Raw genomic sequence first — 288358 nt, 5'->3', positions numbered from 1 at the left:
TGGAGAAGGAAGCAGTTAAGGCTCACTGGGTGCGTCTATGCTACAAAATAACTTCAAAGTTAACTTCAAAGAAAGGGGCTACTTCGACAAGCCGGAAGGGCTTGTCGGCCATGTGACCCCATGCCTTCATCATTTCCTGTTCCCTTACTTTGAAGTAGGGACTAATTGTGTGTAGACATTTAACTTTGAAATAGGGGATAGCTTACTTCGAAGTAAGGGAGAGTGCATTTTGTGTATGGACGCTCTACTTCGACGTTGCTTACTTCAAAGTTATTTTGTAGTGCAGACACAGCCACTTTGTTGATAGCCCTTGACTTTGGAATGCTCTCTTCTTTCAGCACTACTAACTGCTCCCCGACTTTCGTGTGAGGTGGCAGTCATCAGTGTCTGTGGCTTCTTCTTCTGCTTGTGGTGTTTCTTTTGGAGACTGTTACAGAAATGAGGGTGGTGGAAGCCTGATCAATTATTTTCCCTTCATAATCTAATCTACAAAGGGAGATTCCATAGCACAGAGGGGTCCCATGAAAACTTTACACAGCCTTGGAAGAGCTTCTGTACCTCAATACAAATACCACATCAATTCCTACTCATGGCCTGTCCCTGCTTTCTCTCTCACAGAGCACTGTCTTTAGGTTATGTTGCCAGGGTGACAGGTGCCATGGAGATGTCTACCTCACACTTTTCTTCTGGATTTGAGAAGCTGACAGAAAATTTAGTGGATAAAACCTTCTTTAATGCAGGAATTCCCAACCTATGGGTCAGGACCCAAACATGGGTCATGATTAGATTTGTTAAGGGTCGGCAGCAGTTCAGAGCTGCATGTGGCTCTTAAAGGAGCCATTTGCAGCTCCTTAACACTGCCACATCCTGCAGCTATCTCTATCAATAGAGAAGCAATTATGCATTACAAAGACAGCTTCTCCACCTTTGATATTTGTAGCCACCCCAGGCAAACCACTTAATAGACTCTTGCAGTAAGTAATTTCTGTCCCCTCTCCACCCTTCCCCCTTTTTGCCCCCCTCTGTTCTATGTAGCTGATTTGTCAGTTTTCATTTTTTGTTTGTGTGTCTCCCCAGCCTCTGAGTGTGACCCTCCCACCCCCCCAGCCTGTGTGTGATTCCCCCAGCCTGAGTGTGTACCTCAGCCTCTGAGTGTGACCCTCCCAGCCCTCTGACCTCGAAGTGTGGCCTTCCAGCTCCTGACTGTGACTCCCCCAGCCCACCAACCCCTGAGAGTGACTCCCCCAACTGTGTGACCCCTCCAACCGCCCAGCCCTCTGAGTGTGAACAGTCCAGCTGCCCAAACCCTCTAGCTCCCCAGCCCCTGAGTGTGAACTCCCAGCCCCTGAGTGTGACTCCCCCAACCCCCAGCCCTTGAGTGTACCCCCAGCCCCTGAGTGTGGTCCTCCAGACCCCCAACCCCAGTCTGTGAGTGTGACTCCCCCCAGCTCCCCAAGCCCTCAGACTTTGCATATGCCCCCAGCCCCTGAGTTTGGCCCCCTGCTCCCCAACCCCTTCAGCCCTTGCGTGTGACTCTTCCCTAGCCCCTCCAGCCTCTGAGTGTGGGGTTTAAGCTGGGGAAATGGGTGTGTGTGTGGAGCAGTTTGGGTCTTTCTCCCACCACAACTCAGGTCAACTATAATAATAAAATAATAATTAACTATAATAAATGTAGTGTTACTTTATTTTTATTAATGTATTTTCCCCTTTTTCTGTGAAATAACTACTATGAATATATAAACATCAGAGGGCACACTTTTATATTCCTGCATCAGGTGCAAAATTAGCTAGCTATGGGCCCTGTTCCCCCCACTTTTGAATTGCTTTGGGTCATCAGGTCTTCCTGAATTGTCAAAATGGGCCCCCTTCTGGAAAATGATGGCAACTGTTGCCCTAATGGGTACCTCCTGGTGTTACTGAGGTGCACGGCTGGCTCAGTGGTAAGAAATTTGCTCCTGCTCCAGCAGTACTTAGCATGCAGGTAAATAGAGACTTTTGGCTTGCATTGGCAAGAAAAGAATGCAATAAAAGATGAATATACAAGGCCACACACGGTAAATGGTCTCAGAGAGGTAGCTGTGTTACTCTGTAGCTTCCCAACTAACAAGCAGTCCTGTAGCACCTTGGAGACTAACAGATTTATTAGGTCATGAGGTTTTGTGGGTAAAACCCACTTGATTTTACCCATGAAAGCTTAAGTCCTAATAAATTTGTTCGGCTTTAAGGTGCTACAGGACAGATTGTTATTTGTAAACGCTGTGCAGGATGAGTTGGGGTAAAGAATTGGCTTAGTCATTCCAAAACAGGAATCTTGTGAGAGAACATTTTGGGACAGAAGGATCTGTCTAATAGCTGGAAACAGTTTGGTTCATAATTTATATAAATGGCATGGTTAAAACAAGACCAGCCAAATCATTAAAAATGTACAGTAACAATCCCCTTTCAGCAGGGAAATTTGTTTAGTTCCCCAAAAGTTATTTATCATCCCTACTTTCTGGCATTCTGTGACCTGGAAGAAAGAAAGTGTAAGAAGGAGATACAATGTTATGACACTAGAAAATTAGGTCAGTGTAGAGTAAACAGTCTACTTTAACTGTTCCCTCTAACTCTAAATCGTTAGCTCTGTTCCCTCGTAGGGGGGAAGAAACAACCTGTTTCATAGTCCAGCAACAAAGGGAGATGATGGAGTGTTGGCCCCCTAAAATAAGTATTCTAAGTTTCACAGTATGTACAAAACCACCAAAGATTTCATTGGTGTTACTATTAATGCCAAGATTTAAAATTAGTCATTCATTTTTCTAAACCAAGTATGTTGATATCTTATCAACATTTTCCCCATTCACCTCATTATGGGTGCAAAATCATGGCTATGTTTAATTACAGAAACAAAACACAGGTCATACATATTAGATTCATTTATAAGCAGATGATGAGTGTAAAAGAGAAGAAAATCTGATTAACCATCATCATTTTCTGCCACTTTTAGTTTTTGCTTTGCGATACAGTGTCAGTCTGCCACAGGCAAAATCTATGTAACATCATGACTGGCTGGTTCTTACAAACTAGCTCCAGTGCAAACTTCATCTCCCATAGGAAAACAAAAAAGCAGTCAAGTAGCACTTTAAAGCACTTTATAAATGATTTTGTTAGTCTTTAAAGTGCTACTTGACTTCTTTTTTGATTTGATAGTATATAGACTAGTATATAGACTAGCACGGCTCCCTCTCTGTTACTATTCCCATAGGAAATTGTTTTCAGCATTCCTTTCTGGAGTCAACCCTTTAAATTTGCTAGAACCATGGTGTTGGAGCCTTAAAATAGCCTTTGGTCATTGACTACTGCATCCTTCTTTTGCAAAAGGTAAATATGCTTTGATATGTTATATTCTCCTAATTTCCTTTTTCGAGTCCTGAAGTGGGCAATACATTTTGACAGTGCTTGGCATAAATAAATGGACAGGAAGGAAAATGCACTTCTTTCCTCATGAAATATTCAGGGATTGCTGCTGTTTTTGATGAATAACTAACAAATTGATAGTTTAGGGGAAAACACTGATAAACTGAGGAAAGTAGCCAGCAAAATCTGAGTGGAAAGCAACAAAAAGTCACAGAAATCCATTGTGAGATTGAAGAACCTCCAACTTCTAAACGCTCCTTTCCACTCTGATACATGCCGTGGTATTTCATCACATGACAGAGGCGAAATATGCAGGAGAGTTGATAATGCTTTGTTTATAGTCCACTCCAGACATATCCCAGTTGAGAAGAGCAGAAATCAGTATTTGGATGCAGATATAATTAAGGCACAATAATGTTTTGTATTTATACATTACTTTTATTTTAATCTTAAAGTGTTTTCAAACACACAGAACCACTGACACGTGGCATGCTCTGGGATACAGGATGGTAGCCAGGCAGAAAAAGACAGGATCTCTACTTTCAAGAGCTTATGCAAAAATGCATCTTGAGAGATGCAAGCACATGTAGCTCCTACTGGTAGTACCCCTGGTAACTCTACTAAAACAACTGGGTGCTTAACACCTTCCAGGAGTTGAACCCTGCATAATAAGCTATGTGCTCTCCTATTTATCTACTTCAGAAGAACTGAGTTAGGGTCTCTGCTGTTTGTATGTGCAGGTGTAAGAACTCAAGGCATTTCAAACTTGATACTTAAGAATAGTCACTAAACACTTCTTAGAGTATTAGTTACCTCAGAGGGGGCACCTTCCTTTCGGAGGGCTGTTGAGAGGAGAAAGACAGGTATTAAATAAGGCAGAGTAGGACTTCATGTTCAGATGCTCAGTGTTTCATTTGCAGAGTGGATAATGGGGAAGGAAGACAGAGAGCAAGAACAAAGAGAGCTCCTTGTTCTAGGATGTTGAATTCTCTTACTGCATGAGGTCTCCTAATTCCCTCCTCATGCCTGGCTGTGCATCCAGGTAAGGACCATGCAGCATCTTGTCCCTTCCAGAATGGCAGGGCAATGGGAATGAAGGTTCTTAGATTCCATTCTAATCTCTGCCACTAACTAGCTATGGGCACATCACCTGACCTTTCTGCATTCCAGTTGGTCTATCTATAAACATTTCATAGAAGCCTGTGATATTTAATTAATTCATTTCTAAAAGTGCTTTGGGGTCTTCAGCGGAATAATTTTGTGAACTTTCTTATTTTATAAATTAAGGGTGTCTCAGCTTCCTAAGGATTAAATCAAAGAGTTAGAAGGGCCCACAAAGGTCATCTAGTCTAACCCCTCCCAAGGTGCAGAATCTGTTGTGTCTAAACCATCCAAGAGACATAGCTATTCAGCCTCTTTTTGAAAACCTCTGAAGGAGTCTGTGACGTCCTTCTAACATGGAACATTTCTGCTAATAATTGACAGTAAAAGCGAGGTGAAACCACATTCATCTGAGGGAGCAGGAAATTTGTGGCTGCAATTAGATGTAATTTAGAGGTAAATGTCTGGTTATTATGCATGAACTTTGCACCTGACGGTTGCTCTGTTTTGTTACAGAAGTACGGTTTCTGAAGGGCACGCCACACTGGAAATCCTATGCGCGTAGGGTGTAGCATTTGGAATTCTCAGACATGTAGGCCACGTCTACACTACAGCGATCTTTCGAAAAAAGTTCTTCTGGAAGAGCTCTTCTGAAAAAACTTCTTTCGAAAGATTGCATCCACACACAAAAAAGCAAATTGAAAGACCAGTCTGCTCTTTGGATACAGAGCGTCCATGCAGCCCCCACTCTTTGGAAAGAATGGGCCAGGGATTGAAAAATCCGGTGCCGTGAGGACTGTTCTTTCGAAAAAAGAGCCCAAGGAGCATCTACACATGTGGGTTTTTTTTGTTTTTTTTTCGAAAGAAGCTTTCAAAAGTAGGTGCTCTTCCTGAGCCGGGAGTGGATGAGGGCTTCCGGAAGAGGAGTCCCTTTTGATTCTGGTTGATTTTGGATCGAAAGAACTCATTTTGTGTTTAGATACTCACCTGTTCTGTTGAAAAAGAGCCAGATTTTCTGAAAGAACTTGCTAGCGTAGATGCAGCCATACTGTTTATCTGAAGAAGGCAGAAAGAGCTGGTGACTAAGGGCTCATCTGTATGCAAAAATTACCCCTCTTTAACTATTTCGGTAAAAATCCATACTCCATCTGAAACAGTCATACCAGTACAAAATCTGAGAGTAGATTAAAGCCTTACTTGTTTGAATGGGATCCTCTTACACTGCATATTGCAAGCAATTAGATCAGCTCTGTAATTAAAAGTGAATTGGCATAATGTAGTGTCAGATGAAACCCAGCGGAGCACCATTTAAAACTCTTCAGTATTGACTCAGAACTTAATTTTTTTGAGTTACCTTCATCATAAGCCTGAGTATCTGAACTCAGCCTGATCAAAGTAAACCAAAATTATATTTATCTGGGTTCCCCAAGGAAAAATTTTCTCCATGCAATTTATTTTTTGTTATTTAGTTTTCATTATTTCCATTGTGTGTTTCTATTTTCTGTTTAAGTGAACAGAATCAACCACTATGTGACTGAGAATTCTGAACACTTGTATGCAGCAGATCTATACATCTGCATAAATAAGCAAAGATCAAATGTAACTGTATAGCAGATTTGTTTAAAATAACAAGACTGAAATAATGGCTGGTTATACTCAGCTGGTGTTTTTTTACATTCATTTTCAGGACTAGTGCTTAGACGGGCATTCCAGTTTTTTAGCTGTACTGATGGATGATGTGTGGGTAAATAGATTATCTCCATACTTTCTGTCACTGTGTCAAATGAGAATTGTGGGGGGTGCATGCAATCTAATTGCTTCTAATGAGGGAAGTAACGCTTTGTGTAATTTGTGCATCCCACAGGGCTGTTTGTATAGTTGTAAATGCTATTGTATTGCTAGTGCTTGAGTATTAGTAAAAGCTCTCTGTACTTTAGCAATTGCATTAGTTCCCTGCTATATTGTTTCCCTCCACTTTTCTCTTATATGGAACCTGAATCTGCCTCCGTTCAATTAATTACTTAAAGTAGGAGCAGGGCCAGCCCCTTAAAGAATGCATTCATATATGTAAGTGTCTAATGCATACGGGGAAGTATGATAGCAAAAAGGGACTAAGTGGGCAGCTAGAGGATTCCATTTTTATAGGGAAATACCTGCTGGGTATAGGACCAGCACAGCTAACTCACTTGGACCTTTTCCTGAGCCCTCTGGTATAGGGGAGGTGATGGGAGTTTGAGGGAGAACAGCTGCTGTTCATTAAATTTCAATGATTCTCGCCTGTAAACCAGCTCCTGAGACACTGTTGCATTCTGATGCAATTTAGAACAGCCAGCAGGTTGCTCAAACTTGTGCCAGGGACTGAGCTAGGTCTAGGATGCTTCCCAGGTTTGTAGTAAGGAAGCAAGATATAAGAAAATCACCTGTATTTCATTCCCCCCAAATCCCATGCACTGAAGATTGCTTTGTTGCACATGGGTATTCGGCTGTACGTGTGTCTGGATCTGGCTTTTAAAACTTATGGTGTTTTCATCCTGTTCATAGTGCTGCAGAGCTGAGAAGCCAAAAGTGTCTGAAGCTGTTAGTTGGGGAGATGAGGTATTTATTCTCTCATAGGCCCTGAATGGCTTATTGTGGACCAGTGGGGCTATCTGGCTGCACCTGGAGGGAGAGACAAGCTTCTCTGAAAAAGCGGCTCAGCCAGTGTTCCCTCTTCTTTTTTCCACTCATAGTTGAAATAAATTTTGTTATGTGCACCAAGGCATGTGCAGATGTAGACCATCAGTAGAAACACATGCTGCCAGCTGTGAGCAGATGTGGGTGCTCTGCTAATTAGCTGGGCGGCACCTGAATCTCTCCTGGGTGGCTGTCCAAGTGCTCAGCGTACAGAGAATACTGCTCTCAACTCATCATGAGCGGGTGGTGGCTACTATAACTGAGCATTCCTTGAAAAACAGCTTCCAAAGGAGGGCCAGGGAAGGCTACAGAAAGGCACTGAGTATAGAGTTATGTGACTTTCATCCAGTTACTAGCCAGTTATTTATGCTAAAAGCTATTGACTACCTATCTGAGGAACAGAATGCTAAACTATTTTTGGTCACTTTGCTGTGTATCAGCCAAAAGGATTTTGTTTTTACAATAAACAGTGTAATTACAGGTTGAACCTCTGTAGTCTGGCACTTCCTCATCCAGCAACATCCATAATCCAGCATGATTTTAGTTAGCTGGATGACCACTTATCATAGGTGCAGCCAAATTTCTCATGATTCCAAAAAGTTTGTTTACAGCCACCAGTCCTGGCTTTCAGTGTTCTGTGCTGTTATTTAGCTGTAATTTACCCCAAAAGTCTTCTAAGAGCCCAGCAAGCAGCAGAAGTGTTGGTAATGTCGCTAGACAACATTTACTTCCTATGGTCCAGCAAATTCTCTCATTTGGCAACAGTCAGGTCCCGAGGCTGCTGCACTAGAGAGGTTCAACCTATATGTAAAAGCACCAGTCTAGAGATTTGAACTAAATGTGTACATACACATGCACCCTCCTCCAACCAAAAAAAATATATATAAAACAGCAAGGAGAACAAAAATACAACCATAGCTAAATGACAAAGTAGAAGATGCAAAAAACTCTTTCACAATTGGAAGTCAACTCCTACTGAGAAATATAGAAGGATTGTCAAGTCTGGCAAGTGACCCATCACAGCTTATGTACGTAGGCCAAAAAAGGACAGGATGAGCAACTAGCAAAACACAAAAAGTTTAACAGCAAGACAATTTTTAAATGTACAGAAATCGGTAGAATAAAAGAGGAAGAATTGTCTGTAGAATGTGAAAATGGGAGTGGGAAGGGACTCATGTGAGGAACTTACCCCAATATTTTAGATATTTCTTTGCTCTATTTTACATGTTCCTAATTGTCTAAAGATAAAATTGGATGAGGAGCACATTCCATTCCTCCAACAGGAAATAGATGGACAATTTATTTCACGTTTGTATTTGAACAGCTTACCAATGGCTGCCCTGGATTCCCCACCATTGGAAACATTTAAATTAATACTTGATGTTTTTCCAAAAGACATGCTCCAGTTCAAAAATAGCTCTTAGACATAAAGCAGGAATTAGTTAATGGAAATCGTATTGTTACCGGAAGATTGGATTCAGCTGTTCAGATTACTTGTTCAATATCTACTCTTTCCCTGTATTGAAAGTAATAGCCAAACCTATGCACTTTTCAGCAAAAAGCTGCTAAGGGCCAGCTAGCCTTCCCCTAGAAGGACATGGATACAGCCCTCCAATCAAGAACAGACAGCAAGCAGTAAGTTCACCAAAAAACAAATACAATATTCATTTAGAAGTGAGATTTCAACAAAAAGAGAAGAGATAGAGGAAAAATAATCAAGTAAATCAATACATATTACAGAAACAGTCTAAAGACACTAACGGCAAACAGAGACTCAACACAACAGTAACAATTTCACTTCACACTGTCACCTATATCAATTTGACAATACTCTCATTTCCTTAATACTCCATAACAGTGTTTCCCAAACTTAAAATATTTGTGTACCCCTTTCGGGACTTTGGCCTTATCGACATACCCCCCTCTCCAATGCCAATGCAGTGCTTATCTCCTGATTTTTAGTAATTTGTTTTCTGCTGTGTACCCCTTGAAATCCTTTTGCATGCCACCAGTCATATGCAGACTACACTTTGGGAAACACTGCTCTATAACAAATATCCTTAACTAACAAGCATATAGCTTACCTATTACATCTATAAATATAACAATTAAAATATGTAACAATAACATTTAATATTAATCTAGAATCTGTACATTTAGTAGCCAAACAGATACCAAATAGTTGGAGAGATCTTACGCAAACTGAAAAGTATCCAGGTTTATTGACACTTGAAACCTATACACTTCAGGTAGTTAGAAGAGATTTTAATTTACAGAGGCTCCTTATAAGCTTCCCTCTGAACCATCTAGGGGAGTGTTTCTCAATCAGCATTATGGGTACCCTTGGGGGTACACAAAGGTCTTCTGGGGGTACATCAACTCATCTAGATATTTAGCTAGCTTTACAACAGGCTACATAAAAAATCTCCAGTAAAGTCCGTACAATCTGAAAGTTCATTCATAGAGTAACTTATTTCTACTGCTTCATATGCCTTACACTGAAATGCAAGCACAATATATCTATTCCAATTCATTTATTTGACAATAAGATGGTAGAAAGTCAGCGGCCGTTTCTACACAGGCCACTTCCGAAGAAAGTGGCATCCTAATACAGGGAGCGAAAGATGCTAATGAGGCACAGATGCAAATTCCCCGCGCCTCATTAGCATGACATCATGTGATTTGGAGTCCGAAGAGCGTTGTTCTGGACTCCTAAATGCCATGTAGAAGTGCAGCCACCGGGGTGGGGGGGAGCTTCTGGAAGGAAGTCCTTCTTCTGGAGGCCCCTTCTTCCCAAAAATTTTTGGGACTGCACTTCTACATGGCGTTTTGGAGTCCAGAAGAACACTCTTCTGCACTCCAAATCATGTGACGTTATGTTAATGAGGTGCGGGAAATTTGCATCCATGCCTCATTAGCATCTTTGGCTCCTTGTATTAGCATGCCACTTCCAAAGGAAGTGGACTGTGTAGAAACGGCCAGCAAGTATTCAGCAGTAGTCTTCTGTGATATTTTTGCACGTTTTTTGTAAGTAAGTAGTTTTTAAGTGAGATGTAACTTGGTCACAGTAAAACCCAAGTTCAAGCTCAAGACGTACACCAAAAAAGTCACCAAACTGGGATTGAGATTCAACGTGGAGCAGCTGAAAAATTTATACACAAGAGCCGCTTTACAAGTGGAGCTGTCCAACAGATATGCACTTTTGGTCAACCTCATCCTGAAAAATGTTACTGTGGAACAAATTTGGGAAGACAACAAAAGCACCTGGAAAGAAACCTGTAATAAAACATTGAGAAAAAGGACAAATGGATCACAGAAGAAACGCTGAGAAAAATGAAGGAACAAAAGGATGGAAAAGCGCAGTCAACAAGAGCAAAACAAGAGCAGCTAAGGTGGATTCAGAAGCCAACAAAGAAATTAAAAAGGCTGTAAAACTGGACAAGGAGAACTTTGTGGAAAACCTTGCACAACAAGCCAAACAAACTCCAGGATACAGAAACGTGAAAGAGCTCCGTAACATCACACAGAAGCTAGCTGGGCCACAGTGTACAGTGGATCAGTCAGTACAGGATAAAGTAGCAGCATGTGCTAATAACCCAAGTGAGCAGCTCAGTAGATGAAAAGAACATTTTGAAGAGATACTGAACCGCCCTGTTCACATGGATCCTCCCGAGTTACCACCTGCAAATGCACCTCTGCAAATTAACAGCAGCAGACCTACAAAAGAAGAAATCAGAAAAGCCATTGCCCATCTGAAAAGCAGAAAAGCACCTGGTCTAGACAACATCCCTTCAGAAGCAATCAAGGCAGGTAGTGAGACATCCGTCAACATGAAATATAATCTATTGGGAAAATTTGGGACACCAACGAGATCCTGCAACACTAGAAACATGGCTACCTTATCAAGCTTCCAAAGAAAGGCAACCTGAAGGAATGCAAGAACTGGAGGGGCATCATATTACTGTCTATTCCAGGCAAAGTGTTCAACAGGATTCTCTCGGAGAGAATGAAGACAGAAATTGATAGACAGCTCAGGGAAGAACAGGCCAGCTTCCTAAGTGAGAAATCCTGTACTGACCAAATAGCAACTCCCAGAGTGATCATAGCATTTTAAAGACTAACAAAATGATTTATTCAATGATAAGCTTTCATGGGACAGACCCACTTCTTCAGATCCAGTTTCTTGGATCTGAAGAAGTGGGTCTGTCCCACAAATGCTCATCACCAAATAAATCATTTTGTTCATCTTTCAAGTGCTACATTTCTTCTGCTTTGTTTTGTTGGAGTACAGACTAACACTGTTACCTCTCTGTTACTAGTGATCCTGGAACAGTTGCTTGAGTGGAACTCCCCTCTGCACATAACCTTCATAGACTTTGAAAAAGCATTTGACACCATTGATAGAGACACTTTGTGGACAATGCACTGGGACATCCCATCCATAATTACTAACTTGATTCGTTCAACCTGTGAACCCTCAACATGCCAAGTTGTTCACAATAGTGTCTTAACAGAATCCTTCAGCACGCTGTTGGGAGTGTGACAAGGGTGCCTATTGTCACCTTTCCTGTTCTTGATCACAATGGACTGGTTTATGAACAGGATGACAGGTGGCCATCAGCAAGGCATTCAGTGGATGCTTTTCAGACAGTTAGAGGACATTGATTTAGCTGATGATGTTGCCCTCCTTTCACACCAACATGGAAGCATGACACTGTTGACATTTTTGAGAGATAACACTGTTGAGACAAATGAAGAGTTCTGTCAAGACTCTGTCGACAGAACGCTTTATGTGTGTAGACGCTCCCCGAGTTATGTGACAGAAGGCTCCTTCTGTTGATGAAACTCTCTAGTGTAGACACAGCCGATGGCACTTTATTATGGAAAATCCCCTTGAAATGGATGAGGTACTTGTGACAGATTTCATTGCAACTTGACTTAGTATGAATAACATTTTATAATACTGTATAAAACCCTCTCATGTAACAGAAAGGAAACAGCTGTTGGTGTCTCATATTCATCAATTTGGGAACAGGTGAGACAAGAATTTCTGTTCGGGTATTGCCAGTCACTCTTAATTTTTTCCACACAAGTGACGGCTGGTGAATAAGATGAACTCCCAACTTTTTTGACATCCTGAGTTGCTTAGCCATCTGATGCTAATGTTCACCTGCAATCATTTAAAACATGGCTTTTAAAAATCATTATATTGTAATCTTTCTAATCCTTATTGGACACTTCACAAATAGCAAGTGGTGAGGGGAAAAGCACACAAAGTCTTGTGAGTTCCTGGCCCCACTTAATTCAACTTAAGTTGTACAGTTGCCTTCGGGTGGGGCAAGATTTCATCCCTGGTGCTAAAACAGGCTTAGACTCAGGCCTGGTGTTTGGCTCATTTTGGTTCAGATTAGAAGGTCTATACATGCCATATTGGTATTCATCCAGTCATTGATGGAATCATATAAATTTGGAGAACACAGAAGTGAAAATACAGAAGACCTACTAATGTTGGAGATACGAGTTGCACTCATCTCCACAATGGTTACACCTATGGATTTTCACTGTTACTTTCAGAGATATCTGTTCTTCTGCGTTAGTACTGACATATTTATATATTATCAGTATTATAATGCAAGAGTTTATAAATTAAATTAAATTAAATTAAATTAAATGATTAAATTAATTAAATGCACAGACAGACCAAATCTGGAACCTGTTTTCCAATAAAAACCAGGAGTAGTTCCAGTTTTGCAAACTTTACCCTTGACGACAGAGTAGGAGACATTCTGTGCATTTAGATAAACTTTGTAGAAAACTGGGCCTGGATAAAATGTGATAGGGTGGGGCATGGAATTCATTACATGTAATTTCTTCTTTTCTTTATTAATAAACCATTAGAATTTAATTATTAAAGGGTTGGCAGCAGCATGATTATTGGGTATGATCTGAATTATATATTGATGTGGCTAAGTGGCTGTTCTCTTGAGATTAGAAGGACCTTACACGTAATGAAATCAGCTTTCAATATCACTCACTGTAGTGTCTGGGCTCTAGGGGATGACATAAGGACTAAGGAGACAGCATTTTTTGCTTTTTGTTAACCAGAGTGGTGAGATGGAATTTTTTGCTACTGTCTTGGTATAATCTAATGATACAGTATCCACCAGTTTAGGTGACTCTGCTCTATTTTTCAGCAGTTTGCCCTGAATATGGCATTCTCGGCTGTGACCCACTGAGGTGCCCCAACACTCAGACTCACACTCAGAATCTACACGTAGTGTAGGACACCCAAGAGATAGGCCACATGACCCCTGTAGCACCTTTTTTTTTTGTGAAGGTCAGCTGTACCGAGCTCTCACTGTACACTCAAAGAATCTGTTCCCCCAGAACAATCCCACCCCTTCACCATACACACAGGGTTCTATCATAACACAGACACCTCTCACAACCCACCTTACTGCTGACAACCCCCTGGCAAGAAGCCAACACACCGAAATGAGTCAAATCGAACCCCTCAGAGTACATATGCAACTGTTTCCTTTCATTACCCTCTCCCTGGTGATTCCCTTCCTTCTAGCCCCCGCCATCTCACCTTTGGCCTGAGTCCCCCAAACCTCTGCTTTTCCCTGTCCCTCACTGCCATTTTCCCCATCCTCTTCATTGCAGCTCCAAACTGCTCTGCCTCCTTTCCCAGCATGCACTCACATGCATCATTCTTCTTCCACTGGAGAATAGCTTGACCCGCTTTTCTATTATCTGCTGTCTTCAGATTACATTTCCCAAAACGTTGGAGGACACTGTTGTTTGGGTGTGGGCTGTAACTTCTTGTTCAAATGACCCAAATTTGGGTCACTAACCTGCGCCCACACACTCATGGGACACAGCAAATTTCAAAGACTGTGAATTTCACAGTGCTTAGAGGTAACCTTTAAACAAAAATTGGATTTTCCATGTCAACTGTAGCAGAGGTAGTGCTCTGCCATAGGATCTATATTTTTACGATAATGTATGGCTTTATGAAAGCGGAAGTGGTAACATGTTTCATATGGGAAATAAAGGTGCAGTAAGACAGACTAAGGTTCACAACAAGTCCTGGAAGCAAATATGGTGTGACCCAGGACAGCAGCTCTGTTCTGGCTCAGAATCTCAATCTGCAAATGTCAAGTGGTCAGGACGTCAAAGGTTCTCATTTTAGGATGATTTGACATGATTTAGAGTTCAGAGCACTTGTCTGTGGCTTCTTTTGAAAATAAATGATGAATGTTACAATTGCAGATGCATTTGCTGGTCTCTGGAAGTTGTTTTGATTCTCAGAATGGAACCAGAGCGCACATACAATACTTCTGCCTCTACAAATAAACAAGCTATCTGCTCTACCCTGCATTTGTGATGCAAGTGGTATGATGTGGCAGCAGAATTAGTGAGGTTCCACTGCACAAGGAAGCAGGCAAACTTTTGGGGCTGTTGAGAGAGAGATGCATTTATTGATAGGAAAGCAGACTTGATTTTTGGGTTCATGTTTAAGGGTCTTGAGATGGTTTCTCTGAAAGACAAATGGGTCAGATCTCTCTTTTTCTCCAATACTAGATGGACTTGCCGCACCTAGAGTCCAAATGTCATGAAACAAGTCTTGCAAATGGGCTTTTTTACCTAAAGGGTGAACTCATGAAATGGTACATGATAGACTGGCTTGGTAACTGAAGAATGGAATGAGCCTCTTGAGAGTGTCTTGAGTTACAAGTATTACAGATGATGGAAGGAAAAGCTTTGCTTTCACTTTTGCTTCCAAATGGTGAAGCCTGCAAGGAAAAGGGAGGAGCCTGAGGCCCAAATGTTCAAAAATAGACTCTGGAACTCAAAAATCAAGACTGGCTAAAAATGAGATTTTTTTAAAAAAGATACATTTTGCGTCACTTTTTCAAGTTTTTCTCAGCAATCATGAAGGCTAGAGATGTTTTTTTAATGAAAGATGAGATTCTAAAGCACAGTCCTGATTCCAGAACCTGGAGCTTTAAGAAAAGCCTCTGAATGCTGCAAAACTCACGATAATATTGTGAGTTGGCAACTCTGTCTATTCTGACAATGCGTGTTGCTTTGCACTTCGGGAGGCTGTGTCCTTGGTGTAATAAATCCCTTGAAATTAGGAAGGAAAAGTATTTCCATCTCTGTTTTATCCAAATTTTTTTATGCACGGCAGCTAAGACTTCAAATGTTAGCTGAAAAGAAAATGTGGTTGTCCAGTCCCCAGGCTGTGGTCACATTTGTCAAAGTAAATTAAAATGGAACACTCTTGCTGTGCTTGCCTAGAAACATTTTTTGCTCTGTGTTTTGGACTAGTCTGCTGAGCTTTCTCATATTTATTTTCTGTTCTTAGTTTGTCAGGCTTTCACTTGATCTTCTATATTTAGTTTTTATCCTTATTTACTTTTCTTATCACTTTGCTATATTTCATTTACAGGGATCATGCTGTCATTCTTTATTCATTTTTATTCCCCTTTTTGGGGCAGATTGTATGAGAGACTTTACACAGAATAAAATTGTATTATAGTAAAACGTCTCTGCTGGGTGAGATAACCAACCTCAGAGTGGTAACTGTGAGAATCTTTTATAGTTGTCCATTGACCCCATGGGTGAATCCAAAATAGCAACTCCGCTTAGTCAATAAACATGGTACAAGCCAAAAACAGCAAAGCAAGCAACACAGTATTGGGCTGAAGGGAAGATGTTTGAGGGAAAAAGGAAATAATAGAGTGATCTCAGTGCTCAATCAATGTCACTTCCCACCTTCTTCTCAATGTCTGACCCCCCCTCCATGTTTGAATTGGGAGCTGTCTTCCTCATATTTTAAATTAAAGAAATCCAGGCCCAAACCAATGTTATCTGCCACTTAGTGGAGTAGAGATGACACAGATATAAGGAAGGATAGATTGACATGAAGTGGATATGAGGCATGGAGTCTATGGAGTCCATGCATCTTACAAAGTGGTCTTTACCTATCAAAGCTTATGCCCAAAAAAATCTGTTAGCCTTTAAGGTGCCATAGGATTCCTCATTGTTTCTGTTTAGGGAGGAGTACTGCAGAAGGGTTTCTAGGGGTCATGGTGGATCACAAACTAAATATGAGTCAGAAGTTTGATACTGTTGCAAAAGGAACAAACATTCTTGCATATATCAACAAGAGTGTTGTAAACACGAAATGAAAAATAATTCTTGTGCTCTTTTATGCACTGATAAGGCCTCCTCTGGAGTATTGTGTCCAGTAATGTATGCCATGTTTCAGGAAAGATGTGGACAAACTGGAGAAGGTCGAGAGAACAACAAAAATTATGAAAGTTCTAGAAAACCTGACCTATGAGGGAAGATTGAAAGAATTGGGGTTGTTTATTTTGGAAAAGAGAAGACTGAGAAGGGGAATGATAACAGATTTCAAATACCTAAAAGATTGTTACAAGGAGGAGGGAGAAAAACTATTCTTTCTCCTATGATATTTGTACTTGCTTCATTGGCAAAAGGACTGTGCTTTGTAATTAAACTCTTTAATTGTTATGCACCATTTTCTTCATGTGCCCCACTGCATAAAGGTTTCCCACCTTTATTATTACAATAATCTCATAATTAAAAATCACTGAGCAAATATCTGTAGCTCTTTTCTCCATATGGGGAGCAGTTTGATATTTATTATTCTCTAGTCTTCTTTTAAGGACTATGAGTCTGTAAACCCTTCTTATACCTCAGGAGTAAATCATGGTATTCTCCTATCATTGTTCAGCTCATCTCTCCTTTTTAATGTTGTCATGTGAAGCCTGATGCAGAAGTTCACATCAAGAGCTTGTATTTGGACTCCCTATTAAATAGACCTTGACTTTCCCTGGTAGTTGATTTCTGGATATGACTCCTATAGAGAAGAAACTGACAGTTCAGCTTCCTCAGCAATGACCCCCACCGATCCTAGCCCTTGCTTCCTTGGCAGTGGGTTTGCACATAGTCTTAGATACTAATGTTGTGTCCACCAGACCTCTCAAATCACTGACTTCTATCTCAGGAATGTAGTAGGCAGGGTGGTCCCAAAGTATCTTCTCCAACCCAGCTTCTCTAACACTTTCTCTGCCCTGTAAGGCCTGAGCCCTTTACTTTTCCTTTTCACCTCTGGGCTCTGTTCCACGTACAAGTCCAACCTGCTCAGATATTCATCATATCAGATTGGCTCTGACAATGCATAGTGCATGCTAAATGTGACTTAGCCTGGCTCCTGAAGACAGTCCTAGCTAAGCTTCTACAATGTGTCAGATGTGATATCCCTCTATAGAATATTCACAGAACCTGTAGAATGTAATGATGAATTATGTCCATGTGCTAGATTTCTATAGATGGCTTGACAATTCTAAAGATGAACAGTTACTTTTTATGAATTTCTATGGCTACGTCTACACGTGCCCCAAACTTCGAAATGGCCATGCAAATGGCCATTTCGAAGTTTACTAATGAAGCGCTGAAATGCATATTCAGTGCTTCATTAGCATGCGGGCGGCAGCGACGCTTCGAAATTGACATACGTTGCCGCTGCGCGGCGCGTCCAGACGGGGCTCCTTTTCGAAAGGGAATAAGGGGACTTCGAAGTAGGTGGCATGCTTTCGAAAAGGAGCCCCGTCTGGACGCGCCGTGCGGCGGCAAGGAGCGTCAATTTTGAAGCGCGGCTGCCGCCCGCATGCTAATGAAGCGCTGAATATGCATTTCAGCGCTTCATTAGTAAACTTCGAAATGGCCATTTGCATGGCCATTTCGAAGTTTGGGGCACATGTAGACACAGCCTGTAGGATTTTTCTGCAAGGGTGTTATGGCTTCTCTTCTATTTCAGATCTCCCTATTTGGAGCTCTTTGTGCCCCACAAGTGCGTTCAGTGCATCCATCTCCATGGATGTGCCCAATTGCGAATTAGCACCACAGCTGGCAAGTTATTAATCCATTCTTTGCAAGGTTGACCATACTCATATTCATTTTAAAATGCATTGTTTGAGGCAAATGCCATGAAAATTATCTATTATGCACCATTTAGGAAATAATTATCCATACCCATGCAGACTATTTATGCCCTGAATGATCAAGGTTTCTAGTAGGGGGTGAGGAGGACAGACTTTTTGGATGAAAAACCATGAGCCTGCTAAGCATGTATATTGGAAACACAAAGCACACAAATTTCCTCCCTGGATAACTACAAATTTCTTGAACATCAGGAAGTCTTGTGGCATCTTATAAACTAACAGATATTTTGGAGCACAAGCTTTTGTGGGCAAAAACCCACTTCATCAGATGCATGAGCGAGGGGGTGGTTTCAGAGGGGTATTTAAAGAGTGGGGTCCCAGAAAATGGGAGGGCCTGAGCTGACAAGGTCTATTCAGCAAGGTGGAAATGGCCCATTATCAATAGTAGATATCAAAAGAGGAAAAAACAAGTCATATCAGACAGGGGGATATGAGCCATTGTCAGAGTTTAATTTCTTGTCTTCCTTCATACTGTCATCTTTCCTCTCAGAGCCTTGTCCCTCCTCTCCTCAATATGGTAACAGTCTTTACCTTGAAGATCTTACAATCTAAACAGCAAGACAAGCTAAGGGGAGGGTGAGGGAGAGAGAGAGCACATATATGATCAAATTTAGCAAGAGATCGGCAGCTGTAAATTCTATGATGGTTTTGCTTCCCTTCTCAATTACTTCTCAGATTCCACAAACTCACTGGCAAGAAAGTCTTTACCTGAAACACATTATGTTAAAAGTTTCCTTTGAGGCTGCAGTTTGCTGAGAGAATTGCTCAGCATTATTCGTGTTCCCTGGAACCAGATGGAAGTCTTCTACACTGATACAGGGATTTCTGATTTTGACAAAGTACAATTTACTAATAACAAGTGGCAGAGTTCAGGATGAAATATTCCAAGTAAATCAGTTCAGATTGCATTGAATGGGCAGCAATGACACTCTTTAATGTGGATTTAAATTACAATGAGAAGCTGATTGCTGCATAAAGGGAAATGGTCACAAAAGATGTTTCTCTTGTTTTCTACCAGCGGCACAGAACAGGAAATCACATGTACCATGCAGCAGAGTGCTGGTCTCCAGGATTAAATGGGAATAAAACACAAGACCCAGAAAGACCGGAATCCTAGAAGAGTGAAATGATTGCTAATACAGATTTTCTTTTGTTTTAGCTTTTTTTGTTTATTTTTGAACACGTTCTATAATAGAATGTAATATGAATTCAGGTGTAATTGGCACAAAAGCAGTACGAAGTCATATGATCTCTACATTTTTCATAAATTGTTACGTGCTCCCAACAGTCCCTAAACATGATATAAATAGTTCCTCTGAGCAGTGATAAACTGTCACGAAGAAAATTACTTCAATATTAGCATTGTGTGACATTTTGGCAGTTGAAAAATCATCTTTGCATTCCAGAAAAGTGAGATTATCAAATGTGTCCAAGGGAATGTGTCCTGTCTGTAGGTTTTCTATGTCAGTGCATCGAGGGTGTTGCAGTAGACGGCATTACTTTTGTCTATAAAACTGATTTTTATTTCCAATAACTGTTTCCTCCGTGGATAATATGTTTTTCATAGGCATTAAGCTGTAGCATGCCTGTTAGTAAATGGCAGGCAGTCCTGTTGCTCCTCAAAGGCTAACAAATTTACTAGGTCATAAGCTATTGTGGGGAAGACCCACATATAGAAATAGCAACTTAATTCTGATTTTGTTACTTAAATTTGTCAGTCACCAGGCACCTGAACAGCCACTCAGCTGTAACTCACGCCTCTTTGGTGTGGTGCTCTGTCCCCCTCTAGCAGGATCTAGTCCAGTTAGAGCTTGAGGAGTGTGCTACTGCCTTGGCAAATTGCCACACAACTTTTAATTCATGCAGTAGAAGTTCATAGAGAGCCTAGTACCAATCCCCATCTACTAACAGACAGAGTCAGTCAGTGTTACACAGCTATCTGAGGTATCTCTGATAATCTAACTGCTATAATACTAAGTTTCCCACAAAAAAGGCTACATACTGGGAGAGCTTTCTCTTTGTAAAAGTTTCCCAGTGTGCTATTTCTCTATAATCATAAGAATCAAACACTGTCAATTCCTGAGCAAATATGACCATGGCCATTGGAAGATTCATCTAACACAGGAGCATGGAAAGCATTTCAAAAACTCTGATACATTTTTCCTTTATTATCTGTGACAACTCAGTTTCATTTGTATAGATCTGATCAGCTCATTGCTTTAAACAGGAAGTTAGAACATAAGAACATAAGAACAGCCATACTGGGTCAGACCAAAGGTCCATCTAGCTCAGTATCCTGTCTGCCGATAGTAGACAATGCCAGGTGCCCCAGAGGAGGTGAACCAAAGACAATGATCAAGTGATTTGTCTCCTGCCATCCATCTCCCGCCTTTGACAAAAGGCTAGGCACATACCTTACCTCATGCTAACAGCCATCTATGGACCAAACCTCCAAATATTTATCGAGCTCTTTTTTAAACTCTGTTAGAGTCCTGGCCTTCACAGCATCCTCTGGTAAGGAGTTCCACACGTTGAGTGTGTGCTGTGTGAAGAAAAAATTTCTTTTATTAGTTTTGAACCTGCTACCCATTAATTTCCTTTGGTGTCCTCCAGTTCTTATATTATGGGAACAAGTAAATAACTTTTCTGTATTCACTTTCTCCACACTATTCATGATTTTATATACCTCTATCATAGTTCCCCTCAGTCTCCTCTTTTCTAGACTGAAAAGTCCCAGTCTGTCTAGCCTCTCCTCATATGGGACCTGTTCCAAACCCTTAATCATTTTAGTTGCCCTTTTCTGAACCTTTTCTAACACCAATATATCTTTTTTGAGGTGAGGTGACCACATCTGCACGCAGTACTCAAGATGTGGGCATACTATAGTTTTATATAGGGGAAGTAAGATATTCTTCATCTTATTTTCTATCCCTTTTTTAATTATTCCTAACATCCTATTTGCTTTACTGACTGCCGCTGCACACTGCGTGGATGTCTTCAGAGAACTATCCACTATAACTCCAAGATCCCTTTCCTGATCTGTTGTTGCTAAATTTGCCCCCATCATATTGTATGTATAATTGGGGTTATTTTAACCAGTGTGCATTACCTTACACTTACCGACATTAAATTTCATTTGCCATTCTGCTGCCCAGTCACTCAGTTTGCTGAGATCTTTTTGAAGTTCTTCACAGTTTGCTTTGGTTTTGACTCTGCTGAACAGTTTGGTGTCATCTGCAAACTTTGCCACCTCACTTCTTACCCCTTTCTCTAGATCATTGACAAAAAAGTTGAACATGATTGGTTCCAGGACTTGGTTCCCCTCGGGGAACACCAATAGTTACCCCCTTCCATTGTGAAAATTTACCATTTATTCCTACCCTTTGTTTCCTGTCTTTTAACCAGTTCCCAATCCATGAAAGGATCTTTCTTCTTATCCCATGACAACCTAATTTACATAAGAGCCTTTGGTGAGGGACCGTGTTGAAGGCTTTCTGGAAATCTAAGTATACTATGTCTACTGGATCCCCCCATCCGCATGCTTGTTAACCACTTCGAAGAGCTCTAATAGATTAGTAAGACATGACTTCCCTTTACAGAAACCATGTTGACTTTTGCTCAACAAATCATGTTCTTCTACATGTCTGACAATTTTATTCTTTACTATTGTTTCTACTAATTTGCCCGGTACTGACGTTAGACTTACCGGTCTGTAATTGCTAGTATCTCCTTTAGAGCCCTTTTTAAATATTGGTGTTATATTAAGTTAGACAGCTCCTGTATACAGTAGACAGCTCCTGTTTCATTGGTACATTGAATAATACATCTAGCTAGAAATATAGAATCACAGTCTATCTTAAATGGGAGGTATTGATTAAACAAAACTACTATAACCACAAACATAACTAGGATTCCACACAATTTGAGTTCCAGCTTTAATTCTCTTAATTACCAGGACCACCTCCTGTCTGGAAAGCCAGATAATACAGTGTGGTATGCAGTGTTGCAGCCATGTAAGTCCCATGAAAAAGAGTTTGCATAGCTCGAAAGCTTCTCTCTCTCCCCAACAGAAGTTGGTCGAATAAAATATGTTCTTATACAGTACATTGGCTTCTAGTAAAGAATAACTTACTGGAAGTAAACACATTAAACTGTGTATTTTTGGAGGAGGTTGCAAAATTTTAGAAAATAGAATTATATGGCCCCTTTTGTTTCGAGAGATGGTGGTTAGCAGTGGCGCTGAGGATCTGTGGGCAGTGTTTGAGTCTACAGCTTCTTTTGTGGCTTATCCATCCAATATTTGATTTGCATGGTTGATTGTGAGGTTAAATAATGAGTCGCTGAAGATATGTAGTTTAGTTAGTAGGATTGGTTATATGTTCTGTCCAAAAGGGTGTTTGCTGTCTTATCTGGAAAATTTTATACTTTCTCTCTTGTTGGGGGGGGGGAGGGAGGGCTCCAGCTAGCAATTTTCATGTACACATGTATGTTAATTACTCTTATATTGTAATCTCATCCAGGCAGCGACAGTCTGTCTGGTGAGAAGTATCAGAGAGGTAGCCATGTTAGTCTGTATCTTCGAGAACAACAAGAAGTCCTGTGGCACCTTATAGACTAACAGATATTTTGGGGCAAAAGTTTTCAGGGGCAAAGACCTGCTTCATCAGATGCATGTGTTTAAACCATGTGTTTAAATCGTGATGGGAACTTTCTGAGTCACTATAGGGGCTTGTCTGCATACTTGGCTCAATCTAATTCTTGACCTTCACCCCCACCCCTCCACTCTCTGATTTGCTCACCTTGATTATCTTTTCCTGATTTGTCCTCCTTGCTTACTGTTTTTGGTTCTCTGTGCCTTAAATATTGAGTCTGTTCTGGTCTGGCTATGGTCTGAAGAAGTGGGTCTGTCCCACGAAAGCTCACCTAATAAACCATTTTGCTAGTCTTTAAAGTGCTACTTGACTGCTTTTTGTTTTGATGGTGTTTTTGTAAGTGCCTTGTAAGGGAGTAAGAGGAAGACTGGGCAAGGCAGGGATTAAACAGAGCCTGTTTTCCCTATTAGCCCCACCCCGGTTCACCTGCAGCCCATGTCAGGCTTGGAGGCAGGGGAGAAGCCAACTCAGTTCGAGGCTGACCAGCCAAGAAGCAGGAGCAGGCTCTGGTGTATGCAGAGCCTGAGCCAGAGCTGCCACCAGGTCAGCTGCCAGAGGAAGAAGCCTCCAAACCCTTCCTCAGGCAGAGAGTGGGGAGAACCCCAGAGAAACACCCCCTCCCCCACTGCAGAGGGCAAACTAGATTCTCAGGGCCACACCCCAAACTAAGACTACAGCCTTCAGGGGTGGGCTGCATCCTTGCTGCAATTTAAACTCATTGCTTTTCTCCTGTCCTCATGAGTTAAGAACATTTTTTTCTCCCTCCTCTTTGTAACAACTTTTATATACTGGGAAATTGTTATCATGTCCTGCCTTGGTCTTCTATTCTCCTGACTAAACAACCTCATTTTTTTCAATCTTCTCTCATAGGTAATGTTTTTTAGACATTTAATCATTTTTGTTGCTCTTCTCTGACTTCCTCCAATTTGTCCATATCGTGCCTGAAATATGGCAACCAGACTGGACACAATACTGGTATGTAATTAGCCAAATTCCCCACTGACATAAATGCTGTGAAATTATATCAGCTTTTTGTGGGTTTGCTCTTAGTTGTAGTGAAAAACTTTGCACAAAATAATGTATTTTTAACAGAAAACATCACAAAGGAAATTCTTTAAAAAAATAAAATGGACCATCTAACCCTTTAGAAAATACTTTAAAAATCCTGTTAGAGATCAACAGTCTTCTGTTAAAAAATGATTGGATCCAGGTGCACTTCAGGTGCCACTGTTTTGTGTTTTTTCTAGTGAAATTATAATACTGATGTCATAGGTACATTACAGTGCAGAGGTCATGTGAATGTGACTTACAAAGATGTATTTTTAGCTGAATCAATATGTATTTACGAGAAGAGCGTCCCTTCACAAAAGGGCTTGTAAATGATGTGAAACTTATTTTTTCCCACAGGCTGATACACATATGTTGCAAACATCAAGGACAAGAAAGGTCTCTAATTCCAGCAGCTATAGACAGTTGGATAAATTAAAACACAGAATTCTTGAAATCCATTGACAGTTGGCTTTGCCGATAGTTGTGTCAGTTGTTTTGCTCTGATATCTACTGAGACCTGTGTAAGTTGAAGAATGATATTTGAATACATTATATTGTCCACTCTCCTGTATAGTGGCCTGAAGCAACTTGTATCCCATCCAAATCTGTTCCTCCCAGGAGAGAAAGTGAACTGCAGCTTAGCATACATTGCTTTTGGTTTATATCCTTTCCTTTTTCTTTTGGAATGTAGTTCACATTAGTAGTAGTAGGCATCCTTCAGTCTGCATAGACTATGGATCGTGCCCTTTATAGTTTCAACCGAGGACTTCATTTACAGCATCTACTGTGACTATGAAGACCCACACGAGAGTGACAGTCCTTGCTGCATCTCTTGCAGATGTAGTGGGTGTCTGGCAAGTCCTTAGTGTGCTTTCTGTGCGCTCGCTTCTCCTCTGCTAGCTGTCTGATCCTCATCTCGCCCTTCTGAAGGCCCTTGTATAACCCCTGCCTCCATCTGCTGCGGTTGTCTGCTAGTTCTTCCCAGTTGTCCAGCTCGATGTCTACCTCTCTGAGGTCTCTCTTGCACACATCTTTGTAGCACAACTGGGGGTGTCCAGGAGGTCTTCTGCCAGAGGCTAGCTCACCATACAGGATGTCTTTTGGAATCCTTCCATCATTCATCCTGTGGACGTGGCCAAGCCAGCAGAGCCGACACTGCCTGAGGAGGGTGTGCATGGTTGGGATTCCAGCTTGCTCGAGGATGGCAGTGTTGGTCACTCTGTCCTTCCACGATATTCCAAGGATGCGCCTGAGGCAGCGCACGTGGAAGACGTTCAGCCTCTTTTCCTGGCGGGCATACAGGGTCCAAGTCTCGCTGCCATAAAGGAGGGTGCTGAGGATGCAGGCTCTGTAGACTTGCATTTTGGTGTGAGTGTACAGCTTGTTGTTATTCCACACTCTCTTGCTGAGTCTGGACAGAGTGGTGGCCGCTTTTCCGATCCTCCTATTTAGCTCAGTGTCCAACGACAGGGTGTCAGTGATGGTGGACCCAAGGTAAACGAACTCGTGGACGACCTCTAACGTATAGTTGTCAATGCTGATTGATGGGGATTCAGCAACATCCTGACAGAGTACGTTTGTCTTCTTTAGGCTGAAGGTAAGCCCAAAGTCCTTGCACGCTTTGGAGAACTGATCCAGTTCACATTAATGTTATGTAAAAGACACATCGGATTGCCTCAGTGATTCTCTAGGAATTTCAAGGGCCATTGTGAGGCTTCACAGATAACTACTTTTGTGAGTGGTTATTCCAGACACACGAATAAAGGAGACACAAGTCCACAGAAATATTCACAGTTCTAGGGCTTGTATCTCTCATCACATAAGTCACTCCCTGGGTGTGCCTGAAGGGGAACACACAACAGGATTTCTTCTAGATTGTCTTTTTAAACCAACATCTTTCTTCTTCCTTGGGTGCATCCGTACTGGAGTTTATGAGATGCTGTGTCCTGGTAGAGTAGGTCAAGGCTGCTTGGTGGGAGAAAAAGGAAAGATAATTAGATGTCTTCAAGTTCCCTCACACCAGAGCTGGTCCAGTGAGGCCCAGCCAGTGGGCAGTGGATGCAGAAATGAACTGGAGAGAAGGGCCCTGAAGGCATGCTTGCTTTGCCCTAAGGTGAGGCCTGTCTCATTGCTGTTATCTTTTACTGAGTTTCCTGGTTTTAACGTTAGGCTAAGACCCAAATCTGCATTTCTTCATCTAAGTCACAATATAAGCCTCTTTTTAACAAAGCTAAGAACCATTTGGTACTGCCTGTGGTGACTCTGTAGTCTGCCACTCAGACTCTGAGTTGCCTCAGATCAAAGCTTTATTGGTAAAGCTAATAGGAATTTACTCAATGATACTTTACGCCAACCTGTGATCTCTGATGTGCCACTTGTACATCCTCTATAGTTAAACACGACAGCAGTCAGAAAGTCATTGCACACTTTGCACAGGTCTGGGATTCAGATGCAAATACAGAGGCTGCCTGCAGTACTAGCAAACTAGATACACCCAATGTCAGTGGGGGTAATATTAAAGCTAAAATGTTGTTACTGTTTGTTATATTATGGTGTCCCTCACTCTCCAGATCATCACCTTGTCGTGGCGAGTGGTCTTGTGTTTTCCAGTGAACCCGAGAGTGAAGCCACGACACCAGCAGGGTCACCCATGGCAGCAAGGTCAAGGGAGATGGTCCAGACAAAGAATGATCCTAAAAGTCCTCAATGGCAGAACAGGCGGAGGATAGAAAAGGTAATGCTACAATGGCTGTGAAGGCGGATAAAAGTTGCAGCAGACTGGAGACCCCCAGTTGTCATGAAGCCCGTGCCATTGGACCTGAGCCTTCCATCTCTCAAGAACCATGTGGTGACTGCAGTGCAACATCCCCCCACATTAAAAGAAGTCATGCACAGGCATCTTCCTCTGCATGCTACTCTCCTAAACTCAAGCCCTACGGTGACTGGCAAATGGTGACAGGATCAGGATTGAGAAACCTGGAAGTTTTTGGTCATGGACCAGAGTGTAGGCAGTGGATGTTGCCAGTATGTATCAGTTGCTCTGCTCACCCCACATGGGTAGAGGGCTAGAAAAGGTGTCCTAAATGTAGTCTATCTCAATGCCCCGACTGGATAACTGTGTCCAGTTGGTTCACTTCTATGTGGTCAAAAGTGAACAATAAACTTTGGAACATGGAATATTCAGATTCTAATGGTCAACCCAGACAGTGAGCAACCCAAAAGATGCATGTGAATTATCGCCCATGAGCTGTGACAATTTAACATTGATATAGCTGCCTTGGCAGAAACGCATACACCAGAAGGAGGACAGCTAAGAGAAGAAGGTAGAGGGCACACATTTTTCTGGAAAGGAACCCCACAGGAAGAAAAATGATTTCATGGAGTAAGATTTGCCATCAAAAATGAACTGCCAAAGATCCTACCTGAAGTTCTTGTTGGCATCAATGAGCATCTCATGACTTACTGCTTGAAGCTTGCCAAAAACCAACAGGCAACTGTCATCAGTGCTTATGCACCAACTCTAGACACTGAAGATGACATGAAGGAGAAGTTCTACATCCAACTGGACACAGTCCTGAAAGACATCCCCAGGTTGGAAGAAACGCAGACCTTGGTAAACTACCATTGGGAAAGAAGGAGTTTGAAATAGCAACTCCAAGGCTATGGCCACACTCCCTCTCCCTTTCGGAAGGGACATATTAATGAGGGATTTCAGAAGATGCTAATGTAGTGCTGACATGAATATGCAGTGCCTCATTATTATAATGGCAGCCACGAGTGATTTGAAAGTGCCGCTTTTGAAACGCACGCTGCCCTTGTAGATGGGGACTTTTTGAAAGGACTCCCTGATTTCGAAAACCCCTTCTTCCTATGTGATGTTAGACAGACGGGGCTTTTGAAATCAGGGGGTCCTTTCGAAAGGCCCCCCGGCTTCACAGGCAGTGTGTGTTTTGAAAGTGGCACTTTTGAATCTCATGTGGCCAACATTATGATAATGAGGTGCTGCATATTCATATCAGCATCTCATTAGCATCTTCCAAAATCCCTGAGTAACACTCCCCTTCCAAAAGAGAGGGGTAGTGTGGCCACAGCCCAATGGAGTGCTCCTCCTTGTGAAATGTGTGGAACATTAGCTTGTCATTACAAACACCCTCTTCTACCAGAAAAACAAATATAAGACCTCATGGCAACATCATGGATCAAAGCACTGGCACCTCATAGACTATGTCATCGTCCACGCTCGGGACCGATGTGATGTCCTTCTGACATGGGCAATGACTACTGCTGATGACTGCTGGATCAATCACCGGCCTTATTTGATCCACAGTGGCGATTAGGATTGTCACCAAACAGAGAAGTCAAAAGAAACAAGATCAACATACAAGGCTTGAAGGACCCCATCAGATGAAGTGAGTTCCAGACAGCTCTCTCAAGCAAGCTGCCAACAATACACCCTGAAGATGTGGAAGAACAATGGGGTAGACTGAAAAATGCCATCATTGGCACTTGTGGAGAAACCATTGGCTACCAGTCAAGAAAGCATCAGAACTGGTTCGATGAGAACGATGTGGAAATTGAATGCCTGACTGAGGCAAAAAGGAAAGACTTTAGTACCTGACAAAGCGACATCAACTACACAACAAATAAAGAAGCGCATGCCAAGGCCAAGGCATAAGTCCAATGTAAAACGAGGACTCTGAAAAAACAGTGTTGGACTGAGAAGGCACAAGAACTCCAGCATCTTGCAGACATAGATGATGCAAGAGGTTTCTTCAATGTTACTGAAGCTGTTTATGGACCAAGGAACTATAGAATCAATCCCCTGAGATCAAAGGATGGTACTCAACTCTTGAAAGACCATGAAGCCCTTGCTTCTCACTGGAGGGAGCACTATAGTGAGCTCTTGAACTGCCCTTCCACCATGGTCTTAGAATTCTTTGACCAAATCCTTCAGCAACTGCCTAGGGATGATCTTGCAATACACCCTACCCTGAGTTAAGTCCAAGCTACCATCAAACCAATTAAGTGTAACGAGGCAACCGGACTAGATGGAATCCCTGCCAGAGTCTTCAAAGAAGGTGGGACAGAGCTTCACAAACAACTACAACTCTTGATTCTCAGCATCTGCTCCCTATCCCAGATGTTGCAAGATTTCAGACACACTGATCATGAGTCTCTTCAAGAAGGGCAACAAGTCAGAGTGTGGAAACTATTGTGGCATCTCCCTCTAGGCCATGGGTGTCCAACCTTTTGCCTTGCCTGGGCCTCATTGAGTGAAGAGGAATTGTCTTGGGCCACATATAAAATATATAATATAGTTAATGTATACAAATCACATAATAATGTTAAAAGTTTACAATCTTGTGGGGCCGCATTACTAGCTGTCCAGGGCTGCATGCAGCCCGCGGGCTGCGGGTTGGACACGCCTGCTCTAGGCAATGACAGGGAAAATCTTAAGGCAAATCCTTGCAAACTGACTACTGGCACTCTCAGAAGAAATTTTGCCAGAATCCCAGTCTGGCTTCCAACCATTCCAAGAAAGAGTGGACATGATCTTCATTGCCCAGCAACTGCAAGAAAAATGTCATGAACAAAACTAAGTGTTATACACAAATTTCATCGAATTTGAGCAAAGCATTCAACTCAGTCAATCGTAGCGCCCTGTGGACCATACTCTAAGAGACTGGCTGCCCCAAAAATTCATTAGCATCTTGAGGCTGCTTCATGACATCATGACCGCAACAGTATTGAGCAACAACAGATCCCAAAGTGATTCATTTGAAGTTAAAACAGGAGTCAAACAAGGCTGTGTCATTGTCCCATCACTGTTCTGCATCTTGAGTGCCATAACTCTTCACCTCATTCATGGCAAGCTTTCAGATGGCGTAAAGATTGTCCATAGAATGAATGGGAAGCTTTTCAGTCTCAGGAGACTGAAGGCTAAAAGCAAGACTTCCATGACCTCAATCATGGAGCTCCAGTACATGGATGCCAACATGGTTACTGTTGTTTTTCCTGCAGCACTTCAGACCATCTTAAGTGTCTTCACTGAAGCATATGAGAATCTTGGCCTCACACTGAACATCAAAAAGACCAAGATGCTCCACCAGCCCTTGCCGATGGGACAATCTTCTATTGAAGTCAGTGGAAAGCTGCTGGAAAATGTGGAATATTTCTCATACCTTGGAAGTCATCTTTCTGCTAAAGTTGACATTGATGTGGAAATCCAGCATCATCTGAGCTGGGCAAGCTCTGCTTCTGCCAGCCTGAGACAAAGGGACTTTGAGAAGCAGGACCTCTATCATAAGACAAAGTTCCTTGTATATTGTGCAGTGGTTGTTCCAATGCTACTGTATGCATGTGAAATCTGGACAACATGTAAGCATCATATGAAGGCACTTGAACAATATCATCAATGGTGCCTCAGGAGAAGTGTAAATATCTCTTGGGAGGATAGGTACGCTAACACCAGCATCCTGGAAAAGGTAAACATGACCAGTATTGAAGCCATTATCATTCGTCAACTACTTCGTTGGATAGGTTACATGGTTCAAATGTCTGATCAGCGCCTCCCAAAACAGATTCTGTTTTCCAAGTTGAAGAAAGGACAGAGGATCATTGGAGGCCAGCAGAAGTAATATAGGGACCTTCTGAAGGCACACAAGAAAAAGTGCAGCATTGTCAGTGCTTTTTTGGTGCCGGTACTTTGGCGGCAATCATAGGATTGGCTGCTGGGGTCGGGGTCAGAGTGGGGGCGGGGAGCTGACTGAGTACTGGCACCTCCTTTTTTACCAAAAAAGCACAGAGCATCGGTGTTGACACTTGGGAGAACCTTGCCCAAGACTGTCCCCATTGGAGAATGGTAGTCCATGAGGGGGTTGTGCAGTCTGAGAGGGCCTGTTTTACTGCAGATGAAGAGAGGAGGACGGAAAGAAAAGAGTGTCAAAAACTGCCCTGCACTCCCCCAACATGTGAATGCCTGCCCCTTCTGTGATAAGACCTGTGGCTCTTGAATCGGGCTGATCAGCCATCCACAGATGCACAAATAGAAGGGTGACATGAAGATGTCCTACTCATTATTGACTGACCATCAAGAGAGATTATGGTGTCCAAAAGTGTGCTAGGTATTTCTCAGGACAAAGAAAGATAAAATTCCAGCCCCTCAGATCTTACAGTCCCAGTTTATATCAGAGGTGAGCAATAATTTTTGATAGGGACCACTCCAACACTTTGGTAAGTGGTCAAGGGCTATGCTTTTCTATGGAGGAGGTACAGAGTCCAGGATGGAGGTTGGGTGTACTAGGAAGCTGGAGGTAGAGCACTTGGGTGCAGGAGATGGTGTTGGGTCTGACAGCGAGTTTGGGTGAAGCAGGAAGTTGTGACCTCAGACAGAGTATTGGGGTACAAGGTCTGGGTGAAGGAGCGGATTCTGGCATGGGGGAGGATGTAGGAGAAGGTGCAGAGTCTGAGAAAGAGCTGTGAACTGGAATTGGGGAGGAGGATGCGAAGGGCTTGGGTTAGGACCTGGGGCAAGGGATTGGGGTGCAAGGTCCAGGAGGGGGTATACATGTGGGAGAGGCTTCTGGCCTGAGGGAGGGGTGGAGGATGGGGTGCAGGGTCTCGGAGGAAGTTGGGATGAGGTCCCAGACACAGGCACTAATCTGCAGGCACTTACTTAAGCAGTTCCCAGCCAGCAGCACTCTCAGGCAGGCTTCCCTGCCTGCCAGTAGTTCCATTGGAACTGGGAGGCCATCTATGTGCGAGAAGTTGGCATACAAGTGTGCAGACTGGGTGGAAGAATCAGACAAAAAAAAACCACTGAAAGCTAGTACGGTTACTCTGCCAGGGGTCTGATTTAACAGGAGGCTGAATATATAGGGAGGGGTGTAAGGCAAGGACCAGGAGTTTAAACTTGAGACAAATGTCCAGGAAAAAGTTTTGCAGGGACAAAAGTTTAAGCCTGAAATGGAGAAGAATGCATGTCAAAAAATAGAATGAATTCCCGGCATTACACCCTGGTAACAACACTGTGGCTATATCTACACTAGCATTCCTCTTTCAAAAGAGGCATGCAAATGAAGGAAATCAAAAATGCAATTGAGGCACAGATTTACATATCTGGAACCTCATTTGCATATTCTTTCAAAAGAGCTTCTTTCAAAAGAAGAAAAGCAGTGTAGGCGTGGTTGTTTTAAAGTAATCCCCATCTTTGAAAGAAACCCTTCTTCCTAAAAAAAAAAAAAAGGGAAGAAGGGTTTTCTTTCGAAGATGGGGATTACTTTAAAACAACCACGCCTACACTGCTTTTCTTCTTTCGAAAGAAGAATGTGAAAATGAGGCGCTAGATATGTAAATCTGTGCCTTATTTGCATTTTCAATTTCCTTCATTTGCATGCCTCTTTCAAAAGAGGAATGCTAGTGTAGACATAGCCTGTATGTTCCATTGAGGCCCTCAGGTTCTATATTACTGATCAGACTCACGTATAACAACATGATGATACTGATTCAGTAATCCAGTTACAGACTAAATCAGGACAGACTAAATCTGCTGTCAGTTAGAATAATCTCATGTGACTCAACACATCCTGGTCTTCACCAATAGACACATTAATGACCTCTGTGTCAGTTCTTTCAGCTTCACACAGTAGCAAGTCTGTGACTTACATCTTGCAACTTCAGCCTTGGAAGTAGTGTTTACTCCCAGAATATAGGAACTGCCATGCCAGAAAAATCTTGTGGCTTGTCTCCAGGACTGGCCAATGACAAATGCTTCAGAGGAAGGTATAATGCTCACTTAATACAGCTCATTATGAAAAGTTCTACCTGTGACTAGGAGGTAGCTGCTCAGGTGCACCTGTGAAGAGCATGGCATAAGAGCCAAAGTGAAGGCTGCTGTGGGAAGCTTTCCTCAAAACAACCAGTGATCCTCCAAGGAGGTGAGCATCTGAGGTGCTGAGCCACTCCCACAAGGAACTCCTGCTACAGACAACTGGAGATGATGATAATGCTCATCATCATATTGCAGATCTGGGCCCTTAAGTCACTTCCCTAACAAAATTTCCAAATACCACACCCCTTTCCGTGACAGACATCTCCTGTAACAGACAACAGTGGGCAACCGGTTATTACAAATGTGTGCAGATACCTGGCAGGACTATCTACAGCTCTAACAATGTAATTTGAAAAGAGTCCAGAATACCAGAGGATGCGAAGTTAAGTTGATTCAATCGTGTAAATACAGCATTTGATTGCTTATGTTCTCACATAGTACACAAACGTCACGGATATGCTGTAAAAAAAGACGTTAGAAAATTCAGAGATGGCTCAAACACAGCAGACCCATCTCTTCAGGATATTTTACCAAAGGGCCCTGGAAGCCAACGAACAATCAGCAAAGCTGAGACTCATTGTCTTTAATAAAACACATCACACTAAAATAGACAAGCGCTTTCTCCACAGAAAGTGAAATGTAAAAAACTGTACTTATGACGGTTGTTATACAGCACTGCCCTCCTATTTTTCTCTCCCCTAACTTAGAAATCAGTTGAAAACATTTTTTCCTAAATTACCTTTTTGGAAACCCCATAAGACCCAAGATGTATTACTTGTCTCCTCCATGGCAGACCCTCCAAATGTGTTTGCAGTTTAATTATGGTAGTTTTATTATAATACTAGCAGATATGCCTGATGGTGCTCAGGTCCTTAACTGAAGATTTTTTTCTGATCCCAGCCCCCTACCCTCCACCTGTCCCCAGAGAGAGGGTGGGTCCAGCTACAGATCCCAGCTCCCCATGCCTGTACTGAGAGGGTTGGGGGGGAGCAGTTTGGGCTGTGGCTCCCAGTCCCCATCTGTCCTGGGGAGGAGGCAGTTTGGGCTACGGCTCTAGGTCCCCGTCAACCGTCTTCAGGTTGGTGAGGAGGGGGACAGGTCAGGCTACGTCTCCTGCTCCACTACTTGTCTTTGGGGCAGGGGGCTTGTTCGGGCCAAAGCTCCTGGCCTCCCCACCCCTTTCTCTGGGTTTGGGGACTTGTTTGGGCTGCAGCTCCCAGTCCCCTGCCTATCTTAGTTCCCCACCCTCGCCTAAGCTTTGAGGGTGGTAAGCATGGGGACCCTGGGGCTAGAACCATGCTGTGGTACTCAGCCTGTGATATTCATATGATCTGCCTATATTTTAGAGTAGAGGCTTAGACAGTCAAGGGTTTTCCTGTGTGTAACTTGAAAAGACTTTGGATGTCTATCTATAAATTTCACTTCAGGCAGATAGCTCTCTGCAGTGGCTACTTAATACACTGCACAGAGATACAGAAATGTAAAGAATCTATTTTCTCTTGCTATTACTGTACCCTGACTGTTCTCCTTTCTTTCTGCATGGCATGTCTTGGTTTTTGTCAGACTTTTTTAGCCTGGTTCTGGCTTTGCTAAGCCAAACACAGGGATGAATCTTGCAATTCAGATTCCCTTTTATTCAGATTACCAGAGGATACCCCATTCTCAATTGGTCAGTCCTTAGCTTTTACATACCAATATATGTTGAGGAAGATGCTGGAGATGATTCGGGACTTTGAGTGCTGGTATCTTGGAAATGTTTGTTTCCACAGGTTTTTTTTTTTTTTTTGTAATATTTTAAATGACAGTTTCTTGCCTTCCCAGAATAACTAGGGAAATAAACTGAACCCGGTCTGGAGAGTTGTCTGTTTCAGGATTAATGCTTTCTTCAGAGTCATTCCTGGCTTTTGTACTTCTAGTGAGTGAAAAAGCTCAGAAGATGTAAGGAGACTGTATTAGTTCTTTTAAGCTTAAGGTCAAATTCTGACATGCTTACTCAGAGGCAAAGTCCAGTACTGTTGCCAGCTAATGAAGGAGTCCTTTAGGTCAAATGTTCCATCCATAGTTCCTACTTCATTCCACTCAGCTTCTGCTAAGTGGTGCTATGCACATTATTACTAAATCTTACTTCTCCCAGGCCCCCTACTGTGGACTTCCACAGGTTACTCAGTAGCTGGGAACTTTCATGACACTGGAGATGGGAGTGGGCTTTGATTCTTTATTCAAAAACTTAAATGCTGTTTCTATATCATATCAGTTCTGTCACCCACTGTGAAGAAAAACATCCAAATTCAGTTCCCAGATGCCTGATTATTAAAAGAATATTGGCTGGCATTACCAATAAACTAAATGGCTTATTGTCAGAAGGGAAGAGATAGCACAGGAAATCAGATCAACACCTAGAGCCTGGAAGTTGGGGGTGACACGGGTTATGCCTATTTTTGAGCTGAAGGTGTGATTTCCCAGTTGCGTAGATATAGCTCCTGTGATGCTCCCCAGGGGACCTGGGTTGTGAGGCACTTCATCGCGACCTTCCCTTAGCATGAGAAAGTCTTGTTTGTGTCTGTTTGTGAATCAGCTCCCTGAAACCACCATCCCTTGGCAACACAAGCACTGCTTTCCAGGCCTCTGCAGGCCTCACTCTGTTCAAATAGTGACAGGCAGGGGTGCCCACAGAATTGCTGGCCCCCTGGGCAAGGTGGAGGTTTGGGTGAAAGGGATATTTTGGGGGACTAGTGCTATGCAGCCTGTACCACTGGGCTCTATCGGCAATGTAAAGGGCCCAGGATGGTGGCTGCTGCTCCTGCCATGGTGGTGACAGCCAGGAGCCCTAGGTCCTTTTAAATCACCAGGCCCCAGAGCAGCTGCCCTCTGTGGCCCCGCCCCCCAGTGACAGACACACACCACTCCATGAGTCCTCAGAGCATTCCTTGACAAGCGCTTTCAGAATTACTAGGCCTGTGGTGCCTAAAATAACAGTTTACCCACCAGCTGGTAAGATTCAACTAAGGACACCACTTGACTTAACATCACAACATTAAAATAGAATAAAAAAAAGCTAGTGTCAGATACCTCTTGGTCCTGCCAAGAGGGCAGGGGACGGGACTCGATGACCTCCTGAGGTCCCTTCCAGTTCTAGGAGATGTGATGCGTACGAGGGATTTGGGTAACAGTGAGTAAAATCTTCGTAACAAAGGGTTGCGTATAAAACATACTTATAATGTGCTTTCCAGAAACTAGAGGTCCTGTGGCACCTTATAGACTAACTTCTGTTAGTCTATATGGTACCACAGGACTTCTTGTTGTTCTCGAAGACTCAGACGAACACGGCTACCTCTCTGATACTTGTTTCCAGAAACTAATTGACCCAACAAAGTTATCCTCCTGTCTAAACAAGCGTCTCACCCAACGTTCACTCCAGCATTTTCAACCCAAGACTGGCTAACACCCCTCTTTCAAGAAGCTAACACCTCACCCATTTACTTCCTCGGTGAAAGGTGACTGGGTGTTTTCCTTGTTCTCCATAATTTATAAAGCAAATCTTCGTGCCTCTCCAGATAGGAGTCTTCTTCCCCCCTGCAGTTTCTTTCTGCCTGTTACTTTTCTCCCTTTGAAGCATTTACAGTCCTTTTTTAACATTCAGTGCAGATTAGCGATAAGAGGCTCACTGTAAACTATACGACCAGAGCCTCTCTTAGTAAAACATATTGGGGTAACACCCTGGGCCTCACACTCTGGGGACCCCATGCCGTGAGGCTGGAGCACCCACTGGCAGTGCCCCTACCTGAACCTTCCCCACTCTCTCCTCCCTCAGTGCCTCCTGCCTGCTGGTGGGTCCTGCAGATCAACACCTCTCTCCTCCTTCCCAGCACCTACTGTCTAGGGTCAGGAGGTGCTGGGCAGAGGGAAGAAAGGAGCGAGGGTGTAGTGTGCTTGTGGGGTGGGGGGTGGGGGTGGAACTGCATGGGGAAGGGGTTGGAAGAAGCCGGGTGAAGGTGAGGCCTAGGTGGAGCTGAGTCGAGGTAGACATACATATAGGCCTTTTGTTGTAATAAAATCCTTTCTATTAAGTTGTTCTTTATTCTTATTGCTAAGATTAAGCAATACGTCGGTTTAAAAAGTCTAGCTGCTCACTGTATTCATCACAGGTCTTGATCTCGCAAAGGGAAGAACTGAATCCACTTGGAACTGCAGAGTAAGCAGTTGATACACAGGGTTCTGTAAACCAGGGCCCAAATCTAAAAGTGTGAGAATTGTGTGAGTTTACCCCTCATGAGATGAAGGTATTAGACCTGCAACTACACTGGAAGCCTATGTTTACACTGTACCCTTAACTTGAAATAAGATATGCAAATTGTGCTATGCAAATTGCATATCCTACTTTTGAAATAGGCTATTTCAGCATTTGGTGCTGTCTATACAGCGGCAAATGTCAAAATACTGTTCTATTTCGAGGCATCCCTTACTCCTCCCGCAACGAGGTATAGAGGGATGCCACAGTAGCATGCCCAATCTTTCAAAAAATATTTTGAAATACTGGGTATATGTCATAGACATGGAGTACCTTAGTATCCTGAAATAGGTCTGCAGTGTAAATCTAGCCAAAGAGATCAGGGAGGGGTCAGAGGTGCAGCTGTTCCTATAACTGTGACTGATTACCATTATGGGAATCGAAAGAGGTGAAAGCCTCACACAGAATCAAACTGAGGAAATTCTGAATTTTACTCCCTTTGGCTATGTTTACACTGCAAAGCTATTTCAGGATACCAAGGTGTCCCAAAATAGCTGGTCCACGTCTATCACATGTGCCCAATATTTCAAAATATTTTTCAAAATACCAGGTGTGTGTTATTCCGCATCCCACTACACTTGGTTGAAGAAGGAGTAAGGGATGTCTTGAAACAGGCTATTTCGAAATTATCTCGAACTAGGATATACAATTGGCATAGCACAAATTGTGTATCTTATTTCGAGTTAAGGGTGCACTGTAAATGTAGCCTAACAAACACAACTACCAAAAAAGGGGAAGGAAGAGGTGACAATTTTTTATCGGTGTTCCTTATTAAATGGATCTACCCTATTTATGCTTTTCAAAACATGAACTTCTGTTTATTTTTGCAGGCATCTAAAAGGTAGAGGATTAAAGGAACAGGCCAAAACTATGATAATGTGTGGAACTACCTGCTTCCTTTTCCATCCTTAGAGAAGAGCGGCGTTCCTGGAATCTCCAAGACTAGAGAAAGGTATTAACATTTACAGAAGATATTAATTTAACAAGAATGGAATGTTGAATTTGCTGGGCCATGTGTGATGTGGCACTTCCTGTTTTAACTCTGTTGTTGCTTTCATTACTCAGTGGCTATTTTCTCCATGATGTATCTATATGATTTCCATTAGTATGAATTAAAATTACATTTTCACATCAGATGGAGTCTAAATCGCAGAGATTTGGAATGACAACTTTAATGTTCCCTGCAAAGTAGTCTGGGGGAGGCTGAGCTGAGTCCCAGTAACTACTCTCTTCCCGTCCCCTTCTCCTGCGATCCAAGTACTTAATCTCTTAGTACAAATTGTTATTTTTAGAACAACAGTATTTAGAGGGGGAAATGCATTACATTTTACATTGCATGTGATTTAACCAACACTAGGACTTAGACAATTATTAAAATACGAAGTAATATACAATTCCATCTTGGGCAGCCTTTAAATTTTTTCTTTGAATGAGGGAGAATAATTCTGGAAACACTTTCTGTTCATCCGAGTGCAGAGGACAAGGAAACATCAGTAAACAGATTTGGTCACATTTTGAAATAATTAGCCATCCTATTAAAATGTCTGTACTTAATTAAGTACTGAAATCATTTCTATTTTCATGTTGCTTTTCATGGAGGCGTACTTAAAACTACGGTACAGATGGGAGTACTTTCAACATTCTGTAGAATGTGTGCAATTTGATTATCAATCCATTTATATTTAGTTATAAGTAGAGACATGTTATGTTTGCCTTATGTTTATCGTTTATGATCTAATTTCAAATAGTATTAATGACTTACGTAAACATAGATGACAATATCCACTTCCTCAAAGAGGTAGCACCACTACCTGTATTACACAGAGCAGTGTTTCTTAAATGTTCACATATTATGGCCCACTTAACATTAGAATCTCTGCTAGGTCAACCTTTTCCAACCTAATGAGTCAATTTTCCCTATGGCAAATATAGTATTTGGTTTAATGGAAAAATATTAGGACCTCATTATGAAGATAAGGTCAACATAACTTCTAATGCAATGTATGCTTCTCTTCAGTTCCATTCATTTGGTCTTTGTTTTCTTTATACTCACTCTGGGAAATTGCATTTATTAGGACCAAGTCTCTCCTAGCCTAATAAACAACTAACCCACTGCTCCCGTCCCTCCAACTCTCTTTGCAGTTTTGTAGGGTCTTCTGTATATGTCACTCTTTCAACTTTGATCATCACAGTTGAATTGACATTTACCCTCCCAAAACTAAAACACTGAATGGCCAATAAACCCCAACAAAACAGCCAACCAAAAACTGTTGGAGAAAGGTATGGACCAGTGCTGCAGAGTTTAGGAGTTTTAGATGTTTTTTGGTCAATCAGAAATAATCCAGAAATTATTGAAAACTGAAACATATTCTGCCACTTGGACAGAAACAGCACTGGTCTATCACTGGCCCATGGATTACATACCAGTTTCAGAAGCATCATGTTTTAGAACATGGTTTCCCAAACTGAGGGGAGCGTCCCACTGGAGGTATGTGAAGAAAGACCCAGCCTCCCCCCAACATTCCTCCCAACAAAAGGAAGAGCTGGCCTTTGCTTCCAGATCAGCCCCTGCCGTTTTACATGGGTGACCTGGCGCAGCTGTTGTAAAAAACAGGCAGCCGGCAAAGACCCACATAGAGCTAGCCGCCTCCTGCAAAGGTGACTGAGAGTAGGTTTGGTGGGGGTGGGTAGGAGGAGGAGGATGGGGTTAGATGGGGCCTGGGGGTGCCTGGCTTGGGGGATGGGGATGGGGTAAGAGCAGGGGCTGGTGGTACTTGGCTTTGTGGGAGGGAAAGGGCTCAGGCAGGCAGCTCACAGCGCTTGTGGGGCTCAGGCAGCCAGCTGCCTTGCAGGACTCCTGGGGGTTGGGCAGCTGGCCCTGGCATAATAGGGCTCAGGAGGCTTGGGGCTTGGGCAAATGGCCCCAGCAGCACAGATGGCTGGTCCCAGCAGCATGGGGCTTAGGCTGGCAGGTGGATGGCTTGCCCCAGCAGCATGGGGCTCGGGTGGCTCAGGACGGTAGGCAGGCGGCTGGCCCTGGCAGCATGGGGCTTGGGAGGGTGGCTGGCCCACAGCTGGGGCAGGTGGCTGGTCCTGGCAGCATGGGGCTTGGGTGACTGGCGGGCGGGCAGGCTGCAGACCCCAGCAGCTGGTGAGCAGCTGGCTGACCACGGTGGCATGGGGCTGAGGCAGGTGTCTTTGGCACTGCAGATCTCAGGCGGGCGGGTGGCTGGCACAGGCAGCTCTGGCAGCTGGCATAGGGCTCAGGCACAAGGCCGGCTGGGGCTGCACCAGGCACCTGCAAGGGTCCAGGAAAAATATTTGTGCTAATTTTTAATTTGAAATAACATTTTTATATAAAGTTTTTTGTTTATTTTAAATTATGAATTGAATTTTTGTTAAAAGGGGGGTTGGATGATAGTAAAGAAGAGGCGGAGAACGTGAGGGTTTCTCAAAAAATCAAAAGGGGAGAGTGATGCCAAAAAGTTTGTGAAACACTGATTTAGAGGTTAGAATATTGGAATGGGAAGAAAGGGAAGACTCTTCCTGGTTTGACCTGTTTTGGACAAATTTTGGACAAATCATTCCACCTCTGTGCCTCTTTTCCCATATATGTTTAAAAACAAAACAAATACTCCCCCACCCCAGATAATGATGTCTTCCCTTGGTGAAGCTGCCTGAGATCTACACATGAGACATGTTATACAAAAGAGAACAACAAGAAGTCCTGTGGCACCTTATAGATTAACAGATATTTTGGAGCATTTTGGAGTTGTACAAAAGGCTATTATTAATAATTTGTTTCAGACAGTTTGAGACATTAATGACAAATGAGGAATCTTGAATTCAGATCTTGCTGAGTAAGTCTAGGAGGAGATTATTTTCAATTTACCATTATTTTGTTTAGGCTCTCCTTAAAGTCTCTACATGCATTCTGTGAATAGGGAGGGATGTTACCTTAATATTACATATGTAACCTGAATACTAATAGACCACCCTAGGATTACACTCATACATTTTATTAAATATCACTATTGGATTAAAGGAAAAATTGGAACTACCTTTCAAGCATGTGCGTGCACGCACGCACACACACACACACACACACACAGGTGAACTCATGCAGGTGGAGAGTTGCACATGGACAGTGGAAGAAGCCAAGACATAGTGGATCCAGTGTGTCTGCCTGCAGTCATGAATCCAGGGCAGTGAGCTGATTGTATGACCTCCTTGTCAGCTTGTTCCCTTGTCAGCTTTGTACACAGGAGCACTCAGTGCTATCCATTCTGGGGAGATGAGGAGGAGCCTGGGGCCAGGGTCCTGGACCATCTCCTGCGTCCTGCATCTCCCCTGCTTCCTCCCACCCAGCTAATACTAACTCCTGAACAAGGGGATGGCAATAAGCAAAACTCCTACAGCTTTTCACTTATCTTTTATAAATTTCAGTCCAACAGCAACTGTCCTGTCCCTCTGTCCTAGGACTGTGTATGACCATAAGTCATCAGCTAATAGCAGATGGGACTTCCATCTTCTCTTGATGGGGACTCTTTCTGTTTCTTGGGTGGTTTCTTTTGCAGGGCTCAGCTCCTATTATTCTTTGACCATCAAGGTACTGCAGGCAGCTGGTTCCATTGCACCGCCCCGCCCCCCACATTCACACTTTCTTTATTCATACAAAGGAAAGCTCACTTCAGAAAGGAAAAAAATTATTTCACAAATGCTGTGTCTACACTTGCATTCCTCTTTTGAAAGAGGCATCAAAATGAGGGAAATTGAAAATGCAAATGAGGAGCAGATTTACATATCTGGCCCCTCATTTGCATATTCTTCTTAAGAAATAGCTTCTTTTGAAAGAAGAAAACCAGTGTAGACACTGCTCTTTCGAAATTAAACCCCATCTTCGAAAGAATCCTTCTTCCCATAAAAAAAGAGAGTTTGTCTGTCTGTGAGTCTGTTTGTCTCTCTGTCTTGTTTGTTCAAGAACTTCTGAGTTCAAGAGGGGTTCAGCTATAGTTATTTTGGTCTGATGGCTGCATGGTGGAAATCATGGGAAACTAATTCCCCCTCCCGCCTCTTTTCTCCCTTTCAGGGGAGTGGGATAGCTCAGTGGTTTGAGTATTGGCTTGTTAAGCCCATGGTTGTGAGCCCAATCCTTAAGGGGGAGAATAGATCAAAAAAGGGATGGTGCTTGGCCTTGCCAAGAGAGAAGGGGACTGGACTTGATGACTCCTGAGTCCTTTCCAACTCCGTGAGATGTGATGCATATCTCCTCCTAAATGGTAAAACCACCAAATTCAGTATCTAGCTTCCTCTTATCGTAACTTAAAGCAAGATAAAGCTTTGGCTGTGCCAGGAAAACAGCTTAGGCCTGAAATCTGATTGTGCCTCAGAAAACCACACAGAGAATAGAAAATCACTAGGGGAAATGACACAGCCACAGCCCTGAGCCTCCTACCCTGGTGGTGCCCTTTATGGAGTGGGAGGGGATAGGGGGTCAGCTGAAGCTTCCCTCCTCCAATTCATTTGGGAACGTTGCTGGCTGTTCCCTTTCATCAGGGAGCCAGGGAAGATGCAGTCTGCCATATTCCTCACTCTGGCTGGGGAGTGCAGGGAGCAGACGAACAAGGGCCTGCCAGAATCCCTGCCAGCCCTGCAGCTGTGCAGACTGGGAGCCAGAGCCCCTGTTGGCTCTGCAGCAGTGTGGGGGCCAGCAGGCTGCCATGGGGCTGGGAGCTGGAGCCCCTGCTGACCCCACAGCAGCTCAGGGGCCAGAGCTCTTGCTTGCCCTGCAGCAGCAGGGGCTGGGAGCTGGAGCACCGACTGGGCCTTTGGCGGCCCCAGCTGTAGGAACCTAGTGGAGGAGGTGAGGAGGGAGGCAAAGAGCCATACTGGCTCCTTTCCTTTTAACCAAAAAAGCTCTGCTCCCGCCTTCTCTGACTGAGCACATTTTCTACAGGTCTAGCGGCGGTAAAATGCCATGAGTGCTCTTTTGAAATGTTTTCATTGCTCCCTTAAAAACATGCTAATAACATTTACATTAATGGACACGAGACGAGATTGGATTGACCTGGAAGCATAAGATATTTCGGATTTACAACTTCTTGGCTGTGTCTGCACTAGCACTGTACTTTCAAAAGAGGCATGCAAGTGAAGAAATCAAACATGCAAATGAGGTGCAGATTTACATATCTGGCACCTCATTTGCATAGTCTTCTTTTGAAAGAAGAAAAGCCACAGAGACACGGCTCTTTCTAGAGTAAACCCCATCTTTGAAAGAACCCTTCTTCCCATTTTTTGAGGGGCGAAGAAGGGTTCTTTCAAAGGTGGGGTTGACTTTTGAAAGAGCCACGTCGACACTGCTTTTCTTCTCTCGAAAGAAGCTCTTGTGAAAGAATTCGCAAATGAGGTGCACCTCATTTACATTTCTGATTTCCTCATTTGCATGCCTCTTTTGAAAGTTCAATGCTAGCGTAGACACAACCTGTATGAGCATACCTGGATCTTATGCAGCTTACTGTTGGATGTCTTTCAAAACAGATTTTAAGAAGTTCAGCTTTTCACTAGCTTGCACTGAAATTATAATTCTGGATAGTTTTTTGGTAAGAGATGATGTCTACAGTCATGCTCGTGGTCAGAATTTCCTGTTCCAGAATTGTGCAATGTCTTCTGCATTGGTTATACTCTTAGCTGTTACATTCTTTGCAAGGGCAGTTGCATTTCCAAGGTGATGGTACTCATGTATGTAGGTTTCAATGTACACCAGATTCCGTTGGAATGGAAAACTAGGCTGAAATCTACTATGAAGAGTATTCATCAAAAGTAGATTAGATTCCTAAAAGCTACGTCTACACGTGAAGCCTACTTCGAAGTAGCTTATGTCGATGTAGCAACATCGAAATAGGCTATTTCGATGAATAACGTCTACACGTCCTCCAGGGCTGGCAACGTCGATGTTCAACTTCGACGTTGGGCAGCACCACATCGAAATAGGCGCTGCGAGGGAACGTCTACACGCCAAAGTAGCACACATCGAAATAGGGGTGCCAGGCACAGCTGCAGACAGGATCACAGGGCGGACTAGCACTTCCGGGGCAACAGCTAGCCGCTCCCTTAAAGGGCCCCTCCCAGACACACTCAGCCTGCACAGCACGCGGTCTGAGGAGCCATAGGCATGCAGACCTTGGGCGACGCAGTCATGATGGACCCCCAGCAGGAGCAGCAGCAGCAGCAGCAGCAGCAGCAGCAGCCAGAGGTCCACCCAGCCCTCCCGGCAGGAGCAGGGCTCGACCTGATCCATGCCATGCGGGAGGCAGCTGAGCACCTCCTTGCCACACCGGAGGAGGAGCAGCCCCCAGGGGAGCAGGGCTCAACCCCCAACCCTGCAGCACCCCGACCCCTCCCCGCCTCACACGCCGCCGCCTGTGGAGCTACCCCACCAGCACTGACTGGTGGGAGCGGCTGGTGCTTGAGGAGTGGGATGACGACCGCTGGCTCAGGAACTTCAGGATGAGCCGGCAGACATTTATGGAGCTGTGCCAGTGGCTCACCCCCGCACTCAGGCACCAGGACACTGCCATGCGGCGTGCCCTCCCAGTAGAGAAACGGGTCGGCATCGCTGTCTGGAAGCCGGCCACTCCAGACAGCTACCGATCCGTGGGACAGCAGTTTGGCGTCGGCAAGGCCACCGTCGGGGCTGTCCTTATGGAGGTAAGAGGACCCACGGGGGGGGGAGGGCAGGTGAGCCCTGGCAGGGCAGGGCAGGGGAGGGGAGGGGAGGGGAGGGCAGGGCAGGGCAGGGCAGGGGAGGGGAGGGGAGGGCAGGGCAGGGCAGGGCAGGGCAGGGCCACGCACACCCTGCTCACCCCTCATTGGTGCTCTCCCATGTGCTTTCCCTGCAGGTCGTGCGTGCCATCAACGCCATGCTCCTCCACAGGCTCGTGAGGCTGGGGGACCCAGATGCCACCATCGTGGGCTTTGCCACGCTGGGCTTCCCCAATTGCTTCGGGGCTCTGGATGGGACTCACATCCCCATCCGCGCCCCGCAACACAGTGGAGGACGCTACATCAACCGCAAGGGCTACCACTCAGTGGTCCTCCAGGCCTTGGTGGACAGCCGGGGCTGTTTCCAGGACGTTTATGTGGGCTGGGCTGGCCTGGCAGCACCCATGATGCCCGGGTTTTCCGGAACTCGGGCCTGTGCTGCCGGCTGGAGGTGGGGACCTACATCCCCCAGCGGGAGATCCCTGTGGGGGACACCGCCATGCCCCTCTGCGTCATCGCAGATGCGGCATACCCGCTCCGGCCCTGGCTCATGCACCCATACATGGGCCATCTCTCTGCCAGCCACGAGCGCTTCTACCAGCACCTGAACCACACACGCCAGGTGGTGGAGCGCTCATTTGGCCACCTCAAAGGGTGCTGGAGATGTCTCCTGACCCGCCTGGATGCAGGCCCCAACAACATCCCCCAGATTGTGGGTGCCTGCTGCGCCCTGCACAATTTGGTGGAGAGAAAGGGGGAGGCCTTTTTTCAGGGCTGGGCTGTGGAAGCCAGCAGAGGCGACGTGCAGCCACCCGCTGCCCCCAGTCGTCAGGTGGACCCCGAAGGGACCCGGGTCCGGGAGGCCCTGCGGGCCCACTTCGAGGAAGCCACGGGGTGAACTCTGCCAGGCCCCCACTGCCCCCCACCTTCCTCCATTACACTCCCTGCCCCATGCCCACACCACGGAGCTCCCAACAGCACACCCACCCCCACTTCTCCTGGACAAATAAAAGCATGCACTTGTTGGTAAAATGAAACTGGTTTTCTTTTTTTAACTGGTCTTTGAACTAATAACGACAAAACTATGTACAAGACCTACTAACTAAACCATAACATAAGAGTGAATAATAAAAAAGTTTCCATATATATTTACATGTAACAAAAAAGAGAAAACCAGGGATTGCAAGGACGGGGAGAACTATTTACATGGGGGGGGACTGGGCAAACGGGGGGCACAAATACATAAGTCCAACTATATACAAGGGGGGGGGCATGTCCTGGGCCCCACACCCCTATAGTCTGGCACTGGGGGTGGGCGGCCGGGAGCCCCGCCTCGGCCGCAGCCCTGTCCGGGGCTGGCTGGGGGCCGGGCGGACCGGAAGATACATCCAGCGAGTCTCAGCTGGCCCCAGGTGTCCCTCGGCGGTGCGGCCCTCGGTGGTGGGTGGCGGGGTGACGGCAGACGGCGTGGCGACGAGCAGAGCAGTGGGTGGAGCGGGCAGGGCGGGCACTGCGGTGGCCGGCGTGGCACGGGGGGCCAGGTAGTCCACGAGACGGTTGAATGTCTCCATGTAGGCCCCCCATGCCTCTTGGCGCCAGGCCAGCGCCCGCTCCTGCAGGTGGAGGCGGCGTTGCTCCACCCGCAGACGCTGCTCCGCGACCTCCAGCTGCTGGTGATGGATGGCCAGCAGCTGGGGGTCCGTAGCCACCGTGTGGTGTTGCGGGGTCCGCCTTCTTGCCTGCCGTGGGGCCGGTCGGTCCTCCGCCGAGGGGCTTGCCTGGAGCGATGGCCCCGGAGGGGTTTCCGGGACCACTGAAGCCTCGCCGGTGCTCTCCGGTCCTTCCGATGGTGCAGCTGCGGAACACAGGAGGGGGGGAAGAAGAGTGGAGACAGCCGTTAGTGTGGGCCCCGAGCCGTGGCCCTTGTCCCCCAACCCCTGTGCTGCAGGTTCCCCATCCCCGTCCCCGGGAGATGCTGCTGTGATGGATGGGGTTCAGGGGTTCCCCTGCACTGCACCCCGTCCCCTGGTGGGAGTGACTCTCACTTCACTCAGCAGGGTCTGACAGGAGATGTTTCTTAGGCCACAGATGCCCAGTTTCTCCCAGGAGTGACAGAACAGCAGTCAGAGACAGTCCTTCCAACCCGTTCTGGGGAGAAGACCCCAAGAGGTGCCCCTCTGGGGTGTAGCTTTCCCCCTCCTCAGGCTGGCTGCCTTCCAGCTCTCCCTTCCCCTAGCCTCTACCTGCAGCCCCCGCCCCGATTCAAAGCCAGCTCGGCTCCTCCCTCCTCTTTGTTCAGGGCAGAGGTGTCACCTGCCAGCTGTAGCCCCAGGATCATCCTTTGCCCCTGGGAGCTATTCAGCTTGTTGCTCATATCTAGCCTGAGTCTCCCTTTTGCACTCCCCCCACTCCATCACATGCTGCTGCTGCTGCTGCTGCTGCTGCTGCTGCGGGGTGTCCCACCCCCTCCTCCCGGGGGACCCTCGAGGTTCCGCTCCCCCCTGCCCTGGGGATGGGGCATGGCACTGTCGTGCCGGCGGGGGGGCAGGGGCTGATGCACTCCTGTGAGGGACATGGCCCTGCTGTCCTTGGGGCCATGGCCATGTGGGGGGCCCTGGGCACATATCTATTACCCCCGCCCCTCAACCCCGGGGGTGTACACCAGAGGGTGGTACATACCTGTCAGTCCACTCCCACGGTCCGGAGATCCCCGGGGGGCAGACGCCCAGCTGCTGCTCCGGGAGGGCAGGAGGAGGATCTGCAGCCCGGACTCTGCAGAGGAGGAGCCCCCCTCCTCCTCCTCCTCCTCCTGCTGCGATGGCCCAGGGGTGGGCTCCAGGGGGGGCCCCCGGGGTGCGGGGCTTACCTCTGGGGCGGACTCCGGCTGCAGGGCCTGCTGGGGCTCGTCGGCCGAGGTATCAAGGGTGGCCGGAGGGGAGGAGGTATGCCGGGGGCCCAGGATGTCCCTGAGCTCCCTGTAAAAGGGGCAAGTGACGGGGGCGGCCCCAGATCGGCCGGCCGCATCCCGGGCCCGGGCGTAACCCTGCCGCAGCTCCTTAACCTTAGTCCTGATGTGGTCAGGAGTGCGGGCAGGGTGACCCCGGGCGGCCAGGCCCTCGGCCAGCCGAGCGAACGCATCCGCGTTCCGCCTCTTGCTCCCCATTACCTGGAGCACCTCCTCCTCGCTCCAGAGCCCCAGCAGTTCCCGCAGCTCGGCCTCTGTCCAGGAGGGGCCCCGCTGCCGCTTCCCAGCCTGGCTGCCCGCCTGGCTGGCCTGGCTGCTCTGGCTCCCCTTGGGGGGGGTCCTCTGGGGGCACTGGGGGGGCTGCCGGTCAGCCATGGCAGGTGCTGGCCCTGTTCTGGGTGGCTGAGGGACGTGCAGGCTGGCCGCGTGTCTGGGCTGCCGCCTGCACGTTCCCTCAGCTTCCTGCACAGGAAGGGAGGGGGAGGGGACCTTTAAGGGGCCGCTCCACGCGGCCACCATTGAGCTGAGGGACTGGAGAGAGCGTCTCTCAACCCCTCAGCTGATGGCTGCCATGGAGGACCCCGCTATTTCGATGTTGCGGGATGCGCAACGACTACACGGTCCCTACTTCGACGTTGAACGTCGAAGGAGGGCGCTACTCCCATCCCCTCATGGGGTTAGCGGCTTCGACGTCTCGCCGCCTAATGTCAATGTTAACTTCGAAATAGTGCCTGACACGTGTAGCCGTGACGGGCGCTATTTCGAAGTTAGTGCCGCTACTTCGAAGTAGCGTGCACGTGTAGACACGGCTAAATACTGACAAAGTAAAGCATAGCTAAACTTGAGTAAGATTCAGGGGTAACACTTATTTCCAGAGATGAAAAAAGAGCACCATAGATGGGTATAGCCTCATGATACTGGTATATTTCCAAATATTTTATCAATGATCTTCTAGAAAATGAGTAAACACAGGCTTATGTTTTGGGAAAACACATGATCTTGGGTTGGAAGACACTTTGGACACATTACCAAGCTCACTGAATTCTTTCAATTGACTTGGTGTTTTTTAGTACCTTCAATAAGTTAATACTGTAGCTCTTGCTACACTTAGCTGTGTTATGTTACTTCTGAGCTATTCCTAAAAAGTACTTATCTCTGTTACAACCACACACCTCTCTGTTCTCTGTGCTCTTGACTTTGTGACACAGTAATACAACCCCAACAAAGCTATTATAGCAGGCACTAGAAGCCTTGATTTTCAATAGTGGCAGCTATCATACTGTTTTTTACAATTGTTTTGCTTTTTGCCACACAGAGTTGCTTTGAACTTGTCACTTGATTTCTTTAGCATGTTGGCATTCTAAAATTAACATAATGATGCTTTTTATATAAAGTAGTCGTTATTACTGTTCACTTTCCTTTTGGCTTTATACTTACACTCATCCTTTGTTAAACAAGTACTTTACTTACGAGTACTCACTAAAACGAGGGACACATGTACCTACCTTTGTTCACTAGACAAGTGACCTTCCCCCTGCTAATATGAGCCTTACCCCGCACCCCACAGAACCAACCCACTGTAGCCTGAACCCCCAGTGGGCCCCAAAGACCCAACCCACTGCAGCCTGACCCCCGCCGCTGGCCCCACAGACCCAACTTGCCACAGCCTGAAGCCCCCATGGGCCCCATAGACCCAAGCCACTGCAGTCTGTCCCCCCCTTGGCCCTGCAGACCCAACCTACTGCAGCTTGAATGCTCTGCTGACCCCACAGACACAACCCGCCACAGCCTTAACTCCCCCGCCTGCCCAACCTGCTGCAGCCTGAAACCCTGCCAGCTTCACAGACTCAACCTGCCACAGCCTTAACCGCTCCACCCACTCCATGGACCCAATCTGCAGCAGCCTTAACCCCCCCGCCCCACAGACCCAACCCACCACAGCCCTGTGGACCCAACTCACCGCAGATTTAACCCCTCCGCCCGCTCCACAGATCCAACCCACCACCAGGTTTTAACCCTCCCTCCCACTCATGGGGCCAAGCAGCCCGCAACCTTTAACCTTCGCCACCTCTTCCAAACCCAAAGTTCACTTACCTTTCAAAAGCAGTGCCACATGCTGCCATTCCTTCGCCGAATTATGAGCACTTGGAATGAATCAGAGACTTTTACGTGTATTTCAAGGGGACTTTCGGGTCCTTCTTATGAGTTTTTGCCTACGAGCAGAATGTTGGGAACCAATTGTGCTCATAGAGTGAGGGAGGAGTGTATTTACCATTGTTCCATAGTGAAATGTTTTCTTCCTGTAGTCTGCTAGAAAATGTTGACCCATCACCTTAATAACACTAATTAATTTGAGAGTACAACTCCAATTTAAATAAGCCTGAGTTAAATCGGCTAGAAATTGGTTTTAGTAAAGTTTTTTTCCAAACCAGTAATAGATTTGCTCTTTGCTAGTACGTGCTAAGCAAAGGAGATACTTACTGGTTGTCCACAACACCACACCTTATTTACTGATTTTTTTTTCCACTGGCATTGTTCTATGGAATTTGTGGAAATATTGGTCAATTTGAGTTCCAGAGCTCCTAAAATGAACCCAAACTTACAGTTTTACTTCAGCCCCGATCAGTGTGCAATGCCTTTTAGGCCATGGAAATCCTTTTCTGATCCAAAGACATTTGATACAAAGAGATAAGAGCAAAGATAATGTCTGACCAATTACCCTGCATAGTGCATAAACATTAGTTTCTTTATATTTTTTTAATCTCATGTCAGAGTATCTTTTTAAGGTATCGAATGGAGCTGAAAGCACGAGACATGTAATATAGATAATTCCAAATAATGGAAGCATGTTGGAAAATGTCTCTTGAGACTAATTTCAACCAAAAACCAGAAATATGTTTTCACAAAAAATCTGTGAAAATTGTTTTCTGTTCTCTGACCACTTTATCTTATGACTGTTATCCCCATATATCTATGCTGCAAAGGTGGTCAATGCAAGTTCTGTTGGCGTACAGGTACTGCAATTTATATACTGGTCAGGTGCATTCACACTTAGGTATTTGCATTGGTGCTGTGAATAATAATCACCAGGAGTGATGCAGTGCATCAACAGTGGCTATCCCAGTGTGGCCTGCAGTGCCCTCTGATAATGCTTCATTGGGTATAATCAGTGTTTTTTGTAGGATGCCAGAGATTTGCCTCTGGATTTCTGGGAACTGCCCCTTTCCCCATCCCATATTTTTAATGTCCCATATTATTTCTGCTTTTTAAAACTCTTCTACAGTCCCATGTGATTCTCTTGATTCTTCACCAGCTCTGAAGAAAACATGGCCCCTGCAGAGCGCAGCTCTTGTGAAAGTTGCTAGTACAGGACATATGGTACTCCGTATCTAAAGGGTCCAATGAGTACTGCTACTACTGGGATTTTGATGAGGAAGCTGCAGAGATGTTTGAGCATAATGGGATACTTATGGGCATAATCAAAAATGCCAGATTGCTGCTGGCATTTACTGAACGGCTTCACTCAGAGCGTTGCTGCTTCTGAGTCCTAGAACTGAGCATTGATTGGTGGAATCGCATCATACGGCACACTTGGGATCACCAGAAATGCCTGCAGAATATTTGGATGTGAAAGGCTACATTCCCAGATCTGTGTGCTGAGTTAACCTTAGACTTCCAGTGCCAGGACACTAACATGAGCTGCATTGACAACTGAGAAACAAGTAGCAATCATACTCTGGAAGCTCGCAACACTGCATTGACGTAGTCTAGTGGGGAATCAGTTTTGTAGTTGCACAAAATCCTGTGGTGAGATATGAATGGGGGAGAAGACAGGAGCAGCGCTCTCTGGGAGCCTTTACTCACAAATCTGCACAGTGGTGGCAGAAAATCTACAGGAAACAGACCAGCGATCCGTCGGTCAATCCCATACTTTGCAATCCCAAGTAAAAGTGAACATCTATCTCCACGTATCTTAAAAGATACTACAATGTAGTTTGTGGTCAGGTATACACCAGACAGTAGTTTGCACAGGCTGCTGTATGAATTGCTATTGTTTTTGTTGTCTGGTGTGGAGCGCGCTATTCTGGAACCTGCTATATTATGTGAGTATGAGGCAGGAATAGGGAGTTCTTCAAGGACTGGAAAGATGCTGAGTCAAGCATATGGGTCAATAATAATCTGTGCCATCTGAGTTTGTCACCTCAACAAGCCCATTATGTCCTGGTTCATTTTCCAATGTACCTCTTCGATCTTTACCCTCTTTTGTAACAACCACTCTTTCCATTCTCACATCCTCTCCATGGTGTTGTTTAATCGGACCCTCAAATCCCTGGGTTAGAGGTCCAAGGCTGTGGAGGACTGCAGTGTTTTGCAGAACACTTCCTCCCTAGTTCTCTGTTTAATCCTTCTTAGCTGGATCAGGCCTGCAGAAGATACTTCTCGAGGCTGCCATTCCAGAGGCTTTTGATTAAAACAGACAGCTACGCCATTATATTTACAGTCCCACAGCAAGGGAAAGATATGTCTCAGAAATCCTTTATTTTATCCCCATGGATATGTTTAAAAATACCAGCTGTCACTTTAGCTTTGGTGTGCCTCACTAGAGCACCACTCTGCAACGCCAACCATAGTGAACGGGAAAGAAGTGGGGATGCTATCACACAGAAACTACTGCTGCTGTCCCTCTCCATATAGGTGCATGGAATATGCACTAAATGTTGGTGCAGTTTGAACCTCTCTAACCCGGCACCCTTAGGTTCTGACCAGTGCCAGGTGAGAGAATTTGCTGGACCATGGGAGGTCAATACTTTCCCTGCTTACTGGGCTCTTAGAAGACTTTCAGGGGTAAACTAAAGCTACATAACAGCACAGAACACTGAGAGCCAGGACTGGTTGCTGGAAACAAACTTTGTGGGATCATGGGAAACTTGGCCACAACCACAAAAAGTGATCATCCACAGCTAACTAAAATCATGCCAGATTATGGATGTTGCTGGATGAGAGAGTTCCAGATAATAAAGGTTCAACCTGTTCTGTTTGCATTGACTGTAGTGATTGTAGCTGATATTTGACCCTTGATGGACAAAAGGACAGTGAATGTGCTATTTCTGGTGACGTGAAGATACCTGGGTTTGGATGCTGTAAGCCTGTTTTCTGTAGTGGTGCCAACTGAACTTCTCACAGAGTGTCATAGGAAAATCACCTATTGCAGTGCTGGAAATGAGCCTGTCCTCCCTAGAAATCTCCAGGAGAGGGTTTCAGAAATCTCAAGAGAACAAAAGGGACATCCCTGTTCAGATACTGTAATACCCCTGGCCTCCAGCCTAGCCCAACTGCCAAAGAAATGAAAAACAGCTGTTAACTGCACCTCTATTTGTTCTACCTCTTCCCAAGCACAGGGTGCTGATCTGTTGTGGATTGTGTAATTAGATTGCCATACTACTATTCTGGAATTTATTCTCATGCTTTTATTTTCTGACTTTCGGTAAAATAATCAATAGTCAATATTCTTGTTCTCTAAACAAGATAGGATAGGAAAAGTGACATTCTTAAATGGGAAGAAAGGGCAGGAGGAGGAAGATGAATGTTCCAGTGAAATGGAATGGGGAAAAAACCCAGTTATGAGGAACAGTGTGTACATGCTTGCCTGGGCTCCCTTCCCCTTCATCACCAGGCTCGTCTGCATTCAGTGTCAGGACTGACATTGTCAAATTTGTCAAATTAGTATATGTGAAAGCAGAATCAGGGTAAAAGATATTCATATACACTAGCAAAACATTCCTCAGAACAATATGGTATTTGTAAAACATGACCAAAACCTGGGGAAAAATTATAAAGCTAGCTAGCTAGGTTAATGATTTCTTGTCTCTAACATTTTATAAATGCAAACAACTGTAACTCATCAAATAACTTCAGAAGGACCATGTTCTCTTCTCACATAGTTTAGTTGTTGAATACAAATTTTCTGTGCCTCAGTAAGAACTACACAGTATTTCTTCTTGATTTCAGTTTGGGTAAGTAATAGTTGACAGAGTCAGGCTATTTTCTGGGTATTATTTGTTCATAAGATACACTCAAATCCTCTTTCCGTCAGTAGCACTACAAACAAACTGCCTGCAGGCAGGCATCTATTACAGAAATCCTACCTAAGTCATTGCTACTCTGTACTGAGAAGAATTTGTCCTCTTGCCTCAGCTTCTCCTATGGACCCTCGGCTAACTGGACACGGTATCCTTCCAGAGGCTGCACAGAACTCAGTCTTGCTCACAGCCTAGCACACAGCCTTCTCTTATTCATCAGCCCTGGAAGTTGGAACCTAGGAAATTCTGTTGGCTACATAATCTCCATCTGTCATATGGGCTGGTCAGGTGGCTTGAGCCTTAGCTCCTTTTTTATGTTCACCTGTTCTTCATTAGTATAGTGCATCAGCTGAGTACTTTAACATTCTCTTTTCCCGTAGTGAAATCCTGAATACCTTCTATCAGTGACCTCAGAGTGCGGTAACTTTCCAGGGAATTCCAGGACTCAAATATCTTTGTAAGTTGTAAAACAGTTTTATTTTCTTTCTGGCTGAATAGGTGATTAAAATGTCCATAAGCAACATTTCCGTCAAACACGCATTCAGACAGACCAATGTAGTGGTTTAATAACCTGTAAACCAGAACCAAAATAGTTCAGACACACCCTGCCTCTCTGAGATTAACTCACGAACAGCCCTCCTCACATTTCTTGGAGTTGGTCATTCCCAGTTTATAGATGACTCCTTCCCAAATTTCTGCAATTGCTGAGCAGCAACTGAATCATGCCTATAAATAGCCATTGCCTCTCCCAAAGGAATGTTTGTTTATGAGAACTAGGGAGCAGTAAGTAGCCTGTTAAGTCAGTGTTTTATGGGGGGTTGGTACTGACTGCTTTACATTCAAATGTTAGTGTATGTGTCATATGTGGACTATACAGAAGAGTCACTAGGAACCCAAAGTTCAGAGAAGCAAATGTTTCTATCTTGCCTTGTTGAATGCATAACTGGGTTATTAGTGAGATGCTGGTCCAGCCAGTCTGGCTGATCTCCATAACTGTGAAGACTGGGATATAGATGAGGGCTAATGCACTGAGGCTCAATCTGTATATGGCTTATACAGATCAGTATATGAGAGAGGTTTATCCAGGTGTAGCAAGGAATAACATCTGCTTCTTTGAGAGGATGAACCTGGCTTTTGTCATTCAACCTACTGTTCCCACAGAATCATAGAAACAAGGCACTGGAAGATAATCCTGTTCAGTTCCCTGCACTCAAACAGAACTAGATAGTATCTAGATCAGCAGTTCCCAACCTTTTCAAGATGGCAACCCATTCTGACAATTCTGTAAGACTTTGTGATCCAAGACAATTCAAAATAGGGGGTTAGGGGAGTGGAGGAGGTTCTCCCCTAAGAATTTTTTTTTTTTTTATAAAACTTGATTCCCTGCCGCCACCCCCAGTCTTAAATCCCTTGCAGCCTCAAACTGCTCCCCCCAACCCTAGGCTTAAACCCCTCACAGCCTCAAACCACCCCCCGAACCCCCAGGTTTAAACCTCTTGCAGCTCCAAGATGCCCCCCACCCCCAGGTTTAAACCCCTTGCAGCCCCAAAATGCCCCCCACCTACCTCACACGAGCACCGCTGCTGCCCCTTGCTACTCATTCGCTGGGCCGCCACAGCCACCTCCTGTGAGTGGCTCCACCCCAGCCATCCTACTACCTTCTCCCACCTGCAGCATGGCAGTTCCCCGCCCTGCCGCACTGCAAAGGGACTCAGTTTAATTGGTTTAGCAGCTGGATCCCTCCGGCTGGCTGTTAAAACAATTAAATTCAGTTCCATTTCAGTGCAGCAGGGCAGGGATGGGGAGCCGAAGGAGAGAGCAGTGGGAGCTGCAGATGGCACCTTAAAGAGCCACATGTGGCTCGGAGCTGCCCAGCTGGCGACCTTTAGAAAATCTAATGTTTGGGTCCCACCCCATAGGTTAGAAATCCTTGATCTAGACCATCTCTGACAAGTTTGTCTAATCTGTTATGGAAAAATAAATCTAGTGACACACCCAACTGTTACTAGTATTAGGTAGAAGCGTTGGACAGAATGGCCTTCTTTCATTCAGGTAACTGGAGCCAAGGCTTTTCATATGTTGAGCTTGCTACTGGCTTCCTTGCCTGTGTCAAATCCACATTAGATTGTAAGTGGAGGGTATGTTTTAAAGTAACCCAGTAACTGAAGCTGGTGCAGAATTTAGCAGCCAGATTGTAGTCACCATATTTTGAACACAGTAGAACTGGTTGAAAAAAGGAGGAAATTTTTTGGGAAAGTTTGTCCCGTTAACTTGGAAAAAATTCACCCTGGACTGCTTGTGGACATATTCCACCAACACTCTGTTACCAGCCACCATCTGGTTTGGCTTTAAGGTATCTGTTTGCAACCATAAAGCCATAAGGTCTCTCACCCTGTTGCCATACTGGTGGGCCAGAAGGCCCTTGAGTTGGACTCCTTTTATATAAGAGGAAGCTGGCTCCTGTTGTTCATAGGGGGCCCTGTACTTTGCCATTCAAATACTCAGGTCCCAAGGAGCCTAAGTTTGATTAAAATCTGTTCCAATGTGGGAGAAGGAAAGAATCTTAGGGAGGTGCATGATAGCAGGGTGGAATACAGATATGAGTTTAAATGAGTCTATATTTTTCTCTGCCCATTGCTTAGAGAAGTAAATGATAATTTTATTTTTAATTTATGTCCAAGACACCTGGCACCAAAGACAAGGGCTCGTTTACCTATTTACATTTATAAATCGGAATGAAAAAAAATCACATGGAGTTGAATTTGGTTGCTTTTCTGTTGATTGGCATAACTTAGTTGGTGAGTTGTCCCACTGACATACGTGGATTCTCTGGGAAGTGACATACAATTCAGTGTGAATCAGTGCAGCAGAACCTGGCCCACCGTTATTGCTATGTGGTTTTGGCAACTAACACAGTAGAATATTCTTCACCTCCTTCTTCCTTTGATTGCTCTTGGATGGTCCACATCATTATAACCATGTAGACATCACAACTATCATGGGGATCCACTCACCAAGGGGTCACCTCCTTGTGGCTCAAATGGGGATTAGATTTTCATTGGTCTGATGTGCCCTCCTTCTGTTGCTCTCCCTATGGGCTCTCTCTCTCTGGATTCAGGTGGTTCTCTGTCATGACTCAGCCCCCTGGTTAGTCACTATACTCCTCTCCTTGCAGAATATTGAAGTCTTTCCAGACCAGCCAGTGTCTGCTCAATCTCCGGCCTTCCTGATTTTTCCCTAGGCTGCTTCCTATGCCACCTCCCACAAGCTCTCTGGTCCATCCTTCCAGGTAAACCCTTCCCCCAGGGTCAGGATCCCAGGGCTTCTCCCTGTCTTTGAACTTCCTCCCTTTTCTTTCCTAAACCCAGAGATTAGCTCCTGGTTTCCACATTGCAGCCCAGTTCTGCTACAAACTTCCTGGCCTTTTACCTTAGCTAGCTTCTCTCCCAGCAGGACTTTATGAGCCACTAGTCATTTTCAGTCAAGCCAGACTCTTTATCATGTGCAGTATATAAAGATGATGTCCCATATCTTTCCCACCTAAACCCTTTCCAGGCTGCTGTGGGAGGAAGTTCCCATTGCTACCATGAGGGTCAAATGTCTGTCTCAGATGGATAAAACTAATCTTATGTTTACACTGCAATTAAACACTTGCAGCTGGCCCATGCCTGCTGACTTGGGTTCAGGGGGCTGTTCCACCCTAGTGTATATGTTCAGGCTTGGGCTTGAGTCTTGGCTCTGGGCTTTGGAGCTCTTTACCTTTTCAGGGTCCCACAGATCCCAAGTCCAAATATCTACCCTGTAATTAAATTGATCCAGACACAAGGAGCCTCAGCCAGCTGACATATCCTTACACAGTGTCTGTGTCTAGATACTTGTGGCTTTAAGTCAATTGTCCCACTCCCAGAACCAAAGGAGAAAGGATCTTACAGTTACAGTTTCAGTAAGCCAGCAAATAAGATAATGCACATTTATGGAGAACTTTGTCTCATCCAACTGAGCAAATCACAACCTATTTATAATATGGGTACAGTAATTACCTAACTTTCAAGTGTTCTGTTAAGCTTAAAGTCTGTAAATTGCTTTGACCTGCTCAAATTAAAGGTCCTAATTAAACGTATTTCATATGTGTGCTCTACTTCCTTTTAAATTCTCCCTACATTTCCTATTTACTCCTAGTTTTCCATTTGGAAAAAGGTCCCAACTTTGTATGATGATCCCAGGCTTTTGAACTTTGTTTTGATGTAAAAGTAATCTATTAATTTACAGAGTTTTTAAATACGTTTGAAAATATCTGATCACCACAAAAATCAATTTATTTTCCCCCAATAAGAACAAAAAAGCATATTCCTCAACTTTTCTTATAGTTGTAAAATAATTCTCTGTAGTTACGCAGAGTCCTGCCCATCTAGTGTGCGATCTCTGGTCATTGGAGATATTTGCTAATAATAGTCACAGATGGATCATATGTCATTGTAGGCACCTCATCATGCCAGCCCCTCCATAAATTTACCAAGCCTGGTCTTAAAGTAAGGTAGGAGTTGTGCCTCCACTACTTCAGGATTGTTCTAAAACTTTACTGCTCTAGAAGCCTTCATCTAATTTTAAGTCCAAACTTATTGATGGCTTATTTATATCCCTTTGTTCTGGTCCCAACCATTGGTCCTTAATTTAAACAACATCTCTCCTTCCTTGATATTTATCCTTCTGGTCTGTTCAGAGAGAAGAATCATATCACCCCGCAGCCTTTGTTTTGTTAGCTTAAACAAGCAAAACTCTTTAAGTTTTGTTTCATATGATAGGTTCTCCATACCTCTGATCATCATGAAAGCCATCATACAGCACTTTAAAGATTAACAAAATAGTTTTTTTTTGTTTTGCTAGCATACAGACTAACACGGCTACCTCTCTGTTACTATTCTGATCATAGTGCCAGTATTTAGCTTTTGAACTTATTCTGATCAGAGTAGCCCTTCTCTGAGCCTGCTCCTGATGGAACCTATCTTTCTTAAATAGCCCTGACACTTATCTGCTCCATGAATAACAAGCAGTCTTGTAGCACTTTAGAGACTAACAAATTTATTAAATCACGAGTTTTTGTGGGTAAAACCCACTTCTTCAGATAATTAACGTAGACAAATAGAACCCAGGGTTTGTTTATCTGCTATGAAGTATTGCACAGAAAAAGCTTGCTTTTTTTTCTGTTTGTTTTTTTAAGCATCTACAGTTTGCTTTTTGTAAATTAAGAAGGAATGTCTAAGGCTTGGTCTGCACTAGGGATCAAATTCGATCCCAGATACACAATTTTAGCTACATTATTTGCATAGCTGGAATTGATGTATCAGGATCAACTTTCTTCCCTGGTGTATATTGGGTCTCTTTGGGGTCATGTCGACATCCCTTACTCTATGTGTCTCAGCCCAGAGAGATCAATTTTGCCATGTCTTTACACACATGGCAAAACTGATCCCCAGAAGATCAGTTACAGCGCACCAATACCCCCAGTACGTATAGACATACCCCCAGCCATTTATTTTTCATTTAGGTGAGCAAACAGTGAAATGATTTAATAAACCCATTAGTGTTCATCTAATGGTGAAAATGTACATTTTCTTCTATAAGAAAAGTTTGGGTTTTTTTTCCACTGGTGTCTAATGTGCATTGCTGAGTTGAAACAAATGAGAAGGAAAATCATGATTGTGTTGAAACAGCCTGTAAGAGTCTGGAAGAAAAGAATATTTCTGCCCTGCTGCTATTCAAGAGATGCTTATCTACATGCCAGGATGTCTGATCACAATTATCAAAAAAGGTCACTAAATGCATATGCCAAGGAGTTTACATAAAATATTTTGCAGTTGAGTTTTAGGCAGTGTTTATCTGAAGATCTCAAAATACTTTTCTGATTGTTGGGTAAACAATATCTTATTTTACTGATGGGGAGGCTAGGCCATACAGACATGAAGTCTTGTCTAAGGACACACAGTAGGTCAGTGACTTAATTGAGATGGAATAGAATCAAAATGCCCTGCATTCTATTTCCGGGACTCAACTAGTATATTTTGCTGCTTTTCTCGTGTGCTAGGTCAGGCACATATTCAGGTGCAATTGAATACAAGCCTCTGGTGCACTGTTGAGTTGTGATGAGAAAAACTTAGTTGAGAGTCAATAACTGCTAATTTGAGCAAACTAACTCAGAATTACATGGGCTCAGCAGAACTTTACTCTTGCTTTCACGACTATCTGCCTGCTAGAATTCAAAGTCCTGGTGTAACCCATGCAGCTGGTAAAGATTTACAGATGAAAGCAAGGGGGATTTTTAACAGTGAACAGCATTTAGCAACCTCAAGATGGCGGGTGCTGCTGCTGCTGCTCACTGTAATAGTGCAATCAAATGTATATAGGAGACTTTGTTGTGGGAAGAAAAATGTAATATGCGCATAAGGAAAACGATCTCTATTAAAGCTCTATTTGTCCCTGAAACAGTTTCCTTAAGGTAGTTGTGGAAATAGAAGCACCAGTGTCTGAGCTATATGAAGCCAGCATTATAGATATGTAGGGCTGGAAAGAACTTTGAGAGAACATCTAGTACAGTCCCCTATCCCCCAGTCGAGGCAGGACCAAGTCTACCTAGACAATCCCTGAAAGGTGTTATAAATTTCCAAGGACAAGGAAGCCACACACTCTGAAGGTAACCTATTCTAGTGCTTAACTGTCTTTACAGTTAAAAAGCTTTTCCTAATATCCAACCTCAATCCCCCCGCTGCTAAGTCCATTACTATTTGTGCTGCTTTTGGTAAATGTGGGGCACCGCTGTCAACAATTAAACATCATCATCTTTATGACAATCGTGCACATATTTGGGGACTGTTATCAGGACCCCCACTTAGCTTTCTCTTCTGTAGCCTAAAGATGCCTAATTCACTCCAGTTTGTTCACATCTTTCTTAACACAAAGTGCCCCAAACTGGACACAGTACTGCAGCTGTGGCGTCTCCAGTGCCAAATAGAATGGAGCATTTATTTCTTGGATCTTATATATGACATGTAGGTTGACACACCCAGGATGACATTACCCTTGTTTGTAACAGCATCACACTATTGACTTATTCAGTCTGTGATTCACTATAAACTCCAGATCCTTTTCCACAGTACTACCACAAAGCCAGTTATTCCACATTTTCTAGGTGTACATTTGATTTTTTCTTAAGTGTAGTACTTTGTCCTTGTCTTTATTAATTATTCTTGTCTTTATTAAATATCTTTTTGATTTCAAACCAATTTTCCAGTTTATCAAGGTCTTTATGAATTCTAATCCTATCCTGGAAAGTGCTTGGAACCCTTCTCATCCTGGGTCATCTGAAAGGTTTATATGCATACTCTACTGTCCAATAGCCACGTCATTAATGGAGCAGTAGTGGACCAAGGACAGACTTCTGTGGGGCCCCCCTTGATGTGTTTCTCCTAGTCTGACAGGAAATCATTGGCATCTGCTCCTTGAGAATGGCTTTTCAGCCAGTTTTGCACCAGTTTATAGTAATTTAATCTGGATAATATTTCCCTAGATTACTTATGCAGTCATTATGTGGGACCTTGTCAAAATGGTTACAAAAGTCAATGTTCTTGATTCTCCTTTCAGCTGTAAGCTGAATCTATCTTAAATATTTTATAAGCAACAGATAAAACATTCCTTTTGAAAATAAGGACTTAAATGTGATTCACAGGCTATAAAGGCAGTTTTAAAATAAAAAATGAGCAATTAACGAAATGCCATTTATCAGTTTAATCTGATGGTTCTATACTACTACTCATGTTTTATATGACAGATCAATTACCATCTTGCCACAGTCATTGCTCATCAAATGACAGACAATTATTTTTTAGTTATATGCTAAGTTAGTAGTGGAAATAGTATAGGCTTCTGCTACCTTAGACAAAGAAGGGCCAGATGCCAATGGTGTTCTGTTGATTTACACCAATTCAGCATCTACTTCGCTGTTGTCCAGACATCTAAGAAGTTGATCCTATGGCTGGTTATGGCTCTAGAGAGCTGGAGTGACCTTCCACTGAGCCAGAGAAGAAGGGAAGACACTCTGAACCCAGGTGGGCAGAGCCAAGCTGTGCTTGCCCCTACCACCGAAAGTCAGGAAGCAGAACAGGAAGTGGAACTGGGAGATCCTGGAGCTCAGCCGGGCTGCAGACCAAAGGAGACAGATATCTCCTGCCCACTCCTGATCTGGAGGATGGCACTGAACTACAGCTGAGATGAGGATTGGCTAGAGCTGCTGGTGCCACCTACTGGCGAAGGCACTGAGGAGATTTTTTGGGACTACCACTGGCCTGATACCCTGACAAACCAGAGGATCTCCCATGGTTCTGGTAAATCTTGAGGGGAGGCTAGGAAGTGGCCTAATTCTTCTGTGACCTTCAGCAGTTACTTAATCTGTCACCATTTCATATCTGTAAATACCAACAGTAATATTTCCATTCTCCCACACTCCAGCTGCTATGTCTGTTTACTGCATGTTTGTACAGCACCTAATACAATTAGGCTCAGATTTTGGCCAAGGCTTTTAGACACCGATACAAATAGGTAACCAAGCTGTGCAAAAGACAAAATGAGTCTCTGCCCTGTGGAGGCTAAAGTTGACCCATGTGCTCCACGTGAGAGGTGAAGAGTAAGAAAGGGTCGAAGGGAGAAACTCTCTAGTTGACTTTCTCCCATTAAGAGAGACAAGTTAGTCGAGCGTAGATATGTTGATTTTAGCTGCACAATTGGTGTAGCTAAAATTGCATATCTATGGTCAACTTCCATGTCTAGTATAGACATAGCCTAACAAACAGACACAAAGAAGAAACTTAGAGGCAGGAGTAGCCTTAATAAAAGAAACTAGTACTGCAGTTCACACCTTCTGAGCATTGCAAATGCAGGGAGGTGTTAGTAGGGACCAGAATGAGGACAGAGAAGTGGCTTGGCAGGTTGGGATTGAGTTTATTATCATGATGTGTGGCATGGAAGAAGAGCCCAGAGATGGGAGTGTGACAAAGAGTGAAACAAGGTGCAGAACTCCTCTGTTGATTAATCTTGTTAAGTTGTAATTTAAATGTGTTAAATTTGCAAATGAATTCCAATTCAGCTGTCTCCCTCTGTAATCTTATGGCAAAATTCTTTTGTGGAAGAAAGGTTACTTTAAAATCCATTATTGAATGTCCAGGGAGGTTAAAATATTCCCCTACAGGTATGTGTATTCCAATTCCTAATGTCAGATTTATGTCCATTCATTCTTTGGAGCAGAAACTGTCCGGTTTGCCCAATGTACATGGCAGATGGGCATTGGTGACACATGGTAACCACGTCAATGGACTCAAACTATGATTTATTTATTTATTACAACTGAGACTAAGGATCAAGTGTCTTAATAGGGTCCTTCCAAGTTCATGACCATGAAAAACATGTCAAGGGCCATGACATCTCATCTTTCCCATGAAATCTGGTCTTTGGTGTACTTTTAGCCACACTATATAGATGTAATGGGACAGACCAGTGTTTCTCAGATTGGGATCAACTAAATTTGGGACCCCACCGTATTAGGCAAACATTAGCAGCTAATCTCTTAGACAAACCAGATTGAGTCATTTGAAATTCCTACATTCAAATGTTCCCTATAATTTTAACACTAACCAAAGCTGTCACAACCTGAAAAGAAATATTCCACCTCTTGTCAGACTCAGATTTGGCATTCAGAGAACAGTCATCATCAAATAGAAGATCATGAACAGTCATTTCTTGTGTCTTCATCTTCACCTGTAGTCTTCTCAAATTAAAGAGTTTACTACCAGTCTGGTATCTGTTGCAAATCCTGATGTCATAATCACAAAAGGCATGTGTAAGCATGGCAGAAAACCTCCTACTGAAGAAGTTTCCCATCCCTCAACAGTGTTCAAAATGTGGAGATTATCAGCATCTTTCTCCTCCCCTCCTCCGTTACAGCAGTTTCTATTTTTGCCCTTTTGGTCGGTGCACAATAAGTTTTGCCCTGTTAAGTGCCACCTGTAGAAAATATTAAACAGTTCCCAAGTGCACTTGTGCTTCTGATTGAGTACACAGCTGCATATAAGACTTGCATAACTCACAGGAATCTTTCTTGTGAACTTCCTTCTCGGAGTCTTAACTAACAGCAGATAATGGTCCTATGAACAAGACTTTTTGCTCTTAATTAGTGTACAATCATGTTTCTTCAGCATAACTGTTAATTTTAGCACTCAGCGGAACCAAGTATTAACAACCCTGCTGCAACAGCTGTGAAATTTATTTTGCATTGAGAATAAAATTCATGAACCATGGTTGAAACAAGCCATTTGCTTCTTATATTTTTGCCTCTCCAGGCAAATAGTTGGCAAAGTTATTGTTTAGACAGCCAAAGATAAAGACTGAATGATCATAAATAATAAGAGTAAGCAAATAAACAAGGTTAAATAGCTAATCTAAAACCACTTTTGCTAAAAGGTAAACAATTAAAAGCACAGTCATATATGAAAGAATCTGCTCTCTGATTTATGAACTTTCAAAAATATCACAGACTTACTCCATGCAGCACAAATAGTGATTGTGTGCAGGGATGGGACATGACTCTCTTGGTAAGTCAGTACCATTACATTCAAACCGTAAACTACTCTGGACAACAATCATGCTCTCATTTGTATCTTAACAGAGAGGAAGCCCTGCTAGTCTATACACTATCAAAACAAAAAGCAGTCAAGTAGCACTTTGAAGACTAGCAAAATAGTTTATTAGGTGAGCTTTCGTGGGACAGACCCACTTCTTCAGACCATAGCCAGACCAGAACAGACTCAATATTTTAAGGCACAGAGAACCAAAAACAGTAAGCAAGGAGGACAAATCAGAAAAAGATAATCAAGGTGAGCAAATCCACTCTCTGATCTGCTCACCTTGATTATCTTTTTCTGATTTGTCCTCCTTGCTTACTGTTTTTGGTTCTCTGTGCCCTAAATATTGAGTCTGTTCTGGTCTGGCTATGGTCTGAAGAAGTGGGTCTGTCCCACGAAAGCTCACCTAATAAACTATTTTGCTAGTCTTTAAAGTGCTGCTTGACTGCTTTTTGTTTTCATTTGTATCTTGTTGTTGAGAGGTGCCTTACCCATCCCCTGCCGAGGGCAGTGTCAGGCCCTCTGCAGCCCCGCACCCACTGTTTGGCCCCTTTCCTCTCAGGGTCATGCAGACCATCGGTCAGAGTCAGTGACCTTGCCCCCAGCCTGCTGGGTAGTGTGGCCCAATGGCCAGAGTGAGTCAACTCAGCCCCAGTCTGCAGGGTAGTGCAGCCCAATGGCCAGACTCAGTCAGTACAATTCCCTGTGTGGTCTTGGGGTAGTATGGATTAGTGGCCAACAACCAAGCAACAGGCATAAATCCCCATATGGCTTCGGTGAGGTGAGGGTGGGGGAACATGGGCCCTCCCTCTCCACCAGGTCCCAGCCCAGGGCCCTGTCAGCACTGTAACAGTCCACTACTAGCTGAGCAGGAATTCCCACCGCAACATGCTGAGCTCCCAGAATTACAATTCCCCATGATGGGCTGCTTCCTAACAATCTTTTGGGGTACTCCTCTCCCACTCTTCACTCACAGGGTTTCTCCTGCAGTCTCTCATGCCATGGGTTGGCCCATCAGCACTTCCTCCCCTGGAACTCCCAAAGCACCCACCTCCTTCCTTTTGTGGCAGCCAGCCTCTACTGAGCAGCTCCACAGGCCTTCATAGCCAGCCTCCAGGTGTGAGCATGCCAAGCAACGTGTGTGGGTGGAGTGTCATGAGACAGGTTAACCCCTGCAGGTCCAGTGTGGGGTTGATACACCCCAACACACTAGTTTAGCACTGAAGCTAGCACTGTATCTTGCCAAATACAGAAGATATGGGTCTTCAAGCTGCTACAAGGGACAAACTTCCTTTTGCAGCCACATTTGAATAATTCTACACTCATATTGTCTGAGCCAAACAATCTCTACATTTGTTTCAGTTGATATTTATGAAAATGAGGAACCTAATACCAATAGTTTGAGCCAGCATAGTACAGAAAGGTGCCGTGCATGCTGCTTCATTCAGATCTGTAAATCATCTTCCCTGGTCCTAGGCCTGTGGATATTAGTTTGTCAGTTGCTAGGTTTTATAATGAGTGCAGATGGTTGCTAGATGAAGCTAAAGTTGGTTACATATTCCCAGTTCCTTATTCCTGGTTCCAGCTCCTTATTCAAAATGTTTAAAAATGCATCAGTATAAGATTAACTTTATGGAAATGTCATCAAATTAATATAATGGAATATGATACAAGTTTAATAAGTAACTGCATAAGTAATAATTTAAATCCAATAAGAGCTAAGATTTTACTGGCTGCACATGAAAAAGTGTATTTCAGGTCATCACAAGTGACATATGCCTGTGACCACTAGACTGTTCTGAAGGAGCCCGGAGACACCATGTGCTAGTCCAGGGCTTTGCTTATTGTGAGATATACTGCCATATATCATACTTCCATCCCATGCCACTTTATAAATGGTGATAAAGAATTGGAATTTGATTGGCGATATGTGACAAAACGTGTCTCAGGCCACGCTAAGTGCCCCACCCCCATGACCTCCAGACTGTTCTGAAGAAGCTTGGTCCAACCACTCGCTGACTTGAAGGTTCATTACTGAGCAATATTCTCTATATGTCACTCTGCTATTCCACATCAATATTATACACAGGGCTTGAATAACAGTAATCCACATGCTCAATATAGGGTGACATCTTTAAGAGATAGGATAGTAGGAATGAGTTGGGTCTTCTTCATTGTTCACAGGCACATGCACAATTAGCTCTCCACACACAGAAGTTTCTGGAATTGAATATGGCATGCTCAGTTGGTTCTTGGTTGCTGAATTAAGACTTTGTGAGGCAAGTAGTCAGGGCAGCTGCATTACAAAAGGCTGTGGAGGCTGAGAGAAGCTGAACTTGGGGGCAGATAGCAGGCTTTTTTTTTCCTAACACTGAAGTATTTTGCAGCAGGTTTCTAAAAAATCTATATACTTGACAGGTCAGTTAATTGGTTAGATTATTAGCTCACTATGATATCAGAACAGGAAGAGTCTGCATGGATTCCAGCTGAAAATTTCTACCAGCAAGTGCAAGGAAGATGCTTGCTTGTGATCACCAAACTGTATAGATTTAGTGAACAAAATTCTGAAAAAGTCTCTGTTGAACTCAGTCAAAGTTTTTGGAAGCTCCAAGTTTCTTCTCCCTGTTTTTCTGTGGGGACCAACCTGGTTAGATTGATTTTTTTTTTTCTTTCTTGATGTTTATGTACAACCATGAAGTTAATGTATGATGGCTATAAAATAGGTAAGTTGTGTAGTAAAAATGAAGTTATCATTAGTATATGTTTATCATAAGATTTTATAAAGTTGGTATTTAAGAATTAAGCTAATTCCTTTTGTTTTTTCGGACTTCAATGTGCGGATGCTGACCCAGTGCAATCTTTGCTGAAATCCCCAATGTCTGAGTCTCCTGGTGGATTGGTTTTTAAGCCCTGGAGAAGACCAATGAACTAAATTCTAGCCTGACCACAAGTTAAATAAGAACCTGGGTTTTGACTTATTTAAGTGTCAAAATAAGTTTCTAATGACCTCAAATGTCATGTCCCCATGAACATCTAATTGGTTTTAAGGGACTAGGCCATGCTGCTCACAAACTAGAAGTTATGTTTTTCAAGTAATATGCTGCCAGGTCATAGTCACTTCCCTGCTGTAATTGTCATGTCCCAGAGCAAGGAGCTGGCATTTGACATACTATATATGGCAAATTGTCTTGTGTGACCACAACTGGCATGTTTCCGTGGCATTGTTCTCGAGACGGGATGTATCATTTACTGACTCCTGAAGCTTCATGTCTGTGCAATATGTTTCTTTGCATCACCTCTCTCCCCCATTCAATATGGAACATTGGACTTAAACAAAGAGTGGAAGTTTGATTGGGTATTCAAGACAAAGTGTGTTTTAGTCCACCCAAACAGACACATCCCTGTAACTGTCAGGCTGTTCTGAAGAAGTCGGAATCATAGGACTGGAAGGGATCCCAGGAGGTCAAAAAGTGCAGTCTGCTGCACTCATAAGCTGTGTCTACACGTGCATGATACTTCGAAGTAGCGGCACTAACTTCGAAATAGCGCCCGTCGTGGCTACACGCGTCGGGTGCTATTTCGAAGTTAACTTCGACGTTAGGCGGCGAGACGTCGAAGTCGCTAACCTCATGAGGGGATCGGAATAGAGCCCTATTTCGACGTTCAACGTCGAAGTAGGGACCGTGTAGACGATCCGCGTCCCGCAATGTCGAAATTGTGGGGTCTTCCATGGCGGCCATCAGCTGGGGGGTTGAGAGACGCTGTCTCTCCAGCCCGTGCGGGGCTCTATGGTCACCGTGTGCAGCAGCCCTTAGCCCAGGGCTTCTGGCTGCTGCTGCTGCAGCGGGGGATTCATGCTGCATGCACAGGGTCTGCAACTCGTTGTCGGCTCTGTGGATCTTGTGGTGTTTAGTGCAAGTGTGTCTGGGAGGGGCCCTTTAAGGGAGCAGCTGGCTGTTGAGTCTGCTGTGTGACCCTGTCTGCAGCTGTGCCTGGCACCCTTATTTCGATGTGTGCTACTGTGGCGTGTAGACGTTCCCTCGCTGCGCCTATTTCAATGTGGTGCTGCGCAACGTCGATGTTGAACATCGATGTTGCCAGCCCTGGAGGACGTGTAGACGTTATTAATCGAAATAGCCTATTTCGATGTCGCCACATCGAAATAGGCTACTTCGATGTAGGCTTCACGTGTAGACGTAGCCATACAGGACCAAGCACCATTTAGACCGTTCCTGACAGATGTTTGCTCTTTACAGTCTCCAGTGATGCAGATTCCACAGCCTCCATTGTGACCCTTTGAAACATTCTGGCAACCCAGTTTTGGGTTGTAGCCTGCAAGTTTCAAAACCTTGATATAAATAGTTTCATGTGCAACACAAGGAATTTGCTTCTTGGTTTATGGAACAGCTGTGCTATTTATTTTAATGCAAAATACAAGCTTTATAAATTAAGCATCTGCTAAATTTTGCACAGTGACAAATACTTTTAAATTTAATTAAACTGAATCAGTTTAATAGAACTGAAATTAGGTTGCCTAACTACAGATACGATAGCTAAAATATCTACAAGATATTCTGTTAAAAATTACTGACTATGAAACAATCCTCACACAATTACTAGCCATAAACAGTCCACAGGAATATTCTGGATAAACTTCCAATCCAGAAAAGGACTTAATCACATGCTTAACTTTACGCATGAGAGCATTCCTTATGTCTGCAATGAAACTACCTATATTTGTGTACTGTCATGGTCCAGTACCTAAGTGATACGGACCAAATCCCAATATGTACTCTTGAGAATCTCAAATTCTGTGACTCTTACTTAGCCTGACACAATATTTGCATTGATTCCTGGCCATTCAAGCTGCTTCAAGTTTCATTAACCTCAATGTTTCTATCAAAACAAAAAAGCAGTCAAGTAGCACTTTAAAGACTAACAAAATAATTTCTTAGGTGAGCTTTTGTGGGACAGATCCACTTCTTCAGACCATAGCCATACCAGAACAGACACAATATTTAAGGCATGGAGAAACAAAAAACAGTAATCAAGGTGGACAAATCAGAAAAAAAATTATCAAGGTGAGCAAATCAGACAGCAGAGGGGAACAAGGGGCGGGGGAAAGGGGCAGTCAAGAATTAGATTAAGCCACGTATGCAAACAAGCCCCTATAGTGACCCAGAAAATTCCCATCCTGGTTGAAACCACGTGCTAATGTGTCGAATTTGAATATAAAAGAGAGTTCAGAAGCCTCTCTTTTGAGAGTGTTGTGAAAATTCCTCTTCAGTAACATGCAAACTCTTAAGTCATTAATGTTGAACTAGGGTCTGCATTTGGCCTGGCCCTGCTCATGAGGCAGGCATTGCCACACACTCGGCCTGGGCCTCCTTACCACTTCCTGTTTTGACAGAAGAGCTAGAGATCTTGGCACCAAAAAAAGGAGAGCTGTGCACCTGCAAGCAGTCTCTAGGGTCTTGAAGCAAAACCACAGCACGTCACCCAAATCGCTTCCCCTCATTGGCACGCTTCCATCACCCCATCCCTGGTGGGAGGGGGAGGGCACCTCAGGGGTACATAAGACCCAGCCCAACCGGCACTTAGAGAGGTAGAGCGCACACATTTCCCTGCGCTGGTTGACGGACTGATCACCTGATTAACCACCTCTCCTGGTCCACCAGGCGTAACAAAGGCCTTCGCATTTGTATCCACTGCATATAATATGTTACTTCTCACATTCATAGCAACTGTAAGTATTCAACTGTAAGTATAAGCAAACATAGATTACTCTGTAAAAGGTATAGTTTATTAAATAAGCTAAAACAGTTCAATAAAGTTACCTTGTTTAATCATTAAGAAATACTAAGAATTTTATTACCTCAAAAATTAATTTATAAGGGTTTAATGAATAACACAAACCCCAGTCCCTGGGTCATTTTAACAAATTATTGGGACCTGGAAACCCCTCAGGGAGTAGTGGTTTTTCTAGTGGGTGTGATTTTATTCATTCTATTAATCATTTGTTGCAAACCTCGATTATAAGATACAGGCCCCTCCCATACCGGCTTCCTCCTGAGGACCGTCCGAACCCTAGGGGGAGCTACAATTAACAGACTGGTCCACTCCATTAAAATGCTGGCTAACAGGTTTGTGGGATCAGGAGAGTTTTTATGTCTGTTTTGTGCCCATTAACTCTTTGTCTAACAGAGTTTGAAGTCTGCTCAATATACAAAGCATCTGGGCATTGTTGGCACAAGATGGCATATATAATGTTAGTTGAGGAACATGAGAATGTGCCCGTGATTCTGTGAATAACCTGGTTAGGTCCAGTGATGGTGTTTCCAGAAAGATATGTGGTCAAAGCTGGCAGCAGGCTTTGTTGCATGGAAAAGTCCCAGGACTGGTGTTCCTGTGGTACAGACTGGGGTTGTTGGTGAGAATCCTCATGAGGTTGGGAGGTTGTCTGTGGAAGAGAACAGGCCTGTCACCTAGGGCCTTCTGGAGTGTGACATCCTGATTAAGGATAGATTGTTGGTCTTTAATAATTCGTTGCAGTGGTTTGAGTTGGGGGCTGTAGGTGATGACCAGTGGTGTTCTGTTCTTAGCTTTTTTGGGCCTATTGTGGAGCAGCTGGTCTCTGGGTATTCATCTAGCCCTGTTGATTTGCTTTTTTATTTCTCCTGGTGGGTAATTCAGGCTTATGAATATTTGGTAAAGATTTTGTAGTTTTTGGTCTTGTCAGTAGGATCAGAGCAAATGTGATTGTACCTAAGGGCTTGACTGTAAACAATCGATCTAATTATGTGTGCAGGATGAAAGCTAGAAGCATGTAGGTAAGTATAGCAATCAGTGGGTTTCCTTGATCAAGTTGCCTTGATCAACTTATGCCTTGATTACTCCACGCAAGAGATACATTTCCTGGACACTACGGTACATATCAAGGATGGCCTGATTGGTACCACACTGTACTGGAAACCCACTGATCTCTATACTTACCTACATGCTTCTAGATTCCATCCTGCACACATAACTAGATCCATTGTTTACAGTCAAGCCCTTAGGTGCAATCGCATTTGCTCTGAACCTACTGACAAGACCAAAAACTACAAAATCTTTACCAAATATTCATAAACCTCAATTACGCACCAGGAGAAATAAAAAAGCAAATCAACAGGGCCAGACGAATACCCAGAGACCAGCTACTCCAAGACAGGCCCAGAAAAGCCAAGAACAGAACACCACTGGTCATCACCTACAGACCCCAACTCAAACCACTGCAATGAATTACTAACGACCTACAATTTGTCCTTAATCAGGATGTCACACGCCAGAAGGCCCTAGGTGACAGGCCTGTTCTCTCCAATAGACAACCTCTCAACGTTATGAGGATTCTCACCAATAGCCACAGCTTGTATTACAGGAACACCAGTCCTGCGACTTTTCCTTGCAACAAAGCCTGCTGCCAGCTTTGTCCACATATCTTTTCTGGAGATATTATCACCAGACCTAACCAGGTTATTCACAGGTTATTCTCATGTTCCTCAACTAACATCATATATGCCATCATGTGCCAACAATGCCCAGATGCTTTGTATATTGAGCAGACTTCAAACTCTGTTAAACAAAGAGTTAATGGGCACAAAACAGACATAAAAACACTCCTGATCCACAAACCTGTCAGTCAGCACTTTAATGGAGTGGGCCATTCTGTTAATGACTTAAAAGTTTGCGTGTTATTGAAGAGGAATTTTCACAACACTCTCAAAAGAGAGGCTTCTGAACTCTCTTTTATATTCAAATTCAACACATTAACATGTGGTTTGAACTGGGATGGGAATTTTCTGGGTCACCATAGGGCTCGTTTGCATACCTGGCTTAATCTAATTCTTGACTTCCCCCTGCCTTCTGCCCCTCTACTGTCTGATTTGCTCACCTTGATAATTTTTTTTCTGATTTGTCCACCTTGATTACAGTTTTCTGTTTCTCTGTGCCTTAAATATTGAGTCTGTTCTGGTATGGCTATGGTCTGAAGAAGTGGGTCTGTCCCACGAAAGCTCACCTAATAAATTATTTTGTTAGCCTTTAAAGTACTACTTGACTGCTTTTTTGTTTTGATAGTATATAGACTAGCACAGCTTTCTCTCTGTTACTTCTCATTCTTTCTGTATTTCAAATTTAAACAATCAGCTTTCATATGCACACTGAAAAAGTTCATACATATTGGCCAAGACAACAGCAGAGGAGATAAGATTAGGTACTGTAGCTTGATCATTCTGTTAAAGCTATCTGAATATAAAAAGCTTCATTTTCTCCAAAGCTGTTTGGACTAACCATGCACACTTTATAAAATGAATTCATCCTTTTTGGCATTACTGGATTGTATGTAATAGTAAATACCCAATGACAATTCCTCAGTAACTGCCAAAAATGCATCTGATGAAGTGGGTCTTTGCTCATGAAAGCTTACGCCCCAATAAATCTGTTAGTCTATAAAGTGCCACAGGACTCCCCATTGTTTTTGCAGATACAGACTACCACAGCTACCCCTCCGATGCTTGCCAAAATTGGAATGACCGTAATTTTTATTAAGTAATTCAGTCTTCTGAATCTGTATGGAATGAAAGTTACCTCCACATCACTGCACTGGCTTTTGTTTCCCCATGGCACCATAAAATGCTTGGCACAGAAAATTTACTTTCTCAACTGATATGCTTGGATATTCTGTGGGAGAATGTATACTATGTAGCTATATACTGTATGTGTGACATAAACTAACTTTCTATCCAAATGTCTCAGTTTTTGTAGACCCCCTGAACAGTGAAATGTGTGTGGCTGGTGGAGTAATGGAAAAACATGAAAATTAATCATAGTTTACAAATGATATATTCAATGTTCTCCTACTCTTCTTGAGGGAAGCTTCCAAACAGCAGGAAACGCAAAGCAGAGCTTAAAATAGCTGCTTCCCAAAGCTATTCCCAAATATACCACACACATTCATTTTCTCAGAGGCATCAGCAATATTTCATGATATGCTGGTTCTGGTTCTTCAACTGCCCCCTAAGGGGACAAGTTGACCAAAACATCAACTGATGTAAATCGGTATAGCTACATTGATCTGTAGGGTAATTTGCTAATTTTATACCAGCTGAAGAGCTGGAATATTAAATGTATCTCTAAATTGTACAGAAATGTAGGCCATACAAAAAGTTGGAAATGATGGCACAGCCCTGTTCTCTCCAATACATTTGCATGTATTCTAACCAGCTCCCTCGTTTTGCAGTGAAATTGCTCTAGGTTTCTATTTTTAGAAAAATCAGGCATATAAATGTTACATTTTTCAGCCTAGAACGGGGGTCAGCAACTTTTCTGAGGCAGAGTGCAGAAATTTGACCTTTGACTTCTATGTACGGTTCAAGTGCCGGTGGTACTTTTTAAAGTCACTAACAGTACTACTTAAAACAGCTTCATTAATAAATAAAGTAGCAGATCAACATACCGGATAATATGCCCTTCAAAAAAAAATCAGGATACTCTCCGGGAACCTAAAATAAGGTTAAAAACAGTACAGATGGTTGATCATGCTGAAGGAGAAGGCACAGGACACAGAGGCATCACCAGAACCTGAAGCAAGGCCAGAGCAATCATTCTGGGAGCTGCTGAGCAACCTGAATCCAATTGTGCAGCCTCCTGCAAGCTCACCCACAAGCTCTACAAGTGCATCAGGAAAGCCCCAAAACAGAAGTGGATCTGGCAGGGTGTGAAAAAAGTTCAGAAATTCATCAACAAGAGCGAGAAAGGGATCAGCATCCTGGCTGGAGACACATTGACAGTTGAAATTTATTGCCACATCCCCATCATGTGTGAAGACAGGAGCCTCTCCCTATGCTTATATCCTCTCCAGATCAGATCTGGGAGCAGCTAGAGGCTCAGAGTGCCCGACCTGTGTGATAATGATCAAGCCACATGAGGAGTACCAGGAGGTACTAGGAGAAGTGTTTGGAGGACGTGCTCACCCTTCCTGCCTGTCTGTGAAGGATGTGTGGAGGATCTGCAGTGGAGCTTCCAGCTATCTGGGCCTGCACTACCCCAGCAAAGTCCACTCCCTTGAAAACATGAAATGAGCTGGTCCTTCAACTACTTGCTGTGCCGCCGTGAGGGAAGCAGGCTGCATGGATCCTGGGCTTTTTACCTTTCATCAAACAAAACTGGTCTGCAATACTGTAGTGGCTGTTGAGGATGGGGGAAGACTAATTGCCCCCCTTGAAGGGAGTGGGAGAGCAAGCTACCTGGCCCAGGCAGCGCTCCCCTGAGAGAAGACCCCCAAGGCACGAGCTGCAGAACTGACCTGTTCTGTAGTGTATGGAATGCATTTGTGCAGTTAAAAAAATTACCTCCACTCAGATGCCTTTTTTTCTTTTGTTCCTTATTCTGACTTCCTTATGTCTAATAAAGCCCCATTTTCTGTTTTGTTACTTGGGGTTTGTGATAGCTGTTTTATTATTTGTGCTCTGACACTCCTCTTTAAGAATGCTGAGATTGGGTGAAATATCTTCCCCTGGGACAAGCCTTCTGTGTTCTCTGAACCAGAAGGGCTCTCTTTGGGTGAAGGCATGTTGCACTGGTATAGGTGAAACCAGGACCCACATCCTGAAGAGGTAGGGGAGAAGGCAGCCGCCATGCCTCAGAGCTGGTTTACATAAAATATCTATTATTCATGTCTGTATCATGTACTAGGTACACCAATTACCAGCCATCCTTCACAAAGCAAAATATGTTATTCTTAGGGCAAAAGCATTGTAGAGAAAACATACCAAGAAAATGTTACTCCGTATTTATGAAGCAGCAGAACTCACTCAACAACGTAGAAGTCTTTCAACCCTTTCAGAAAGTGTTGGAATACTTCTGGATTCCAAGATCCTGTCCTCATTCAATCATAAGGAAGAACCCAAGTCTCCCAAAGTCAGCTATTATATAATAAAGTCCTTTTCTTTGTCTCCTCCTGCCTGCAAAACCCCGTCTACAATAGTATACACAAACCAGCCTGGGGGCTGGTATTCCCCTGTAGTGGTTTACAGTCTCAGGAGGTATTAGTAATGACTCTCAATTGTTTTAGTTCCTGGAGGAGTTGTGGTAACCCTCCCCCATGGAGTTTCATACAATCCCTTGCCCACAAAGATATGTAAAACATTTATGTACTTAATACAATAAGATCTCCTAAGGTACTGCATGTGGTTGCAATATCTGTCACAAATATCATCCACTATCTTTTTAAAGAGTTGCAACTTGCTATCTGTCAAGTCTGAGCTAGTAGTATTTGGCATTAGCTGGCTTTAAATTCCACCTATTGATTAAAACTTGACAGAATGAAAAATGGACATGAACTATTTTAAGGGCAGCACTAGCCCCTGAACAGTAAAGACCCGTGGAAGCCAGTCTGATAGGACCATTATGATTCTTGAGAACAGCCTAGTTTCCCAAATATTGCAATACAGAAGGCTTATTTTGTGTATGCTTGCAAATTGCTGAAATGCAGGCCCAGGCCTCTAGAGCTAGAATTGTACTGTGCTTTCACCATGACAACTCTTGCTGACCTCATTCAGACAGCAGTATCGCCTCCTGTTGGCTGCCCAGTACTAAGTTTTTACAGTATACAGTATTAGAAAGTGATGAAGTACATTTGAGTAACTGTCTCTAGAGGGATTAGCTAGGTTAGTTCATGTCACTCTCTGTTAATCTGTTGTGAAAGGAATAGCAGATGACATGGGTACAGTCCTGGTGGATTTAAAAAGAGAGCTGTTTATGTTACAAAGCAGGGGGCTCAAACTGCTCAGTTCAGCTCTGGGGCCAAAATTCTTTAAAGCCCAGGGTGTTTGGTTCCAGAGTTTTCATCTGGGAATGTCTGTGTCCCTTATGGCCGCATCACTGTGGTCTCTCACTATCACTTGCACTTATGGATTTATTCTCTAATTATTATTCTGCCTAGTGCAGATGGTGCATGGAGGCCCAGAGAGCCTGTGACTTGTTGAGAGTGGTACAAGAGGACTTTGGCAGGCAGGAAAAGCAATTGAACTTAGATCTCTGGAGGCCCAGGCATGTGTCTCAACCATCTGCCCTCCTCCTTTCTCTAGTAATAGCTGAGAGCTGGAGAGAATGGTTTAAAGACTTAACAGAAGTTGGAAAATACTAGCTGAAAGATGAGTCTCCTTTAAAAATCAAATGAAATCTGAATCTTACAATAGCTGTTGGCTTACTTTGATTTAAGCCCTTGCACTCCAAGTGGAGCATAGGTTATCTACAAATCTCTTCCACTTCACTCTGTCTTGGGAAAAGCTTGCATCTGACTCCGGAAGTATCCCAGTTGTTGACCTTCAATCTCAGTAGATCTTCCCCACATTGTCCAAGGTCTTCCTCTTTTGCATTTTCCTTGTGGGTTCCACATGAGAGCTTAACAGACGATGCTGGATGAACAGTAGCTATTAGTATCCTTTTAATTTGATAGCAAGAAATTGTTAGGAACTTTGTTTTCTCTGCGGAGTTTAGGTAAGCTCACAGTTGCTTTGTGTGTTTGGAATGTTTGTGAAGGGTATTGACAAGCTTTCTCTTTCAGCATTGTTTGTCACAGGTCTCCCACCTATAAAATGACAAGAGTGATGTTCCTGTTGTAAAATGTGCAACGTGTGCTAGAAAATTTCCTTTATTTTAAGCTGTAATGTATTTGGTTATAGGAGAAACAGGGCGAGAAAACTGATCTTGGCACCCCTTAAAATTGACCTAATTGTATTTGCAGGGAAGACAGTCACATTTTAAAATCAAGCTAAGCGCCTTAAAATCAACTTTATGCTTTAGTGTAGACAAAGCCTGAGCTACAATTTTGCAAAGATAAAGGCTGAGATGCTTCACTGGCATGCCGCCAGCTGCAGGACTTTGAAAGCGCCACATTTTGCTTGCATGTGGTTCATCTACACAGGGGTCCTTTTCGAAAGGCTGATAGGAATAAGGGGATTTTGATGTTTGCAGGGTCCTTTTGAAAAGGACCCCCATGTAGATGAGCTGCGCACGAGCGAAATGCAGCACTTTCGAAGTGCCACAGCCAGCGGCATGCTAATGAGGTGATGAATATTCATTTCAGCACCTTATTAGCATTCTCTGATTTGGCCATTAGCATGGCCATTTTCAAGTTTTTCCCAGTGTAGACGTAGCCTGCATGTCAGAGCAGGGGATGGTCATTTATTTTTGCCATCTCCCACAAAAATGTTAGATCCAGCTTTGCATAAGAGTCCCACAGGCATGAGGCTCTGGTATGTGGAAGGGAGTAAGATCAGTGGGAGAAGTGCTCTAAAACATTGTCATCTTCCCTCCACAAGACTTGAAAGTATAGTTTAATGCCGAATCTGAGCCCTCTCTGTTCGCCGGCACTAAGGAGCTGTTATTGAGATCAAGAGAGGTGTTATCAAGAGTGTAGGAGAGCCAGCGATGAGGCAGAGAACCTCTGTGAGAAGAAGCATTTCCTTGGCAGGTCTCCCAGTAATGCTGATTTTGAAACCCAAACCTACTTAAAAAGATTGTACAAGACATACAGTGTACACTTCTCTTACTCCCACCTAAGAACAAACCCTAGAAGTGAAGCAAGTGCAGATTCATGGAGCTTCTTATCCCGAATGTGAGAGAAACCCATGGGTGGGAAGAGAGATGGCCTGTTGAGAGTAATTTTAAACTGAATCCTTAAATGAAGAGCCAGTGGAAATATGTTGCACAACTCCTTGTTTATCCATGTGAGCAGCAACATTCTGCACATAATGGAATACGGAGAACTCAGGTTTGGGTAAGTCCTAGAGAGACATTTGCAATAATCCAGGGAAGAAGAGACAAACGTGGTTGAGGCTTTCAGCAGAGATATAGCTGAGTCATTAAGCACAGCTTAAGTTGTATTTCTCACCCCAGTGGGTCTCTATATTTGTTCAATGGGATGTAATCCGTAAATGTTGCCAGGGAGGCTGACAGCCTTGCCAGATCGCTTGGCAAGGGGGAAGGAGATGGCTCCACACTCCCAGAAGGGGCGGGGCTTCATGAAGAAGGGGCAGGGCTGAGACAGCCAACCCTTGGTGCTGCTCACCCTCCCAGCCCTCAGCACTGCCTGGAGCACGTGGTGCAGTGCTGCGCCAGTGATTTAAGGGCCTGACCCTTTGGAATTGCCAGGCCCCAGGGAAGTTGCCCTCTCCCTTCCCTCCGTAGTCGGCAGGTCCTGAATGCTGCATTTCCAAATGGGATGAGATTGGCCACTGAAAGGTCAGGTCTCACTTACATGCACGTTGCAGCAGATTTTGCAAGAACACAATAAACTGATGTATACAAAATAAAATGAGTGCTTGAAAGATTCACTGTCGTACACACTGTTCTGTTCCCTGCACACACAACCCCCCAATGATCAGAGCATGAAAGGATGATATTCCTGATTTCACATTTAACGTTTTTTAAAGAGTCCAGTGCCTCGGTGTCCAATAAGAATTCAAAGATCACCACACTTGTGGTTGTCACCCTCCCGTATTCACCACGTGCCCTGCCCTCCCACACTCTGACTGAATGCCCTCCCCCAGAAGCAGGCTCCCCCAGAGCCAGGCACTTCCAGCCCCCCACAAATAAATGCCATACTTCAGAGCCAGGCATCCCCAGCCCCCTAGTCTAAATCAATGCCTTTGAGTCACTGGAGCCACCGCTGCTGGAACCACCACTATTGAAGCCACTGGAACTGCCAGAGCCACTGGGGCCGCCAGCGCCACCAGAGCTACCAGGGCCACCAGAGGTGCCGGGGCTGGGGCCGTCAGCACCACTGGAGTCTCTGGGGCCACTGAAGCAGCCGGAGTGGTCAGAGCCACTGCCACTGGGGCCACCAGAGTAGTTGGGTGGCTGGGCTTCTGGGGTGGCTAGAGTCACTGATGCTGCTGTGGACTCTGGGACCACCAGAGCGGCTGCCACGGGGGCTACCACCACACGTTTCTCCCACCAAGCAGTGGGGCACGTGCGCAGAGCAGCAGATGGCAGTCCCCAAGTGTGGCTGTAGAAAGAGCCATATTTAAATACTCCAGGAGCCACAGGCATCTCTGCAGTGTCCTGTTTGTGACGTGGGGCAAGTGGCGAATGTCTACACAGCCAGCTTCAATCCTGCTTCAAGTGAGGCTGAATGAGAATGGCTTTGAAGCAGTACAAGATTTTTTTCTACATTGGGCCTGATTTTATTCTCCTATCTATGTAAATAAGGGATAACTCTGTTGAAGTCAGTGAAATTACACTGCTACATGACCAAGTAGCCATCCAGTACTGAAGGTCACCTGTGCAAATTTTGTACTAGGCCCACAATTTGCTTTTGACCTAAGCAGGGACTTGTTCATTTGTCTGACATGGTGTCATGCCAGAGAAGAATTGTAAAGTCTGGGGAGAATAAAGCCTTCTTTTCCAAACTGCTGAAAAGATATTTGATAGAGATTCAACACACATAGGCTGTGTGGTATAGGGCAAACAAAATCCCTCAAGTAGATTCTCTCAGCGAGGCTGAAAATATTTCAATCCCTTTCCATACTCCACATTATGAATTTGTTGGCAAAGCAGAGCTCTCATCTATTGTTTTCCACAACTTGGGCCATTTCTTATTTTACTTAACGGCCATCTCTAAAAACTGATCCTTCTGTTCCATATATCTCATGTCTTGTCCCTAGTGTAATATCCTACAGGCTATTCTTTCAGTTTATTTTTAATCTACAAAATGTGATATTTGTAGTTCTGGGCTTTGAGGATCTGATTTACGCTCTCAATTCAAGATGCCAGAAGTCTTTCACGTTTCCCTCTTGACTTTCATGCATGCAATGCTATTAAAACTTCAGCACAATGTAAAGTGTGTGCTGATCCTACACTCAGGTCCCAGAGCAAGAATGGAGGCCTAAATAGATACTTAAGTAAATTTTTAACATTCAGATGTGGGTGAGGGGAGGGAATGGCAGGAGGGAAAACCTCATTGTCAGAACTGCTGCCTTTCAGTTGAGGAACTAACATACTGGCACAATTTTTTAAAAACATGTTGTTTCCAAGAGTGACTATTTAACCTAATGGTAACAATAACAACTCCCCAGATATGTGTGTGCCTTTTATATATTTACCTAATTTTTAAACTAAAAAGCACACCATGCTGGTGGTTTCACTGACACATTTTTAATAAAAATGATGCATGTTTGATGTTTGAGTTCATTTGCAAAGAAACCCAACAATCTTGCACGAAATAAATTTCTGGTCTCTGTACAGTTACATGGAAGATGGAGGTTTTAATACAAAAAATTATGAAAATTTTCCAATTTTTCAGCCAGGTGTGCATATAATGTTTGATAAATTCTGCTTTAGGCTTTGGTTCAGGAAAACACTCAGATTCAAGGAGGGGCACGTGCTTACGTGTTTGCTTGGATTGGGAGCTATATGCAAAGTATCCATAAGGCCAGAAAGCTACAGAAATATGAATAGAACTTGGACTCTCTGACTTCAAGTTTTGTACTTAATTCAGGAGTCATATGTCTTTCCTTCAAACTTCACAAGACTTCCTATAGAAGAATCATAGACTCCTAGGTCTGATTGTGACCTTCAGAGATCCTCTAATCCAATCCCCTGCAGTCAAAGCAGGACACTACTTTATTTTAAATAATGTTCAGTTTCACAAAAATCTGAAAATTCAGAGGAGGCACTTACAAAATATTCTAAATTAATTCTTGTACAAAATATTTTGCCAGTAAAGACAAGTTAGCCTGGATTGCTTTTACACATAAGAATGCATAGCTGGAAATGCTATTAATGGTCATGAAATTATCCAGTGCTTTAAAGATTCAATCATGATATTTCTCTAAATGACTTAATGTGGTAGTGAATTCCACGCTTGATTATAATCTGCAAAAGGCAATATTTCTATTCTCAGTTTTTACTGGTGTTTTGCGTCATTTACATTCTGCTTCCTGGAAAAGATTTATTATAGTTCTTTAAATCAGCTCACTCTTTTAATCCCTTTTCTACCCCACTGAAACTTGAGACCATTGTTCCTTGTTCTGCTATCCTCCACTACTGAGACCCAGCCTTTCTCCATCCTCTTTAGAGCCTCCCTTCAGGTAGTTGAAGGCTGCTATCAAATCACCCCTCACTCTTCTCTTCTGCAAGTTAAATAAGCCCAGATCCCGCAGCCTCTCCTCATAGATCATGTGCTCCAGCCCCCTAGTCATTTTTTTTGCCTTCCACTAGACCTGCTCCAATGCATCCACATCCTTTCTATACTGGGTGGCCCAGAACTGGATGCAATACTCCAGGTGTGGCCTCACCAGCGCCGAAGAGAGGGGAATAATAACTTCTCTAGATCTGCTGGAAATGCTTTTCCTAATGCACCCCAATATGCCTTTAGCCTTCTTGGCTACAAGGGCACACTGTTGACTAATACCTAGCCTCTCATCCACTGTAATCCCCAGGTCCTTTTTTTCTGTGCTGCTACTTAACCAGTTGGTCCTCATCCTGTAACAATGCTTGGGATTCTTCCATCCCAAGTGCAGGACTCTGCACATGTCCTTGTTGAACTTCATCAGATTACTATGGCCCAATCCTCCAATTTAGCTACGTCACTCTGGACCCTACCCCTACCCTCCAAGTAGTGTCATCAAAATATGCTGAGGGTGCAATCTACCCCCTCATCCAGGTCATTAAGAAAGATGTTGAACAATACTGGATCTAGAACTAATTCCTGGGGCACTCCAATTGAAACTGATCGCCATCCAGACATTGAGCCCTAATTGCTTCCTGCTGGGCTTGACCATATAGCCAGCTTTCTATCCACGTTACAGTCCATTTATCCAATCCATACTTCCTTAACTTATGGGCAAGAATATTATTGGAAACTGTATCAAAAGTTTCACTAAAGTCAAGTTATATCACATCCATTGACTTCCCCACCTCCATAGAGCTAGTTACCTCATTAAGAAGCTAATCAGATTGGTCAGACATGACTTGCCCTTGGTGAATCCATGTTGACTACTCTTGATCGCTTTCCCTGCTTCCAAATTCTTCAAAATAGACTCCTTGAGGATCCCCTCCATGATTTTTCTGGGAACTGAGGTAAGGCTGACCAGTCTATAGTTCCCTGGATTGTCTTTCTTTCCTTTGTTAAATATGGGCACTACATTTGCCTTTTTCCAGTCTGAAGCTCAGTCACAAGTAAACTGGGCTTAATGCAGAAATTACTGGATGAAATTGTATGACTTGGGCTTATGCAGGAGGTCAGACTAGATTATTATAGCAGTCCTTTCTGCCCTTAAGTTAAACGCATGCAGACAATATCCACGTGACCTGTGAAGAATCCCAACTGATCAACACAGCTTGAATTTCCATTACTGAAATTTCAGGATTAATGGTGAAGGAGTATTTGTTGTATTCATTCATCCACCCATTAAATGCACAAAAGCAACAAACATAAAAGGAACTTCTTTTTTTCTCTTTTCTTAGTATTCAGTGAGCCATTCCTATGGACTGTTAAATGCAACAATAAACATTCTTTTAACATGAAAATTTTTACTCCAAATCACTGTTTGACTGTATCCATTATTTCATCTTTGGTTGTTTTATTTGATGGTAACTGATAGCATTCCACAACAGTTAATCTGAGAATAATTTACATTTTTAATATTTCACAAACCTTTTCTTATTGAAATGTTTGAGGAAGCATTGTTTTGGACATGGGAGAAAAAAGAAAAAAAAAACCTTCTCAAAGATCTGGGCCTGTAGTCAGAAATATTCCTGTTCAATACTAATATTGTTTGGACTATGATTTCTTATGGTTCCCTATCCAGCTAGCTGAGTGTAATAGTGCCAAAACTACCAGTGGTTTGAGCATTGGCCTGATAAACCTGAAGTTGTGAGTTCAGTCAATGAGGGGACCATTTAGGGATCTGGGGTAAATAACTTAAAAACATAAAAAGAGATGGTGTTTAGCTCTGCCGAAAGGGCAGGGGACTGGACTTAATGCCCTCCTGAGGTCCCTTCCAGTTCTATGAGATGTGTATCTCCTTATATTATTCTAGATCTTTTTATATAAAGCTGATGGTCCAAAATTTACTCTCATTTAAGCCCTAAAACTGGAGTACTTCTACTGACTTTTCTTCAAGAGAGAACAGCAACAGAAGCACATGAAGTTCCTAGCATTTCTCAGCCATAACATTCATGTAATTGAAAACAGCCTTTACTAACATTTTTCTTGGGGGGTGGGACATGGAGGGGGGCTTCCAAAGCATCTCCTTGACTTAGGAGTACGAGCCCCTCAACACTTAGGTGCATTTGAAAATCTCACCCTTCATGCCTGCATAAAGCATCACTTGTTATTTTTGCTATAGACTGTTGGTAAATTGTTAGTACCTCTGCTGAATATGGAATTAATGTTAATATTTTAACTACAGCGATTGTGGACTGCTGCTAACTGCAGCTTGTTGAAATAGAGCTTTAGAAATGCAAAGTGGTGTTTGGAAGAATTCCAGTTGAGGGCTTTCATCAATTTTTATCTTGCTTTGCATTTCTATTATTTCCATGCTGCAGAAGATGTTGATTAAGGGTCCAAATATGTGACCCTTATTCTTGTTCAATAGTAGTTTATTTCATGGTAATCCCGAAAAACAAAGGTGGCAGAATCAAGTCCTAAATGGCCACATAAATTAAAAGAGAAACAATTCCCTTTTATAATGCTAAGATGTCTATAACACCTTCCATCCATGGAAAGCAAAACACTTGAGAAAGCCTAATGAATTTAACCAAACAACACATTGGTAGGTAAGTGTCTTGTATCACCATTCCACAGACGAAGAATGGGAAGCAAGGAAACTGTGACCTGCTCATAGGAAGTATAAAGCTGAAAAGGGTATAGAATCAAAGGGCCCAACTCTCAACTATTCTGTTCCTGTACTTTGAGCTACTTTTGTTCTCTCTGCATTCTGGGTGGGAATAAAAGGTAGCAGTATCAGGGCTGCTCTGATTTACCTGTGCTTCTCCTAACTCCCTATTTACCTTAGCAAGAATAACCATAGTATACAGCATTCTAGCCAGGCCTATAATCCACCTTCCATTCTGGTGGGCAGGGAATGGTGTGGAGCAGAACCCTTACACCAGCTCTACAGGATAGGAGTAGCAGTAGCAGTAGCAGTAGCAGATGCACATGGCTATAATGTAGCCATACAGCTGTGTGGAATGGATTTCCATCTTAAGGGTCCCTTTCAAGTCTTCTTCCTTCAATAAGCATCATTTGGGGAAATTGTATCTTCCAACCTCATTTGTGGTCAGCCTCATGCTTTGCTTCCTTCTTTTAAAATGTATATTCTTCTGCATTTGGACATGACCCCATCATTGCAGTTGCATCTTTCTCTGTCAAAAGACTGCTAGAATCATCTAAGTGTCTCTTTCATGACAAAACCACACCAAATGGATGCTAAGATTATACTACAGTACTGCAGTTTTTGACATTGAAAACTGTTTCGTTTCTTCTCAGCTACTTTTAATGGCCATGTTTCTGCTCCATAGAACAAGAGTTGCCATCACTAATGCATTGAACACTCATATATTCCACACAGCCAATCCACCATCTAGAGGCCTTTGAACATGATGAAATGTAAACATCTAAACATACTGTGTTTTGGTTCTCCCCCTAGGCACACTGAGTCCCCATCCTGGCACAGGAGTAGCCACAGCGTAGATGGATGCAGCTGCAAAGTCTCCTAATGTGATGTTTACCCCTGTTGTGACTCTCGTTTTTCAATAACATTCTACAAAACTTATATAGATGGGTTGTAAATTGACCGGTACAGAAACTACACTGGTTCTCTCTAATTTTTGGATTGAGACAGTATTTCAATTGGCTTGGATGTATGATCGTAAATACTTTCCAGTGTTATTTCCCTATAATTTGGGGAATCTTCATGGAGATATCTTAGGAGGCTCCGTCCACCCCCATTAATATTGTCGGATTGTCTATTTGCATCACTTCCAAATGTATTTGAAAATCAATCTGTCTGGATACTTTTTTGGAATAAAGTAATTACAGTTCCAGCAAGAGGAACTCAGTACAATGGCATTTGCCTTCTTGTGTAATGATGATGATGATAATGAGAAATGCCTTCTTTTTTCAATGTGAAGAAAAATAAACACTCCAGTTCCTTGCCTTTCCTCTTACAAATTCGTCACCATATACAGAATTTATTCCATTGCCAAAGGGATAAGGTATCCCTTGCACTGCCTCCCACCTGCCTGCAAACACACAAATGCTGCCACAAATCTAGCTATCTGAGACAGGAGTGGGAAAGGTCAGCTAAACAATTTCTTCTCTGCTCTAGGAACCAGTATTAGACCAGTAGAAGGTAGAATCTTCCAACATCATCCAGGCAAGCCATACAGTATTTTGAAAGAGACTTAATTTGTTACAGCTGAGATCATTTAGTCCTTGTAGATGGCTGACCACTTACATCAATAAACTATAGAAGCAATACATATAAAAAGAGTAAAAAAAAATTTTGGGATTGGGTTTGTATACCTAAAATTACTGCTGATGAGAAGTATCCCTAGAGCACACTTGGACTTTTTCCTATGATATTTATGCAGAATTGGCAGACTCCAACCCTGGCATTATAAAGGCATTTCTCACAGCAATGGACCAAATTTCAAACGTTGGTGATTCTAACAAAGTACAGTACGTCATGCTTCAGGAAAAACTATTAATTTTTAGTACATTCCTTAAAATTAGCAAATCTTTCAATTCATAAGAAATCAGATGAAAAGACACTGTAAGATCTCCCACAAAAATACGTAACTTATTGAATCAAAAATTCACGCTTGGTGGCCCTGTTGTCCTGCTCAGAATCCAGCACAAAAATAGCACCCCCACTTCACCCTTTCCCTTAAGCACTCCCCACTCTGGTCCACCCTAACTCCACCTTCTTTCCACCCAGTTCCAGCCCTTCCTCAAGTGAACCTCACCCTCACTCCTCACCTTCCCCCCCAGCGCCTTATGCATACTGCAGAACAGTTGATCTGCAATGAGCAGGAGGTGCTGGGAAGGAGGGAGAGGTGCTGATCAACAGGACCACCAGCAGGAAGGACGCACTGGTGGGGAAGTTGGCTGCCGGCATGTGCTAAGCACCCACCATTTTTTCTCATTGGTGTTCCAGCACTGGAGCAGCCACAGATTCAGACTCAGAACCTATGGTAAGTGATGAGCAGACAGACTCAGAACCTATGGTAAGTGATGAGACAGTGCAGTGCTTGTTGACATTGACTAAGGGAGGTATCCCGTCTTCTGTGCTTGTTAGCCTTACATTGTACTCCCATGGTGAAGAGACAAGAGGTGTGCAGGTGGTGTGGAGAGCGGAGATCTAGAGTCAATCAAACTATCACCAGCAGTCACATTCCATTCTCTTGCAATAAAGCCACAGGAAAGAAAGAAGTTCTCATTAGTAGTGAGAGTCATAGAATTTAAGGCTAGAAGGGACCAAAAGATTCTGTCATGGAGAAGCATGCATGAGTCATGGTGATACAAGCCCCAGGGAGTCATAGCTACATGCCTTTCTCGGTTAATGGCTCACCACCTCTTTTTGGCAGCACAGCTCATTCAAGAGGTTCATTTGTCTCCGCTGCCTGGACAACTCCACCCCCTCTGAGAGGTGGCAGGAAAGGAACAGGAATAAATACTGTTCGTATTTGCTCCCATGAGACCAGCCATAGACTTGGAAAGGAACATGGCACAAAAATCAGCTCTACTCTGGCTCCAAACCCCTCCTAATCTTGACAGCCTCTGCTCTACAGTGGCTCTGAAGGAGCTCCTGCAAGAGTGAAAAATGGTGAAAGAGAGGCATGCTGTAAAGTTTCTGCTTCTTTTTATGTACTCTGCATCCCATTCCCTGTGGCTTTTCTTCTCTTCCACTGCTACAGAGGCATAAATCAGCTTCTTTTTCTACTTGAACGGTCATGCACCAGTCTTCAATTTTATTTCATTGGCTTTGTCCAAGTAAATATTGACCCCAGTTACATGGGGTTCTTCGGAAACAATAGATTTATCCAAAAGAAATGGCTCCCCTTTAGTCAATAGCTTTCTCAAATGCTGCCTGGCTGCTGGTTTGCTAGATGGCTGCACAGCTGCTGTCTGTGAGATTAAAAGTAGTTAACAGAGAAAATATTACACAGACTTGCCTTGATGTATATTCCAGGCACTCATTATGCTTGACATGCCCTGCATTGATACACAGATTTTCATCTAGAGTGGTTTGCTGGTAAAAAGTTGACATTTACCATATTGGTAGTTGAGGTACTGTAAGAGTCTCAACAAATAAAATACCAAATAACTGCAGATGAGACGGAAGGCTCCTCTAACATGTTTTGCAAAAAAGTGTATGGTATGGGTCTGGGAAAACACAGAAGGCTATAATTAAATACACATTCAGACCAGAGCTACACTACATGCCTATATCAGTATAACTACATTGCTCAGGAACAACCCTTGAGTGATACATTTATACCAATCTGCCTTCCTGTGTAGACAGCGCTATGTTGACAGAGCTTCTCCTGCTGACATAGTTACCACCTCTCAGGAAGGTGGATTAACTATGCCCAATTGGACACTCTTCAATGAGTCTGTAGAACTCCTTGCTGAAGGATGTTGTGAAGGCCAAGACTATTCCAGGGTTCAAAAAAGAGCTAGATAAATGCATGGAGATCTGAAACATAAACCTATATATCACAGATCTGATGTGAAGCCTGCAACCTAGACCACACTGTCAGCAAAGCAAAGCGAGGCTGTGAGCAAGAGGCAGACCCTGCTCACAGCACTTGGCATGAACAGGGGTGATACTATAGGAACACACACACTTAATTGGCACTAGACATGGGCTGGAAAGTGCATTCCAGAGGGATTGTAGCAGACCAGCTCGTGAAGAAATACCTTGGTACCAAGACACTCTCCATAAATAACAGGCATAGAGACCCAGGTTTAGGACAGGGTCTAACATGACAGCATGATGGAGAATGCTGCTTTGATGAAACAGCTGTGTATAAGGTAGATTTAGGTATGTCCGGAGTGCTGTGTAATTTGTTTGACTTGTGTATAAAAGTGAACCCCAAAGAGTTGTCTTTGTCCAGCCTAGAGGGAAACAAGCTACCCTGTTGCTGACTGAGCTGAGTCCATTGTTACAGGGTATATAGGCATAGCGGTTTGGTAGAGTTTGCTGACAATTATTACTATACTTCATTTAACAATATACCTGGCTCAGGTGCCATCAATCCTAATCTGATGCTGTGGTCTTTGGAGGCTCCTTTGGAGTCTACCATATCAGCCATATGCGCAAGGCTGATGTGATATACAGAGGGGGCATATGCATGTGACTGAATTATTATCATCACCAATGGAGTAGGAGACCTGTCAGGACACCACCCCAGTAACTTCTGACTACTATAGGAGGATAGGTCCATCAGAGGCTATTAGCCAGGATGGGCAGGCATGGTGTCCCTAGCCTCTGTTTTCCAAAAGTTGGGAATAAATGATGGGATGACCACTTGATAATTACATGTTCTGTTCATTTCCTCTTGTGAATGTGGCATTGGCTACTTTCAGAAGACAGGCTACTGGCTCGATGGACCTTTGCTCTGATCCAGTATGGCTGTTCTTATGAGAAGCAATCCTGTTAGTGTATTAGTGTCTCTGCTAAAGCACTACTGCAGAGTAGCACTGTATGTGAAGACAAGCCCTTAGTCAGAGATTGTCAAAAGCGCATCTGATGAACCAGGTCTTTGCCCACAAAAGCTTATACTCCAAAAATATCTATAAGGTGCCACGGGACTTCTTGTTGTTTTTGAAGATACAGACTAACTCGGCTACCTCTCTGATACCAAAATGGCTAGTCATTTTGAGGTTCTTCAGTTTTGGGATGCTGTAATGGGGTGTCTGTCCCACCCTGGCTAGCAAAGGGTTAATGGAGCCCTGGGGAGGAGGTACAAAAATCATACAGTAGAAAGGGGTTGTGAGGAGTAGCCAGTCAAGGCTGGGGTGGCCCATATCAGAAGGGTGGTAAAGAAGAGCCACTGAAATCTCTCCTTGGAGCTTCAGGAGGACTGGTTGCCTTGCAGGCTGAAGGCAGCAAGCACCCTGGAGAGAGCAGTGTGAAGGCAGAGATCTGGAGAGGTAAAGGCAGCTGCTGGCGGGCTTTAGGGATCTGCGGGCTGAGGTCCCAAGGCAAGGGTAATGAGTATGCTAAAGCCATAGGGAAGAAGCCCCAGCAAATCTGCTGAGGAGTTGGAGGGGATGCAGCAAGTGGCAGCCAGCTACAGGGTCCATGGTCAGGAACCCAAAGCAGGACTCCCAGGTCTCCTGCCCCCCACTCATTATGAAGGAATGGCCAAAACCTGGATTGCCATTGCCACTGAGGGAAGCGGCTGGACAATGGACTGCAGCTCCCCCCGAAGGAGTGGAGCACCGAGTGTGGCTGTGTCCTACAAAGGATGTTGTGGTCCTTGGAGTGACATGGGTCCAGGTTCAGAAGCCCTGGCAGCTAGACGTGATGAGAAAAAGGCTCACTGACTAGCATCTAATAAGATGGGTGAACTGGAGTACCTCATATCAAAGGAGGAAGTTGACATAATAGGCATCTCAGAAACATGGTGGAATGAGGACAATCAGTGGGACACTATCATACCGGGATATAAATTATATCGGAAAGACAGAACAGGTCGTGCGGGTGGCGGAGTGGTACTATATGTGAAGGATAATATAGAATCAAATGAAGTAAAAATCCTAAAGGAATCAAAATGTTCCATAGAATCATTATGGATAACAATTCATTCCTCTAATATGAATATGGCATTAGGAATATATTACCGACCACCTAACCAGGACAGTGATAGTGATGCTGAAATGATGAGGGAGATTAGAGAGGCTATCAAAATAAAAAACACAGTAATAATAGGAGATTTCAATTATCCCCATATTGATTGGGTGCATGTCACCTCAGGACGGGATTCAGAGATTAAATTTCTTGATGCCTTAAATGACTGCTTCTTGGAGCAGCTAGTACAGGAACCCACAAGGGGAGAGTCGATTCTCGATCTAGTCTTGACTGGAACGCAGGATCTGGTCCAAGAGGTAACTGTTACTGGACCGCTTGGAAATAGTGACCACAATATAATAACTTTTAATATTCCTGTGTTGGGAAGAACACTGCAGCGGTCAAACACTCTGGCATTTAATTTCAAAAAGGGGAATTACACTAAAATGAGGAAGCTAGTTAAACAGAAACTAAAAGGTAGAGTAATTAAACTAAAATCCCTGGAAGCTGCATGGAAACTGTTTAAAGACACCATACTAGAGGCCCAACTTAAATGTATACCCCAAATAAAAAAACACAGTAAGAGACCTAACAAAGAACCACCATGGCTAAACAGCCATGTTAAAAAGGCAGTGAGAGAGAAAAGGGCAGCTTTTAAAAAGTGGAAGTCAAATCCTAGTGAGGAAAATAGAAAGGAACATAAACACTCCCAAATTAACTGTCATAATGTAGTAAGAAAAGCCAAAAAAGAGTTTGAGGAACAGCTAGCCAAAAATTCAAAAAACAATAGTAAAATGTTTTTTAAATACATTAGAAGCAGGAAGCCTGCTAAAAAAGCAGTGGGGCCCTTGGATGATAAAGATATAAAAGGAGCGATCAAGGAAGACAGTGCCATTGCGGAGCGATTAAATGATTTCTTTGCTTCAGTCTTCACGGCTGAAGATGTTACAGAGGTTCCTAAATCTGAGCCAGCCTTTTTAGGCGACAAATCTGAGGAACTCACTCAGATTGAAGTGACATTAGAGGAGGTTTTGGAATTAATTGATAAGCTGAATAGTAACAAGTCCCCAGGACCAGATGGCATTCACCCAAGGGTTCTGAAAGAACTCAAATGTGAAATTGCGGAGTTATTAACAGTGGTTTGTAACCTATCCTTTAAATCCACTTTGGTACCAAATGACTGGAAGACGGCCAATATAACACCAATATTTAAAAAAGGCTCTAGAGGAGATCCTGGCAATTATAGACCGATAAGTTTAACATCAGTACCAGGCAAATTAGTAGAAACACTAGTAAAGAGTAAAATTGCAAGGCACATAGAAGAGCACGAATTGTTGGGCAAAAGTCAGCATGGTTTCTGCAGAGGGAAGTCGTGTCTGTCTAATCTATTAGAATTCTTTGAAGGGGTTAATAAACATGCGGACAAGGGGCACCCAGTGGACATAATATACCTAGATTTCCAGAAAGCCTTTGACACGGTCCCACACCAAAGGCTTTTATGTAAATTAGGTGGTCATGGGATAGGAGGAAAGGTCCTTTCATGGATCGGGAATTGGTTAAAAGACAGAAAACAAAGGGTGGGAATAAATGGTAAATTTTCACAATGGAGGGGGGTAACTAGTGGTGTTCCCCAGGGCTCAGTCCTGGGACCGATCCTGTTCAACTTGTTCATCAATGATCTGGAAAATGAGGTAAGCAATGAGGTGGCAAAGTTTGCAGATGACACCAAGTTGTTCAGGACAGTCAAAACCAAAAGGGATTGTGAAGAACTACAAAAAGATCTCAGCAAACTGAGTGATTGGGCAGCAAAATGGCAAATGAAATTTAATGTGGGTAAGTGTAAGGTAATGCATGTTGGAAAAAATAACCCAAATTACACGTACTACATGATGGGGTCAAATTTAGCTACGACAGATCAGGAAAGGGATCTTGGAGTTATAGTGGATAGTTCTCTGAAGACATCCACGCAGTGTGCAGCGGCAGTTAGTAAGGCAAATAGGATGTTAGGAATTATTAAAAAAGGGATCGATAATAAGACAAAAGATATCATACTTCCCCTATATAAAACTATGGTACGCCCACATCTCGAGTACTGCGTGCAGATGTGGTCTCCTCACCTCAAAAAAGATATATTGGCATTAGAAAAGGTTCAGAAAAGGGCGACTAAGATGATTAGGGGCTTGGAAAGGGTCCCATATGGGGAGAGGCTAGAGAGACTGGGACTTTTCAGTTTGGAAAAGAGGCGATTGAGGGGCGATATGATAGAGGTATATAAAATCATGAATGGTGTGGAGAAAGTGAATATAGAAAAATTATTTACCTTTTCCCATAATACAAGAACTAGGGGACACCAAATGAAATTGATGGGTAGTGGGTTCAAAACTAATAAAAGGAAATTTTTCTTCACACAGCGCACAGTCAACCTGTGGAACTCCTTGCCCGAGGCGGCTGTGAAGGCCAGGACTCTATTAGGGTTTAAAAAAGAGCTTGATAAATTTTTGCAGGTCAGGTCCATAAATGGCTATTAGCCAGGGATAAAGTATGGTGCCCTAGCCTTCATAACAAGGGCAGGAGATGGATGGCAGGAGATAAATCACTTGTCTTCTGTTCTCCTTCTCTGGGGCGCCTGGCATTGGCCACCGTCGGCAGATGGGATGCTGGGCTTGATGGACCTTTGGTCTGACCCAGTATGGCCATTCTTATGTTCTTATGTTAGAGGTAATCCCTGGGACAGCCAGCAGGAGGCACCACCATGGTGAGTTGATCCCCATCACAGGTCCCCTTGGGAAACATTTTAGAGCCTGATAGAAATTGAGTATTTTTCATTTTCTGAAAATCAGACCCATTGCAGGTGTTTCAACTGAGTACCCATATCACAAATCACTTGTAAAAGTCTTAACTTTAGCTTTAAAAACCAAAAAGCTCCACAATGTTGTCTGTGCAAATAGTAATTGATGGAGCCATCTTAGTTTGTTAGGAAAACATTCTGAAATCATCTAACCCAGGCATTTTAATGGCCAGAGTGCATATGAAATATAAAAAGCAGTCAAGTAGCACTTTAAAGACTAGCAAAATGGTTTATTAGGTGAGCTTTGATGGGACAGGTCCACTTCTTCAGACATATGAAATATAGTTATTCAGAGTTAAGGACAGGCAAAGCAATTGATGTAAAATACAAATGGATGCAACTCTCCTTTGAATTTTTAAGTTTCAAAAAGTTGTTTTGCTTTGGCCAAGTCAGATTGTTCTTGTTTTTCTGTCTGTCTTGAAAAAAAAAATAGTTCTGGAAATTGTCTGTGGTAATGTACCAAGCCAGGTCTTTCCGTGGAATATACAACATTCTTCTCTCTCATAGCAGGTGATATGCAGTGACTATAAAGCAATGCATGCAACAATTCTAAATACTTTACATCCATTAAATTGAAAGACAGTTATATTGGCTCTGTTGTTGACCATCTGAGCTGAAATACAATAATCTGGCAACATTCAGATATATCATACTGTGTTTTCTAAAATGATTGATGATGGTGTGTACAACATCGTAATACCAACTGCAAGTATATTGCCTAATCTGCGTTATTTAGTTAGGCCAGAGACATTATGTCTGATTGTAAAATTCTCCTTATTGGACACCACCATAATATTCTTCACAATAACAAGTCAACGATGAGGAAAAATCCATGAGTCTTAACATGGAGATGTTGTACTGACTTTGCTTTACAATGCTGAATGCAACCCCTCACCCCAGCAAAAAAACAAAATAAAAAAAAAAACAGCTGGCGAGGCATCTGTGACTCCATAATTCTCAGATTTTGGAAACATTGCAGCATGGTTATGAGGTGATATTGCATATGACCTGTAAAAGACACTCACTTTATGCCGATCAACGACCAAGGGTGAAGGTGAATAGCCCTAGCTACCCAAGGTAAAAATAACTTCAAAGATATATATGTAAAGAAAAAAAACAAGACAGTTTGTAGTGACTCTCAGACATATAAAAACTACAATACTATGATAAATGTCTGCTCTCTTAATTTGTTTCACAAGAAAAGTATTAACTTAGGAACCAACATTCCTCTCATGCATTTACTTGCAGACACGGCAAAGTAGATTGTAAGCGACAGGCATCAGTGGACAAATCTTGAGCCCAGGCACTAAATAGTCAAACCAGATGCGGGTAGATGCAGAAAGTCTCACTGTCTTCACTCTCAGGGCCATGAGTGCTCAAATGTTGCAGAAGTAGAGCTGTGTCAACATTGCCATAGGTGAGGGGAAGCTGGGCCACACACTGCCCTCTGTTCTTTGAGAAAGAAACAAACAAAAATATATGGCAAGTTCTGAAGTCACCTTGCAGAAGTACAAGCTAGAACAATGGGACTCTTGTCTATGTAAACAAAATAGCAGTCAAGAAGCACTTTAAAGACTAACAAAATAATTTATTAGGCGACGAGCTTTCATGGGACAGACCCACTTCTTCAGATCCAACAGCCCTACCAGCCTGTTCTGGTTAAGAAGCCTGTTCTGGTTAATCTAGTTAATCAACAGCCCTACCAGCTCGTCACCTAATAAATTATTTTGTTAGTCTTTAAAATGCTACTTGACTGCTTTTTTCTTTTGATAGAATACAGACTAACACAGCTCCCTCTCTGACACTTGTCTACGTAAGTTATGGGTAGACATACAGGGCAGCTGGGGTATTCTCGATAATTGTTCTGCAATGAGTTGCTAATTGAGTCCTTCTAACTGACTGCTGGAGGTACAGTGCTTTTGTACTGGTGGGAGCTGGCCCCTGAGAAGAGTTTAGGGCTGAGCAGTTCTAAGAGAGAAGCCATAGGGAACTAAATCTGGTAAAAAAGACTAGGACTGAGCTGGACTTTGTGCAGGAGGCTTGGAGGGAAAACAGTAAGGGGCTTCTACTTGTTGGCAGATTTAATTCACGTTTGTGACTTGCCGACATGGAGTCTTAGAAAGCGTTTGAAGCTGTACTGTTTAGAGTTTTAGTGTTCTGTTCTTAGGGATGGTGTTATTTCAGTCCTGTAACAAGCAATATGAAAGGTGTATGAGTTTCTGGAAGGGTCACCATAGAGAATGTGAGTTAGACTGAATATCTGAGTCTGAAATGGCAATAACAGAGAGCTGAGGCATTATTGGAGAATCTCAGTTTGGTCTCTCAATACAACAATAGAACCTCCAGCAAGAACCTCACACTTATTGGGGATCTTTTTCCCACATCACACTGATGCTTCCTGAAGTGTACTAGAAAAGAAAACTTGGCCGGTGGGTATTTTCTTGAGTTTTTGCGGACGACAGAGTGGCAATAAAGAAGAAGTAGCAGATGGAACAGCCTGCTAGACCACCTGTATGTCTAGTGGCTTTTATTTCATTTTACTAAGTGTTCATCTTTCCCCCAAATATGAAAGCATGCTACCAGCAGTGCTCCCTAAACCCCTGAGCTGGGTCTACACGTGAGCACCTTTTCAAAAGGGCGAAAACTGACGTTTGGCGGTCGAAAGACCAGCTATCGAAAGGAAGCACCCGCTGCCATTAGCGGATCGGCATTTCGATCCGCTCTTTCAAAGTGCAGCCCCAGTCTTTCGAAAGAGAGCATCCACATGGCTCCAAGTCCTCTTTGGAAAGAAGGGAGGCAGGAAATGCCGTGGACAGGGTCCCATGGCCAACAAGCCCTTCCGGGGCCGCAGCCAGCTGCTCCCTTTAAAGGCCCCCTCTCTCTACCCTCCACTCCACATGAGCCGAGTGCTGCCCAGACTTTCCCAGCCCGGTAGAACCCACTCGTGCCCACGATGGAAGCACAGCGACAGCTCCTGCAGGAGGATACCCTCATTATGGACACCCCGCTGGCAGTGCTGTGCACCATTGCCGCAGCTGCACCCAATCGCATCGGATGGCTGGGCAGTCCCCCTGGAGTTGTGGGGCTCCCCCACCTGGGGCACCGCTGGGTGCCCCTCCGGGTGCCCCGATGCCTCTAGACCCACGCCAGCAGCACCAACTGGTGGGAGCACCTGGTGCTGGGGGAGTGGGACGAGGAAAGGTGGCTGCAGAACTTCCCTATATTGAGGCAGACCTTCAACGAGATCTGCCGCTGGCTCGCACCTGCACTCTGGCCCTGGACACCTGCATGTGGCCAGCCCTCACCCTGGAGAAACGGATCGTGATCACCATTTAGAAGCTGGCGACTCCAGACTCCTACCACTCCGTAGGACAACAGTTCGGGGTGGGCAAGGCCACTGTTGGGGCTATACTCATGGAGGTAAGGTGGGACTGGGTCACACGTCCCCCATGAGTGGGTGGGGAAGATGCAGTGAGGGGTACCCACTGTTGCAAGGGTCCAGCTGGGAAGCGGGCAGGGGGCTGGATGGGACGGGGGCTGGATGGGAGGGGGGGCAGAATGGGCCTGAGGCAGGGAGGAGATGGCCACCACACCTGCACTAGAGCATGTGTCCCCCACCCACAGGTCGTCACAGCCATCAGTGCAATGCTGCTCCATCGGGTCATCTGCCTGGGGGATCTGGACAACACCGTCGCTGGCTTCCAGGACCTGTGCTTTCTGAACTGCATCAGTGCTTTGGATGGTACGCACATCCCCAGCTGCGCCCCGCCACACAGCGCCGGCCAGTACGTCAACAGGAAGGACTACCATTTGGTGGTGATCCAGGCCTTGGTGGATGTGAGGGGCTGGTTCACTGACATATATGTGGGCTGGGCTGGACGCACCCACAATGCCCAGGTCTTCCAGAACTCTGGTCTCTGCCGGCGCATGGGGGCCAGCAACTTCGTCCCCCAGTGGGAGATCCCAGTGGTGGAGGATGTCACCATGCTGCTCTGCATGGTGGGAGATGCTGCATACCCCCTGCAGCCGTGGCTCATGAGGCCATACACGGGACACCTCGACCCCACCCAGGGGGCATTCAGCCAGTGCCTCAACCATGCCCGCAACATCATGGAGCAGGCCTTTGGGCACCTAAAGGGGCGGTTCAGGTGCCTCCACACACGGCTGGAGGTCAGAGTCCTGAACTTGCCCCAGGTGGTGGGCACCTGTTGCGTCCTCCACAATGTTGTAGAGTGAAAGGGGGATGCCTATGTCCCTGGGGGGACCCCTCCGGCCAGTACCAGCATTGAGCAGCCAGGCATCGCCCCCATCCGCCAGGCCCACCAGGATGGCCACCGCATCAGGGAGGCCCTCAGGCAGGCTTTTACCGATGGCCACCTCTGACCCACATCCCACACACATCTGCCACCCCCCGTCCCCACTACCCCCACCCCCACCAGCACCGCACCCACACATCCACCACCCACCATCCCCCTGAGGAGCACAGCACGGAGTGGTGAACGCTAAAATAAACATTTATCGAGACCACTGTCAGTAACTAAGTACAGGAGGGAACCTAACCTGGAAGGGGGTGGGGTGCTCATGCTGGGGCAGGGGTGGTGGGCAGGCTCGGTGGGGGCAGAGGGGGCAGGCTCAGCAGGGGGAGCTGCCGGGGGGGCCAGAAGGAGGGCAACGTTGGCCACATGGTCCTGGAGGGTGTGGCCAATGCCCTCCAGAGCAGTCAGAAGCCTCTCCCAGGCTGCCCTCCACCACTCCATCTCTGCCTTGCTGAGCCTCAGGTGCTGTTCGGCCACCTCGGCCTGGCGCTGGCTGGCTGGGTCCTTCTCAGCCTGGCGGGGGGCCCTCTGGCCACAGCCCCAATGGCGCACTGTGTGGGGTGGCGTCCAGGAGCCTCCGAGGGCTGCTCGACGGGGGGAACTCTCGGGGACGAGGGACGGCGCAGGGCTCTCCCAGCCCACAGATGGTAAGGCTGTATGGAGAGGGGGACAGCATGTGAGTAATGTGCCCCGGGTTTCCTGGGTGAGTGCAGCTTTAAGGAAGCTGGGGACAGGGACCATAGATCCCTGCTGCTGCCGGCTGGAGCAGTCCCGCGCTCCAGCTGACCGGTGCCATGGCAGAGCCCTGTTTCGAAAAAGTGGACTGTGGAGCATCTACACATGTACTCTTTCGACTTAGTGTTGCGAAAGGGGCTGATCTTCCTGATATGGGATCAGGGTTCGGATTTTGATGTCTTCGCCCCATTCTTTCGATTTCTTTTCAAAAGACGGTTTTACACGTGTGGACGCTCCTTCTGCTCTTTCGAAAGAGGGCTGCTTATTTCTATGTTTTCTGCACATGTAGACCTAGCTCATGTGTTTGTGTGGCCACTTAAGAGATAGTCCAATGTCACCCAGCTGATTAACAGAGCACCCACAGCTAAGCTTTTTGTTTCTAGTGGTGCACATTTATATGTATCTCAGTGCACATAAAAATTTAGATTAGAGGGAACATTGGTTACCAGGTTCCCAAAGCGTAACCAAGGAGGAAGAAACCATGATAAACATAAACAGAGCTGATCATTTCTTTGGACCTGAAATCAAGTTAGGTCCCCGGAGGGGTGGGGTGGGGGTGGGGAGGAGAAACAATGGTTTTATTTTGAAAGGCTCCATTCTGTAACTGCAGCTATTGCTATTAAGTTAAATTTAATCCAGTCCTTTCACAGTTGTTACCACCTGGCAGAAAGCATAGTAACACAGGAGCTGGACAGTACATGGCATTTCTGTCCTTTGAATATTTTCAAAATATTAGGGAAAAATTGGTAAGGAAGAAAAACCAAACACACACATATGGAGTGGGTGAAATCTGACTGGCAGCAGCAGTGCTATGAAGGATTTGGGAATTGAGATTTGCGGTAGATCATATCTTTAACATGAGTCAGCAATGTGATGCTATTGCAAAACACAAAAAGTGAGCGAAATTTTAAGGTGCATTAGCAGACATAGCATACAAATCACACGAGCTGATAGTACTACTGCTCTCAGGGCTGGTTTGGCTTCAGACAGAGTACTATGTCCAATTTTGGTCACCAAACTATAGAAAGGATGTAGGGAAAACAGAAAGGATCCAGGGGCATGTGACAAAGATGATCAAAGGGATGGAATGGAAGCTATATGAGCAAAGTCAGGAGGAAGTGGGTATAGTTTAGTTTGGAAGGGGAGAGATTAAGGGGGCACTTCATGACTGCTTCAAACCAACTCTTTTCCAAATTATATTTCTTATAATACCAAATCAATTGTACCAAATCATTTTTGGGTTTATGACTGGAGGATGAACTCAAAACAAAGCTGAGTGGATTTAAAAGTATCCATTCTTCCACAGAAGAATTTTACCACAAGATTACAGAGGGATATATCTGAAAGGAATTAATTTACAAATTTAACACATTTATCCTGGGTTTGAACAGAGATCTTAACTATCTTATGCATTACAATGGAAATTTTCCTATCTTTGATATTTGCAGGACTGGGAAACGTCCTACCTAATTAGCTTCATTAACTAGTCCTACTAGTGACAGGTAACACTTCCCCTCTTTTTCCAGCCTCCTCCCGCATCTGTATAAACCCTGGATTCTTTTTTCTTTTTACTCCATTCATCTGAAGCAGTGGGCTTTACCCACAAAATCTCATGACCTAATAAATTTGTTACTCTCTCAGGTGCAAAAGGACTGCTTGTTATTTGTGAACCATTCTGCGCAGAGTGGTCTACCGTTGACACGGTCTTCTCTCTAAGGCAGCTGCAGGAGAAGTGCAGGGAGCAGAGAAAGCCACTCTACATAGCCTTCATCGACTTGACCAAGGCTTTTGACTTGGTCAGCAGGGATGGTCTGTTCAAACTGCTCCACAAGATAGGCTGTCCTCCACAGTTACTGAAGATGATCCAGTCGTTCCACGAAAACATGAGAGGAACCATCCAATATGACAGCGCATTATCGGATGCTTTCAGAATCAGGAGCAGCGTCAAACGAGGATGCGTGCTTGCTCCGACATTGTTTGGGATCTTCTTCGCACTCCTCCTGAAGCACGCCTTTGGATCTTCAACAGAGGGCATCTTGCTGCACACAAGATCTGATGGGAAACTGTTTAACCTTGCAAGGCTGAAAGCTAAGTCTAAGGTGCGAGAAGTCCTCATCAGAGACATGCTGTTCGCAGACGATGCTGCTGTAGTGTCTCACACAGAAGACCAGCTTCAAAAACTTCTGGATAGGTTCTCCAAAGCGTGCAAGGACTTTGGGCTTACCATCAGCCTAAAGAAGACGAACGTACTCGGTCAGGATGTTGCTGAATCCCCATCAATCAGCATTGACAACTATACGTTAGAGGTTGTCCACGAGTTCGTTTATCTCGGGTCCACCATCACTGACACCCTGTCGTTGGACACTGAGCTAAATAGGAGGATCGGAAAAGCGGCCACCACTCTGTCCAGACTCAGCAAGAGAGTGTGGAATAACAACAAGCTGTACACTCACACCAAAATGCAAGTCTACAGAGCCTGCATCCTCAGCACCCTCCTTTATGGCAGCGAGACTTGGACCCTGTATGCCCGCCAAGAAAAGAGGCTGAACGTCTTCCACTTGCGCTGCCTCAGGCGCATCCTTGGAATATCGTGGAAGGACAGAGTGACCAACACTGCCGTCCTCGAGCAAGCTGAAATCCCAACCATGCACACCCTCCTCAGGCAGCATCGACTCCGCTGGCTTGGCCACATCCACAGGATGAACGATGGAAGGATTCCAAAAGATATCCTGTATGGTGAGTTAGCCTCTGGCAAAAGACCTCCTGGACGCCCCCAGTTGCGTTACAAAAATGTCTGCAAGAGAGACCTGAGAGAGATAGACATCGAGCTGGACAACTGGGAAGATCTAGCAGACGACCGCAGCAGATGGAGGCAGGGGTTATACAAGGGCCTTCAGAAGGGCGAGTTGAAGATCAGACAGCTAGCAGAGGAGAAGAGAGCACACAGAAAGCACAATAAGGACTTGCCAAACACCCACTACATCTGCAAGAGATGCAGCAAGGACTGTCACTCTCATGTGGGTCTTTATAGTCACAATAGACGCTGTAAATGAAGTCCTCCATTGAAACTTTAAAGGGCGCGATCCATAGTCTATGCAGACTGAAGGATGCCTACTACTACAGACTAATATGGCTTACCCCCTGAGACTAGAAAACAATGGCAATCCTTAATGAATGTCAAAAGAATCAAATTACAGAGAATATATATGCACTGTGCATTCTGAGAGGAAATACCAAGATTAAGACCAAAAAGAATAATAGTACAAGAATGTGTGCATGTGTGTGACAGAGAGAGAGACAGACAGCTGTCACTTTCAGCACAGAACTCATTAGGCTGGAGGATATTTCATTCCAACAGCAGTGTCCAACAACTTCCGCTCCAGACTGAGAGGTAGTGCAGCACAGACTCTTGTCTCTCTGGCCCACCTCAGTGGAGACCAAGTACATGAGTAGGGGGTTGGAGGCACCCCAGCATCAGCCTATGACACTGCACAGCAGAGAGGAGTCTTCTGGAAGCAGCTTAGCCAAGGGTAGCTCCAAGAGAGGAGAAAGGGCAGGATGGGTGCCGGAACTGGGAGAGGGTGGTAAGAGGATCACGATCCCTTCACTTCTTACCATCCATAAGAAGTGACAGTGGGGCAGAGAGGTGTGAACAGTGCAGGGTCTCAGAGCACAAGTGGTACAGAAGTGGGACCTTGGAGAGAAGGAGTGGCATGGCCACGTTTCAAGAGCTTCCGTCACTCCTTTTAAGGAGATTCTCTTGTTTCTGGGCAGGAGTAGTGGTGGCTGCAGATAGCTGCAGGGCAGCAAGGGGTGGAGGGGAGGGACAGGAGGCACCACCTCAGCAAGGCATACCCTGGGCCATCATCCAACCTGTCCTCCCACAAGGCTGGTTCTGCCCTTGGTAGAGCACAGAGGGGGAAGAGAGCTGAAGCTGTTGTGGCCTGTAACAATCCCAACTGGACAAGTAAAGGCAAAGAAGATGAGGCTCATAAAACCATGAATCCCAGTGGAAGTGGATCTTTTCCTTAAAATAGGATAACTGTTCAATCTCCTGTATGAAAAAATAGATTTTTGCATTTGGCTGATGCTAGTTTAGGAGCCAGCATTTATTTTGTGAGGCTTATTTCTTTCTCTGTTTAAAATGGCTGGTAAGACAAGACATAGTGGTATTTTCCCATTGAGAGCTCCTACTCTTATTACTGAAACTAAATCATCACACACAAAAAACAAAATACCAACGTTATCTCGTGTCTCCTTAACTACTGGCTTGAGACTGGACAGACTTCCTGTAAAACAAGCTTACAGTGCGGTCCATGTTCTGACAACTTAGATGTATGATAAAGTCAGTTTATTGACTTTTTCTCCTAAGACCACAGGTTGCTGATGAAACTACATGAAGTAAAGATACAGTTCTTTGGCACTTTTAAGTCAAAGAAACAGGGTTCTGAATAGCCTGCTGGAAATCAGTTAGTTATGAAAACTGTCATAGAGACAGAAAATAGATGATGAACTGAAATAAAAGTTAATGATACACTTCAGAGAGGATGATATGCTCAAAAGTTTTGTAAACCCCAATCATGAAAGAGAAGTAAATGCAGAGGTACCTCAGGAGGTTAGAAACTTGAGTGGCAGGCCTGCATGAGGAGAATGAAGTGATTCAAAATGGCAGTTTGCTATGGGCATCCCATCTGAGGGGGCTTCCATACTGAATGTTGTTGCAACCAGGCATGCAGGGTCAAAGCACCACTCACAGAAATTTGGCACAGCTTCCCTTCTGTCACAATGGAGGGGCAGCTGAGCCAACCTGAGGAGCTACCATTGTGCAGAGAGTGCTGTCAGGCTTGCTCTCCAACTTCTCCCCTCCTCTAGCTTCCCTTCAGTGGTCAACTTTTCATAAAACCATAGAAGATTAGAACAAAAAAGCAGTCCAGTAGCACTTTAAAGACTAACAAAATAATTTATTAGGTGAGCTGTCGTGGGACAGACCCACTTCTTCAGATCATAGCCACACCAGAACAGATTCAATATTTAAGGCACAGAGAACCAAAAATAGTACTCACAGTTGACAAATCAGAAAAATATTATCCAGGTGAGCAAATCAGAGAGTAGAGGGGCAGAAGGGGGGGTGAGTCAAGAATTAGATAAAGCCAGGTATGCATAAAAGCCCCTATATGACCTAGAAAATTCCCATCCAGGTCAAACCACGTGTTAATGTATCAAATTTGAGTATAAAAGAGAGTTCAGCAGCCTCTCTTTCCAAACTGTACAATGCTTCCGTAACCGTGCTCAGACCGACATTATATGCAAACCATACCAAATGAGACACAATCTCAACTATGCTGAATGCTATGCTGTCCAGAGTCTCAAAAATAACCCAGAAATTATAATCAAACCAGCTGACAAAGCGGGTGCTGTTGTCATCATGAATAAGTCAGACTATGAACAGGAGGCAGCCAGACAACTCTCCAACACCAAATTTTACAGACCGCTCTCCACTGATCCCACTAAGTAATTCCAAAAGAAATGACAAGTACTACTTAAGGAACTCTGTGCTGCTGCCCGGGACCTTGTTCGCTCAGACACACCATCCGAGCCCCAACCTGGATTATTCCATTTACTTCCCAAAATCCACGGACCTGGAAACCCTGGATGCCCTATCATTTTGGGTATTGGCACTCTTACCACCGGACTATCCAGTTATGTGGACTCCCTTCTCAAACCCTATGCCACCAACACTTCCAGCTATCTCCAAGATACCACTGACTTCCTGAGAAAATTACAAAACATTGGAAAAGTTCCTGACAATACCATCCTTGCCACCATGGATGTTGAGGCTCTGTACACTAATATTTCACACAAAGATGGATTACAAGCAATCAGGAATACCATCCCTGATGTCACCACAGCCAATCTGGTGTCTGACCTCTGTAACTTTGTTCTCACCCACAATTATTTCTGATTTGGGGACAATTTATACCTCCAGATTAGTGGAACTACTATGGGCACCGACATCACCCCACAATATGCTAATATATTTATGGCTCACCTGGAACAACGATTCCTCAGCTCTTGTCCCCTATTACGCCTCCTCTACTTACAATACATTGATGACATCTTTATGACTTGGACCCATGGTATAGAGACTCTAGAAGAATCCCACAGAGACTTTAACAATCTGCACCCCACCATCAGCTTATGCCTCAACTGCTCCACAAGAGAGATACATTTCCTGGACACTACAGTACAAATTCAGGATGGCCTGATAGGTACCACACTCTACCGGAAACCCACTGATAGCTGTATTTACCTACACATTTCTAGCTTCTATCCTGCACACACAACTAGATCCATTGTTTACAGTCAAGCCCTTAGGTACAGTTGCATTTGCTCTGATCCTACTGACAGAGACTGAAAACTACAAGATTTTTACCAAATATTCATAAACCTGAATTACCCACCAGGAGAAATGAAAAAAAAAACAAAACAAATCAACAGGGCCAGACAAATACCCAGAGACCAGCTACTCCAAGATAAGCCCAAAAAAGCCAAGAACAGAACACCACTGGTCATTACCCACAGCCCCCAAATCAAACCACTGCAACACATTATTAAAGACGTACAACCTATCCTTAATCAGGATGCCACACTCCAGAAGGCCCTAGGTGACAGGCCTGTTCTCTCCTACAGACAACCTCCCAACCTTATGAGGATTCTCACCAACAACCACAATCTATACCGCAGGAACACCAGTCCTGGAACTTTTCCTTGCAACAAGGCCCACTGCAAACTTTGTCCACATTATCTTTTCTGGAGATACCATCACTGGACCTAACCAGGTTATTCACAGAATCACGGGCACATTCTCATGTTCCTCAGCTAATATCATATATGCTATCATGTGCCAACAATGCCTAGATGCTTTGTATATTGGACAGACTTCAAACTCTCTTAGACAAAGAATTACTGGGAACAAAACAGACATAAAACCACTCCTGATTCACAAACCTGTCAGTCAGCACTTTAATGGAGTGGGCCACTCTGTTAGTGACCTGCAAGTTTGTGTCTTACTGAAGAGGAATTTTCACAACAGTTTGGAAAGAGAGGCTGCTGAACTCTCTTTTATATTCAAATTCAACACATTAACAGGTGGTTTGAACCGGGATGGGAATTTTCTAGGTCATTATAGGGGCTCTTATTCATACTTGGCTTTGTCTAATTCTTGACTCCCCGCCTTCTGGCCCTCCACTCTCTGATTTGCTCACCTTGATAATATTTTTCTGATTTGTCAACCTTGATTACTAGTTTTGGTTCTCTGTGGCTTAAATATTGAGTCTGTTCTGGTATGGCTATGACTCTGCTTCTGTGCCTCTGGATCCATAAAATGGTTAATCTCAAACTGAGCTATTCCATCTCCAGCTGGTAGCTTGCAAACATGATCTATCTGCTGCTATAAGTCTCAGCTGTCAGTGTGAGCATTGCACAATTTCAAGTTATGTTTCAGTATGTTCTTGAAGCGTTTCTTCTGGCTGCTTCATGTGCAGTTGCCTACCTTCAGTTTGCCATCTTGCCGCTAGCATTCTGGTGTCATCTATCCTCAGTATATGACCAGCCCAGTGTAACTGTGATGTAATAAGCATGGCTTCAATTGCTGTGAAGTGACTATGTTCCAGGACGTCATTCTTGTTAACTGTACCCGACCATTTGATGCAGAGTATGGCTTGAAGAAATCATAAATGGAACTTAAATAGAAGCTTAATGTGATGCCTGTAGCAGGTCCACATCTTCCTCCCAGCCAACTAATTGGAGAGCACAGGGGCTTTATAGACTTTTTAGTTGGTTTGAAGCTTAATACCATGTTGCTGTCAGTCTGCCTGATAGTCTGCCAAATGATTAACTGGCTTTGTAGATGACTTGTCAGCTCATGGTGTACAGTAACACCATCCGACAATATGCTTCCAAGACAGCAGAAAAAAATTCCTGATGGACACATGGTAGACTATAGAACGGATTCCCATCCAGTGTTCCCTGTAAGCTGAAAACTTGGGGACGCTGCTCAGAAGAGAATCAGGTGCTGCCTAGATACATGGATGTAGGTTATAATTTATGACACCTTCAGAATATTCTATCCAACTGTTATTATGATACCCAAACAATTTAGGAAAAAGTAAGCAGGAGTATCGCTGTTCTGCAAATGGAGATACGTAAGTACAGTGAGGTTGTATGACTTGTCTTAGGGCACACGCTGAATCAACACCCAAACAGAGATTCTAACCAAGAGATTGCTGGCTCCCATGTCTATGCTCAACATACAATGGTCCCCTCTCTCTGCAGAATGCAATTTCAAAAGGATTAGTTGGTAAATCTTTACACATATTTACCAGTTTTCTCCTTATTACATTTCTGATTTCTGTGCAAAAAGCATCAAAGAGGCACTTACTTACTTACAATGACAAATCCCTCCTCCCCACAACAATTCTGAGAAAATAAGTTTATGTCTATCTGCATCTTTATAATTTTGAAATAAGGTTCAGATTATAAATCGTTTAGCTCACTATAAGGAGGTGCAGGAGTGGGCTGGGAGTCAGGATGCAGGGTCTGGGCAGGCAGAAGGGTGCAGTGGGGGTCTGGAGCTGAGGGTGTGGGTCTGGGTGGGTGATAGGGTGCAGGAACAGGCTGAGGTTGGGGGTCCAGGGTCTGGGTGTGAGGGCAGGTGCACGAATGGGATGGGGGGATGCTTACATGTGCACTCCCCAGGGACATATGTGGCTCTGCTCCCCAAACTGCTCCCAGGCACCACCCCCTGCCACTCCTATTGGCCACTGTCTTAGCCAATGGGAGCAGCAGAGGAAAAGCCTCCAGGAGAGTGGTTTCCTGCACTGCTGTTCTCCCAGCCAGGAGAAAAGGAAGCAGCAGCTTGCACACTGCTTCCTCCTCCTGCCAGGCAGAGCCCACATGCCGTGCTTTGATTCAGCCCATGAGGCTTGGGATTCCTCTCACCTCCACAGCAGGGATGCCGTGCTTGTGCTCCAGGGATGGGGTGGGCTGTGGGGATGGAGTACCAGCATGGGCTCCCGTTTGGGGATGTGCAGAGCCCTGAGTCTCATGGGCCAGTTCCTGACAAGCCACGTGCTAAATTCACACTGCAGGCCATAGGTTCCCCATCTCTAACACTGAGTAGAATAACAATGCTAGTGGTGAACCTTTGTGAGGCTGTTTTACTCTATTTGCTGTTCTTCTTTGGGTTCAAAGATGATCATGACAACACAGGGTGACTTGGTCTCTGTGAACATGTGATTAGACGATCACCACAACTGAAGCTTTAATCTGTCTGTGGCACACTGCACAAGAGATGCCACTCAGGTTGCTCGATTCATAGTGGATGTGCTGCTGTTGCTGTGAGGCTTATGCTGCTGGCACTTCTGCTCTGCCTCAGCAGTTCTCTTCTGTTCATGGATTGTAGTTACAGTACTGATGGTGCTTTGCCAGGAAGGATGATAATGAATGAGATCTTCCCAAAACTCTGGGTCAATCTTGAAACACACCATGGATAATTTGAAGGAGCCTTTTCTTCAGCCTTTCCCGAGGGCACTTTCCTTCCTTTAGCTCACTGTAAAAGATCTTCTTTAGGAGTCACTTGTTTGACATTTTGGTGACATGGTGGGGTCCCTCTTCTCAACACAGCATGGGTGCTTGGAGTGTCTGCCTGTATGAGAACCTCACTATCCAGAACCCTGGCTGTTTTCAGGCCTCACCAGTCTCCTCAAGCAGCCCACGTGAAAGTCATTTGGCTTCATAACCTGACATCTGCACACCATCCAGGCTTCACAAGCATACAGCAGAGCTGACAGGATGATGGCTTTGTAGCTGATTGATGCCTCTCTGCTCCCATACATTTGTAGCCTGCCAAAGGCTATACTTACTTTGGCAATTCTGGCATTGATTTAGTCCTTAAGGTGCATTGCTAAGGTAAATGAACTTGCCCACTTCTCAGAAGGTTTAGCCATACCTTGTGATAGTAGGTGCTGTGTATGGCTTTCCTAATGATGCTGGTACTTTGCTTCTCTTGTCTGGATGTTGCTTGAGGGACTAACGTTGTCACATGCTGATGAGAAATAATCCAGACCGCACTGCATGTCAGACTCACATTTTTCATTCAGTGAACAATCATCAGCAAACAGGGGACCCTGCACAATAACTTCCTGTACTTTTGGCTTAGTCTGTAGTCTCCTCAAACTGAAGAGCTTGCTGCCCTCTACAAAACGTGCAATAGAACTACCGTTCATCAACTTCAACTGCTTCAAAGAGGCCTGTAAAAATTTTAGAGGCAGTAACATATCTGGCAAAAAAATCCAGTGACTGAAATTGTTCTGAGACAGCTGTTGAAAATTAGCCTAAAGGACTGAGCACTTTAGCAGCTTGCACAAAAACAAACAAAAACCCAACAAGAAGTACTCAGTTGAAACACATTTTATGAAATGTCATCAGCAGAGAGCTGAACTGAGAAACAAAAGCTGTGACAATAAAGACAGTGGTGTGAGTTTTGCATAGGGTATGTGAGACATCTTCAACATCTCTTGCTAATTCAGTAACCATTTAAAAGGAAGACCTTTGGGCCATGAATTGCCTCTTTTCTATGACTGTGCAGTGCCCAACATGGTGGGTTCCCAATCTTGATCAAAGCTTTTGAGTCCTACCATAACATAAATACTTCTTGTTACTACTGTTTGATTCTGCCCAACAATACTTTGCATACAGTAACATGCTACACATCACTTTATAGATGACTTTGAAGATTAGCTGCTGCACTGAAATACCAAAAATTAATGTGTATGCTATGCAGGTGGCACTGCTGTATGTAGCAGGGAAGAATGATGGACAACATAAAATGTGGTTCTGGCAAGTGACTGTAAAATGGCTCTTTCTTACTCAGAGGTTGTTAGTGTTCTGAGTCATATCTGCTTTACTCAGTCTTTAAATACATTTTTACTCATTTGTCCCTCTGGTTATTATGGCATATCTCACTGTCAAGAGTCCAGGTTTTCAGCAGAGCCCATCTCTGGGCAAACAACTGAATACAACTGGCTAGTAGGAGGCTGCCTGATTGACAACACAGCCTGACTGGCTAGAGCATTGGTAAACCAGATTTTAAGCCCAGGTGCAGTGGCTGTACAGTTGCTCAAGGCATTCATCCACAGCTCTGGTAGTGCCTGTGTCTGCCTTAGACTCAGTCTTGCCTCATTCCAGGTAACTCAATTCTGACTCCAGACTCCAATTCCTAACCTCTGACTTTGGCTCTGGCATCTGGTCCCTAGCCTCTGGCTCCTATTCTGACCCTGGGCTCCAGTTTCTGCTTACTGAACCTGGATTTGACCACTATTCTGACAGCCCACATCCTGGCCACTGCCACTCACACAAGTGTGAAACATTGAGTTATACTCCAGTCTGGCTTCAACTGCTTTATTAACCTGATAAGTGTGGCTAGAGTTTTGGTCCATTGAATGAGGTCCATTTGTTCATCTCTCTGATAAAACGGTGTGACAAGGGCCTCAGGTCTCTGATCATACCCAGTGTTTGAGCTCTCTGTGTGGTTAATCACTGTCAGTGAAGAGATGGAGATAAATAATGAGGCTTTAGCTCATATCAGTTGCTATGTGAATACTAGAGAACATGAACAGGAGGGACACATAGAAGTTTGAGAAGAAGTGTGTTTCTTTCTGCTTTAGACTCTTCACCAGGTAGTGGGTATGGATGATGAGGGAACAACTGTTTTTTTTCAGAAAGAAGGGTTCTTTCAAAGATGGGGATTACCTTCGAAAGAGCCACGTCTACACTGCTCTTCTTCTTTCAAAAGAAGCTCTTTCCAAAGAATATGCAAATGAGGTACCAGATATGTAAATATGCACTTCATTTGCATTTTTGATTTCCGTCCTTTGCATGCCTCTTTCGAAAGGGAATGCAAGTGTAGACACAGCTGAATAGTACCAAACAAAATAAAATCCACAGCACCTCAAAATGCCACACATTTGAGGCTTCATATATTTAACAATCTCTGGATTTATTTGATGGTTCTGTTTTTGAGCTATATGTTTGTGTGTGTAATTATTTTAAGGATTATTTCTTGTGTTCTATGCAATGTGTTCTCACAACAAACATACAAGGAGTGGTTGTACTTATGCTTTCTGTTCCTAACTATTTACTTAAGGAAAATTCTGATATCTGTATGAACAAGACTCACATTTTACAAATGTATCCCTTGAAATAAAGGTTTATTTTATATCCAGAACATGGATGTCTACAATTAACTTGTTTAGCTGCTAGCCATTGTACCATTCTGTATTTGTTTTATAGGGAGTCAATAGTTAGAAGGAGAGACTAGAGAACAAAAAAGAGTACTGATCCATGAAGATTTATTCTTTAAGAATCTGATCCAGTGCACTTTGAAATAAATGCGAGTATGTTCTTAGAATCAAGTGGGGTTTTGGTTCAGGCTCAATAAAACCTTAAAATGCCAGCACCAAGCACACCTAAAACATCGGGTTCAGTTCTGGAAATAACACTACATAATGCTATAGACGAAATGGAGGGAGTTCAGAGAAATACTGCAAAAAGGAGCAAGGCTTCAAGAAATGAACTTAGGATGAAAGACTTTGAAAAGGCTAACATAGCACTATAATAGGGACAGTCTGCAAAATGTTGAGAGGTCCAAATTCAAAGCAATGGAAGGAATTATTTAGCATCAAACACTGCTATGTCTACATGGACATTTAGCTTACAGAAAGTTAGTATGTGAGATAATACTCAGCCTACTGCTACCCAGAAGTATAATACCCTCTGTGTGGAACTTAGGTACTTAATCACACTATCCAAGGGGAGCCTGCTGACACACACCATCAGTTCCTTAGCGCATCTTGAGCTACCTGCTTTGAAATGGACTTGATCAAAGTGCTATAAAGCCTTGTTAATGTGTGTCATTAGAGTCCACATGGATGCTTATAACATCTCATGCCAATTCTGTGTAAATTTACACCCTACCTTACCACAAGCTAATTCTGTTTGTCGCTGTCATATCGATGTGTGTGATGTGATAACCGTACATTGCTGTTTCATTCATGTGCATGTGCTATTCTTTATGTCACCAGAATCATCACAGTTCTCTGTTTGTGACACCACTGCATTTAAACAGCTTGAGATTTCATACACGTAGCCATGGAAAAGTAACCAGACTTCTTCAGAACTTATCTTGCCAAATGTTTTGAGGTTTGGCCATTGCTTAAACCACTTAATTATAAAGACTGAACCTGGGGATTTACCTGTCTAAGGATAAAATGTGTAGTTTTCTGATTAACCTCATACTTTAATGTTACGGTGACATAACTGCATTTCCCTTGTCTGTTCTGAGTAAAAGCCTCACATCATGGCACATTAACATTAAATATACTGAGTGGCTCTTTTATTCATCTAACATTTTCACAGGGCGGGTAAGCACCTTAAACAGACATGGTTTTGAGTCCCAATAAGCTCGTAGTGAGGAAGATGAGTAATAATAAAGGAGATCATATGATTAACTCAGGCCAGGGGATATAAGGGAGGAAGAGAGAGATGCCTGTAGGATCTTGAGTGGGAAGCTGTGCCGGCCTGAGAAAACAACTGCAGGAAATAGACTCATGGACTTTACAGCTGGATAGGCCATCATGATCATTTAGTTTTACTTCCTGAACATTGCAGGCCACAGAACCTCAGTCATCACCACCTGTAATAGGCCCATTACCTCGGCTGAGTGCTGAATGCTTCAAATCTTGATTTAAAGACTTCAAGTTAGAGAATTCACCATTGTTTTTATCTCCTAGGGGTGAAGCCTGTGTTGAGTTCTAGTTTGAAAGACTCTGAGAAGGTTTTAATAAATTGGGCTCACAAAGGGGAATGCTTTTAATTCTTGGGTTATGCATGGTCTTCACAAGGATCATGAGCCAAAGAAGAATCTGAAGCAGGTGCAGCATTTGGGAGATGGCTGACGTCACTGCAAACATATATATAGTAATAGACCTAAATCTGCATCACTAATTCCATTGACTTTTGGAATAAATAAGAGTAACAGTTGCCTTATAGCTTCTGAGGTCTTTTGTGCCTATGCAAACGGTGTGTAAAGTGCTATTATTCTACTCAGGCAGCATTTTAAACCTACTCTGATTCCCCCATCCCTTGCACAAGTGTAATTGACAGGTTCAGGGCAGTGGATAATCAGGTTCCAAATCTTGTGCTCCAGTGATTCAAGGCTCCAGAACTGCTCTTGTTCTAGTGTAAAATTAACCATCACATGGCTCTCAGATTGTTGTCTCCACTCAATAGAAACCTACTGAAATTTACAAGAGGCAAAAGGGGAAGAATTTCATTGCAAGTTCAAACAGGTAGGATTCTTGATTGCATTACAATGGTTTTACATTGGTGTAACTGCCTTGTTGTTAGTGGAGATGCACCACCATAATATCTGGGCAATCAAGTGAAAAAGTCAGAATTACAATGTCCATGTTCATGTAGATCAGACTGCATTTATCTGGTTTGTTCTTCAGTGAATAAAACAGAATAGGAAAATGAGATAGATGTAGTATGTCCTACAATTAATTTGTTCTATCCCCAATAATTTCACCACCTATCAAAGATTATAGTATGTGAATCTTAGAGCACCTTTAGAGAAACAGCAGATGGCAATAATATTTGTCTCACTTAGCTCAACTCACTATTATTACTGTCTATTTAGTGATCTGTTTGTTTCATATAACCAAAATGAATGCAAATCAGAAGCATAATGCTTCTTTGTGGAATTAAATTAATGCTGTTCGCACTTCAAAAATCATGGAAGGGGAGGTGTTGAATGCAAACAAATCCTCTTCAGAAAGACTTTGGGACCCTATTGGTTGAAATACGAATTCAGCAGTTGCAAATCAGAATGGTTGCATTTTAGACTTATCTCGTACAAATCCGGCTGACTATCAGAGATTTAAGTAAGTGGAGTGAAAACTCTGTTTATTTTAATTTATTTTATTTTAATTTTAATGTTTATTTTGATTCCAAAGTAGAATTTATTCTGTGCCAGGGTGCTCTCCACAAAGGAAGAATTTGAAAAATGTTTGTAAAATGACAGAATATTAGTGTAAAAATAACTCTCAAAACTATAAACTACAGAATAGGAGAAGTTGCTTCCTGAAGGCTGAATATACATGATGAGGCTATGTCTACATTAGAACACTCCTTTGAAAGGACACCATTCAAATGAGAGTAGCTGAAAGATGTCCTTTTGAAGGGGAGCATCCACATATGGGCCAGTGCTGGCACCGTCAATCTGTGCCATCGAAAGGGCCATCCACCCTTTCGAAAGAGAGCGTCTACTCGTACCCATGCTCCATTTCCAAAGAACGGGCCATGAAATGCCACAGCCGGGGCATCATGGCAGACAAGCCATTCCCAGGCCACAGCCAGCCTCCCCTTTAAAGGGCTCCTACTCAACAGCACGAGGCCTGCAGAGCTGCTACCAGCCCCGCAGACACAGTGCCTGCAGGACAGAGCATGAACCAGCAGCAGCTGGAGACCCTGCTTGATGCCGCCAACGTGAGTGGTCACCCTGCTGGCCACAGCAGTGGTGGCTGCCTTGCAGCTTCTGCTGGGGGAGGTGCAGCCAGGGATGCCCCAGACCCTGGGATCCTTTAGCACCACCCCCCGCGTGCTCCGCCGACTCTTGAGCTCCCCCACCAGCTCAGACTGGTGGGAACACCGAGTCACGGGGGAGCTCCTGAAGTCTCTGGCTGGTGACCATGCTGCTCCAGAAGCTGCTGGGGGTCTCGCTGAGGCTTGCAGGGGCACCATGTGCGATGGCTGCTGCCTGCTCGCTCTCAGCTTTCCGCTACGGGGTTTCTGGGTGCATGCAGCTTTAAGGGCTGCTGCGTGCACAGACCATAGAGCCCTGCAGGCGCTGGACAGCAGGTCTCCACCTAACATTTGATCACCACCATGGTGGACCCCGCTCTTTCGAAATGTGGGTCGTGGGATGTCTACACACACCTTCTTTCAAAACAAGCTTTCAAAAGGGGTGGCTTTTCCTATTTCATGTTTGAAGAGCAAGTTTGGATGCTGGGGCGTGTTCCTTTGATTCCATTTTCGAAAGAGTGCATGGCGTGTGTAGACGTGCCATGCACTCTTTCGAAAGAGGGCCCGGGCTTTTGGAAACAATGCCTAGCGTAGACGCAGCTCTAGAGTGCACTGTTCAACATAGCAAAAATAAAACTCTGCTTGTGACTCAGAAACATATGTGTTGATGGGGAAAATAGCAGCACATTAGAAAATGGCATGGAATTTAAATGCATGCAAAAAGAATAGTGTTTACTTGTCCATATTTGGTCAATGTAGAAACCATGTCAAGATAGGCTTCTGGTAAACAGAGTCAGATTCAGATCTGATTCTAGAATAAATCTATTGAAATCATCTTAGTTACTCTGGATTTACACTGGTGCAATTGAGGTCAGGATCTGATATAAGAATTCAAGTGTTTCCTTGAGACAAACACAGTCCTCAGTGAGTCATAGAATCATAGAATCACAGAACACTAGGACTGGAAAGGACCTCGAGAGGCCATTGAGTCCAGCCCCCTGACCCAATGGCAGGACCAAGTATGATCTAAACCATCCCTGATAGACATCTATCTAACCTGTTCTTAAATATCTCCAGAGATGGAGATTCCACAACCTCCCTTGGGAATTTATTCCACTGTTTGACCGCCCTGACTGTTAGGAACTTTTTCCTAATGTCCAACCTAAACCTCCCTTGCTCCAGTTTAAGCCCGTTTTCTCTTGTTCTATCCTCAGAGGCCAAGAAGAAGAAGTTCTCTCCTTCCTCCTTATGACTCCCTTTTAGATACCTGAAAACCGCTATCATGTCTCTCCTCAATCTTCTCTTTTCCAAACTAAACAAGCCCAATTCTTTCAACCTTTTTTCATAGGTGACATTCTCTAGATCTTTAATCATTCTTGTCGCTCTTTTCTGGACCCTCTCTAGTTTCTCCACATCTTTTTTGAACTGCGGTGCCCAGAACTGGACACAATACTCCAGCTGAGGCCTAACCAGCGCAGAGTAGAGCGGAAGAATGACTTCTCGTGTCTTGTTCACAACACACCTGTTAATGCATCCCAGAATCATGTTTGCTTTCTTTGCAACAGTATCACGCTGTTGACTCATATTTAGCTTGTGGTCCACTATAATCCCTAGATCCCTTTCTGCTGTAGTTGTTCCTAGACAGTCTCTCCCCATTCTGTATGTGTGAAACTGATTGTTCCTTCCCAAGTGGAGCACTTTGCATTTGTCCTTATTAAACTTCATCATGTTTACATCAGCCCATTTCTCCAATTTATCCAGATCATTTTGAATTATGACCCTATCCTCCAAAGCAGCTGCAACCCCTCCCAACTTGGTATCATCTGCAAACTTAATAAGTGTACTTTCTATGCCAATATCTAAATCATTGATGAAGACATTGAACAGAACCGGTCCTAACACAGACCCCTGTGGAACTCCACTTGTTATACTTTTCCAGCAGGATTGAGAACCATTAAGAACTACTCTCTGGGTACGGTTATCCAGCCAGTTATGCGCCCACCTTATAGTAGCCTCATCTAAATTGTATTTGCCTAGTTTTTTGATAAGAATATCATGAGAGACTGTGTCAAACGCATTACTAAAGTCTAGGTAGACCACATCTACCGCTTCTCCCCTATCCACAAGGCTCGTTATCCCATCAAAGAAAGCTACCAGATTAGTTTGACAAGATTTATTCTTTACAAACCCATGCTGACTGTTTCCTGTTACCTTACCACCTTCCAAGTGCTTGCAGATGATTACTTTAATTACCTTCTCCATTATCTTTCCTGGCACTGAAGTTAAGCTGACTGGCCTGTAGTTTCCTGGGTTATTCTTATTCCCCTTTTTATAGATGGGCACTATATTTGCCCTTTTCCAGTCTTCTGGAATCTCTCCTGTCTCCCATGATTTTCCAAAGATGATAGCTAAAGACTCAGATGCCTCCTCTATCACCTCCTTGAGTATTCTAGGGTGCATTTCATCAGGCCCTGGTGACTTGCAGACATCTAATTTTCCTAAGTGATTTTTAACTTGTTCTTTTTTTATTTCAGCTTCTAACCCTACCCCTTTCCCACTAGCATTCACTATGTTGGGCATTCCTTCATCAGACTTCTCAGTGAAGACCGAAACAAAGAAGTCATTAAGCATCTCTGCCATTTCCAAGTTCCCTGTTACTGTTCCTCCCTCCTCACTGAACAATGGCCCTACCCTGTCCCTGGTCTTCCTCTTGTTTCTAATATATTTATAAAAATCTTTCTTGTTTCCCTTTATGCCTGTAGCTAGTTTGAGCTCATTTTGTGCCTTAGCCTTTGTAATCTTTCTCCTGCATTCTTGTGCTGTTTGCCTATATTCATCCTTTGTAATTTTTCCTTGTTTCCATTTTTTACACAATTCCTTTTTTATTTTGAGATCATGCAAGATCTCCTGGTTAAGCCAAGGCGGTCTTTTTCCATATTTTCTATCTTTCCTACACAGTGGGATAGCTTTGTTTTTGTTTTTGTTTTGAGTCACAGAGCCCAGTTGTCTTACGCAGGGTTTAATGAGAATGATTGGGAGCTGTGTGTGGTCCTTTAACTCACTGTACTGTAGCAAATTTAGGGATAGACAACAGACATTGAAAGAGTGGTCCTTTTGCAATGGGAGTAAAAGTGGGCACCAATCTGAACTCCAGGTAACTCTGATTAGATAGTTGCAATTCACCTGGCAATTAGCACCAGAAAATTGTAGATCTTTATAAACTGGAATCATCACTAGTTTGACCAGGATCCTTCATCCTCCTCCCTGTCCTTGGCCTCCCTCCCCACCCTAGCTGCATTCATTTTATTCCCATCTACAGCATATCACCTCTTTAGTCTACAACTCTTCGCTAAAGACCAAATGAAACCCTAATATTAAATCAGTAGTGACAATTTACTTTAGGAAACAACTATTTTTCTCTCCATCCATCACCATTTCCTTTCTGCAAAAATATTACGATTTATACGTGTTGCCTGGAAGAGATTTTATTTCTGAAGTCTTAGTATTCTCTTCTTATAGTACTAATAAATATTATGTGATATTCAGTTATATATCCACTCCCCAGACCTTATGTGCTAGTGCCACTGTTTCATTAAATGGAATGTATTTACTCCTTTGCGCTTTTTCACAGGATTAATACATTTGCTATGCAAGAATTATCTGAAATTGTCCTGGGGCTTTAGCAGCTCCACTCTCAACTTACAATTGATAAATTATCTGCCTGTCACTGAATTTTATTTAATTAGCTCAGCATGTTTTAGATAAAGTGATTAAAGAAGGCTTTAACTATTAACATTAGACATGACTACACCTCTGAGTCTTGCTGGAGCTGGTGTTGCTAGGGATAGGGTCTGAAAGAGTCGTGGGATCTGATGGGAAAGGGCAACTGTGGATGGAACCCACTGCCTCAGAATGATTAAGTTAGTGCCATCCACGGAGAGGAAGAAAGGTTGTCTGAAGTTCCTAGTGCTCACTAGCTCCTATGGGAGCTTTGGTACCCGTGAGCCCATAGGGTGGAATATGCCTGGGAAATGTATCTCCTGGACAAGCTGGTTTCAACCCTGTAGTGAGTCAGTATGGCCTCCTGCAGACCCGGAGGCAGGGGAGGCTATGCAGAGGCCCTGGTGGGCGGGGCCGGAGCCAGGAGACCAGAGGCCTGCCCCTCAGAGGGCGGGGCCAAGGGCTAGAAGAGCCAAAGGCGGGACTCAGGACCCATTCGTGCCTGGGCCTCCGGGCAGGGAGGACGTGCCTGCACGAGCTCCTCGGCGCCAAAGGGAGAGGGCTTGCTGCTGCCCAGCCAGGCCGGAGGAGCAAGCCCCCAGCGGCTCCAAGCAATCCCGGGTCCATATGCCCCAAGGGGACTACCTGGACTTCCCAGACCTACCAGGACCTTCACGCCGGTGGAGACCCCCCGCCTTGGAAGAGGCCCCAGGAGCGGGCTGCCCCAGAGTCCCGGCGGATCCTTACAGCACTCAGGCCCAGGATTGCCTCGGGTCTCCTGTATTACCGCCGCCCGACTACCCTAATGACATTGTTATGGACGACTGGCCAGAGCCCCCGAAGGTGGATGACCTGGAGGAGACCGACCTAGGGGGACCCCTTGACCAGATGGACTGGGACCTTCCGCCAGCAGAGGTTGAGGTAGGAAGTGGCCCGGGGAACGACGCTCACGAACCCATGGCAGTGTGTTGCGGTCTGGATCCCCACTGCCGTGGTTGTGTGTGAGCGACCCCCAGGGCCCCGGGGCAGGTCGCAGTGGAGTGGGAGGGCCTGAGACCCCCTACCCCCCTCCTTGACAGGGCCAGCCTGTGATGGGCCTGCGCTTAAACCCTTGTGCTGCTGCCCCGCCCCAAACTGAGGGCTGGGCTTGTGTTTAACCCTTGTGTTGCTGCCCCGCCCCAAACTGAGGGCTGGGCCGGTGCTTAACCCTTGTGTTGCTACCCTGCCCTGGACTAAGGGCTGGGCCCAGAACTGTGTTATTACTTGGGACTGCTGCCCTGCCCTGGACTGAGGGCCGGGCCTAGAATTGTACTATTACCTGTGAACTGCTGCCCTGCCCCGGACTGAGGGCTGGGCCCAGAACTATACAACCTCTTGTGAACTACGGCCCCGCCCTAGATTGAGGGCTGGGGCCTGTATGGTGTTGTAGCGGTGAGCCGCTGACGGCCCGAACTGAGTACGGGCTGGTGCTCTAACCCCCTTTTTGCTGCCACCCGCCCTAGGCCAAGGGGCTGGGCGCCTCTGGACTTGTTACAAACACCCAGTAGGCCTCAGAAGAGTTGAGATTGCAACAGCTTTCACCATTGTGTGACATACTGTTGATTGAATGGTAGTCTGACTTCCACTGATTTGAGACACTGCAATGCAAGGGGTAAATTTGACTCACAAGGTTTTAGTATTTGCACTCCATTTTACTGAAATTATATAGGAGAGTTGACTTAAAAGTTATTCTGTAGTCTGGAATTGCTCCAATCTTTCATGGCTTTTCAAACATAATAGTGAATAGCTCAAATAACTCTTCAGTCTGCTCCCTGAGTATTCTAGGATGCATTTTATCAGGCCTTCATGTCTTGAAGACATCCATCTTGCTTAAATAATTTTTAACTTGTTCTTTTCTTATTTTAATTTCTGAACCTACCTTTTCACTGGCATTCACTATGCTAGGTGTTCAAGGAGCATTAACCTTCTTAGTGAAAACGAAAACAAAGAAGTCATTAAGCATATGTGCCATTACCACATTTTCCTTTTATTATTTTTCCTTCTTAATTGCGTGGTGGGCTTACCATGCCTTCGGTCTTCTTCTTCCTTCTAATGTATTTCTAGAATGTTTTATTGTTATCCTTCACATCTCTAGCAAATTTGATCTTGTTTTGTGCCTAGGCCTTTCTAATTTTCCCTTACATACTTTTTGTTATTTGTTTCTATTAATTATTTGTAACTCTATCTAATTTTCATTTTTGTAGGACTCCTTTTTGATTTTTAGATCATTTGAGATCTCCTGGTTAAGCCAGGGTGGTCTCTTGCTTTATTTCCCATATTTCCTACACAGTGGAATAGTTTGCTTTTGCACCCTTAATAATGTTCCTTTGATAAACAACAAGAAGTCCTGTGGTACCTTATAAACTAACAGATATTTTGGTGCATCTGACGAAGTGGGTCTTTGCCCACAAAAGCTTATGCTCCAAATATCTGTTGGTCTATAAGGTGCCACAAGACTTTTGTTGTTTTTGAAGATACAGACTAACCCAGCTACTTCTCTGTTCCTTTGATAAATTGCCAACTGTCTTCAATTGTTTCTCCTCTTAGACTCATGCTCCATGGGACCTTACCTACCAAATCTCTGAGTTTGCTAATGTTTGCCTTCTTGAAATCCACTGTCTTTATTTTGCTGTTCGCCCTCTTATCATTCCTCAGAATCACGAACTCTACCATTTCATGATCACTTTCACCCAAGCTGCCTTCCATTTTCACATTCTCAACTTGTTCCTCCCTATTTCTGTGGTGGCTACACAAAATAATTTTTGTGGATAACCTCAGAATTGTACCCTCACTGTCAGTCCCTCTGGCCTTGAAATGCAAACTTTTATCTTTTGCTTTTCTCTAAGTAGGTTACTCACTGCAGGACCCACAATCACTCTGAAACCTCTGTCAGATGACCAAATTTTGTCTTCAGCTACTAAGGTGCAACCCCAGTGAAAATCACTGTGAGAGTGGCAGCTGTTGAAGTGGAGCTCCATAGATGTGGGCTGGTCTTTACATCTATGCAGCTCTGGCTATTGCCAGAGTCCTTTCATAGTCAACCACAAGGCTTGATGTGAGACCTCCAATTCTTCTTCGAGTGTCCCCGTGGGTGCTCCACATAGGTGACGGGCTCGCCCAGTGCCGCAGATCGGAAATCTTCCAGCAGTTTCTCCTGGATCGTGCATGCGCCAGCGCACACCACTCCCCTGCGCGCTCCCAGCCACGTGCGCAATCCGGTCCCCGCCAGTTCTTTCTCAACCGCCATTGGCTGCAGATGGAATCCGCTCAGGCTAAGGCCAGAGTCAGATTAGATAGTGTTTCTACGTGTAAATTGTTGTTTTTTTTGGTTAAAAAAAAAAAGACAAAGAGAATATCAAAAAAAAAAAAAGAAAAATATATAATAAAAAGAGAGAGAGGAGCGGAGAAGAAGAGTGGACGTGAAGGCCAGTAGGCTGCCCGCTGCCGTGCAGGCCAGTGACCACGATTCGGGTAAAAAGGCATGGATTAAGTGCTAAGTACCCTATTAACAGTAAAGGACTCACTGCAACGACCTCTTCAGGTTTTAAAAAGCGTGAGTCCTGCCGTGAAGCTATGCTGGCCTCTGATGGGCATAGTGAATGCATCCGCTGCCTGGGGGAATCACATGTTACCCAGAAGTGTTCTCACTGTGCTAAGCTCACAGCCAGGGCCAGGAAAGACAGAGAAATGCGTCTTAAAATGCTCTTGTTTGACAAGGCCCTCCAGCCGGACTTGCCAGAGAAGCCTCACCCAGAAGGGCCCTCTGGGTTGCATAAGAGGAAGGCAGCTTCTCTGGCCCCCTCGTTGAAGAAACAGAGGAAACTCTCCCCAGCTCAATCCTTGCCGGCAGTTTCAGCAAGCGGGACGAGCGAAGCACACAGCCCCCAGCCGCATACTCAGGCAAGCGGCAGTGCGGCAGCGCGGCAGCACACGTGGCAGAGGCTGAGCCTCCGGTTACACAACAGCCGGCACACGCGGTGCCTAGAGCGTCAGCGAGGCAAGCGCCGGAACTGGTGGCACCGCCACAGGCAGCACCGGCCCCTGTGGCACCAACGGTGCAGGGCCGCCAGTCACGGAGCCTGCAGGCACCGGAGGAAGTTACCGGCGCGGCACCGCAGCTGAGCGTGCCGAGCGCGGCGCTGACAGCGGCGCCGAGATCCCCGGCACGGGAGGGGACGGTGCCAGCCCCACAGGGGAGGGGCAAGGCAAAATCAAAAGCCCAGCACCGCAGCCCATCTCCGGACAGGGCTGCGCTGCTACTAGCAACAAGCCCTCCCCCTGTGCTACACACACCGCCCAGAAGGCCTGGGTCTCCACTGGCCTATCCTGAACCTCCTTCTCCGTTCCTCCAACCAATGTCACCATGGCTTGGGCCACCTTCACCTTTTCTGGGATTGGATCCCCTGGAGTACTATCACAAACCAGTTTCACCTCTATCTGTGTCATTGCGGAGGTCTCGCTCTCCCAGACGTCGGGGGTACACACCCCGCGAGTGGTCTAGGTCTCCATCCCCGGACCGTTGCCCATGCTGCCATGGTCGTCCTTATCATGCTGGACACAGACACCCCCGGCCATTCAATACCCCCGTGGACACTCCCGATCAGGGACGGAAACACAGTTATCTCAAGGGGAGTTAATTTTAGAACCCAGAGATTTTCCTTCACAACCCTCCAGCGAGCAAGTGTATCATCGACCGCAGGAACCTGAGGGTTCGAGGGAGGTTTACCCTAGTGGTTCTTCCTCATCCTCCCCAGATGAGGCCATGGCCCCCGGGGATGTCTCTCCCCCGGATGACCTCAAACAGTTTCAGGAGCTGTTTAAAAGGGTGGCTTTCGCACAAGGCATTCAAACAGCAGAGGTGCAGGAGAAACATCACAAACTCCTGAAAAATTTGAGACCCCTGGCTTCATCCAAAATTGCTATTCTGCTGGACGAAGCCATTATGGAGTCAGCCACCACCATATGGCAGACTCCGGCCTCCGTTCCGCCTACGAACAAGAGAGCGGATAAGAAGTACTTCATCCCGGCAAAGGGCACGGAGTTCCTCTTCAGTCACCCACAACCAAATTCATTGGTGGTCGAATCGTCCCAGCAGAGGTCAAAGGCTTCTCAGTACAAATCAGGGGGATCGGACAAAGATGCTAAGAAGCTAGAGCTGTTTGGCAGGGAAGTATATTCCTCTTCTACCCTGCTATTGAGAATGGCAAATTATGCGGCACACCTAGCCAACCATAATTTTGATAATTACTCCAGGCTTACTCCTCTCATGGATTCACTTCCGGAAGATAAGAAGCCGGTGTTAAAAGCAATTGTGCAAGAGGGCTACGCAGCACCGCGGATGGGAGTCCAGATTGCCCTGGATGTGGCGCATACGGAGGCACGTTCAACGGCTACAGCAGTGGTCATGCGTAGAGAATCATGGCTCCAGACATCGGGTATCCCGAGGGACCTACAGGCGAAGATCATGGACCTTCCCTTTGACACGCAAAAGCTGTTTGCAGACTCAACCGACTCGGTCCTCCACTCTAGTACGGACTCGAGAGCTACACTTAGAATCCTGGGTATTTATACTCCTCCATACAGGAAGAAAAAATATTATCCGCAGCAAAGACGCTACCTGTACCAACCACAGCGTGCTCAGTATCAAGGGGGCTACGACCAAGGGCGCCATCAACAGCAGCAACAGTACAGAACTCCCAGGCGATGTTCTCAACAAAGCCGTATGCCCTCGGGACAGGCCCAAAGGCAACAAGTTTGATGGGTATGTCGGGGGCTGCACTATCACTACCATCGCTCACTGCCACTCTCATCTCATGTTCCATCACCGCCTCAGACCGTTCCACCCCCAATGGCAAAAGATCACCACAGACAAATGGGTGCTGGAGATCATAGCCACGGGTTACGCGATCCCTTTCCAGTCGCTCCCACCGACGAAGCCTCCCTCCAGGCCTCACCTCCGGGACGCTGCCCACGAGGCGAGGCTCAAGCAGGAGGTGGACCACCTTATGTTCATAGGGGCGGTGGAAAGAGTGCAGGAACAATTCCAGGGGAAAGGATTTTATTCACGCTACTTCCTAACAGAGAAGAAAACAGGAGGCTGGAGGCCCATCCTAGATCTTCGGAGCCTCAACTGCTACTTGCGCAAGCAATGTTTTCGGATGATCACAGTCGCCTCCATACTCACGGCACTGGATGATGGAGATTGGTTTGCAGCCCTCGACTTACAAGATGCTTACTTTCATATAACAATCCACCCGGCGCATAGGCGCTTCCTCCGCTTCATGGTCGGCAAGGAACACTTCCAGCACAGGGTTCGTCCGTTCGACCTCTCCTCAGCCCCCAGAGTCTTTACCAAAACCCTGGCAGTGGTGTCAGCCTACCTGCACAGACAGGGGGTGTTTATTTTCCCATACCTGGACGACTGCCTGCTGAAAGGGGCCTCAAAGGCAGAGGTCCTACGCATGATACGTGTCACAGCGGACATGTTTTCTTCGCTGGGCCTAGTCATCAACCTCACGAAGTCAAAGACCGAACCCACACAAGACATAGAGTTCATAGGGGCACGCATAAACTCTATCTCAGCAAAGGTGTACCTACCCGACGCCCGCTTCCACACCATCAGTTCACTGGTGCAAGTCATCACATACAGCCCCACAGTGCCGGTCTTAACGTGCTTACAGCTGCTGGGCCACATGGCGGCATCGACGTTTGTGGTACAGAATGCCAGATTGCACATGCGAAGCCTGCAGCATTGGCTGGCGAGCGTTTACAAACCGGCATCCCACACTGTCCACAGGGTGGTGTCGCCCACGACAGAGGTGCGCAGATCCCTGGCGTGGTGGGAAGACCCCAAGAATCTGCTAGTAGGGGTGCCCTTTCACCAACCACAAATTTCTATTTTTCTTACTACCGACGCCTCCCACATAGGATGGGGAGCTCACATTGGCGACAAGGTGACGCAAGGGCTATGGTCCCCTGCGGAACAGATGCTGCACATAAACATACTGGAGCTCAGAGCAGTGTTCAACACCTGCAAACACTTTCGAGACTACCTACATGGCAAAGTAGTCGGGATCAATACCGACAATACCTCCACTATGTTTTACATCAATCGACAAGGAAGAGCGCGATCCCGTGCCCTATGTGCGGAAGCAGTCCAACTGTGGAACTGGTGCATCGCCAACAACATAACGTTGAAAGCCTCGTACTTGCCGGGCGCTCACAACGTGAAAGCAGATCAGCTGAGCAGGCGCTTCGCACTCACGCACGAATGGCAGATCCGCTCCGATCTGCTACGGCCCATTTTTCATACATGGGGGTTTCCCCAGATCGATCTGTTTGCCACCCAGCACAACAAGAAGTGTCCCCAGTACTTCTCCAGGGCAGGAGTGGGGCAGGGGTCCCTGGGGGATGCATTCATGATTTCATGGAGGGGCCCCCTACTTTACACGTTCCCCCCCACAGCGCTTATCCACAAGGTCTTGCAGAAAGCCAGAAGGGAGAGAGCTCGCATGATACTCATAGTCCCAACGTGGGATCGGCAGCAATGGCTTCCCTTGCTTCTGCGCATGTCGGACCGCCCGCCGCTCCCTCTACCGGTGGCGCCGGACCTACTCACGCAGGCTCAGGGGTCCATAGTGCACCTGCACCCTCAGGGTCTGCGCCTACAAGCATGGCTAATCCACAGCTCAGCTCCTTAGAGTGCACATGTACGGAGGGAGTACAACAAGTCCTGGAATGCAGCCGAAGGACCTCCACCAGGAAGACTTACAAGCAGAAATGGACTCGATTCACAGCCTGGTGTTCCACCAAGCAGTTAGCTCCCCTTGACGTTCCTATACCGATAATACTAGAATACTTATTGGACCTCAAGAGGGGCGGGCTTTCTTTATCCTCACTAAAAGTCCACCTCGCTACTATATCAGCCTTTCGGCATACAGAGGAAGGGCCCATGGTATTTGCCCATCCTATCGTTACCAGGTTCTTGAAGGGGCTGGTAAACCTGTACCCGCCTCAGAAACCGCTTCCACCATTGTGGAACTTGGACTTGGTGCTCAGCACGCTAACGGGTCCACCTTTTGAACCATTAGCCACAGTTCCCCTACGTCTCCTTACGATAAAAACTACATTCCTCCTTGCAATTACATCAGCTCGCAGGGTGAGTGAGCTCGCAGCAGTGATGGCAACGCCGCCCTGCACAGTATTCTCAAAGGAGGCGGTAACCTTAAGGCTGCACCCAGCTTTTGTTCCAAAAGTTTCTTCAGAGTTCCATCTTAACGAACCAATAGTTTTACCCTCGTTTTACCCGAAGCGTCACAGCTCCAGCAAGGAGGCATGCCTGCATCTCCTGGATGTGAGGAGGGCGTTGGCCTTCTACATAGACAGAACTAAGTCCTTCCGGAAAACGGACAGGCTCCTAGTGTCTCTCGCTCCCAGGTCAAAAGGGGAAGGCCTCTCTTCACAGAGAATTTCAAAGCACATTGTGTCCTGTATAAAAATGTGCTATGAGCTTCGAAAGACCCCTTTGCTGGCCCTGCCCAGGGCTCACTCCACCAGGGCAGTGTCAGTGTCAACAGCCTTCTTCAAGGGCATCGCGTTGAAAGACATCTGTAGAGCAGCAATCTGGTCATCCTACGACACCTTTGCCAAGCATTATGCCCTACATCGGGTATTCCAAGAGGATACCCGTCTGTTGACAGCAGTCCTCTCGGGGGCAAGCTGCACATAAACCGATTACCCACCACCTTTCTTGGGTTACTGCTGGGTAGTCACCTATTGTGGAGCACCCACGGGGACACTCAAAGAAGAAAGAGAAGTTACTCACCTGTAGTAATGACGGTTCTTTGAGATGTGTTCCCATGGGTGCTCCACCACCCGCCCATCCTCCCCGCTTCGGATCTCTGTCTAGTGTTTTTCAGGAGCATTCGAGGCGGTTGGGCAAGGAACTGGCGGGGACCGGATTGTGCACGTGGCCAGGGGCGCGCAGGAGAGCGGCGCGTGCCAGTGCATGCGCAATCCAGGAGAAACTGCTGGAAGATTTCTGATCTGCGGCGCCGGGCAAGCAAGCCCGACACCTATTGTGGAGCACCCATGGGGACACATCTCGAAGAACCACCGTTACTACGGTGAGTAACTTCTCTTTCTGGGTCACTTCACCTTCCCCCCAACCTTCGCTAAATCTAAACTACAGCGATCTGTCAACAGAAATTACTATTGGAAGATATCTGCCGACAAAACTTCTGTCGACGGATTGCAGCCACACAAAAAAGGGGATTGCTCTGTCGATCCGCTCTATTGACAGAGAGTAGCTAGACTGCCCGGCTGCTCTCTTGACAGAACAGCCAACCAGAAGCACAGCAGACAGGGCTGCCCAGTGACGCGGAAGCTGTCTGTCGACAGAGTGCCCCCTGGAGTGTCCATATAGCATTTTTGTTGACAGAATCTGTCGAGAAAGGCGTTCTGCCTCATGGGGGAGAGGCATAACGCTGTCGACAAAATGCTGAGTTCTATCAACAGTATGTCAACAGAATGCATTTTTAGTGTGGATGCTCCACGAGTTTTGTTGACAAAACTCTAGATGTAGCTCTTGTTTTGTTTCCTTGATTTTTGCTCACTGCCCTTTATTTGGAGGAATGGCTGCTGCTTTCAAGGTCTCCTGGGTTCAGATCTTTATTATTTTATTTTATTTTATTTTTTCTAACATTTTGCTTGGTATGTTTTAGGATTATTTAGTTTATTTAGAGTCAGATAGCCTCGTATGAACTTACTTGTTATAGAGAATGAAAAGCTATATCCCAGGGATCCTCAGGCTGTGATAGAAAAAAGCAATTGTCTTGTGTATTTCAGTGCTACTGTTTAACAACTGAGATGCTCCATGAAGCACTAGTAATATTAAACATTTATGACAGATTGTAGCTCAGAGAAGAGAGGAGAAATGTGGAGATGACCATAATGTTTTGCATTGCTATAGTCTCTTCCACTGAAGGATAAAAATCCCCTTTGCAAACTTTAAAGACTCATTTGAAGTAAGTAGGCAGTGTTACTTCTACTTCACAGGCAAAAGATGTTAAGTTCCACATACAATTAATTAACACATTTACTGAATCTAAATGAATTATATCTATCTAGACACATTACAAATTATCTAAGATATCTTGGTACTTTGCTTGCAACAATAGCTCTGACATTTTTTCAACACACATTTATAAACTTCAGTATTGCTATGGACTTACAGAGCTTTGAAATACTCAGTAAATTTGCAGAGGCAAAGCTAATGGATTTCTTAAGGTCTTTTCAGCTCATCCACCATTTCTCAGACTAGGGCCCTCAGAGCCCTGATGGTTCACAGGGGATCTCCTGGGGGACCACTGGTCCCACTGGTCAACACTCCCTTGCTCCCTTCCTCCATCACTCTTCCTGCTCCCAGGGCTAAGGCTGGCTCCCTACTTTCCCTGCTTCTGTGGGTTCCCTGAAGTGGTGCCTAGGCACATGGGCAGCTAGGGAGGCTCTGAGTACTGCGCCTGTCCAAGTGCTGACCCTACCACTCCCGTTGCCTGGGAATCATAACCAATATGAGCTGTAGAGGTAGAAGCTTCATCCACAAAGGCAGCACACAGGGCCTCCCTGGCCAGCCCTGTTCCCACCAGGCACTGAAAGAGGCTCTTTTTGTACTGATGAATTAGTAGAAAGTCCATGTTAAGCAGCAAGCTCCTTTGACCCATATTTGTTACAACAATGTTGTATGAATCCATGGTCAGTTAGGATTTATAATTCCCACTACTTTTACCCCACAGTTATTTGGAGCTCTGAGGCAACAAAGCAAGGAAGAATAATAGCTCAGATTTTCCCATTACCTTATCTAAAAGAGGTTTTCTGTCAGTCTTACCAGTATATGTCCCGTGACACACAGTTGAGCCATTTTGATTCCATTTCATAGGGCAGTTGAACAAAATGCTTTGTTTTAAAATAAAACTGTTCATTCTGGATCCCCTTGTTCTCAGCAAGCTGTACAGCTGTTGTTCATCATTACTAAAATGCAATTGCTTGAAATGGAGAGTGATTGCCAACAGAGACACTGCACAACAGAAGGAAAGGAAGGAAAATCTTGGATCCATATGGGCAGGAACAACCTACTCTTATGAAAAGCGCTATCCCTGCCATCTTTCAAAGGCCCTGCATTTAGTAAACTACACGGTAATGAAATGATCTGCCTTGGGAGACTGAAGGGCAAGTCAGCTTTGATGGCATCGTAAATCTGTGGGTCTACTGCCATATACAGCATGTGCTCCTAACCTGGTAGTAAATGATGCTTGTGCAGCCCCACTCAAATGAGACTGAGAGCTCACTAATCCAAATATGCATTCAAAGGATCCAGACAATAAAACTACTCCCAGATCTCACATCACTACATAGTTTTGACAAAAAATACCAATAACTGAGCTTGGATTTATAGTTTCTTTTCATCAACAGATTGAATTGAAGGGTTAGAGATCACAGAATCATAAAATACTAGAACTGGAAATGACCTTGAGAGGTCATCAAGTCCAATCCCCTGTACTCACAGCATGAGTAAGTACCATTAATATCATCCCTGTTAGATAGTTATCCAACCTGTTCCTAAATAACGCCAATGATGGAGATTCCACAGTCTCCTTGAGGCAATCTGGTCCAGTGGTAACCACCATGACAGTTAGGAAGTTGTTCCGTTATCCAGCCTAAACCTTCCTTGCTGTAATTTAAGTCCATTACTTTTTGTCCTGCCATCAGATGTCTAGAAGCACGTTTTTTCTCCCTCCTCTGTGTAACACCCTTTCAGATATGCCATGTCCTCTAATTATTTCCCTTAGTGAACCAGTACCAAGCCGATGCAGGCTGAACATCTGCCCTCTAGCCATCATCCAATATCCAGTCTCTGACAGATGCTAGGAAAGCTGAAAAAGACTTAGCACACATAACGATGGATGGCACCGCAGCCTATATGGTTTCTGAAATTTTAAGAGGGCATTTTGTAAGCAGAACGTTATGATGCAAACTAGAATTTGTCCAGGTTCCTGGACACAGGTGGTCAAATTCATTCATCACAAATAAGTTATCCAACATACTCACCCTCTGTCCTATTTACAAATGTATTCCATTTTCAGCAAATTATTTCATCACCTGCAAGAATAAACAAATTTCATCCTGTCACTTTGCTTCAGCTACCCACTATTCATTATGGACAACCAGTCACCTTCTACCTTCCCACGAGTCTCCTGTCACCTTAGCTGCTACCATCCTCCAGCCCACAGACATAAATACATGCAGGTTAATATCATCTAAGGATGAAGACTGAAAGGCATTCTTTCAGGCCTGTGGGCAAATTTTCAGAGTCTGTAAGGCAAGAGAAAGAAGTTGTCTTATGCAGATTAGGAATTTGGCATCTATGGAGATGTGAATTAAAATGAAAATTATTCCGATTGGCTCAGTTGATGTGCATAACATGTTTATTATAGAGGCACTTAGAAAGACAGTATGAAACTAAAAAAAGTGTGTGTTATAAAAATATACACATTTCTTCACCAGTATTGTTAATGAAACTCTGCTTTTTCTCTCATTTTAACTCTTTAATTTACCTGTTACTATTTATGCTCCTTGCTTACTTTTGGCATTGATTTGAGTTTGGCAAGAGAAGTGACACCTATTGTGTCTGGGTTATAATAGCTAAAAAGTTTTCAGATCAGAAGTATCCTGTTCTTCACTTGTGTGACAGAATGAGATTACAAACTGAAGTGCCTTGAACTACTTCTGCTAGACACAGAAAAGTTAATGCACTAGTTTGAGTGACAAAAGAAACCAGGTAGGAAAGATGTTAGTAAGTTGATAATAGGATCCAAGGTTACTCAGAAGACTTTATTACTTTGCTTCTCTATGTATGCAAAATATTGGAGGAGGGATACAGTAATAATCTGTAGACCTGATTTTGATCTCACTTATGCTATGGCATTATTTCACAGACTTCAATAGAATTATTCCAAATTTCCACTTGTGTTAATAAAAGGAGCCCAGTGTCCTTTTATGTCTACTCTCATTGTGGAAGAATAATAGGGTCACATCCTTGGAAACTAGATAGATTTAGCTGGAAAATGTCTTTCTAGTTGGATTTAAAAAACACTCCTACTCACTTATAGTATAGAGGATATCTCTCATTATCAGTACTGGGAAAGGGGGTTGGTAAATAGAAGTGTTGTTCATCTCCAAGCAGCAAGCTCCACACTCTGCAGTTGGGAACACAGCATTTATTCAAAAACTGCTGAATAATTTATTATTGCAGTGTATTTAATTACAATGTTTCAGTTGTATTGACTTTGAGAATGTAGACACAGTACAGGCAGGCATTGGTGTGTATTTCAAAAGATGCACAACTAATCATAGGCAATTACACTGTCGACAATAAGACATGACAAAGGACTGGGAATTGTAGAGAAAGCGAGGTGATGAAGAAAAGTCATTTCTTATACAAGCAGCTCTATAACTACACCAAAGCAATACCGGAGGGCTTAAATGGATTTGTTCACTACCATGCCAGCACTGCCTTTCTGCTTCAGAGATTGAACAGCCAGTTTGCCAAAAGTCATGGTATTCAGTGGCTTACATTCCCCCAACGGCATCAGATATAATCAACTGGATCAGAAACATGACTTAAGCTGTGTCTACACGTGCACGCTACTTCAAAGTAGCGGCACTAACTTCGAAATAGCGCCTGTCACGGCTACACGCGTCGGGCGCTATTTCGAAGTTAACTTCGACGTTAGGCGGCGAGACGTCGAAGTTGCTAACCTCATGAGGGGATCGGAATAGCGCCCTACTTCAACATTCAACGTCGAAGTAGGGACCGTGTAGACGATCCGCGTCCCGCAACGTCGAAATTGCTGGGTCCTCCATGGCGGCCATCAGCTGGGGGGTTGAGAGATGCTCTCTCTCCAGCCCCTGCGGGGCTCTATGGTCACCGTGGGTAGCAGCCCTTAGCCCAGGGCTTCTGGCTGCTTCTGCAGCAGCTGGGGATCCATGCTGCAGGCACAGGGTCTGCAACCAGTTGTCAGCTCTGTGTATCTTGTGTTGTTTAGTGCAACTGTGTCTGGGAGGGGCCCTTTAAGGGAGCGGCTTGCTGTTGAGTCCGCCCTGTGACCCTGTCTGCAGCTGTGCCTGGCACCCTTATTTCGATGTGTGCTACTTTGGCGTGTAGACGTACCCTCGCAGCGCCTATTTCGATGTGGTGCCGCGCAATGTCGAAGTTGAACATCGACGTTGCCAGCCCTGGAGGACGTGTAGACGTTATTCATCGAACTAGCCTATTTCGATGTTGCTACATCGAAATAAGCTGTTTCGATGTTGGTTTCACGTGTAGACGTAGTCTTAGGCTGCTAACTTTTCATAGAATGTAACCATTTGTATTCCTCTTGAAACATAAATAATCCCAATCAGTGTGACCAGTTAACATGAGAATTTCAAATTTTGCATATATGGTTATTTTTCCTTACCTTTGTAAAAAATTAGTAGTAGAAAAGGAATGTGTTAAATTAAACACAAGACCTAGAGTTTAGGAGCTATCAGTGCTGATTATGTGATGTCAAACAGAACTATGTTATTACAGCTTTCTTTGTTTAAATTATTCAGTGGTACTGACTTACAGTACTAGTCTATGATGCAACAGTTTTTATACTACCCTTATCACCATAGTGTAAGAGTGACATTCGTAGTGAGCTAAATAAGGTAACTATCACCATCATGTGTAGCTCATGCTTTCGCATGTTCTCCTCGGAAGCTGGGGCAGGAACACAAATTTTCAATTTCTTCACATGCGCGCATGCGCGTGTGTGTGTGTGTGTGTGTGTGTGAAATCTCAGCTCTGGTATTCCATTAATTAGAAGATGATTATAAACAATGACTGGTTGTTTATAAAGCTATAGAGTTGTTTTATTATGATTTAATGTGATTTTAATCTATAATTGAATTGTTTATAAGGTATAAACAAACATTTCTGTTTTGCCCCAAATACATCTCTGGTCTATCAATAGAATATATAGATGCACATTCAGAATGTGCAATCCGGAATGTACAAATAAATCCCAAAGAAGTCAAATAGTATAATCTCCAGGGCTATGTTTACACTAGAGCACTCTGTCAACAGAAGTCATTGTCGGGAGAGTTTTCCTGACAAAACTTCTGTTGACAGAGAGTGGCCACGCACAAAAGCCAGTTGGGAGAGTGTGGCCACACACAAAAGCCAATTGGACTGCATGGCTGCTCTCTGGACAAAACAGACACCCAGAAGCACAGGAGACAGGGCTGCCCATTATTCCAGATTCCCTGTTTGTCAAGAGAAGCCCCCCTCACCCACCTGCCCCGAGCATCCACATAGCTTTTTTGTTTACAGAATCTGTCAATAGTAGCATTATGCCTCAAAGCTTTGAGGCAGAACACTGCCGGCACAAGTGCTGTGTTTTGTCCAGATACTATCGACCAAAATGCATTTTGTGTGTTCACTCTCCACGAGTTTTGTTGACAAAACCAGGGTTATGCCTAGGAACATCAGTGCATTAATACTATCTAAAAATCTTTTTTGTTGTTAAAAAGTATAAAAACTAGTGTATATTAGATATAGTTAAGGCTCAGAATATATTGTTCTCATAACGCTATCTTTTCATGATTTAAAGATGTATTTTGACTGGAAACACTGCATTGTAGCTCTAAAACCTTTCACTGGAACACACAGAAGAATTCAATTTTAATTTGATTTTCATTTTAAATGTCAAAGGAGACATTACATAATTACCAATAATGGATAGTTCATTGAGAAATAATGTTATTTACAATTGTAAAAAGAAATAGTCTGTGCCAAGGCCAAGGTGATATAAATTTCATTTTATCACCTGAGAGATTTGTAAGGTGTTTAACAAGCTGTAAATGTCAAATTCTGTGGCAGGTGTTTTTGGCTTATTACTCTCTGTCAAGGCAGCAGACTTCCTAGTCCCTCATCCCAGCCACTTGTTAGATTCTCTATGCCTTTACCTTTCTAGCTTAATTTTCTAACTCCAAACAAGGGCTACAGTTACACGACAGTGCTCTTTCAACAGAAGTCACTGTTGGAAGAGATTTCCAGACAAAACTTCTGTCGACAGAGTGCGGCCACACACAAAAGCCAATCGGAAGAGTGCTCCACTCTGTCATCAGAGTGGCATGACTGCCTGGCTTATCTCTCGACAAAACAGGCACCCAGCAGCAGAGCAAACAGGGCTGCCCATTGTTCTGGATGCCCTGTCTGTCGAGAGAAGGCCCCCCAGAGCGTCCATGCAGCCTATTTGTCAACAGAATCTGTTGACAACAGTGTTATGCCTCATGGCTGAGAGGCAGAATGCTGGTGGTGAACATGCTGAGTTTTGGTGACAAACTGTTGACAAAACATGTTTTTGTGTGGATGTTTGACTGGTTTTATCAACAAAACTGGAGTTTTGTCAGCAAAACTCACCAGTGTCACCATAGCCATGTAGTAGGGAACAAACAAAAGCCTTCAGGCATCAGTAGCCTGGGTTTCAACCCCACACCTTTGTGAAAGAGTTTCTTCCCTCCCACCAACTCGCAGGACCAGCAGCAGCAACAGGTGCCATGGGCCCTGGGTCAAGGTGGGAGAAGGGCCCAGCTTTGTGCCTTGGCAGGGGAGGGGCCAGGAGTGGAAGGGACATGGCCTAAAGCATTTGGCCATGAGCACCAGCCAGACTGTGGTACTGGACAGCCCTGCTTCCCTCACAGACATGTGCAGTGGTGCAGTAACACTGCCATGGTAATTCAAAGCAGCTTGGAGCTCCAGCCATTGCTAGTGCTGCAAGTAGCAACAGGTGGTGGCTGGAGCTCGGGACCCTTTGAAACATTGGGCCTGGGTCCAAGTGCCCTCTACCCACCTCTTCCCTCCAGTCAGTGGTCCTGCTCAGGACTACCCCTATACAACAGCATGAATTTTTAACCCTTCAAAAGACATCTTCACAAAAGCTGTCCTTTTTACATAATTATTGTCAGTTATAGATAGGGTTGGCAGAATTTAATTTTCATATTTTGATAATTTCTACAGATCTCAATATTATTCTTAAACTTGTTTTCAATTTTTATCTATATATTTCCACATTTGTGAGATATTATGGGTAAGGGTGCAGAAACTAATTTAATTACCGCCATTGAAAGTCAATGTTAAAGATTTATTGCCATTAAAAACAAACTGTGAACAGCACATGTGAAAATATATGAAAAAAGTGTTTTATTAGTTTGTGTCTGTACAGTAGGGGGACATGGACATTTACCAACATTCACTGACAAAAATCTAACCTTTCCAAGCCTCATTGTCCTATTTTACTGATGGCACAGGCAGAATCCATACTGTGTTCAAGTCCATTTCGTTACTGGATAGATAGGGGCTTATGAACAGACAGTTTTGTTGGATCGGTCATGTTATGAGGATGAATACCAAAGATGGTCTTCTAGGGCCAGCTTGTTCATGGAAGGTGCCCTATCCATGATCAGTATAAGCACTATAAAGACACCTTAAAGACCAATGTGAAGTCATGTTGCATATCTCCAAATGAGCTGGAAACTCTAGCTCAGGACAGATTGTCCTGGCGGCAAACTATTGTACAGTCTGTTTATTGCTTTGACAGCATATCCAGGCACTACAGGCAAGTGTAGGATCCAAAAGAATGTACAAGGCTTGAGGTTGGCAGCTTTTTATGTGACATCTGTAATTTGCTCTGCCAACCAAGCACTGGTTTAGTCACTCACCAACAGTGTTATAGTAGGGGAGATCTGTTGATTGATGACTCAGTCCAAGAAGGGGCATAAATACGACAGAGCAAATGTTGCCGTAGCCACAGCTTACAATCACCATTGCAATACCTCTTTTAATCCCAACTGGCCCTGGAGGAGAAGGCTTTGTTAATGGAATCTTATATCAGCCACTCCATTATCTTGCCCAGGGTTGATATGAGACAGGCCAATAATTACCCATGTCCTCCATTCACCCTTTTTAAACATTGGCGTGTTAGGTTTCTTCCAGCGTTCTTGGAACACTCGGAAGTTCCACTCGTATTGAAATCAACATCATTGGTTCAGTGAACTCCTCAAACAGCTCTTCTAAACCTGTTGGCTGCAGGATTTCCAGGACTGCTTGTTTAAAAATGTCTGATCTTAGTAGCTTTTGCTTAACTTCCTTATTAGTTACTGCTGAAATGAAAAAAAAATCACCATGTGATTACATCACCTGGCTTTTTCCTAAATACAGAAATGAAATATTTATTGAACACTTCCACCCGTCTGTAATGTCATAAAAAAGAAGCAGTCCGGAAGAATCTTAAAGACTAACAACTTTATTTATTAGGTAATGAGCTTTCATGGGTAAGACCCATAATGCAGCAAAATGGATGCCTGTTCACTATAAATTGGACAATCAACTGATTTTGCAGATTTTACCAATCAATAGCTGACCTAAAACTAACTTGAACTGGTGACCTACAAGTGGAGAGGTTCATATGCCATCATGACTTTACTGAGCCATCTAGTACTATCCTGAGGCTGTTTGCGATTACATGTCAGTCACAGTGCTGGTGTGCACTTCCCTTTTGGAACAGGAGATTATAGATATTCTCACCATAGGTAAGCGCTACAATCTGCATAGAAAGATACTGTTTTCTTTCAGAGCTGAACAAAGGGTCAGTAGCAGATAGTATGTGAGCTCAGAAGTGAACACATGAGGATGGAGATCTGTGAAAATGACTTGAGAATTTCTGGAAGCCATGGTGGGTTCTGAGTAAAAGAGAAGAGAATTCTAGAAAGCAATACAGGAGACTTGGCACAATAGAGAAGGCTTCAAAAACTAAAGATGCAGTTAATGGGGGAATAAGGTACAGAAGTCTAGAGTTTCAGGGCCACGCTGAGAAACTGGGAACTGTCAGAGGGAATGCAAAGATGTCAAAGAGTCAATGACCACCCGAAAAACATTTCTAGGAGAAATTAAACAATAGTTGGAGACACAAGACTGAATGGAGTAGCAGGAGACACAGAGAAAATGGTTCAGCAGGGTCTAGTGTAACAGAAAGTAGTAAAAGAAATTTATGCTGAAAGTAAGACAGCTTTAGACTGGTCCTGGGTGAATGTGTGGGAAGCAGCAGAAGTTGAGGACTCAGACTTTAAGCTCACAAGAGGCCATCATGATCATTGTGTAGGCCACAGAACCTCACCCATCCAGCTGTATGCTTCATTCCCAATTGGGGAAGAACTTGTCTGTCTTTCTGGGCACTGAAAAAGTTAGGTTTAAAACAAAAGGAGAGGAGTGAGAAACAGCAGCCTACTGTGAAACTGATAAAGTATTCAAATGAAAGAGTTCTCCAAAAATCCCCAAATTGCCTGGAGAGAGATGCCAGAAGTTGAAAGATGGAGTACCCTATCACTGGGGGCAAGGTGGGGTGGGGAGGGTATTACAGCAGAACCAAGAAAAGAACAGACAAATAATTTTAGAGTCAAGTCTGGGGAAATTAAGGGAATGAAGAGATAGGTTCAGAGTGACCAGGATAGATCAGAAAGAATCAAAGCAGCTTAAAAATCAAAGAAATAAATATCACGGACCTATTGTGTTACTAGCCAATGGTTTTATTACAATAATAAAATGTGAGATTTGAATCAACATGTTTCTCATATACAGAAGATTTGTATAGCTCTGGAGTCTTTCTTTTGCAATGCAACTGCTACTAAGAATGTTGAGCATGAGAGCTGTAAAAACCCAAAAGGCTAATAAAACTTGTAAAGCTGCTGAAAACAATTAAAAACGACCAAAAGGCAGCGAAGTGGTAGGACACAGACACACTACCTTCACACTTCCACTGTCAATCTTCAGGAATTCAATTCAGCGTGCCTGTTAGGAATGTGTTAAATCAAACTCACAGGGCAACTGCATGGCGACAGTACTCTGGGCCCTCGTTAGGAGTAATGGAAGTCCCACAATGGAGATGACATGGAAACTCCAATTAAGATACATCAACGTCAGCTACATAATTAACATAGCTGGAATTGCGTACCTTAATGAGATTTGCCCCTTGAGTGAAGACATACTTACTTACTTTTCCAGAGGAAGTAAGATTTTAATGATAATAATAATAATAATAATAAAAATAAAATCATTAAGCTGTGTCTACATGTGCAAAAAACTTGGAAATAAATGGCCCTTTTTCGAAAGAGCGGGAGGAGCATCCACACGTGTAAACCCTTCTTTTGAAAGAAAATTGAAAGAAGGGGGCGGAGACTTTGAAATCTGAACCCCGATCCCATATCAGGAAGATCTCTCCCTTTCGAAATAATAAATCGAAAGAGTACACGTGTAGACGCTCCACAGTCTGCTCTTTCGAAGTACAAGTCTGCCATGGCGCCGGTCAGCTGGAGTGTGGGGCCGCTCCGGCCAGCAGCAGCGGAGCTCTATGGTCCCTGCGTTCGGCTGCCTTAAAGCCGCATGCACACAGGAAACCTGTGGCAGGAAGCTGAGAGCGTGCTAGGAGCGGCCTGCACATGCGCTCCAGCCTGACGCTCCATCGTCCACATGGCCAGCAGCCAGCCCCCAAGCAAGGCCCATGGCCACCCCCCGATCCCCCACAAGGCTCCCAGGGCTCCTGGGGGAGAAAAAAAAGGGCCCCCTCCTGGACAGAGTGGGAGCTGTGGGATCTCCTCGGCCTCTGGCAGGGTAAGGAGGTCCTGCGCCACATGGGTGTGAAGCAGCGCAATGCCACAGCCTTCGGCCACCTGGAAATGGGCCTCCACACCAGGGGCCACCCAGAGCGTACCACGGAGCAGGTACACTCCAAAGTAAAAGAGCTGCACCAGGGATATGCCTGGGCCAGGGACCAGGCTGGATGCTCTGGGGCAGGACCAGTGACATGCCCCTTCTACAGGGAGCTACGGAGCATCCTGGGGCCCCAGGAAAGTTCATCCCCCATGGCTTTCCTGGACACCTCCGGGGAGGAGCTGCAGCCAGAGGAGGAGGAGGAGCAGCCTGGATTGGGGACCCAGGAGGGCGAGGGGACCACAGACTGGTCCAGTGAGAAGGTGAAGCTGACCATAGTGATCCCCTCCTGCTCCTCCAGCCGGGCCACCGAGGGCTGGATGTCTCCAGATGTCACTGAGGGACCCTCTGGTACATCCAGGGAGGGGCGCACACCTACTCCACAGGATTAGGGCGACGCAACCGCTAGGCACCTGCACACAGAACCAGTGGTCCTGGGGCACACACAGGCCAGCCCCCACATGGGATGCAGCACTCCGGGGTGCCACACCAGCGACGCCCAGCACCCGCCCCCAGTGGACAGTGCTGTAAGCCGCACAGGGGTGGCAGCCAGTCAGCGCTGAATGGTGCCCGGGGCCCGTGCACCACAGGCTGGGAAGGGCCACCTGCGGGAGAGACCCTTGGAATCACACTCAGGCTGGGAGGTCCAGTCCTGGGGGGGGGCTGGTCGGTGCTCCCTGGAGGGATCAGTGTCCTTGGGGGTGGCAGGGACTCCATGGGGTGGGCTCGGGCGGGTAGGCCACAGCTGGGTCCCCTCCATCTAGGGCACACTACTGACATGCTCTCCTCTCCACACAGCCACACCATCCGTGGGCCAGGAGAGCCCCGTGCCATCCCTCCTCCTGGAGAGCCTGCCCGCAGCCATCGGAGGTGTCCAGACTCCACCCCAGGCAGCGCGCCATCGGGGCCATGGCCAGAGGGCCCCCCGCCGGGCTGAGGAAGACCCAGCCACCCAGTGCCATACTGAGATGGCTGAGGAGCACCTCCAGCTCGCCTGGGCTGACATGGAGTGGTGGAGGGCGGCCTGGGATAGACTGCTGGACACCCTTGAGGGCATTGGCCATGCCGTGCGGGAGCACACAGCCACTGTGGCCCGCTTCCTGGCCCCCCCGGTATCTCCCCCTGCTGGCCCTGCCCCCTCCGCCCCCACCGAGCCTGCCCCCTCTGCCCCCACCAAGCCTGCCCCCTCCACCTCCACCAGGCCCACCCACTGGCAATATTTGCCGGTGCTACTGGCACCCTCCCACCCCCACCAGGGACCCCGCACCTCGGGGGGGCAGGGGCTCCAGGGGCCGACAGGGTTCACGGCCCACCGCCCCTGCCCCGGAATGAGCGCCTCACCCCGCTCTGAGTTAGGTTCCCCTGGACCCCTCCAAGTTAGATTCCCCCCACCCCCCTCTGAGTTAGGTTCCCACCGCCCCCCTCCAACTTAGGTTTCCACCTCCAAGTTAGGTTCCCCCTGTACATACTTATGAACACCCAGTTATATAAACGTTTCTTTATTATTCACCACTCTTTGCTGTGCTCCTCGGTGGCAGGTGGGTGGTGGATGTGCAGGTGCAGTGCTGGTGGGGGTGGCAGGGATGGTGGGTGGTGGATGTGCGTGGGATGTGGGCGTGTGTGGGGGTCAGAGGTGGCCATCGGCAAAGGCCTGGCTGAGGGCCTCCCGAATGCGGTGGCCATCCAGTGGGCCTGGTGGATGGGGGCGGCGCCTGGCTTCTCATAGACAGCACCAGCCAGAGGCCCCCACAACAGGGACATAGGCATCCCTCTTTCCGCAACAGGCGCCCACCACCAGCCGTGTGAGGAGGCACCTCCACTGCCCCTTGAGGCGCCCGAAGGCCTGCTCCACCACGTTGCGGGTGCTCATTGAACGCCTCCTGGGTGGGGTCGAGGTGTCCCATGTACGGACTCATGAGCCACAGCTGCAGGGGGTACGCCGCATCTGCCGCCATGCAGAGTGACATGGTGATGTCCTCCACCACTGGGATCTCCCGCTGGGGGATGAAGGTGCCAGCCCCCATGCAGTGGCAGAGGCCAGAGTTCCAGAAGACCCGGGCATTGTGGGTGCAACCAGCCCAGCCCACGCAGAGATTTGTGAACTGGCCCCTCACGTCCACCAGGGCCTGCAGCACCACTGAATGGTAACCCTTCCTGTTCACGTACTGGCCGGCGCTGTGTGGTGGGGCATGGATGGGGATGTGTGTGCCATCCAAAGCACCGATGCAGTTCGGGAAGCCCAGGTCCTGGAAGCCAGCGATGGTGTTGTCCACATCCCCCAGGTGGATAACCCTACGGAGCAGCATCGTGTTGATGGCCCTGACGACCTGCAGAGGGGGAAGGGGGACACGTGCTGTCCCACAGAGCGATAGCAATCTGAGGTGGGCAGCTTCCAGATGGCAATTGTGATCCGTTTCTCCAGGGTGAGGGCTGGCCGCATGCAGGTGTCGTGGTGCGGGAGTGCGGGGGCGAGCCAGTGGCAGATCTCCTCGAAGGTCTGCCTCGACATGCAGAAGTTCCGCAGCCACCTTTCCTCGCCCCGCTCCCCTAGCACCACACGCTCCCACCAGTTGGTGCTGGTGGGGTGGGTCCAGAGGCGTTGGGGTACCTGGAGGGGTGCCCGGCAGTGCCCCGGTAGGGGGAGCCCCACGGCCCCAGAGGGACCACACAGCCACCCGATGAGCTCGGGTGCAGCTGCGGCGATGGTGCACAGCACTGCCAGCAGGGCATCCATGCTGAGGGCGTCCTCCTGCAGGAGCTGTTGCTGGGCCTCCATGGTGTGCACGAGTGGGCTGTGTCGGATTGGGACAGGCTGGACAGCATTTGGCTCGTGCAGAGGGGAGGGCAGAGGGAGGGGTCCTTTACAGGAGGTGGTTGGCTGCAGCCCTGGAAGGGCTTGTCGGCCATGGGACCCTGTCCCCGGCATTTCCTGCCTCCCTTCTTTTGAAAGAGGGCTTGGAGCCATGTGGACGCTCTCTTTCAAAAGACCTCAACGGCACTTCGAAAGAGCATCTCAGAACGCTGATCTGAAAAATGGCGGCGGGGGCTCTCTTTCAATGGCCGCTTTTTCGAAAGCCGAACTTCAATTTTCGCCCTTTCGAAAGGGTGCTTATGTGTAGACGCAGCTTTAGAGTGGTGGTATGGAAGAATGATACCTAATCCTAGTAAGCCACAGGCTGACTTTCTTTTTAAAAAATAATCGCTACAAGAGAGTTGGAATTAGGACAGCTCATGCTATGATTAGCCCTTCCCTGAGTGTATGGCAAAGCTCCATCTTTCTAATGAGCTTGTGAGGTGGTCCAGTGGTGTCTATAGTCTGCACAGAATTATACTGTTCTCATACATTTTCACAGTGTGGATTGCCTTTTAATAGGTTCGCATGTAATATTTCTCTCCTGTCCATTATTACCTCTTCCCATGTGCAAAAGCATATGCTCCCTGTGGTAATGATAGCACTTGATTACATGGAAAACTAAGAATGATCATGTTTTAGCAGTCCTAAATCAGTAAAGCTGCTGGAAATGAGTGAAGCAGCTGAAGAGGTTTTCTAAACACCAGCTTTCTATCTGCTGAAGTAGTATTTTTTTATTAAGACTCCAGTGAACATCTCTCAGTCTGTTCTTCTGACTACAAAGTTGAGACTTATTTATCATTTGTAATAATATTTTTTCATCCCTAACTAACAGAAGGTGAGGTATTTATTTCTAGCAATGTCCATTTTAGCCTAAAAGACTGAATCAGACTTTTAATTGCTTGAAGCTATATTTGCCAATGAAAATGTAGACATAGCTGGTTGTGCAATTGTATAAATCCTTTCTGTTCATTGAATAATGCCTTGAGTTGGTATAGGGGATTACACAACAGATGATCTACTTGACTCTCTATAAAGCCTGCAGATGCCATGGAAGTTTTGATTTATAGAACCTCCGTTCTTCTCCTTCCCTCCTGACTCTGGACATTTTCTAAGAATAACAAGAATTGGGAACATGTCTCCTTTTGCTTAGAAGAAATAACAAAATCAGATGTGCAACCCAGGAAAAAGTTACAAACCCCACAAGAAACTTCTATGGGACAATGGATCTCTGGGACACTCTTCTCTTTTGCCAACAGAAGACAGCAGAGATTTCTATTATCTAAGTCTTCAAGCCACAGGTTTTAGACTAGTAACGTGGGAAAATATGCAGACACGTGCCCATGCCCAGGTCCGGGTTAATGCAGGGGCTTTGGCAGCTGCAGTACATGGCCCCAGGCTAAGTGGAACTCTGCAAAAATAAATCTCTGGGCTACTGAAAGTCTAGTGGCACCACAGGGCTCAGGCAGGCTGCCTGCATGTCATGGTCCCACACCGCTCCTGGAAGTAGTCAGCTGCTGCATGCCCCTGGGGAGAGGACGACAGTGTGTCGCCATGCGCTGGCTATGCCCCCAAGCATCGCCCCATGTAGCTCCCATTGACTGAGAACTGACCAATGGGAGCAGCAGGGACAGTCCTGCTGTGGGGCTTTGCACAGAGCCCCCTCATCACAGCTCCCCTCTCCAGAGCTGCAGAGACATGCCAACAACCAGCCACTCCCGGGAGCAGTGTGGAGACACACAACCTGATCCCGGCTGCACTGACAACAGGGAGCCACCTGTAGTTAGCATATCCTGACTGCAACCTGCACATTACACGCCTCCTGCACCCCAACCCTCTGTCCCAGGTCAGAATCTCCTCCTGCATCAAACTCCCTCCTAAAACCTGCACTCTTTACCTTCTCCTGCACCCCAACACTTTGCTCCAGCCTAGAGCCCCCACTTGCATCCAAAATCCCTCCCACCAAAAAATAAATGTAACAGCTATTCTAAGGTAAGAAATAGGTTATTTTGAATTAACTATATTCTACATGTATTAAGATGGAAATGTAACCAGAGAATGGCTTTATTTCAATTAAAAGGCAATTTTAGTATAGTGCTAATAGCCTCAAAACCATCATTGTGATCATTTTATTTTACATTAGAAAAAAAGATGTGTCTACAGGAGTCCCACAAAATCTAATAGCTGCTGGCCCACAGGAGACTTAATCTGGACTTGTCCATGCCTATATCTAGGTGTAGTTATATGGGTTTTATATTGGTATGTATACTTACTGTATTTGTGTATGCATAGTAGGTAGTCTGTTGTGTCCAACAATGACGTCTTGAGCTTGCACAGGCTCATCGGTTGTGGACTCACATGTGGCTGAGGAGTCCAAGCTTTGAACGGCATGGGCTTTCACAGTGGGGGCAAGGGAATTGTCCTGGCTCTGTTCATGTGTATATGCATACATAATACATAATGATGGCAGCAAAAATGGCCAAGTTTAGTGTTACAGAAGTTCCCTTAAAATTTAAAAAATGCCAGCTTGGGCATTGATTCCTGTATTTGTGTATGCACAAGTAATATATATGTAAACTATTTTATGTGTATGCACAAAACTATTTTATAAAATAGTTTACATATATATTACTTGTGCATACACAAATACAGTAATCAGTGCTTAAGCTGGCATTTTTTAAATCTTTAAGGGAACTTCTATAACACTAAACTTTGCTGCCATCAACACATGGCAGAATGGTTATGTGCTGTTAAAAAAGTAGCAAATGCAGGGTTAGGGAGGGAAGGTAGAGGGAAAGAGAAATAAAAAGAAAAAGCTCTGAAAATCATCCAAGAGGCTCATTAGCTCCAGAGGCTGTAGTAGTAGTGGTAGCAGAGCCACAAGGCTATTTCCCTATTCTCCTCTCTTTGCAACTGGGCCTTCATACAAGTGGGTGGATTTAGAGGCACAGCATAAAACCAGCCATATGGGATCAGACCAATGGTGCATCTAGCCCAATAGCCTGTCTTCTGACAATGGCCAATAGCAGGTGCTTCAGAGGGAATGAACAGAACAGGCAATCACTGAGTGATTCATCCTTTGTTGTTCACTCCCAGCTTCTGGCAAACAGAGGCTAGAAAAAGCCAGAGCATGGGACTGCAAACCCTGACCACCTTGACTAATAGTCATGATGGAGCAATCCTCGGTGAAACTATCCAGGTCTTTTTAAAAGCTTTTCTAGTTTTGGTCTTCACAACATTCCCTGGCAATGAATTCCACATGTACAATGTGTAGTGTGTGAGAAGTAGTTCCTTGTTTGTTTTAAACCTGCTGCCCATTAATCTAATTGGATGATCCCTGCTTCTTGTGTTATTTGAATGGGTAAATAACACTTTATTCACTTTCTCCACACCAGTCACAATAGTACAGACCTCCCTCATATCCATATCTCTCCTTTCCAAGCTGAACAGCCCCAATCTTTTTAATTTCTCTTTGTATGGAAACTGTTCTGTACCCTTAATCATTTTTATTTTCCTTCTTTGTACCTTTGCCAATTCTAATTTCTTTTTGGGGTGGAGTGACAGTTGCACGCAGTATTCAAAGATTGCATCTACACTATGAGATAATATTGAATTTAAACGAGTTAGCTCGATTTTACCATGTAACTGTCTTCACTGTAAAGACCATTAGCTTGATTTTGGGTGCACGAATCTCGAGATTACAAAATTGCAGTTACCTGATGGGTGTAGCATCAAGGTCGAATTCAGAAGTTCAATTAAAGCCAAGTGTGGAAGCACCACATCTTAAAAGTGAATTTATTAGCCTCCAGAAGCGTCCCATATGTAACCCATAATGCCCCACCCAGTGCTCCACTCTAGCCACTGCTCTCCACTAACAGGAAGAGCATGAATTTCCAAGTGGGAACAGCGAGCCATTAGCTGTGGGCTCATGTTAGTATGACAGCCTGAGAAATAGCTTCTTTCTTTCTATGCTATTAGCACTGTATGTGCATCTACCCATTCAAATAGCCCCAGCAGGGAGTTTGCGGCTGTCTGTACACTTGCTATTTTTTGTGTGCTGGCTGGTGCCAGCCTGACCCACCGTACCACGTGTCAACATGGCAGGATTAGAAAATCAGTATAAATAAATTCAATTTTATCTCGCAGTGTAGACCTAGCCAAAGTATCGATGTACCATGGATTTATATAGTGACATGATGACAAGTTTTCTCAGGATCAGTTGCTTCTTTCACCAGCAATCTGCAGCTGGGGGAAGAGGGAGTTTGAGTGGTCTCAGGGCCTTTGCCTAGGCAACCACAGCAGCAATTCTTGTAGTACCTGATCCAAAGCCACTTTAAATTCACTAATACTTTAAATTCACTAAAGTATTACTACTGACGTCAATGAACTTTGGATCAGGTTCTTTATCTACTTGCCTCTCTCACAGGTCAGCACAGCAGCTAGGAGAAGGCCAGTACCAGTGGCTCAGATGTCCAAAGAGATATATAAGTACTTAGTAAGTAGATAGCAGGGGCAGCTGCTTCCTTTCTCCATTTTGCAAATAATTGCACAAGACTTCTTCACCCACTTAATAAAGAGGTCTGTTTTTCAGAATATCACTACGAGAGCTAAAGCTAAATATCTAGGACACTGAAAAGTTACACAACATACTACCGTTATGGAATGAGACATTACGCTAATAACAACCTCTTCAAGACATGAAATGCTGTTAATAGCTCCGATGTGACTTGGGGAGAGACATGAGGCGGGATTTTAGAATAGTCATTTTTATATTACAGACCCACAAATTTTAAAGTCTGGTTATGAATTTCTCTTCTAAAAGATACCCCCATCCTGTGTCTACACTAGCCCCCTTCTTTGAAGTGGGCATGTTGATCAGCCTGAGCAGAGAATACTAATGAAGTGCTGTGATGACTATGCAGCACCTCATTAGACTAATTCTCCCTGTGGCAACTTTGGAGTTGCAAACTTCGAAGCGCTGGCGTGCCACGCAGCCATGGGCACTTCAAAGTACCTGTGGGCACTTCGAAGTACCCGTGCAACTTCGAAGTGCCCTTACTCCCAAGTAAGAGCCTCACTAGAATACTGACACTACAGCCAGAAGGGGCAGTGTAACATCGGAGGTCTTTCCGGACACTGCTGAGAGAGACAAAACCAGGGCAAATTGCTTACAGGGCTACTTTCAGCCTAAAACTGAGGGTCCTCCACTACAAGACACACTAAACCAGTTACAAAGCGCACTCCTGTTGCCACATTGGCCAGCAAGAAGTCACTCAAACAATTCCCTTGCACATTCTGTCTTCCCTTGTGCCACAACCACCACCCTCCTCACGAAGATGACAGGTTATGAAAACCAGTCCCACCAAATCCAGACAAGTTCTTCCAGTCTTTTAAGATAGCAGCCTACTTCACCTCTCCTGCAAGACTGCATCAAGAACTTTTGGTGAATTATAAGTTTTCAACAGACACCTCACTTGGCCAGCTTTGCCTAAGATTTGATGCAAACATAGAACAGTGGTTGTAATAATGCTTTGTACGTTCACCTTAAAATCCAATAACATCACAGGCAGTGTAATTAGTATAGCACAGGGGTGTGCACAAGGGAGGTAATATGGCATACAGGTCCACCCCAGTACTGAGTGAGGGCACAAAACAACTTTGCCTAGGGTTACAGTATCTGATCTTCCAAAAAAAGAGGACACCTCTGAGAGAGAGTCTATCAGTATTGACCAATTCCCGTTGTATGAATGTATTATAGTATATGTAGTACATAAAAAAAATGTGAGTTGGTAGATACTGATACAGATACACTCCTTCTCAGGCTGAGGTGGAAAAAGTATCCAAAAAGTTACTTGAGTAAAAGTGCACTTCTGGGGACTGGAGTAAAATCTCAATGTGACGTGTGTGTACATATTTTTTCTCAAGTAGTTTTCCACAGGGACACTGGTGGTTTGTACTTAAGTACATCCCCCGCAAGAAGCTGCACTTTTACTCAAGTAACTATTTGGGTACTTTCCCCATCTCTTCTCTCAGGGGTGTCCTCTTTTTTATATGGTAACCCTAACTCTGTCCCTGGGCTGTGGCAAGGTCATAGAGCTCCTCCAGTCTCAGGCATAGCAAGCTCCTCCCACCCTGAGCCCAGGAAATTACATTTGACCCTTTTGGAGAAATGTGTACTAAACACACATGAATTAATGTGCTTTACATCTGAGTAAATGTATCCACAAGTACTTGGCTGTGGCCAGGGGGCCCTGAGGCAAGGTGGGAGCGGGGCACGCCTCTGGCCTTCAACCCTCAGTGAAGCCTGGACTGTGGCACTGCCCCCCTCCTCACTCCCTCACAGCTGTGTGCAGCAGCATTGCCAGGGGAATTCAATGGTAACATTTGCCCCCCTGTTGGTGGGCCTGGCTGTGGCATGATCACAGAGCTCCTCAGCCCAGGGTGGAGCAGCAGAACCAACAGCTGACATGGGTCAAGTTGGGAGAGAGGCCTGGCTAGCGGCAGAAGGGGCAAGGTCTAGGTCAGTTAGCCCTTAGTGCAGCTCAGGTCATGGCACTGGGCCTCCCTCCTGTCCTCAGAGCAAAGCGGAGTAGTACAGCAATACTGCCACAGCACTTCAAAGGGGCGTGGATCTCCAGGCACCCCCGCTGCTCCTTTGGCAGCAATGGTGGCCAAAGACCTGGGCCCTTTTGAAAGGCCCAGGCCCTAGGGTAACTGCTCCCTTCACTTCCTTTTCCCCTTGACCCTCCTGCAGGCCTAGGGTGGGGAGAGATAATGAGTACCTCTGGCCCTGGGACCATGGTAAGGACAAAGCACAGAGCAAAAGGTACCTTGTCCCAGTAATTCTATACTACTGCCCATGGTCCGGGTTCTTAGGAGCAGAGGGGAAACGTCTCTGGCCAATGGGCCTCCAAGGCTGGAGGAGCTCAGTGGCTACCCTCCCATCACACTCAGCAGCCAACTACCCATGGACAGCTTTATTCAGACTGCTCCATGGCTCAGATTTCCACAGAGCTGGTGCGGTCCTGCTGTTGATTTCCATGACTATGCTGTATGTGCATGTATAGCTGTGGCTTAATGGGTGGTTAACCTGCACCTCCAAAAGTGGCCAATGTAAATTGCAAAGCACTGTCCCTAGCCCCAGGTGCACAAAGTGTGTGTGGGGGGGTGAGCCCCTTCAGAGGGAGGGCATGAAATTTCACAAGGGGGCACAGCATGATTGGCTGCTGAGTCTCAGGCTCATCCACCTCATGAAAAATGTTGAAAGAGGTTAGCTTCTATGTCTGTGCATTCACATTTATATACCGATTAGTGAAAAATGTACGTTCTATATACTTATCTTCTTACACGTGCCAAAAGGTTTATTTTTCATATGACCCCAACTGATCTGCCCGTCGGCTTGGCCTCCATTAGCCAGGTGGGGAGGTACCTGAGCCAGGGGGACCTGCTAACTGCAGGGAAGAAAAGTGGGGCCCCAGGTACAAAGTTTGCCCCCGCCAGCCCTAGCCGAATGTCGGCTTTGGGTGGAGATCTCCCCGGGGAGACATTAGAGGCGGGGGACGCCTCCCCTCCCAGCCTGGGCTGGAGCAGCAGCTTACCGTGGGGTGAGTTTCCCGCGCGGCTGCGGCACGTGCCTGCGCCGGGCGAGCGGCCCCCTGCTGTACCAAGCTGGCCTCACGCTGCTCGCTCCCCAGGCCCGGCAGTGACGCCCGGGGGAGGATGCTGCCGACTGACACAGTAACTCCGCTCGCTCGCTCGCTCGCTCCGCAGCCAGTTTGGCGGGGAGCTGTCGGCAGCCGCGGCTGCTGGAGCCGGGCCGGGGCGTGGAGGGAGCCGGGGCTCCAACATCCTCCCGCCGCTGCCTGGAGAGGCCGGCCGCTTCTTCCGCGAGCTCCATGGCGCTGCGGCGGCGGCGCTGAAGCCAAGCGCGGGACTGAAGTTCGGCGCTGCCTGCTCGGCCGCTCGGCGCGGAGCTGAGAGAGCGGCGGGAGCATCATGAGCCGCGGCCAGCCCTCCGCGCCGCAGCCGGACGACCCCCCGGCCGGGCGGGGCCGCCGCACCGACAGCCTGGACTACTTGCTGCGGTCGTCCGAGGAGAGCGCCCTGCCGCCCTACGCCTACTACCCGCTGTGAGCACCGTCCGGCGCCGCCTGCAGGCGCGAGCGGGGGCTGGGAGCCAGGCTGGGGCAGCAGCAGCAGCGCCCCAGGGAGGGCAGGGGGAGCCCCGGCTTCCCCACCCAGCGCAACCAGGGGCAGGGGCGGGGTAGGGGTGGAGGGGCGACCGAGCTCCTGCAGGCTGGACCCGGGAGCCGCTCTCCGGCCCCTGGAGCGGCGGCGGTAGCGCCGCGAAGTGCGCCTGGGATGCGCGGGGCGGGCGGAGCGACGGGCTCCGGCCGCTCAAAGGCACGGCCGGGCCGGGTTCCCCTCCTCCCTGGGGCCGGTCGCAAAGCCAGTGCTCGGGAGTCGGTGTGGAGCTGTGCTGGCGTGGCTGGGAGCAGCGGGAACTCGGGCACTGGGCGGCGAGGGGTTGGCAATAAGTGGCCTTTTCACAAAACCGAACACCCTTGTAAGAACAGATCAGTCTCTTGCTCCCCGAGCGAGCCCTCTCCGTCCGTCCCGCTGGCAGCCGCGGGTGCACTAGGATGCGCCCTCCTGTCAACAGGGGCCGCCTGGTCCTCCGAGGCCGGGCACGGGGCTGTTCAAATGCTGCCAGGGAGCGGAGACGGTAAGGAAGTCTCACACTGAGGCTGGCCCTCTCCCAGGAAATCCTCGCAATCTCTACTGCAGTTTGGGAAGGAAAGTTATACACGCTTTTTCAAGGCGTGAGAACTGTGGCCCCCCAGCTAGGGTTTGCTTCAGGGTCTCCTCCTCTAAAAGCAAAAGCACAGATGTGCCATTCGTGTTTCAGTGCCCCTCTGCTCATGGAAATTTTTAAAATTTCATTTGTCTCATGTCATAGCTCTAGAAAAGATGTCTGGCAGGTGTGGTTTGTGTTTTCTTGGTTTTTTGTTTGTTTTTATTTATTTATTTTTGGGGTTTTTTTGCTACTAGCCTGCAGATAGGTATGCATTTTATTGCCACAAAACATCCTTTGGTAAGTGAAATGGAGATTCGTTTGGGACTTGAAGCATTTGGTCATCTTTCCTGCAGCAGAATTGTCTATAGCAATTATTTTCTGAAAAAGAGAAAAAAGTAATTTAATATGAGGTAATCGGACAGACACCAAGGAGGTGAAAGATAGTATATGTCCTGCTGTAATGGCACTGAAATAAAGTCCTAGCTTGTCTGAATAGAGTAAATTCAACTGCATATGGCATATGTTATGGACTGCACTGGTCTGTTTAAAATATACACCCTGCAATGGGTTTTCTATAGTCATAGCAATAACTTCTATTGTCAGTGGTCCCAACTGGGTGCACATTATGTTCTCATTCATAAAGCCACAATCGTCTCTATTGTATCTACAGTTCAAATTATAAAAGCATGGAATTTGGTTTTCAGAGTGCCACTGAATTTTACCATTTTTAAGTTAGCAAGGTGTCCAAAGATTATGTTTTTTATGGTAATTTCAGGATTTTTTTAAATGAGGGAAGTACATTTATTGACTACAATACCTCTAGTTATATAGTATCACTTTGACTGGTATAGCTGTCACTTGTTAGTGTTTCTGAGGGAAGAGTCAATGCAAAGAGTGTGAAAATGATTATATTACTTGACATGTCAAGAATCATACAATTTCAGGTGATTACAAGACACTTTCATATCAATACTGACATACACCTTCATGTATCCTGCTACTTAACTGCTTCCTTTGATTATCCACATCCTCATATGGTATATTTTTGAGACAAGATTTGTCAAACAGATTGGTGTAGAAATGAAATAATAGTAAGACAGCAATGGGATTAGACATTTACACTGATATTGAGTACATTCAGAGCTGAATATTTAGAATACTTTTTTTCCCCTGCCCTCTGTGAATCACCTGCTAGCCAACATTTTATGACGCTATTCTGGTAAATAATATGATGAAAGCCTCATCTTATGTCTAAGAAATGTGCGCATCTAGGAGAAAGTATAACAGTTTATGATGGTGAATTAGATAGTTTTAAGAAAATAGTATCAACTACTGAGTTAAAGTCAGATGTTTTAATCTAAAGGTACTACTCTCTCATATGCTATGTTTCTCAGCATAACAATAAAAACATTTTTGTTAAACAGTAATGGGGAGAATCTTACTGTCACATGCACATACAAAAAGGACTTAGAACTCTAGAGCTTTTAATGCAGAGTAATACAGCACAATATTTTAAGGGTAAGTAAAAGGTGATGTATTACAGAGTTTCTGTTACTCACTTTTTTATTTCACCAGTGGGAAGATGCCTGCCACTTCTTTTCTTCTGCCTCTCCCCCACACCAGAGGCTCTAAGTAAACAAGTAAGTAAATAAATAAACCCGAGATACAATTAAGCACTTGTAATACAGTTCAGAGAGGTGGTCAGAGTAAGTTGCATTACCAAAAAAATTGTGTCCTAGGCTTGGTCGACACTGCAGACTTAGGTCAACAGAAGTCATCTTACACTGACTTAATTATGTCAGAGTACTCACTACACACTGGCTCCTGCCTAAAAAGCAGTCCAGTTGCACTTTAAAGACTAACAAGATAATTTATTAGGTGATGAGCTTTCGTGGGACAGACCCACTTCTTATAGATCATAGCCATGCCAGAACAATGATCTGAAGAAGTGGGTCTGTCCCACGAAAGCTCATCACCTAGTAAATTATTTTGCTAGTCTTTAAAGTGCTACAGGACTGCTTTTTTGTTTTGATAGTATATAGACTGGCATGGCTATCTCTCTGTTACTATGGCTCCTGCCTATGTAACGGCTCTACTACACTGACATCATAACTCCATGTCCACAAGAGGCACAGGGATTATGCTAGTGTAGAGAGGGTAACACCCTTTCTGTAGGCTCTGTATTGTTTACATCAGCTGTTGGTGGTCATTCTGTCAATTTCATGGCTCCATGCTGGAGCAGTGAAATTGACAAGAAAGCTGGATGGTTGTTGGAGCTAGTAGGGAGCTCTGTCTGGAGCCTGGCTGTCCCCCTGGCTACTCATGCCTGCCTGGACTGCTCCTGCCATGTCCCCACAGCTTCCATGGCTCCTATCCAAGCTGCTGTTCTGAACCAGGCTGCTTGCCAGGAACATGACTGCATGTCCCCTGCACAGTTCTTCCCTTCTGGGAGCTTGACTGACCCTCCTCCCCCATCTTCCCTTGCCCCAGGCTCTTAACCCATATCTCCCTGCTGCAACCAGGCTCCCAACAGCAGGGCTCATGGGGGAGTGGGGAGCCAAGAGACTGTAGGGGGATGGGTAGAGGCAGGCAGCTGTGCTCCTGGTGGGTAGCTGCCTGTGGAGCTGGGATCTTAGGCTCGAATCCACCACCACCCTTCTTAGAATGGTGGAAGTGCTCCTGGCGGAGATGCATGCCACTGACAGAAGGATGGGAATGTGGACATGAACCTCCCCAGTAATTACTGCAGTGGTTGTAAGTTAACCTAATAAAGACTGATGTATTCATCTAGTGTTGATGTGCCACTAATGCTATCTGTACTGCTTATGTTAGTTTATTAGCACCTTCAAAAGAGCACAGAAGCTACTAAAGTAAACAGTTAGTTGCATGCTTAAATGAGCTGGATTACAAGGTAAGGCACCAGTCCTCCATAACACATGAGCACATGCTGATCCATACATTGTGAACAGACTTTCTGAAATCAGTAGGACTACTCACAGTGCATAAAGTAAATCCTTTGTGTAAGTTTTGGTAGGATTAAGATTTTGGTGTTCATCTGTTCAATACTGGCAGTTTTTTTGCATTTAACAAGATAAGTAAAGCCAAATGACAAAGATATATCCTTATTTAATATGTAGCATACAGGGAGTGCGAGATGTTGTTGATAAGTTTGTAAAAACATTTCTTAAGAGTTTACTATTTTTCTTGAATCAGATGAATTCCAATTATGCCTTTAATTATACTGTGTACCTAAATTATGTGGCATTTCATGTTTATCTCAAGAGATGGTGTGACAAGTATTTTTTCATCTTTTAGTATTGATATACATAAAATATAAACCAGAAAGTACTATGCCAGCATCTGGAGAGTTAGTTGCAGCATGGGATTATATCAATATCTTATAGATACAGTCCCACAAGTTGAGTGCTTCCCAAGTGGTATTCCCCACTGACTTCTGTGAGAGTGGAAGGCATTTAAGCACCTCATAGGATTGGCCCCTAGGAAAATAAGTTTCCTGAATCGTCTATCCTTCATAGAATAAGGGCTGTGGTTGTTGTGGAGCAGAGTCAGGGTATCAAATTTTGTAAGATTCACTTTTGAATTGCTACCATGCAAGGTTGTGAAGTTGCCATTATGGTCGTTGGTGATAAAAAGAAGAAAGGCAATAACTTATTACATTTTCATTACTTATTACATATTACATTACTTATTACTCTTTAAGGCCTGAATAAAAGGTATAAATCTAAATTGCCTTCATCTCAATTGCATTACACAAGGAGGTATGGCCTGAGCTGTGGAATGAAAGAGGAAATGTTTTAAATGAAGACATGGCACTCTTTTTATGGGTATTTCCGACTACAATGACGATAATATGATTGAAGTAAAATTGGTATTTTAGTAATGTCATTATCGATCTTGATGGTATAATTCATTTATTTCAGAGGTATAAATGTTCATTGAGGACCTGTTCCTCAATAATATGGAGCATCTGCAACTTTTACGAAATTCAATAAACAAACTTCTGTAAGAGGAGCTGGCTGGACAACAAGAATTCCAGTTGTGAAAATGTCAAGGTTTTGAAATTTGTGTTTAGTCTTTGTCAGAACATACTTTTTCCTCTTGGAGCTGAGTACCTAAGGCCTCAGCAGGGATGTGGCAGTTCTACTTTGGTCCTCAGTAAATCCTTAGTCATTAAGCACTGGATCAGATTATTTGGGGAAATTATGGAATCTCTGTCAATGAAGGCTTTTAAGAACAGGTTAGATCGGGGTGGGCAATAACTGTTGTATAAGGGCTGTGCCATCAATTTTTATACTGATTATACATAATGAGCTATACCTATCTGGTAGGACTGGAAAGGAGCTTGAAAGGTCGTCGAGTCCACTCCCCAACACTCACCACAGGATCTGTCACCATCCTGGACAGATTTCTTTTTTTTAAACTATTTGACCCAGATCTATTTGTCCCACTGAGGATGAAGGTGCTCAAACTGCTGCACTACCCCGTCCCCCTTGTGGGTTGGTTCTGGGACTCCTGGAAGGGGCAGGGCCTTAAGCAGAAGGGCTGGGGCTGAGAGCTACAGAGAGAGAGTGTGAGTATGAAAGAGAAACACTTTTTGTGTGAGAGATGGACTTTGTGACACTGAGTGTGTGCCATAGTGTATAGGTGACAGTGACTGTGTGTGGCACAGACTGGGTATGTGTGACAGTGGCACAGAGTATGTGTGCTGGCTGCTGCTGAGTAAGTTTCTGAGAAAAGCCACCCTCTGTCTCTTTAAGGGAAATGTGTCCTGCTCTGTTGTCTCCATGTTTCCCTGTTCTGCACTCATGAGTGAGTCATTTACCATGTATGCAGCAGACAGGAGCAGCTCTGCTGTGTGGCTCACTATCCCTGATCCCTGCTCTGCAGTGATGGGGTTCTGGGGTAGGGGAACACCCTGACTTCAGCACTACCTCTCCGTTCCACCCCTCCCCCTCTGCATACAGTGACCATCCGTCCCATTTTGGGCAGGAGAGCCCTGTATTTCAGGTGCCATCTCGGCCTCCAGATTTATTTTGCTAAAGGGACTAATTGTCCCATATTCCGCTTTTTTAAAAGGTGGTAGCCACTGGTTCTGGCTCCCCACAGCTGGGGGAGCTGGGAGCTGGACGTGCATAGCTACTGCCTGGCTTCCTCCAGCTGAGAGAGCCAGACCCACGTGGCTGCTGTCCGGCTTTCCCTGTCTGGGGGACCTGGGAGCCAGACCCACATGGCTCCTGTCTCGTTTCCCCCAGTTGGTTGGAGCCAGATCAATGTGGCTCCTGCCTGGCTTCCCCCGGCTGTTGGGAACCAGATCAGTGTGGCTCCTGCCCAGCTTTCCCCTGCTGGTGGAAACCAGGAACTTTTGCTAATGGGGCGGTAGCCCTGTTCCCAGTGCCCTAAGTCATGGGGCAGCCGAGAAGTGCAGCTGCCCCCACACAACCCTTCCAACACGATGGGAGCCCCCACAGGGCATCCACCAGCTGACTCCCAGGTTGGGTGGCCATCTGTTCCGTTTTGGCTGGGATGCCCCCATGTCCCCGTTTGGCCAGGGGAGGTGTGGTCACCCTACGTCAGCACAACTAGCAGGAAAATCCTAGGAGCAGCTTGGCTGCAGACAGAACAAAGTGGGGGAGCGGGGCACCTGAAAACATGCTGCTGGCTGTACATATGCACATTCTGCTGAACTTGGGCATGATGGAGAGAAATGCTTGGTAGGCTGGATCCAGCCCCAGGGTGAATTTGCCCACTCCTGAGTTATACAGACCCCTATCAGGTATGGTCTAATTATTACAAAATCCTACCTTGAGTTCAGGAGACTAGAAGGGACTCGAGAAATCATCATCAGTTCAGTCTTGCACTTTTGTGACTGTCTGTCTATGGCTGTCAGTAAGAGAAGCTGTGCCTTTGTAAGAACAGAGAAAACTCCTTTCTCATCATAACTGTAGGCTAACACAGTTCATGACATAACAGTTGTAACGTGATTAGCACTTTGAAAGTGTTAAGAAAGTGTGCTAACCTTAAGGAAATGTTGTCCTCTAGTGATCATTCTGGCTATGTCTACACTAGTGAGTTTTGTTGACAAAACTGGTGTTTTGTCAACAAAAATCACAGAGCATCTACACAGAATGCATTTTGTCAACAGAAAATGACAACAAAAAAGCCGTGTAGGTGCTCCGGGGGCTCTTTTGTCGACAGAGTGGATCAAAAGATCAGTCCACTTTTGTGTGTAGAGGCCATCTGTCGACAGAAGTTTTGTCAGAACATCTATTCCGACAGTAACTTCTGTAAACAGATGCTTCTAGTGTAGACATAGCCTCTGTGTATGTCAATCCCATGTGTTTATAATTTAAGGCTGCAGTCCTGGAAGTATCACATCAAAACACTTTGAACCAATGGATCTACATGTGGTTGTACATTTAAGTATACATGTAAATGTTTCCAGGATTCAGGGACCTTAGTATCCAGTGCCTTTTAACAGTGTCTGATTCTTTCCTTAAAAAAAGGAGACATTAGTGCTGAACAAAGTTTATTCATTCTCATTGTTAACTTTCCCTTATTCCATAAGAGGGTTAGCTAAACAGTTCAATTACTGATCCAAACTTGGTTATGCATTACAAAGGAGTTGTATTTTGTGGGAACAAACTCCTTATGTTAATCAGATTTGGTTTTGATAAGATTGCTTGATAAGCTGTATTCCTGGATAATTTTTTTAAAGTACAAAGCAAGTTCCTTTTTAGGGTATACTTAACATCAAAGTGTTTAGTAGTGATACCCTGATAATGACTTATTTTTATAAAAAGTAGTGTAAATCTAATAAATTCTTTGAATTCTGACCTATTGGGCTAGGTTCACTGCCAACATATTATGGATGCAGTGGCATTGCTTTCAGGGGGTTGTGCCTGCTTAAATTTGAGCTGAATTAGGCCTATTGTGCTTGATTAGGAAAGTAAATGTGAATTGTAAAATAACTGAAAATACTAATGTGGCACAGATTGCTTCAGCATCACAACTAGTGCAATGGCTAGAAAAAACATCACATGGAAGACCTACTAGTGGATTTCAGGCTAAACTTGAGCTTCAGTACTGTTAGCTATCAAAAGTAATATAGGTGATGCTTTGTGTCTGCCACACAGTATTCTATAATTCTGAAAGTCTTACATACAGCATCTATCTTGAAAATGGCATTCACCTTATCAGAGGCAGCTACTGCCTTTCTTGGGACTCAGATCAAATAGTTTACGGACGCTTGTCATATGCATAAGTCAGTGTGGGAAGGTATTTCAACAGAGGGGAAATAACACTACAGAATAAAAAAAGTAAATGAAAACAGATTGATACTTGGAACTGTAGAGGTGATCAGTCACTGACTAATGAAAGTGAGAGCCCTTGTAAAAAAAGATAAACAGAGTGAAAAAATATGGCAAGATTATATACAATTATTGTCATTGTAACTACTGGAGAGGAAGGGGTAAAGAACTTCGGTAACTAAAAGGATAATGTGCAGTTTACTGCTCCCCGGGGCAGAAATTGAATGAGGGATTTCTCTAAGTACCTAAAAGAGTTAGGCACCCAACTCCATCTGATCTAGGTGTTTTTGAATTTCTCACCCTGAATTTCTAGAACCACTAGGTAATAATTGCAACAGGGAAATAGCAAAGTTCCTAACCAGCAAGTCACCATAAGAGCAACCTTGCTCTACAGGAGGAAGGAGAAATAGTTGTTGACTTCATCACTCTATCCTCTAGTACCAGCACTCGAACCACACTGTGTAACTGAGACAAAATGAAATACAGGTTGAACCTTTCTAATCTGGGAACTCTCTTTTCTGGCAAACTCTGTGATCCAGCATGATTTTAGTTAGCTGGATGACCACTTACCATGGGTGTGGCCAAGTTTCCCCTGGTCCCATAACATTTGTCTACAGCCACCACTCATGGCTCTCAGTGTTCTCTGCTGTTATTTATCTGTAATTTACCCCTCAATGTCTTCTAAGAGCCCAGTAAGCAGTGGAAGTGTTGGTAACATACTAGAAAATATTGACTTCCTGTCATCCAGAAGATCTCTCGTCTGGCACCAATCAAGTCCTGAGGGTGCCGGACAAGAGAAGTTCAATTTGTAGTGAAAGACTGTAGAAGATTATCCCTGTGTTCCCCCTCAGAATACCTTCAATTCCACTAGCAGGTGCCTGCCCCATGTCTCAGACGGCATTAGTGCTGGAGTCAAAAAGGAAAAGTGTGCTGCAGGCATCAAAATCTTTTCTTTCTTTTTAACTAGCCACAGGACTTGGAATGTTCTCTCTAATTTTCCCGTACATGTATGGAATGAATGTTATGTGCACCAATATGGAGGCAATATGTAGTGGGGTCAGGGCTGAAAGATTCAGAGTGTGGGAGTGGGCCCAGGGCTATGGCAGAAGCTTGGGATACAGAGGGTTGGGGTGCTCCAGACTGTAGGTATGAGCTCTGGGGTGGGGTAAGGGATGAGGACCTAGGGTGCAGGGTTGCCCTTGGGCTGCCACCAAGAGCGGTCTCCCCTCTGTTTTTTTTCCTCCATCCCTGAGTGGAATGCATTTTCTTATGTCCAACACATCTCCTTCATATTGGTGCATATAACAAAATTCAGGTGGTGGGAGTGGGGCCAAGGGATTTCAAGTGTGTGAGGGGACTCAGGGTTGGGGCAGAGAGTTGGGGTACAAGGGCTCTGTTTAGGGGTGCAGACTGGGTAGGAGGGATTTGGGGTAGAGAAGGGGGCTCCAGGTTTGGGGAGGGGCTCAGGACTGGAGGTGTGTGCTTTCAGGTGGGGGTGGGGCTGTAGAGGTGAAATTTTGGGGTGAGAGGGAATGTTTAGGACTGAAGGGCTCAAGGTGGAGCAGCAGCCTGGGACTTGGGCTTAGCTAGGCATCTCCATGCTGGGGTCAGCGGAGAGGGGCTGTGAAACCAGCCAAAATGAAGATGTCTGTCCAATCTGTTCTTCTTGCTGTTTCAAGTGTCGGAAGGGTAGCAATGTTAGTCCATATCTACAGAAACAATGAAGTCTGCAGGACCTTAAAGAGTACCAGATTTATATGGGCTTAAACTTTCATGGGCAAAATCCCATTTTGACAGATGCCCGTGAAAGTTTATGCCAGATAAATCTGGTACTCTTTAAGGTGCCACAGGACTCGCTGTTCTTTGTGCACACAGTGTGGTTCTTGACCTTCCCCCCCACTCTCTGATTTGCTCACCTTGATAATTTTTTTCTGATTTGTCCTCCTTGATTACTGTTTTTGGTTCTCTGTGCCTTAAATATTGAGTCTGTTCTGATATGACTATGGTCTGAAGAAGTGGGTCTGTCCCACTAATAAATTATTTTGCTTGTCTTTAAAGTGGTACTTGACTGCTTTTTGTTTTGATAGTGTGGTTCTTGTTTGCACTAGCAGAGTTGTTAACCAGGGGCAGTTTTTCACCACATACTCCCCCCAACCTGTTTTGTGTGGAAAGCGGTTAAAAATTGTAAACTTGAGAATTCCTGAACCACTGTGGAAATCTCGAGGTGAATGTGAGTCAGTATATAGGTTCTATGTCACTCATCATGGCTTTTGTGCCTCAACATAGGGGGCGCACATGATGGGAAAAGTTTGAGTAATTATATTCTGCCTACCTAAATTACCACTGTGATTTTGCTAGGCTAAAACATGGTTAATTTCCTGCCCCAAAGCGCTGTGTAACATTGGACAGCTATCACAGAGCTGTCTTCAGTTCACTGGTTCACATACGGCCATGTCTACACATACCCTTCCCTTTTGGAAGGGGCATATTAATGAGGCACTTCTGAACAGGTTTATGAGGTGCTGACGTTCATATTCAGCACTTTATTAGCATAAAGGCATCCTGTCACAATTTGAAACAAGCGGTCCTTTGCTACCTTATACTAACAGTTATTTTGGAGCACAAAGTTTCACGAGCAAAGACCCGCTTCATCAGATGCATCTTTGCCCATGAATGTTTATGCTTCAAAAAATCTGTTTGTCTGTAAGATGGCACAGGACTTCTCATTCTTTTGAGTCTACTCCACAGTAGTTGCAAAATGCTTTGAGGTAGTAGGATGTATTCAAATGAACGTTATAATTAAATGTGGACAAAAATATTAGTGAGAGTAACATTCAATTTTCTCTGTTATGGATTAGCATTTTGATCTCAGGCTAGTATAATAATTTTATTATTTGTTAAGTGCTGTCCATTTAAGTACTAATTCAAAAATAATTTTCAGAAATTATGCAATTGTGCAAATAGTTCTGAGAAAAGTGTGTTAGTGGCTTGTAGAAGTCCCAGTTTATTTTCTGTATCCATTTCAAATGTGTTGCAGATCAGGATTCAGGTGCATTGTCAAACTTCTTGTGACATTGATATCTCTCCCTGCTTATGTGGTTTCAGTTTATAGAGACTGTGAGTCACTTACTTTCATAAAGTTTTGCTAAATTAGACAGAAAACCTGCTACAAAGGGATGGATCTGCTGGGATGGGAGGTTCTGCTGAATTGTGGAGTACTTTCTTTTTCATGTGATTGGGTGGTTATGAACTAAACTGTCAGAGAAAGTAAGAATTTCAAATAACATGGTAGTAACCATGTATTGCTTAGAGACGTTGGGTTGTGCATTTGGTTCTATGTTTGGGCAAACATTTCTGCAATAGTCTAGTCTTCCCAACAATCCTGTCCTATATACAGCAATAATTAAAAGCTAAGGAAATCAGCCTGCCTCGTGCCAGCAGGGAAGGAAGAAGGAGTGAGATTGTTGGAAGGTGCTCAGATACTAGTGATGACTGCCACTAAGCATAGTTCAATGCATAGGAGGGTGGGCTTGGTGGATGGATTAAAGTTGGCAGCCTAGTTAATAAACTGGAGGCCCACCACCTCAGGTGTGGGAAGGGTCAGAGAACTCAGAACTCAAGAGATCACCGGGGATAAAAAAATAACCAGGAATGGTGGTGGAAGAGAAGGGTGGGGAGGGGCAGGTCACAGAGTCAAAATGAGGAATCCAGATGGGGATACCAAGGAGAGAACAACGTCCATTGCTGCAAGAAAGAGTGACCTGGAAACCAAAGTGCAATTTTCACAGAACAGGCAGAGATAAGGCAATGGAAGTGGAAACTTACACACACTGTCCTGATAATAAGTTTCAGCAAAGATCTTGTGTCTACAACCAGTGGTACCCTGATCCAGGGATGGAGCCGCAACTGGACCTGCATGAGCTGCGGTTCACCACTTAGCATCCAGGCCCACCCGCACCCAGCACCTCTCCACCTGCTCCCTCAGTTGGGCCAGGGGACTGGCCTGGAGAGGCTTGCCCAGCTCCACTCCCTTTGCACTCCTCACAGGGAGCGGAGTTGGGGGCTTACAAGCCTTCATGACTCAACCCCCACTCCACAGCTAGAACTCCAGAAGAACGGACCCAGGCAAGCTCCAATGCTCTGATCCTGTTCCGCTGCTGCAGCTCTGGGTGGGTGACCTAGGGCAGGCCCTGGCACCCTGACCTCACTTGTCTACTGGAGCACCCAGGAGGTGAAGCATGGCAAGTCCTGATTCCCTGCCCCAGCAGGAGTGCCTGGCAGGCAGAGCTTGGCAATCCCTAAACCACCAGTGGGGTTGGGGGAAGGCAATTTGGGTATGGGGTGCACATTTTTATGGGGGCTCCCTTTTTATAAAGGCCTCTCGCTGGAGCATTTATCACCTCCCTTCCAAGGTCAGCGAGGCAGCGGGAGAGGCAGCTCCATTGGACCTTGCCCATCCACGTGAAGTCACAGCCCTCTCGCCTGTTCTCTTCTGACTATCCCACTGCTGTGAAGTTCTGAGCTGAAATCCTAGCAATACTGAAGTCAACCGGAGTCTTGTCAGACAGCCTAGATGGAGGAGCTCACACATATTCGCTCAGTCCCTGGTCAGTCTCCTGACAGCAGAACACATTAATGCGTTAGACCAGTTGAGTCTTTATTTAAAAAAAAAGGAAGAGAGCTAAAGTCTGCTTTAGCCATGGTAACTTGGTAATTCACTGATGCCGGATTTTTGTGTGCTTTCACGCTAAGCCAAGACAAAGTTCCTTTTATACTGTGCAGTGGTTATTCCAATGCTACTGTAGGCATGTGAAACCTGGATAACATACACGTGTCATTTGAACGCACTTGAACAATATCATCAATGCTGCCTCAGGAGAGTCCTAAATATCTCTTGGGAGGATAGGCACATGACCACTAGCGTCCTGGAAGAGTCCAACATGACCAACATTGAAGCATTTATTGTTCACTAACAACTTCATTGGACTGGTCACATGTTTCGGATGTCTGATCAGCACCTCCCAAAACAGATTCTGGTTTTGGAGTTGAAGGAAGGATGGAGGAGCTTTGGGGGTCAGAGGAAGTGATAGAAGGATGTGCTGAAGGCACACATAAAAAAGTGCAGCATTGGTGTTGACACATGGTAGAACCTTTCACAGGACCATCCCCAGGGGAGAACGGTAATCCATGAGGGGATGGCACAATTTGAGAGGTCCCGCCACAGTACAGATGAGAAGAGGCGGAGAAGAAAAAAGAGAGGCAAAATCTGCCCCACACCGCTCTAACAGCTACCAACACCTGTCCCTTTTGTGATAAGACCTGCAGCTCCAGAATTGGGCTGGCTAGCTATCAACAGACTCACAAGTAGGAGGGTGGCATGAAGCTGTCCTACTTGTTATTGAGTGACCACTGAGAGAGAGAGAGAGCTTTCCCTCTCATATCAGAACTGGGCACTGCACACACTGAGCTTAGGGAAGCAACAGTTATTTCCTTCTGTGTTCCTTCTTATCCACTGCTGTATTGATTTTGATCTGCTTCACCAGAAGCAGACAGGGTCAAATGACAAGAGGGCCTTTGCCTCGCCTGACCAGTTTTCTGCATAGGCTTCAGGCTGGTGCATTATCACCCACACTGAAGAGATCAGTTGACCAGAAAAGGTATTAGCACTATCTTTCTCTACTAATTTTCTAGCTGGCTCTAGTTCCTACTTCTCCGATTTTTCTATTCATCTCTGTCAGGGATTTTAAACTCAGATTAATTTGGTGCAACAGCTCTCTGGCAGTCTGCTGGTATTTCAGAATGATAACTAGCTGACTAGGGCCCCTTGAAATGGAGGGCTTCCTCTTTTGCTGATGAATGCACTGTGGGTTTTTGTTAGTGTGAGGGCTTGCCTGTGCTATACATATCTAGATATGCTACAGACAAATCCTTACTTCTTTTATAAAAGTCACCCCATCAATTTACTTTTAGATATAATTAGACAGCCTAAATCAAAGTACTAAACTTTGTTAGACCTGTTCTGTGTATACAGGTCTTAGGCCTCCTAAGTAATAGTACTGTAATCTAATATTTAACATTTTCCCCAATGATATTAAAGTTTATCATGTACACACACATGCTTGCACCTCCCCACGTTGTGGCGACTACTGTAATATAAATAATACACAACAGCAACAAACTTAAGTATATCAGATAAGCCTGAAAAAAATCAGTGGGACCATTGGATGTCTGAGTTACTAAAGGAGCACCTAGTGAAGGCAAGGCCATGTCAGAGAAACAAAATGAATTCTTTGCATCAGTCTTCACTGTGAGGGAGATTGTCACACTTGCACCATTCCTTTCAGGTGACAAATCTGACGAACTGTTTCAGATTGAGGTGTCATTAGAGGAGCTTTTGGAACAGGTTGATAAATTCAATGTTAAGTCACCAGGATCAGCTGGTATTCTTCTAAAAATTCTGAAGGAACCCAGATATGAAACTGTTTAACTCCTAAGCCGCGTCTACACGAGCCGGCTACTTTGAAGTAGCCGCGCCAACTTCGAAATAGCGCCCGCCACATCTACACGTGGCGAGTGCTATTTCGAAGTTGAAATCGACGTAAGGCAGCGAGACGTTGAAGTCGCTATCCCCATCAGGAGATGGGAATAGCGCCCTACTTCGACGTTGAACATCGAAGTAGGGCATGTGTAGGTGATCCGTGCCCCACAACATCAAAATAGCGGGGTCCGCCATGGCGGCCATCAGCTGAGGGGTTGAGAGACACTCTCTCCAGCCCCTGAGCTCTATGGTCACCACGTGCAGCAGCCCCTTAAAGCTCCCCGCCCCCTGCGTTCCTGTGCAGGAAGCTGAGAGTGCGTGCAGGCGTCAGCACAGCCATGCGGCCAGCCTGCACGCCTGTAGCAGCCCCAACCCACCACCCCCGCAGCGACAGCTGCTCGCCAGCCCCCCAAGCACCCCCAGGGCACCCCCCCAAGCGGAGCCAGGGCTCCCATTCAGCCAGCCAGCCAGGGAAGAGGCAGCGGGGCCCCTCCTGGATGGAGGCCGAGATCCGGGACCTTCTGAGGTGAGGAGGAGGTGCTCCAGGTAATGGGGAGCAAGAGGCGGAACGCGGATGTGTTCGCTCGGCTTGCCAAGGGCCTGGCTGCCCGGGGTCACCCTGCCCGCACTCCTGACCATGTCAGGAGTAAGGTTAAGGAGGTGCGGCAGGGTTACGCCCGGGCCCGGGATGCGGCCAGCTGATCTGGGGCCACCCCCGCCACTTGCCCCTTTTACAGGGAGCTCAGGTGCATCCTGGGCCCCCAGTACACCTCCTCCCCCCCGGCCACTCTTGACACCTCGGCCGACGAGCCCCAGCAGGCCCCGGAGACGGAGTCCGCCCCGGAGGCAAGCCCTGCACCCCAGGGGCCCCCCCAGGAGCCTACCCCTGGGATACCGGAGGTGGAGGAGGGGGGCTCTTCAAGCGACGGGGGGCTCTGGATCGCCATGCCATCCCAGAGCTCCAGCAGGGCGTCCGCCCAGTGGGTGTCCCCCGACTGTGGGAGCAGACCGTCAGGTATGTACCCCCCCGGTGCACACCCCCGGGGTTAAGGGTGGGGGACAAGAGACATGACCAGGGCCCTCCACATGCTCAGATGACCATGGCCCCAAGGACAGCAGTGGCATGTCCCTCAGAAGAGTGCATCAGCCTCTGCCCCACAGCAGGACAGCGCCGTGCCCCATCCCTGGGGATGGGGGGAGCGGAACCTAGGGTCCCCTGTAGGTGGGGGACACCCATCATCAGCATCAGCATCTCCCGGGGACAGGGATGGGGAACCAGCAGCAGAGGGGTAGGGGGACAAGGGCCACGGACCAGGGCCCACACTAACGGCTGTCTCCACTCTTCTTCCCCCCTGTGTTCCACAGCTGCACCATCGGAGGGCCTGGAGAGCGCCGATGAGGTGTCAGTGGTCCCGGAGAGCCCACCGGGGCCATCCCAGCAGGCTAGCCCCTCGGCGGAGCACTGACCAGCCCCAGGATGAGGCCAACAGTGGAGCCACCAACAGAAGACGGCCACAGACCCCCAGCTGCTCAAGACCCTCCGGTGTCGGCTGGAGGTGTCGGAGCGGCGCCCGCAGGTGGAGGAGCGGTGGCTGGAGCTACAAGAGTGAGCGCTGGCCTGGCGCCAGGAGGCATGGGGGGCCTTCATGCGCACATTCGAGAGCATGGTGGAACACCTGGCCCCCCATGCCGCTCCGCCCGCTGCTCCACCCGCTGTTCCACCGCCGTCCGCCACCCTGGGGCCTGCTGCCGAGGGGGACCTGGGGCCTGCAGACAACCGCCGGCCATATCTGCCGGTTCGCCCAGCCCCCACCCAGCCTCAGCCAGGGCTCCGGCCGAGGTGAGGGTCGCGCCCTCCAACCCCGGGCGCCGGACAGTAGGGGTGCGGGGCCGAGGACGTGGCCCCCCCTCCCCCTTTGTACATATCCCCCATTATTTGTATATAGTTTGTGTTGGACCCCTGTTCTGTTATGGTACCTGCCCCCCATGTAAATTGTTCCCCCCTTTTTATATGTATATTGTATTAATAAGACATTTCACTGTTTGGTTTCAAAAAACAGATCCATTTATTTGCAAGAAAAGTGCGGGGGGGTGTGCTCTTGCGTGCTCTGTGGTGTGGGTGTGGGGGCAGGAAGTGTTGTGGAGGATGGGGGGGTGCAGTGGGTGGCCTGCCAGCGTTCACCCTGCAGCCTCGTCAAAATGGGCCCGCAGGGCCTCCCGGACCCGCATCCCCTCGGGGTCCACCTGGTGACTGGGGGCAGCGGGTGGTTGCACGTCGGCCCTGCCAGCCTCCACAGCCCAGCCCTGGAAGAAGGCCTCTCCCTTGGTCTCCACCAGGTTGTGGAGTGCGCTGCACACGCCCACAACCTGGGGGATGTTGGGGAGGCCTGCATCCAGGCGGATGAGGAGACACCTCCAGCGCCCTTTGAGGTGGCCGAAAGTGCGCTCAACCACCTGGCGCGCATGGTTCAAGTGCGTGTTGAACCACTCCTGGCTGCCTGTGACGTGGCCCATGTAGGGGTGCATAAGCCAGGGCCAGAGGGGGTACACCGTGTCCCCCACAGGAATCTCCCGCTGGGGGATGTAGGTCCCCACCTCCAGCCAGTGGCACAGGCCCAAATTTCTGAATACCCAGGCGTCGTGGGTGCTGCCAGGCCAGCCAACATAAATGTCCAGGAAGCGGCCCTGGCTGTCCACCAAGGCCTGGAGGACCACCGAATGGTAGCCCTTCCTGTTGAGGAAGCATCCTCCGCTGTGCTCCGGGTCACGGATGGGGATATGGGTCCCATCCAGAGCTCCAAAGCAATTTGGGAAGCCCAGGCTGCCAAACCCCACGATGGCAGCATCCGGGTCCCCAAGCCGCATGAGCCTGTGGAGGAGCAGGGCGTTGATTGCACAGACGACCTGCAGGGGAAGGACATGAGAGAGCACCTGTGAGGAGTGTGCAGGCTGTGTCTAGCCCTCCACCCCAGGGCTCCCCCCTCCCAGGTCTCCCCCAGGTCTCCGCCCTCCCAGGGCTCCCTCCTCCCCGGATCCTCTTACCTCCATAAGGACAGCCCCGACGGTGGCCTTGCCCACGCCAAACTGCTGCCCCACAGATCTGTAGCTGTCTGGAGTGGTCAGCTTCCAGACAGCGATGCCGACCCGTTTCTTGACCGTGAGGACACGTCGCATGGAGGTGTCCTGGTGCCGTAAGGCAGGGGTGAGCCACCAGCAGAGCTCCGGGAATGTCTGCCGGCTCATGCAGAAATTCTGGAGCCAGCGGTCATTGTCCCACTCGCCGAGCACCAGCCGCTCCCACCAGTTGGTGCTTGTGGGGTAGCTCCACAGCCGGCGGCGTGTGCGGCGGGGGGTGGTCGGAGGGCAGCAAGGTCTGGGGCTGCTTCCTCATCCCCTGGGGGCAGCTCCTCTTCCGCGAATAAAAGGTGGTCAGCTGCCTCCTGCATAGCATTGAGCAGGGCAAGCACTGCTCCTGCAGGGGTGGCTGTGTGGACCTCTGGCTGCTGCTGCTGCTGCTGCTGCGGGTCCATACTGCTTCGACACGGTGTGCATGCCTGTGGCTCTGCAGACCGTGTGCTGTGCAGGCTGAGTGTGTCTGGGAGGGGCCCTTTAAGGGAGCGGCTTGCTGTTGCTCCAGAAGTGCTAGTCCGCCTTGTGACCCTGTCTGCAGCTGTTTCTGGCACCCTTATTTCGATGTGGGCCGCTTTGGCGTGTAGATGCTCCCCTGCAGAGCCTACTTCGATGTAGTGCTGCCCAACATCGACGGCACCAGCCCTGGAGGACGTGTAGACGCTATTTCGATGTAGCATCCCCGTGTAGACGTAGCTCAAATGGTGTATGTAACCTATTGCTTAAAACAGCCGCTATAGCAGATGACTAGTAAATAGATAATGTGATGCAAATTTTTTAAAAAGACTCTGGAGGCAATGTTGGCAATTAAAGGCCAGGAAACCTACTTCCGTGTAAGGTAAATTGGTAAAAACTATAAAGAAGAGAACGAACAGACAGATTAAATTCAGTATTGATAAATACAAAGTAACACACATTGGAAAACATAATCCCACCTATATGTGCAAAATGATAGGGTCTAAATTAGCAGTTACCACTCAAGAAAGAGATTTTGGAATCATATAGTTCTCTGAAAGCATCTGCTGAATGGGAAGTGGCAGTCAAAAAGGCAAGCTATGTTAAGAACCATTAGGAAAGGGAAATAAGGCAAAAATATCATCATATAATTGTCTAAACCCAAGCTTCATTCCTACTTTGAGTCTGGCATGCAGCGCATGTTGCCCTGTCTGAAAAAAGGATATATTAGAATTTGATAAACAAAGTGATTAGAGGTATGGAATAGTTTGCATATGATGAGAGATTAGAAAGACTGGGACTGTTCCTCTTAGAAAAGAGATGACTCAGGGGGATATGATCAGGTATTCCTAAACTTCTGACTGTCAGGAGCAGGGACAGACAATAGACAAATTGCCATGCTTTGTTCATTCTTTCCGAAGCATCTGGCATTGGCCTCTGTTGGAAGACAAGCTGCTGTGTTAGCTGGACCATTGCTCTGACCCAGTGTGGGTGAATTTAGAAAATATTTTAATTGAGTTGAGTTTTTTATTTTTGTTTATATTTGTATAGAGGTGAATGGAAACTAGGGACTCACAGAATTTGGCAAATGCTGTCTCATTGAAAGCTCTGACACAAAGCTGGTGATAATCACTTCTGATCAGCGGAGTAAGTTCAGCCAACAAATGGTCTAGAAGACTTCGGGTAGGACTTTCAATATTGTCTTAGCCCCACTCTATTACTACTAAAGAACTTAGGAATTGATGGAAATATAAAGAGAGAGAGGCCAACAAGTGGTTTTGAAAATCTGACCCTTACAATTTAACAAGCTTTGAGTGGTCATTGGTTGTGAAATCACATGACAAATTCATAATGCTCAGTTTTTGAACTTTTAAATACAATAAATGGTTTCCCTTCTAGTTTTGACAAAATATTTGTTGTTCCAAACAGGTTTCACCTGGTTAGTTTTGTTTCCCTATCCAAACACTAAACCAGGAAACTGATTTGATATTGCCATGTCCCAAACATTGATTCTTCCTGCTGGGAAAACAGGAGTTGTGAGTGCTCAGCCCTTGTCTCTGCAATTTGCATGGCTTCAGGCTTTGTAATTAAATTTTTGTACAGCTCCAGATGTGCCAAGGCTAGAATTTCTGGAAGAAATTACGTAAAGCAAATGTCATTTCATTAGTCACCACCATAATCCTAATCCCAGTGCTACTGAGATATTGAATCCCTGAAAAGAAGACACTCATCTGATGATTGTATATATCTACACTGTAATAAAGGGATTAAGTAGCCCCTCATACATATTAAGAACCACTTCTCATTAGGACATCAAAGGACAGTCCAACTCCAGAGAGACTGTGGTTATCTGAGAAGGATGAAAGAGCACACATACAACAGCATAATGTTTCTCAGCAAACAGGTAGAGTATAGTTTCAGTAATGATTCACAGGGAGGAGTATCAACTACTGATTAACCAGCATCAATTCTGGAGCACTTAAGATTTCCTTGATGGCCTTCCTAGAAATCTTGGATGACATCTTGTCTCCATTAATGTCTTTAGTTATGGTTTCGGGTACCAACAAAAATTATTAAGAACAGAATCTTCAGAATGGTACCTCTTTCCCTTTTCTTGTTTTTCAGAGTGCACCTCCTCAACATGTTATGTCTTATGCCTGTACCTCTCCTGAGTGGTGTTCTGAAATTCTCGCGGTCATAGACCCGGCCCTGGGGTACGGTAACTTGTGGATCAATTATTGTTACTCTGCAAGGCTGAGTGAGTCCAGGTTCTTCTCGATCTTCCTTTGGGAATCTGCGACCAGAGATTTACAGTGCTCAGACAGCCTTCTTAAACCAAAATAGTGTTCATTATAGCAGTAAGGGATCACACATGTTTTTGTCAAACACCATTTAAGTTCATACAAGCATAGTACAATACTGTGTGTACCCTATAGCTGGAACCTTGGAGAAGGAGCCATCTGTGATTGTCTTATTCTCCCTGTTGTCAGCAATCTCCTAACTCCCTATTGAAGACCTATTACATTGAACATAATGTAAAGTACTGAAATGAACATCTCTGGATGGGAGTGGTAAATTAAAGTAACAGAGTTTTAAACAGAGTGCAGTAACAATAAGAAGTTAAAGCACGGTAATATTTGTACAGGTTGCGTAGACCAGAATTTGGAGTGAAGATAATATATTATCATTTAGTTGTACTGGCATCAGATTTCATTTGTATTGTTGTTTGACGGTTGGTGCATCCTCTTTCATCCAGGCTTGGGACTGATTATGAACATTGATAAAACAAAAACACTGGTATTTGGAGATAAGGAAATAGGAAGGAAGATCAATATTGAAGGTATTGAACTAGAAAATGTAGAGAAGTTCACATATCTGGGGAGCAACATAACATATGATCTAGACCATAAGAAGGAAATAGCGACTAGAATAGTGAAAGCAAGAGTGAGTTGGAAGGCGATGGATAAGATCTGGAAAAGCAAAGCAATTAGCTTAAAAAGAAAGCTGAGCATCTTGAAAACATGTGTATTCAGCAGCATGTTGTATGTATGTGAGACAAGGGTGATAATGAAAGGTTCGAAAAAAAGAATATTGGCATTCGAAAGGAGTTGTTATAGAAAGATTCTGATAATAGGATGGATGCAGAAGGTCACCAATGAGGAATTATACAGAAAGATACAGCCAAAAGAGAGCCTGCTGCAGAAGGTTATAAAATGGAAGCTACAACTATTTGGGCATATTTGCAGAATGAACGATGAACAAAAAATCAAGACCCTGGTGTTTGGCATAATGAACGGTTCGAACAGGAGAGGCAGACCCCGCAGAGAATGGATAGATGATATAGTAGATTGGTGTGGAGCTAGTCTCCAGAAACTAAGCCACTCTGCGCTGGACGGGGAAGGATGGAAGGAAATAGTGAGAGAGGCATCAGACATCAACGAGTGCTGAGCCCACGGTTATTGATGATGATGATGATGATAATAGATTATTCTTAACAAGAGTATTTAAGTTTGATTTTTTTGAAATAAAGGTTGGATCTTTCTTATTGCCTGCCTACTGTCATTTACTTAAGTTCATAAACATATTTAATATGTATGTAACAGTTTACTGTATAGACATTATTTAATTCTTACCACAGCTCTGAAAGGAAGTCTGGTCCAGGTCAGACCTGTCTCGTCCGGCACCCTTGGGACCTAACTGGTGCCAGATGAGAGAATTTGCTGGATCATGGGAAGTAAATATTGTCTAACACATTACCAATACTTCCACTGCTTACTTGGCTCTTAGAAGACATTGAGGGGTTAATTACAGCTAAATAACAGCTCTGAACACTGACAGCCAAGACTGGTGGCTGTAAACAAACTTTGTGGGACCATGGGAAACTTGGCCACAGCCATGATTAAGTAGTTCTCCAGCTAACTAAAATCATGCTGGATTATGGATATTGCTGGATGAGAGAGTTCCAGATTAGACATATTCAACCTCTAAATACAATTATTCCCATTACATGATGAGGAAACAAAGAGAAGTTAAGTGATTTGTCTCAGGCCATGCATCAGACTTTTCCACCCCAGTGTTTATTCCCCTGTAAGACACAAATTGCCCTCATCATGATGCTTTCATTTGACATTAGTGTTGTCTTATACATTCCACCACTGAATGTCTGACAAGATGCTAAAACTACTATCTCTTATGTATATATTATTTCTGTGGTGCTTTTCTTCCTAAATAATCCAAAATTGTGTCTTATGCTCTGAAACTAACTCTCCCTTTCCCAAAGACAGGTTGTAGGGTGCGAGAAGATTTTGTAATGGTCTCATGAGAGCAGTCTGACGCCTCTGTGAACCCTCAACAACTAACCATGACAACACCTGCAAAACAAAGCACACTTGCCAACACTTCAAGGCTACGCTGGCAGTAGGCCACAAGAGATAGTGATAAGGAATGCATAGGCAATTTTAGGCAATCTTATGTTAATGAGTTAAACTTTATCAGCTAGTGTTAGGAGGCCTGTTACAGAGCCTCTCCCTGAGCGAAGCTCTGACGCATCAGGTTTTCCCCCACTGGTGACGGGGTGTCACATGCTTTCAATAAACCAAATACAGCACTCGCTTTCTGAGTGCAGCCTTGTTTCTTGGGAATCTGAGCCTGGTTGGTTACACAGGTGGAAGATGTGATGGGTTTGTTCACAGAGATCCCCTCGAGACTGTCACTTCATGTGCTGAAATACCACTGAGCCTGCCTAACTGCCCTCTAGGGCACCCTACCATCCTGTTCTGCTGAGCCAGAGCGTCTAATCTCCTACAGCACTGGAACAAAGTTGGGCTCACAGCCAACAGCAGAATAATATAGCCACTGAAGTTAGCTCATCTTTGGGAAGGCTCAGTCAAAGGGTCTTGCCACAGCATCCAGGTGCACAGCTCCATTGGGACCAGAACCCCAGATAAATCTGTCTTACTTTGTATAAAGTTTTATACAGAACAAGCTCATAAAATGTTCACTTTAATTATTGAAGGAGACCTATGCACAATTGTTTTCTCCTCCAGGTAAATAATTGTTTACATTGGGTTTATTAATAAACAAGAAATTTTATTAGGTATAAAAAAGTAGAATTTAAGTTGAGGCAAGTAATAGCAGACAGATCAAAGTAAGTTACTAGTAAAATTAAAGGAAATGTGCCAGCTAAGCCCAATACTCCAAGAAACTTCTTACGTGGGATTTCTTATCCTAACAAAAGTTCTAATAATCCTTTTTCACAGCCTGGAACACCACCCAGCCTGGGCTCAATCCTTCCCTGTCTTCACTGTTAGTGGTTTCCATCAGATCTTTTGGGTGGTTAGCAGGGGTGTCCTGGTGTCTGGCAGCAGCCCCTATTGTTTGGTTTTCCACGTTTATATCTCTTTCGTCAAAGGCAGGAATCCTTTGTGTTCAGTCTAAAGTTTTCCACACTTAAGAGTGGAAAAGTATGGCATACAAAATGGGTTCCAGCATCAGGTGACTTGGTCACATGTCTTGGCAAGACCAACCCATATCCAGGGTCACAGGAAAAATAAGATTATTCACTGATCATTGCCCCAAGTATGAGGCTATTAGTAGTAGTAGCATCCTTCAGTCTACATAGACTATGGATCGTGCCCTTCATAGTTCCATTTGGGATCATCATTTGCAGAGTCGACTGTGACTGTGAAGGCCCACGTGAGAGTGACAGTCCTTGCTGCATCTGTTGCATGTGTAATGGGTGTCTGGCAGGTCCTTACTGTGCTTTCTGTGGGCTTGCTTCTCCTCTGCTAGCTGTCTGATCCTCATCTCACCTTCTGAAGGCCCTTGTGTAGTTCCTGCCTCCATCTGCTGCAATCGTCTGCCAGCTCCTCCCAGCTGTCCGGCTCGATGTCTACCTCCCTGAGGTCCCTCTTGCAAACATCTTTGTAGCGCAACTGGGGGCGTCTGGGAGGTCTTTTGCCAGAGGCTAGCTTGCCATACAGGATGTCTTTTGGGATCCTTCCATCATTCATCCTGTGGACGTGGTCAAGCCAGCGGAGCCGCCGCTGCCTGAGGAGGGTGTGCATGGTTGGAATTCCAGCTTGCTCAAGGACGGCGGTGTTGCACACTCTGTCCTTCCATGATATTCCAAGGATGCACCTGAGGCAGTGCAAGTGGAAGACATTCAGCCTCTTTTCCTGGCGGGTATACAGGGTCCAAGACTCGCTGCTGTAAAGGAGGGTGCTGAGGATGTAGGCTCTGTAGACTTGCATTTTGGTGTGGGTGTACAACTTGATGTTATTCCACACTCTCTCGCTGAGTCCGGACAGAGTTGTGGCTGCTTTTCTGATCCTCCTATTTAGCTCAGACACCAATGACAGTGTGTCAGTGATGGTGGACCCGAGGTAAACGAACTCGTGGACGACTTCTAACATATAGTTGTCAGTGCTGATTGATGGAGGTTCAGCAACGTCCTGAGCAAGTACATTTGTCTTCTTTAGACTGATGGAAAGCCCAAAGACCTTGCATGCTTTGGAGAACTGATCCAGCAGTTTCTGAAGCTGGTCTTCTGCATGTGACATTACAGCAGCGTCATCTGTGAACAGCATATCTCTGATGAGGACTTCCCGCACCTTAGATTTAGCTTTCAGCCTTGCAAGATGAAAGAGTTTCCCATCAGATCTTGTGTACAAAAAGATGCCCTCTGTTGAAGATCTAAAGGCGTGCTTCAGGAGGAGTGCAAAGAAGATCCCGAACAATGTCGGAGCAAGGACACATCCTCGTTTGATGCTGCTCCTGATGCTGAAAACATCTGATAATGTGCTGTCATATTGGATGGTTCCTCTCATGTCTTCATGGAAAGACTGGATCATCTTGAGTAACCATGGTGGACAGCCTATCTTGTGGAGCAGTTTGAACAGTCCATCCCTGCTGACCAAGTCGAAGGCCTTGGTCAGGTCGATGAAGGCAATATAGAGTGGCTTCCTCTGCTCCCTGCATTTCTCCTGCAGCTGCCTCAGAGAGAAGACCATGTCAACGGTAGATCTCTCTGCGCGGAATCCGCACTGTGATTTGGGATACACCCTCTCAACAATCTTCTGGAGTCTGCTGAGGATGACGCGAGCGAACAGTTTACCAGTGATGCTTAGGAAGGAGATTCAACGGTAATTGTTGCAGTCGCTTCTGTCTCCTTTGTTCTTATACAAGGTTACGATGTTAGTGTCGCGCATATCCTGTGGAACCTCTCCCTCTCTCCGGCACAGGCACAGTAGCTCATGTAGGGGTTCCAGGAGAGTGTCTGTGGCACACTTGATTACCTCTGGTGGTATGCCATGCCTTTCCTACTGCAATGCTGTCGATGGCTTTCTTCATTTCATCCACAGTTGATTCCTGGTCCAGTTTGTCCATTACTGGTAGGAGCTTGACAGCATCGAGGGCTGTATCAACCACAGTGTTCATGCATGAGTACAGCTCGGAGAAGTGCTCGACCCAGCGCTTCATCTGTTTGGCTTTGTCAGCGATGACTTCACCAGATTTGGATTTCAGAGGTGCCATCTTGTTCTGGGTGGGTCCTAACGCCTTCTTGATGCCCTCGTATATTCCCCTGAGATTACCAAAGTCAGCACTGGTCTAGATGCTGCTGCGTAGCTCAAGCCAGTAGTTGTTGGCACAGCGCCTAGCCATCTGCTGTACTGTTCTTCTGGCTGCTCTGAGTGGTTGCAGGGTACTGTGGCTCGGCGAGCGTTTGTACTCCATAAGTGCAGCGCGCTTCTTTTCGATGGCTGGAATCATCTCATTGGACAGGCTACTAAGTCTTGAGTACTACTAATGGCACTCACTTAGTATGTCTAGATTAGTAAAACAGGTTTATATTTAGTATTTCTTACTTTAAATACAGGAATGGTACCTGCACACAAAGAGAATATTCAGAAGATTATATAACTTTCAAATATGTTACATGAACTATTTTGTATAAAGCATATTTTATGTAATATTCATATTCATAAACATATTTCCATAAAGAATATGGAGTGCAACATTACAAAAGCAGAGCTCTTACCCTGTGTCTACACTAGAGGGTTTTGTCAAAAACAAGCGTGGAGAGTCCAGATTCCCCAGGCATTCTGTTGACAGTAAATTGACAGAACACAGCACTTTTGTCACCAGTCTTATACTGCTCCCCACGAGGTATAATACCTCTGTTGACAGATCTACCAACAGAGAACCAGTGTGGATGTTCTGGGGGGCCCTCTGTCAACAGATCGGGCTTCTGGGACACTGGGCAGCCTGGTGTGCTCTGTTTATGTTTGGCCATTTTGTCAAGAATGCAGTCAGGCAGTCTGGCTTCTCTCTGTTGATAGAGCTGATTAGTCTTGCCATCTGCTTGACAATTTGGCCATGATCTGTCAACAGAAGCTTTGTCCGAAGACATCTAACATCTGTCAACAAATTGCTGTAATCTAGACATAGCCTAAGAGTGCATGTGGCTTTGAAGTGTATGGGAATTCTCCTCATTCTTTGAAGTGGGGATGGTGCTAATATGCATTTAGAAGGAGCATGGCTACGTAACTGCTGTAATCTCTTTAAGGACAGATTTACAAAGGTATTTAGAGGTCTAAAAGTGCAGAGGGTTTTCAAAAGTGCTTCAGATGCAGGTTAGGTGCTTAACGGTAGTGTTGGAACAACCATCCTGGTATACAAGGAGCTTTGTCTTGGGATAGATATGTTGGTTCTCCAAGACCCTTTGTCTCAGGCAGGTGAAAGCAGAGCTTGCACAGCTCAGACGATGCTGGATTTCTGTATCAATATTGACATTAGGAGAAAAATGATTTCCAAAGAATGGGAAGTTCTCCACATTTTCCATCAGTTCTCCACTGAATTCAGTAGAAGGTACATGCGATTATCCCGTTGATGAAGGTTGGTGGAACACCTTGGTCTTTTAGCTGTTCAGTGTGAGGCCAAGATTCTCATATGCTTCAGCGAAGGTGCTTAAGATGGTATGAAGTGCTGTGGAAGAAAGAGCAGTAACCATGTTGTCATCTGCATACTGGAACTCCATGAGGTTGTTGAGGTCTTGCTTTTAGCCTTCAGTCTCCTGAGATTGAAAAGCTTCCTGTTCATTCTGTAGACTATCGTCACACCCTCTGAAAGCTTGCTATCAATAAGATGAAGGGTCATGACGCTAAAGATGCAGAACAGTGATGGGGCAATGACACAGCCCTCTTTGACTCCTGTTTTGACCTCAGAGGGCAGGGTCACTTTGGGTTCTATTGTTGCTCAATATGTGGCTGTAATGTTGTCATGAAGCAGCCTCAAGATGCTAATGAATTATTTGGGACAGCTGATCTTTAAGAGGATGGTCCACATGGTGCTACGATTGACTGAGTCAAATGCTTTTGTCACTCTGATGAAACTCATATATAAGGCTTGGTTTTGTTCACAACATTTTTCTTGCAGTTGCCAGGTGGTGGAGATCATGTCCACTGTTCCTCAGAATGGTCAGAAGCCATACTGGGATTCTGGGAGAATTTCTTCTGAGTGGCAGGAATTGGTTTGCAAGGGTTTGAGCTAAGATTTTCCCTGCCATTGCCAGGAGGGAGATGCCACAATAGTTTCTACAGTCCAATTTGCTACTGTATTTGTGAAAACTGGACAGTGTACAAGTGTCATTTGAAGGCACTTAAACAATATCAACAACACTGCCTCAGGAGAATCCTAAATATCTCTTGGGAGGATAGGTGCACAAACACTAGTGTCCTGGAGCAGTCAAACATAACCAGACATTATCATTCATCAACAACCTTGTTGGATTGGTCATGTGGTTTCAATGGCTGATCAGCGCCTCCCAAAACAGATTTTGGTTTTTGAAGTTGAAGGGAGGATGGAGGAGCTTTGGGGGCCAGAGGAAGTGATATAAGGATGTGCTGAAGACACACATGAAAAAGTGCAGCATTGGTATTGACACTTGGGACAACCTTTGACAGGCCTGTCCCCAGTGGAGAGGAGTAACCCATGAGGGGATGGCACAATTTGAGAGGTCCCACTGCAGTGCAGACACAGGGAGGCAGAGAAGAAGAAAAGACAAAGCAAAATCTTCCCTGCTCCCCTTCATTAGCTACCAACATCTGTCCCTTCTGTGATAAGACCTGTAGCTCCAGATTCAGGCTGATCAGGCACCAACAGACTCACAAATAGGAGGATGACATGAAGACGTCCTACTTGCTTTCGAGTGACTGCCAAGAAGATGGCTAATTCCCAGTAAAATCAGTAGAAGTCAGATATTTTTGAAAATCCCCCAAAGCACCTAACTTTACCTTCAATGTCTAAATATCTTGGACAATCTGACACTAAAGTCACTTTTGAGAGCAGACTCATAAGTCACTCGGGCATTTTTGAATATGCTGCCTTGGACATTAAGGGTGTGTCTACATGGGCGCAAATCTTCGAAATAGCCATGCTAATGGCCATTTCAAAGATTACTAATGAGGTGCTGAATTGAATATTCACCACCTCATTAGCATTAGGATGCTTCCGGCCACGCGCTTCGAAAGCCCCACTTTTGAAAGTGCGCGGCTCAGCGCGGCTACACAGGGCTCCTTTTCAAAAGCACCCCGCACCTTTCGAAATCTCCTTATCCCGATCACTGATCGGCATAAGGCGATTTCGAAGGGGGTGGGTCCTTTTGAAAAGGACCCTTGTGTAGCCGTGCCGAGCCGCACGCTTTCGAAAGCAGGGCTTTTGAAGCACCGCAGCCTGAAGTGTCCTAATGCTAATGAGGCGCTAAATATTCAATTCAGCGCCTCATTAGTAATCTTTGAAATATGGCTATTTCGAAGATTTGTGCCCGTGTAGACACAGCATAACTGAAAACATTTTTTAAAATACGGAATTAATCTTAAAATAGTCTTGTTACTGTCTGATTCAAAGAGGGCACAATTAATTCTTCAGGAGGCCCATGGCTATTAGATTTTGTGGACCCCCTAGGCACCAGGGTGGGGCTAAAAATGAGAGAGTTCAATGTCTTGTAGGAGGCTGCAGGTTGAGCCAGTAGAGTGGGTACTGAAGGTGGATGAGGGTTCTAACAAGGGAGGTACAGTCTCTTGGTGGGGCAGGGGATGAGATGTTTGAGGTGCAGGTCGGGGGCTTCATGTTAGGACAAAGGAGCTGGAGAGTAGGAATGGGCTCATAACAGGTTGGGGTGGGCATGCAGTCTGGTATTCCTGGCCAATGGGAGCTATGGGGGCAGAGTTTACAAGAGAAAGGAGCACAGGGACAGAGCTTCCTGGCATTTGTGGTGACATGGCTCCAGCTGGAGGTGGGGGAGGAATGTCAGTGCATGGAGCAGCTCTGCACCTCCCCAAAAGGAACAGGCGAGGAACCCAGAGACTTTAGTGGCTTCAGCTCAGGATTTCCCTTAGCCTGAGGCCCTGAGCTTCAGCCCCGAAAGCCCTTTTCTTATTCTGACCCTGAGTCCTCGTGTATTTTGATGGGTTTTTTTTCCTTTTCAGATCTGATAGTATTGTGTGGAGCAGATAGTGCAGAAAGTTACTGTTTTTGCAGCTTGTTCACTTTTGATAGATTGATCAATGTCACCCTTCTGAATCACGCAATGCACATTTGCCTCTTGGAAGGCATAGTGACAGAAATATAAATGTCTGGCTAGATAGTGAAGATACCAAGAAAAGATTTTAAGCATAATATATATATCAGTAGGTACAGAACTCATTGTCTTAATCTTGGGAGTGGAGAGATTCATCATGCTAAATATCAATGCTTGAATTATTTTATGGCTCATGTAACTCAGATGATAATTGTGTAGCAAAAGCCCAGTAGATAGCTTACATTGTTCTAGTTGATGGATGGCAGATTATTCTTTACTTCTTCAAAACACAAAGAAATGGCATTAGTTGAAAAATTGTGCCCTGTATTATGTCACAGATTAAGAAATCTGTGAAAGAGAGCACACTATAAAATTGATAAATATAGTGTGCAAGTACATCCACAATCAATCAAACTGCTGCAGTTATGTCAACCATGTTCCTAGTGCAGTGTTTCTTCACCTTTGCAGCAGCCTGCACCCCTTTGGTTCTCAAAATATGTTCTCACACCCCTTATCAAAAATCAAAACTGGAGATGGGGGGCTATGCACTTTTAAATGCATATTAAATATATGTAAAACAGTCTTCTTATTACTCACCACAAATAATAGGACAGTAGGCATACAAAAATACACAAGTACTACTTAGAGATGTTGTAGAATTTTGCTGCGGAAGTAAATTGTAACCGATGCACTAACAGTTAGCAGCTAACTGAATTCAAACAAAGCTGCTGTGCTGCCACATCATCATCTGCACATGCGTCAAGAAACACTCTGCAACGTGGTGGTACACTGTATTATGTAACAAGATAATTTCACTACAATTAGCTTAAAAGCTTGAAAATACTTTTCTTGTTTGTATGTTACAGTAATCGTTAAAAATGTATTATGTTAATAAATACATAGGTTTGATGAAACAAAGTACTTGTACTTACGTGCCTGTGCTTAGTGTGTGTTTTCAAAGGTGTACCTTCTAAAATATCTGGCATGTCTCACACCCCCAGAAAGGACATCATGCACCCCAGGGGTGTATGCACCCCAGGTTAAGAACCACTGTCCTAGTGCATAGAGGTGTATTTTTTTATTTTATTTATCTATTTTATACTTGAAGTGAGATCTGTGCAGTGTCAGATGAAAAAATACACCTGAGGTTTGGGACTGATCATCCACCACCACCATCTCTGGGGAGCATTTTGTTGCAGTGGCTGTGAATTAGCCCTGATTGACACAAACTTGGCAAAAAACTGTAGCTGCATTTCTTTCCATGAAATTTTACAAGCAGTGAATTCATAAAATAAATCAAGGTAATAGAAACACAACACAGTAGGTGGCTGATATGTTTCCCCAGAAGTACCAGCTCTGGTTTCTAGTTTGTTCTCTCCCATTTGAGAGTAACACCTTTGTTCAAGGTGTTCCTTCTAAATGAGCAAAGATGCTTACAGGGTACAGGGACTCCTTGAGCACTGAACTTTGTTTAGAAATTAATTCAAGAAACCCCAAGCAGTAGTTTGGCTCATAGGACCTCTTCTTGGAAAGATTACTGGAAGGAGTAGCAGAGTTTCATTAGATCCTCCAGAGCTACGTCTACATGGGTATGCTACATCGAAATAGTTTATTTCGATGTAGCGAAATTGAAATAAGCTATTTTGATGAATAGCTTCTACACGTCCTCCAGGGCTGGTGCCGTCGACGTTCAACGTCGACATTGGGCAGCACTACATCGAAGTAGGCGCTGCAGGGGAGCGTCTACACACCAAAGCGGCCCAGATTGAAATAAGGGTGCCAGGAACAGCTGCAGACAGGGTCACAGGGCAGACCAGCACTTCCAGAGCAACAGCAAGCTGCTCCCTTAAAGGGCCCCTCCCAGACACACTTGCACTAAACAGCACAAGATCCACAGAGCCAACAACTGGTTGCAGACCCTGTGCATGCAGCATGGATCCCCAGCTGCAGCAGCAGCAGCCAGAAGCCCTGGGCTAAGGGCTGCTGCACACGGTGACCATAGAGCCCCACAGGGGCTGGAGAGAGCGTCTCTCAACCCCTCAGCTGATGGCCGCCATGGCGGACCCCGCTATTTCGATGTTGTGGGACGCGTATCGTCTACACATGCCCTACTTCGACGTTCAACATCAAAGTAGGGCGCTATTCCCATCTCCTGTTGGGGATAGCGACTTCGACGTCTTGCTGCCTTACATCGATTTCAACTTCGAAATAGCGCTCGCCATGTGTAGACATGGCAGGCGCTATTTCGAAGTTGGCACAGCTACTTCGAAGTAGCTGGCTCGTGTAGACACGGCTCAGATGTGGCAAGAGACTTGAGTACTTGTCACAATGCCAAATGTTTTATCAAAAGTAATTAAATATTTTCTTGCTTTTTGAAGAACAGAATAAATAATCTTCTGTCTTTTCTCAGTTGAAATTAAGGGACAGGGAAAGAATTGTAAAGAACTGCAACATCTGCAAATGTATATTCTTAAAAGTAATTCAATATCAGCAGAAATAAAATATGCCACAGTTAACCCACACACCTAACCCACACACTGTCCTATGTTGTAGCACTTAGGCTGCTTACAGAGAGAGAGAATGAGTCTCTTCTATAGCAGCAATTTTCAACCAGTGAGTCACAGCACACTGATGTGCCCTGAGAACTGTCCAAGTGTACCATAAAATTTCATCAGTTTCCCCCCAGCGTCTCTTTGCAGATCCACCATGGGGCGTGTGTATGATCACCCTGCACCAGTGGGAACTCAAGCAGCAAGACTGCCTGAGTCCAAGCTAGCAATGGGTTTGTCAATTGCCCTGCCACACACACACACTGGCTCTTTGCAGAGCTACTGGGTGGGAAAATGCTAACCCTGCAGGGTCCTGTTCACACTGGGAGGCAGCTGGAATGATGCTTCCCTGCCTGAACCTGCTGGCAGGAAGCCAGCCCCCAACACCCTGCTGTGGTAAGAGGGAGGGCAGGAGGCTTTTGGAGCTGGGATGTGGTTTAAATGTCACATCCTGGCTCCATCGGGGTGGCAGGGAGGGTAACCTGCTTGCAGTAGTTACTTGTTTACTCAACATCCATAGCATGCCATTGAGCATACTTCAAAAATGTGTCTGTGTTCACTGTCCAAGACTGTGTATTCTGTGGTGGATTTGAAACATCAATGCATTTGATCCTTGTTTAGCTTGTATGCACTACCATGCTGCAAACCTCTCTAGTAAGACTGTAACCCTAGTAAATGTGACATTAATGAACAATTGATTCAGCAGAGAAAAGTGGGTGTGCCATGCAATTGTTTGTCTCATAGATGGGTGCCCTGTTACTGAAAAGGTTGGGAGCCTCTGCTCTCTAGCCTTAGCTGAGAGTCAGCTAACTTTTAGCTCAAACTGTAGAGGTTCATGCACTAAGCTCCAGAGGTCCCTTTGCATCTGCCTGTGGGTGGTTATTCCTCACTGATTTTTCCATAAAGCTACACATGTGATAAATGAATGAGATGACCAAAAATGAATTTGTTTGGAAATACCTGGTTAGACATTATTATAAAACATGCCACTAGGTGAATTCTGAGTCCTGCAACCTGATTAATGCAGCAGGACCCTTGGCTTTTATGGTCCCCTGTATTGGATTCACTGGGGCTCTCCAAGGTGTGGCAAAGTGCCCCTTTGTTTTAGTTTGGGTCCCTCGCCTCTGCTCCTGGGCTCTAGGATCTGGGCTGCAGCTGGCCCTGCTGTTCTTGTTGGTGGCTAGTCTCCTTCCTCCCTCTCTCACTGCCAGGGCTGTTAGCTTGGCTGTGGGAGGGGAGCCCTGCCACTTCTTCTCCTCATTTCTCTTACAGGCACTCTTCCGACTCCTGATCTGCTTTTGGCTTCTCCTTATCTTCTTCACAATGTCTCTCAACTCCTCGGCACTGCTCTTGTTTTCCTCCCAGCTCAGTTTGCCTGGGCTGCTTTTAAGCCTGAAGGCAGTCAGATCAGTTGGCTCTCATTAATTGATTGCCCGCTGCCACACCCTGTTGCCTCCACATGGGAGCTTAATTAGCTCTTTCTGCTCTTCCTCTGGCCCAGGCTGAGTCCTTAGGTGCCTTGCACCTTGGGTATGCTGGCCTGACCCTGTTAAAGTGGGCACAGGGATCCATCCATATGAGTCAGAATGTGGAATTAGGGCTGTGGTTAACAGCCTGGGGAGGTAGTGAGATTTTAAGGGCAAATATATATCACCTTTGCTTTTAGCTAACTTAGTCTGTGTCTAAAATCAAATTAGTCTAAAATCAAATTTAGAAAACTGATTTATTAACACTGGGTTTTATCCATTAGATTTTGAGCATCCTCACCTTCCCACCTGCTCCCCACAAAATTGCCTTATTGCTGCCACACACAAGTAGCTTAAATCGAGTTCTGCACTAGTGTATTGTGGGAATCTATCCCACAGTTCCCTGAGCCCTATAGCATTCTGGATATTTTCACTGGTGCAGCAGGAGAAAAAATGCCCTGCAAGTAGATGTGGTTACTTGATGACAGTTCAGCGCACATTTCATTTCCTTCTTTCCCCTGCCGCATTAAACAAATGTCCCTTTTTCCAGACCAGAGTCTGGCTTGCCTTTATAAGAGATGTGCTTTTTATAATTGAAAGCAGGGGAGAGGTTGAAAACAGGATGCAAAAGCACTGGATCTTTGCAGACTTGGATCTGGATTTAGACCTCCTGGCAAAGAAGACCCTTAGAAGAAGAAGATGTTTAAGTGGGCATGGGTGCTACACTGAAACTGCAGTGAATCACTGAAACAGTGACAGCTCGGGGTGGCTAAAAGACCCCCTCCTATAGCCAGCCCCGAAAATCGTGACTGCCCAAGGAGATCCACCACCTGCCCCTATTAGCAGTGTGCCTAGGCTTGTGTCTAGGTTTGGACCTGAATCTGGATTTAGGCCTCCTAGAGAAGAAGACACTCAGAAGAAGAATACATTTAAGTAGACATAGGTGCTACACTGAAACGGCAATGAGTCATTGAAACAGTTACAGCTCGGAGTGGCTAGAAGGCATCAGACCACAGCCAGCTCCAAAAATCATGTCCACTGGGGAGACTTCCTCTGGGTGGCTAAAAGACCCCTGGCTACAGCCAGCACTCAAACATCTATGACCACCGAGGGAGACTTCCCTGGGCAGCTGAAAGATCCCCGGCTACAGCCAGCACCTAAAAATTGTGACCACTGAGAGAGACTTCCCCCAGGCAGCTGAAAGACCCCTGGCTACAGCTGGACCCTTGGTCTTTGGCTAAACCCCATCCAAAAATTTCCTGTCAGAGGACAGCCACGCTAGTAACAAAGTATTTTCTTCCGTTGCCCAAAAATTGTGACTGACAAGGGAGACTTTCCCTGGCCAGCTACAGGACCCTTACCAAGTGCAAGGTGCCTGGCACCTGGCGCAGTGCGTCCTTTTATTGGTTTGGGGCCAAACCACATGATGCAGCTGAGCGCAGGAAAGTTACAGAGATGGCTGTGAATATCTTTCTTTGAGTGAATTGTCACTTCTGAACACCTCTCAACAGTTATTTATTATTTCTTCTAATGATATTAGAAACATTTTGTTTGTGAGAGTACTGCACACATTATTGAACAGTGTGGACTGTGCCAGCTTCATTTGTGGGAATTAGTTCCATATAAACTTGTTTTAGAATAACTCATGTCAAGTATTCACATTCTTAGGAAATAGAAACAGTATAATTTGAAAGAATGTTTTAAAGACGTCAGAGATGCAGAAAATGAGGAGAGAGACAGAAGTGTTAATGGTAATTTTTCTGTCTCACATCACCATCTTGATATAAAACGTGATGGAGATGCTGTGAAAATGAGCAGACAAATCTTAATACATTAGTCAGTTTACTTTTTATCATGCAGTTATACTGCCCTTGAATTTTTTCACATCAGAAAGATGGGAGAGGGCAAAAGGAACCATCTGTCCCACTCCATGTATGCTTGTAGGAAGCAACCATGATCCTGAAGCTTGACCCAGGAAGGAACTGATACTGTTGCCAAACAAAAGGACATTGCTGGATTAAATGGCCTCACAGCCAGACGCCACCTCTTCTGCACAGGCTGATGATCCAAGATAGCCTCCTCAATCCAAAACGAAAGTGTTTGGTCATCATCTCTATTACAGCTGCATCACTTGTTGATAAGATGCTGACATTGGTAAAATATACAAAAATAAATAAGACCACCCAATACGCCCTCTTCTTAAAGAGCTTTTTAGATTTGTTTTCTATCATTGTGGGATATTATCCCCTTGGACCTTGTGAAAGCATAGCCATTTCTTAATATGTTGTATAGCTATTGTCCTGTTTTCCCAAATCCTAGGGAAAATCCAATGTTTCAACTTTTGTTTTCAGTCTAAAGGAGATGAAAAGTTTAAATTTTCTGTAGAATGGAAATTCTGAAAACTTTTAATTCAGAAATGTGAAAAACAAAATATTTCACCCTTCACAAATTCGAAGTGTTTTTTTTCAGTTTATTGAAATGACATACAATGCTTTGTTCTGAGTCATTTAGACATTACATTTATTTCTTTGTAGCAGCACACTGTTACGTGGGAGTTGTAGTTCAGAAGCTTCATTCGCCCCTATTGGCTAGATTCTCCAGCTGGACTACATGCCCCATAATGCACTGTAGTCATGGGATTCCTGTGATGCACTGCAAACCTCAGTCAGGCTATGGCCACACAGTAAAGTCATTTTGAGATAACAGTAATTATTTTGAAATAACTTTGTGGGCATCCCTACCACCCATTGGCTGCCCTACACTTGCATTCCTCTTCTGAAAGAGGAATATAAATGAGGGAAATTGAGAATGCAAAGTAGGCACTGATTTATGTATCTTGCACTTCATTTGCATAATCTCTTTTTGGAAGAGATTCTTTCAAAGAAAAAAAGCGGTGTAGACAGGGCTCTTTCAAAATAAACCCCATCTTCCGAAGAACCCTTCTTTCTGAAGCAAAATAGGAAAAAGAGTTCTTTTGGAAATGGGGTTTACTTTCAAAACAGCTGCATCTACACTGCTTTTATTCTTTCAAAAGAAGCTCTTTTGAAAGTAGAATATGCAAATGAAGTGGCAGATATGTAAATCTGTACCTCATTTGCATTTTTGATTTCCTCATTTACATGCCTCTTTTGAAAGCACAGTGCTAGTGTAGACACAGCCATGCTGTTTTGAAATAAAATTCAAAGTACCAGGAGCATTATTTCAAATACTGGTTTTGAAATGGGCACCGTTAAGACATGGAATATCGCTATTTCAAAATAACCCATAATGGCATCCAGTGGCACTATGGCGGTGTCTACACTGCCCCTCTCTTTCAGAAGGGTCATGTAAATGCAGCAGATCAAAAATGCTAATGACTCACTGATACGCATATTCAGCACCTCATTCGCATAATGGCAGCCACTCCCGAAAGGGAGGGGCAGCATAGAAGCAGCCTATGTGTCCAGACATGGTGTTTTGAAATAGCTGGGTGCTATTTTGAAACGCATTTTTGTGTGTGGCTGTGTTATTTAGGAATAATGCTGCTGTGTAGCTGTAGCCACAGAGTAAAGTCCACACATTACCTAACAGGTGGTGCATTCTTACAAGGCACCTGTTATATTGGAGGGAATGGGGAGCAGATCTGCAATTCTCAGAAGGCAATGCACCAGGACAGGAGAACACAGCTGAATATGTAACTAAACATTATGGATAAATAAAAAAACAGAAATTCTCATTTGGGTTAAACCAATCCTGAATAAAATATTTCATTTAGCTTTTAATGACAGAAGAACATGCTTTTGAAAAATGGTAAAATTCTGATTTTGCAGAAACTGCCTTTTCCATCAGAAAATCATTCCAGTGGAACATTCCCAGTCATTACTAGTCAAAACCATATAGAAGAATATTTTTTCTTATTATGTCTCTTGGGTTGGTTTGTGACGCTTGCAGAAGAATGTGGCCACGTGCAAAGACAGACCGATTGAGAGAAGCTGTATTAAAGTGTTGTGGATGGATTTATTTCAGATTAGGGCTACGGTCACACACCACAGCTGTGTCGACAATGAGCCCTAGTGCCTACCACTTGATGCAAATAAGCAGTCCCAAAAATTCAAAATGGCTGCTCATTTGCCTATTTGCTCACAGGCAGAGTCTGCTGCCGGCACAAAAAAAACAGTGCAAATATGGTTCTGCCAGTGAAACCTTCCTTTTTTTGTCAGCCTCTTATGCCTAGAAAAAATCAGGGATAAGGGACTGGCAATAAAGAGGGATTTTCGCCAGCAAAGCCATATTTACACTGCTTTTTTTCCTACTGGCAGCAGCCTCTACCAGTGAGCTAATATGCAAATTAGCTGCCATTTTGCATTTTTGAGAGTGCTTATTTGCATCAAATGGTAGGCTCTAGGGCACATTGTAGACACAGCTCTGGAGTGTAGCCGTAGCCCTAGTCTGAAATAAATCCATCTACAACACTTTAATCCAGCTTTTCTCAGTCTGTCTCTCTTTGCACGTGGCCACATTCTTCCCATTTGCATACTGCTGTGGCATTTCAGGTCAGTGTAACCATAGCCCAGAAGTATGTGAAATCTCTGTGCTTGGAGGTTTTTAAGAACAGGTTGAACAAACACTGGTCTGAGATGGTCTTGATTTACTTTGTTCTGCCTTAGCACAGAGGCTAGAATAGATGACTTCTCAAGATACCCTTTAGCCCAAAACAAATCAACTGCTTCACACCCCATCCCACAAACTTGGTGCATAAATTAGCAAATTGCTCTGTTCTGGTTCTCCGATGATACTTACCTGGATGACTACTATTTGGATCTGTTCTCTATTTAAGTCATGCAGCAGAAGAAGAGAGATTGTGGCTGTCATTATGCGAATGAGATGTATTACTAATTAATGAAATGCTGCTGGGTGCTGTTCATGCACATAGTAAGATGGTGCCAAAGTAATATAGAAATCTTGTGACCATGCCAGGTTCAGTATTTTAACCACAAAGTTGTATTTCCTCTCAGAGTTTAGAGGGCTAATTTCTACAGTCAACAATGCAATAAGGATCATTCTCCACCCAGTAAATTAACTGTTTTCTTGTTCTTTGTCATTCCCCGTGGCACACCACAATTAATTTTTTACAACTAGTGCATTGTCTAGATGATCACATAGTATCTCAGATCCTGAGGATGAGGGGAAGAGGTATCTGCCCCCCAGGTTCAAGCTTTGTTTCAAGTTCCTGCTCTTTGTGGGAAGACAACTAAAATGCTTTATGAAGGGTGTACAGGTGGAACATCTCTAGTCTGGCTCTATTCATTTTGTCTTCAGCTTTGATACTTACTAATCTTCATTGACTATATATTATCCTGATGTCAAAAAATGCTTTTGCCTCTGAGAATAGTAAAAATAACTGCAAATGATCATTACTGATTGCATGGACAGAAGAGACCAGTTGGGTCCCCACTTGTGGGCCTCTGGACTTTCAAAAATACTTCCTAAATTATTGCCATTAGCTTTTCTTTAACCAGCTCTTGAATAATTGTGCCAATGATGACAGAGACATTTCTCCTTATAATCTGTTCCTTCACTGCCCAGTTGCATGAACTTCTGCATGATGTTTTGACTAAAGTTTTCTTTCCCTGGTTGCTTGCAAGTGCTGCATCCTTTTCTACCCTCTTTAAAGGATGTGAATTATTGCTGCCATTTATTTATTCTTTTACCTTGAATGTATTTATGGGCTCTGATCATGTCTTCTCTGAGTCTTCTCTTTTCTGGATTGTTATCAAGATACTTCTCCTGGTCTCTGTGCATATGTTATCCCCTCATCCATACATCATTTTTGTAGCCCTCTTTTGTATTTTTTCTAGGCTTCCAATAGACATCTTAAATATATGGACGTGAGCATCATGCAGTATTTCATCTGCTGTTCCATCAGAATAATGCACAGATGCACTAGTATCTTTACAGTTTTACTTCTGAACCCCCATATATGCCTTTGAAAAGCATTGTCTTTGCCAGGATCTATATCACACAATGATCCCATATTTAATTTGTCATATATCATTCATAATATTTTTCTGAGATACTCTCCTTCGAGGTTGCTGTCTCTCACTTTGTGCCTAGTGATAAGAATTTATGAACCAAATATTCAGCTCTTGCCTCCACTTTTGCACTCAAATATATAATGCACAGTTGTGGTGGCCAGATACTGTGATGGGGGCAAGCCCGTGGATTGGATGGGGGGCTAAGGAGATAGTTGCCCTGGGGCCTGGTGATTCAAAAGAGCCCAGAGCTCCTGTCTGCCACTGCCACAACCACAGTTGCAGTAGCAGCCAGAGCCTGGGGCCCTTTAAATCGCCACTGGAGCACCACATGGCACGCTCGGGGTGGCTCTCAGGGTCAGCATGGTGTGATTTGGGAGGTGTAGGAGGCTTGTTGCCTCAGCCCTGTTCTTCTGGAAGTGGAGAGTCGTCCTCCCCATGCCCACCTTGCCCACGGGTCCAGCAAGTCTGCAAACTGCCCTCCCACCCCCACCCCCACTCTCTCTTGGAGGGTGCTTTAGGAATACCTAGTCAGGAGAATGGAAAACTGCTTAAATAGTTGTGTGGGTGCTCATACTAATGTGTACACATATTTGACTCAGAACTGTAAGAAAATAGTTGGACCGTACCTTAATAATAGGGGTTCACAGCACCTGATGTTTTAAAGACAGAAATTGCTGTGAAATATAATGGAGTAGAATAAGAATTCTTTCAGTATGCTGGTGGCTTTCTTTTGTTTAACTGGGAAGCTCCAGAAATACCCACTTTTATAAGGACTGGTTCTGACTCACACCTGAGCTAGTTATGCCTGGGTGTGTGTGAAGTGGTTCTGAGTGACAGATCAAATGCTCTTCAGAACCAAGTATCAGAGGGGTAGCCGTGTTAGTCTGGATCTGTAGCAGCAACGAAGGGTCCTATGGCACCTTATAGACTAACAGAAAAGTTTAGAGCATGAGCTTTCGTGAGTTAACTCACTGAAGAAGTGAGTTAACTCACGAAAGCTCATGCTCTAAACTTTTCTGTTAGTCTATAAGGTGCCACAGGACCCTTCGTTGCTTCAGAACCAAGGATCAAGGATTAGTAATGGTAAATGAGAAGCGCTTTAGACAATCTGGCTACTTAATTTAGGATCTTAAATGGAAGCTGTTGAGGCTGAAAATGTATCCTGAACTGTGTCTGTGGAGGAATTTAGACACAAGGTAAAGTCCTGGTCCTGTGGGTGTCACTGATAGTTTTGCTATTAACTTATCTAAAACCAGGGTTTCACTCACAGTTTCCTGTAGCAGTTGGTAAGAAAGTTTCCTTGCATCCTGAAATTTGTGTTTTAGCTTTCATGAGGAATAAACTGCAGTTTGCTCTTGCTATCTAACATCTCTGTTCTTGAGTCTACTTGCTGCAAAGAAGTGAGAGGACTGTGCAATAACATGTTCTTGTCTCACACTATTTCTTTTCCAACAATAAACTTGTTGTGTGTTTCTATAGTTGAATACGTTATTGCATTTCTTACCTCTTACAGTCATGGTGGGTAAAGTACTGTGATCTGTTTCCCCTACCACACTTTTTTCTGCATTCTTTATGGACTATAATTTCTTCAGGACAGAGATTGTCTCATTGGCCGTTTCTATACAGGCCACTTTCTTTGGAAGTGGCATGCTAATACACAGAGCGAAAGATGCTAATGAGGCACGGATACAAATTGCCTGTGCCTCATTAGCATAACCTCATGTGATTTGGAGTCCGGAAGACCGTTCTTCCAGACTCCAAAACACCGTGTAGAAGCGTGGCCCTGGGGGGGCTTCCAGAAGGAAGTCCTTCCAGAGGCCCCTTCTTCCTGAAAATTTTTGGGAAGAAGGGGCCTCCAGAAGAAGGACTTCCTTCTGGCAGCACCCCCCTGGGGCCGCACTTCTACACGGCGTTTTGGAGTCCAGAAGAACGGTCTTCCGGACTCCAAATCACGTGACGTTATGCTAAGGAGGCGCGGGGAATTTGCATCCACACCTCATTAGCATCTTTCACTCCCTGTATTAGCATGCCACTTCTGTGGAGAAACAACCCTTGTGTGTTGCATACAGTATTGCATGCCTTGTTAGTGCATCCAAAACCTAGAGTGCCTCATTTCAAAATGCATGTAGTGTATCAGGTGCAGAGTACCCCATCACATCCACACATCCCAGAAGGCCACAAGTTATCAGACTCAATGAAGCTGCTATTCCAAAACTGGATTTGAGGCCAGTTCAGACTGTGAGGCGTTTTTTGAGCTGAATAAATTCAAGGTTAGTTTTCTGAGGCATGAGGACACTGGAAGGATATGAGGACACTATCACTTACCAGAATCTTAGAATATGTTTTTCCTATTTTCCTCCTTGTACCATGCCATGGCTTCCACTTCTTTATTCTTATGCAGTTTAATTGCCAACAAGGTGGTATTTAGAAAACATATTGTACAGTACTGCAGAAAAATATAGATTGAGCATTTCATCTGGAAGTATTTTAAACTGCTTTCCTGTTTGTTTTCAATTATTTGGGAGCAGAAAAGTATGTTCCTGAAAAAGCTGCATTGTGAAATGCCAGCTGCAAAGATGAGCAATATTTCAATTAGATAGAAGCACAACACAGAAATGATTAAAATTGCCATTTTAATTAAATTTGACATTGTTAGAGTTAATTCAAAAATATATCAGCTCAAAAGGAATGGGAACAAATATCCCAAGTCATTTTATTCAAGGTTATTGGAAGTCTTATATTCCAAAAAACAATTTTTGTTTTGCCACTTCAGTTTAGGTTTAATTTTTCCCCCTGGTAAGATGGATATGTAGTGTGGTTTTGCAGGTACTGTAATGTGTACGTACGTTCATAAATAAAATTGTGAAATGTACTGGAGGGCCTTGGACGGATATTGCTAATATAGGTTGAACTGCTGTAAGTGGAACTTCCCTTGTGCAGCAATGTCTGTGGTCTTGCATCCCATTGAATGCTCTCAGGCTGGAGCACTAATGGGGAAAAGCTGGGGACTCCGTACTCAGCAACTTCTCCTCTGCCCTCACAGAATTTTTGTAGCACTGCAAATAGCACATTTGCAGTGTTCAAGCTCAGGGAGGGAGGGAGAAGAGCTGGGAAGGGGAAAGGCACTTTTTGGAATAGATGGGGTGACTCTAGAGCCCTGTGGCCAGCATCCAGGAACATGGCCCTGTGGGTGGTGGTGAAGCTCCATTGTTACCCTGACTCTTCCCCTGAGTGGCCTCCCAATCCCCACTTGGTCAGTGCTTGCCCTTCTGCAGAAGGGAGATCAACATTGACCTTCCCTGGTCCAGCAAATTCACTGGTTTGGGACTGGTTGGATCCTGGGGGTTCCAGACCAGGGAGATACAACCTGTAATGGAAACTGACAGATTCATCTTTTTAAGAGAGAATTAATTTTTAGCAAAACATAGGTATTGCGAATACACTATTGCTGCTTTTTGCTCAAGAAATACATTTAGTTATTCTAATGTTAAATCAGTTGGTTTTATTTCCTTAATCTGAGTATACTATCAAAGAGACAGGATTGCAAATACAGCTTGTGTGTGACTTCCTGAAGGTTTTAGACTGAAACTGTAGAATTGAGCTCTAACAGTTTATTCCAACTGCTATTGAGTGTGAGAGAGAACCTAATGGTGAATTTAAATTAAAACCTAAAGGCCAAATATTTTCTGACATACATGTTCAGAGCAGAGCACGGCAAAACCAATATGACTGTCTTTGGGGCCTGATCAAATGCCCACTAAAATGACTGGAAAGACTCCGGTGACTTTAATGGAAGTTTGATCAGGCTCATTCAGTACAAATCAGTGAATTGCAACTCTATGGCTATGTCTACAATTGACCTAAACTTCAAAGGGGACATGGTAATCAGGCTGATGGGAGATTACTACTGAAGTGCTGCAATTAATATGCTGCACTTCATTAATCCAGTTCTACCCCACGGCAACTTCGAAGTGTCACAATTCGAAGTGCTGGCATGCTTTGTAGCCTCAGGCACTTCGAAGTGCCTGCACTACTTCAGATTTCCTTTACTCCTCAAAATATTCATTGCAGCACTTCATTAGTAATCTTCCATCATCCTGATTACCATGCCCTCTTTGGAGAAGGGACAATTGTACACTTAGCCTATATGTTTTGGAAATGCAAATACTAGATTGTAGAAGTTGAAATTCATTTATGTGCTGAATACAAGACCACCTTGGTTAGATCTTGTACTGCCATGCTGAACTGGGGTCAATTTCACCCACAGTAAAGAGTTTCTGAGAGTTCATATGATGCATCTGATCTGATGTCTGTTTCTTTGTCCTTTGAACAATGTTCCTTAAAAGAATCCTTGCATGTTGGAACCTTGCACACAAATTACCAGTTGACTCTTGTGGTGTTAGGATTTTATTTCCCTTGATAAATCCCCAAGTTAAATTGAAAAGGATTCTAAAAGGAGATGAAAAGACAGGACATGGCCATTGCCAGAGACTGCAAATGATGATAGAAACCAGGCATGCCTGTCTAAAGATTAATTGACCCTGGAGGATATAAAAGTTTGCCACAGCTGCTGAAGAGTAAGGATGTCATGTCAGAACACCTGCTTCAGACTTCTTGGAATACCAGATTAAACCAACTAAATGACAGTGCTTATAAAAATTCTTTAATATGGCACACAGAGTGTCCATAGCGAATGAGAAGCTAGCTGCAGAAACCAAAGCGTTCAGTGGCCTGCATCACAGTCACAGATAAGTTTCACATAGCCAATGAAGCCCATGAAAGAGAATGAAGAGAATACACAGGCTAATCTCAAAATCTTGTGGAAGAAATGTGGAATGGCAACTTGAAGATAATAAAAGAAATACATGTATCAGAGAGGTAGCCGTGTTAGTCTGTAGCTTCAAGAACAACAAGAAGTCTTGTGGCACCTTATAGACTAACATATTTTGAAGCATAAGCTTTTGTGGGCAAAGACCCACTTTATCAGATGATGAGTGGGGGGTGTTTCAGAGGGGTATTTAAAGAGTGGGGTCCTAGTAAGAGATACAGGTACCTAATAAGCAGAACAGCACAAAAATAGTTTTACATATACAAATTAAAGGGATAAAGGGAGCTATCATCCAGTTAGAGGATTGTAACTGAGGGGAATTCCCAACCCATATAGAAGGATGTATGCAGTGTAGCTGTGCCAGTCCCAGGTCAAGTTGGGTGAGGCAATATCTTTTATTGAACCAGCTTTACCTAGTGAAATAGATAAGCTTTCAAGCCACACAAAGCTTTTCCTTGGGTCTGGGAAAGGAATTCCCAGCCCTGCAAATGCAAGATGGAACCAATTGTTCAGGGTGAGAAGCACATATTCTAAGGGATCATTCAAGAGAGAGTGGTCCTAAAGAATGTCAAGGTAAGAGTAGAAAATAGAAGCAATAGAGAATGGATAAGATCTATCTTGAAAGTTGAAAAGAGTTATGGATAAAAAAGCAAAGGGAGAAGATATTATTCCCATAGGGCTGTATTCACAAGAGGATTTAGATAACTGCCATTTTATGTGCCTAAATCCGGCAGTCGGGTTCCACTGGGAATCATGAACCCCCACTCAGTGGCTGCCAAACACTTTAGGCACCTAAGTTTTTGTGGTAAAAGTTCCCTGGGCACCTATGTTCTTTGGGCAAGTATACTGCAGCCCATGAGCAGCAAGTGAACCCTGGGCTTGTGGAGGCTTGCTCTTGGCTCAGGACTCCCCGCTTCCCATCAAAACCCAGAGGTCCCCACCTGCGTGGCTGCCAAACCTGCCCCAGACCATCATGCCAGTTGGGTGGCATGGCATTCTGCCCCTAGGCCTAGAGTGCTAAGTGGTGGGTGGGTGCAAGGGTAATGTGTTTTTCTCCCTCAGCCCTAGGAGAGAGGCAGTTGGTGTGATACCCCCCTACCCAGCTGGCTGAGCAGGTGGTGCAGCCTTTCCCCTTGTTTGCCTGGGGTGTTAGGTGGTTGATGCTCATGGCCCCCAGCCTCAGGAGGTTGACACAAGCCCTCCAGTGTACCAGGCTGGAGGACCATTCGCCCCAGACCATGCCTGGGGCCTCAGCTATGGGGAGGAGTGGGGAAGCTTCCTGCAGCACAGTGCTGGGAAACAGGAAGGGGTCTTGGAGTGGAGCATGGATTGGGTCACTCAAAGCTGTTTGGGTAGGCTCAGCCTTCTCTTGTCTTTGCTATTCAAAGTCCATGCTGTAGCCCCAGTCTGGTGCCCAGGTGCCTATGTCTCAGAGCACTGATGAATCCAGCTTTCACCTAACTTGCTTGCATGGCCTGATTCAGTAAACTTGCTCAGAGCCTGTGTACTGCATTGGGTTTAGATGTGATCTGGCACAGAACATCAAAGGTGGGTGGGAGAGATTCCTTTCCCCATAACTTCTAGTCCAGAGGTCAGGGTACTCACCTGGAATGTGGAAGGTTCCAGTCTCTGTCTGATGAGAACAAGGTATTTGAACAAGGATCTGCCACCTCTGTGGTGAGTGCCTTAACCACTGGACTATGGGATATTCTCATATGGAATTCTTTCAATCTCTTCTGTTGAACCTACTCCACTGTGGATTAATTAAAGAGTCTTTGTGGGGGCAAGAAGGGGTATATTGAGACTTTGCAGTTCTGCCTGTCTATCTAGCCTTGTGCATGGAACTGGAAGCAACCCATCATCCTGAGGTGACATGTCTCATCTCATAGAGCTAGAAGGGACCTTGGAAGGTCATTGAGTCCAGTGCCCTGCCCTCTTGGCAGGACCAAGCACTATCCCTGACAGATTGTTTTCTTTAAAATAATCTATCTGCCTCAGACCCCTAAATGGGCTTTTCAAGGATTGAAGTCACAACCCTAGATTTAGCAGGCTAATGCTCAAACCACTGAGCTCTCCCTCCAATTCAGTCTATATGTTGGTATTGCATTGTGTAAAACAGAACCTTAATTATGACTGGGGCTGTTTAGGTACTACATCAATACAAATAATAACAGGTGAAGCAAAACTCTTCCCTGGGGGATAGGTAAGCAAAAGGCCTTATTGCTCTGCCAATGTCATTTTTAGGCATCTATTACACTGGTACCAATATATTCTACGCAAAGCCCACTGAAATCAACAAGAAACTTTCTACTCACCTCTCTTCACTTTGGACAGAAAAGAACTTCAGTTACCATAACCATGCTCAAATGAGACTCACCTCTTTTCCATCCTGCTGCATTCTAAGGTTGTCCATCACAAATATAATGAAATTCAGAAGTTTTATAATAATACAGTGAAGGAAAAGGAGTGTGCAAAGTGACTTTTGATGAACATAGAAGTTTTATTCATTCTTTTGCCAAGCAGCAGAAGAAAGTATTAACTGTGGCTTTGAAACAGAGAAAGATGAAGTGAGGTTAGTGAGAACAGTGCAAGCGTTAAATGAGGAAAGGGAGCGGTATGAATTGATTATGGACATCAGTAAAACGAAGACAATGGTATTTAGAGATAAGGAAATAGGAAGGAAGATCAGAATAGATGGGATCAAACTAGAGAACATAGAGAAGTTCATGTATCTGGAGAGCAGCATGACATATGATGTAGATTGTGAGAAGGAAATAACGGCCAGAATAGCAAAAACAAGCGCAAGTTTGAAGGCGATGGATAAGATCTGCAAAAGCAAAGCAATTAGCTTAGAAACGAATCTGAGCATCTTGAAAATCTGTGTATTCAGCAGCATGTTGTTAGGATGTGAGATGTGTGATGAAGAAAGAGAAGGATATTGGCATTGGAGAGGCATTGTTATTGAAAGATCCTGAGAATAGGATGGATGCAGAAGGTCACCAATGATTAATTATATAGCAAGGTACAGCTGAAAGAGACCCTACTGCAGAAGGTTATACAATGGACGTTACAGCTATTTGGGCGTATCATCAGAATGAACAACGAGCAAAAAGTCAAGACCCTTGTATTTGGCATAATGGATGGTTTGAATAGGAGAGCCAGACCACACAGCAAATGGGTAGACGATATAGTAGATTGGTGCAGAGCTAGTCTACAGAAACTAAGCCACACTGAATGGACAAGGAAGGATGGAAGGAAATAGCAAGGGAGACATTGGACACCAACGGGTGCTGAGCCCATGGCTGTTGATGACGGTGATGACTGTGCTTGTGATTGTGGTGAAGGGAGCTGCTGCAGGGTTGTGCCCACCTGTCAGTGAGGAGCACAGCATAGCTCCCAGCACATGGGTGTGCAAGGAGATGGGCTGGTGGTGAGCTGGGGTTTGGGAGCGGGGCTGCAGCTGGGGGGGCAGTGGGAGGAGATGCGGGGGCAGGGAAGTGTTGCAGGAAGAGGGGAAACGGGGAGGGGCTGGGCAGAGGATATGGGGGATTGGCAAGATTATAAAGGGGAGATGAGGTGGGGAGGCTGTGAGAGGGGGTCCGCATTCTTTCAGGTTAGTGCAGCATGGGGGCTGTGGGAGGGAGACATGGGATGTGGGGGCAGTTCCTTTCTAAGAGCTGCTGCCTCAGACCTGTGGTATCTTTCTTCCTTTGCTTGGTAACCTCCCTCCCTCACAGGGTGCAGAGAGGTGGGCAGGAGAGCTACGACATGAACCTCACCCTGACTCTTTGGTCACATGATGGGGAGACAATGTTCTAGAATATTCCCATTTGTCATGCAACACCACCAGTTTCCCATGAGACCAGCATTTGCACTGACTACGAACAAAAGTCAGGGACAGAGTCAAGAGAAATGTTAATATGTTCACTTGCACTAGTTTTTACTCGTGGCTAATTATGGCTGAGTCTACACTTGCCCCCAACTTCAAAGGGGGCATGTTAGTCAAAGTGATGGGAGATTACTAATTTTGAGGAGTAAGGGCACTTCGACATAGTGCGAGCACTTCGAAGTTCCTGTTGCCACATGCGTGCTGACACTTCAAAGTTTGACACTTCGAGGTTACCACAGGGGAGAATTAGCCTAATGAAGTGCTGCATATTCACCACAACACTTCATTAGTAATCTCCCATCACCCTGATTAACATGCCCCCTTCAAAGTTGGGGGAGAGTGTACACTAGCCCTAGACGTGGCTATCAGTACTGTAGGTAACCCTGGAAACCTCAAGATAGACACGGATCAGCACCCTTTCCATAGGACACCAAGGTGTAATGTACTTATTCTTAGGTCTAAGAATGCACTGCTTACCCTAAATGTGTATACAGAAGTGATAGAGATGTAATGAGTGCTTGTAGGAAAGATTGATGTAGTGTTTGTATAGGGGACAAAATAAAATTTGATTGAAAAACCAACAGGCTATACGTAGGCTTACATATTAGAAGCAGCCAATTCTACCTGTGCAAATAAGTAGTTCTGTTGTAGCCACCACAAAAGGGCAGGTCCTGCTAGTTATTATTACAGTTCTGCCACGCAACATTTTCAGTAGAGATGCATTATGTGCTGGAACACTGAAACATTACACCAGTGAGCGGGAAGCATTATGATTGATGCTGGAAAAAGAATCTAACATACTGAGCCTAGTTCCTCTGCGTTACACCAGTGCAACCCCATTAGCTTTCTAGGAAGGAAAGAGTTAAATTCACTATATAAAGAGGATTGGTTTATTGCTTACATTGGATAAAAGCAAAAGCTCTTAAATGAAAAGGCAGTATTTTGAGCCTGATTTTCAAGGCGCCTAGAATCCATAGATCTATTGGATGTTAATAAGAGATGTAGATGCTCAATACCTCTGAAAACCAGGCCTTTTGGATGTCATATTTGTAAGTAATTAACATTACTGGGGTTCCCAATAACTAATCACAGAGTAAGATATGTGTTTATCAAGCAAAAGGTAAAATTGTATGAGTTTTCTTGGTGATCAATGTTTATACATTTCTTTCTGTTTGCTATTTCCTTTATTTGTTCTTTATTTGGTCCTTACGTTGCAGTCACTCTTACAGTGTATTTTATTTTGTTTTATATGTTTTCTTTTATTTGCTCATTTAATTTTCCTTTAAAAGGGCAGTCAAACTCTGTTTCTGGAGCCAGACGTTAACCAGCACCTTTCATTTAAAAATGTGTTTGTTTGGGTTTTCTCCCACGAAGCCTCCCACAGCGTTTCTCTTTCTTTTCCTTCACCCCAATTATCTTTTATGTGTGTTTTATTTTTTAAAATCACAGTCTGCATTGCTAATTCAGCCAAAAAAGAGATCTAAGTTCATCTGTAACATCATAACTTAAGGCTTGCTAATTCCAAGAAGCTTGTAGGTTAAAGCGGAACATATATCTATAGCTGTAAATATAAAATAGATAGATGTATTCTGGATGTGTAAAATAGAGACCTTTTACACTTTTACATGTTATCCAACATGAAGCTAAAGCAAGTGCAAAGTGAGCCCACTTACTTTCATAGTGGGGTGAGACACCTTAAATATAACATAATTGTTCTTTAAATATAATCATGCAAGGGGATTTCAAAAAAATTCAGTTCTTACCATGGGGAGCTCATAATCTAGACATAAATAAATGGCAAAGAAAAATGGGTACAACATATATGAAAAGTGATCAAACAGATGATAGTTACTTCTCAGATTTCCAGTATAAGCCATCTACTGTGGGTTTGTTTTGGTTTTTTGGTTTTTCTCCTGTAGTCATAACAGCAGATAGTAAGTATACAGGAGGGATTTGACTGTGGAGAGGGTAGAGCCATAGCCTATGCTGTCTTCTGATTCACTTTGAGGTGCAGTTTAGTAAAGCTCTGAGTGGTTTGAGACCTGGCTTTCCCCCCTTTTTCCACTGCTACAGTAGCTTGGCTTGTCATTTATTTTTCTGGTGGAGCCTCATAGGCCAGGGGTGAGTCCCTCCCTCCCTCAGTGGTGGTCATGGGATCATGGAGGGGCAGCTGGGCCAACTTTGAATGGCTTTGAAATTCCCTCTTGCTTGGTCACACAACACTCAAATTTGGTTTGGCTGCCTTTCTATCATGTGCGCTCAGTGCTATTCAAATTTATGGTGGCTGGGCAGATAACCGGAGCACCCTCTGTGGCAAAATTTGGCTTGTGTCATAGGCTCAAACATGCTTGCCAGAACATTGGTAGGGTTAAGTCCACATGGGCCCATATAATTGTGTATCTATATACACTGATACTGTTGAGCTCATTTGGGGCACTTCTGTTGTCCTTTATATGAAATTCTTGGCTATGTGCAGCCTGGTCTCCTCAGCTGCGTCTACACGTGCACGCTACTTCGAAGTAGCGGCACCAACTTCGACGTTAGGCGGCGAGACGTCGAAGTCGCTAACCTCATGAGGAGATAGGAATAGCGCCCTACTTCGACGTTCAACGTCGAAGTAGGGACCGTGTAGACGATCCGCATCCCGCAACGTCGAAATTGCTGGGTCCTCCATGGCGGCCATCAGCTGGGGGGTTGAGAGATGCTCTCTCTCCAGCCCCTGCGGGGCTCTATGGTCACCGTGGGCAGCAGCCCTTAGCCCAGGGCTTCTGGCTGCTTCTGCGGCAGCTGGGGATCTATGCTGCAGGCACAGGGTCTGCAACCAGTTGTCAGCTCTGTGTATCTTGTGTTGTTTAGTGCAACTGTGTCTGGGAGGGGCCCTTTAAGGGAGCGGCTGGCTGTTGTGTCCGCCCTGTGACCTTGTCTGCAGCTGTGCCTGGCATCCCTATTTCGATGTGTGCTACTTTGACGTGTAGACGTTCCCTCGCTGCGCCTATTTTGATGTTGGGCTAAGCAACGTCGAAGTTGAACATCGACGTTGCCGGCCCTGGAGGACGTGTAGATGTTATTCATCGAAATAGACTATTTCGATGTCGCAACATCGAAATAAGCTATTTCGATGTTGGCTGCACGTGTAGACGTAGCCCTCAGGTCCTTCCCAATTACTCCCTATAGTTTCTCAGATCCCAGGACTAGTGGCCTTCAGGCCAACCTGGTGCATCGTAATGTTAAGGTATTCCCTGATTACTGCCTGTATGCTGGTTGATGAAGAAGGCTAGTGTTTAAAGTCTGTTTATATGTTTTGCTTGGAGAGAACAGAACAAATACAGGTCCAGACTGGGTTGCTGGAGAATTGTGCTAATGCCAGATGAGCTAATCAGTTTTATGGGTTGCCAAGCAGGCCCGTCTGATCTCTTTTAATCTATGTTTTTTGTCACTGTGGTACTTAGCACTGCATAAAACACCAGAACAAAAATGTAATTTTCTTTCTGTTCCTTTCATGTGATATTGACATTGTTCTGAATTTACGCTTGTTCAGTTTATTCTCATCTGTCGCCTGGAATGTTGCCAGGTACAAGTTATAGTGTGAATTTAAACCAGCATAGTTAAGCCAATGCAAAAAGCTGTGTAGAGACTTATTTTGGTACAAGGGTGAACATAAGAACAGCCATACTGGGTCAGACCAAAGGTCCATCTAACCTAGTATCCTGTCTTCTCACAGAGGCCAATGCCTTATGCCCTAGAGGGAGTGAACAGAAGAGATAATCACCAAAGCAATCCTCCTCCTGACATCCATTTCCAACCTCTGACAGACAGAGGCTAGAGACACCATTCCTATGTATCTTGGCTAATATGCATCAATGAACCTAACCTCCATGAATTTCTCTGTTAAAGTCTTTGGTCTTCACAATCTCTTCTGGCAAGAAGTTCCACAGGCCTACTACGCGCTATGTGAAGAAAAACTTCCTTTTGTTAGTAACAGAGGAGCCGTGCTAGTCTATATACTATCAAAACAAAAAAGCAGTAAAGTAGCACTTTAAAGACTAACAAAATAATTTATTAGGTGAGCTTTCGTGGAATAGACCCAGTTCTTCAGACCATAGCCATACGACAACAGACTCAATATTTAAGGCACAGAGAACCAAAAAGAGTAATCAAGATTGACAAATCAAAAAAAAATTATCAAGGTGAGCAAATCAGAGAGTGGAGGGGCGGCGGGAGGGGAGTCAAGAATTAGATTAAGCCAAGTATGCAAAAGAGCCCCTATAATTACCCAGAAAATTAGCATCACGGTTCAAACCATGTGTTAATGTGTCGAATTTGAATATAAAAGAGAGTGCAGCAGCCTCTCTTTCCAAAGTAGTGTGAAAATTCCTCTTCAGTAAGACGCAGACTCTTAAGTCATTAACAGAATGGCCCACTCCATGAAAATGCTGGCTGTCCGGTTTGTGGATCAGGAGTGTTTTTATGTCTGTTTTGTGCCCATTAACTCTTTGTCTGACAGAGTTTGAAATCTGTCCAATGTATAAAGCATCTGGGCATTGTTGGCACATGATGGCATATAAGATGTTAGTTGAGGAACATGAGAATGTGCCCGTGATTCTGTGACTAACCTGCTTAGGTCCAGTGATGGTATCCCCAGAATAGATATGTGGACAAAGCTGGCAGCGGGCTTTGTTGCAAGGAAAAGTCCCAGGACTGGTGTTCCTGCGGTATAGACTGTGGCTGTTGGTGAGAATCCTCATAAGTTTGGGAAGTTGTTTTAAACTTGCGACCCATTACTTTCATTTGGTAACCCCTAGTTCTTGGTTTATTTCTGTTTGTCTTTTAAGAACAGGTAAAAGTCGAACAAAATACACTTTGTTACAGAAATAAGAGTACCCACAAAGTATTTTGCACTGATTTAACTATATTGGTGTAAATTCGTGCTTTAACTTTTACCTGTTCAACTTTCTTGTGCACACAAGGCCTATGGTTTCTTATTCATGAGATATTCTTTACTTTGTACTCCATTGTCACGTCCATGTTGTTCCATGTATTTCTGCAACTTGTGTAAATATGTGGAACTTTTACAGACAAGAGGGCTACATGTTTGGAAAAGTTTTGTGTGGAATTGCACTGCCGCCATGACTGCGAACATAAACTGTATAACTGTGTGAGCAAATCGACATAATTAATAAGAAATATTTGATGCTTTTCTAAAAGATATGTTTTAGCTCATCTAGTAGTTACGTCAGAGTTACTTGATGCAGTAATCCACTGGTGAAATCCTATGGCCTGTGTTATGCAGATCAGACTAGATTGGTGATGATGTTCTCTTCTGACCCTAAATTATGACGCTAGCAACAGTTTGAATTTTCAATTACCCAGTTTTCATATGCAGTCACAGGAATTGCACAAACAAATTTAGGGATGTAACTGCACATTCATTTTGTGCATACACCTTTTTAAAAGAGCGGGTCTGAAAAGTTTTGTACCCCTTCTGTGTGTACATTGGGATAATTCAGAAAAAATTTTTTCACTGCATTTCAAGTTTTGAAATTAGTTGTTTGATCTTGGCTACGTGGTTGAAGTTACATAACCTGGTAGACTAATTCGCTCTACAGAATTGCTGAACCCTTGAGAAAGCCATGGGGAGGCTCACTCCGTGCTCCCAGAAGGAGCAGGCTCTGAGGCAGAAGAGGTGCGGCTGGAGGCCTGCCTATCCCCACCAGCCCTTCAGCAGCACCTGGAGCATACCACCCAACACTCTGGCAGCAATTTAAAGGGCTCAGGGTTCTGTCTGCTGATGCTGACAGCAGGGAGCCACATGCCCTTTTGAATCACTGGGCCCTGGGGCAGCTGCCTCCTTTGCTTCCTCCCCCACCCCCCTAGTCAATGGGCCTCTTCATTGGAATCAAATTATTTCCAGGAGGCAGTTTGATTTCAGTGAAGTTCCATTGGAACCCAGACAGGGTTCTGTCAGAAGCTTCTGGTTTCCAGCCAGCTCATCCACCCAGCTCTTTAGCAGCCCAGCTGGTACACGGCCAGCAAGTCAGGTGCTGTAAGCTCTGGGGGTCCTGGCTCCTAGGTTTATGGTGCGTCAACAGCCTAAGTGCACACAACTTCAAGGCTTCCCTACTTTTGGGCAGCCCACCAGGGTCATTGCCCCAGAGCTAGAGCTCTATTCCCTTTCATGGAGAACTTTGAAAATGTAGGGCTTTGTTCTGATTTGGAACTAAATCAAATTTTGAAATAACAAAAGACTCCATGAAACATTACAGCCTTTTTTGTGCAGCTCTTATTGTTATATTGTTTTTCCAGATAAGGAACTTTTCACCAAAACAACACAAAACCAAAAATGCCATTTGACATATTCTGGAAGATAAAGACTACTGAATATTTTAAATGTGCACATTCCCGATTCCTGGAGACCGATTTTTGTATAATAAGCTAATAAAGTTATGTGTTGCATATGTCCTCCCCCACTTTTCACAGCTCTGGGTCTGGGAAGTATCTGACAGGTGAGCGGGGTGCTCCATTTGGGGAACAAACAAATAAATCTGTTCTGCCCTGCAGTAGGAACACAGCTGCAGGCAGACTGCTGCTGCAGGGGCAGAGAACAGATTGCTGTTCTGCCGTGGAAGAACTTGGAGCAAACACAAATATGAGCAAGTATTATCTCTGCCTTCCCACAACACTGCACTCACACTGTTGATGATGGGGCCCCAGGATGGACATGACCTGTCAATGAAGCAATCAAATGTGAACAACCTCTGGCGAACATCCCTACTGTTCTGGTATCTTAAGCTTTGTGTACATTGGCAAAACTTTTGTCATTCTCAGGTGCTTAGACTCTACCCACCTCTCCTCCCCGCCTCACTCCAATGACAAAAGCTTTGCCACATCAAGTACCACAGTTTTTCCTCCATATACCGGGACTTTCTGGTCTGGCAACATCTGTGGTCCCTCAGAACCATGGATATTCCCGAGCCAGAGGCCCCAGTGCCCAGGACTCAGGTAGGAGGAGGGCAGACAGCTCGGGGCTGCCCCAGCTCCCAGGTGTGCCGTGGCTGCTGCAGCAGGACTGGGAGACAAGGCTACAGCCGCAGAAGGGCTGGGGCCGCCATGGCTGCTGGAGCTGGGACCACTATGGCAGAGATGGGAGCCAGGGCTGTGGCAGGTTTGGGGGGCCAGGGCATGCCAGCAAGCAGCCCAGCTGGGGCCAGCAACAGGGTGGCTGTCTGGGGATAGAACTGGAGCCAACATGAGGTTGTGGGGTGTGGATGGGCAGCAGGGGACCACCTCTGGTCTGGCAAATTCCCTTGTTCAGGACTGGTGTGGCCCTGAGCGTGCTGTAACAGGGAGGTCCGAACTGTAGTGTAAACAGTACTTTGTCAGCAAGAGGTCCTTACTGTTGGACAAAGCAAATACGACTCATAAATGGTGGTAGTTTTTTGTCTGCAAAAGTACTGACAATGTTTACGCTGCCTGACTTTTAGAAATATGGCTGTCAGCCATGGTGCTAAAAGCTAAGATCTGTGTTGTATACCTTTACTGATCATGTATTGTCTGGATGTAGGGGTGCCTAAATTCAGAAATTAAGCTCTGAAAAGAGGAGACTGAAATATTCAGTCCAATAGTTTATCTGTTACCCCCAAATCCAGAAAATTCCTATAATAGATAGTATAGGAGAATCTCTGAAAAAAGAGTGGTTTAATTATTGATAGTCAACTTAAATTTGAGGGCAAGAATTCTTAGTTAATAAGAATTCTTAGTTAATACCATGAAGTTGTTTTAAGATATTGTATAACTGTCATGTCAGATAAGAAAAGTATACCGGATATGTTACACTGTTATATGTTACACTTCGATTTTCTGAAAACATTTGACACGCTTCCACATCAGAGAACAGCTGTTGTAAAGTGTCACTGAGGAAAAGAAGGAAGAAGATACTAGACAGAAAACTGGCTAAATCCCAGGAAACCAAGTATGTCCATAGATGAAACGTTTTGTAATGAAAAGGGGCGAAGTTTGGTGTAACCCATTTGTCTGTTATTGCTTACCTTCTGTCAGCTTCAGAGGAAGAGTAACTACTACCTCTTGGGTTTATCTGCAGTGCAGCATAAGCTAAGGGATAGTGGGATGCAAGTCAGCTGACCCACGTTAGGGAACTCTGTGCTTGAGCATTTACAGTGGTTTTTTTAACCCTGTATTAAGACTTTTCTAACCCATGCTTGAACCTGGGTCTCTTAAGTCCACAGTGCAAGTCCCCACCACCAGATGTGGCCACTGTACCACTAGGACATGGATGCATTGTGGGAAAGTTTGAACAGCCCTCTTGCACACCCTGCCCAGCAGTCATTTTGGTCTGTGTACTCCTCCATCTACCAGATCCAGCAACATGGATGCAGTACTTTTTGAGGAACTTCCCTTGCTTTAGAGAATTTCATCAAAGTTTGCTTTGCTTTGCTTTCACCCCTGCATCAGGGAACTGGCAGAGAATCTGTGAGGTGCTGGTGGACATTTTGGCAGTATTTTTGTCCCACCAAAGGTACCTGATAGATATCCCAATGGAGCTTCAGGAGGCAGTGGAGGAGAAGTTATCCTAGCATCATGGAGTGACACTTGCAGAAGCAGCTCCATGTAACAGGTAGAGTGCCCCCTAACATAAATCACAGCTTCTGTCAAAGAACCACAAGTGCCAGAGATTCACCAAAATTTGGCTGTGCTCCTGTGCTTATGGAGCAGTTCACTTTGGAAAAAGTTTGGTTGGTTCACTCTCCATTGCAAACTGAAGTGTCTGTCTGATAGCGTGCTTGCTAATCAGTGATCAGAAGAGAATGATTAACTCTGACCTGAGCTGCTGCCATTCACCAAGACAGGGTAGTGGGTAGAGTGGCTTCTATTTTCAATAGAATGGACTGGAGATTGTTGGAATAGAGAGGATTAAGGAGGTTGTCATTACAGAATTATGGGATACTTCTGACAGAGTCTCCGGACACAGGTCGATCACGGTTACATCTACAATGCAAAGTAGTAGGATTCAAACCCTGGGTCCTGACTTGTGCTCAGACCCTGATGCCTTGTGGGGCTGAGCTCTGGGCTGGCATAACTGTAGTGTAGACACAAACAGAATTAGGTTTGAGCCCAAGCTCAACCATAGAGTTATATTGCTGTGTACCATATTGACATAACTTCAGAAGCGCAGAGGTTGGAATGGTTAGCAAGCTATTTGTTGAACATCCAGGTAGGAGAGGCTCCTGAGGGAGAGAGGTGCTGAGGCTTTGGGGTGTTGGTGCTTGTGCTCCAGCTTAGGGGTGGGGCTGAGGTCCCAAACTGCTATCACTCACACTCCTGAAAAAAACACATTTGCCCTTCCATCTCCCTGGGCTGAGCTTTCAATATTGAGAAATGCAGCATGGATTTTAACTCATGATTCTATCTTGATAATGTACCTTTAATAAACCAATAGTTTCCAAAGATAGCATCAAGTCCTAGTTGTTTGTACGTAATAGAAGTTTATTTTTTTAATCAGGAAGCAATTTCAGTACAAGAACCCGGATTTTATTTTAAGTGCTTATTTTTCTAACCAGTGGTAGGACATACTAGCAGAAATAATGTAATAGTTCAGTGATTGAAGGAAGATTTTTTGAGCTATTTTAAAGCTCTTGATCATTTTTTTCAAAGTCTGGGAAGATAATAAGGGCCATCTTGTTTGTGTTTGCAGACTTATTAGTAATTTAATAATACCACATTTGTGTCCAAATATTTGCAATATACAACCAGGACTGTATGTGCCATGCTCATAACATGTCTTGTATAGTATAATTGGACAAGACTTCAGATTATTTGCAATTAAATACATGCCTTTAAAACAGTGGTGCTCAAACTTTTTTTGCAGACTATTGGAAAATTGTTGAGGGTCTTGGCAGACCACTGAATGATTTTTCCAAATGTTTGTACTGTCAGCTAATTATTGTAAAACACTTTGGATAAAAGTGCTATATGAAAAAAAAACTCCTTAATAATTGTTTTTTTTGTTTTACAACAAAGCACACAACTCATACTTTAGTATCAGTAGGCGTCTCTCCCCCACCATAGCAGATAGAGAGCCGAGAATGGGAGGAAGTGGTGAGGGATATCTCAGTGGTAGAGCATTGGCTTTGTAAACCCAGTGTTGTGAGCTCAGTCCTTTCAAGGTTCTGGGGCAGGTTAGATTAAAGAAAAATACTGAGGGATGGTGATAGATCCTGCTGTGAGTGCAGGGGACTGGACTCGATGACCTCTCAAGGTCCCTTCCAGTTCTATGAGATATGTCTCTCTCTCCCTGGCAGCCACAGTCCTGGATCTGGGGCAAGTTGCCTCTCTCTCTGGCCACCTACCCCTATACATCCTATATTCTTCATCCCACTGCCCCTTCCTATTCTTTCCAATGGCACCCACTCACCTTATATGATCATCTTTTCCAGGGTCCAGGCACCTAATTAGCTGAGCAATGCCTATGGGTTACCAATTAGGTGGGCAGGCCTTCATTCTATTGTGTGTGGCTGCCCAGGTGCTCACTGTAGAGGGAGCTATCTGTGGACCACCTGAATGGACCATGGACCACAGTTTGAGCTCCTCATCTTGAAAATTAACCGAACATGATTTTAGTACAAACCTCATCATTCATACATAAAAATTACTTAAAAAAGCGACATTAAGAAAATCCTTGAGGATTTCAGTGTTGAATGTGACATGAGCTAGTTTGAAACTGCTATGTCAATCCGTGTCTAATGAGTAGATGGATCGCAATTTATTACCTCAGATTAAACTGTCAGAGTTGTGCATCAGACCTTACGTTCTCTGCTCTTTGCCTATAGTAGTCTGGAGATTAGACAGGCACTGAAGCTGGGCAATTGCCTTTCTGTTAAAAATGAGTTTTAAATGTTAATATCTTGTGCATGGAAGCAGCAATGTGGACCCAATTTGCATGTTTTTACCATATAATAAAAGACAGTTCTGCAGAAATATGAAGAAATAATGGAATGTAGCTCTTTTGATAGCTAAAAGACAACTGTGCTGGGTAAGGGTCTTCTGCCATATGTAGCATACATTCATACCAACACTTGAAAAAAACAGCCCAGATTTTCACCAAGAGCCTAAACTTTGTCTCCTATGTCTGCATCTAAGCACCTAAATGGGTAGCCTGATTTTTGAATGCATTAAGCAGCCAGTGGCTCCTACTCTGGTCACTGTCATTTAAGCATATAGTAAGTGCTTTGCTGAATTAGGGCTTAAGTTGAAAAAATATAACAATCTTAATAAATCCCTAAATCAAGACATCAAGTCCAGTCCCCTGCCCTAAGCAGGAGCAAACCATCAGATCAGCCCAGCCAGTGCTTTGTGGAGGCGAGACTCAAACACCTCCAGGGATGGAGACTCCACTACTTCCCTGGGCAGACCATTCCAATGCTTCACCACCCTCCTAGTGAAAAAGTTTCTCCTAATGTTCAACCTGGACCTTCCCAACCGCAACTTGAGACCATTGTTCCATGTTCTGCCATCCGTGACCACTGTGAACAGTCTCTCTCCAGCCTCTTTGCAACCTCCCTTCTGTAAGTTGAAGGCTGTTATCAAATCCCCCCTCAGTCTTCTCTTCTGCAGACTAAACAGTCCCAATTCCCTCAAGCTTTCTTCATAGGTCATATGCTCCAGCCCCCTAATTATTTTGGTCGCCCTCTGCTGGACCCTCTCCAGTGTGTCCACATGCTTCCTACAATTGGGTGCCCAGAATTGGACACAGTACTCCAGATGCGACCTCAACAAAGCCGAATAAAGAGGAATAATCCCTTCTCTGGATCTACTGGCAACGCTCCTCTTGATGGAGCCTAATATGCCATTAGCCCTCTTGGCTACAATGGCACACTGTTGACTCATGTCCAGCTGTAGGTACACAACTCTCAGCCATGACAAACCCTTTCCAGATAAGCCCAGTATGCATTACCCCTTTTGAATTGGGTAGATTTCCAGTTATCAGGCCTCTGGATATTTCAGTACCTGCTATGGCTTCTTGGACTCCCATCTTTTATTCAAGGTCTTCCTCCAAGAAATGTCTCTGCACCCCAGGGCTATACATGCCTCCTGCTCCTCTGCCCTTCCTAGACATTTCACAGCTTGGACTGACCCTGACACTCAGCAATATCTCACGGCTGGTTTGGCTTCCTTCAGCCCTTCCCCTTGATGCAAATTGTCCAGAGCTCCTGCTGAGGAATAAAAGAGACAATCCCTTATTTCTTTTGCAACACCCATGGCTTTCCCCTCCTCCTATAAGATTTCAGCACCCTATTCCTTCTTGCTGCTACCAATTTCTGGAATGGACTCCATCCACCTCAAAAACACTTTTCCCGAAATAAATTGTGCCCAGTTGTGTGACACAGTAGCAACAATTAAGTCAGCTTGTTTTTTGCCTGTCTGCACATGTACCCTGGCCCAATGTGCAAGAATCTTATGAACACCAACCAATTCTAGTCCAGCCAAGTTCCCAAGGAGTATATGTAGCTCACTAATCAAAAACAAGCAGTCCTGTAGCACCTTAAAGACTAACAATTTTATTTATTAGGTAATGAGCTTTTGTAGGTAAGACCTATTTCATCAACTTTGCAGCAGAAATAAGAATCCAGGGGAGGGAGGGAAGTAGGAGGAGAAGGAAGAAAAAGGCTGGGGGGTCACCTGTCATTGATAGCACCTGTGGAAGAAGTAAATTAAGTGTGATAGGTGCCATTTCTGTGAATATCAAAAGGTGGGGAAATTGTCTTTGTAATGTGTAAAATAATTGAGATCTGTTAAGCCCTAGGTTAAATGCCCAGGGAGATTAAATTGTTCCCCTACATTTATATGTGTATTCTAATTCCTGATGTCCGATTTATATCCATTCATTCTTTGGTGCAGAGACTCTACAGTTTGTCCAGTGTAAATGGCAGAGGGGCATTGTTGGCACATGATGGCATATATCACATGGTTAGGTCCAGTGATGATGTCTCTAGTATAGATATGTGAACAGAGCTGACAACAGGATTTGTTGCAGGGATAGGTTTCTGGGTTAGTGTTTCTGTGGTATGGTGTGTGGCTGCTAGTGAGTATATTCTTGAGGTTGGGTGGCTGTCTGAAGGAAAGAACAGGCTTGTCACCCAGGCCCTGTGAGAGTGAGGGATCATCTTCCAGTAGAGGTTGTAGATTGTCAATAATGAGCTGGAGAGGTTTAAGCTTAGGGATATAGGTGATAACAAGCAGTGTTCTGTTATTTTCCTGCTTGGACCTATCATGAAGTAGCTGGCTTTTGGGTATTCATCTGGCCCTATCAATCTGTTTCTTTATTTCTCCTGGAAGGTAATTAACTTTTACAAATACTTGATAAAGATTGTGTAGTTCTTCTGTTTGTCAGTGGAACTGGAGCAGATACAGTTGTTTCTTAAGGGTCGGCTGTAAACTATGGATCACGTGATGTGTCCTGGATGGAAGCTGGAGACATATAGGTAAGAATAGTGGCCAGTGGGTTTCTGGTATAGAGTGGTGTTAATATGACCATTGTTGATATTTATGGTAGTGTCCAGGAAGGGGATTCTTGGGTGGAATGATCAAGGCTGAGATTGTTGGTGGGGTGCAAATTGTTGAAATCCCTGTGGAATTCTTCAGGGGTCACTTTACCATGGGTCCCTATGATGAAGATATCATCAGTGTAGCATAAGCAGAAAAGAGGTGCTAAGGTATGGGAGCAAAGAAAATATTGTACTAAGTCAGCCATAAAAATGTTGGCATATTGTGGGATGCTACCAACACGCCTAGCTATCTCTGACACCACTGACTTCGTGAGGAAACTGCAGAACATTGGTAATCAACCTGAAAACAGCATCTTTGCTACTATGGATGTAGACACGCTTTACACCAGTATTCCACAGGAAGATTAATTACAACCTACGAAGAACACTAGCCCCAAGGATGCCAGGGCAGATCTGCTGGCCGAGTTATGTGACTTTGTTCTCACCCACAGCTATTTCCAATCTGGGGACTGTTTATACCTCCGAGTCAGTGGCACTGCTACGGGCACCCGCATACCCCCACAATATGCCAACATTTTTAATTATTGCCATAAAGAATCATTTAAACACTTCTTGCAAATACATTGGGACACAATGTAAGGTCAGCCCTCACAGTGGCCCCCAGGGCAGTGCTACAAGGAATAGTGAGCAGAATTAGCAAGGCCAGAGATGGCATATGTCATACTTGATGTCAGATTTCTCTATTTTGGTAAAAAGTCACTGTGGCTAATTCCCTGAATATGTGAGTGGAAAAACACATTTTTGTACCACACAGACACTATCATATGAGACATTTAGGGGAATTACATGTTTTGGATATCATCATTTTCCATCAAGTCTTACGGACTTATTTGAATGATTTCTATTAATAGCTACAGCTTGTTTGGGTCTGAGAATCACAGGAGCACTGTTGGAACCACTTAAGGTTTAGTATCAACTTCTTTACATAATGGCTGGGTCTACATGGCACTCTGCCCAGCACCACTGCCAGGAGAGCTATGCAAAGTGAGCTTCTCAGGATTGCCAATGGCTTCCCATTTGCATACTCCCAAAGCTCATTACCATAGCTCCATGAAAGTTCAGTGCCGGCAGAAGGGTGTGCCGGCACTGCAGAGGCGATGTGGACATGCCTCTGCAGGCTAAACCCCGCTCTGTTGTCAATCTCTTATGCCTCAAACATTTGAGACCTTATTTATCCAGGTGACATCCAAGCCAGCATCTTTTATCAGTCAGTCGTACTGGCATCAGATTTCATTCATATGATTGTTTCATGCTCAGCACATCAACACTCACCTGACCAACCCTCCTCATTTATCCAGGCTTGGAACTGGAATGGAAACCTAACGGCTTCATGGTGGAGTTACAAATCATATCAGATGAGGTTATAGAAAGGAAAAGGAGTGGCAGGTGTTGGATTCAACTCTGAGGTAGTTATTAGCTGAGAGACTTTGTTAAAAAGCTCTTGAGGCTGAAACATGTAAAGGGGGGTGCGCAGTATCATTTCACACTCCAAGTATTGTTTGGTGCCAGATGTGCATTGCCTCTATATTGGGAATAACAAATTCCCTAAAGAAAGAGGAAGGCGAGGCCCAAATGGGTTGCTTTTAGCACAGCACTTTACTAAACTGGATTCTTCCATCCTGACACCAGCTGAAAAGAATGTTGACTCAGACAAAAAAATAGCCTTTTAGTAGAAACATTAATACCCAACAGGTTCCTTGGAGGTGAAGCCACCAGGGAAATAGCTAGAGAAGTGCATTTTAACACTCATCTGGTTGCTAATGGTCCTAAAGCAACCGTTATTACTCAGGACTATTTTATGGTTGTGACACAGTCCATACCCGGAGGATTTTATTTCCATAACAAGTTTAGCTGCATAAGTAGGCTACTGGGTATTAAACTGAACAAGAAGAAATAGTAATATTGTATTGGTAAATAAGTATGCTGCCATTCATTCAGCTTTCACCAGAAGCATAATGAGTTCACTTGAGTGGGTATTGTATATTAATCACTCTTTTTAAAGTAAAACCATTGTATGCATGGATGGTGCAACATAACTTTTCTAGCTTCATATCTGGGTAGTATTTGTATGTTATATTCATTCACATAATGCTTGACTTGAGGCTTTGGCTACGTCTATCCTGGTAGCATTGCATAGTGTATAGACGTTGCACAGCAGCTATCATGGGTATAAAAAGTCTAGATGTGAGAGATGTCTTAGTTAAGCAGAGCAGAGGACCCTGCACACCTGAGCACCCAGAACGCTCTCTACACTCAAGCAGCATCACCCTCATTTGTACTGCTGTTTTTAGCAGTGTGTCTCACTGCTAGAGCTTGTCCCCGCTGCCAGAGCCTTGCACTGCAATGGGTAGTGTGGCAAGGTGGGACCAGGACAGGAAAAGACAGGAGGAAAAATGGGGCAAAGATGGAGCTGACAATCAAAGTGTCAGGAGCTGAGGAGCAGGCCGCCCTAAATCAATTAGGGCCAGCTGATCCTACTCGGGGCTACCTTTATAAGCCCTTCTCCACATAGGGCAGGGGAGGGTGGTTAAGGAGAGTTTGGAAGGCAAGTGAGGAGAAGAAGGGAGACTTGGAGGAATACCAGAGACCACAAAAGAGGAGAGGGGCCTCAGCAACCTGGAGGTTTGGACTGCCCCAGTCCAGGGGGGCCTGAAGCTCAGTCAGAGACTGTGGGGAACTGGTCAGCCGGAGGAGCCAAACAAAGGAGGGCACTTGCTGCCATGGCTACCACTAGTGGAAGGCAGTACCAGGGGAATCGTCTGTGGAAGTGGGCCAGGGAGAAGAGCTGCAGGTGCAAGGGTGAAGGGAGTCAGCCCTCGCTGGTAGTGGCCATCCAGGGTCCCTGGGCCAGAACCCAGAATGAGTGGGTGGGGACCGGGTTCCCCCCAGGCTGCCCCCTGCCCCATCAAGGGTAATTGGGTTTGTATGGTGGGGCCAGCGTACTGAACAGAGGACCTGCGGTCCAGGACTGAGGCTGACCCTTCCACAGTAGCTATACACCACAGTGATAAGCATGGAGGCAGCCTGCCTTTCACTGCATTATTTGGCTACACATGTAGTGCCTGTGCTCTACATGCCACTGCAGCTGTAGAGATAGCCTTTGAATCTGTTCAAGGTGCTCTTGCTGCTTCACACACTTTTCTCAAACTTTTTCTTTTCTTTCCTTGAGCTCTGTCTTGCAGTGTCCTCCCATGGCGTGCAGCCTCCCTGGTCTCAGAGCTATGGGGAGCCAGCAGGTGGCATTTCTGCAGCCACCCACAAGTCCCCCACTTTCCCAATCAAGCCACCAGTCTCAGTGGTGGCAGGACAATTGGTGTGGCACATCCCCCAGCCTGCCTGATCCAACTTCTGCAACCTCAAGAGCAGGATGAGAGAAGGGAACATGGGGGCTTCTGATTGATCAGCATTGTGTTCCCCTGCCTACAATACCCACTGTCCATGCTGTGGATCTGTCATTCCAACATACACACACCTGCACATCTCCTAGAACTGGAAGAGGCCTTGGGAGGTTATCTAGTCCAGTCTCCTGCCTTCTTGGCAGGACCAAGCACCATCCCTGACACCTATTTGCCCCAAACCCTAAATGCCCTCCAAAATTATTGAGCTCACAATCTTTGGTTTTAGCAGGCCAATGCTCAAACCACTGAGCTATCCCCCTGCCCCCATCCCTCTGACAAACATGTTAATCGCTTTTCTCCTTACTTCTCTTCAAGGTACTGCTTTGTCATGCAAGGAAGGGCTGACTGGAGCTTTACTCCAGAGTCTATCATGAGCATTTCTTGAGCCAGGTAGATGGGAGTTTGCCGGAGAGTGACATGATGCATTTCCTCCGGTGGAGGCTAAGCTCAGGGCTTCTGCAGAGCTCCCAGTATCCAGCACCATGAAAGGATTCAGAGCCAGAGCCTGGGAGACTTAGGTTTTAGTTACTGTTTGGCAGTGTATTTGAAATCATCACACTACAAAGTCAGCTTGACCTCTAATATTTTTAGGTATCAGTCAACATCATTCAGTGGGTCATGATTTTTTATAAGAAATAACATTATAATTATTGTTAATATAAATGTAATAGTTCTTCTGATTTAGTTCCCTGGTCTTCAGTGTAAGTAAAATAAATGCACGTTAATCTAAGACCAAAGGCTTGCCACTTTCATAGTCTTTCTGGCTGAAGCTAGGACCTGAGTGATGCTGTCCTGTTTGCTGATCAGTGATAATGTATAGATGCTTTTTTGTCAGACACTGCCTTATGGCCAGATCCTGTGATTCTGACTCTGAAGTGGACTTCTGGCTACTTAAAAACTGTAAAATGAGCCCTTAAATAATGTTGAGGTAAAGATTGCCTACCAAGTGAGCAATACATAATTAAGTAGGAATAATCACTATGTATTTTTTTCTGCTTTGAATACCAGATTTAATTACAAAACCAATTACCACTATAATGGTGGATGAAGTATATGGAAGAGGAGAAAATCCACTGGAAATAGATTACACAGGAATCCCAGAATCCCACCTCCGCAGTATGTGCTGCCAATACTTTAATGAGGGATTCTCTCAAAACTGTTTCATTTCAGCCTGTGATAAGCTCTGTGATCCAGAGGAAGAACTCTCACGAAGAAAACCTAAGTTTTTGATTTCCCACTTAAGAATAACAAACAAAGAGGAAGGAAGCCACATTAGGCAAATAAGCTTAAGTACCCTTTGCTAGAAATGTTTGTACTCTGTTCTTGTAAATCATATGAGTACATTGGTGGCATAGTAATTAATTGAATTTGTTTGTGTAACTTCAAGAAGGAAAGTGAAATGAAGAACTTTTTGATCAACTCGAGTCTTTTTGCTGGTGAGCTTAAACGTAACCTTGTCCCTGGGACAGAGACAAAACTGTGATCAAAATTTCACTGAAGTCAATAGGACTCTTTCCTTTTTTATATTGGGCTTTGGATCAGGCCCTGTATTTATTCAGTCCCTGGCAAAATGCCTGTCCAACCCTGATTCAAAATACTAATAATTTCTCCTCACCCACCAAGAAGAGAGCCGTCAATCCTGCAGAAGATGGTGGTGCATGCCAATATGAAAACATAGAGCGAGAAAGCATCAGGAACAGATAATGTACCAGCAGAATTGTTAAAAGGAATTTGGTGATTACAGTATTGATTTCACATGGAAAATTTGCATGATGTAGAGATGAGTAGAAATTGGCCAGATGGTTGGACAAAGGCACAAGTTCTGCATTTACTAAAGAAGGGAGACGTAAAAGAGCAAAGTCACATTCATATTATTTTCCTGATATAGCAAATGAACAAATTCTGCTGTATATAATGCATGATCCCATGAAGCAAATGATAGAAGCAGAACTACCAGTACTACAAGCTGGTTATAGAGAAAGACCAGGCACTTGTGATCAAATCACAAACATCATTGAAAAAGCCAGAGTACTGTATAATTACCAACTGATTATGTATTTCACTGATTATTCAAAAGCCTTTTGTATTGTCTAACATGACCATCTTTGGGGTATATTGTCTGACAAAAGGATTTCAAAGCATCTCATTGAACTCATTGCAAGGCTCTACCATCAACAACAGACCACAGTGTGAATAACAGCAGGTGACAGTGAGTGGTTTTGCGTTGGGTAGGGTGGGAGACATGGAACCAATCTGTCCCCAAGCTTTTCAACATGTATGTCTAATGTATTATGAGACAAGCCCTGTCAGGTTCTGACTAACTGAATGGAGTTGAGATTTCTCTTGGACTAGAATTTTTCTTTACCAGCCTCAGATATTCTGATGACATGATACTCTGTTACAACCAGTGATGCAATGCAATGAAGGTTGGAGTCTGTAAAAACAATTAGGGAAGGATATGGACTGTTCATCAATGAAGCAAAAACAAAATGGATGCACACTGACATGATTAACAAAATGAAGATGCAAACAGATATCACAATTAACAGTCAAATTGCAGAGACATTAGATGAATACAGTGATCTGGGTCAGCTGTGGCCTTCCTTACAAAAGTTTGGGGAAAAAAACTTCATACATCTCCATATGTATGAAGGTTCAACTGGTGAAATTGGTGGAAATTAATACACTTGACAAAAAGAAAATTAAAGTCTTTGAAAGGTGGAGTTGGTGAGGACACTTGGGTACCAGCTGTATCATACAGAAGAGGAATGCTTATATGAGAAATATTATTGGAAAGAAACAGACCCTGCTGTCAGAACTCAAGTAGTACAGATTTATGTACATTAATCTCATCATGCATAAAGATGAAAATAACATTGAGAGTGATATCAGGAAAGGCATGGTGGTGGGCCATCACAGCAGCGGATGGCCGATGAGAAGATGGCATATGGCAGGTCACCTGAAGGTCAGCTGCTGAATGCTCAAAGCTAGCTATGGATCCAGAAAGCTTGCAAAAATTCTGCTAAAATGTTACCAATATTCAGACATGAAAAAAAATTGATTTTACTGACTGATTTACCAAGTAGCATTTGTAAAAATGAGTAAATATACTGGTTGTGGGGTTATAATTTAAAAAAAGTGTTTAAATTTACATGCAGTTTGGATACAGTCTTTGGGTCCAGCAAGTTTCCATTGCTATTGTTGATTTCACAATATGATTGCCCTTGCAACAATGCCTGTATCCTCTTCCACAGTAACTGTGTTAAAACATTTAATTCAGACCACATTATGTGCTGGTGCAAATGGCCTCAGGTCTGTGGGTTTGGTGAGAGTTCCATTTACACCAAAAAGAACAACAAAGGATAGCCAATCAAAATAATTAAGATGAAATTTAGGAAGAGCTATTGGTGAACCTCACCACTTTCCACTCCAGGTGCAATGCACATTTCTTTGACTTTGCCTTGGCTAATACAAAAACTTATCAAACATTCTAGTCATTTAAAAACAAAAACCTACTAGACACTCCAATGCACACACTTCACTCTCTGGGAAGCGGATGAAAAAATAACAACACATGACAGATATTGCTCGTGTTCCTTAATGTTCTGCTGGAAGGATACTATAGTGATAAATATAGTATAAAAACCTATACTGAATAGAGAAGATAGAGATACAGGTATTTCAGAAGGCAGACAGTGCAGAGTGGCTAATACTCACACCATAAGTAGTAAGTAGGTGTGGAAGGAGAATGAGTATGCCACTAAGGCTGCATCTGCACTACAAGATAAAATCAAATTTATTTATATCGATTTTCTATTTCTGGAATTTATAAGTTCAGTTTTGACCATCTTCACTTCCACTGAGCTCCCCACAATGTTGAGACCTCGCTGCCACACACAAATTGACTAAGATCGACTGTTGCATTAGTACATTGTGGGAAGCTATCCCACAGTTCCCTCATCCCCATAGCATTCTGGGTATGTTCTCTGGTCATGACATCATCTTGCCCCACTTCGTTTTCCTCATTCTCCTCACTATCCCTGACAATGTGTTGATCCCTGGAAATAATGCAGAGACCCTCAAAATTAGAAGTGAGTATTTCTGGTTTCTGCCCGCCTTACATTGCCAACACGGGTGCAGCAACTGTATTCTCAACTGGCCATCCTCTTGTCGCACTTCCCATCATTGCCTGCACGTGATCCCTGAAATGAATGCAGGGGCCTGGACTGTTTTTTTAAAGTGAGAAGAAGAGGATAGGAAAGTGTAGGAAAAAAGAATTTTTGGTTTCCCCCTTCACTCTATTGGTGTTGGGAAGAGTCTTTGGCTTTCCCATGCATTATAAGGCTTCTGTGCAATGACTGTGTTCTCAACTGGCCATCCACTGAGTATCCCACCTCCCATCAGTGCGTGGGATCCCTGATAATAAAGCATGGGCTTGAGCTGCTTTGTAAAGTGAGAAGAGAGATGATAGAAAAATCTGGGAAAAAAGAATTTTTGGTTTCCCATCCCATTACATTGCCCACATGGGTGCAACAGCTGTGTTCTCAACTGGCCACCTACTGTGTCCCACCTCCCATCATTGCATGCATGTGATCCCTGAAAATAATGCAGGGCCCAGAATGTATTTTAAAGTGAGAAGAAAGAGGAAAGAAAAGAGCAGGAAAAAAGAATTTTTGGTTTCCTTCCGGCGGCAGCAAGCCTCAGCATGGACGAAGCAGGGTTGCAGTGGGGGACCAGATGAAGTGCTCCCTCCCTGGTGGCAGCAAGCCCCTTAGCTGCTGGGGGAGAGTGTTCCCTGGTGGCTGCAAGCCCCAGTATGGTCCAAGGCAGGGGTTGTGATTCAGTGGAAGACCAGTTGAGGTGGTCTGTCCCCAGTGGCAGTAAGCCCTTTAGCTGCTGGGGGAGACTTCCCCGATGGCAGCAAGCCCCGGTATGGACCAAGTGGGTTGTGTGCTTCAGTGGAGGACCAGTTGAGATGGTCCTTCCCCAGCGTCAGCAAGCCCTTTAGCTGCCAGGGTAGACTTTTACCCAGTGGCAGCAAGGCCTGGTAGGGATGAAGGCCGGGGTCAGTAGTTTGGGGGCCAGTTGAGGTGGTTTGCACACAAATGTATACTGCTGAGAAGAAATTTCTCTGAGTATTGTGCCAAAATGGAGGGAGTAAGGAGAGGGAGTAAAGAGAATCTGGTCCATGACATTGGTGGAGGCAAAACAATGAAGAGTTTCAAAAACAAAGAGAATTTTGAACTGGAGTCTGACGTGAATGTTAGAGTCTGAAGAGGTCACACTGGCTAGAAAGCTGTGAACATATCCTGGAGTCTAAGAAGCTTGCAGTAGTAAAAGTGAGAGGTGTTGAAGGCATTGGCAAGGATTTCAGCTGAGGTAAACTCATGACAGTGGGAGATGCAGGCATGTACTTGTTTTAATGATTATCATCCCAAAGCTGTCCTTTGTCAAAAGTAAAAATGGATTGAGCCATACAAAACAGATGCTAGTCACATTGTTCAGGGCTTCACACTGCCATCATTTAAATCAGTTACAAAACTTGGATTGTGTAAATGGCTGTAGATCTGTTAGCTCCAGTGGAGCAGGATTAATCCCATAATGTGGTACTAGAAGAGGCTCATATACTGCAATGTGTTTTAAGAACTTGACCACAATATAATGGCGTTTTTACTTTAATTACACTAAACCATACTACAGAGGTGAAATTTGTGTTACTCTGGGTTAGTTACTGCAGGCATCACATTTGAATGGAAAGCATTATGACTTTTTATGGATGCTAGAAGGAAATACCTTTAATCTGGGTTTTAAACCTTTTGTTAACTTTTCACACAATGCTTACATTTAACATAATACAATTTATTAAGTGGAAGCAGACCAACTGATATTCTTTGGCTACATAAAGTAGAGAGCACGATTGGTCCCCTCACCCCAATTGCATTGTGGACATTTCAAATGGCGAAGGATGATTTCACTTCTTTTACTCAGCCTGTTTCACTGTGTGGGATCAGATCTGCACTTTCTTCAACAGTGAAAGAAGTAGGACAATGAGGTAGGTGAAATAAGTTGTGGAGTATTTCGTTTGAAAGAAATCAGAAGGATGCAGCGCACAGCTAGAGCAGCTATAACTATAATATACACTGAGAAGTGCATTTATTTGACTTTTTTGTAGTAGAATAATGTTTCCATTTGCTTGTATAGAAACATTTATTCTGCTGTGAAGCATAATGCAACACAATTAAATGCAGCCAGAACAATGTTATGTTTAAATGTAACCTCACTGAAAGGAATAAATTACTCACATATTAGTAAAGTAAATCTGAGCAAAAGATCAGAGAATTGTAACAAAGCATGCTGTGCTCTGGGTTTTGTGCACTTGTAATGTGTTGTGGTTCTGTATTTTCCAAAACTGACATTAATAGTCAATAAAAGAAATTTTACCACATAAAACTGGTTAGCAGAAAAATGTTTAGTGTAACTTAAATGTTTCCTACAAGATATATTTTTAAAATAATTTGTTCTATTAAAATCGTTATTGAAAAAACCTTCTTTCCTCAATGTCCCTTCAGTAAACATGCTATTTTTAATAGAAGGCATATTCCAATCTTACTACTTATTTAAACAGTCATCTCATTTTATGCTTTTAACTTGAGCTTGCATATCTGAACTATATTCAGGGATGGAGAAACTGAAAAAGAAACAGGATGGAAGAAAAACTATAATTCGTAAAAATTCTTTGTTTTTTCTCAGCCACATTTTTGTCACAGCCCCACTCTGATCAACTTGTATTTTTTTAAGTAAACATTTTTAGTGGTTTTGAAATGCTGCATCAAAAAGAAAGGGGACAAGGAAGGTCCCCTTTACATCAAAACAGCAATACTGTACAGACAAACTTGTTTTGCTAAATGTGTATTTCAATGTAATTGTAATGAATCACTTCAGGAATTTGCATATCATTATACTAGTAAGTAGACTTACAAATAGTGTGGTACAGTCATCACTCATATTTTGATATATATGTTTATAAATTTATTTTCTCTCCCTGGATTGACACGAAGATTTATTACTGCACCTTAGAGTAAGTTAAAGTAGCATCAGCATCAAACTCTAAATCCATTAATCACAACAAAGTAAATTGGTAGACACATGTATAAGGTGTATATTACACTATTAGAAAAACATTACAGCTCCAACTCTTTTAATTACAAAAAGTTTGATTTTCCCTGCACATTAGAAAACATTTGGATTTAATGACACTGGTCCTACTGGAGTGTGTATAGTGGCAATATTTGCAAATAAAGGAAGAGAAGATATTTTTTACAATGCATCACAGCTGATTTTGCAGAAGAATATTTATAGGGATGTTGGTACAGCTGATTGGAAACATTCTTTCAAAATGTTGTGTCTGTTCTATCTATGGCCTTCTTTGGCATTAGAACTGTGGAGCTTAAGCCACAGAGGACTGAGCAAAGCCGTTCACAACAGGATTAATTTCACCCTTGATGCTTTATTTAATTCTCAGTTTGAACCATGAGAAAATTAATCTAGCTCACCAACAGTGATAAATATATGTATATATTTGCACTAGTCAGCAAAGATTTAGTGTAGGGGAAGAAAACTCTTAATAAGGAACTTGATGAAGAGCTGAAGTTGCAGGTTTTTATTATGGAGCCACAAAAAGCAACCACTTTGGATATTCTGTAGAAAAATAAGTAGGCAAAGGATGACAAAAACATCTTCACTATCACAGCAGACAGCTCTTTAAAATGTGTCTTAAATTGCACATTGTTGAACATGTGGTTGGGAACCTGAAAAGACATAGCAATCACATACATCTTTTTATCCATGCAAAATTTTCAGATCTTCTTTGAATATTTGATGTTTGAAATTTTCCAGAACCATTCACTTCAATAGATTACTGAATGTAAGCCTACATATTAAAATGTCTCACATACCAGTGCACTTATATTTCTTGTCTGTGGTGCAGCTAGGTTACGTATTCTAGGCTCCAGAATCTTTGGTCATCACCTCTTTCGGCCAGAGACCTAAATTTCTTTCCCTTCTGACCAGGGTATTTCCAAGACAAACAATGACTATATTGCAACCTCCCCAGTAAAAGACAAACTACTAAGAAGGCCTGTTTCACTTCTTTCCCCAGAGACAGTACACAATGTAATTGCCACAGTTTGTTACAACACAGGGCTTTCTGAGCAAGCATATTCTTAGGATGAAAGCATTACAGAGGAAACATATTAAACCCATGAAAGAACCTATGTGTATACTAATAAACTTAACAGAGAGCATCTTGTAATTCCAAAAAGAATTCTGATCAATGCTTAGTCCATCAAAACCCAATATAGGGTTATCATGTGATCAGCAGTTCATAACAGCTTTTGCTCTGAAGTAGTTCCCAATTCTTATGGCACATCTGTGGGCCAAATAGCCTCCAACTCTTCATAAGGATTCAAGTCCTCTTGGACCAGAGGTCCTAGCCACTTGTTGGATTGGAAAGAAGAGCCCCTGAGCCAACTGAACTCAAGCTATTCAACTTCAGTTAATTCAAAATGTAGGTCTCTGGAGAATCCAGTTTGAACTACTAAATATAAGCCTCTCTCCAGCAGGTGGTAAGTGCCTGGAGTTGTTACAATCTGGGTGAATTTGCCTAACCACCCTCTCCTGTTCTTAATTCTTGGAGGGCTGTGGAAATACATACTACAGTCTATCAAGAATACATAAATATTTGCATTTTAATACAATGAACTCTTGAAATATTTAAATGTAATTCATCAAGATTTAACTTAATAAGGATTGTTCACCATATTGTGGGGTATTTTCATATCTATTTCAGTTCTGCATATAATAATGACTAGGGGAAAACTGGCTTAGTTGTAATACTAGTGAAAAAGGATCTGAGGCAGTGGATCATAAATTGAATGTGAATAAAAATATGATGCTAGTGCTAGAAATGTCTTTTATGGCTCTGAGTTGTTTATACAGAAATTAATATATAAGACACAAGATATGATTGTCCCTTTCCACTCGGCACTGCCTTAGCTGGAGTGTTGTGTCAAGTTCTGGGTGCCCAACATGAAGAAATACATTGAAAGTTTGAGAAAATGATAAAATCTTCAGAAAATGTGATTTATTATGAGGTGTTAACAAAACTGGTCACATCTAGTCTTGAGAAAGAGGAGGAACCTGGTAAGTCTTCAAATATGTTAAGGTCTGTTATAGAGAGGATAGTGATAATTTGTTCTTCATGTCCACTGAAGGTAGGACTAGAAGTAATCTGTAGCAGGGAGTATTTAGGTTAACTACCAAAAGAAATGTTCTAACTGTAAGTAATAGGTAAGCTCTGGGATGAATTTCCATTGGAGGTTGTGGGGACTCCATCACTGTAGATTTTTAACATCAGGTTGAACAAACACCTGTCAGGGATGATGTAGGTTTACTTCATCCTTCCTCTGCACAGTGGCTAGACTTGGTGCTCTCTTGAGATGCCTCCTACCCCTGCATATCCATAATTCTGATGTCACAAAAATAAAATATTACTAATTCTTAGTAATCCCAACTATTATCTTGCCTTTGTCTTTCATTGCCCCTTTCTCCCAGTTACGATAATTTTATTATCAGCAGAGCTGCTAGTGCCATCCATAGTTAAGGTTCAACCGAACACTCCATAATAAGAACTGGTTTTACATTTGCCAAAGGTTAGCTGTTTGATCTGAAATCTTCCATACCAGGTTTCTGCTTCAGGATGCATTGTATGCCTCAGGCTGTGTTGTTTTTGGAAAATTTAAGATCAACAGAGTGAGCCATTTTTGAGCACTGTTTAAGGGGAATAGTTTTGCTTTTAGATGTTTAACAGAGTTCTTACAAGTAAATCACTAAGGTTTCCATCCTTTGGAGCATGAACTTTTGCAGTGGGATTCCTAGGAGTCAAGGATGTCCCTTTTGTTGTCATCCTGAAATTTTCTGAAATTTGACTAAGGCATAAATATCTGAAAAATCTCAGTTTGCATATGCTCAGTAGAGACATGTAAGAATGTGACATCTGAATTCTTCATAGTCCATCTTTCCTTCTTTGGAGTTGTAGGGCCTCAGTAGTTACCTGTAGTGGTGGCTGTAGTGCTTGGCACAGGACATGTGAGCAGAGAGACTGTCTCTTAAGCTTGTAGTGGTCTTGCTTCTAGGCTCTGGGCAGCATGGAGATGGAAGAATGCAGCAGGGTGAGGAATGGATCTGGAGGGAAAGGGGGAATAGGAGACAAGGTGCAACTAGAGCAAAAGCCCTCCTCTGCGGTCATTCTTGATGCTCTTTCATCTCTTTGCTCTTCCTTATCTTTAACCTGTCTATCTCCCCCTCTCCATTCACATGGTTTCATCATTCACAGTTCTCCCTTGCTTCTCTTGACCTCTCGCCCTTTTTGCCCACATTTGCATATATGACCTACTACAGGTTGAAACTCTCTCACCCAGCCTTACCTCCCCTGGTTGGACATATACCCTTGTTCATGACCACTCATGTCCCAAGGGTGCCAAGGATTACAACCTGTATTGTTTCTTAGACCTCTCCTTCAGTGTACTACTGTGTATAGCATTTCTAAAATAAACCTTTCATCTCTCCCCTTGCCCTGTTTCAGCATTCTCTAACATAGTTGTCAACTCCATTGTCTTTCTCTTCCTTAGGCTTACAGTCCCAGGTGCTACAGAAGTTAAATGTTAATTTTTGTTTTTTTTCTTATTATTATTATTGCCATTGCCTCCTCTCTTCCTTCTTCACCATTATGTATGTTCTTGCCAGAGCCCGAAGCTTCTTCCTGATGCTACAATTTCTCAAATACCTGTTTTTAACTAGATGAGAATTTTTTTTCTTGTGAAAAAATTCTGCAAAAATAAAAAAATATTTTCACTGGATTTTTTTTATTTCTTTATTTGGGAGGCTGAGGGGAGTTTTTGCAAGGGAAAATAAAATTGCCTCAAACCCACAACATTTGGATTGTCAAATTGTGGGTTTAAAAATGTGAAAAAGTGAGCTAAAATGGATAATTCTCAAAAGTTACCATTTAGATAAAAAAAGACATTTTCTGTCAAACAAATTTTCAATAGAAAAATTTCAACCAGAAATTGCACTTAACCATAACACTCAGATAAGTAGCCCTGTTTTCTCCATTGTATCTGAACCCATTGTCAGTGTAGCCCGTGTAAAGCCATAGGGGGAATTCTAACTCTTTTTCCCTTGTATGAGCACATATTCATAGTCTTAAATGTCATCAGTTTTCTCATATTTGGACCCCTTTATTGGGTAATAGCCAGTGTCACAGTCTGTAGCTATGACATACTGATAGCTACAAGAGCATTACACCACTCTGCAGCTATGTTTAGGAAAACTGTTCTATCTGTAGACGGGTGACATGACTACGTTGGAAGAAATGTTATGCTGGAAAATATTTGTACTTCTGGACAAGACAGATAAGTAGAGAAACATTATAGGAACTATAGTTACATAAATGGTCTGAGTCATTTTCCTATGATGTTTTCATTTCTAGTTTTAGAGATGAGATTTGTATTTGCTGTGTCTCATTTACCATCTGAGTTTATGTCCATGAATAAGCAATATCTCAGTAATACTGTACATATTGCTTTGTTGCAACCTGCTGCATATTATGAAAATATGTAAGGAAGGAATACTTTAAAAAGAGGCCAGCACAATGCCTTGAGCTACAAGTGAAAAAAGAAAAGAAAAAAGCATAAAATTGTAGTGGTTGTAGCACAGTAGCAATGTAATTCTAAAAGGCCAATCAATTTGAAAATGAGCTTCTGCAGGGGGTTAAAAGCTTAGTTTCTCCAGATTATATTTTTTTGTTAATGAAAATTTTGTACTGAGAAATCAGTGCAAAAACAGAGTTGTTCTTAACAAGTGAAGTATTCCCAATTCCAAATGCTCAAAATATTTCACTTCACACTTCAGTAGCCAAGACAAGAGCGAGTGCCAAGCAATGGACTAAGGTGGGAATCAAAAAGAAAAGGTACAGATTTTAGGGCTGTTAAAACAGAGGAGGTGGCAAGATTTCACGGCAGCCTGAATGTTGGAGAGGTGAATATGACAACAACATTGTGAGCCAGAATAATTGAGAGTATGGTGAAAGAAGGGAAGTGTCAAGGCCTAACAGTGGTGGTGATCATGTGTTCAGTTTCTACCAGGTTCAGACTGAATTGGCAATTGGATATTCCAAAGCAGATGCTGGAGAAAGAGCTGCAGATAATGAAAGTAATAATATATATAGCTTTTGTATAATGTTTTAAACCAGTAGACCTCAAAGCAAGAAAGAATGGAGGGGAAGAAATCAGAGCAAAGAGATTAGGGAAGTAATCATGTAGTAGTAGCTAAAGGATTGAAAGGAGATGAAGTCAGTGAGCACTGGATTGAAACAATAAACAATATGCATATTAATATGGGGCTCTTGTGCCTCATCCCTGCATGGGGTGTTAATTGCAAGGGTTTCCACACACACAGGGTTGTCACCTGTGCTGATAAGGGTCCACCATTACTCCTCATGTGCCTCCTCTGGTTCCTGAGCCATCACTCTTTGTCTGCAGGTGGGCTGCAATCCATTTAACCAGCGATGTGCAGTCTCAGTATGTGCAAAGTATTTTGATGTTACCTAGTTTGCTGATCGAGCATTCATATGTGAGACAAATGCGAGGCAAGGAATTATAAGTCTCAGTCCTGTAAAATGATGAGTCGTGTGCCTGTTATGTGTGGAGTAAAAGCAAATAATGGAAGGTCCTGGAAAGAAAGATCATGGTTCCCAAACTAGAGTAACTACACTGTCTTGAAAAACATTACTCCAGGTTTTAAAATAAAAATAAAAACAGGTAGCTCAGGAATTTCCATTTTATCTTTAAAAATGTTCACTGAGCCTAACAGCCTTTAATAGCAAATGTTTCATTGCTAAACAGAGTAACATCATCAGTGCCTAGTGAGAGATCTTCAAACCATTTCTTATATAGTCCTTTCATATAGACCTTATCAGTAATTAGACCTTAATTGATTACTCTTGTCTTCAATTTAAGACCAATTTGCACCTAGTCCCACCCTCATTATCTGTTAAAACAAAAAAGCAATCAACTAGTACTTTAAAGACTAACAAAATAATTTATTAGGTGAGCTTTCGTGGGACAGACCCACTTCTTCAGACCATAGCCAGACCAGAACAGACTCAATATTAAAGGCACAGAGAAAACAAAAATAGTAATCAAGATTGACAAATCAGAAAAGAATTATCAAGGTGAGCAAATCAGAGAGTAGAAGGGCAGAAGTGGAGTGGGGGAGTCAAGAATTAGATTAAGCCAAGTATACAAAAGAGCCCCTATAATGACCCAGAAAATTCCCATCCTGGTTCAAACTATGTGTTAATGTGTCAAATTTGAATATAAAAGAGAATTCAGCAGCCTCTCTTTCAAGACTGTTGTGAAAATTCCTCTTCAGTAAGACACAATCTTTTAAGTCATTAACAGAATGGCCCACTCCATTAAAATACTGGCTGAGCAGTTTGTGGATCAGGAGTGTTTTTATGTCTGTTTTGTGCCCGTTCATTCTTTGTCTAAGAGAGTTTGAAGTCTGTCCAATATACAAAGCATCTGGGCATTGTTGGCAGATGATGGCATATATGATGTTAGCTGAGGAACAGGAGAATGTTCCTGTGATTCTGTGAATAACCTGGTTAGGTCTGGTGATAATATCTCCAGAACAGATATGTGGACAAAGCTGGCAGCGGGCTTTGTTGCAAGGAAAAGTTCCAGGACTGGTGTTTCTGCAGAATAGACTGTGGTTGTTGGTGAGAATCCCCATAAGGTTGGAAGATTGTCTGTATGAGAGAACAGGCCTGTTACCTATGGCCTTCATGAGTGTGCCATCCTGCTTAAGGATAGGTTGTAGGTCTTTAATAATGCGTTGCAGTGGTTTGAGTTGGGGGCTGTAGGTTCTTACACAGCTTTTATAGCTAACCGGATGATTACTAAAAAAGTTAAGAATTTGATCTGTGTGCATCTCTTTTCTATATACTGATGTTTCCAGGTTCTCTGTTTCACTACGATTAACTAATACGTCCAGAAGAGGATCTTTGTTGTTATATTTCTTTTCAATAGTGAAAACAATATCCTTAACTGTTTCATTTAAAATGTTATTGCATCGAATGACGACAAATGTGTCATCTGCATAGCATATCCAAATGCTTGGTTTAATTACTGGTAGCACAGTCCATTCTAAGTGTTGCATTACCGCTTCTGTGATTAACCCTGAAAGCAGTGATCCCATTGGGTCCAGGTTTGCACTGGTATAACCAAGAGCAGAATTTGGCTCAATTTTTCTAAGTTTAGATGTGGTAACTGTGGGTGAAGTAAGGAAAAGAGGTGGGGTCTTCAGGCAGTAGTATGCTATTGGACCGTTTCAATGAAGTAGAGAGTAATAAAGGTATTTATTATAAACTTGTATGGCTATAATCTTTATATAGTGCCACAAAGTAAGCTTTTTGGTCTCACTCGGAATTAAAAAGTGCTCAGCTGATAAGCGAAAGGAAATTTCTTTTAATGTCAACAGTCATATGTCCTCCCAGAGGGTGGGTTAAAAATATACATTTTTTTTGCATATGAAAGCATTAATGTCTCTTTCTTTCCATGCAGTCGAGATAATGAGGATAGACTAACAATTCGTCGACAGACCATACTTCGTGAGAAGGGCAGAAGGCTGGCCAGTCGCGGACCAGCATACATGTTTAATGATCGTTCCATGAGTCTTTCTCTGGATGAGGAGCGTTTTTTGGATGCAGCAGAATATGGGAATATTCCTGTGATTCGTAAAATGCTGGAAGAATGTACATCACTAAATGTAAACTGTGTGGACTACATGGGGCAGAATGCTTTACAGCTGGCAGTTGCCAATGAGCATCTGGAGATTACAGAGCTTTTACTGAAGAAGGAGAACCTATCCCGGGTTGGGGACGCGTTGCTTTTGGCTATTAGTAAAGGTTATGTTCGGGTAGTGGAAGCCATCCTAAATCATTCTGCATTTGCTGAAGGCAAGAGACTTGCCCTAAGCCCCAGCCAGTCAGAATTCCAGCATGATGACTTTTATGCATATGATGAGGATGGAACCCGGTTCTCTCATGATGTTACTCCAATCATTCTGGCTGCCCATTGCCAGGAATATGAAATTGTTCACACCCTCTTGAGAAAAGGTGCTCGCATAGAAAGGCCACATGACTATTTCTGCAAATGCAGTGAGTGCAATCAAAAGCAAAAGCATGACTCTTTCAGTCATTCTAGGTCCAGAATCAATGCCTACAAAGGTCTGGCAAGCCCTGCCTACCTTTCCTTGTCCAGTGAAGATCCAGTAATGACTGCCTTAGAACTTAGCAATGAGCTGGCAGTGCTCGCAAACATTGAAAAAGAATTCAAGGTAAGTGTGTGGTCATCAGGTTCTGATTGTACAGCTTTAGAGAAGTCTGTTAAATGTGCTGTCCCAACCACAAAAGTGCGATGGGAGTGTGGTGACTCTCTGTCGAAAGAGCGGGTTAATTTTTTGATCTGCTATTTTTGTGTGTGGTAGCTATCTTTCAGAAGAAGTTTTTTTTGGAAGAAATCTTCCAAAAGAACTTCTTTCAAAGGACCGCTGCAGTGTAGCTCTAACCTTCTAGAGAAGTTTGTTACTTGGCTGAGTCCTTGAATGCCAGAAGTCAGCCTAGAAAAATGTGCAAGGCTTAGTTAAAATCTCAGCTATTGCAGCACAAACAGTAGCACTTCAATATTGAAAAAGTTCATCTTAGAATTAAAGGGTGGATAGATTTAGCTTTCTTCCCTGATACTTCCAGACAAAGGGGAAGTCGCAACATCAATTTCAGCCATACTTCTATTGGAACAAAAAAATTAAATAAGAGACATTAGTCTCAAAACAAATTCTATCTGGTGTGCTACAGATACAGGATTTTACTAATAGTTATATATTTTCTTCCTGAGAGATATAAAATTGGTTAATCTGCTTTCCATGTCCAGATAAGTGTACAAATGTTCATGAAATAGCAAATTTTACTGCTTGGCTTCTGGCATCTTCTTTATACAGGTAACACATTAATTTTCTTTGTCACTTTATGACAAATGTGAAATATCAAGACTTAGATGACATTATTTAAAAATGTTTGTGTCTGGCTCTTTGGCTTTTTTTATACCATTTGAATAAATACTTGATTGAAATTAAATGTGAAATGTGGATGCAGTCATCTGGCTAATCTATGCACGTAACAGATGCTGTAGTACTAAAAAGGAATACCAAGCACTGAGCCCATGACCATCCTTAGAGGTGGTGCGTGCCATCACCCAAGGCCCCACCTCTTCCCACTGCTGCTCCATCCCCACTTCATATCTTCTCCCAGCCCCACACCCTGCCTCTTTCCATCCTTGCTCTGCCACCTCCCTGCCCTATTCCACCCCTTCCTCCAAATCCCTTTCCTGAAACCATGTGGCCTGGGGGATTAGTTGGGGGGCCAGACAGCAGCAACACAGATCAAGCCTGTCCCTGCATTCACTAGTGGCAGCTGGAAAGGGAACAACCCACCCCCAGCCCATTCCATGGATTCCCAGCCACTTCTCACCCCTTCCTGCTACTACTGGTGAATACAGGGGTGGTTCCACCCCTTTCCCCAAGCTGGGAACCCCATTTCCCCAGCTGGGACTCAGGGGCCATGTTGACCCGGCTGGGGCCGAGTTGCTCCACTTCCCACTGCTTCCTGTGAGTGTGTGTGTGTGTGCAGGGGAGGTGCGGTTGTGGTCCAAACACTGCTGCCGGCACCTGGGAAATAAAAACAAACAGGAACAGTATTCCCTAATCCTATCCTGTTTGTACCATTGGCTCACAATGAGAATAAATTAACTTCTATTCTCCAAGAATGTGTGTCATACCTAAAGGATGGGTGGCTGTAAGCATTGGGAAAGCATTGACTGAGGAAAGTACTGAAGATAGTAGCCAAGGTGGATAACCAACTGTACCATAGCACACAGTTTGATATGGTGGCTAAGAAATTAAATGATATCCTTCAGTGTGTATGCAGGGAGATAGCGAGTAGAAGTAGGGAGCAGTTACTAGCACTACATATAACTTGTTCAAGTTCTGGTGCTCTACTTTTAAAAGGATGCTGAAAACTGAAAAAAAAAGGGCCAGAGAAGATCTACAATAATATTTCAAGCTTTGGAAAGCTGCCTTACAGTGAGAATCAAGGAAACATTTAGATTTCCCCAGAGAGGGTTGAGAGGTTACTTGCTTGTAGACCATAATTACCTTTGTGGAAGGACGGTTTTTTGATAACTGAAAGCTCATAAATCTAGCAGGTAAAAGCATAACAAGTTGCATTATCTTGAAACTGAGGCAAAATCACTTTGGGCTAGAAATTAGAAGGGGTTGTTTTACAGGTGCAAAAGTTAACCACTTGTTGAAATTTTGTGGCTTGTGTTCTGCAGGAACTCTACCTAGGTCATCATAATGGTCCTTATTGGCCTTACAATCTAGTAAGAGATACGTTGAATTCTCCATGGTTAAAGTAGAGTGGGGTGGGCAATAAAAAAGTAGCAGCCTACCAGGTTTAGTCCCTGGCAGCTGCAGCCACTATATTTACCTGTGTTTCTTCAGGTATCAGGCAATCACAGATCTCAGCCGTGAACCACCATTCATGGCCAGTCGGGGCTTCAGGAAGTGGCATAAACTGGGGCACTGCTTCCCACTTCTCCCATTGTCCATGAACAAAAATCCATGGCCAACGAGAGCTGCAGTTGCACAATACCTGTAGAGGTGCAGGTAAATATAGTGACTACGGCTGCCAGGGACTAACCCTGGCCAACCACATCTGGCCCATGTGCTGGTATTTGCCCTTCCACAAACCAGAGCAAACTCTGATTTGAAAAGGAGAATTTGGCTTTATAGACGCTTGGTTTCACATCACAAAAAGTGGGAAAAATAGTATCAATTTCAGAGGGATAGTCTGGGTCTTAATTTATAATGTTTGTCAAATACTTCAAGAGCCACAAATGAGAAGAGTATATCTGTTCCCGGAGCTCATCTTCTCATTTCTCTCCTGTGGCTAGTTGTGAACAGCCACTCAGCAATTCATCTAATAGTACTTGAAGGTGTAAAATGGTTTCTCATATGTTACATGTAAACAACTGTTAATTTTCTTTCTTTCCCCCTCTCCAGAATGATTACAAAAAATTGTCTATGCAATGCAAGGATTTTGTAGTTGGACTTCTTGATTTGTGCAGAAATACTGAAGAAGTGGAAGCTATTTTGAATGGAGACGTGGAGATGAGCCATAACAGTGGAGAACATCATCGTCCCAGCCTTAGACGCTTAAAACTTGCCATTAAATATGAAGTCAAAAAAGTAAGCCATGGTATTAATAAAATCATAGTTTAAATTAGTGGTAGTCTCATTAACTCATATTGCCATTCATTATTTGTATCATGCCAGCATCCAGATGCTCCACACAGGATCCGGGTCCCATTGCACTGGATACTATTCACTTGTACAGTAAGAGAGTTCCTGCCCCAAAGTACTTACTGTCTTAATAAAAAACAGTGGCTAAGGTGTGTGTGCAATACGCAAGGAGATTGTTATAAGAGAACCATATGCTTATTTGAACTAGGTGTATATGTTATTTGCAAGTTTTGCATGCATTTATTTAATGAATGAGAGATAATTAATCCAGCTTCTAAAACAAAATCATCAAATATAGTTAATTAAAATGTACAATGTAGCAGATTGGCCCCTAATAATAGAAAGATATCTTTGTGTCAAACTTTCGTGCCCTGTTCACAGAGGATTTACCTCCTGGAAAGGTCACTTTTTATTTGATGTAGGAAATTTGAAAGATGCATACAAAACTGGGCAGTGTACAGAAAAGCATCATTTATCAGCATAGATATGGGGCTCAATCTGGTAACCACCATAGGCTCCAGCCTGATTACAGTCATGGCCACCAGGCTCCTCAGTGACCTGAGCTATAATGAATATATCACCTCTATGCTGTGGTGGCCCCAACATCAGCTTCCGTGTTTAAGGGTTTGGTCTGGATCAAGAACGCACTCAGTGAATGAGGACCCAGGTACATTTGTAGCTGCGTCTCCACCTTTACTCTTTGGCTACAGCTACACAGTAGAGTTATGTTGAAATAAGATATTTCGAAAGAGCTATTTGGAAATAACACAGCTATACACAAAATGTATTTTGAAATAGCACCCAGCTATTTTGAAAAAGCATTTCTGGACGCACAGCACTATTTTGAAATAGTGCCATTGGGCGCCATTATGGCTTATTTCAAAATAGTGCTATTCTGTGTCTTTATAGCTGTGTCTACACGTGCACGCTACTTCGAAGTAGCGGCACTAACTTCGAAATAGCGCCCGTCGCGGCTACACGCGTTGGGCGCTATTTCGAAGTTAACTTCGACGTTAGGCAGCGAGACGTTGAAGTCGCTAACCTCATGAGGGGATCGGAATAGCGCCCTACTTCGACGTTCAACGTCGAAGTAGGAACCGTGTAGACGATCCGCGTCCCGCAACGTCGAAATTGCTGGGTCCTCCATGGCGGCCATCAGCTGGGGGGTTGAGAGATGCTTTCTCTCCAGCCCCTGCGGGGCTCTATGGTCACCATGGGCAGCAGCCCTTAGCCCAGGGCTTCTGGCTGCTGCTGCGGCAGCTGGGGATCCATGCTGCAGGCACAGGGTCTGCAACCAGTTGTCGGCTCTGTGTGGCCACGTCTACACGTGCAGCCAACATCGAAATAGCTTATTTCGATGTTGCGACATTGAAATAGTCTATTTCGATGAATAACGTCTACACGTCCTCCAGGGCCAGCAACGTCGATGTTCAACTTCGACGTTGCTCAGCCCAACATCGAAATAGGCGCAGCGAGGGAACGTCTACACGGCAAAGTAGCACACATCGAAATAGGGATGCCAGGCACAGCTGCAGACAGGGTCACAGGGCGGACTCAACAGCAAGCCGCTCCCTTAAAGGGCCCCTCCCAGACACAGTTGCACTAAACAACACAAGATCCACAGAGCTGACAACTGGTTGCAGACCCTGTGCCTGCAGCATAGATCCCCAGCTGCCGCAGAAGCAGCCAGAAGCCCTGGGCTAAGGGCTGCTGCCCACGGTGACCATAGAGCCCCGCAGGGGCTGGAGAGAGAGCATCTCTCAACCCCCCAGCTGATGGCCGCCATGGAGGACCCAGCAATTTCGACGTTGCGGGACGCGGATCGTCTACACGGTCCCTACTTCGACGTTGAACGTCGAAGTAGGGCGCTATTCCTATCTCCTCATGAGGTTAGCGACTTCGACGTCTCGCCGCCTAACGTCGAAGTTAACTTCGAAATAGCGCCCGACGCGTGTAGACGCGACGGGCGCTATTTCGAAGTTGGTGCCGCTACTTCGAAGTAGCGTGCTTGTGTAGACGCAGCTTGTATCTTGTGTTGTTTAGTGCAACTGTGTCTGGGAGGGGCCCTTTAAGGGAGCAGCTTGCTGTTGAGTCCGCCCTGTGACCCTGTCTGCAGCTGTGCCTGGCACCCTTATTTCAATGTGTGCTACTTTGGCGTGTAGATGTACCCTCTCAGCGCCTATTTCGATGTGGTGCCGCGCAACGTCGAAGTTGAACGTCGACGTTGCCAGCCCTGGAGGACGTGTAGACGTTATTCATCGAAATAGACTATTTCGATGTTGCTACATCGAAATAAGCTATTTCGATGTTGGCTTCACGTGTAGACGTAGCCTATAACACCTATTTCAAAATGCCTGTTTTGAAATAAGCATTACTTCTCCTGTAATGAGGGTTACGATTTTGAAATACTGCAACTGCCACATCAAATTTATTTTGAAATAATGTGTGCATAGTATAGATGCTAACAAAGTTATTTCCAAATAACAGCTGTTAACTCAAAATAACTCTGTGGTGTAAACATAGCCTTCCGGACAGCTATGCTTGTTTTGGACTGTGAAGCTCATAATGTCCTTGATGAAGTGCATGTGAACCAGAGATAAAGTATTTTTAGTAAAGGGGATTTAACCTGTTGAATTACCTACTAAAGAAGATTAGACAAATGCAGAATCTGACCATTTTCAGAGAAATCTGGAAGACCTATGATGAAGGTTTTCCACCCCGACAAAAATAATTACATCTGCACAATGAAAACTAAATTAAACTCACCAAAAGCCAATAACAAGGAAAGGTCAAGGAGATGAAATTCTATGAAGTTCAGTAACCTAATGTATCCATCCAGTTCACCTGGGCAGAAATAGAGTCCTTTTATGCAGATCTAAAATGATCTGTTTACTATGGAAAATCTTAAGAGTTAGGTGTGTAAATGGTGTGTATGGATAGAGTTTGAACTGTCATTGAGGACTAGTTAGTTAAGCATTAGATTAGTTAATACTTAGTGTGACAAAGTCCCTTGTTGACCCCTGTGGGTTCTTGCACTTCCTGGTGGTTTCTTTGGTGTGCCTCAGAGACTCACAGAGAACCCATATCTGCTTGGTACTTTCCCGAGGCAGAAGTCTCCGCTTAGCAAGCTGTCCTCTTCACCAGCAAGTCTCAACTTGGGAGGACAGGGCCAGTTCCCTTGCAGGCCCGCGCCTGTTCCAACGTAGTACCCCTCTGGGGAAGGGTGGGGGGAGTCCAGACCCACCCTCTACCCTGGACTCCAGCCCAGGGTCACTACAAGCTCAGGCGGCTGCTGGCAGGGCCTTCTCCCCTGCCCCAATGTAGCAACCTACCCCTGGGCCACTTCACCCACCGCTTCCCCGTGTTACCTCTTGCTCTTGCTCTTGCTCTTGCTCTTGCTCTTGCTCTTGCTCACACCTTCCAAACCCTTCCCCCTGCAACCAGCTATGGGGAACTTTTTATAGGGAGTGCAGGGCCTCAGCTAGCCAATGACTGCTGACTGTGGCTACTAGTTAATGAGGCCCCCAGCTGTCTGCCTTAATTGGGAAACAAAAAGGCATTCCCCCACCAGCCCGTATAGCAGCCCTCTTGCAGGATCCTGTAGCCCCCAGGCAGTGGCCTCTCACATTAGTTAAGTATTAGAACAGGTTACTAGTTGAGGTTGTGGAATCCTTGTAATTGGAGGTTTGTAAAAAATAGTTTTCTAAGAACAAACATAGTAGGGAAGACCTAACTATACTCAATCCAGCCATAGTCTGTGGGGTAGGGTTGCCAATTTTCTAATTGCACAAAACTGAACACCCATGCTCTGCCCTTTGCCCCATCCTTTCAACAATGTATCACTCTTCTCGAAGGCCACACCCTCCATTCACTTCATCTCCAGTCCCTCTATCACTCACTTTCCTCCATCCTCACTCACTTGCTCATTTTTTCAAGGCAAAGGGTTGGGGTGCAGGAGGGGATGAAATTTCAGGCTGGAGGTGTGGGATCTGGTATGGGGTCAAGAAATGAGGAGTTCGGGGTAGGGAGGGGCTCTGGGCTAGGGCAGGGGTAGGGGTGTGGGCTCTGTGGTGGAGCTATGGGTGAGGGCTTTGGGGTACAGGAGGGGGCTCCAGGCTAGAAGGTGGAGTCAAGTGATTCAGGATCCGAGGAGGGGCTCAGGACTGAGGCAGGGAGTTGGGAAGTGGAAGAGGGTGCAGGATCCAAGAGGGAGTTTGGTTGCATGAGGGGGCTCAGGACTGGGGGGAGCAGGAAGCAGGTTCTGGGCTGTGCTTACCTGGTAGAACTCACTTGAAGTGAGGCCACATCCCTCAGCTCCTAGGCATAGGGACAACCAGCTGGCTCTGCATGGTGCATGCTGCCTCCACTCACACATACTGCTCCAGCAGCTCCCACTGGCTGCAGTTCCCAGCTAACAAGAGCTGCAGACCCAGCATACAGAATGGGGACAACACACAGAGCACCTCTGGCTGTCCCTCCATCAAGGAGCCACATGGAGCCTGGTAGGAAGCATGCCAGATTTTTTTAAAGTTATATCTTAATCACAAATTTTCTGACATAAAGTCTTTAGTGAAAAATTGCACTATCATAATCACTGACATGAAGTGGTTAACCATGGAAATCATGGGTTTTTTTCACCCTCATTTTGAGGGATGCCGGGATCTCACATTCCTGAAGTTCTTCACATTGGATCCCCTCAGTATACAAAGACGCCATAAAAACAAGCAGTCTGGTAGCACCTGAAAGACTAACAAATGTATTTATTAGGCAATGCGCTTTCCTGAGTAAGACCCATTTGGTCTGAACGGGACTGCTTGTTTTCTGTGAAGCTACAGAGTAACACAGCTACCCTTCAAAGACTCCTCAGTGCCCTCAATGCCAGGCCAGATTTTGATGACACTAATGTCAATGGCAACATTCCCATGGACTGTAATGGGACAATTAGATTGCTTTCTTAAAAGTCATTAAACTTATCAGTACTCTCACTTTTCAGTAAAATAGCATGTCAATTTTGAATAGAGCAATTGGATTCAGTGTCTCATTTCTATATTTTTCTCATTTCGCATGATTATATTGCAATGAAATAACATAGGCCATTATTGTGACATACATGTGGGATGAAGTTAAAAGCACAGGCAAAGGCGTTCAATTGAAATGGGAACAGGAGGTTGACCTAAATGAAACTTCCTCCAGTTAGAAGAATAAGTTAACATTTTTTTAAAAGTTTTAAGTAGTCACACAGAATCCAATTTGACATTAGGACCAGCAGCTAAAATTCCTGCCATGGCTAGCGGTACGCTCGCATTCTGGGGAAACTATGCGTACCTAAAAGAGCAGATTGCCGTTTTACACTACTGTACATTCTGGTGTTCAGAATGTTTACTGAGCTGTTATTCCGACAATCTATATCCATCACTGGTGGCTAACATTTTATTTAGTGGTATTCTGACAATAATGTTCTTTTGTTGTGTTCCTTTTCTTTGTCATAGTTTGTAGCACATCCAAACTGCCAGCAACAACTTCTTTCAATCTGGTATGAGAATCTCTCAGGTTTACGTCAGCAGACCATGGCAATGAAGTTTCTAGTCGTTCTTGCAGTTGCGGTAGGGCTGCCTTTCCTGTCTGTGGCTTACTGGATTGCTCCATGCAGCAAGGTTAGTTTGTACAGTTTTGTAAAAGTATCTGCCTGCAAAGATGAAACATATGTATAAATTACCAATGCACCGAGGAAAGCTTCAGTGGAATGTTATTTAATGCCAGACTGTAATGGAATAGCAGCACGATGACACACTCAGACATTCACAGTAAAACAATTAAGAGCATCACATGGAATGTAATGAATATTAAATGAAGAAATAATCAGGGAGGGAAGGAAGCATTGCCGTCTAGAAATAATGAATCAAAGTACTCTCCATTTTGTTGCTATACTGTTAAATAAACATATAGTAGCTAAATTATTTAACAAAATTAATACATATATGGGGACTAAGGGAAAAACATTACAAAGAAATTAAATACTAATGTAGTGAGAAATTGCCCACCAGAGTATTTAGGCAGAGATAGTAAGCACTGCAATTAGCAGGTTTTCTTCCTTCTCCCTTGTGATACCCAGTTTGCCAGCTATCTACAATTTGGAAGGTATTTATTATTCACAGAAAAATATGTGGCTCTGAACCTGATTGATATCAAGGGCCCTCAGTTAGAAGGGTGGATTAAGTTGATGTTGTGTATAGAAGCCATTAAAATAAAATAAAGGCAGGAAGCAAACCATAACTTCATGTCAGAATAAAATAAATCTCTTAAATTCGCATCAAGCTAACACAGCTGTTACTAGAACTCACCTTTATCTAAAATTCAGAATTAAAACCACTTAGCTAGCTACGTATGCTTTCACACAGATAAAATGTCATCTTTGTTTATATTTACTGCTCACAAACCGCCAATAGATACTGTCCAAATATCTGCCCAGCATAGATCTGCGTATGTCTGAAATTAATGATTTTCATGTGTTCTATTGGTATGGTATAAATACATTGAAGTGAATTAAACTATTTTGATAGTCTGGTGTAACTGAACTGAATTTAGCATGATATAATTTGAATGAACTTGAAGTTTGTATAAAAAAGCTGTACACGAGGGAAGAAATCCTGGCTCCATTGGCATCAGTGGGGCTCAGGATTTAACCCCACAATGAGGGCCTTCTTCAGGACCTTGACTTGAAAAGATCCCTGGGATGCACTGATGAAAAACCTTAGAGCATTCAAACCACTTTTTAGCACTGAGCCAATAAATTTTGTTGTTGCCAAAAAAAAGTGATGCTTAAATAACCATATGATTGCATCTGTCATTGCTGCAACCTGAGGGCTTGTCAAGATAATGTTAAGGCTCATTTCATTTTGGGAGTGTTTTTCAGAGCAGCCACATAGTCTTTTCTGCATGCATTTACAAAACACACTTACTTCAGTATGGCTTCTAGAGCTGAATGTCAGTTTGGATGATCCATGTGGCAGAATCTGTTTCCAATGGAGATATGGCCAAATTCTCCCATTCATATAATTTTGATTTTGTTTAGAAATATCTATCTGGTCACTAATTCAAAGTTTCCTCCCTGGACCATTTTAGTAATCCTGCTGTCATATGAGGTAAAGGAGACACTGTAAAATTAAAATTATACATTGTAAATAAACAATTTTTTGCTGATTAACAACTTAGATTTTTAAAGGTATATCCAGTTTCCTTAACTTATTGTTTGCTTGTTTGTTTGTTTGGATTTCTCTCAGCCTGGACAATAAAAATCAATTTAGTCAGTTCCATTTTTGTTAATAGTCTCTACTGTTTTTATAACACTTTTGTCTTTCAACATGCTTTCAGATTCATAGTGCTTCAGCATTTGGGTTTCAAATATTGCAGGGAAGTGTCTATTTATTGTTTTTTATTGTTGTTAAAAACACTTCTTTTACTGGATTGTAAAATCATTTTGATTGACCTTTAGTGTCAGAACATATGTTTCTGCATGGCATTTTTGTCCAATTTCAGTTGATTGTATCTCTTTAAAACTTAAAACTAAAAAAACTCCAGTTTTGCAGTTGATTCTCCTCCTGACATAACTGTTTAAAGATTTTGTTACACTTTATGATGTTAATGGGCAAGTTAGTTCAACTTTTTCTAAGTATTGCAGTTATTGCTGTTCTTCATTTTTATTTTATAGATATGCCTCTTAGGCCACATCTACATGGGCAGCCTCTGTCAACAGTGAAACCTCAGCAGTACCTCTGTCAACAGATAGCATCTACACACAAAAGCAGATCAAAAGAGCAAGCCACTCTGCCAACAGAGAGCAGCCAGATTGCCCTGCCCTTTCTTGACAGAATGTCAAAGGCAGCTGTAGCTCCTGCCGCTGCCCTTTGAAATGGCATGGCAGCACTGTTCTGCTACACCACGCGGCTCTGGGGGGGACAGCAGCATCATCTGAGTGGTGTTAAGGCTGCACTGTCGTAGGCCCCGCCCCTTCTGCCCTTGGCCTCACCTCTTCCAGCGGGCCCCTTACTCCTACCCTGTCCCAGAGCCCCTGGTGGCTGTCAGTCCTGCTGCTCGTAGCCTTTAAGGTCAGAATGGACCATCATGGTCAGCTAGTCTGAGCTCCTGCATATTGCAGTCTACAGTACCTTACGCATCCCCTCCTTTAATAGAGCCCTGCTGTCTGGCTCAGTTACTGAAGTCCTCAAATCATGACTGAAAGACTTCAAATTATAGAGCATTCACCACTGACATTAGTTGAAACTTGAAAGAGACCCATGCCCCATGCTGCAGAGGAAGGTGAAACCCCTCCAGTGTCTCTGCCAGTCTACCATAGGAGAAAATTCCTTCCCAGTCACAAGTACAGCAATCTGACAGACTGTGAGCATGTGGACAAGATCCAATCTTTTAAGTACAGGTTGAACCTCTCTAATTTGGAACTCTCTCGTCCAGCAAACTCTGTAATCTTGCATGATTTTAGTTAGCTAGAAGACCACTTATCATGTGTGTGGCCAGGGCTGTTTATAAGTTTTTCCTAATGTCCAAATCTCAGGTTGCACAGATGTAACTAAGGGCAAATTTTGGCTTTTTAAAATTAAGAAAATTACACTTTCCAACAGTGAGGAAGGAACAAAAAACTTGTTAGCAAAAAGGTAGTGGTCACATTTCTTAGGGTATGCCTCCAAGCTTCTTTTACAGATCTGAATAAAGCCATTATTTTCACATGCACATCCTTTGTCACATGGAAATCCCATGCTACAGAGGAAGACTGTATGTATCTGTCACACCACTGCTTCAGGAAGCATACTCTTCCCCAGGGATGGAGAATATTATCTCTGTAGAACTCCCAGTCCACTGGGAATGAGGAACCAATTGTGGTTTCAGATTCAGATCCCCTGTTATTTTGCCACTAACTCACTGAGCTGGCTCACTTCTCTCTTCTATATCCATGTCATCTACCAAGATTTATGATCCAGTGATGCTGAATGCCCTCAACACCTATTAAATCTAATGCCTAGTCAGTGCAGGAAGTTCTAATATTAAGCCCTGTCTTTCTGTTTCCCCATTCCATCCATAATTAATGTTTTATGTCTTGCATCTTCTCCACAGGTACAAAGTTACAAAACTTCTGTTCTTAAACCATATCTGGTCACTTCTCAAATATAGGTGTCAAAAATAACTTCCAGACAATCTGTAACCTATTTATTTCAGTGAGTTTTTATTACATCTAATAAAGATTTTTCTATCTTTTGGGAACCAGGGGCTTTGATGGTCTTTTAGATTTTTTTCTTTAAATTTCTTGAGCAGCTATTGTAGCATTAACCTGATTTCCTTCCATATTTCTGCTTCTTCCATGGGTCTGTCTCTTTCTGGCATCTATCTCCCAGTTCCATCCTCGTTTGCGAATGCAGGCAGATAATGCATTTAAAAGGATACTGTCAAGGTATTTTGTTTATCATTCTCAAAATCTCTTATTCACTGTTGCTTATAACTCACCTCAGGGAAGTTTGAAAATGAAACTTGTAACAGGTATCCTTTCACACTACACCACACACAGAATAATCAGTTGTTGGGCACCACATCAGATGGAGTGAATTGATTATTTTTAGAAAACAAAAGACACAGTAATTGTTTAGTGGGGGTGGGGCTCAAAATACGTAAAGAATTGCATATATTTGCAAAAGGCTGTGTAGAAGAGTAGAAAAGTCAAATTTGGGGGCTTTTAACCTTGACAGTGTTCCTTTAATAATTTTATGTTTTACACTTAACTACCTTTTTCAGTAAATTATCTCTGGGTTTTTTTGACCATACCACATCCCTATTATATCCTTCACTGATCTCTTATTCTTTGCTGGCCAAAGCCTGACTTTGATCTTTAAACAATGATTCTAAATAACTACAGGTTGAACCTCTGTAGTCCGGCACCCTCAGGACCAGACTAGTGCCGAACTAGAGAATTTGCTAAACCTTGGAGGTTATAGTCAATATTATCTAGCAGCATTATCAGGACTTCATTCATTTTTCCCACACCGAAGTGTCCTAAGCAGGAAGGCCATGAGGCCCAATCAGCTCCAACTCTTGCATTGAAGTCACCAAAGATGTACAGTTGTTCACCAGCAGGTATTTGCGCTACAGCAGCACTAAGCACGTCTAGCCTCTGGCAAAAGACCTCCCGGACGCCCCCAGTTGCACTACAAAGATGTCTGCAAGAGAGACCTCAGAGAGGTAGACATCGAGCTGGACAACTGGGAAGAACTAGCAGACGACCACGGCAGATGGAGGCAGGGGTTACACAAGGGCCTTCAGAAGGGCCAGATGAAGATCAGACAGCTAGCAGAGGAGAAGCGAGCGCACAGAAAGCACAATAAGGACTTGCCAGACACCCACTACATCTGCAAGAGATGCAGCAAGGACTGTCACTCTCGTGTGGGTCTTCATAGTCACAATAGATGCTGTAAATGAAGTCTTCAGTTGAACCTTTAAAGGGCACAATCCATAGTCTATGCAGACTGAAGGATGCCTACTATCAGGACTTCCGCTTCTTACAGAAATCTTGGAAGATGTTCAGGGGTAGATTACAGCTAAATAACATCACAGAACGCTGAGACCCAGGATTGGTGGCTGTAGACAAACTTTATGGTACCATGGGAAACTTGAGCACACCCATGGCAAGTGGACATCTGGCTAACTAAAATCACACCAGACCATGGATGTTGCTAGCCCAGAGAGTGCCAGACTAGAGATGTTCAACCTGTATTAGTAGTAACTAATGCTTGATGTCTCTCCTTACCTTTTTCAGTAGCCACCAATACTGTTTCAGCCAATGTCCCCTTGAGGTTAGCTTTGAATACTTCATCTATTTTGACACATATAATGACTGTCATCACCTAAAATCACAGACAGACATTTTGTGCCTAGCTTGCAATCAGATTAATTCATTAGGATTCATGAGAGTCATGCAAGAAACTACCAATGTCTTTAAAATAGATATTTAGATAGCCTAGATTGGTGTGAGCTTACGTGAATTTTCAGGTTTGTTTAGTGTTATATTAAACCAATCTAAATGTCTGTTCAAGGTTTAGTCATCTCTCTTTGTAGATGTTTAAGGAAATTTCCATTAAGAGAATCAAGAAAATGGAAGAAGCTATGGAAGTGTACACACAACCTTTTGGGGCCTATTTCAATGTTAAAAACTAAAAAGCAAGGCAGGTCAGAAAAACTGTTCTTGCTATCCTAATTCTGCCTGATAAGTTGGATGCTATATCAAGGTATAACCTGTTGTCCCTATCTTTATTGTGGTCCCATTGATAGTTCAGTTTTCTTACTTACAAGCTAAACACTATTTCTTCCATTTCCTTTACTGCTTCTTAAAGATCTCAAGGATGTATATAAAAAATAAAACTTTCCAGTAACAATTAATGTTAATTTAAATGAGCTATAAAATAGGTGCAGAGGAGAACAAGGAAAAAATATTAGTAATATTTTAAACATTGCTTTATAGAAAGGAATATTGGCATTTAATGGCAAAATTGTCACTCTTGTTTCTGAAGTTAGCCAATAAATATACATTTTTGCAAGCTTAATTTCATTGACACCACAGTGTTTTCATTGTCTTTATTTACTGTGCTTTTGACATAAGTGTACTTTTAAACGTACTTTTAAAAAGTTGCTAGAATTTGTGTTTTGTTTTATGTTTCAGCTGGGGAGGATAATGCGTGGACCGTTCATGAAGTTTGTAGCACATGCAGCCTCTTTCATCATTTTTCTTGGTCTGCTAGTCATGAATGCAGCCGACAGATTTAACGGCACCAAACTCCTACCTAATGAAACCAGTACTGATCATGAAAACCAGCTGTTCAGAGTGAAGACATCTTCCTTTTCATGGATGGAGATGCTCATTATCTCTTGGGTAATAGGTAAAGATTATTTTTCACTTAGAGTTTAGTTTTGCAGGGATGGCAATAGTGCTGAATTCCAGTTATACAGATTGGCTACATCTACACTAGAATGCTATGTCAAAGTAGCTTATTTCGAAGTAGTGACATTGAAATAAGCTACTTCAACACATAGGCTACGTCTACACGTGCAGCCAACATCGAAATAGTCTATTTCGATGAATAACGTCTACACGTCCTCCAGGGCCGGCAACGTCGATGTTCAACTTCGACGTTGCTCAGCCCAACATCGAAATAGGCGCAGCGAGGGAACGTCTACACGTCAAAGTAGCACACATCGAAATAGGGATGCCAGGCACAGCTGCAGACAGGGTCACAGGGCGGACTCAACAGCAAGCCACTCCCTTAAAGGGCCCCTCCCAGACACAGTTGCACTAAACAACACAAGATACACAGAGCTGACAACTGGTTGCAGACCCTGTGCCTGCAGCATAGATCCCCAGCTGCCGCAGAAGCAGCCAGAAGCCCTGGGCTAAGGGCTGCTGCCCACGGTGACCATAGAGCCCCACAGGGGCTGGAGAGAGAGCATCTCTCAACCCCCCAGCTGATGGCCGCCATGGAGGACCCGGCAATTTCGACGTTGCGGGACGCGGATCGTCTACACGGTCCCTACTTCGACGTTGAACGTCGAAGTAGGGCGCTATTCCTATCTCCTCATGAGGTTAGCGACTTCGACGTCTCGCCGCCTAACGTCGAAGTTAACTTCGAAATAGCGCCCGACGCGTGTAGACGCGACGGGCGCTATTTCGAAGTTGGTGCCGCTACTTCGAAGTAGCGTGCACGTGTAGACGCAGCTATAGTGTCCACATATGCTCTGGGGCTAGTGCTGTAGATGTTCAGCGTTGCCATAGCAACACACAACATCAAAAGGAGCCCCCCCAGAGAGCAGCTACACACAAAAGCGGCTCCTTTTGAAATAAGGGGCCAGGAAAGCCTGTGGACAGGGTCACAGGACAGACTAGCCCTTCCAGGGCAACAGCAAGCTGCTCCTTTAAACGGCCCCTCCCAAATACACTTGGCCTGCACAGCACAGGGCCTGCGAGCTGACACCAGACTCACAGATCCAGTGGCATGCAGCTGTGGACCCCCAGCAGCAGCAGCAGCAGCCAGAGGCCCTCAGGGTCATCACCAAGACAGGAGCCGCCCTGCTTGGTGCTGCGCAGGAGGCCACCCAGCATCTCCTGGAAAGCGAGCCCTCCTTGGGGGATGAAGGGTTGCCCCAGACCATGGGGCCCTCCTGGTCCCCCTTCCCCCCAATGGTTGCTCCGTTGGCTACGGAGCTATCCAATCACCGCAGAGTGGTGGGAGCACCTGGTCCTGGCAAAGTAGGATGATGACCACTGGCTCCGGAATGTCCAGATGCCCTGACAGATGTTCCTGGAATTCCGCCAGTGGCTCACCCCTGCCCTGAAGCACCATGACACCTGCATGCGGCGCACCCTCACTGTTGACAAACAGGTCGGCATCGCTGTCTGGAAGCTGGCCACACCAGACAGCTACTGATCTGTAGGACACCAGTTCGGTGTGGGCAAGGCAGCTGTTGGGGCCATCGTCATGGAGGTAAGGAGGCGCCGGAGGGTGGCGAGAACCTGGGGCTCAACAGCTGCCCATGACTGGCTGCAGCAGTGGTGGGCTGGTCCTGGCAATGGTCCCTGCCCAGGCTGGCTGCAGCAGTGCGACGTCCCTGGCTGGCTGGCTGATACCGCAGTGCTGTCATGACCCTCGGATGGTGCAGCTGCGGAAAGGTGGGGGAAGAGAGAGGATGGACACTAGTACTGGACCCTGGCCCGTGGCCCATCCCCCTCCCACCCCCCCATGGGCACCAGGTCCCCATGCCCTGTCCCCCAGCCATGGGCGCTGCGTCCGTGTGGGCAGCCCCCTTTGGGGTTTCAGTCCCCCCACCCTTCCCCCCCGGGGATGGGGCGTGGTGCTGTCCATGGGAGCAGGTGCTGATGTGCTCTGGGGGCCATGCCGCTGTACCGGGGCCATGGTCTGGCTGGGCTGTGGTGAGCTGGGGTTGGCTGGGTATGGGGGGGGGGCCAGTCATGTCTCATGCACTGTAACCCAGGGGTGTGCGCCTATGGGGTACATATCTGAAGGCTCACTGCCGCAGCTGGGGGACACCCGTCAGGCAGGTGCCAGGCTGGAGCTCCAGGAGAGGAGGTTGATCTGGAGCTCCCCATCACTGGACCCCTCCTACACAGTCCCAAGGGCTGGCTTCTCTGGGGGCCCCTAGGGTGCAGGTCTGGCCTCCAGGCTGGACTCCTTGTCTGAGGCCTGCTGGGGCTCCTCAGCTGCTGTGTCAAGGGTGGCCGTGGGTGGGGAGGAGGTGTACCGGAGGCCCAGGATTGCCCTGAGCTCCCTGTAATAGGAGCAAGCAGCAGGGGCAGCCCCAGATTGGTCGACTGTGTCCCAGGCCCGGGGGTAACCATGCTGCAGCTCCTTAACCTTGCTCCTGACGTGATCAGGAGTGTGGGCTGGGTGACCCTGGGCAGCCAGGCCCTCAGCCAGCTGGGCAAGTGCTTCTGCATTCCGCCTCTTGCTCCCCAATTACCTGTAGCACCTCCTCCTCACCCCAGAGGGTCCTTGAGCTTGGCATCCATCCAGGAGAGACCTGGACATCTCTTTCTTCTGCCTTGCTGGCTGGATGCCTGGGAGCCCTGGGTACCCTTGGGAGGGGATGCCCTGGGGTGCTCAGGGGGCTGGCTGGCTGCCATGGGTGGTGGGTGGGTGTCTTGGGGCCTCTGGAGGGCATGCAGGGTGAGCATGTGTGGGTTCTGCTGCCTGTACACTCTCAGCTTCCTGGCATAGGAAATCTGGGTCCGTGGTGCTTTAAGGGCTGCTGCGTGTGAAGACCATAGAGGCCCGCAGGGGATGGATAGCACATCTCAACCCCTCGGCTGATTGCCACCATGGAGGACCCTGCTATTTCAAAGTAGCATGATGAGGATCGTCTACACACGGCCTTGTTCAATGTTGAACATTGAAGTAGGGTGCTATTCCCATCTTCTGATGGGGATATCAATTTCAATGTCTCGCCACCTAACGTCGATTTCAACTTTGAAGTAGTGCACAGTGTGTGTGGACAAGACGCGCTATTTCAAAGTTGGGCTGGCTACTTCAAAATAGTTGGCTAGTGTAGACGCAGCTATTATTACCAGTCTGACACGGAAAAACTACGCAGCAGAAGGGGAAAACATCTACATCTTTTATTTTCTTTGCAGTCAGCCTCAATATGATACAGATGATTAATTCAATATCTTAATCCTATGGAATGATTTTATAATATTAACAATCTGATTTTGTATCTGCTTCTGCCGCTTTATTGAGTAGTATTTTATTGTGCAGATAATCCCTTTGAAATGAATAGGACTTCTTGTGAAATAAGGTACTGCTACCGAAGTAGTAGCCTAGCCTCCCAAAATGTTACGGGGCAAATTCTGCCACCATCACATAAGTTGAAAAGATTTTTGATTTTACCCATAAATTCGGTGGAGTAAAGTACTTGTCCGTGTAAGTAAGGATCCCAGGACTTGTCCTTAGGAAAGTCCATCATAAGAGAAACCCAAAATCAAGCAACATAGGCCAATGATCCTGCAGTTTTTATTCAAGCAAACGCCTATCAAAATCACTGGAAGTTGGTGTTTTGGCTAAGAGGGACAGGATTGAGGTCATGCACTGCTCTGTTTTTGCATGTAGAATTCCTTTCTGGTCTTGGTATAGATGACAAGAGTGTTTCCTATAAGCTGGCTGCTTGGGTAGCTATCCGGGACAGATTCAGGTGCCCCCTAATTGATTGGCAGAGCTCCCACAACTACCCACAGCTGGCAGTGTATGTTTCGAATGATAGTACATATCTGCATATGTCTTGGTGCACATAACAAAATTTATTCCACCCAGGGATGGAAAAAAATGAAAGAGAATGCGGAACGCCAGCTTTTGTTTTAAGGTACCAAAGAGTAACGTGCATTTTTACAACGTATAAAATGTGTGTTGTTACCAAAAGTCACAGCTTGATAAACTTTCGACTGTTCCCCTGCATCTACAGTCTGTGCACCGTTGAAACCCTCGGACTTGCAAAGGAGGGGTGGGGGGATTCCTCAGCTGTACAGCTCCAATACCCCTACAGGCTTCCGGAGACATTGTGCCTGAGTCAGGCATATGCCTCCCAGAACACGAACATTCAGGTATTACACATGTTGCAGAGCTGTGCGTAAACATTCATGCCCTAAGGATTTTAACTTTGCTAAGCATTTAGTGTAGAGCATAATTAGAACATCAGCACTGAACTAATACTTCTTTCCCCTAAAGACGTGTCAGAAAAATTCATAAATGGTATGTAACTTACAGTGTCTCTCTTTCAAATCCCAAGATTTTAGAGCAATCATTTGCAAGGACAGTTTAAATCCCATTTAATTTATAATCCCTCACCCTTAAGTGGTGTGGCTCTTCCTGTCCCTCTGTTAACATTGACTACACTTATAGCTTCAGTCTTGCTGGAGTGCTATTCAGCGGAGCTTAATATAAAGACCTTAATTTAATATACTTTTACTTTTTTAAGGAGCAATCTTTTGTAAATTGACTTCCATGAGGGAGTTTACATATGGGAGGTTGTAGCATTTTATAGGCTTTCTGTGACTGAAATCAGAGAAAGTTATTTCTATAGTCTTTAAAAGCACTAACAGTTTCTCTACTTTAAGATATTTAACCAAGTAAATGAATATATTAGTATAGCATGTAAATTATTTTGCACTTCATAAAATCATAGAATCGTAGAGCTGGAAGAAACCTCAGAAGGTCATCAATTCCAGCTCCCTTCCCACAGCGGAATCAATCCTAACTAAATCACTCCAGCCAGGACTTTGTTATTTTAACATAATTCATCTGCTAATAAATGAATACATATTAATTACTCAGTCTAAGAACTTTAATTATATTAATTAAACCTATATATTGTAATCTCTTTTACAAGCAAAGCTGCCATGACTGTATAATACATTATTGTGCTACCTAAATATAATACGTGTAAATATTAATAAAAAATGAGTTACTGTCATTTGAAAATGACATATATTTATAGGTGTATATATAGACCTATAGGTGTGTAGGTCTATGTTGCTGCCCCTAACACACAATCTCTGAGAGTGGCCATGCCTCTTTGGTGTCATGCCCTGGACTGACAGTCTGGAAAGGGGAAAATTAGCAGCCTCTAGGATGTAAACTCTCAGGCAGGCAGAGCAGGGAAGTTTCGAGTGGTCTAGCCTTCACATGAGGATGAATGTAATGGGGACAGCTCTCACCTCCTGCAAGTCCCATCCCACAGCACCTGGCAAAGTGCATGTTCCTGCACTCACATAGTCCTTCTGCCTTTTGGCTGCTCAGCTCTCCAGCCAAGTCACACTTCATGTGCAAATAAGACCCTTCCAGGATAAATGTTTCCCAAGTCCTGTCTTGGTGCCCGCTCTGTAGTCTCTCAGATGGATTCACCACTTGGAGAGAATGGTGCCTCCAGGGCTTCCCTTTCTGGGGACAGCTCCTTGTCCCTAGCTCAGGCTTTACCTCACTTCATCAGTTCACCATAGCCTGCTCCCCAACTCTGCTCAAGTGGTGCCTCCCTGCCTTCCCATCCTGGAGGCAGTGTCTGGGTCATCTTAAGAGCTTTCCAGTTCCAGCCCTCTGACGTGATCACTAGCATTCAATTCCCCTACCCCCATTACGCCAAGATCCAGACAATGTCCTCTCACTTGCTAATGGGTTTTTGACAGTAATGGGGCTGAGCCCAGTGATTCCCTTGACTCTCGGCCTCAGTCCAGGGACCTTATAGATAGCAGCTACCTGCTAAGTCTGTGTAACAGCTGCTTATTCCTTGGGCAACTTCCCCGTGGCCTACCATGTCCTCACCCCTACCTGTGGGCTCTATCATGGTTCTTCAGTAGCTATTGACAGTCCTCCGTCTCTTGTCAGCCCTCCACTCGGAGCTCTCCATGGTGCTGCCACTCCCTCAGGCAGCCAGCCTGCCTTGGTCTTCACTTGTGGAGATCTGCCATGGTACTGAGCTGACTATGGTCCCGCAAGTATCAGAGAGGTAGCGGTGTTAGTCTGTGTCTTCCAGAACAATAAGAAGTCCTGTGGCACCTTATAGACTAACAGATATTTTGGAGCATAAGCTTTCGTGGGCCAAGACCTGCTTCATCAGATGCATGAGTGGGGTAGGTTCCAGAGGGGTATTTATAGAGTGGGGTCCCAGTAAAAGTGAGGGCCAGAGTTGATGAGGTCTATTCAGCAAGGTGGAAATAGCCCACTATCAGTATTGTGTATCAAAAGAGGAAAAAGCAAGTCAGATCAGACGGGGGGTGGGTCCATTGTCGGCATCTAATGGGAAGTTCTTTTGCCATGTGAGCTGGGCACCTGGGCAGTGGCCACTACTCTCTGGCCAGCCTGCTCAGAAGGCAGCTCCTCCACCAGCAGCAGAGCAGATCTTGGCTTCTGATTGGCTGCTTCTTCTTGCAGCTTCACTAGCCTGCCTGGAGTACCTCTTTATCCCTTACTTCTCTGGAGTGGGTTGTGGCAAGGCTGGGGATTCAGCTCCAAAGGGGGCTTCAAGGCCTAGTCCACACCATCACAGTGAATGTCCAGCATAGTCTGGGGGCTCTGTCAAAGTGTGAGTACCCTGCACCGTGTAGGGGGCTCTGCCTAAAGGCTGAGTGCCCGGCTGGCAGTCTAGGTGGGAGCTTTGGCAGAGTTAGAGCAGTCCAACATGGTCTATGGGCGCTTAGGCAGGGGTGCAGCACTCCAGTGCAGTCTCTGGAAAGCCCAGGCAGAGTTAGGACAGCTAAACACAGTCTTTAGGAGCTCCAGTGGAGCTAGAACACCCAAGCACAGTCTATGGTGGCTCAGGCAAAGGGTTGGAAGCTCCCTGACATGGACAAGGTGCCGGGCAGAATTAGTGCACCCACATACAGACTATGGGAATCTGGCAAAGTGTCTTAGAGCACCCAAACATGCTCTATGGGGGGCTTAGGCAGAGTTGAAGTTTAGCGTTCTCACTTGGCCGACTGCAGGCCATCAGGCCTACAGAGGGGGGTAGTATTTGGGTTCATGGGGGTTCTTCTGAGTCATCTGGTTGCAGGCCAGTGGCACTTCCAGCAACTTCTCTGGGGCTTAATCTGTGGGTGGCTCCAGCTGTGTCTGCCAGTCTTCAGTGCTGTTGGGCCTGTGGCAGTTTTCTTGTAAAACCCACACACTTAGGGGTGTGGTCCACTGTCCCATGTAGTGACACCTAGATCACTCACAGAGAGAAAGAACAAGTCTCCTCTTGTTGACTGGGGTGAAAGGTAGCAAGATGTATAGATATATACATTTGGGAAGACTCGCCAATCTGACTTAAAGTTGAAGATTATAGGTTCGCACCTCCCCCAAGTTAATGGTGAAATCTGAGGCAGAGCCTCAGGCTGAGGCTGGAGGTGAGTTTTCGGGATTCCCAGTCAGAACACAGACAGTGATTTTAGCAGTACTTGGCTACGTCTACACGTGCACGCTACATCGAAATAGCTTATTTCCCTCCAGGGCTGGCGACGTCGACGTTCAACGTCAACGTTGGGCAGCACCACATCGAAATAGGTGCTGTGAGGGAACGTCTATACGCCAAAGTAGCACACATCGAAATAAGGGTGCCAGGAACAGCTGCAGACAGGGTCACAGGGTGGACCAGCGCTTCCGGGGCAACAGCTAGACGCTCCCTTAAAGGGCCCCTCCCAGACACACGCAGCCTGCACAGCATGCGGTCTGCAGAGCCATAGGCATGCACACCTGGAGCGATGCAGTCATGGACCCCCAGCAGCAGCCAGAGGTCCACACAGCCGCCCCTGTAGGAGCAGTGCTTGCCCTGCTCCATGCCATGCAGGAGGCAGCTGAGCACCTCCTTGCCACATAGGAAGAGCTGCCCACAGGGGAGGAAGACGCAACCCCCAACCCTGCAGCACCCCACCCCCACCCCTGCCGCACACGCCGCCGGCTGTGGAGCTACCCCACCAGCACCGACTGGTGGGAGCGGCTGGTGCTCGGAGAGTGGGACAACGACCGCTGGCTCCAGAACTTTCTCATGAGCCGGCAGACATTTCTGGAGCTATGCCAGTGGCTCACCCCAGCACTGAGGCACCAGGACACCGCCATGCGGCGTGCCCTCAGCATCGAGAAACGGGTTGGCATCACTGTCTGGAAGCTGGCCACTCCAGACAGCTACCGATCCGTGGGCCAGCAGTTTGGCTCGGCAAGGCCACTGTTGGGGCTGTCCTCATGGAGGTAAGAGGACCCACGCAGGGAGGGGGAGGCAGCCCTGGCAGGGGAGGGCCACACACACCCTGCACACCCCTCAATGGTGGTCACCCATGTGCTTCCCTTGCAGGTTGTCCGCGCCATCAACGCCCTGCTCCTCCACAGGCTCATGAGGCTTGGGGACCCGGATGCCGCCATCGCGGGCTTTGCCACCCTGGGCTTCCCAAATTGCTTTGGGGCTCTGGATGGGACCCACAGCCCCATCCGTGCCCCGGAGCACAGTGGAGGATGCTACTTAAACAGGAAAGGCTACCACTCAGTGGTCCTCCAGGCCTTGGTGGACAGCCGGGGCCATTTCCTGGACATTTATGTGGGCTGGCCTGGCAGCACCCACGACTCCCGGATATTCCAGAACTTGGGCCTGTGCCGCCGGCTGGAGGCGGGGACCTACATCCCCCAGCGGGAGATCCCTGTGGGGGACACCACCATGCCCCTCTGCGTCATCACAGATGCGGCATACCCCCTCCAGCCCTGGCTCATGCACTCTTACACAGGCCACCTGTCAGCCAGCCAGGAGCGCTTCAACCTGTACCTGAACCATGCGCGCCAGGTGGTGGAGTACACGTTTGGGCGCCTCAAAGGGCGCTGGAGGTGTCTTCTCACCTGCCTTGTTGCGGGCCCCACCAACATCCCCCAGATTGTGGGCGCGTGCAGTGCCCTTCACAACCTGGTGGGGAGCAAGGGGGAGGCCTTCTTTCAGGGCTGGGCTGTGGAGGCTGGCAGGGCCGATGTGCGGCCACCCGCTGCCCCCAGTCGCCAGGTGGACCCCGAGGGGACCCAGGTCCGCAGGCCCAGTTCAATGAGGCCGCAGGGTGAATGCTGGCAGGCCCCCCACTGCCCCCCCGATCCTCCACAACACTCCCTGCCCCTATGCCCATACCACAGAGCACCCAAGAGCACACACTCCCACTTTTCTTGTAAATAAAAGCAGACATTTGTTCATCAAGTCAAATATCTGTACAACTCTTATCATTATTATCAAGACTAACTATTTACAGGCAAAATCAAACTTATATACATATATGTATAATAAATAAGGATAAGATGAAAGGGGAAGACAAGGAAGGGGAGAACTATGTACATGGGGGGGCAAGGATCAGCATAGCAACATGGGTCTAATATAAAAACTATTTACAAAAATAACATAAAACTGGGGGGAGTATATACAAAGGGGGGGGCCACGTCCTGGGCCCCACACCCCCTAATGTCCAGTGCTGGGGGTGGGCGGCCGTGATCCACGCCTCGGCCTCAGCCCTGGCTGGGGGCCGGGCAGACCGGTAGATATGGCTGGCGGCTGTCAGGTGGCCCCAGGTCCCCCTCAGCGGAAGGGCCCTCGGTGGCGGGTGGCGGTGAGACGGCGGCCGGCGCAGTGGGTGGGGCAGCGGGTGGAGCAGTGGGTGGAGCAGGCAGGGCGGGCGCAGCGGCGGCCGGCGCGGCATGGGGGGCCAGGTAGTCGGCGATACGGTCGAAGGTCCGCATGAAGGCCCCCCATGCCTCCTGGCGCGAGGCCAGTGCCTGCTTCTGCAGCTGGAGGCGGCGCTCCTCCACCCGCAGCCGCTGCTCGGCGACCTCCAGCTGCCGACGGTGGATGGCCAGCAGCTGGGGGTCCATCGCCTTCGGGTGGTGGTGCTGGGTCCGCCATCTTCCCCGCTGTGGGGCTGGTTGGTCCTCCGCCAAGGGTCTGGCCTGGAGTGATGGCCCCGGTGGGCTGTCTGGGACCACTGACACCTCGCTGGCACTCTCTGGTCCTTCCGATGGTGCAGCTGTGGAACACAGGAGGGGGGAAAGAAGAGTGGAGACAGCTGTTCGTGTGGGCCCCGAGCCGTGGCCCTTGTCCCCCCACCCCTCTGCTGCAGGTTCCCCATCCCCGTCCCCGGGAGATGCTGCTGCTGCTGCTGCTGCTGCTGGGTGTCCCACCCCCTCCCCCCAGGGGACCCTAGAGGTTCCGCTCCCCCCAGCCCCGTGGATGGGGCATGGCACTGTCGTGCTGGGGAGCAGGGGCTGATGCACTCTATTGAGGGACATGCCACTGCTGTCCTTGGGGCCATGGTCATCTGGGCATGTGGAGGGCCCTGGTCATATCTATTACCCCCGCCCCTCAACCCCGGGGGTGTGCACCGGGGGGGTACATACCTGATGGTCCACTCCCACAGTCGGGGGACACCCGGTGGGCGGACGCCTGGCTGGAGCTCCTCGAGGGCAGCACGATCCGCAGGCCAGCATCGCTGGAGGAGGACTCCCCCTCCTCCTCTGGTGCCCCAGGAGTGGGTTCCTGGGGGGGCCCCGGGGTGCGGGGCCTGCCTCCGGGGCGGATTCCACCTTTGGGGCCTGCTGGGGCTCGTCGGCCGATGTATCAAGCGTGGCCGGAGGGGAGGAGGTGTGCCAGGGGCCCAGGATGTCCCTGAGCTCCCTGTAAAAGGGGCAAGTGTTGGGGGCGGCCCCAGATCGGCCGGCCGCATCCCAGGCCTGGGCGTAACCCTGCCGCAGCTCCTTCACCTTACTCCTGATGTGGTCAGGAGTGCGGGCAGGGTGACCCCAGGCGGCCAGGCCCTCAGCCAGCCAAGCGAACGCATCCGCGTTCCGCCTCTTGCTCCCCATTGCCTGGAGCACGTCCTCCTCACTCCAGAGCCGCAGCAGGTCCCGAAGCTCGGCCTCCATCCAGGAGAGGCCCCGCTGCCACTTCCCAGCCTGGCTGCCAGCCTGCGAGCCCTGGCTCCCCTTGGAGGGGGTACCCTGGGGGCGCTTAGGGGGCTGGTGGGTGGCCATCACAGCTGGGGGGGGTTGTCTGTGGCTGCGGAGGAGCGTGCAGGCTAGCCGCATGGCAATGCTGCTGCCTGCACACTCTCTCAGCTTCCTGCACAGGAAGGCAGGGGGCGGGGAGCTTTAAGGGGCCGCTCCATGCGGCCACCATCGAGCTCAGGGGCTGGAGAGAGCGTCTCTCAACCCCTCAGCTGATGGCCTCCATGGAGGACCCCGCTATTTCGATGTTGCGGGACGTGCAACGACTACATGTTCCTTACTTCAACGTTGAACGTCGAAGTAGGGCGCTATTCCCATCCCCTCATGGGGTTAGCGACTTCAACGTCTCACCGCCTAACGTCAATGTTAACTTTGAAATAGCGCCCAACGTGTGTAGCCGTGACGGGTGCTATTTTGAAGTTGGCGCTGCTACTTCGAAGTAGCCAGCACGTGTAGACGCAGCCCTTATGTTTTATTTAGTAGCACAATGGTACGTATGCAGCTCTGAACCAATACACTACAATAGAGATATATCGCGGTTAGCTTTTAGATTACAATAAAAGATCTTACTTAACAATGTCTCTAAGCAATACCTATTACTTTACTAACTGCACTTACGGTTTAAACCTATGCTAGGTAAACAGGATGTAATACTCATTGACTCCTTTTGAGCTCTTTAGAAGCGGAGACCAGTTCGCTTCCACCTGTCAGAAAGGAGTTATTGCAGTAGTTCAGAAAAGGAAGAAGTTAGCCGAGAGTTCTAAGAAATAGCAAGAGTAGAATATAACAAAGAAAAGAGATTGAGAGAGAGTCGGGGAGATAGGCACTCCACTGGTGCGGATCTGTCTGGCACAGCTTAACACGCGTCGCATTAAGCGTTCTTCTACGCCACCTTTCTGTTTCTCCCAAAGGATTTTTATACCTTTTCCTTCATGTTGACTAAATTAGGGTCTGACCTAATCAAATCTTGAATATCTGTGGAGACCCATGTGTTTTTGATGACCTTATTCTATCCATCAAGTTGTTCTCAAAAAAGAGCTCAAGGGGAAACTCCCATCTGAGCCCCTTTACCTGAATTTATCGGATGATCTTCTGTTCTTTCCTATAAGTGAGGAAAAGTTTGGGCGTATTTTGATGTCTGAGAGGTATTTTTAGGTGGAACACACTGATATGACACACCATTACTAACCTGACCTTAAACTTACATACGGAAAGTTAATTTGCCCAAGTTTCCCCCCTCATGCCCTATTCACTGGGCAGGCCCCTTGCGTTACTGCTGACAGGAAAGAAAGATAGGCATAGATCCTTCTAGGCCTCAGTTAGCTAGACTATCATGGTTTCCTAATATCTAACCTAGATCATATACTATAAGCTAAGTGCAGGCATCACTCTACAGCCTTGGCTGAGAGCCAGCTGACTTTGTAGCTCGAACTGTAGAGCAGTTTTCAGAATCATGCTCCCCTTTTGATTTCTGAGAGATCTTCACACATTCCTACCTCTTCTTTACCATTGTCCAACCCCTCCTTTCAACAAACACAAAACTTGATATAAAATTATTTAAATAAAAAATTAGCACAAATAGTTCTTCTTGGCCCAAAAATTTAATAAAAATGTAATTTAACAGCAGAAACAGCAGAAACAAAATGAATTTAATGTGAAGGATGATGCTGCATTTTCATCACAAGTTCGGAAATCCTAGATTTGAAAGATGAAAGGGCTCAATGCAAATAGTTTTTGACATCCAGTTGATTTCTTTGTTTCATTTTTAATTTGAGTAAACTTGAAAACCTTTTTTCACAGGAATATATTTACAAAAATGGAAGAATAATGCGTAGCACTTCTTCCCCGGCAGCCCAAGCCAGTGCCAGCCACCTGAGCCCCACAAGATGCCCACCAGAGCCCCTCCCATTCTCCCCTCTCCTGCCCTCCCGCAAGCCAGGCTCCCCCATTCCCCATCTAACCCCATCCTCCTCCTCCTCATCCTCCTCCTCCCTCCCCCTCAACCCACATTCCATTTCAGGAGACAGCTAGCTCCACGTGGGTCTTTGCTGGCAGCCTGGTTTTTATAGCGGGTGTTCTGGGTCGCTCATGTAAAATAGCAGGGCTGAGAGCTGTAAGCAAAGGTCCTCTCTTTCTTGGAGCAGGGGGAATGAAACGGGGAGGGGGGGTTGGGTCACCTCAGGCCCTCCCCTGGAATTTCTTCATTCCCCCCAGCGGGCATGCCCACCAGTTTGGGATGCCATGCTCTAGAGGCTAAGCTCCAGAGGTCCCAGGTTTGAGTCTGCCTGTTTGCAGTTACATGTGCACAGAGACAACTAGGCAAAGTCTGACTGTTTCAGCACCTGCAGCCAAGCTGTGCTCCCAAACCCACCTTTTATACTTCCCGTTGTTCCTGTCTCACCCCACTACTTCGAACATGGAGAGCATGGCCTTCTCACTTCTGCCTACCAAGATGTCTCTGGATGCCTCTCACTGTCAGTCTCTAAGGGTGGCCATGCCTCTTTGCTGTAGTATTGTATTTTAAACAGTCACTCGAGGTGAGGTTTCAATTGATACTAACTGCAAAATAATGGAAAGGTCCTACACAAAATGTCATATAATTTGATAACTGTAGTAAGTCACTGATAAAGTGATTGTAGTGTATGTTATTATCAACTTTCTCCAGGCTGTTCCATAGCTATAACAAAGGGTATTTTCTTCTTACCTTTAAAATGGTAAGGTAATGAAAAAGGATACGGTATAATCATAGATTTTATGCTTATAATATCTGAACATTATTTGTTTGCTTTTGTGATAAATGAGCAAATAAGAAGTTTGCCTCATTTTATTTCAGCTCTGCTGAGCCTGTTCCTCACTTATGTGAAAGTTTATTGCTTAGCATGGGCAGTTTAATGGAAGACAGGCAGTGTACAGTGAACTGTTAATGAGAACACAGGTTCTCTTCCTGGTGGTGGAACTAGCCTTCTGTCTAACTTTGGACAAAGCACTTCACTGCTGAGTCTCCATTTTCTCTGTCTGTAAAATGAGAATAATGATACTATCCTTTGCACAGCGATTTGAGACATACAGACAAAAATCACTTAGTAAGAGAAATATTACATAAGAAAGGGCTTCTCCCATGAAGAAGAAATTGTTGAGTTGGGCCCATATAATAATACAGATCACATTAAGAACTCTGGATCAGCCCCTTTGCTATTAGAGCATCACACACTATAGCCGTGTCTACACGTGCATGCTACTTCGAAGTAGCGGCACTAACTTCGAAATAGCGCCCGTCACGGCTACACGCGCCGGGCGCTATTTCGAAGTTAACTTCGACGTTAGGCGGCAAGACGTCGAAGTCGCTAACCCCATGAGGGGATAGGAATAGCGCCCTACTTCGACGTTCAACGTCGAAGTAGGGACCGTGTAGTCGTTGCGTGTCCCGCAACTTTTAAATAGCGGGGTCCGCCATGGCAACCATCAGCTGAGGGGTTGAGAGACGCTCTATGGTCACCGTGGGCAGCAGCCCTTAGCCCAGGGCTTCTGGCTGCTGCTGCGGCAGCTGGGGATCCATGCTGCAGGCACAGGGTCTGCAACCAGTTGTCGGCTCTGTGTATTTTGTGTTGTTTAGTGCAACTGTGTCTGGGAGGGGCCCTTTAAGGGAGCGGCTTGCTGTTGAGTCCACCCTGTGACCCTGTCTGCAGCTGTGCCTGGCACCCTTATTTCGATGTGTGCTACTTTGGCATGTAGACGTTCCCTCGCAGCGCCTATTTCGATGTGGTGCCGCGCAATGTCAAAGTTGAACATCGACGTTGCCAGCCCTGGAGGACGTGTAGACGTTTCGATGTTGCTACATCGAAATAAGCTATTTCGATGTAGGCTTCACGTGTAGACGTAGCCAATGTAAAACAAATTTGAGTGTCACACCTGAAACACACAGCAGTTTGCCCATGGTATGTTTTTATTAATAAGTTCTTAATTTACCTTTTAAACAGCTTGGAAGAGATTTTGCTGAAATGTGCTGATCTCTCTGGATAGATACGTAAAAGTCAACATATATTTCATTTTACTCTATCCAAGCAAAACAACTTCCTTCCATTATTTTTTCAGATGGAGTAGAGGGAATTTCTAACATGCCACATTAACTTTTTGTGATACTGTAGGCCATCTAGTCTCTAGTATTTTTAATGACCAGCAAATGTCTGTGTTGCTGATCTTGTTTGTCACTCAAAGTCTATTGCTCAAACTGGGAAGAATAGTGAAAAGCTAACTCTAATTAGAAAATATTGCCAGTGACTGAAATACAGGGTGACATAGTTGTGACCTCTTCTATAACACAAGCCATAGAACATACTTATTTATACTTAGTGCAGGTGTGTTGGAACAAATTTTATAGTGGGGGTGCTGAGAGTCATTGAATCAAACTGTAAATCCACTTTATAATGGAAACCACTTCAAACCAGGTGTCCTGCAGCAGCCCTACTTCCAGCATCAATGACTCAGTGTGAATTGTTTTTGTAAGGTAAGTGTTTTAAAGCAGTTCTGATTTATTCACATGAGAGAAAATTCGTAAGGCAAGCACAAGGCCTATGCATTACTTAAGCCTGCAAACTAAGTGGAGCTTAAATGTGATTTAGTTGAAGCATTGGCTTTGTGCTTGTTTTCTGTGCAGAGGTGAGTTTTATCTGTGAGGAGTCCCATTATCAACTGAGATCAATGGAATACCTATATGAGTCTTTCAGCCCTGACACTGGGGTAAATTCACAGGGACTGTGTCTATACTACCACCTTCATTTGAAGGAAGGATGGTAATGAGGCTGTTTGGAGTTTACTAATGAAGGGCTGCCGTGCATAGGCAGCACTTCATTAAGCAAATTCTGGCCCCTGCAGCAACTCCGAAGTTTAAAACTTCGAAGTACCAGTGTGCATCTAGCTGCAGCGCACCCACCGGTCCTTCGAAGTGCTGGAGCATCTTCAAAGTCTCCTCACTCCTCAAAAATTTGATGTCCAATTTCAAATGTTGTCATTTGAAGCGCCACTAATACAGATCTATAGCATTGACTAGAAAGAAGAATTTTGCTTGAGAACTTTAGAAAGCCGGAAGCTTAGATACTGGTCCTTATTAGTAAAAGCAATATTTTATTGTCATTTATAATTGAACTTATGTTTGAGGAGTAAGGGGACTTCGAAGATGCCCCGGCACTTCGAAATACACACGTGCTGGTACTTCAAAGTTTAAAACTTCAGAGTTGCTGCGGGGGCGGGGCGGGGGGGGGATTTGCTTAATGAAGTGCTGCCTATGCGTGGCAGCCCTTCATTAGTAAACTCCCAACACCCTAATTACCATCCTTCCTTTGAAGGAAGGTGGTATTGTAGACACAGACTAAATCAGTGGAGATACAGCAATATAAAGCTATCATGAGTGAAGAATTAGGCCTCCTGTTGGAATGGAAGAGACACGGTTTTCTTTCATTCTCTGCTTTAGGGTATGATTTGCACATCAAAAGCAAGTCAGAATATATAAGCAAAAATGCTTTCCAGTTTGACTGCTTCCTAGAACACATCCTATTCATAATATAATATTAAAGACAATGAATAGGAAATGAAAAATAATGAAATATATTCTCTCTTTTCTCTTACACAGGCATGATATGGTCTGAATGTAAAGAAATTTGGTCTCAAGGGCCCAAGGAATACCTGTTTGAGTTATGGAATATACTTGATTTTGGTATGTTAGCCATTTTTGCAGCATCATTCATTGCAAGGTTTATGGCATTTTGGCATGCTTCCAGAGCCCAGGACATTGTTAATGCAGCTGTGAAGGACTTTGCAACAGCAACATTGGCACCCGACATAAAATATTACACTTTGGGTGAGTTGAATTCATACAATTCAGACTTAAATATAATTTTAAATTTGTATGTCAATAAGTTTCTAATTCTTCATGCAGTCTCTCAGTCAGCTTGGATTGATTTTTTCACGCAACTTTATGTTTTGCCCTCTACATTGCATTAGTTATGTTTGTTTATACCACTTATCTTGAACACTCTTTGTGGTAGTACATAGCAGATTTCCTTACTTCATTAGCCAAAATGTATAACAAAAGTGTGATGAATAAAAGTGCTATAAAATTCTAAAAATATTTTTGAAATGTGAGCACAGATTAAAAGTTCCACCTGTGAGAAATAACTAAAAACAACAAGTTAAACATAAACTCAATTATAAATGGCAATAAAGTATTGCTTTTACAAATAAGGACCAGTATCTAGGCTCTTCCGGCTTTCTAAAGTTCTCAAGCAAAATTCTTCTTTCTAGTCTATGCTATAGATCTGTATTAGTGGCGCTTCAAATGACATCATTATTATGGAGGTGCTGGTTGTGACTTCATAGTTAAGATTGTGCTCCATTTTCAACTTAAAGTAGGGTCCAACCCCTTGGTTTTAGAATGTGGCTTGCAATGGAATTCCCAGGGAGGAGCTCAGAAATTTGCTGAACAAACATGCAATTACAAGAAATGAACTACAACTAAAAAAGGCTCTGTTCACAGGCAAATGTAATCTAATTGAGTCCATGCCATGTCTAAGCTCATGTCCCTGTCACGCCTAACTTGTTCCCTTATTTGTTATATTACATAAATGATAGCTCTTCACTGAGTTCCAGTGAAGTGAATGTAATTTTCTGTGTTATTTCTAAGGGCCTTTTGAAATGTTGTTGTTCAGAGGGATTAAGCAATGTGGCAACCAGCCCATTTCTGCATTAAACTTGAGAAAGCATGTCTCTTTCTCCAGCCTTGCTTGTTGACTGGATCATCATGTAAAGAGCTTGCTGAGCTCTATTAAAAATCATTGCTGTAGGCTCAGTTTGGACACCCATATTGGCGTATAGAGGCCTGAGTCCTAAGAGTACTCAGTGATTTCACTCAAAGGAGGCACTACCTGTGCATGTTTTAGGTGTACAATCCTATGTCTTCATTTTGGCACCCAAGTCTGAAAATTGGCCTTCCTTTTTGCATATGGCTGCATTGCATTTTGTTTTCAAAGTATGGTAAAATTAAAACTAAAGAGCGAGGCAGAGTCCCAGTTGCATAATTTAATTGACCTCAGTGCCAGTGTTCTGTAGTTGAGGACCTGGCTCACTCTTGCTTTTCTAACCAAAAGAGCATACTCCCATGATGAGCCTGAAGTACATTTCAACCCAGTTATCAGAAACTCTTATCTTTTATTTCTAGCCAGAAAAGAGTGGGATCCAAACGATCCACAAATAATATCCGAAGGCCTCTATGCAATTGCTGTTGTTTTAAGTTTCTCCAGAATAGCCTACATTCTCCCAGCCAATGAAAGCTTTGGACCACTACAGATATCGCTTGGCAGAACTGTGAAAGACATCTTCAAGTTCATGGTAATATTTATCATGGTGTTTGTGGCCTTCATGATAGGAATGTTTAATCTCTACTCCTACTACCGTGGAGCAAAAGCAAATGATGCTTTCACAACGTAAGTATTACTATTAAGTATTATTATTAATGTTATTATTAAAATTATTAGAACTACAGAACGATTGCCCTAACGAGTCATCTAGGCAAGGTGCTGATGGTGATACTGACTGAGAGATTAAGCTCACAGATAGAAGAACATATAGCAAACAAGCAAGCGGGGTTCAGAAAAGATAGAAGTACCATACAGCAGATATTGGCAGTAAGACTGAGACTAGAGAAGGCTCAACGAACGAACAAGAACATTTACACTTGCTTTGTCAATTTTCAAAAAGCATTTGACGGTATAGATGAGAAAGTGACTTGGGCGGTGTTGGAGTCATGGAGTGGATAGAAGACTGATGCGGTTGTTGAAGGATATCAATGCCAAAGTGGAGACAGCAGTGAGAATGTTCAGGGAGTTGGGAAGTTGGTTTAAAACAAGTAGAGGTATGAGACAAGGAGATCCAATATCGCCAAGTATCTTCATCGCACATCTGGAGAGAGCGATGGACAAGATCAAGGAAGAGGTAGAAGGGATATCTGTGCATAAGGAAAGAATTAACAACTTCAGGTTTGTGGATGATATAGTTATCATTGAGGAAGATGAGGAGAAGCTAGCAAAAACGGTGCAGGTGTTAAACGAAGAAGGGAGGAGGTACGGACTGATTATGAACAGCAATAAAACAAAACTAATGGTATTTGGAGATAAAGAAATAGGAAGGAAGATCAGTGTCAATGGTATTGAACTAGAAAATGTAGAGAAGTTCACATATCTGGGGAGCAACATAACACATAATGTAGACTGTAAGAAGGAAATAGCGACTAGAATAGTGAAAGCAAGAGCGAGTTTGAAGGTGATGGTTAAGATCTGGAAAAGCAAAGCAATTAGCTTAAAAACAAAGCTGCTCATCTTGAAAACATGTATTCAGAAGCATGTTGTATGGATGTGAGACATGAGTGATAACGAAAGATTCGAAGAGAAGAATATTCGAAAGGAGTTGTTATAGAAAGATTCTGAGAATAGGATGGATGCAGAAGGTCACCAATGAGGAGTTATATAGGAAGATACAGACGAAAGAGAACCTACTGCAGCAGGTTGTTAAACGGAAGCTACAACTATTTGGACATATTTGCAGAATGAACGACAAATGAAAAATCAAGACCCTAGTATTTGGCGTAATGGACGGTTCGACTAGGAGGGGCAGATCCCACAGAGAATGGATAGATGATATAGTAGATTGGTGCGGAGCTAGTTTACAGAAACAAAGCCACTCTGCACTGGACAGTGAAAGATGGAAGGTAATAGTGAGAGAGGCATCGGACACCAAACGGGTTGTTGCTGATGATGATGATGATGAAGTATTACTCCTATTTAAATAGCGACAGAGAGATAGCCTTGTTAGTTTGTATTCTATCAAAACAAAAAAGCAGTCATGTAGCACTTTCAATAAGCCACCTAATTTATTAGGTGATGAGCTTTCATGGGACAGACCCACTTCTTCAGATCTGAAGTGAAGAACTGGGTCTGTCCCATGAAAGCCCATCCCCTAATATATTATTTTGTTAATGGATCTGAAGAAGTGGGTCTGTCCCACAAAAGCTTATCACCTAATAAATTATTTTGTTAGTCTTTAAAGTGCTACATGACTGCTTTTTTGTTTTCCTATTTAAATGCTGAGAATTGCACATCCTCTTTATGGAAGGAGAGCTACTTGCACTGACATTATTAATGTACCACTCATCATAATGTATGGTCTGAGAGTCTCATCTTTTATTAAATCTTTTGCTCTTTTAATGCCTGGTAACTTTCTCTGTAGTCATGGTGCTTTTAAGACATAATTGAAGTTAAGGATCAGGCTTTTATCCAGTTACACTGGGGCAAATCTGAAGTGACTCCATTGAACATTAATGGGGCTTAGATTGTATGTTGTCTGGGGCAAAGGCCATCCCTTACAAAAAGCAGCTAGAACAATGATACAAATCTGGTCCATAATGGGTACAGTAGGTGCTACCACAATGTAAACAATGATCAATACTCAGCTGAATAAAATAGCCAGTGTTCAGCACAAGAGCTGATATGTTTACAAGAGGTTTAAACCTGATCCCAGAACAGTTGTATTGGGCATGATGCCAGTGTAAGGTAGGGTAGAGGCTTCCTTCTTTTGCTGTGCCAAACCGTTAGTTGCTGTTTTTTCTATAACTATACTTCTGCCCTTCTGCCTATAAGTTACTCTGATTTGCAGACCCAATGAATGCCAAATCAGTGCCAGCTAGCAAGCTATGCTGCATTGTCATTGATTGCAATTTACGTACACTGCTACTTATGTCAGAACTGAATTTCTCCAGAGGCTTCTCCGTGAGTTGCAGCCGCTTAAACTAACATTAGACTGAATCTGGGTCAGCAAATCACATATGCCCCTGGAGGCTGTGTGTGCCAGCTGTGCACCATTTTCACTTTTTTCAAAGAAAATTCCAGAAGAGTGCAAAAGAGACCCATTATCCACAGCGGAGGAGGATATAGGAACATAGCATTTGCCAGATTGGATCAGACTCAAGTTCCATTCAGTGGTCAAAACCAGCTGGTTCTGGGGGAATAATTCAGAGTAAGAATTGTTCTGGAGTTAGACATGGGATAATCTAATCTTCCTCTGTCCGGCATCCTCCAAAGAGGTGTGGTCCTGATAGGTAATAGAGATTGACTTAAACCCCAAAACATAAAGTTTAATATCCCCTCCAAAAGATATGGTGTTTAGTTGTAACCATTCTGGTAATTCTAGATCTCCATATAAACTATCATTTCCATTTTTAATCTGAAATTCTTAGCTAAAAAAAAGATTCCTGGGTCAGCAAGTTTGTTTGAAAACTTCTTTCTTTTTATTTGGTTTTAGTTTCATTGATAGTCTCCTTATTCTTTTGTCAGGAGATGGGGAGAACAGAAGATCCCAATCTACCGTCTCTGCACCATTCATTATTTTATATACTTTTCTCATATCTATTTATAGTAATCTCCTTCTAAAGTAGATTCTGTGCATGATGATCTCTCCTCCTGTGCACTGCAACTCCTAATTCTTTGTTTTCCTCCTCTTTTGTACCTATTGGATATATTCAGGCCTTGATTTACCAATATAATGAACTAAATTCGTTGGCTTGATCTTTTATGACTTAAAATTTAGGCTGTTATTATGGAGCAGTCTCAACTGGCAGTGTTTATTACATTAAGTACATGATGGATAGTTTCACTAAGGTCAGACGTCTGCAGTTTCATGAAAGAGAAGTTTATGTGACATGTAAATAGCAATGACTTGTTTATGAAATCAGTTTTTATAAATATTTTTTTTAGTACCATATGCCCATTCTATGTTTTTCTTTTTAGTGTTGAAGAAAGTTTTAAGACATTGTTCTGGGCTATCTTCGGACTTTCAGAAGTGAAGTCAGTTGTCATCCATTATAAACACACATTTATTGAGAATATCGGTTATGTCCTTTATGGAGTCTATAATGTTACTATGGTCATAGTTTTGTTGAACATGCTAATTGCAATGATCAACAATTCTTTCCAGGAGATTGAGGTAAAACTTTATTTTATAATTATATATAACTGGTTATAGCTCCTTGAGGTTTTGTGTACAAGGAAAACACACATTATGACAGCTGTTTCTCATTTTCTTTGTATAAGTATGTTTTTATTACAGAGAAACAAGCTGGTGCTATATTTGAATTAGGTAAGCACCATATATTCCTTCCAACTTGTTGGTAGTGAAATTGAAAGTAGTTGAAAATAAGGTAGCACCAATGCTTGGTGCATTAAGGACTAGATTGGAAAGTGTACTATGACACTATAGAACAGTAACACAGAGGCCGTGGCTACACTAGCCCCCACCTTTCGAAATCGGGATGCTAATGACCCACTTCGGCAGATGCTAATGAGGCACTTCCATGAATATGCAGCACCTCATTAGCATAACGGTGGCTGCACGTGTTTTGAAAGTGCCGCTTTTGAAACACGCGCCGCTCATGTAGACAGGGGAATTTTGACAGGGTCCCCTGGATTTTGAAAGCCCCTTCTTCACAAAACCAAATAGGAAGAAGGGGCTTTCAAAGTCCAGGGATCCTGAAAGGTCCCTGTCTACATGAGTGGCGTGCATTCGAAAGTGGCACTTTCGAAATGCTCACAGCCACCATTATGCTAATGAGGCACTGCATATGCAGGGCAACGCCTCATTAGCATCTGCTGAAGTGGCTCATTAACATCCCGGTTTTGAAAGGTGGGGGCTAGTGTAGCCATGGCCAGAGGGATGTATTAGTTGATCTCGCAAGTCTGTTGCATCTCTAATTTCACATTTTTATTTGAGTGGTGCCCTACTCTTTCTGTAAGAACAGAATCCTCATTCATATGCATCCAACCTCCCCACTAACCAGAGGACTGACAAACAGTATTTTGTGGCATCTAAGGATGCAGAGTTTCTGTTCACCCATCCACAGCCAAATTCATTTGTGGTGGATGCCATGCACAACAAAACCAAGTCCTTTCATTCCAATCCTAAGGATAAGGCAAGCAAAAACGTGGGATGTTATGGGGCGTAGTCTGTTCTTTGGGTACATTGCTCCTGTGGTGGTGAAGTATGTGGCCATCCTGACCAACTATGACCGTCATAACTATTCCAAGATGCAGTGGTTCCCTCCTTACCTGAGCGGCAGCGCCAGGCCCTCATGAATGTGATACACAAGGGGCACACCATCACTCGGAAAGCGCTCTACTCTGCAATGGGCATGGCAGAAACAATGGCTAGGGTCATGGCCTCTGCTGTGGTCATGAGGTGCACAGCCCCAAAGACCTGCAGCAGAAGGTGGAGGACCTTCCCTCTGACAAACAGCATCTGTTTGCAGAGAAGACAGACGAGGTCCTACACTCTGTAAAAGATTTTCTCACCACACTGCACACACTGGGGATGTACATTCCCCCTATTTAAGTGGGCCCAGTATTTTCTCTATCAAAGATCAGTTCCAGCAACAACCCCAATGATTTGAACCTGAGACAGAGATCCCAGCAGTGAAGACCTCACAGACAGCTGCACCAACAATTTGCAGGTTCCCACCCTCAACCTCCTAAGCAGCAGTTTTGATGGAGTGTTTGGGAGCCTGAGTTATCTTTCTGCTCCAGCCATCACATAGTCTGGTCACCATCCATTCCACCACTGTCTCCATCCTTTCTTCCACCACTGGGCTGCCACTATGTCAGACAAGTGTGTGCTGGATCTAGTGGCCCAGGGTATTCTATCCCATTTACATCTACCCCTCCCTACCCACTCCTTACCCTGTCCCTCTTCAGGGACTCCTCTCAAGAGCATCTCCTCAATCAAGAGGTACAGTACCTCCTTCATCTGGGTGTCATCCAGCCAGTCCCAGCAGAGTTTCAGGGCAGGGGGCTCTACTCCATGTACTTCCTAACCCAGAAGAAAAATGGGGAAGGGGTGAATGCCCATCTTTGACCTCCGGAGGCTCAACAAATATATTCTATATTGACAGTTCAAGATGGTGACTCTCACGACCATTTTTTCTGGCACTGGACAGAAACGACTGGCTGTCATCTCTCAACCTACAAGATGCCTATTTCCTTATCACAGTCTACCCAGTGCACAGGCACTTCCTTCATTTAATGGTGGGGTCCCACCACTATCAATACTGAGTCCTCCTGCTTGGGCTTTCCACTGCACCTAGGGTGTTCTCCAAGACTCTGACTGTCATGATTGCCCGCTTGCATCACCATGGGGCAATCATCTTCCCATGTCTGGACAATTGTCTCATAAAGGGCCCTCATTCCCAGAGGCCCTTCATATGGAGACAGTCACCACAGACTTCCACATGAACTATGAGAAGTCCATACTTTGACAAATGCTGTCCCTAGAGTTCATCGGGACTCACATAAATACTATGACCAACAAGGCCACTCTCCTGCCTCAAAGATTCCAGGCCCTGTGCAATCTCATCCTGGTGGTGCAATGGTCTCCCACCATCATAGTGCACGTATGCCTCAAGCTGCTGGGTCACATGGCCTCCAACCATGTATGTGGTCACGCTGGCCAAACTAGACATGCAGTGCCTTCAGTCCTGGCTGGCCACATGCTATGCCCCAACCAGGGACCTGCTGTCCAAATCACTGGCTGTACCACCACATGTTCTCGCCTCCTTTCAGCAGTGGACATGTCCAGACAATGTTCTCACTGGGGGGCTGTTCTACCAACCACCTCCTTCTATTACTCTTACTATGGATGCCTCCTTTATGGGATCGGGGGAGGCATTTGGGGTTCTCATATGGTCCAGTGCAAATGGTCCTTCACCAAGCAAGTGCTTCTCATAAACCTCCTGGCACTCAGAGCAGTCCGCTACACTTGCTAGCATTTGTAGAATCAAAGAATCATAGAATCCTAGAAAGTCAGGAGGTCATCTAGTCCAGCCCCCTGCCTAAAGCAGGATCAACCCTAACCAAATCATCCCAGCCAGGAGTTTTTCAAGCCAGAACTTAACAACCTTTAGGAAGAGAGATTCCACCACTTCTCTAGGTAATGTATTCCAGTGGTTCACCACTCTCCTGGTGTAATAGTTTTTTCTTAATATCCAACCTACATCTCCCCCTCTAACTTTAGACCATTGTTCCTTGTTCTGCCATCAGTCACTACTGAGAACAGCCTCTCTCCATCCAGTTTAGAGCCCTCTTCAGGAAGTTGAAGGCTGCTATCAAATCCCTCCTCAATTTTCTCTTCTGCAAACTAAATAAGCCCAGATCCCTCAGCCTATCCTTATAGGTCATGTGCTCCAGCCCCTAATAATTTTCACTGCTCTCCACTGGACCTGCTCCAGTACAGCCACATACTGGGAGGCCCAGAACTGGACACAATACTCCAGATGTGGCTTCACCAGTGCCAAATAGAGGTCCCAGATGCCTGGAAAAATGCAAATGTAATGCTCATCTTTAAAAAAAGAAAAGAAAGACAATCCAGGGAACTATAGATCAGTCAGCCTTACCTCAGTCTCCAGGAAAATCGTGGGGGGGATCTTCAAGGAATCCATTCTGAAGCACTTGGAAGTGGTTGCCTGACCAATCTAATTGGCTTCGATGATGAGGTAATTGGCGCTGTGGACATGGGGAAGTCAGTGGATGTGATATACCTTAGCTTTAGCAAAGCTTTTGCTACAGTCTCCCACAACATTCTTGCCCATCAGTTAAGGAAGTACGGATTGGATACATGGACTGTAAGGTGGCTAGAAAACTGGCTAGATGGTCGGGCCCAATGGGTAGTGATCAATGGCTCAATGTTTGGTTGATGGTCAGTTTCAAGTGGAGTGCCCCAAGGATTGGTTCTAGGGACCGTACTGTTCAACATCTTTATTAATGACCTGGATGAGGGGATGGATTGCACCCTCAGCAAATTTGTGGATGACACTAACCTAGGGAGACAGGTAAATATGTTGGAGGGTAGGGATAATGTCCAGAGTGACCTAGATAAATTGGAGGATTGGGTCAAAAGTAATCTGATGAAGTTCAACAAGGACGAGTGCAGACTCCTGCACTTGGAATGGAAGAATCCATCTACATCGACCACATGAGGCCTTGGCACAAGTCTCCTAGGCTCTTCCTATCCTTCATGGAGCAGCCCAAGGGTCTTCCCATTTTCTCTCAACAGCTGGCCAAGTGGATCGCCACCTGTATTCACACTTGTTATGCTTCCGAGTTTTGTCACTGCTCATTCTAACTTAGGCTGTGTCCTCCACTACCGCCTTTCTCAAGAATGTGCCCCTTATGGACATATGCAAGGTGGCAACATGGTCTTCCAGCCACACTTTTGCACACCTCTGCCCTCTTTTGTCTTCGATTTATTTCTTCCTCTCCTCAAGTGGGTCAAGCAGTTCTGTCAGCTATAATTGTTACTCGGCTCCAAACCCACCTCCAAAGTTTGACGACTGCTTTATAGTCATCCAGAGAGGAGAACTCATGGGGACACTACTCAAAGAAGACAAAGTTCCTCACCTTGTGCAGTATCTATGGTTCTTCAAGATGTGTGTCCCCATGGGTGCTCCACTTCCCTCCCTCCTTCCCTGGCTTTGGAGCATCCTGCTGTATTTGCTAGGATAGGGAAGGAACAGAGGGGCCACATGCACACCAGATAGCAAGAGGAGGCAGTACTGCGCACGCGCAGCACAGGAAACTACAGCTATAGAAGAATCTTTGAGTGCCAGCGTGAGGACACACTGACACCAAGTGGAGCACCTATGGGGGCACACATCTTGAAGAATCATCATTACTGCACAAGGTGAGCACATTCCTCATCTCTGGCACAGAACTCAGCAGCTGTTTATAGGACAGAAAGTAAGAAAGGAGGTTGTATCCAACTGAAACTGCAAGAGCAATTCACACTAAATGTATTGTGATGAGCTGAAAAGAAATTGGAAATTAAACAGAAAAGTGTGAGTAATCTTAGAAAAAGTGCCATGGAGTCTTTAATTCCTACAAATGGCCAGTTTTGTGCCCCATGCTCTATTTTAAGTATGTGTTTAAATCCATCCCTATTCAATAGAGCACTTATGCATGTGTTGAAAAATCATCATCAAGCTTAACATTTAGTTTTCCTGACACATGGCCTTTCATTCTCTCCAGTCTAATTTTTGAAACGTCAAAGGATAGGGCTTCCCTGTACACACCTTTTACAAACTAATAGTACTCACTGTGAAAGAGCTGAGATGCATGTCAGCCATTCTTTTTCAAAACACAAATGACTTTTTCTAGGATAACTTCAGTAATGAAGACATTGTTAGCATTGTTTTGACAGTTATGTTTCTGTCTTATAGGATGATGCTGATGTGGAATGGAAATTTGCTAGGGCTAAACTCTGGTTTTCCTACTTTGAGGAGGGGAGAACTCTTCCAGTACCCTTCAACCTAGTGCCAACTCCAAAATCTTTGGCGTATCTCTTACTCAGAATAAAAAAATTGATCTCTAAATTGTTCTTGTGCCATAAGAAAGGATTTCAGGAAGACGCAGAGATGAATGAGGTAACTTTGCAGTACAATACACCATAATGAGTTTTAGAAGTTAATAATTTTACTCTTTTATTGCAGTCAACTTGAGCAGCAACAGTGGGTGCCTAGCATCTTTACAAACAGATCACTTAGGGTCCAGTCTTACACCACAAAAGTCATTGAGAGTTTTGCTTCTGGCTTCAGAAGAAGTTGATCAAACTCATATTTAGGTGCCTTAATACGTATTCTTCTATCTTATCTCTAGGCACTCAAAGGGGCTACATCCATAAGGAGGCTGAGGTGCCTAACTGTCTCTTTAGACACCTAAGTCCTAACCCCTGCATAATGCTTTAATGGTCATGGGGCGAGGGTGAGAGTGAGAAAATACTTCTGTTACTTGGTGGTTGGGGGACTCACCTACAAAGTGGGAGGCTGAGGATCCAATTCCTCCTCCAGTGATTGTATAAGTACTTCATAAAAAGTGGAACAGCTTCATAATGGGCGACACCTCCAGCCCCCATTGACTATGCCATAGCCCCGAGGTTAGGGCATTCACTTGAGAGGTAGGAGATGTAGGTTTGAACTCTTTCTTCCCATGAGGCAGAGGAGAGACTTTAACCTGGGTTCCCAACAACCTGGATGAGTGCTCTGACCACTAAGGGATAAGGATAGGCTCCTTCTCCTCAGCTTTTTATGAGACAGGGCTGTGAGTACTGAGCAAGTACAGGCTCATCTCTCTGACTCAGACTTAGGCCCTCAAGTCCCTTTTGAGAGGCAGAGTTTGGGTCCCACATATCTCACCAGCATTGCCTACTGGCTAGCTTAGTCAGCTCCCCACGTGGCTTGTTGTCTTCTGTTTGTCCTTTATGTAGGCACCTTCCTCTCCATGTGCATTGGGTGGGGAGCCAGGCTGTCTGACTATGGGTTGCAGATTCTGCTGGGAGGCAGCATCTTTCAGATTATGCCTCACAATGCTGAGTACAAGCCCCTTTGTGAACCTAGCTCTAAAGTTTCAAAATGTGGGTCTCATTCTAAGTCCATGTCTCTTCCCTCTTACTGTTCTAGGTGGCATGCTTTTGTATCACCCAGAGGCACTGAGACCACAACAAGGGAGAGTGAAGCCTCTGCTCTACAGATTTAGTTGAGGTTTTAGCTCAAGCTGTAGAGACACATGACTTTGGCCCCTAAAGGTTGCAGGTTCCTTCCCTCCTGTCGATGACCCAACTCTGTCGGCCTTATACTTTTATCTGACAAGACTTTTGTTCTCTGATGTATTTAGGTGACAGCGCATTACAGTGCAGTGGAGATGGACTGCTGCCATATCTAACAGGATCACTCATTGTTGATATGCAATATGTAATGCTTTATCTTGCCAGTAGCTCACTATAAGATGAACTCTCATTGCTTTACAGGAATATAACACATTATGTTAGGCTGTATTGGACGTGTGAAGACTGGTGTTGTGACATTATTGTAACTCAAAATGCAGGTGAGGGAAGAGACTTTAGAACAGTTTCCCAAGCCAAATGAACAGAAAGCAGATTTTCAGCACTGCCAAATGTGTGAGAGAGTGAGTTTACTGTGACAGTTTTTAAGGAAAAATCACAAACTAGGCATGGTAGCAGAAGCAAATGTCTTGTAGGTTTAAAAAGTTTACCATGGACACAGCCACCACTGCAATTGACAGTCATGTGACAGGATTAATAGCTTTTTCCGGCTTGACCAAGATTGTGTAACTTGGGCCAAGAATTAAGGTTTATGTGTCAGCATGTAATTCATACATGACAAGCAATGTTTCTGGAACAAATTTCAGCAGTGTTGACCTGCTGTGATCATGCAATAGAGGACAGCCCTTTAATAGCCAAAAGAAGAGCCCAGCGGAATTGGTGGGGCACAGAGAGGTGCTTATGTCTCTGCTCTGTGGTGCCTGTTCACCCTTTCATACATCGTTACGGCTATGTCTACACTAGCCAAAAACTTCAAAATGGCCATGCAAATGGCCATTTCGAAGTTTACTAATGAAGCGCTGAAATACATATTCAGCACCTCATTAGCATGCGGGCGGCCGCGGCACTTCGAAATTGACATGGCTCGCTGCCGCGTGGCACGTCCAGACGGGTCTCCTTTTCGAAAGGCCCCCGGCTACTTCGAAGTCCCCTTATTCCCATCTGCTCATAGGAAGAAGGGGACTTCGAAGTAGGCGGGGTCCTTTCGAAAAGGACCCCCTTCTGGACAAGCCACGCGGTGGTGAGCCGCGTCAATTTCGAAGTGCCGCAGCTGCCCGCATGCTAATGAGGCACTGAATATGTATTTCAGCGCTTCATTAGTAAATTTCGAAATGGCCATTTCGAAGTTTGGGGCTAATGTAGACATGGCCTACATGTCATATCTCTTCTCCTACCTGTAATCTCTCCTCATCCCTCTACCTGCATTTTACTCCCCTGCATTTTTTTGTCTCCTTCCTCCTCTACCCTCCTACTAAAAGATAAGATTTTCCTTTAAACAGTATTAAGGAGCAACCAGTCATAATCTAGGATAAAAGAAAAGGAACTGCAGGAGCAGCAACAGATTATGTTGTGACTTGCCTCTTAACAAATGCACAATGGGTTCAAAAATGGTCATTTGTCCCATAAGCAATATCACCTCTAAAATCATTTGTCACAGTTTGCCTCTGACCTGATTTGAGATGCATTCTGTGAATCTCTGGTAACTATCATTACACACATTTCACATGATGTTACTTGGGAAATTTAACAAATGCATTTACAGTAGACCTCTGACTTACATGGGGGTTGTGTTCTTGCGCAACCCCATGTAAGTCAAATTTCATGCAACCCTGGGGAGCCTGGCTGGCTCCCAGCTCCCCTCTGCTTGCAGAGCTGGGAAACTGACCAGGGGCAGCAGCCCTGGTCAGTTTTCTGGCTCCAGTCAGTGGCAGAACTGACAGCCTGACTCAGCTCCCTCCACTGACAGGAGCAGCTGCTGCCCCTGCGGAAAGCAGTTTCTCTGCTCCTGTCAGATGCCGCACTGACAGCAACCAGGAAAATGACCAGTGCTGCTGACAAGCTCCCCGCCACTCAGTTGCATTAACCCGAGATACACACAACATGAGTGCGCGTATCTCAGGGGTCTACTGTATATAACCAACCTTTGTTTCTAAAAGCATTGTTTAGAATGATCACTACTGGTACGTTGTTTATCAATTCCCATTCTAATTTTTATAATTAATAATCCCCTCCCCCATATAGACCAGGTCTGGATGATTCATTATTGTTATTTTAATTTCATCTTCAGAATTATGTCAACAGTCTGCCTACAAATAATAGAAATAAATTGCAATTTAGAATAAGACCATGGTAAGGGTTCTGACCTTGCAAACTGTTAACCAGCTGAGCAGTCCATATTTACAGGAGTAGTTCCAGTGGCTGACTGAACAGTGTAAGAGTATGCAGGAACAGGCCCAAAACTCCATGTTTTCTACAAATAGATCCTTTCTGCTCTTGCTGTTGCAGGAGCAGCAGCACTATAACAGTAAAAAGGAAGTCCACATAGAGAAAGTGTGGAAATTCTGTATGTAGTGCCATAGACAAGAGACAAAAGTGGACCTTTGGTGTCTATAAGGGAACAAATTCTGGATCACTCCACCTCTTCTTTCACACAACACTTCTATACTGATCATCTGTCACTTGCCCATTTGTTTTTCTTTAGATAAGAGGCACACTTTATGGCTTACTTTGCCACAGAAATATTATAGCTTATAGTTGTAGGCACTGGTTCAGCAAAACACTTAATCTTGTGTTTAAAGTTAAGCACATCTCCAAGTTCTTTGATAAACTGAGGTGTAGTCACTTTTTTAAGGCATGCTTACTCCAGCAATGACCATCCTTTGCACTTTCTCTAAATACTTATGTACTAGCTGTTATTACACAGGCAATAGATTTTCGTGCTCATATTTGTCATTTCTGTGGCAAACTTAATTTACTTTCTGAGCAATTATCTGGAGAGATAATGCTGCAGCCATGAAGCTCAAAGAGAGAACTTCCAAACCTGAGAATAAAATGCTTTTGTAATGCTGGCATTCCCTGCCACCAAGTGGTCTTACACAGTTACGCAATACAATGACATAGCCCATCTGTATGGGTCACTACAGGCTGATTTAACAAATTTACACACTTTTATGTATCACTTGACTTACCTGCCTAAATGAAAGGCATTTTGCTTTTTCTACATTCTTTCAATTTTGGGGTCAGTTAATAAAATGTCTACCTCAGGTAATATCAATTTTTACACTTGTTGACAAAGGGGAAGATGTAGTGAAGTGTTAATGACAAGATAAAGATAGTGCAGTATGCCATTTGTTTCCACTCATTTGATCAGGTCTCATGGATATTGTGCAAAACATAGCCGTGAGGGAAAGGATTTACTCAGTTTAGAGTAGCTATGACACTTAATGGGGCCTGGGTTCCAGTCCCTGTTCCAGTGAATCAGTGTTCCCTGTAAATTGAGCACTTAGATGGCTGCCCACAAGAGATTTCAGATAATACCCAGCTGATTACTAGAGCACCCACAGCTAGCAGCAGGTTTTTCTGTGGGAGGTGCACATTTGCACATGACTGGGCACACATAATAAAATTTATTCAGCCCATTGTTGCAAAAAATTAGAAGGATGGGGAAACTCTGTAATGATTATGTAATTATTTATATACAAGTGGAATGCTCTGCTAGCAGAGGTTGAGAAACAGCATATACTCAAGAATAGCCAATGAATGGCCTAATAGTTAGTTCAGCCATCTACAACATAGGCAGGCCCAGGTTCAAGTTACCGTGCTATCTAATTTTGCTGTGTGGTTTTGATTAGAAATTCAATCCTGGACCTAAACAATCCTGCCAGTGAGAGTTTGATGAAAACCAGTACATACTCGGAAACGGTTTCAGATCTGCCAAAAAGTCATTTGTCAAAACTTGCCAATGAGCCCTGATTGTGAGTTGTTGAGAATAGAATTTAAATTGCCCCCAACATTAGCAAACATACAACAGGCAATAATGGAATTGGACTGTGACACTACCAATGAGTAGTTCACAATCACAAATACTAAGAAAAAAAAACAGTTATTTTGTCAGACAGCCAACTCATTTCCCAGGGCTTTGTCTAGTCCAGAATCTCACTACTTCTCTGGAAAAAAAAAATACTGCACAATCTAAATGAGATTACCTCTCCACCCCCTTTTGAAAGGGGGATGCTAATGAGACACTTCAGGATATGCTAATGAGGTGCTACAGTGAATATGCAGCGCCTTGTTAGCATGATGACAGCCACGGTACTTCGAAACTGCCACTTTCGATCGCACGTGGCTCGTCTACATGGGGTCCTTTTCAAAACGACCCTGCACACTTCACAAGCCCCTATGCCTATAACCGGGTAGACGACCTGCACGCGATCGAAAGTGGTACTTCTGAAGTTTCGTGACTGCCATTATGCTAATGAGATGCTTCATATTCACTACAGTGCCTCATTAGCATATCACAAAGTGCCTCATTAGCATCCCCCTTTTGAAAGGGGGGGGGAGCTAGTGTAGACATAGCCCTAGCGCAGTGTTAGCCAATTATGTCTACTATTTCTTTTTAAACTATAATAACTTTACATTTATAGCAATGCTTCCTTCTTTTAGGCCTCCAACAGATATTTGAGTTTTATCACACAATAGTCACATTTTAACTCAACCATGAAATGGCTCACACAACAGTATTGCTGGTATAATGCACCTTGAAAAAAAACCCACAATCTCACAGACACACACAAGCAGAGTTAGACTAAGAAATATTTTCATGCATAAAGCACTACAGGAAAATTCTGCTTTATTTACACCTGGAAAAATCCAGACTAACTCCCTTATTTTAGTGGAATAATTCTGAATTTACAGTGGATGTAAAAGTAAAATTTGCTTTTGATTTCTAGAAAACAAGCTACAGTATATTAGAAAATGTAAGACAAAAGGCTAACTTCCAGCTACGAAGTTCTGAAGAGAATGGACAAAATCAAGCCTTTTAAGTGTTGTCCTCGTTACAGATGAATGGCTTGATTCTGATCTCACTTGCATTAGTTTACTCCAGTGTAATGCTGGCTTCTCTGGTTTTACTCCCAATTTACATTCTTTTTAGTGAAATCAGAATCTCACCCTAATAAAAGCGCTCTGCTCACACTTCATATTCTAATATTAGACACAAGCTGAAAAGTCTAAGTACTCACTAGTTCTTTCAATGTCTCTTACAATTCAGGCATAGCTTGCCTCCTATTATATCACAATGTACTGTCTATCAGGTTTCAAGGCTTTCCAGTTCAATAAAAATACATGTACCCACAATTTAATACACAATGGCATCTGAGATACTGCTGCTGTGTCTCTATATTTTAGGGAGAAAATAATTTTTGTATGTCAGATAGAACTGTAAGAGATTTTGAGTTTGTAATGCTAACCCCTTTAGGTCCTCATCAGGTTAATCAGTTTGGCTACATGTACACATGCCCCAGACTTCGAAATGGCCATGCAAATGGCCATTTCACAGTTTACTAATGAAGCGCTGAAATGCATATTCAGCGCTTCATTAGCATGCGGGCGGCCGCGGCACTTTGAAATTGACGCGCCTCGCCACCACGCGTCTTGTCCAGATGGGGCTCCTTTTTGAAGGGACGCCGCCTACTTCGAAGTCCCCTTATTCCCATGAGCTGATGGGAATAAGGGGACTTCGAAGTAGGCAGCATCCTTTCGAAAAGGAGCCCTGTCTGGACGAGATGCGTGGCAGCGAGGCGTGTCAATTTCAAAGTGCCACGGCCGCCCGCATGCTAATGAAGCGCTGAACATGCATTTCAGTGCTTCATTAGTAAACTTCGAAATGGCCATTTGCGTGGCCATTTCGAAGTTTGGGGCACGTGTAGACACGGCCTTTATGTTTCATATTCCTTATTTCTTTCACTATGGCTCATAGAGCTGATTGATTTAAAATCAATAGTAAAACATGATTTGTTTTCTTCTGACAGTTTCAAGTCGTCCTCATTGTAATGTAATCATTCATCATTTCATAGCAAGATTATACTTTTGGCCCTTCTCAAAGATATTTACCAATAATGTATCCTAGATAACTGAAGCCCGATATTACCTGCAAATAATTTGTACTCCAGCTTTTAATAATGTCCATTCACTCCAGTGTGTAACAAAAATTTGATTCAGATATACACTGTCAAATTAGAACCTCCACAGGCACTGAATTGCATTGTGTAATCATCTTACACCAAGACATTGGACCAGGGAGGGGAGCATCAAACTCCAAATGTAAACCAAGGAAACTTAATTCTTCAATACCTTGCACCTTGTATAACATTTACACGTGCACAAAGAGGCTGCAATACACAAGCTAGTGGCAAATAATGCTTGAAGTCAGTGGAGTTACAGTAGTGTATTTAAGAGTACCACCAGGCTCTAGAACTCCATTACAGACCTAACCTACATGAATGTAAAGTTTCTCAGAGCTCAAGAGTTTCTATTCCATTCTGCAATTCTCTTTGGTGTTCATTTTTGTTTGTTAGTCATCTTTGGGCTTTGCTAGTTTTGTTAGTCATCCTTGGGCTTTCCTAGTTTGGCTGGTACCTACTTGTTGGAACATTGGTTCAGGAAGGAACTCAGGCCAAATCACTAAGGGACTTAGATGCCTGAACTTCAGGTTTAGGTGCTATTAGGGTTCACCAGACCCCACTTAGTTGCCATCTAGCCCTGTAAACAGCTATACTAACTTGGTACTCAGCTTCTGCTGAGAAAGGTCCCCTAGCCATCTATGTTTCTGCTGCTGGACATGTAGACTGCTGACCCAGCAGGCTCTGGATGCCTAGCTTGCACCTGAGCCCAATCGTGACTCTCGAACCGTGTAAACATGTTTCCCTGCCTGCCTTGTCTGTGGGGACCAGTCTGGCAGATTTGCACTGAAAATGCCCAGTTCTCCCACAGAACAGCCAGGTTGTTTCATTTCCTTTAGCCTAGTGGGTAATGAACTCACCGAAGGATGAAGCAGACCCTATTTTATGTTCCCTACTTCCCGCCTCTGATGGGGCAGGATGTGAACAGGGTTTCCTTACCTTCCAGCTGAGTATCCTAACTACTGGACTGAAGAGACATTTTCACGCTTTCATGGGCTGAGCTAATTTTAATTATTTGAATACAAGCAGAGAGATGGAGAAAGCCCTTCATCAGAAGATCCCAGAGTAGAGTGGTTAAGACATAGAGGGGACTTAAACAAGGTTGTCCCACATACTAGATGAGTACTCTAAGCAGTGGGTTAAAGGTTATAAGATAAACCCTTCTCCTCGTCTCCCTCCCATCCTTCCCAGCCATTTTGGGCAGAGTTAGTCAGGTGTTCAAGGAGAGAGGTTCCCTTCTACAGGTCCCAAACAGAGATAGGCACCTAACGCCATGAAAGGATGAGGCTTTGCGCACGTCCATTGCATCAGCATCTGCTATTGCTCTGACAGGAGCTGCCTGGTGTGCTGGCTTTTGTGGATCCCATTCTCAGGTGCATATCTCTCCACATAGTTTGTGTGGGGAGCTTTAATTCCTAACTCAGCCTTTGTGGATTGTAGTTTTCAAGGAGCCTAAGGTCTTAGCAGTATGATGCTGTGTGTCTTTGTGGATCCAGGCCTTAAGCAACAACATGATTTGAAGCATGCGATTAAGTTTCATTGAGTTCACTGTACTGAAGTGCTTTTCTAAATAGTCATTTTCCAGAAGTGGGGTCTGGATGAGTTAACTGATGGGGTGAAATGCTATCCCCACTGAACAGAATAGGAGTGTTGCCCTTGATGTTGATAAAGACAGGCACCCTACCAGTAAATAAAAGTTAATGTTCTGCTGCAGAATGATTGTACCAAAGAAAATATAACCAAATATTCCTTACGTTTATTGCTAATACTGATCAAATATTTTTATTTCAGCTTGGTCAAAGTAAGCAATCAAGTATCAGAAGTTCAGATGATCTCCATTTAAATAGTTTAAGTAATCCTCCCCGACAATACCAGGTAAAAGGCTTTTTAATACAACTTGCATTGAAAAAGGAGTCAGAGCAGTCAGATTAAAGACTTAAAGACAAATTGTGGCATTAGTTATAATGTGGATCCAAAGTAAATCTAATGAATATAAATCCAGAATAATTGCATTGGCTGTATGATTATGGTAGAATGCTTCCTCAGTGCTACATTTCTGCATGGACTATTTTAAAAGGCTACAATGGAGAACAATTCTAGCCAAAGAAAGACTGACATTTTGGTGACAGTGCAAATCAGCAGCAATTCTTCTTTTTGGAAAAAATAGCAGGTCAAAAGCTAATGCAAATTAATTTTCTGTGTTGCATTTGTTCTTTCTTATCCCTCAAGAATCACAGATCGCTATAAGCTCCATGTTCTTATGTTACATTGTACGTATTCTTTGCTTCTCAAGAGGCCCCAGTCTGCCTTATTGAGGGCACATGGAGAGGAGCGTTTGAGGAATCTTGGCTCAGTCCATGTAAGATCCAGAAATTACTGCAGCTCCTTCACATGGAGAAGTGCAGAGACAGCTCTCTTTTTACAATACCGCAGAGGGGTGGGAAAGGGACAAATAGAACTGGCTAGCCAAGTGAGCAGAGGTATGTCTACACTTCATGCTTCCTCTGGCAACATTGGGAGTAGTGCCTGCAGAGCACCACCCCGCCAGCGCCAGTACAAATTGCGATGTAGCTGGTGAGGCCTGCCTCAGGGGAGTAGAGACTTGCTGAATGGTATGGACATGTATGCAAGTACCTAAACTACATGCTCACACAAGCTGTGCCGCCCTGTCTGTGCTGCTCTTTTAGAAGTGTCGTGTCATGTGCCTTCTTTCTGGTTGGAGTCTTTTTCCTGTGGAGGCTCCAGCAATGGAGAAAGGATCTGGCAGTGGAGAGGCAGCAGGGAAAGGAGTGGACACATCCCTGCCATGGTACTGGTCCACGCACCAGGCAAATGCTCCAGCCAGGGGTACAGCTCAGGGGGATGCAGGACATGTCACACCTGCAAGCTTAGGGCCACAGGAGGGCCAAGTCCAAAGCTGAGCTGCAGCTGCTCCCAGCTGGGCTGCCAGAGCTGCCCTGCTAAGAAGCAGCATCTCCCCAAGCTGCTCTTGAGGGACTGGAGGGAGCCTGACCTCTGTGGCTCCAGGCTGGAGGCATGGAGGCCCCTGGGGGCCCACCATCGCCTAGTGAGGGGTTCCCCGGGTGGGCTGTGAAAGGAATGTGTGGAGAGAGGTATTGGGCCAGGCAGGCACTAGGCCTGGAAGGGTGCCTAGCAGTTGGGAAAGGGCTCCCACAGGGACAAAAGGCACAGCCTTCCCCACTGCCTGTCCCTGCCAGATCCTTTCCCTGACATGTGAAGCTCCACATAGCTCCATACCAGTTCACTTAGTGTGAACACAGCCTGCTTTCACTCCAGCACACAGCTACATGTTTCACTACGTGATGGTGCCAGTGGCATGTGGCGTAGGCATAGCACAGGCATAGTTACATGTGCAGAAAAGGGTATAGTAGCACATATGGGCTACGTCTACACTAGCCCCAAACTTCGAAATGGCCACGCAAATGGCCATTTCGAAGTTTACTAATGAAGCGCTGAAATGCATATTCAGCGCTTCATTAGCATGCGGGTGGCTGCGGCACTTCAAAATTGACACGCCTCGCCTCCGCGCAGCTCGTCCCGACGGGGCTCCTTTTCGAAAGGAGCCCACCTACTTCGAAGTCCCCTTATTCCCATGAGCTGATGCGAATAAGAGGACTTCGATGTAGGCGGGGTCCTTTCGAAAAGGAGCCCCGTCGGGATGAGCCGCGCGGCGGCGAGCCGCGTCAATTTCGAAGTGCCACAGCCGCCCGCATGCTAATGAAGTGCTGAATATGCATTTCAGCGCTTCATTAGTAAACTTCGAAATGGCCATTTGTGTGGCCATTTCGAAGTTTGGGGCTAGTGTAGACACGGCCATGGAGATTGACTACACAAGATCTCTTTCATCTCTGAGACAGGAAACCTGCTGGTGTTCTCCTTGGAGCAGCGTGGCATCATCCCTGAGTGCAGCTTATATGTAGCAAACCATGTAGCCCAGAATGCCTGGCCTCTTCGCCTGGCCAATCAAGTTATGATGGGCTGATAGCTATTAAGATAAAAGTACTTTTTTTTTTCACTTACTCTGTAAACATTAGGCTATGTGGCTTTGTATTTGGCATTCTTTTGGATTATTAAATTATACCATGGTGTCATCCCCATTGCAAACATCATGTAATGATGCTTCTGGTCCAGTCATCAGCGAGGATTGAATCCTGCCTTCTGGATTTAAAATATGAGCCTCTACTTCCTGAGCTAAAATACCAGGTGTGTTAGAATTGAGATGACCGCAGACTCTTAAACCTGTCTGTGTGGCCTAGCTAAAAGAGGACAGAAGTCATACTGTGTTAACATTACACTGTAATAAACCTCAGAACCATGGTATCCAGAGAATTTTCTCAGTCTGGTGTTGGGAAGCATAAATAATTTAGCGTAATGAAAAATTATATGGAAACAATAAATTTATCATAAAGGTATTTAGTAATTGGTTATGATTAAGGGTCAGATCCTCAACTGGTATGAATCAGCCCCACGGAGTATGGTTTTTAATTAAGATATGTCCACTTATAATTTTAATTTCAGATTAACAGTTCAGATGAAAGCACAGACTGTCCGTGCTTCTTTTATATGCAGTAGGCCTTTAGTCCCGGCAAATGTCATGGCCTGGAGGTGTTAAATGGAAGACTAGCTGTAGAGTAGCAAAATGTTGACTGAACATATGCCTTGGAATTTCAAAATCAGTGCAAGAAAGATCTAACTCTTTCTCCTTCCTCATCTCAGAAGATAATGAAGCGTCTCATTAAAAGATATGTACTGAAAGCACAGATAGACAAGGAGAGCGATGAAGTCAATGAAGGTGAGTGTAGCATTTTGATCATGGTTTCAAAGTTAATCACAGACTTAAAAGAGGTAACTCAAAATGGTTATAATAACTTGTTGAAAGAGAATTTCCCAATGTTCTTGGGACAATCACATCTCAAAGTCCTGGGAAACAGGGCAAAACAAAAATATATCATCAGAACTAGTAATAAATTATTACACAATAGTGGCTTAGCCAGCATGGGACAGTTGGGTTGCCCCCAACTTCAGATGGGATGGCAATTACTGTTGAGGTTGGGTCTGGGAGGGCAGTAGGGATGCAGAGGTCCCTTGCATTCTTCATGTTGTGGTTCACATGTGGCAATGACAGCAATCTCTTGTATGACAAAGGTAATACTGGAGAAGTATTTAACAGATTCTAGTTTCTTTTAATATGATTTAATGTGTGCAACCACCTCTCTTCATACACTACTAGCAAGTGTGTTCTGCAGACCACCACACAGAACTGCTGCACTCCCACTCCTGCTTTCTCCATAGATATGCGCTGGCCCTGCCTTCTGACCAAAATATCGCCCCTCTGTTTATGGAAAGTTAAAGGAGAACTGTGCCTCTGTACTGAAGTGCCTTACCTGCATTCAGCAGATGATGCAAATTAAAACCATGGCCACACCACAACTTAAATCAACATATGTTTTGTCATTCAGGGGTGTGAATTATCCATCACCACCTCTTACATGAGAATGTGGACAGTGCTATGTTGTCAGGGGAGCATCTCCTGCTGATATAGCTTCAGCCGTTCTAGGGCCTAGATTAATTTGACAGGCGAGCGCTCTCCTGTCAGTTTAGAATGGCTGTATGAGAGAGCTTACAGCTGTTTATCTGTTCAGCTGTACCACTGTAAGCTCTCTCCTGTTGACATAGCTCTAGAGAAATGCAGTAGCTCAGCAGTATTCTAGCTTTTCACGTGCCTATTTGCCAAAGATTAAAAATATGGAAGTAAATATTAGCTTGTCACCCATTTGGATGCATCACCGAGGGGAGAAGAAAAAGGTTGGTAATCACCGTGTCACTGCAAGCTTGTTACCCATGGTTTCTAAAGTACTGAGAGATCCACAGAGTTCCAGTATATGATTTCAGTTCTGAGCCAGGCTTCTCATTCTATATGCAGGAAACATATATTTTCTCATAAATGGGGTTCATTTTCTTATGCATCCAGCCTGGTTCAAATCTGCTCTTAAACAAATCTGCTTTCTGACAAGGTGATGCTGGTAGATTATTCAAAAACATGCCTTTGTGGAATTTGTGTTACTCAGGCATGTTACATCAACAGTTGTGCGCATTACTTGATGTGTGTCCTTTAAAAAATATTCCAGAGTTAATATCTGCATATTGGCCACGCTTTACCACAAAGTACTGCTCTTCCCAATGAGTTGCCTCTGGAGAGAGAAAAATCTATAGCTTTTCCTAGTGGGGTTGCACCCAATAATTCTGCGAATCTGCGGAAGGAAATGGGCTTCAGATGCCTCTGTGATCCCTGATACCACTCCCTCCTTCCTCTCAGCTTGCTCTGGCATTCTTGGCCCCAACACACCATGCTCCTTGGCCACTGCTACCCTCAGAGCCCTCATGTAAGAGGGATTCCTATGCATAGAGGCAGGATTCATATACATAGGGCAGGTTCTTGCTTTGTGGGTATTATGTGTCCCCCACAGCTCCTTTACTTCTCGTTCCAGACACCCGTACTCACAATCCCATCTCCTTATGTCCATCCAGACCCCAGACTGAGCACAGGGCCATGAAGACAGCTGAACTTCCTATGCTTTCGGCTGGGCACAGGAAATCCATGCATCGGATGGTCTGGCACAAAGGCTTGGTCTACACTAGGAAAATGTCTGCCTCAGATATGTAATTCTAGCAACAGCAATGCATAGCTAGAATTGACTTACTTGGCCATCCTCACTGAGGAAGTATGATGGGAGAGTTTTTCCCCATTGACCTCCTTTATTCCTTGCAATAATGAGGAGTACAGGGCTTGACTGATGATCTGTGAGAGGTCCATTTTGCGCTTCCCTACCAAGCATGCAAAATCGAATCCTGGAAGATCGACCCTGAGTGGGTCGATCTTCCAGGTAATGTTGACATGGCCAAATAAATGATTACCTTAACAACCTTGGGTATATTCTTTTTTTCTTTTGCTTCATAACTTTTAATCTCCTTTCTCCTAGGTGAGCTGAAGGAGATAAAACAGGACATCTCAAGTCTCCGTTATGAACTTCTTGAGGAAAAATCCCAGAACACTGAAGACCTGGCAGTACTCATTAGAAAACTTGGGGAGAAACTTTCATTTGAATCCAGAGAGGAAGAAAGCAGGATTTAACATAAAAATTCAAGCAATGAAACAAAATGTCAACTATCCACATCAAGCCATATTTATTTTCCCTTAATTTCTCAAGCTAAAGTCACATTTTTATAATAGATCAAGAAACGAAATTATTCCAGTTCCAAAAACTGCAGTTGGCTAATCCCTTACATGTTCGATTGACAAAAAATGTCATTTGAGAAAAGATATTTTTTTTTAACTCCCTTCTGGAAAAAAATCTTTGACTATTCAATGTGCAATTTACTTCTTTCCAAATGTGAAGTAAGGATTTGGGAGGGCCATTATAAATTAAAACTGTTAGTTTTGTAAATCTAAATTCCTCATATACCACTCATATTTCTGTTTACTTCCTTTACTATACATGCATAAGTATAATTGAACAAAATAGAAGAGAAGAAGGCATGTAAGCCTAATCTAAAAACACCCCACATCAAAATCTATTTATTTTTTCAAAAGAAAAATGTCCCAAGTAAGATATAAAGCCCTTTTGCTCAATTTGTAATAAAACTCAAAGCCATGAGAATGATTTATTTTGAAATGTTTGTCATAATGTCATGTCAGTTGCCTCCTTATCACTCACGCCACTATTTTTTAACAACTTGAAACTGATGCACCCTGCCTAGAAGCTGCATTCCAGTGCAAGTTATTGCACTTAGGAAAGAACACCTTTCACAAAGTTTTATTGTAAAGCCATTGATGAGGCACAAAGCAAACCCCTCGATCCACCTGAACCTCGGGAGAAGTTCTGATCTGTTTCCATCTTCTGAGATTCTTCAGTTTCTGTAATGTCTTGAGCCATACCTTCAGCTCTGCCAGCAAAACCCATTTTGTGCACAAAACTGATGGAGTGTGCACAAACAAAAAGCATTTTGTCAACAGCATATGGACGAAATACAACATTTTTGCTGGCAGCATACTGCCTCAGAGCTTTGAGGCATAGCGCTGCTCTTGACAGTCTGTCGAGAAAAAAAATGTGTGGCTGCTCTGTGGGGGCCTTCTCTTAACAGAGAGAACATAAGAACGGCCATACTGGGTCAAACCAAAGGTCCATCCAGCCCAGTAGCCTGTCTGCTGACAGGGGCCAGTGCCAGGTGCCCCAGAGGGGTGGACCGAAGTCATGATCAA

At 44.7% G+C, this 288358-nt stretch overlaps 1 protein-coding gene across 3 annotated transcripts; it reads left to right on the top strand.

Moving 5' to 3' along the window:
- Positions 1 to 149183: 149183 nt before the first annotated feature.
- Positions 149184 to 287711, top strand: TRPC6 (transient receptor potential cation channel subfamily C member 6). 3 transcript variants are annotated; one of them, XM_074981675.1, is made up of 14 exons: positions 229581 to 230354; positions 233136 to 233321; positions 238865 to 239029; positions 245092 to 245308; positions 262047 to 262274; positions 263631 to 263895; positions 267250 to 267445; positions 272721 to 272924; positions 275426 to 275464; positions 279126 to 279140; positions 280995 to 281006; positions 281869 to 281952; positions 284815 to 284890; positions 287079 to 287711. In XM_074981675.1, the coding sequence occupies exons 1-14, from the start codon at positions 229668 to 229670 to the stop codon at positions 287228 to 287230; spliced, it is 2526 nt and encodes an 841-aa protein (XP_074837776.1). In that variant the 5' UTR covers positions 229581 to 229667; the 3' UTR covers positions 287231 to 287711. The 3 variants fall into 3 exon arrangements, with proteins under 3 accessions (XP_074837767.1, XP_074837776.1, XP_074837784.1); XM_074981666.1 differs by lacking the exons at positions 275426 to 275464; positions 279126 to 279140; positions 280995 to 281006 and adding an exon at positions 149184 to 149474 and having other exon boundaries at positions 229580 to 230354; XM_074981683.1 differs by lacking the exons at positions 275426 to 275464; positions 279126 to 279140; positions 280995 to 281006; positions 281869 to 281952 and having other exon boundaries at positions 284782 to 284890.
- Positions 287712 to 288358: the final 647 nt, after the last annotated feature.

The sequence above is a fragment of the Carettochelys insculpta genome, chromosome 1, assembly GCF_033958435.1.
Source record: "Carettochelys insculpta isolate YL-2023 chromosome 1, ASM3395843v1, whole genome shotgun sequence".
NCBI classification, from domain to species: domain Eukaryota; kingdom Metazoa; phylum Chordata; order Testudines; family Carettochelyidae; genus Carettochelys; species Carettochelys insculpta.
Note: the sequence above shows the minus strand (reverse complement) of the source record. Positions and strands in the feature narration are given on the sequence as shown.

Bases quoted from the DNA above. Each gene is read 5' to 3' on its own strand.
- TRPC6 (XM_074981666.1), top strand. From the start codon at position 149,341: ATGAGCCGCGGCCAGCCCTCCGCGCCGCAGCCGGACGACCCCCCGGCC. The intron at 233,322-238,864 runs GTAAGCCATGGT...TCTTTGTCATAG, and splicing joins TTAAATATGAAGTCAAAAAA to TTTGTAGCACATCCAAACTG. The intron at 281,953-284,814 runs GTAAAAGGCTTT...TCCTCATCTCAG, and splicing joins ATCCTCCCCGACAATACCAG to AAGATAATGAAGCGTCTCAT.